General features: G+C 39.4%; 6 protein-coding genes and 2 long non-coding RNA genes across 16 annotated transcripts; 3 read left to right on the top strand and 5 right to left on the bottom strand.

Annotated features, from left to right (window-relative positions):
- Window positions 1-30,452: 30,452 nt before the first annotated feature.
- nsun2 (NOP2/Sun RNA methyltransferase 2) lies at window positions 30,453-42,521 on the bottom strand. Its single transcript, XM_057828307.1, has 19 exons — window positions 42,267-42,521; window positions 40,960-41,117; window positions 40,742-40,846; window positions 40,567-40,672; window positions 40,359-40,430; window positions 39,959-40,043; window positions 39,614-39,809; window positions 39,456-39,530; window positions 37,274-37,404; window positions 36,855-36,928; window positions 36,638-36,768; window positions 36,126-36,222; window positions 35,767-35,960; window positions 35,609-35,701; window positions 35,361-35,496; window positions 31,762-31,842; window positions 31,532-31,670; window positions 31,427-31,466; window positions 30,453-31,343 (listed from the first exon to the last, which is right to left on the bottom strand). The coding sequence occupies exons 1-19, from the start codon at window positions 42,330-42,332 to the stop codon at window positions 31,055-31,057; spliced, it is 2,268 nt and encodes a 755-aa protein (XP_057684290.1). The 5' UTR covers window positions 42,333-42,521; the 3' UTR covers window positions 30,453-31,054.
- txlna (taxilin alpha) lies at window positions 37,149-46,704 on the top strand. Of its 2 annotated transcripts, none has more exons than XM_057828309.1 (11): window positions 37,149-37,410; window positions 43,720-43,906; window positions 44,030-44,266; window positions 44,359-44,450; window positions 44,528-44,698; window positions 44,769-44,963; window positions 45,031-45,150; window positions 45,223-45,297; window positions 45,370-45,462; window positions 45,528-45,623; window positions 45,707-46,704. In XM_057828309.1, the coding sequence occupies exons 2-11, from the start codon at window positions 43,729-43,731 to the stop codon at window positions 46,028-46,030; spliced, it is 1,581 nt and encodes a 526-aa protein (XP_057684292.1). In that variant the 5' UTR covers window positions 37,149-37,410; window positions 43,720-43,728; the 3' UTR covers window positions 46,031-46,704. The 2 variants fall into 2 exon arrangements, with proteins under 2 accessions (XP_057684292.1, XP_057684291.1); XM_057828308.1 differs by lacking the exon at window positions 37,149-37,410 and adding an exon at window positions 42,014-43,220.
- Window positions 46,705-48,867: 2,163 nt separating this feature from the next.
- LOC130910936 (trafficking kinesin-binding protein 1-like) lies at window positions 48,868-74,406 on the top strand. 3 transcript variants are annotated; one of them, XM_057828591.1, is made up of 18 exons: window positions 48,868-49,028; window positions 49,278-49,472; window positions 52,973-53,049; window positions 53,492-53,608; window positions 53,686-53,786; window positions 55,968-56,073; window positions 56,201-56,279; window positions 57,980-58,110; window positions 58,182-58,256; window positions 58,328-58,465; window positions 58,543-58,619; window positions 63,094-63,342; window positions 63,876-64,144; window positions 67,412-67,530; window positions 67,820-68,009; window positions 68,085-68,190; window positions 68,264-68,389; window positions 71,831-74,406. In XM_057828591.1, exons 3-18 carry the CDS (start codon window positions 52,999-53,001, stop codon window positions 72,414-72,416), a joined length of 2,520 nt encoding a protein of 839 aa, XP_057684574.1. In that variant the 5' UTR covers window positions 48,868-49,028; window positions 49,278-49,472; window positions 52,973-52,998; the 3' UTR covers window positions 72,417-74,406. The 3 variants fall into 3 exon arrangements, with proteins under 3 accessions (XP_057684574.1, XP_057684573.1, XP_057684572.1); XM_057828590.1 differs by lacking the exons at window positions 48,868-49,028; window positions 49,278-49,472 and adding an exon at window positions 52,211-52,366; XM_057828589.1 differs by lacking the exons at window positions 48,868-49,028; window positions 49,278-49,472 and adding an exon at window positions 52,211-52,366 and having other exon boundaries at window positions 67,817-68,009.
- Window positions 74,407-90,582: 16,176 nt separating this feature from the next.
- LOC130910659 (cholecystokinin-like) lies at window positions 90,583-94,295 on the bottom strand. 2 transcript variants are annotated; one of them, XM_057828142.1, is made up of 4 exons: window positions 94,150-94,295; window positions 93,797-93,911; window positions 93,577-93,726; window positions 90,583-91,087 (listed from the first exon to the last, which is right to left on the bottom strand). In XM_057828142.1, the coding sequence occupies exons 2-4, from the start codon at window positions 93,909-93,911 to the stop codon at window positions 90,945-90,947; spliced, it is 408 nt and encodes a 135-aa protein (XP_057684125.1). In that variant the 5' UTR covers window positions 94,150-94,295; the 3' UTR covers window positions 90,583-90,944. The 2 variants fall into 2 exon arrangements, with proteins under 2 accessions (XP_057684125.1, XP_057684126.1); XM_057828143.1 differs by having other exon boundaries at window positions 90,583-91,084; window positions 94,150-94,294.
- Window positions 94,296-128,639: 34,344 nt separating this feature from the next.
- On the top strand, window positions 128,640-137,628 carry LOC130910204 (uncharacterized). The gene is made up of 4 exons (XR_009061835.1): window positions 128,640-128,711; window positions 128,969-129,144; window positions 137,328-137,492; window positions 137,566-137,628. It is a non-coding gene; the product is annotated as an uncharacterized LOC130910204 (long non-coding RNA).
- A 22,488-nt stretch (window positions 137,629-160,116) lies between these two features.
- Window positions 160,117-221,013, bottom strand: trim71 (tripartite motif containing 71, E3 ubiquitin protein ligase). The gene is made up of 7 exons (XM_057827963.1): window positions 219,372-221,013; window positions 187,313-187,480; window positions 176,076-176,210; window positions 169,302-169,544; window positions 166,028-166,525; window positions 165,800-165,940; window positions 160,117-165,598 (listed from the first exon to the last, which is right to left on the bottom strand). The coding sequence occupies exons 1-7, from the start codon at window positions 220,098-220,100 to the stop codon at window positions 165,026-165,028; spliced, it is 2,487 nt and encodes an 828-aa protein (XP_057683946.1). The 5' UTR covers window positions 220,101-221,013; the 3' UTR covers window positions 160,117-165,025.
- Window positions 221,014-225,529: 4,516 nt separating this feature from the next.
- Window positions 225,530-246,063, bottom strand: topaz1 (testis and ovary specific TOPAZ 1). 3 transcript variants are annotated; one of them, XM_057828091.1, is made up of 21 exons: window positions 245,903-246,063; window positions 245,664-245,806; window positions 241,509-243,063; window positions 241,379-241,425; window positions 241,095-241,189; window positions 240,975-241,021; window positions 240,841-240,905; window positions 240,730-240,770; window positions 238,825-238,911; window positions 238,173-238,230; window positions 237,919-238,070; window positions 237,670-237,762; window positions 233,679-233,782; window positions 233,539-233,590; window positions 233,292-233,463; window positions 233,102-233,202; window positions 231,570-231,735; window positions 231,342-231,494; window positions 226,204-226,407; window positions 225,901-226,087; window positions 225,530-225,825 (listed from the first exon to the last, which is right to left on the bottom strand). In XM_057828091.1, exons 1-21 carry the CDS (start codon window positions 245,941-245,943, stop codon window positions 225,627-225,629), a joined length of 3,762 nt encoding a protein of 1,253 aa, XP_057684074.1. In that variant the 5' UTR covers window positions 245,944-246,063; the 3' UTR covers window positions 225,530-225,626. The 3 variants fall into 3 exon arrangements, with proteins under 3 accessions (XP_057684074.1, XP_057684076.1, XP_057684075.1); XM_057828093.1 differs by having other exon boundaries at window positions 225,531-225,825; window positions 245,664-246,063; XM_057828092.1 differs by having other exon boundaries at window positions 225,531-225,825; window positions 245,609-246,049.
- Window positions 246,064-250,844: 4,781 nt separating this feature from the next.
- Window positions 250,845-267,975, bottom strand: LOC130910183 (uncharacterized). Of its 3 annotated transcripts, XR_009061828.1 has the most exons (5): window positions 267,830-267,975; window positions 262,687-262,879; window positions 261,811-261,946; window positions 259,488-259,586; window positions 250,845-251,634 (listed from the first exon to the last, which is right to left on the bottom strand). It is a non-coding gene; the product is annotated as an uncharacterized LOC130910183 (long non-coding RNA). The 3 variants fall into 3 exon arrangements; XR_009061827.1 differs by lacking the exon at window positions 250,845-251,634 and having other exon boundaries at window positions 257,323-259,586; XR_009061829.1 differs by lacking the exons at window positions 250,845-251,634; window positions 267,830-267,975 and adding an exon at window positions 267,319-267,449 and having other exon boundaries at window positions 257,323-259,586.
- Between the last annotated feature and the right edge of the window lie 11,741 nt (window positions 267,976-279,716).

Genomic DNA, 279,716 nt, shown 5'->3' with positions numbered 1-279,716 from the left:
ACAAAGAATAGGAAGGATATACAAAAGGATGAAAGTGAGGGATATGCAGCTTTGTATTTGGTTTGGGTTGGGGATTAATTTCAAATTCAAAGTACAATGTACTAAGTACAACAAAACACATTTTACAGTGATCCATCGTTTTTCGCGACTGACAGGGACCAGAACCCGCCACGATATGTGAAAAACCGCAAAGTAGTTTTTTGTGTGTGTGTTCAGTGTATTTATTCAGATTTAGCATTGGAAAGAGATAAAACATGTTTTTTCACTTTTTTCCAATTGTATAATTTAAAAAAATGATCATAATTATAGCATTTGAAGTGCTTAAAAAACATGTATTAAGGAAATAAATATATATACAGTGAAGAAAAGAAGTATTTGAACACCCTGCTATTTTGCAAGTTCTCCCACTCAGAAATCATGGAGGAGTCTGAAATTTTCATCGTAGGTACACGACCACTGTGAGAAAGAATCTAAAAAGAAAAATCCAGAAATCACAATGCATGATTTTTTAAACAATTTATTTGTGTGATAGAGCTGCAAATAAGTATTTTAACACCTGTTTGTCAGCTACAATTCTGAGCCTGAAAGACCTGCTTAGTCTGAATCAGATGCACTTGTTTGAGGTCGATAGCAGCAAAAAGACACCTGTCCACCCCATACAATCACTAATAGTCCAATTTGTAACATGGTCAAGACCAAAGAGCTGTCCAAAGACACCAGAGACAAAATTGTTCACCTCCACAAGGCTGTGAAGGGCTCCTGAGCAATTGCCAAGCAGCTTGGTGAAAAAAGGTCAACTGTTGGAACAGTTATTAGAAAATGGAAGAAGCTAATCATGACGGTCAATCTCAATCAGAATGGAGCCCCATGTAAGATATCACCTCGTTGGGTCTGAATGATCCTAAGAAAGATGAGGAAACAGCCCAGAACTACACGACAGGAGTTGGTCAATGACCTGAAAATAGTGTTGTTGCCAAACACAATTTGCCTGCAACTATTGCTGATCACTTCTCAGTATTAGCTAAAGAAATGTTCCCTGACTCAAAAGATTGCATCGGTAAGTTAATTTTATCAATTGACCTTTTTCATTTATAATTGGACATACTAACGAACTACCTTCAAGTCAAACTGAATTGCAAGCTGAAGTGCCGTGAAGTGCAGCCATCAAGACATGATAAAAATTGCCAAAAGTGCTACATACGATTACAACAAAAGTCACTGTTAAATTTTAGTAATCATGATGTAGCTGAAGATATTGATTGTTCTTTGATTGCACCAGGTTATATATTGGAATATTACCTAGAAGTTCGTATTATTTTAAAAATTGAGTTTTATTTTTGTTTCATATTGCACGCTATATAGAACAATGTAAGATTAGTCACCAGTTTGTAAAGGCATACGTCACTATTTGTAAGATTGCCAACGGCCTCAGGTTGACAGGTATGCGTGCACCAAGTTTTACCAAAAAGTGTCAACATTAATACTGGTTGATTGAACAACAATATTAAAAACAATTTTTCATGAGTTTAAAACTCCAGACAGTAAAATTGGGTGAATTAATTATCTTGGCAAAAGAAGTGTGCTCTCTAAACAGATTTGGGAACAGTGTGTAAGACAAACAGCCTTTTTTTGTTCGCAAATGAAATCTATCGCTTTGAGTGCAGCTCAAGGAAAAATAGGTGCAAAAGAAAAAGTGTTTATTCAGTATTTTTGCTCAGTAAAAATAAACATCACTGCTATGCCTGATGTATTGATTCAGTCTGTTAGAAATGCTGGTTCATATAAAAAAAAAACTTTGTTTTTGTGTGACTTTTCAGCATTTTCAGCCTCTATTGTATTCACATATTTTGTTGTTGGACTTAAGGGAATATAATCACATGTCCACTATAGGTGTTGGATATTAGTTCCATACTCCATCCCGTTTTTATTTGTTATTTTTGCAGCGCTTCACAAAAAAATAATAATAATAATTCGTACTCGTCAGCACATAGTCAGCAGGTTACAGAACAGTTGTGCTGGTCTGCACAAATTTGCGAGAACCAATCGACACAAACGCCTCAACATGTCATCATCGTTACAAATGAATCCTAATTAATGGATCCTCCCCCATGAGCGCCCTTGTTTTCATGTATCTGATGCTCCCCACTGCTCATTAATTTAGAACTTGAGCAGCATATGGAATCCATACTATGGATGTGACTCGGTGAACAAAATATTGATGCGGGCATGCTGAAAACACACCGTGGACACCGAAGCGTGCAAAAGCTGCAAAATATTCTCATTAGTCAATACAGTAAGCTTACGACTCTTTGGGAATAGACAAGCATTCAGTATCCCATTCTAAGTTAATATTCCACTCTTTAAAGGTTACATCAGTTAAGGTCAGAGGCAAGTATGGCATCATTTGAATTGTTTATGCGTGTGTTTTAATGTCAAGTGTGGAAAACAAATGTTCTCGATAATCAGTTAGCATTTTATGTAACAGCTCATGGGATTCGGCAGTTAAGGTTTCGGTCGGTTCACAGCATTTAAAAGAGGAAGTGACACTGACACGAGGTCCCAAAGCTTAAAAATCACAGGATTGGCGTGTCGCCATCTGCATCATATTGATGTCATTAGATAAGATGTGATCTGTGCATGTCCTATTTCCGCTGTCAAACACGCAGCAGGAGATTTCGGAAGCATGCTGAGTGTTGTACACACAGACACATGTTACATTTAGGAGTGCCTGCACAGATCTTAGAGTATTTTATGATCAACAACCCACCTCACCTCGCACATTAAAAGCACCAAACATCAAACATAGAGAAGGCTTGGAGGCGGCTTCACAGTGAGGCAGATGCGATTTTATTCTATACGGTAGTATGTATAATGCAGCCGGGGCTCCGTTTACTTGGGAATGTTAATAATGGATGTGTTTTCCCTGCCTTACATTCACATGTTTGGAGCGAGACGGACATTGCAGAAAATAATGAATGCATCGGGCATAGCCGACACTCAAAAAAAAAAAAAAAAAACATGTTATTTTTGCAAGAACTTTATTTCAAGTGGTTTCACACAACTTCTTTAAGTAACTATTAAGTTACAGTTGTATGAAAAAGTATCTGAACTGTTTGGAATTTCTCACATTTCTGCATAAAATCACCATCAAATGTGATCTGATCTTTGTCAAAATCACACAGATTAAAAAAAAAAAAAAAAAAACGGTGTCCGCTTTAACTAAAACCACCCAAACATTTACAGATTTTCATATTTTAATGAGGATAGTATGCAAACAATGACAGAAGGGGGGAAAAAAGTAAGTATACCATCACATTTAATATTTTATGCCCCCTCTTTGGCAGCAATAACTTCAACCAGATGCTTCCTGTAGCTGCAGATCTGTCTGGCACATTGATCAGGACTAATCTTGGCCTGTTCTTCTCCACAAAACTGCTGTAGTTTAGTCAGATTCCTGGGATGTCTGGCATGAATCACTGTCTTTACGTCATGCCACAGCATCTGAAAGGGGTTCAAGTCTGGACTTTGACTTGGCTACTCCAGAGCGTGTATTTTGTTCTTCTGAAACCATTCTGAAGTTGATTTACTTCTGTGTTTTGGATTATTGTTTTGTTGCAGCATCCGTCCTCTTTTTAGCTTCAACTGTCTGACAGACGGGCTCAGATTTTCCTGCAAAACATCCTGAGAAACGTTTGAATTCATTCTTCCATTAATGATTGCAAGTTGTCCAGGCCCGGAGGCAGCAAAACAGCCCCAAATCATGATGCTTCCTCCACCTATGCTTCACAGTGGGGATGAGGTGTTGATGTTGGTGAGCTGTTCCATTTTTCCTCCACACGTGATGTTGTGTGTTACTCCCAAACAATTCAACTTTGGTTTCATCAGTCCACTAAATATTTTGCCAAACGTCTCTGTCTAAGTGCATTTTTGCGAACATTAAACAAGCAACAATGTTTTTTTTTCAGACAGCAGTGGCTTCCTCCGTAGAGTCCTTCCATAAAGACCATTCTTGGCCATAATTTTACATATAGTAGATGTGTGCACAGAGATATTGGACTGCGCCAGTGATTTCTGTAAATTTTTAGCAGACACTCTAGGGTTCTTTTTTACCTCTTTGAGTATTCTGCGCTGAACTCATGGCGTCAGCTTTGGTGGACGGCTACTCCTTGGAAGACAAGGAACTGTATATGTTTGTCAATTTGTTCATCTGATCATTATTATGTCATCCTTGAACCATTTACATATAGATGGTCAACAGCAATTTTGAGTCGGGCCAATAGCTTCTTCAATACCTTCTATAAATTTTCCTAACTCTTTTCTTGGCAACTGGTTATCCCAGTTAACTTAAAATCCTTAACAAGTTCCTGTTTTGTACTTTGAGGTTGTGCTTTGCCTTTATCAAGATCACCTGCACTCCCTAAATCAAGTTCTTACATGGAACTCCGGGTCGAGTGCAATTTATGTCTTATCCCGTTTGAATAATGGCGCCAATAGATCTTCCTTTTACTGGATTGTAGGCAATCAACCCTAATCCTTGCAGTTTTAAGGGGACCTCTTACAATAATTAATAATAAATAGACTCCAAAAAATAGATGGTTAACTCCTTTATGTGCAAGCAAAATTTGATACTCTGCAGTGAGTCCACTATATCAGTTCTGCAAGTGATTTGCTATAGTCATCCCCTAGTAAATTGCTCACACTTGTTTTGGCAGGTGTTTTCTTCTAAATAAGAACGGACAGCAACGAGCCCATGTGCCATTCGTTCATTTGAGTGTGTGTTAGCAGCAGATAGAGTGCACGAGTGTGTGTAGAGCGGCAGTTAGCGCTTATGTAAGCTTTGGCACTGGGATGGCGGCAACAGTCAGCTTTGGCAGTCGCTCCGCCCTCGCCTGCTTTGAGCTTCGGCATCGGTGCCATTCTTAGCAGACTAATGCTCACTATAAATATTTTATGTGGCACAGTGCATGTGGGAAAATGTATTTTTAGCATCCGACAGTGTTTTCGCGCGTGGCGGCTTGCTCTTGACAAATGCGCACCCGTCAATGTAACTGCTGGCATCAATGTACTGTGTATCGAAGAACAAACGAGCTATTGAGAATATGACGGTCTAAAGAGGGAAAATGGAGATAAGGACAGGTGTATTTCACACAGTTTCACAAATGAGAAATATGCACATGCCATGGCAGACCTAGCAACCCGCTGCTCTTTAGCGCTGCCCTAGTGGTTCCATTGAGTTTTTTCAAAAATGGAAAAGGATGGGGGAGGGAAATGTATTTTTCATTTTAATATGGTTTCTGTAGGAGGACAAACATGACACAAACATTCTTCTAATTAATTAATATTGTAATGCAATTAAACTTGAGGCAGCATCATACAAAAGAGTAGTCACGTGGTGCGTCATTCTCCATAGCAGTGGTCCCCAACCTTTTTTTCATCACGGACCGGTGTGATGTGGGCCTTTTTTTCATGGACCGGCAATGTGTGGCAGAAGAATACAGTAAATATAAAATAACATGACGGGACTAAAAACGAACGTTAAGTGCAGGGAAAATGTAACTCACCAGATGCTGAATCAACCTTTTTTTAACATCGGCCTCTCCTAAAACTTGACGGAAAATATCCTTGGCCGCAGGCATAATACAGTAAGTTCTTCTCCAATCATGAAAGGTTTCTTGGCTTTAGCATTATGGTTCAGCATGAGGTATGATGCATCGGTGCATTCATTTTTGTTGATTTGGTGGCCTTCACTAATTGTTTCTGTCCTTCGTGCACGTGCTTTTTTGCTAAAAAAAATTCCAAAGGCTTATCCATTATTCCAGAGTGCTAAGCTGTCCAAAGACGTCTGTTTTTCAGTCATCTTCATTAGGGTGTGGGCTTACTATTTCTGGAAACAAATCTAATGCGCCTACATCATACGTCATTATCAAGGAGTAGCGCACATAGATATAAAAAAAAAAAATTAGACGCTAGCGCCAATTGATTTCTATGATGACATCCTATCCAGTTTTATATCTATTGACTAATCCAGGAAAAATGATCAGAAGTACCCCATCCGCCATTGCTGAGGTGTGTTGCCCGCAGTACACAGCTAACGTTATAGTTTACATTGCCTGACACTGGGCTGCTACTGAGATGTGTAAACACCCCAGTAATGGCGGCCAGTACTAGAGGGCGACTTCCACATACCATAATTTTCACACTATAAGGCGCACCTGACTATAAGCCACCACCCCCCAAATTTGACACGAAAACTGCATTTGTTCATAGATAAGCCGCACTGGACTATAAGCCGCAGCTGTCCTCACTGTATTGTGGGATATTTAAACCAAAAGATATCAACTGGTAACACTTTATTTGACAGCGGCATCATAAGACTGTCATAAGACCAAATGTACCACCATGAAGCTTTGCAGCCAATTGGTTCAAAGCTTTATATTGAACCAATTGGCTGCAAAGCTTCATTGCTTCAAGAAGCTTCATTTGGCCATCACTCTTCTCTTGGGGGAGACAGTCAACCTCTGTCAATACTGTTGTCATCCAACATGCCTCCTAGCATGCATTGCAGCACTACAGATGTAATAAGTCAAAATTCATGTTCTGTGCTATTTCTTCTGTTCCTGTTCTAGTTGTTTCATTAATTGATAGCTATTGTATTTGGTAACACTTTATTTGACAATGGCGCCATGACACTGTCATAATACCATCATAATTATGACATGACACTGCCATGAACATTAATGAAAGCTTATGACAGAAGTCATTTTGTGTCATTTGGCAAATTATCTCTCTTTTGAATGGATGTAAAAGATCCGAGCTGGACATCAATGGAGTTAGTGACATTATTTGCCGGATGACACTTAATTACATCTTTCATAAGCATTCATTAATGTCTATGATCATGTAATGTCATAATTATGATGGTCTAATGCAGTGGCAGAGCTAGACTTTTATTCTTGGGGTGGCCAGGGGGTGGCCGAGGCTATTTCAGGGGGTCCACAGACTATAACAATACATTTGTTTCTTGACTTATCAATTGCAATCAGAGTGTCAAATGTTGAAATGTACATACTAAGCACACAGGTGATGAGACTTATGTATATAATTTGTTTATTAACTTGATAATAACTATTTTTTACAAAAATGGTGAAAATGCACCAACACATTCACAGTTACTCATACGACCCCCACCCCCCCTTCTCTCTTATCAACATCTTAACGATGTAAAAAATGTAAAACACAACTTGGTAACAACTTTTCAGTCAGTCATTAATAACAACTATTTTTTCCAAAAATGGTGAAAATGCACCAACACATTCAAAGTTACTCACACAACCCCCCCCACACACACACTTCTCTCTTATCAATATCTTAACGATGTAAAAAATGTAAACCACAACTTGGTAAAGGCCCCCTGCCTTTTCATTCTGAACTGTCCCTATGAAACAATGAGCCAGTCCTGTTAACGTTACTCCTAGCATCACTCATAATCACACAATGTTGGTAAATGATTAAATCCCTACTTCAAGCCTTAAAAAATTCAGGGCAAATAAACCACCGTAGACATAAATTTAATATTCTGACTTTTAAGCTAGTTGACAGCAGGCCCGGCCAACTACCGTGTTCACGTGACGTTTCATTTAAGGCAAGCGAGCATGAGACGGCTGGCTAATGCTCTACAATTATTGGAGAAACATGTATGTAAATAGGGACCCAAATGAATTAAATATAGACGTTAATATCGAGCGGCTGTTGGAAGCTGGACGACATGAGATAACGTTAACGTTTGCTTGATGCCGTGGCTCTCTGTTTTAGCGACAACAAAAAAATCTCCTTCCTACAAATTTAAACATTGACTCATTAGGACACCAGCATAAAACTTACATTACGACGAGGATTTCAGTGGCTTGAGGGTAGGGTATCCAAGTTCGTCTCCTTGTTTGTTCTTGTCACTTTGTTTATCTTCCGTGTTCCGTTCCGTCAACGATGACCAAGTACTCAAATCTCAAATCTTCCTCCGTTTCAGTGGCGATTCTTCTTCTCCTCATGAAAGCGAATTTGCAACGCTTTATGGTACATAGCGCCAACTACTGTACAGGAAGGACTTAGCAGTCGGTGCCGCGATATGTCATTGTCAATCATCTGGGGTGGCACCTGGGGGGTCCAATAAGATTTTAGGGGGGTCCAGTGCTACCCCGGCCCCCCCTCTAGCTCCGCCACTGGTCTAATGGCAGTCTTATGAGGCCGCTGTCAAATAAAGTGTTACCTATTAACTCAAATAAAAAAATAAGCCGCGTTTAGTCCAAAAATTACACTATATCTACTACGACTAATCAATAGAGTAGGCAGGCAAATTGGTGTGTCAAAAGACACAGGCCAGCATGCAGTCGTTAATAAATTATTCATGTACTATGGACCAGTACCGGTCCACGGCCCGGTAGTTGGGGACCACCACTCTATAGGATTCACTGCAGGGAAACTAAACATTTAATCATGAACGCTCATTATGTATTTATAGCCAGCTTAGTCATTCTGATAGCAGGCTAATATAGCAAATATAGAAACATAGAGCATGTATTGCCTTCACATTAAGGCTATAAGGCTTATATATATTGAATTTTTTGCGGCTCCAGACAAATTTTTTTTTGGGGGGGTCCAATATGGCTCTTTCAACATTTTGGGGTGCCGACCCATGGCCTAGCCTAAATGACACCCTGAGCAAGCTTACTTTAAAATGCCCCTTACTGCCACCCTATTCAAACAGAAACCAACATTTTCCTTTGATGGGTACTAGGGCTGGGCGATATAGCCTTAAGAACGTATCACGATAAATTGTGCAGATTTACCTCGATAACGATAAATGACGATAAATTCGCCCAAGCGGACTGTTATATAATTTGAAATTTTGAATCAATGCATGGAATACAAATTAACCGTTTCTCGTTAAATTTATTTAACCAGCTTTCAGTTTAACAATTGCACATGCAGTCTAAAGATTAAGTATTAAAAAAAATCTTTTAAACAATAAGGATTCTAGTGTGAACATTTATAACAGCTTGTATGACTTGAAAAATGTACAACATTATAAAAATCAATATGACGACTGTGCAAACATGTCATTCTAACATAAATGACTTGCAGCTTTAACAGTACACTTCAGACAACTTATTGGTAATGGCTGCTGTGAAATAATTATTCAACACAAGTGTTTACGTCAAGGTTTCAGGGTTTTTTTTTCGGAAACATTTTTTAATACATGCACCCCCCACACAGACACAACCAGATTAAAGCTGTATTGCTCTGATGCCAATGAAACATTTAAGGTTTTATGATGGCAGAATGAAGCAAACGCATACAGAAAAATAGCTGTGGCCATTAAACTGTCATATTATATATAGGCTTCACTGTTGGATTATACTTTATGCTGAGTGCTTTACCATCATGAAAGCTTTCAGAGAAATCACACAGAGATGCCAAATAACGCGACATGATGATTGCTACATGAAGTCCGTGCCCAGTCCACTCATTAATTTCAGCCGTTTCGACAAGGTTGGTGCCGCTATCCGACTCTTTCACGTTCATTTGTAGCCGCTGTTAGCCGCTAGCGTTAGCCTGTGGCTTGGCTACCAGAAGAAAGCACTGAAAGCATCCTCTCCTGATATCGTGAGAACCAGGGAGGACAGCGAGTGAAAGCCCGTCTGGAACCCGCCAAGAGTTTACTTAATGTCGGGTGAAAGTTTGGTGAAGCAAACTTAAGCTCCAACTTGTAGCGTTAGCCGCTAGCGTTAGCCTACCGGGCTTCTGTTTGTTTGGCTTCCTGAAAACCACGTGACTCTATACGTAAGCACACTGTCTGCTTTCTTAAAGGGGAATGAAGATAGCCGAACAACACAGAGTCAAAGCGGGATGAAAAGACTATATTTTCTTGTTTGATTAAATTACCGAATTTAGCGACATGGTCAAAACTACGTCGGTCATCGTGAAGAATTTAGGTGACGGTAAATTTTCGGTTTACCGCTCTGCTCTAATAGGTACTGTCTGATGCCACTTCCAATATAGTTGCCGCATAGACACGTTAGTTAATGTGGCATATAGCACGTACCAAAAAACGCCACCGGTTACTGTATATGCTATGACATATAAAACGTCTGTTTTGGGGGGAAATATCCTGAAATTGAATCAAAGAGTAAAACACTAATATGCCAGATGTCTTCTAGCAGAGGTTGAGTTTTTGAAACACACAGCATGGCCTTTATGTTCTCCCCCAGGCCTGCCAAGACTCTTATGCATGACCATGAGTAGCACAAATGTACCACGCTAAGACAGAAAAAGACAAAAGGCTTGTTTCACAGGCTCAGTGAACTTTTTATACATACATTCCATTTGATTACTGTTACCACCGTCACATAAACACACATTCATGACATGTACTGTTTCATACATTAATATTGTCACACCATCGGTCTTGAATTAACACAAACCTTTAAATGTAAAAATTCATTTTGGTAGACATGGGTCAAGTCAAGACAAATTTTGCAGAGCCTGCATATGAATGACATTTATATTCTTCAAATATTTTTTTACCACTGGCAAATGTCAAAAGCAGTCAAATTGAAACTGAACAGCATGGGTTAAATCATGATTCATGCCTTTTCTGGGACATTTTGTACAGGTTGCAAGTGGTTGCCTTGAAGACCAATAACTCCCATCCTGCAGTGTGCCCTCCATCTCACCTTGATCAATCGCGTGAAAGGGCCGTGATTGCGCGTGAGATAAAAGGGCGCATTACGCTGATTTATGGAGGCACTCTCTCCGAAGAGCCATCCCACACACGCGAGTGTACGCGGGTACGTATAGCCTCCTTTAAAGATTGAATAGGGAGAAAGTGTAACGGAGCAACAAATGCTATGGCAACACCATCGCCGGATGTCAGCTCCTCCTCCCTTTGCCCTCCTTTCCTCGTCTCCTTCCTGACTGCATGGAGTAGAGAGTCCGTTCTGACTGCTAATGAGGAGCGACGCTTGTGTCAAGTGTGAGAATGCGAGTGAGGCCTGCAGAGGGCCTTTGTTGGATGGGGTGCATTAGTTAGCAATTTTTTAAAGGGGGGGGGGGGGCGGCTAAGACCGTGAAGCGAAGAGAAGGACAACAACATAAAGAGAGGGATGTTCTTCACTTTCTCTTCTCTGGCTCCGTGTCTGTTACTAGGCAACACCTGCAGGCATGCACTAAATAAAGCCTTGTGTCCGCGACTAGCCCACCACCCACACCCACCCTCCTACCTCCTTGCCAACTCTAACTCATACTGCTCATCAAGCTAATCCATCTCCTCTTCCTCTGTTTGTCCCTCACCTCTCCAGGATACTCCAAATGTTTGCCGGTCATCAAACTGTGAGGGACCCGCTTATCCCATCAGCCTCCTTTAACCGCATGTCTCTTACAAGGGTGTGTTGTTTAGGTTTTGGGGTAAGTTACACAAGCAAGGAGCAGAGAAAATAATATTACTCAAGTAAAAGTAAAAGTAGTCATCCAAAAAAAAATTTTTTTTTAAGTATTTGGTGAGAAGAATACTAAAGTAATGAATAACATTTTGAGTAACTGCTTACAATGTTTGATTTTTTTTTTCAAACAATGTTTTTTTTATTCTCAGCACAGTTATTTATATGAACAGTTATTATGATACTGTACAATAACCCATTACATAACCACATCAAGCCAAAGAAATACATAATAAATGAATAAATAAACTATAAACTGCAATTTCTGGAGAAATTACTCTGGTCTTTGCCCTGTGGTGATACAGATCTTAACCCCGCCTAGGTTGGCTTGGGAACATTTTGTGGTCAATATCAGGTCACTTCCTGTTGATTTGGGGACATTTTTTTTTTTTTGCCATTGAAAATGAATGGGAAAAAAATTTGGACATCCATGGACGTCACTGGCAGCACCCTCCATAAGTGTCAATGGAAACGGGGACATTTGTGGGACACGTCGTATTGATATCTGGTCATTTCCTGTTGATCTGGGGAAATTGTTTTTCTGCCTTTGAAAATGAATCGGAAAAATTTTGGACGTCCATGGACATCAATGGTATCGACTTACATAGGCGTCAATGGAATCCAAGTACATTAGCATCAATAGATTTGACATATATGGCTGGCAATGGCAACAATGCAATGTAAATTCTATTGGAAATCCCATTAAAAGTGAATGGGACATTTTCCTTTAAAAATAAATGGGCAGGTTTTTTGGCAAATTTCCTGGGAACCGTAAATTTTATTCATATTCTGTACATAACTTTTATGCCCCTCACCGTCCCGGAATTTTTTTTATACATATATTATGCAATTTGGTCAAAAATACATATTGAAATTTTTTTTTTTTTTTTTTTCCGGAAAATTGCCGTTTGGGGCGCAAAACATAATCATATGCCATTGGAAATGAATGGGAAGTTTGGATGTCCATGGACGTCAATGGCAGCACCCTCCATAAGTGTCAGTGGATTCGGGGACATTTGGGGGACACGTCCTATTGATATCTGATTATTTCCTGTTGATGTGGGGACATTTTTTTTTTCCATTTAAAATGAATGGGAAAAAATTTGGACGTCAATGCCAGCACCCTCCATAAGCATCAATGGATTCGGGGACAATTGGGGGACACCTCCTATTAGTATCTTGGTCATTTCCTGTTTATTTGAGGACATTTTTTTACCCATTGAAAATGAATGGGAAACAATTTGGACATCCATGGACGTCAATGGCAGCACCCTCCATAAGTGTCAATAGATTCTGCGACATTTGGGGGATACGTCTTGTTGATATCTGGTCATTTCCTGTTGATTTGGGGACATTTGTTTTTTACCCGTTGAAAATGAATGGGAAAAAATTTGGACGTCCATGGCCATCAATGGTATCGGTTCACAGATGCGTCAATGGAATCCAAGTACTTTAGCATCAATAGATTTGACATACATGGCTGTCAATGGCAACAATGCAATGTAAATTCTATTGGAAATCCCATTAAAAGTGAATGGGACATTTTCCATTAAAAATGAATGAATGAATGAGTTTTGGGCAAATTTCCTGGGAACCGTAAATTTTATTCAAATTCTGTATATAACTTTTATGCCCCTCACCGTCCTGGAATTTTTTATACATAAATTATGTAATCTGGTCAAAAATACATATTGAAAATTGTTTTGTTTTTTTGGGGAAATTGCCATTTGCGGCACAACGGAAAATTTTTCGGAGCCATTTGAAAAATTCCCTGCATCGCGCAAAAATTCCGGACGTGTCGATACTTGAACGGTGCTGATCGGTCAAGCGGTTCGGGCAGCGCGGCGTGCCGAAGAAATCCCATTTTTAAAAAAAAAAACAGAACAACACTATCTGGGTCTTTTTTCAAAAATCCAGATAATACAATCATTGAATTCCGGTCAGAGGAAAAAAAAATACAGAAATGAAGCATCATTGGTCCAAACAGCATGAGCGCCCTCTAGTGGACAAAATAGTTCCTAGTTTGAATAGTTGAATAGTTCCTGCATAGTTCCTATTATGAAAATAAAAGGATCATATCCCCAGTTTTTAGAGGTCAATCCGCGCCAAATAAAAACTGGGAGAGAGTTTAAAATCTGCACTTTAAAGTCATGTTGAGGGCAGCGCTCCGTGGCAAATACTTGATTTTGTACGGTGCTTTAAAAGCGATTGAACAGGCCAGTGTGATCATAGAACAGCAAGCTTGCGTCAGATTAGTGTAATGGAGTCATTCGATTATTGTTGCGACATCTCATTGATAAAACTGGTAGAACGACTGTTAACATCGCTGGCAACTACTTTACGCTTCAAACTTCGCGCCCTCAGTCCATCGCAGATCTTTTTTTAATTAAAAAAAATCATAAAAATACAGATGAGCTGTCCCGAGCCGATCGTGTAATCTCCCTCTCCCTTCCTCCCTCTCCCTTCCTCCCTCTCCCTGCTCTTTGTTCGTCAGGCAGTGCACTGAAGTTGCTTATTAAAGTTAACAATGATTGACAGATGTTTGGGTTTGAGCTTGCCAGAGACACAAACTTTAAAGTTCCGCATGCGTCAATCATTGGTTTACTTGTTAAACAGTTGCTGTGGCAACTCATTGTATGTAAGTGATCAGCTTGAGCTGATTTAAATGGACTCACTCAATAAAGCATTTAATAAAGCCAAGCATTTAAATACTACTTTATTCTTGTTTAAAAATAATTCGGTGGCACATTAACATGTTTAAAACCATTTATTAAAATATATGTGTGTATTTTTTTTTTTAATTATACTTTGGGGAAAAAAGTGAAAAAACACGTCTTATACAGTATGTATCTCTTTTCAATGCTAAATCTGAATAAATACATTGAACAATGTATCTCAATGTTATTTACAAAAGGCGGAAAACACTCACGTGACTCATTTCCGCTCTGAGGCCCCCAATTTGGCCAAATTTCAAAATTGTCCAATATGCATGTGTGATACAGCATTGGAAAGCTTAAAATCTCAATTTTCTGGGGGAAGAAAAATTTTTAACAGTAGGGCATTTTGAAAAAAAAATAAATTAAATTAAAGAGCAAAACCCTAACTGGAGATGAGAGCACGCGAGAGCAGAATTAAAGACGCCACGATTTTAACGAGATATTATCGCGTACTTATCTTGTTGTGATCCAAAAACTCCATGTAGCATGTATCATCGAGTGTCAAGACACAGATGTGAATGGCCACAGTCGGATTTGGGGGGGTTTTATGGGTGAAACATAGTAATGTAACAAGGATCGCGATGCAGAAATCGTAGACTTCAAGGAGTGGTCGAGATGTTCTTTTTCATATATTTACCCTTTTAAACTTTTTTTTTTTTTTTTTTTTCCCTTTGTTTGGACCGTTTATTTATCATCTAAAATATTAGGGAAAATGCGACAGTAACGAAAAAAATACAATTAAGCGATAGTTATGAGGTAGATATCCGTGACTTTTTTTACAGACGCCTTTTTTTTTTATTGTGACGTAATTTGTTAAAAAGTGTAAAATATGCGAGTGAATAATTTTTTAAAGTCCTTTTTTAAAAACTAAATATTAGACATCAATTAATGATTCTAAAAATGACATACATTTCGAATAATAAATACAATTACTTCTTTTTATGGCTAGGTTGAAACAAAAGCGGTTGCGCGACGTCTGTAAACAGGGGTTTCCAGGGTAAAACGGACAAATTAAAAATAGTTTGTAGGCTTAAAGTGCCATGAATCTTAAAAGGCAGCATATAGACATATTGTTCTATCAAACGCAACAGTTCTTTTGGCTTAAAATACAGCAGTTTATTTTAAGGAGGGGTGCAAGAGCAGAAACTGCTTTTTCAGCCTTGTCTGTGTTTTCCGCCATTTACAAAAAAAAATGTGGGCGGGGGAGTGGGGGAGGCGCTACTTCGTGGCATTTCTTCTTCACAGATCTACTCAAGTAAAATTAAAAAGTATGGCTGTGTAAAACTCTTAGAAATAAATTTTTCTCAAAAGTTACTCAAGTAAATGTAACACGTTACTATCCACCTCTGCACAGGAGAATACAAATATGTCACTTAACTAGTTCTAGTTTAATTTATCAAATTCTTAGAACATAGAGCATTTTGAAAAGAACTGTAAAACTAGATTAACAAGCTAATAACAAAATATTGGAGTCCATTTGCAGATTCATTTTCGCCATTTTCATTTTTGAGCGTTGTGTCCAACACCAACAGATAAAAGGCACAGCAAAAGAAGGCCTGAATGTACCTTCGGGTGCGCTGGCTCGCCCCAGAAATCACTTCGAAACATTTTCACCTCACTGCCACTTTTTGCAATTTTGACAGGTCTTGAATTGAATGCTCTTCAGCCTGCCCTATCTGTCTTTCCCTTTTTCTGTGCAGGGAAAGACTTCAAAAAGAACACAGTGACACAATGACTTGAATGACAGAGGATAATAAATCACTGATAATGGAACTGGCCAGACAACTCTTTGATGTGTGGGATGGGAATATGAACAAGATGAAGGAATCAAGAAGTAACTCTCTATCCTCTCCTCAAGTCATTCTGTTACAGTCATGCATACTTTCTTTTTTTTACCACGAATAAGCAGTGAACCCTTCATGGGAAAATAGCTCTCGTGTCATTCTGGGATGTAACAATGATAGATAACAGAACAGTCTGTGGCAGATGGCAGCCAAGACAGCTGTGATGTAAGTGACGCAATGCATTATCATGTCACGTCGTCCGTACGATCTGTGTAATTGAGATTCATACTCGATTTTTGATGCGACCAGTTTGTCATTTCCTTTGCTGTGAGATCATTATTGGGCTGTGACCAAGATCCTCTACTGACTGGTGAAAATGGGTCAAGCAACTCGTCGAGGTGGTATGGTTGCATTGTGGTTCACACATCTGGCTTGCATACAATCGAGACAACAGAGGTTTGGTGTTTGAATCCTGATTTCTATTGGGATTTTTAGGGTGTTTCAGCTCCCTTTCAACATTACATTAGATTCTATGAAGACTAAATTATTCATTGATATGTGTGAATGCTTGTTTGTCCCCTCTGGGATTGACAGCTGAACAGTTGAAAGTGCACTACATTTTTTTTTTCATGTCCAAATGGGTGAAAATGATACTCCTGTCATCTGCAAATGGACTTTATTCACTTCTACATTGTACTATATCTAAGAAAAAAACGTTTGCGATGAGTCCCGAATGGTCGTGCAATCCAGATAGAGGTCAAAATAACCGCAGACTGTCATTCTCAAGTACTATCCCGTCATTCCGTCGCTCTCTTTTTCTCTTTCAGTGAGTGGTGCTGAGCTAAATAACATCTCTGAAGCAAGTGAGCTGTCACTCAACTTGACAAGCCGAATGTTGGAACACATTGTAAGCAGTGACCCCGGACTTTGTCGTCACTTTTTACATCTACATTTGCAACACAAACGGTAAGAAAACCCCATTTGGATACTATTTTAGTAGATGAAAATCACTGAGACCATATGGACAACTTAAACACACTATAATCATGTTGTGAATGTAAGTGAACATGAAAAACAGCTTATTTCTAGCGCAAAACATTTACAAATACGGCACGTATTTTAGGGTCTGTGTCTTTAAAGGGAAGATAAACATTATTATGAGTTCAAATATTTGATATTGAAACCTCTCTTGCTGTTTTCGTTTTTTTACAATTTGTAAAATTAGTTTAACTCGTAGGTCGCCATTGTTGTTGACGTTGCAGGGCGGTGACGTCACTGGGTTACGCTGCCAGGCTGTTCAGCCCTTTCAATTTGAACCCGAGAGGAACATTAATGAGCATGACAGCACTGTCGATATTTCACAAAACGAGCAGCAAAAGCCAAATGAACAGGAAAGACGGGATGAGACGAGACGAGAATAGAGCAAAACCAGTGTTACAAAAGGGCAAATAAGAATTTAGTCAACCACCAATTGTGCAAGTTCTCCTACTTGAAAAGATTAGAGAGGCCTGTAATTGTCAACATGGGTAAACCTCAACCATGAGAGACAGAATGTGGAAAAAAACCAAAACAGAAAATCACATTGTTTGATTTTTAAAGAATTTATTTCCAAATTAGAGTGGAAAATAAGTATTTGGTCACCTACAAACAAGCAAGATTTCTGGCTCTCAAAGAGGTCTAACTTCTTCTAACGAGGTCTAACGAGGCTCCACTCGTTACCTGTATTGATGGCACCTGTTTTAACTCATTATCGGTATAAAAGACACCTGTCCACAAAATCAGTCAGTCACACTCCAAACTCCACTATGGCCAAGACCAAAAAGCTGTCGAAGGACACCAGAGACAAAATTGTAGACCTGCACCAGGCTGGGAAGACTGAATCTGCAATAGGTAAAACGCTTGGTGTAAAGAATTAACTGTGGGAGCAATTATTAGAAAATGGAAGACATACAAGACCACTGATAATCTCCCTCGATCTGGGGCTCCGTGCAAGATCTCACACCGTGGCGTCAAAATGATAACAAGAACGGTGAGCAAAAATCCCAGAACCACACGGGAAGACCTCGTGAATGACCTACAGAGAGCTGGGACCACAGTAAATAAGGGTACTATCGGTAACACAATGCGCAGCCAGGGACTCAAATCCTGCACTGCCAGACGTGTCCCCCTGCTGAAGAAAGTACACGTCCAGGCCCGTCTGCGGTTCGCTAGAGAGCATTGGATGATCCAGAAGAGGACTGGCAGAATGTGTTATGGTCAGATGAAACCAAAATAGAACTTTTTGGTAGAAACACAGGTTCTCGTGTTTGGAGGAGAAAGAATACTGAATTGCATCTGAAGAACACCATACCCACTGTGAAGCATGGGAGTGGAAACATCATGCTTTGGGGCTGGTTTTCTGCAGAGGGACCAGGACGACTGATCTGTGTCAAGCAAAGAATGGATGGGGCCATGTATCGGGAGATTTTGAGTGAAAATCTCCTTCCATTAGTAAGCGCATTGAAGATGAGACGTGGCTGGGTCTTTCAGCATGACAATGATCCCAAACACACAGCCAGGGCAACAAAGGAGTGGCTTGGTAAGAAGCATTTCAAGGTCCTGGAGTGGCTTCGCCAGTCTCCAGATCTCACACCCATAGAAAATCTGTGGAGGGAGTTGAAAGTCCGTGTTGCCCAACGACAACCCCAAAACATCACTGCTTTAGAGGAGATCTGCATGGAGGAATGGGCCAAAATACCAGCAACAGTGTGTGAAGAGCTTGTGAAGAGTTACAGAAAATGTTTGGCCTCCGTTATTGCCAACAAAGGGTACATAACAAAGTATTGAGATGAACTTTTGGTATTGACCAAATACTTATTTTCCACCATGATTTGCAAATAAATTATTTAAAAATCAAACAATGTGATTTTCTGTTTTTTTTTCCACATTCTGTCTCTCATGGTTGAGGTTTACCCATGTTGACAATTACAGGCCTCTCTAATAGTTTCAAGTGGGAGAACTTGCACAATTAGTAGTTGACTAAATACTTATTTGTCCCACTGTACGCCAAAATGTGCAACACCGGCGAACTGTCTACCAGAGGTGAATTTGACACCCAAAGTACTACCGTGCGCTTTTTAGCTTGTTTTGTTTAGATGTATACAGGCAGACCATGCTAAAGATACCTGAAGAAAATACTTAAACATAGTAATATCAAATAAGGGTGGTCTAAATACGCTACGTCAGTGTTTTTCAACCGGTGTGCTGCGGCACACTAGCGTGCCGTGAGAGATCATCAGGTGTGCCGCGAGAAATTATCCAATATCGCATTTTTTTTTTTTTTTTTTTTTTTTACGTCGGCGTGCGTATTTGCAGTAGGATGGAAGGAGTAGGTAGAAAGTTCTCGGTCGTGTGCAGATGAGCGAGGTATTGCTCATGTTGAACCGTTCGGATTTTTAGACATCAGCCACCTTGCTGTCCGCGACAATGTGGATCCAGCACGTCTACTGTACATCATTTGATTAGAGCTGTATCCATATGTGACGACCGTCAATCCTCCCCGTGTTTTATTCCTACACATTGTCGAGGACAGCAAGGTGGCTGATGGCAAGACCGAGCAGTTCTTGAACGCTACACTAGCAGCTCTCCAACAGCGCCATGGTGCCAAGCAAGCTTAAACTTCATCTCCAAACAAAACACCTATCTCTTCAAAACAAGTCGATGGACTATTTTGTTCGCCTTTGTGAAAACACAGAGAAACAGACAACTTTTTTGAGGAAAAACTACAAAGGTAAATGAGAAAGCCCTCAAACCCAGTTACCTTGTTGCTGAACTAAAAGTCTCACACAGTGGGAGAGAAATTAATACCTCCTGCCGGCAAAGGCATTGTCAGCGAGATGCTCGGCCCTGACGCGGTTAAAGACATTGCTAAAGTCCCCCTGTCTGATAATTCTGAGCTTTTCAAGCCTAACTGCGATAAAAAAATAAAAACAGAGAGAGACTGAGAGCTGTTGAAGAAGATTCCTGTCAGGATATCGGCTTTGTGTTCATCTAAACAGACTCAAGTTTCCCACTGTGTAAGTATGAATACTGAGAAATTATTTTTTTTTTCATTAACTATACTGTACAGAAAGTAATTTTGGAACATTATTGATTTGTAGTTTGCCGCGGGTTTGTTTCCAATGTAAAAACATGCCGTGACTCAGAAAAGGTTGAAAAATAGTAAGTACACGCCGCTACGAAGCAATTGCAGAAAGCCAGTAGTGTTCCTCTGTGACAGTGACAAACTGCGTCATCACCCCGAGCGTCCATTGCGCGCATAAAACATGGCACCCTCCATCGGTCAAAACACATAATATTATATATAGATTTTTAAATCAATGACAATATTTCATGTTTACATATTTTAGTGAAAGAGAACAATTATGGCTGATTAGAGCCTACAAGTCCAAGGTTCCTTTTAAAAGACGGGGTTATTGCGGGGTGTGGTATGTTGTTAAAATAACTGTGTTAATCCTTAGTAACTAATCAAAAATGAATGAATAAAAAATAATGTTGTATATTGACATTAAATATCTCCTAATAGCTTGCCGATATTGAACCATTTGTGTGTATAGCCAGTAGAGGTTGAAAAATATCTAAAAAGAGCAGTGAAGTGCACCTACGTGGGTGTTTTGTTCATTTTTCCATTGTGTAATAACACACTTGAGATGAACCTGACTCTAAAGCTGGAGATGTCATCTGGGGAGACATTTGCACACACACACACACACACACACATTTAACTTGAGTCACCGGAAGAGGAGAGGATTAAATGTTGTCAAAGCTTCAGTATCACTGAGTAAAACACACAGCTCATGATTGTGGGTAAAAAAAATGTGTTTATAGGGACAAACTGCCTCTTTGCCATTGTGTTATTTTGCAAAGGATGAAAACAGGCTTTGCACAATTACCAGATAAAGCCAGCAGCCGTAGCCAGAGATTTAGCAACAGATTTTAAAGGCCTTGCAATGTGTGTATGTGGTGATGGCTTAATCCAAACACAAGATTCTCCAGCATCTATGTGTGTGTGTTTTTTTGTGAATTCGTCTCACTCAGTCAGTGTAGGATTGCGTAACTGCACGATTATATAATCCCAAACATATATGCATGTGGACTAAGCTTAGCAAGGCAGCAAGTGGGCATCGAGTGTGCGAGCGTCTCACATCACTGGGGACCACTGCAGGAGGAAGGAGAGGAAGAAGGGAATAAATTCTTCACTCTTTGCTACTTCAAGTACACTTCATGACAAGTACTGGTGATGTCACTGCACTGTTCCACAAAAAACTCTTTCACAAGCAATCCAGCAGAAAAGATGAAGAGCTGAAAACATTTTCCTATCAAAGGCCTCATAAATGTGTACAATTACTACAACTCTATAAGGTTAATTTTAGCGCTGCAACTATTAATGGATTAACTCGAGTAACTCGATTAGAAAAAAGCTTCGAATCAAATTTTGCTGCTTCAGGCATCTATTTAATTAGTGACATTGTAATGGTTTGTTTTGAAAGTGTTTGCATTTAGTTTTATTGATTTGGGTGGATGTACTCTCGTGGGAGCAGTGAATATGAGATGACTTATTTAACATGGCTGAATCCAGCTGCACCCTGTTAAGAACAACATAAGGTAAGGTTGTTGTTTTCTTTTAGCTAATATGTTTTTTATGCATTTGTAATTTAGTTTATAGTAGGGCTGTCAAAATTATCGCGTTAACGGGCGTTAATTAATTTTTTTAATTAATCACGTTAAAATATTTGACGCAATTAACGCAGATGTCCCGCTCAGACAGATTTAAATGACAGTACACTGAAACGCTCACTTGTTGTTATGGAGTTTTGCCGCCCTCTGCTGGCGCTTGGGTGAATGACCATCTCGCATATTGCCGCAAACAGATTATTACAATGAGGCCGTTTATGGACATTAAGAGTGAATAGAATGCCACCGGCCGCTTGGGGGCAGCGCCGTTCCATACTCATGTTATTTCTTCTAAACGTGGGAGAATTAGTAGTTGTGAGACGTTTATGCTGTATTCACAATGCAATGCAAATTGCTATTTGTGCTCCATACATATTTCGGTAAGTTTTCTTTCTTTTAGTGGCAATTATGTGTCTCTTGTTGTATTTTGGGTAAGATATGTACAGATACTGTAAGTATCGTTTAGTGAAAGCACAGCAAAAATAATATTCCTATCTCTCCCAAAAAAATAATGTTCACAAAAAGAAAAGCACTTCAGTCTATAGTAATGAGGCCCTATTCTGACACACAGTTAAACAATAATGCAAAATGAACTGGCATTCCATATCAAAATAGCTATGCAAAATACACGTAAAACTTAGACTTTGGTCACTCTATTTTTATTATTTTTATTCTTATTATTATATTAGCTCTACTTTTGATTGAAAATTTTACAAATTTTATTAAAACGAAAACATGAAGAGGGGTTTTAATATAAAATTACTATAACTTGTAACTATAACATTTATCGTTTAAGAACTACAAGTCTTTCTACCCGTGGATCACTTTAACAGAAAGAATGTTAATGCCATTTGTGGATTTATTGTTACAATAAACAAATACAGTACTTATGTACAGTATATTGTATGTATATATCCGTCATGTGTCTTATCTTTCCATTCCAACAATAATTTACAGAAAAATATGGCATATTTTAGAGATGCTTTGAACTGCGATTAATTGCGATTAATTACGATTTATTAATTTTTAAGCTGTAATTAACTCGATTAAAAATTTTAATCGTTTGACAGCCCTAGTTTATAGTAAAGATGCCCGGGTCCGATCACGTCACTTTCAAAGTATCGGAATCGGCAATAAAATATCGGATATGCCTTTTTTTTATATATATATATACAGTACTGTGCAAAGGTTTTAGGCAGGAGACCTGCCTAAAACTTTTGCACAGTACTGTATATATTTTTTTTTAATTATTAAATTTATTAGGATCATGGAAGCTTCTACTTGGGGAAAATATATACAGTGGGGAGAACAAGTATTTGATACACTGCCAATGGGAAAACCCATTGGCAGTGTATCAAATACTTGTTCTCCCCACTGTACAAACAGTATATCCTGTATATACATAATATAATAAAAATATAGAGTACTGTGCAAAAGTTTTAGGTAGGTGTCCTGCCTAAAACTTTTGCACAGTACTGTATATTTTTTTAATTAAATCGTTTTCTATTTGTATTTAACGTCACAGACAAAATGTTTTACACTCATCCAGAGTCTTTAGTTTTGGCTTAAAGTAGGGCTATCAAATTTATCGCGTTAACAGCAGTAATTAATTTTTTTTTTAAATTAATCACGTTAAAATATTTAACGCAATTAACGCATGTGCTGCACGACCTACTCGCGCATTGTCGCGTTCAATCTACAATGGCGCCGTTTCACCTATATATAGAGCCATAAGGCAGCATAAAATGAGTGCAGTGAATTTTGGCAGTCTTTGACGCCTTTTTTTTTTTTAATTGGCTAAAGCCTTACAATCCCTCTCTCAACAATTAGAAATATCGTGCGAAGCAATGTGGGGAAGCAATGTAATAGTTGATCTTTTTCTTAACACCCTATGTTATTTCCCAATGCAGAGAAGATATATCAATTGGTGCCACTACGCACAGTCATGGTTGCTTTTCCCATCACGCATTTGGGCAGACCAGTTAAATGGCTACAGTATCATTTACTGAAAGCTCAACAAATACATTAGATGGCAATATTTAGTCACAATATACAAAGTCACATTTATCCTTTAAGAATTACAAGTCTTTCTATCCGTGGATCCCTCTCCCAGAAAGAATGTTAATAATGTAAATACCATCTTGAGGATTTATTGACAAAATAAAGAAATACAGTACTTATGTACTGTATGTTGAATTTATATATTCGTCCCAGTTTTATTCATTTTTTTCTTAATGCATTGCCAAAATGTATATGATCGGGAAAAATTATCAGGAATGATTGGAATTGGATCGGGAGCAAAAAAAAAAGCAATCGGATCGGGAAATATCGGGATCGGCAGATACTCAAACTAAAACGATCGGGATCGGATCGGGAGCAAAAAAACATGATCGGAACAACCCTAGTTTATAGGTATATTAATGCATTTTTGTAGGGGGGGTTTATGTGTTTGAACAATTTACTATTGTTACTTATTTCAAGTTACCTATTTCCCACCATGATTTGCAAATAAATTCTTTAAAAACCATAATTGATGTGATTTTCTGGGGGGGGGGTTCTCCACATTCTGTCTCTCATGGTTGAGGTTTACCCATATTTGACAATTACAGGCCGCTCTAATCTTTTAAATTAGGAGAACTTGCACAATTGGTGGTTGACTAAATACTTATTTGCCCCACTGTATATGAAAATGTTCTTCAAATTTTCCCCCTCTTATGAGTAAAACACATTTTAACTAAATGTCAACACACTTTTAAAGTATGCAGCTCAAACTATACTCCAAATGAGTTAAGCCTGCTTGAAGATGAATGTAAAACAGATACATACTGGAGCAAAAACTTTGAAAATTCCAAAATGCATACCCAAGCTATATTCTCTCTGCTCGTTGAAATAACAGCCATTATTTGAGCTAAATTGGGGGGCGGCCAACCTCTTTGTGAAGTTACATTTCGAGGTAATTCTAAAGGTGCTTGATCAAACTCTTTATGGTCTTAATTGCCTTGTGCATTGGAGAACATTCACCAAACAATTCCCGCTGTTTGAATCATAAAGTTATCTTAAATGTCTTGGTAAGATCAAGAATGAAGATTTAGGTTCTGATCCAAAGCCAAGTGGATTAAGAACAAGTTCATTAACTAAGTAATCTGTTTATTTTTCCTCATTACGTAAACAGTGACAGTAACAGGGCTGAATTATGATATAGTTCGCCAATGTACAATAAGTATTCCAAACTAGTCATGCACACTTGTGTCAGTACCTACGTGAATTTTTCTTCTTCTTTTTTACCGCTCCAATTCAATTTTCTCATCCCCACACATCCTCCATCAAATCATGTCGCTTCATTCTCCAGGGGTTTTTATCATTGTGCGTGAGTGCTTCAGTGCTCAGGGTGAGAAGAAAATGTGCTTTTAATCTCTTTATTCATCCCTACAGACTTTATCTTCACTTACCTTTGTTGCAGTTTAAAAAGTTGGGATTTGTTTTTCTCATTACGTACAGGATGCTGTGGGGTTCCTGTGTCCAGTTTTCTTGCCTTCTGCAGCAGAGGTAAGAGTCCTTGTTGTCATAACGGCTGTTGTCATGGTAGCTCCACTTCACAAGACAACATGTCCATCCAGCCATTGCCTGTGTTAAATATTCATGACTCTTGAATATTTTACATCTGTATAAATTCAAGCTTTCCATTTCAACACTTTTAATATCTTTTTTCATACCTGTGTGCACATAACACAAACCGTCCATCTCGTTTCGCTTGTGCAGTTCATGTCACATGTGAGCTGGAGCCTTGCTATCTGGCAGCCATATACTGTATGCTGGATTGATCAGCACATACGTACAGTTGTGGTCAAAAGTTAACATACACTTGTGAAGAACATAATGTCATGACTCTCTTGAGTTTCCAGTTATTTCTACAACTCTGATTTTTCTCTGATAGAGTGATTGGAACAGATACTTCTTTGTCACAAAAAACATTCATGAAGTTTGGTTCTTTTATGACTTTATTATGGGTGAACAGAAAAAAGTGATCAAATCTGCTGGGTCAGAAATATACATACAGCAGCGCAAATATTTGGTAACATGTCCCTTGGCCATTTTCACTTCAATTAGGCACTTTTGGTAGCCATCCACAAGCTTCTGGTTGAATCTTTGACCATTCCTCTTGACAGAATTGGTGTAGTTCAGTTAAATTTGATGGCTTTCTGACATGGACTTGTTTCTTCAGCATTGTCCACAAGTTCTCAATGGGATTTAAGTCAGGACTTTGAGAGGGCCATTCGAAAACCTTAATTCTAGCCTGATTTAGCCATTCCATTACCACTTTTGATGTGTGTTTGGGGTCATTGTCCTGTTGGAACACCCAACTGCGCCCAAGACCCAATCTTCGGGCTGATGACGTTAGGTTATCTTGAAGAATTTGAAGGTAATCCTCCTTCTTCATTATCCCATTTACTCTCTGTAAAGCACCAGTTCCATTGACAGCAAAACAGGCCCCACAGCATAATACTACCACCACCGTGCTTGACGGTAGGCATGGTGTACTTGGGGTTAAAGGTCTCACCTTTTCTCCTCCAAACATATTGCTGGGCATTGTGGCCAAACAGCTCGATTTTTGTTTCGTCTGACCACAGAACTTTCCTCCAGAAGGTGTTATCTTTGTCCATGTGATCAGCAGCAAACTTCAGTCGAGCCTTAAGGTGCCGCTTTTGGAGCAAGGGCTTCCTTCTTGCACGGCAGCCTCTCAGTCCATGGAGATGCAAAACACGCTTGACTGTGGACACTGACACCTGTGTTCCAGCAGCTTCTAATTCTTGGCAGATCTGCTTTTTGGTGATTCTCGGTTGAATCTTCACCCTCCTGACCAATTTTCTCTCAGCAGCAGGTGATAGCTTGCTTTTTTTTCCTGATCGTGGCAGTGACAAAACAGTGCCATGCTTATACTTACAAACAATTGTTTGCACTGTTGCTCTTGGGACCTGCAGCTGCTTTGAAATGGCTCCAAGTGACTTTCCTGACTTGTTCAAGTCAATGATTCGCTTTTTCAGATCCATGTATGTATATTTTTGACCCAGCAGATTTGATCACTTTTTCTGTTAACCCATAATAAAGTCATAAAACAACCAAACTTCATGAATGTTTTTTGTGACAAAGAAGTATCTGTTCCAATCACTCTATCGGAGAAAAATCAGAGTTGTAGAAATAACTGGAAACTCAAGAGAGCCATGACATTATGTTCTTCACAAGTGTATGTAAACTTTTGACCACAACTGTATAATATATAATAGTAAATCATGTTAGCTTTTATTCATAAAATGTTTTGAGATTTTTCTTTCACGATTAACAGCCAGAGAAGCCGTACTATGAGATTCTGACAGTATGATAACTTTAAGCCAAAATATCAGTTTCACGGTCTCAAGGTATTGCAATTACAGCTCTAAAATGTTTTAAGAAAATATGTGAGATATCTTGGTTAAAAAAAACAAAACAAACTTTTTTTCCCGATGAACAGGATTTCTATTTCTAAAAACATATTAGAAAATTGAACCTTAAGTATAATGGCAAAATAAAATTTAAAAATAACAAATTATTCTAAATTAAAATAAAAATGCAGTACTTTAGGTGAGCCTAAACTCACAGCCATAGCTCAACATTATTACTACCATCAGAACAAAAATAAGTGAATTATTTTCCATAAAAAGCATGTGTGTATGACTCGCATCATGTTTACAATATACACACACTCTCTTTCTCAACAGACAGTTGCCAGAGAAAAAAAGAAACATTTTACCACCGCTAGACACACTAAACACGCTGGAGTTAACTCTCATAGCTGGTGGCTAATGTTCATGACAGTGTTGACCAGTGTTGTTAATAACGGCGTTAGAATATAATGGCGTTACTAACGGCGTTATTATTTTCAGTAGTGAGTAATCTAATCAATTACTTTTCTCATCTTGGCAACGCCCGTTACCGTTACTGAGGATGGAAAGGCGTGCGTTACTAATACTATGCATTACTTACTTGAATGATGCGAGAAAAGTCTGAGGAAGACGGACTCACCGAGACGACAGAGCAGAGCAGGAGTGGAGAGGGGGCAAAAAAGTTGTGACGCCGAGCAAATGCAATGCTAGGTGGCTCCAATAATATCTGACTGTAGCCGATAGTCTAACTAGACTAACTAGATAGTCTCAACTAGCCCACATGATATGGTAGACATGGTAGATATCACATATATATAGAACTAGATGCGAAATGACACAGCAGCGTTAGCTAAATGTACAGTATAGAAACTAGATGCGTTGGTTAACAGCCGCCATCTTAAAGCAGTAGACTTCTTAGGAAGGCTCTGTTGTAGAGAACCTTCCTAGCGAATCTAAGTAACTTTTTTTAACGAAAATACTGTAATTTTCGCACTATAAGGCGCACCTGACTATAAGCCGCTACCCACCAAATTTTGCACGAAAACGGCATTTCTTCATAGATAAGCCGCACTGGACTATAAGCCTCAGCCGTCCTCACTGTATTATGGCAAATTTACAGCAAAAGATATTAACCTGTAACACTTTATTTGACAGCGGCATCATACGACTGCCATAAGACCAAATGAAACACCATGAAGCTTTGAACCAATTGGCTGCAAAGCTGCATTGCTTCAAGAAGCTTCATTTGGCCATCGCTGCTCCCTTGTGAGAGACAGTCCACCTCTGCTACCACCTGGTGTCAACACTGTTGTTGTCCGACATGCCTCCTAGCATGCATTGCAGCGCTACAGAATCACGATTCATGTTCTGTGCTAATTATTTCTTCAGTTACTGTTCCAGTTGTTTCATTACTTGCTAGTTATGGTATTTAGTAACACTTTATTTGACAGTGGTGCCAGACGACTGTCATAAGACAATCATAATTATGACATGACACTGTCCTGAGCATTAATGAATGCTTATAACATACGTGATTTAGTGTTATCCGGCAACTTATCTCACTTTTGAATGGATGTAAAAGATCCAAGCTGGACATAAATGGAGTTAGTGAAATAATTTGCCGGATGACACATTCTATTCTATTCTATTCTATTCTATGACATAAGCATTCATTAAGACCCATGATCGTGTCATGTCATAATTATGACGGTTTTATGAGTGTTATGACACCGCTGTCAAATAGTGTATCTATTAACCCAAATAAATCAACACATAAGCCGCACCGGACGATAAGCCGCAGGATTCAAAATGAAGGAAAAAAGTAGCAGTCTGAAAATTATGGTACTCCTAAATCGGCAAAAAATGGGAGCAATCTTAACTTTTAACGGTTGATTCAGGGTAAAGGGTAAATTAGGATAAAGAATTTGGCTCGGGCCAATTGTCCTAAAAACCTTTTAAACTTCACAGTGTGACCTATGTTTTTTTTTTGAGGAAAAAAAAAAAAACATGAAAATTATCACCAGTTACTTTGCCAAGTAACTAATTACTCTTACATTCAGGTAACTGAGTTACTAACGCAATTACTTTTTGGGAGAAGTCATTTGTAACTATAATTAATAATAACTACGTTTTTAAAGTAAGATTAACAACACTGGTGTTGACTAACCTTTAATTTTGTATAAATGCGAAATCATGATGAAAGTATTGCCTCCTCAGCAGCCACCCTCTGCGGCTTTACATATCGGTTGGCCCAGCGATTTCGTTTTCTTCGATGGGGGGGAAACGTTCAAGAGTTGCACAGCAGACTCGCTGACACTGAGCAACAACCGGTGGGGGAGGGTTGAGCCTTGCAGCTGCAAGCGAGTCATTTTTTGGACATAAAAATAGCTAACACCTAAGGGATGGTATGACGGAAATTTTTGCAGTTTTGAAACCTTAACGTTGTCGTACACCTTGAAACCCCTAATCGGCACATGCCTATTATAAAGTATCACAATGACTTCTGTCATTAATAGCACTAGTATGAACAGAAATGCATTTAAATATCTCAACACAAGGACTTATTTTAATAACACACCAAAAATATAGACATATAACCGTTACCAAAACCAACCGCCTCCCTCCCACCGTCCTCCCTCACCCTCTGCTTAGATGACATTAACTCCTGGTTCTCCTCCAACTTCCTCCTACTTAACAGCTCCAAAACAGAAGTCCTCTTGGTTGGTACCACCGCAACACTCTCTAATGTCCATAAGTTCTCTATTACAATCAACAATTTACCGATCTCTCCTTCATCTCAGGTTAAGAGTCTGGGTGTCATCCTCGACAGCACACTTTCCTTCCGGTCACATATCAACAGCATCACCAGATCAGCCTATCTCCACTTTCGCAACATTTCTCGCCTCCTCCCTTCTCTCACCCGCCATACCGCTTCCACCCTGGTCTGTAATCTAATAACCACCCGGCTCGATTATTGTAACTCACTGCTCTTCGGTCTCCCTAATAAGTCCCTCCAGAAACTGCAGCTCCTCCAGAACTCAGCAGCACGCCTCATCACACGAACCCCCGCAACACACCACATTACCCCCATCCTCCGTCAACTTCACTGGCTTCCCGTCAAACAAAGAATCAATTACAAAATCCTCATCATCACCTTCAAAATACTCCATGCCTTGGCCCCTCCCTACCTTTGCGATCTTCTCCATCCAAACAATCCAACCCGTTCACTTCGCCCTACCACTTTTCCCCCCCTCTCCGTCCCCCGTGTCCGCCTCTCCACCTTTGGTTCCAGAGCTTTTAGTCATTGCGCCCCCCAGCTCTGGAACTCCCTACCCCCTGATCTCCGCAACATATCTACTCTATCACTTTTCAAATCTCGACTGAAAACACACCTGTTCACTCTATCTTACCCACCATAACCCCTAGCTGTCATATTTTTTACCTCTTTTTATTGTGCTTTTAAGTTTTTAATCCTTTTAATACCTTTTTATCGTACTGTAATTCCATGCCTCTTGTGAAGCGTCTTTGTGTATCTGAAAAGCGCTCTAGAAATAAAATGTATTATTATTATTATTATTATCTTTCACACCTTTATTCAGCTGTTTATACTAATACAGGTGTACAAAATGAGATTAGACATAATATAAAACTCTTTAAAACGGGGGAAAAAAACAAAGGTGATGCCACTAGGCTGGTGAAAACCATTATTAAAGCATAAAGGAGAAAGACAGACCATTTAACTTTAAAAAAAAAAATGCCTTCTGGGAAATCCCCAAAAATACCAGCCAAGTTGTCTACCTCCAAAAGATATTCCATCTGTCATTGTGGTGAAGCGTAAACTCCTCTTTCTTGCGCACACACACAGTGTGGTCTATGGAGTGGCCTGCAGCTCTTGCAGTTTTCATGCACTCTCACTCAGTCCTCTTCTACCCTCAACCACTAGTCCCTTTAATACCGCCATCCATCTTTGCTTCTGATGATCCATTTTCACTCCCATTCTCCAAGTCCAGCTCTGTGTCATCCACCGCCGCCTCCCCCTCGCCCTCTCCTTTGGCCTCCTCATCTTTTGGCTTCCTGCCCGCGCCCTGCTTGTCCCGGAAGACCTCAACGCCCAGCATGCGTAGGTAGTGGTACCTCTCGTTGCGGGGTACGAACGCTCGTATGGACGTTTTTCCCCTCCAGCCGCAAAGTTGGATAGAACACTGAGGCTCTGCTGGCTTACTAGCAAAACAAAGGTGAAACACACAGAAATTGTGACAATACTACACTAAAACAACTGTACAGAGCCTGTGCAAGACACTTACTCTGGGTTTGGCATATACTTCAAAACAATGCTGCCCATGTCTGCAACAAAGGATCAAACGTTAATTTAAGAAAATTATCCAAAATCAAATTGTATTTACGCATACCAATTTTTTTAGCCTGAGCGTGGGCGTCATCCTCTAATTTGCTGAAGAAGGGATTTTCCTGAGTCAGCAGCACCTTGATGTCCTCAACACTCACTGTGATGATCCTGGAGCGAATATACGGCTGCAGAGTGTAGATGCCCTGATAGAGTGCCAAAGGGGACATGCTTAAGAAAAACGCTTATGACTTGAATTCTTAATCCAGTATATATTTTCATAAATGTTTTAATCACCTCTTGAGCCAGTCTAAAAGCACAACCGAACTCCTCTCCGTCGCTGTTGCGTGACCACACTTTCACCCCTGTATTTATGACCTAAAAGGCAACGGAAAAAGTGCAGTATTCAGTCTTTGTAGTCAGCTATTTTTAACCAACGTAGTACCCGCTTGAATCCTAATTGGGGATTCCATGCTAAATGAGGAATATATTAAGCAGCTTTTCACAATAACATTAGATTTGTTTTTTTCCTGAGCTCTAGGCTGTGTAAAACAAGCAGATCAATTCCCGTATCCCAGAAGGTGTGGGAGGCTTAAGTCTGTGGTTTGCTAATATTAAAAAAAAAAAAATCAATATGTTAAATATAATGTGTAAAAAACTAAATAAGAATATCTATAGCTCGAACTATATCGCGTTGAAAATAAAATGTTCATTTGTCGAAATCAGTGACGATGTGCAAAATGTGAAAATAATAACGATGCGTTCTTGATTAGGGCTGAAACGATTACTCGAACAATTCGAGTAACTTGATTTTAAAAATTGATCTGGGATTTTTTTTCCGCCTTGAGGAATCATTTAACGTTGCCGGCTCTAAGCATGACGTTTTGCACTGAAGTCACGTGCGACAGAGGCGGCAGATATATTTGATTTCAACCATGCATGAATATAGAGGTGCCGACGAAAGCGAAGAGAAAGGCACCAAGAAAAAGCAATGTCAAAAGTGTGGGAGCGTTTCAAGCTGGACACCAAGGCGAACACAGTTTCAAGTATTCACTGTAAGGCAGCGCTTGTATAACACTAAAGCTCGTCTTTAATGCTGCAGCTCCACAAAAGGCACCCCGTTTACTCTGAGAGCGGAGGACCAATACTCGGGACAGGGTTTACTAGTTAACGTAGTGCACATAAATAAGATTAAAATAAGGCTGTCAAACGATTAAAATTATTAATCGAGTTAATCACAGCTTAAAAATTCATTAATCATAGTTAATTGCAATTCAAATCGTCTCTGTAAATTATTGTTGGAATGGAAAGATAAGGCACAAGACGGATATATACATTCAAAATACTGTACAAAAGTACTGTATTTGTTTATTATAACAATAAATCCACAAGATGGCATTAACATTATTAACATTCTTTCTGTTAAAGGGATCCACGGATAGAAAGACTTGTAGTTCTTAAAAGATAAATGTTAGTACAATTTATAATTTTATATTAAAACCCCTCTTAATGTTTTCGTTTTGATAAAATTTGTAAAGTTTTCAATCAAAAAAATAAACTAGTAGCTCGCCATTGCCATTCTTCCACAGTGTCTTAAACTACGTAAGGCAGTGATTGAAATACACCACAAGGTGTCAATGGAGAGTTTTAAATGACTAAGAAATCATGCCAATGAGTGTGTTTTGTCCCTCGACTGACGCCGTAGTTCCCTGTTCACTGGTACTTCACGGTCATTTCAGTGGTGGCTTCACAACGTACTAGACCTCAGATAGTTAGTATATTGTGACTAAATATTGCCATCCAGTGTATTTGTTGAGCTAAACGAAATGTTTGAATAGAGTTTGACCAAAGTCTGATTAAGTTTTATGTGTATTTTGCATAGCTATTTCTTTTTGTGAACATTAGTTTTTTGATAGAAATATTATTTTTGTTGTGCTTTCAACTAAATGTTTGTTGTGAAGGAGTTGCCGAAGCTTATGCCAATAAACGGCGCGGTCCAATGAACGCCTGTGTCCACTCGCCTTTCTATGCCACTTAGCTCTCAATGTGCAAAAAACGGCGTCACTGTAATCTGTTTGAGGCAATGCATGAGCGGGTCATTCCGCGCATGCGTTAAATGCGTCAAATATTTTAACAGGATTAATTAAAAATTAATTACCGCCCGTTAACGCGATAAATTTGAGAGCACTAAGATTAACGTTACTGTACCTTGCTAACAGTGTGGTTTTCGTCAACAAACAATTTTTTTCATGACAATGACGTCACGATGACACGCTGAAAACGTGTCTTGGGAGATTAAAACATAACGAGATGGGTGCCAGTTGTCGTCTGACACGAAAACTGATGAAAATTCACCATAGTTTCAGTCATAAATTGACAATGTTTGATATTTTCTTATTGTATGTGTAGTTACAACTCATTTAGCAGCGTTTGGTTGTGTCACTCATGTGACATGCAGCACACTCCCCACCCCTCTCACCCCACACACAGGCTTAAACGTGTGCCCATTCCTCTCCTTTTGTGAAACGTGTCAGGTGCTGCTTGGTAAGTTTTGTTATTTTATGTTGGCTATGCAATGTTGCTTTGGCCTTTAAAGGTCTGTGCTTAGTGATCATCACACACTAAAACTAAGTTGTGGCGTTAGCATAGCGCTCGCGCTAGCATTTAGCGCAGTGACTCAATCTTCTTAAACTCTTGGAAAACATTTTACATACATAGCGTCCAGATGAGTTTATTTAATTGCAAATAATGTGCTGTTTTCCTGCTGAGTGTATTATCATCATGAAAGTGGTTATGTCCTTGTAGACTCTACAGTTATGTGCTCGTCTGTCATCAGAAATTGTTGGAAATCTTTTATTTATTTATTTATTTATAGACGAAAACATTTTGAAAATTGTCGACTAAGACTAGACGAAGACGACCCCGTTTTGAAATGACTAAAATATGACTAAGACTCTTAAGTATTTTCGTCTAAAAGACTTAAATGAAAATTAAAATGCCCGCCAAAAACAACACTGCTTGCTAATGTAATGTTAGCCCTGAGGAGGGCTAGGTTTCTATTAATTATGACTACTGTCGATGTGTGGCTAACTTGTCTTTCATACAGGCTTTATTTAATGTGTAAAAACACAGCGCTGTAGAGTGATGAGGGTGAAAAATAAAAATATAATAAAGCTAACTGTCAATTTTAGCTCAGTAGTCATTGATGGATAAAACACTAAGTAGCACACATTGATTTTGAACATTGCAAAAACTTTAAAATCCTATCAGAACTTACAATTTAGAATAACTTATAAATAGACACGAATGGAAATTCAATTGAAACGTGGGAAAAATATCTAACTTTTAAGTGATGTGTGTTATCAAGCATAATGACATTTTTAGGTAAGAAATAAGATTTTTTTTATAAGCTCTAACTGTTTTTTAGTGAAAGCAGTGAATTTGTTGTTTTTTTTTCTAGTCATAACTGAAATGCAATCGTTGGCTGTTTTCAACAATGTACATCTAAAATAAAGACATCGTCTTAAAATGGGTCAATATTAGGTGAAATGTGTTTTCTCATGTATATTTTATAATTGCTCTTTACCTAAAAAAAAGTTTTATCCAATTACTCGATTAATCGATGGAATTTTCAGTAGAATACTCGATTACTAAAGTATTCGATAGCTGCAGCCCTATTGATCTTACTGTAAGCTTGCTATTCTCGCTAGTCTCTGGCCTACTTGAGAACAAGTAACAGTTTGCTTAGTCGTGACATGCCATCAGCCCCATAGGATAGAGTTGTAATGCGATTTGGGATTGCTCAGAGGGGGTGTGCCAAGAAAAACCTATGTAGATGCACTAGAAACTAGAAAGAAGTGACTGTTGAAATGTGAAAGCAAAGATGTGTTAGGCACCTTCATGCGCTCACTGTTGTTGAGCATGACATTTCGCAACTCTTTGGACACCATGTATAAGTGTCTCTTCTTGCCCTCATGGGTTCTGGTTAACACGTTCATCTTGGGGAAGTTTGGAGACAAGTTGTAGAAGGATCTAGAGTAAAACAGTAAAATAGATGTTTCATATTTACATACTGAAGCTTACCTGAACATTACATCCTCACAATATTTCTGTCAAATTTGACCTAAACAGAAAATGGACTCACTGTATGGTGGTGAAGACAGGGTCATCTTCACTGAGGAACACAAAGGGATCTTCTTTGTAACCAAATGTCTTCAACTTTTTGGAAGGTGGCGGTCTAAGGAACCAAAGTGTTTCCTACTTGTTAACCTGTTTTTTCTTTCGTCAAGCGGTATGACTCACCCACACACGCCATCTTGTTTGTCGCTTGAAGAAGCTCCTTTGGGTGCTCCCTCCTGGGCCTCCTCCCCATCTACTTTGCCCTCGGCGCCTCCCTCTTCCATCTCTTCTACCTCAGGGAGACCGGAAGGCTGTGCCGGAGCCACCGGAGAGCTTAGTGTTTGGGCTTCAGAGCCCGACGAAGCCTCTTTCCTCAGCTGGATGCGAGCGGGACAAGTAAATGTGATTTGTTACCAGCTGCGATAAGGAGAACTGAACAGATGAGGCAAATGCGTGCGAGACTCGCGGGGGGTTCTCCTCAGCTTTCTCTCTTCTGGCAAGTCTGACAGTCAAATTAGCCGTGATTGTTCATGAGAAAGTACCTTTGGATATCTTTTGTTCCAAGGCATTGGGGCTTTCTTCATTAACACAGCCACAAAGAAACCTCCCGTATTCTGGTGATGTGGCAGAATCCTCATACTGACGAAAAAGAATTCACATTTGAAATTTTACTTAATCCTTTTTGTGACATTTTTCTTTGGCGTACTGTGATTTTTTTCATGCTAATTATGCCCCTTGACTCAATAAAGGTTGGTAAATACTGATCTAATGCACGTAAATCTCTTCAGATTTTGTGCCAGCAGCAACAACAGGTTTGTGCAGACTACGCCAGCATTTAACAAACTGAACCATGTAGCAACAGCGCTATCTGTAGGTCACAAAATTACATTGCAGTGCAACCGTGATGTCATCACTTCATTATGTTTTGTGCAGGTGTACGCTATTTCAATTTCCAAGATCGCTTATCCTCATTAAGGTCTCAGGTGCCCTGACCTCTATGGGGACAAGCTCTCTTGAAGATGGATGACATTTTAGCTCATCTGTGCTTCCATACCATCTCTCCAGGTGCATGCCAGCCAGTTTTTCCGCATCAGTTGGCGCGAACATGGTGGGTCTAATTTGAGTGTGGCGACTGCTTGGAACCTCTGACCAGTCAGCGAACCACTTTCCCTCTTTAGTCATCAGCTAGACAGATATGAAAATTCTTTTCAGCACTTTATCCTACTATTTCATATACAGTCAAATATAATGAAGCTCTTTAGTATTAGTACCTTCCAGGAAGTGACACCGGGCATCCACTTCAAGCCAGGCAAGTCAGAAGAGCAGTCCACCAGCTCCAATGCTCCTTGTAATGAAAATGGGGCAAGTATTAAAGTGCGGCCTTATTTTATTTTTTTTTATATATATCCTCTTGATTTATTCGCCTGTGAATAATGATATTTATTCAAATGGAAGACTATGCATCATTGTCTTTTTGTTTGTATACAAATAGCTGGCTCTGTTTAAAGTGTGTGTAAGACAGAGGGTGTAAAAACTGCACAAAACTCTTGATCCTGAGGGATACTGAGATAAAAGCATGCCAAAGACAAGATACTAAGAATCTAAAGAATTATTTTTGTCAAAGAAATGTATTGTTCTTCCCCTACAAAGCAGATGGAGTCCAAAGTCAAAGTTTTAAAGCATTTGATACCTTCGCTTTTTTCCAGTAGTGCCGCTATGACAGCTTCATCCTCAATGGGGTTGAGGGAACAGGTGGAGTAGACCATCCTGCCGCCTACGGCCAGCTGTTCAACACCACGCACGGCAATACGCATCTGGAGACTGGTGGTAAGGAAAGACACGTAGACTGCAATACTGGACCACAATAGCACTCCCCATTAACTTGGCATACAGTAGCTCCCCCAGAAAAGTGCTTACCATAACTTTTGGACTATAAGCCACTACCCACCTAATTTGACATGAAAAAGACATTTGTTCACAGATAAGACACACCAGACTATACGCCGCAGCTGTCCTCAATGTTTTGTGGTATATTTACACCAAAAGAGCAATTTGACTATCATTGGCATTAATGAATGCTTATGACAGATGTAATTAAAGGGTACCTTCGAGAGAAAGACATAGTTCTTAAAACATAAATGTTTAGTACGATTTAAAATAATTTGATAATAAAGCCCCTCTTAACGTTTTCGTTTTAATAAAATTTGTAAAATTTTAAATAAAAAAATTAACTAGTAGCTCGCACGGCGGTGACGTCACATGGCCACGCTGCCATACTTCACAGTGTCACTCTTTAACTATGTCAGGTAGTGATTTAAATACACCACAAGGTGTCATTGGTGAGTTTTAAATTAATAAGACCTCAAGACAATGAGTGCGTTTTGTCCCTCGACTGATGCCGTAGTAGAGTCAGTCACAACAAACAAGACTTCTGATAATGGCTCCCAGCATCACAGTTTGTATATTGTGACTAAATATTCCCATCCATTGTATTTGATTAACTAAATGAGCTGTTAAAATGTTTAAATAGAATTTGAAGAAGAAGAACTCTGAGTTTTATGTGTATTATGCATGTATATTATGCATGTATATTTTGATTGTGAATTTGTGAAAACCAGTTCTCTTTGCATTGTTGTTAAACTGTGTGAGAATAGGGCCTCATTAATACAGATTGAAGCACTTTTCTTTTTGTGAACATTATTTTTTGAGAAATACGAATATTATTTTTTGTATTTTCACTATATGATAATTATGTTTGTTGTGAAGGAGTTCTGAAGCTTCTTCCGATAAACAGGTGGTCCGAGCTATGAATCTGAACGCCTGTGTCCACTCTCCTGTCTCTCTGCCTTACACCACATTGTGCATGAAAGAAAAACAACGGCGTCAGTCAAGGGACAAAACGCACTCATTCTCTTGATCCCCAATTAAATTATCCTTGTGGCGTACTTAAATCACTACCTTACATAATTAAAGAGTGACACGTTTTTTTGGTTTTTTTTTTTTTTTTTAGAGTGACACTGTGAAGTACGGCAGCGTGGCCCTGTGATGTCACCACTCAGAGACATCAACAACAATGGCGACCAACTAGTTAATTTTGCAAATATTATTGAAACGAAAACATTAAAATGGGTTTTGATATCAAATTATTATAACTTGTACTAACATTTATCTTTTAAGAACTACATGTTTTTCTATCCATGGATCCCTTTGAGTGTCATCCAGGAAATTATGTCATTAACTCCATTTATGTCCAGCTTGGATCTTTCAAAAGTGAAATAATTTGCCGGATGACACACAATGACATCTGTCATAAGCATTCGTTGATGCTCATGGCAGTGTCATTTCATAATTATGATGGTCTTATGACAGTCTTATGACGCGACTGTCAAATAAAGTGTTACCAAATATCTTAACTAGCAATTAATGAAACAACTTGAACAGTAACTCAAGAAATAATTAGCACAGAACAAAAATGTTGATCGTTATTTACATCTGTAGCGCTGCAATGCATGCTAAGAGGCATGTTAGATAACAACAGTGTTGACAGCAGGTGGCAGCAGAGGTTGACTATCTCCCCCAAGGAAGCATTGATGGCCAAATGAATTTTCTTGAAGCAATGAAGCTTTGCAGGCAATTGGTTCAAAGCTTCATGGTGGTTCATTTGGTCTTATGACAGTCTTATGATGCCGCTGTCAAATAAATTGTTACCGGTTAATCCCTTTGGTGTATATAACCCATAATAAAGTGAAGAAAGCTGTGGTTTATCAATGAACAAATGCCGTTTTTGTGTCAAATTTGGTGGGTGGCGGCTTGGAAAATTACGGTAACTACTGTAGAGGCCGCCTAAGGACATAATTGCTTCTTTTACTCACCCATGAAGGTGCAGGCTGTTGCTTGTTGTCCACTTCTTCCACACATCTATGTTCTTCCTCATGGTACCGTCCCCACTGCGTGAATACCGAGCAGACAACAGTGGTCCAAACAGATTGCACAACTGATTACAAGGTGCCCAAGTTAATGTTCTTCTGACCTGCAGGGCACATCACATAAGACTCGATCGTAAAAGAGGATGTCCTTCTTTCCATCAGTATTTTGGATCTGCAGCATGGGGATGCAGGAGGCGTCGTGGTTGACCACCATGATGCAAGGGCTGTTAAGACGTTTTGCTTGGTGAACCAGCAGGTAGCAGCGTTTGTTGTCCACATCGTTGGCGATGACAAAGCCCTCTGGAATGGAGAGCAGAGTGGTGCCTTGAGATACCAGCTCATACTATTTTTCGCCCCCAAAAAATGGACTCAAAATTCCAGTCATCACTGTAAATTCACTTATCTAATGACTCAAACAAACTTTGAAATCGAAATGTGTCGATTTTTACCTGGAAATGGCACTTCCATGTCAGAATGAAGCATTTCAATCAGCTGAGCTGTCTTTGAGCCAGGAGCAGCACACATGTCTAAAATCTTCCAAAAAACACAACATAATCAATAGACTGATGGCACGATGTACCATCAAACGGTTCTATCATTTTAGTAATGCAATCAAAAAACAAACAAAAAAAACCTCCCTGAATTCTATTTAAACGGCATAGCAATATAATAATAATTTACTGTAACAACAACTTTTCACGAGGCTAATTCACATGTGATTTTCTTTAGTTAATATTGTAATTTATCTGAATTTTCTTGGTTTCCTCAGTAATTGTTATATTTCATAAGTATTTCCACATCCCTGGACTATACAACATCATTAAATGAATAAATTGGACCCTTTCTTACCTTGTGATGGGGTTCAATCTTCAGGAGAAGAGGAGGTATCATACTGACAGCTTCCTGGCGGCTAATGTTACCCTAACAACCACAATCACGTTAAAAAATGTCATTGAATTAACAAATTATCATGTGATATTTAGTTTTTCTCACTTTAATCCCTTCTCTACAATTTCATCAAGATTTATGGTACATTTTTTTCTTTGCGCTGACTCACCGACTCGGTCTCGCTGACAAGAAACTGGTGGAACTTCTCCAGCAGGGGAGACTTTCTAATTATCTTACGACTCATATTTGTGTGCCAGGCTTGCTCATCGGGATACCTAGGAAAAGAGGGAAGAGCATCTGTTTTGTAGAACAGTTGCAATCACACTTTTCATGTTGACGATTACCAGCTGAGAGGCTGCGGAGCCTCAATCTTCTGCCCGTCGATCTCCAACTCTTGAATATCCTTGAAGTACTTTTCCTTCAGGCAATGAAGGATTTCCTTGGCATGGCTGGAACCGGGAAGAGGGGGAGAGATGCCCTTCATAAATCAAGCCGCCATTATAGCATTTTTGTGTATGCTGAAATGAGGGGAGGAGATCCCTGTATGTTTTTATCGTCTTACCTTTTATATCCAGTGATCCGTATGGTGGCAGGCAGCGGTTCCCTCATTGCATCCATAAATTGTTCAAACTCACCCTCTGGAACCAATCCTTGTTCTGTGTAGTAATGCTCAAAGAGCTTATTTTCCTTAACAATGTCGGCATAACCAGCACCCCAACCCTGCAACAATCAAGTTGACAAAGGTTTTTTTCCCCCACTTCCTTCACAATTGTTATTATTAGGGATGTGACTAAATATTGAAACGATATCGTGATAATTTGTATTCCAAAAGGTTGTCGAGATGCCAAGAATCGAGATATCGTTTTAAAAAGGTGACAATGTTTTTTTGTTTAAAAATAAAAATTAAAAAAAAAAACAGCAACCGACAAGTTGCTACCAAAATCTTCCACCATAATAATGTCTCAGTTAACTCTAAGGCTGCCATTGACGGTGCTCGACGCCAAATCCATTTAGACTGGGAACGTTCGTTCATTCAAAACCAGAGCATTCACAGTCATTCAGTCCGATTTACAGGGGTGGGCAAACCGGTCCTCGAGGGCCGCAGTGGGTCCTTGTCTTTGTTGCAACTGATTCAGCACAGACAGTTTAACCAATGAGGTTTCAGTGGAACCAAGAAGAACCTGACTGCAATCAACTGATTGCACTTGTAAGAAACCAGATTGGTGAAAGGCTGTTCTCATGATGGGTATGAACAAAAACCCGCACCCACTGTGGCCCTTTGTGGAATAGTTTGCCCCCCCCTGATTTTAGGGCATTAACAGGTCTATTCCTGTTGAGTTTGAGTCACTGCCTATTCATCTAGGTTATTCCCATGTCACTTCCTGTTCTGCAACACAAAATAAACAGGAAGTGACCTATAAAATACCCCAAAATTAACAGGAAGTAACTGAAAATAAACAGGAAAATTATCTTAAATGGCCCAAAATTACCTTAATGCCTGGCATTGGCTGCCACTGACGGCCATCGATGTTCAATCCGTTTGAAGTGGGAGGGATGGCAGCGAATGAACGAATGTCCACCCTCCCAGTTCAAATGGATTGGACGTCTACTAGTGATAGTCATTCCAATTCACAGTAGAAGCTTGTTTTTCTGTTTATTAGTTGTTTGTAGAATATCCTAGAATGATTTTCTGACCAATGTATCGATAATCATTGTATCGCCATATCGTCAGCTCATCGTTATCGTGAGCTTTGAATCGCAAATCGTATCGTGATGTACCAAGAGGTTCCCACTCCTAGTTATTATCATCCAACAGTGGAAACAACACAACCGCTATGAAACAGTTTTGTCAGAGGTAAAGACTCTTACAGCGTTGTCTCTGTGGTCTCTGCCCGCTGGTTGGTTTTTCTGCCTCTGTCTGCTTCTTTTACCCATTTTGCAGAAGGGTACAACTCTAGAGGAAAGTATACGAAGCAGCGTGGTGAGAAGAAACAACCCAAAGTGTCATGTAACTTTGGTACAAATGTAAAATAGCGATACTGGATGTCAATCCGCTCGATACGACTACGCTATCCTTCCAGCGTGTGTAGTTTTCAGTGCATGTGATACAGGACCTTTCTGACTAGCGGTCACCGGATATGCCTGATAGAAAATGAAAGTAAAACGTATAGTGTTTAAAAAAAAATAAAAAACTGCGCCAAACAAATCAAGGGAGCGACTCGCTCTGGCAACACCCAAGAAAAACACTGAAAATCACTTAGTCTTCTTCTTTTTCCAGTAGGATACTACACACGAACGCTATGAAAATACTTTTACTAATATGTCTAATGCCTATCAGGCAGTTTTATGGACATTCTTCCACGCTTTTAGGGCTAACTCATATGTCTTGTTGAATGTTCCACAGCTGTTTTTCAACCAAGCCCCTACTTTCTGACTTACATTGTGGCGCCAACGTATTCGTTGTTATTCATATGTATTGCTGTGTTTGTGTTTTTTTATGTCTACAACAACCGCGTAGATTTATATTAAGCTAGAATATAGCTGATAGATGTCTGATGCGTACTGTAAGCCAATGAAGACATGCGTCGTCACTTGTCGGCCATTTTGAGTCGGAGCCATTGGATAAATATAGACTTATCACCTCTAGATGGCGACAAATACCAAATTAATATAGAAAACGTTTTTGAAACCATCGAAGAAGAAGATTGAAGTTCTAACCGGAAGCATACATCTTTTGCTCAATGCTCACAGTGTAGTATAAGTCAAGCTGCTGAGCCGTTCTCTGTTTGTGTTCACTCAAGTTGTCGGTTGGTGTAATCAAAGGTTAGATTTCATATAAAAACTCGGGCATTTGTAATCTAAATGTTTCTGCTTTATGTACGAGCTTACTATTGCCTCTCGAGCTAGGTTTGCTCATACTGTTTCTTGCAGTTTCGTTTGTGCTGCCTAGTGTGTGTGTTGAAGTTGGTGGAAAATGCAAAGATGAATTGAAGTGCCAACGTATAGTTTTTGTTTCGGTGGAGAATAAAATTATCAATTAAACAGCAACGTAAATTATAGTCGATGTTTATGTCACTCACTGGATTGTGCACGAGAGCGACTTTCAATATACAGTGAAAGTTCAAGTAAATAATTGAAAACCAAATTTCTTGTTGCTTATTTGTTGCTTTACCTCTTTGAAATAATTTCACTCATGTCACTCTTTGGTTCTCATTAGCAATAAAGTAGATTGGTAATGAGTTTTTACAGCTAATGCAAATAGTCACTGAGCGTAAGTTGGTTTCTGTGCTGAACATCCTGTCTTTTGGGGGAAATAATGCAGAAATCAGAGATGATGAAGCAAGACACAGAGGCGGTCGCCCAGGGGAAGGAGGATATGCCGACTACAGCAGATGGGGCAGAGTCAACAGTGGTTTCAAAGGATGACGTAGACACGAGCAGCAGCCCTAAAGAGTCTGAAACATCACTGGTGGACACGCCACCTCAAGGAGATGAAGCAACAAGTGAAGGTACAGTACTAGTTGGATTCCAGACCGAACCCCGATTTAGAAAGGGACCATATTTCTAAAAATCTTTGTAGTATCACCGGAACTACTTTTTTCTGTTTTTAACTGGTCGTTCTACTTCCTCAGAAGCAGCAGCTCAGTCACGGTGTGACAAGGCCAACGAGCTTAGCCGCCAGCTGGAGGACATCCTCAACATCTACTGCAGGGAAAGCCTTTCGGACGATGCCGTCGCTAATGACCAGTCGCGCGGCTCCGAGCGCCTTGATGACAACGGGGGCAGAGGGGCCAAAGCCAAGGGGGGTGCCAGCGGTGTAGACAAGGACCAGAAGAAGACTCATGATAAGAAGAAAGCAAAGGGTCTGGGTGAGGAAGATTTTGCTTGTTGTTTATGCTTTTCAGGAGCAGAGGTGACAAAAGTACTCAATGTATCACCGTCATTTTTGTTTTTCATGCAGGCAAAGAAATCACCCTCCTAATGCAAACTCTCAACACGTTAAGCACCCCCGAGGAGAAGCTAACAGGGCTCTGCAAGAAGTACGCCGAGCTGGTGAGTTTTTTCCTTGCCTTTCTTCATCAACACCTAGTTTGGTTTCTTAAATTTAGTTTTGTGTATATTGACGGCAGCTGGAAGAGCATCGAAACAGGCAGAAGCAGATGCGAGCGTTGCAGAAGAAGCAGACGCAGGTGGTGGCGGAAAAGGACAGCCTGAGGAGCGAACACAGCAAGGCCATCCTGGCACGAAGCAAGCTGGAGAGCCTCTGCAGGGAGCTGCAGAGGCACAATCGGACGCTCAAGGTGCGCAGCAGGCACATAGGCAAGAGTTTGAAGAATTTATCTCAATTTGGACATCCCGTTTTCTTCACAGGAGGAAGGGATACAGAGGACCCGTCTCGAGGAGGAAAAAAGAAAAGAGGTGACATCACACGTTCAGGTGACGCTCAACGACATCCAAGTTCAAATGGAGCAACACAACGAAAGGAACGCCAGCCTGCGCCAGGAGAACGCCGAGCTTGCCGAGAAGCTCAATAAGCTGCACGAGCAGTACTTATTACGAGAGGAGGTGCGTCCACCTTCAACATAAATATACTAGCCATTTCACCTGACCGAATAAGATTCAATTTCAACAGCATATAGAAAAAGTGGTGAAGCACAAGGACCTGCAGCAGCAGCTGGTGGACACCAAACTTCAGCAGGCGCAGGAACTGCTCAAAGAGTCGGAGGAACGTCACAATACGGAGAAACATTTTGTAAATAATCTCGCAATCTAAACATCCACTTGTTTCTTTCACTGACCTTACCAACTGTCTTGTCTACATCAGCTGCTACAAGAGGCACTCGAATCTCAGCGGATGTGTGAACTGATGAATCAGCAGGAAGGGCACCTCAAACAGCAGGTTTCCCGATAATCCTCTCCTACGTAATGTTCACATTATTTCGACTCTAAATCTATCATGTTCTTTTCCTAGCTTTCTCTGTACACCGAGAAGTTTGAGGAGTTCCAGACCACATTGTCTAAGAGCAACGAGGTCTTCGCCACGTTCAAACAGGAGATGGAAAAGGTGAGGAGTCAGTTGTTATGCGAGGTTTGCTGCTGACAGACGCTGTTTATTTAATGTTGGAACAGATGACTAAAAAGATCAAGAAGCTAGAAAAGGAGACGGCAATGTATCGGTCCAGGTGGGAGAGCAGTAACAAGGCTCTCGTGGAGATGGCTCAGGAGGTAAAGCCGCAGAGCTATTTTCTAACCAGTCATTTCATGTTGCAAAATATAAACAGAAATTTGTATTGGGATTTTGTTGACAGAAAACTGTTCAAGACCGAGAGTTTGACGCCCTTCAAGGTAAAGTACAGCGGCTGGAAAAGCTGCGGCGGGCCCTCAAATTGGAACGGAACGAACTCAGCAAAAAGGTACAGAAGCTCAGCGGCGCTCCGGCGCCACCCACCTCTGACTCTGAATGCCCCTCTCCGACACCCACGGACCTTCTGCCGGAAGGCAGCTCAGGAGCCTGCGCAAGTGACATCAGCCACAGCCCGCCTGAATCCAGCTCCCAAACCTCCACTCGCAACCTTAAACTCAACACGGACAAACAAGGGAAGGTGGCACAGACGGTGCCAACGCAGGAATGATGTTCAGGATTTAAGGACCATAATCCTTTGTCTCAAATCAAATTCCGAAAGTCTCACATAGAATCACCGTTTTTGAAAGTACTGACCTGTTGAAATGACCAGCACTCATTGCACTAACTGATTTTGCATTCCCCCTTCGACAAAAACTTGATGCTTAAAGAGCCAATAACGTTACATTACATGTAGTATTGTGAACGCTACTTGATGGGTCTTTATAAAGATGTCATAATATTAGCCAGTAATATGAATGTCCTCTACATATTTTGCAGTGTGCGTTTGTGTTCGGGGACCGCTATGCAACACACGCCTCCTTGTTTTGATTTTGTGGCAGTCTGAAGTGGAAAGCACTTAGAATGTACTCTTTATCACATCCTACGATATATTGTAGTCCGTCACACCAGAATGATATTCACAGTCAGCAAGCTTTGATTGTTACCTCATGTCGAAAAGTTCAAAATGTAGGCATTTATTTTTCCTTAAACTCATAATTTCATGTTTAGACATGATTTTAAATGCTAAGTATTCTGTAGCACTGGAAACCAATGTAATTCCTTACCTTGTCTTACACAAGATTCATTGAAAACGCAAAGGAACCAAAGATATTCCTTGTTTCTTTTGCTGTGGTTTTGTCTGTCCTTCGATACTTTCTTTTGTTCAATAAAATTCTTGGAGACTGATATTTGTACAAACAAACATGTTTTAGATGTTCTAATGAGAATAATGGATTTTTCATTTTCTCTATCAATGCCATTTAGAAGAACAGCATATTCGCGTTGTACAGTCTATCACAAAAGTGAGTATACCCCTCGCATTTCTGCAGATATTTATATCTTTTCATGGGACAACACTGACAAAATGACACTTTGACACATTGAAAAGTAGTCTGTCTGCAGCTATTTTCCCTTCCAAATAACTCAAAGTATAGCCACTAATATCTAAACCCCTGGCAACAAAAGTGAGTACACCCCTTAGAAACTACGTACATCCCTAAATGTCCAAATTGAGTACTGCTTGTCATTTTCCCTCCAAAATGCCAGGTTGGGAGTCAGCCTGTTATTGCTCAGACCATATGCCGCACTCTACATCAAATTGGTGTGCATGGCACACCCCAGGAGGAAGCCTCTTCTGAAGACTGTACACAAGAAAGCCCGCAAACAATTTGCTGAAAACATGTCAACAAAGCACATGGATTACTGGAACCATGTCCTATGGTCTGATGAGACGGGCGGGCTTTCTAGTGTACCGTCTTCAGCAGAGGCTTCCTCCTGGGGTGACAGCCATGCACACCAATTTGATGTACAGTACGGCGTATGGTCTGAGCACTTACAGGCTGATCCCCCCCCCACCTCTTCAATCTCTGCAGCAATGCTGACAGCACTCCTGTAACAAGTCACATGACATTTTGTAGGGAAAATGACAAGCAGTACTCAATTTGGACATTTAGGGATGTACGTTTTTTCATAGGGTGTACTCAGTTTTGTTGCCAGGGGTTGGATATTAGTGGATATATTTTGAGTTATTTTGAGGAGAAAATAAGTTAACTCTATAAGCTGCACACAGACTACTTTTCATTGTCAAAGTGTCATTATGTCAGTGTTGTTCAATGAAAAGATATACTTAAATATCTGTAGAAATGCGAGGGGTGTACTCATTTTTGTGATACACTGCATTTGTATCATCCTTCTGTTTTCATGACGTCGTTGATGCATGTGAGTTGTTTTTTGTGAGGAAATAGAGAGCAGATGTTCTCCAAAATACAAGTTTAGAAGTGACAAAATAACAATACTTACTTTTAAATCAATGTGTTTGTTATTGCTTCATTACTCCAATGAAGCCGCTGTTGTGTCCAATCTGTGCATTGTCATTCTTTTGAAACACGGCGCGCTTATGTTTCACCTTTTTGTTATTCCGTGTCGTATTTTGAAATCCATAACCGGAAGCGTTGTTGTTCCTTCACGTGCATTTGACACTGGAGTGCCTGACTGAGACTGACAGAAACAAGAGATGGCTGCGGGAGGAGACAAGTGGAACGAGACGACTTTGGAAAGCTCCCAAACGTGACCTTGTCCGTTTATCCGAGCTTTTCGTTAGCTAGTTACGGGTCCAGGCCACAGTGGAGGCTAGCACCCTTGCTCCACCCCGGCCTGTGAACACAGAGAGGCGGCGAGCATCACTCAGCCAGCCAGAGACGATTTTGACAGCCTTATTGCAGCACCGGTGAGTGGAAGTAGCTTCCTCCATTTCAAATCCTTTTAATGGTGATGTCATGCCATGTGAAACTGCTGTTGATCGTGTCCTCTCCTAAGGACACCTAGATGTGACGGCCGCATCCGTGACGTCACGTGGTGATGGGAATGAAGCCACACCCTCAAATTACACAGCCACATGAATGAACCTGTGGCCTAATATGGAGAGACATTTGAGCATTAATTCAATATCCTTGATATCCAGGTCAATGTATTAGTACGCTAGGGCCTTAGTTTTTCCAAATTTTTTTACCATGTCGTAACTGGTTATATAGAGATATGGATTATTACAAGTGTAACACACTATGATCTACCATTCACAGAGTAACAGGTTCACTACAATGCAGTATAAGTATATTTCTTTAGGGATGAGTGTGGCTCTGCAGAGGTGATGTTTTGCATGATATAAGACCTACTGCTGGCAGGCAGCACACTGCTGAGTCAGCAGCACTCAAGTTAAAGACTAGAAACGCATTGATCGCTGTAGACTTTGGATTTAGAACACAGTCAAATTGTTGTTCTCATTGAATTCAGCTCTATAGATCCATGGCTGCCGCTTCCATCTGCCAGTGACCGGTGAGTCAAGCTGGCCTCCCCGGCCCCTTCCCACTCCCCGGCTCCGGATCCGGACCCCGACCCAGACCCTGACCAGCCCCATGTTGATGAGGAGCAGTATGTAGGTGAGGGCGAGTCCACTCAGCCTGACGTGTCCCAGGCGTACTCTGATTACAGAGACGCGGAGACCATCACAGGTAAACCAGCACGTTTGCAACCTCAGCAGTGAACCGACACATTTTCCATAAATTTACCTTTTTAAAAAAAATCTGTTATTAACTGAAAAATTCACCTCTATAAAGAAATTTCATTGTTACAAAAGTAATGCATATTTGTCGTGTTAATGCATTTGTAAGCAATCGTAGATTTTCTCCAGGAGCTGTAGGTGACTGCCCCATCATCTTCACTGCACAACAAAAATCATTGTTACTTCTCTATGTGTTAAGATGTGTGCAACAGCACCGAACTGCCAGAATTTGAGATCATCAGCCTGCTGGAGGAGCAGCTGCCAGTTTATCGCTTGCGCGCAGACACCGTCTACGGGTACGACCAGGATGACTGGCTGCACACGCCCCTGCTGGCGGCCGACGTCCCGCTCGACCTGACAACTGAGCAGATAGACGAGACGCTCAAATACTTCTGTAAGTCTTCATTGATTCATGTATTACATATTATACCATACACATACCATGCAAACTCTTGACAAGTATCGAAAATCAACCTAATTTTACTTTGATGTTAGGGTGAATGAATGTAAACACATAAGTATGGTTTTATGTTAGACTAAAATTGTAAAAGAATTTGGTAATATTTGTCAATGTTTCAGAGCTGTGACGTGACCTTGGCATAATGCGCTATGTCAGCCGCCTGAGCTAAAAATAAACCTATAAGCGGCAATTAGTTATGGCTGACATCATTCTGACACTGTTTGGCATCTGTTTAAACAACTCAAACAAAATAGCTGATTTAGCAAGTAAAAGCAACATGAAAGCTATGAATGTGATTTAGCGTGTTAGATGAGCGCTAATAGGTGCAAATTTTAAGATCATTTGTAGGCTATTGATTGGCAGCGGCTTTCCTAGCCTACATTGTGGCCTGGGTGACAAGACGAATCCCCCCCCCGCCCCTGCTCACATTCATTATTTTGATATGATGCTAAAAGTCGTAGCCGACAAAAACTAGGTAACAACTACAGAATTACGAGTGTGAACAATTGAAAAAAAAACTGACACATAAACACATTTAATACAACTATTCCTCCACCTAGCATTGTGAGAAATGTCCACGTTCTATGTGCAGCACCTTTAATTAACTTTACAAGGCATACCCACATCATTACTGAAGGAGCCGACAAATGAACCCGGAAACGCAGAACCGGAAATAAACGTACGAGCAGTTTCCAAAGTAAAAATGCCACTCTAGATAGAAAGTAAATGAATTAAATGGCTAAACTATAAAATGACTAGAAGGTTTCTTAACAAAAAGTATACACAAAAATATACAACTAGGTCAGATATTCAAGTAAAAAAGAAAATATTGTTGCTCATTAGGAATCAAAGTCAACCCTCGGTGAGTGGCACTGTTAACTGATCCAATCCTCGACCCCACCTCCTTTTCCTTATGGTGTTGCATGTAGACAGTAACTGCTGTCTGTAGGGGGCGTTATTGCAACGCTAGGGGCGCCAATTCTAGACAGGTTTCCTGAGCGAAACATCGGTGGGGCCATCTTTGACATTTTCTGCCACGAACGTCCGGTTTAGACAGAACAGCATGAAGTGCGGTTGAAGTAAGTGGTGTGCTGACGGTGTAGTTAAACTGTCAAAACAGAGGAACCCACAGAATCTCCAAAAATTGATTCAGCACGACGTAGCTGAGGCTCCGTGACTGTCTGTGCTGTGCGTTGTTGTGTGAACTCCTGGAAGCGCCTATACTGTATATATGGTTGGAAATTGAATGTTTTGACCAGCTACAGGATGTGGCTCGCTAACCAAGAAGATTATATGTTTGTTCTTATCACTTCGTTAATCGTTCGTGGACAAAAATTTAACAATCTGTACAGCCTTTGTTAACATGGGGTGTCGATTGACACACCGTCCACTTGAGTGACCAAAATGAGGCGAAATTACAAATATTACAGCTGCCAAATGCAGAAGGGCTGACACGGATTTTGTTGTTACAAGGAAATGCTATGAAGTAATTTTCATGTAGTTAGCTTATAGTTATGGTATTATGTGCTCATCACACATATGCATACAAACACAAATAGTTTGTCATTCTTTTTTATTGCAGATATTGATCGCAATATAGCTTTTGGACAACATTATTCCATTTCTTGTTTTATTTAAATTAATTTGTGCATGTGCAAAACAGGTCAAAAAATTATTTATAGAATTATTAGAAAAATATGAACAAAGGTGGAGCATAAATCTAGCTTTCCATCATCAAGGTTGAATGCACGTGGTTCGATATATGTCCATCAACGTAAGTGTTGTTGTGAGGCACATCAAGTTGTCTTGCCTTGCCTAACAACGTTTCTCACCTGTAAAGAAACGAACAAAAACGTGTAACACTTGAATGTATGCATTTAGAGTAAAAAGCCCGTGTATGACTTGTAGTAGATGAATGGTTTCCATTTCTTTGTCATTGTAGCTAATGCAAAGCTAATGATGTGTCAGCTGTGACAAAATTGTAGTCAAATTGAAGATATTTGTACCTGTTATTGCTTTGTGGTGGCACTGTCTTGGTTCCACATTTGCCTTCATGAACACAAAATTCCCATATTCATGTATTAGGACACATTCAACTGGATGCTTCGGAGCTTTTCAGGTCCTTGATTGCGTTTCCATCTGTCTTTTTTGATGAATTTTGATGAGTAATGCCACTCCAGCTGCACTGTTGTTTTGGTTAGAGAAAGTGTAAAACGGAAGTCGCGAGCAGAAATGCGGAAATACCTCGGAAACTTGTCTATATTAGTAGACAATAACTTGCATGCATTTGCCTCTAGCAATTTGCCGCCCCGGGCGACCACCCAAACCCGCCCGTGCCAGAAACCACTATTGTTGATTGGAAATGATAGTACAACAGAAACTACTTTATGTCTACAACATTTAATTGGGCATGGCAAATAAAAACTATTATGCTTGAAGGTATGCGTTAAGGAGTTCAATTTAAATGCTAATTTATCCAGTTTAGAATTGTTTGACCTTGGCGAAAGTCTATGCTACATTAAAGTGCTTAAGTGCTCCTTCTTTGTGGGAGTTCCATTTAGTCTAGCTAATCCTTAGCCTAACTTTCCCTCCAGCATCAGTCATTGATCGCCTCTCCAAAAGTGATGTACACGTTCACTCTCGCTTCTCTGTGTCCACCAGTGGAGGCAAATGTGCGTGATGGTGACAGTGTTTGGTGATGAGAGCAGGATAGTATGAGAACGATGTGGTAGTGTAACAACTCAAAGAGGAGATGCGAAGTAAGAACAGGATGGAGATGTTAAGAAGGGATGAGTCGGATCACTGGCGATATCGGGAGGAAAAGAAAGGTAAAAGTCCTTAGCCTTTGTGAAGTGCTTATTTTTAACGCAGTTTTGGATATTTAGCAAAATTAGAATTGTAATAATCTGGGATTTAAAGATTGTAGTTTGAGTTTTTAACCTTGTTTTGCATTTCAAGCTTTACTGTTAATGCTGCAAAGAAATCTCTTTATTTTTTCTTTTCTTTTTTTTTTTTTTTTTTAATGATTCATCAAATTTTAGATTAGAAACCTAAAATTTTATTCCATGTATTGAATGCCAAGGTTTTTTCAATGTCCTGTAATTCATTGTCCTGCATTTGTACAAAACGAAACAGCTTGAGTGTTGTTTCTCACTGACGTCCTTCAAAGCGCCGTGGCATTTGAATTAAGTGCATTGCGAAGAGCTGATCATCGATTGAACAGAGTCAATCGAGGTTAGTGCCTGCGGGTTGTGCGCCATGGAAAACATCAACATCATCTTCGTCATCGTTGCTCATAGAAGCGTCACGCAAATTTGACCTGACTACGACCTAAGAGGCCAATATTGGGGAAAACTGGCATGGTTGCATAATGAGGCTGGATCTGTGTGCTTCCTCAGTAACCTCCTCTTCCTCCTGTGTGTGTGTTTCTACAGTGCTCTGTGCAGACAGAGTGGGCCAGATGACGAAGACCTTTAGTGACATTGACGCCATCACACGTCTTCTGGAGGAGGTGAGTTCAGACGTATAAGGTGACATAGAGACGTGGAAAAACATTTACCTGTCATGCATGAAAAATAACATGACATTTGAGTAGGTTTTTTGTGTGTGTGTGTGTGTGTTTTTGCGACTTGTGAGTTTTTTGAGGGGAGTAAAATGTTTGTGTGGGCTTTTTTTAGCATTTAGGTTGTTTTTTGGCATGTGAAACCCAATTAGTATTAGAGATTTTAAAGGGCTTTTTTTTTTGTTTCCTTTCACACACACAATGTTTGACTCCCATTTAGACATTAAAAAAAGTCTTAGATTTTTGGGTGTTTGTGTGTGACAGAATTTCAAAACAAGTGTATGAGAGGCAGATGTTATTTTTGGTCTACACGGCACCTCAAACAAATGAGCTATAAATATCCAACTGCATGTATTAGAACATCAAATATCTTTTCCTCTTCTTGTTTTAGAAAGAGAGAGATCTGGAGTTGGCTGCAAAGATCGGTCAGTCTCTCCTGAAGAAGAATCGAATCCTCACTGAGCACAATGACTACCTAGAAGAGCAAGTGGGACAAATCACAGAAGAGGTCCACACAAAGCAGCTTTCTTATTTATGCGTGCAGCGTGGGAGGGATTCACTTTAATGGCAGATGCGGTCTTGCAGGTGGCCCAGCTGCACCATGAGTTGAACCTGAAGGATGAGCTGCTGCAGTTTTACACAAACGCGGCCGAGGAGAGCGAGGATGAGTCCGGTGGATCCCCAACGTCAGCATTTTTAGTCCTCTCATCACACATTAATGCTTCATTTACATGTTCTCAATTGGCTTGTGTATAGCAGAGCTGTACAATTTGACCTAATAAGTGCACCAGTAGAGCGATAAAATTTAGAAAAGATGCACATTATTACACACGCATGAGCAAAAATACCATCTCTCGCATTTGTTATGTGAGCAGACCATTTGCATTCCTGGTGCAAAAATTAAATGAACAATAAATGATTGAAAAATAATAAATTATCAATTCATGAATTAGCCATTACAGGTTAAGTCCACAACCGCATATATCAGTATTGGATTTTTGGAGTTACACAATATCATGGTATCGTTCATCCGTTCAAAAGTCATTATCGGGCAACTCTAATGTTAACCCTTTAGGTGACAAAGGACAGGTCAAACACTTTCTACAGGTTTCATTCAGGTCATTAACAAGCATTAAAAGTCATTAAATTGATTTTGTCCAAATTAAGGCCTCAAAAAGCATTCAACTAAATTTTCAAGGCATTAAAAATTACGTAAATTTGATGGTTAAATAACTTTTTTTTTTTACATAACTTTTTAAAGTTGTCTGATATTATCAGGTAGGTGATACTGTCGGCCGATAAAACGCATTTTAAAATGATATCCGACAATATCGACATCGGTTTTGGGCGAATATGCATGTTGCCTTCAAAGTGAATGTAGAAGCCTTTATACAAGGGCTGGTCACAGCTTAGAACAGCAATTATGCTTACTGACCATTAGATGTACCTAAACTAAGGATGCTTGGGATTTATTATGTGAGCAGACCATTTACCATTCATGGTTCAAAAATTAATAATGAAAAATAATGGATTTCCGTAATTTTCGGACTATAAGCCGCCACCCACCAAATTTGACACGAAAACATTATAAGACTCATAAGACCAAATGAACCACCATGAAGCTTGTCACCAATTGGCTGCAAAGCTTCATTGCTTCAAGAAGTTTTATTTGGCAATCGCTGCTCCCATGAAGGAGTCAGTCAACCTCTGCTGCCACCTGCTGTCAACACTGTTGACGTTCAACATGCCTCCTGTAGCAGTGCTACAGATCAAGATTTGTGTTCTGTGCTAATTATTTCTTCAGTTATTGCTTAAGTTGTTTCATTAATTGCGAGCTCCGGTATTTGGTAACGTTTTATTTGACAGTGGCGCCATAAAGCTGTCATAAGAATATCATAATTATGACATAACACTGCCATTAGCATTAATGAATGCTTATGACAGATGTCATTTTGTGTCATCTGGCAAATTATCTCACTTTTTAATAGATCTAAAAGAATCGAGCTGGACATAAATGGAGTTAGTGACATAATTTGCTGGATGATACTTAATGACATCTGTCATAGGCATTCATTAATGCCCAGGATAGTGTCATGTCACAATTATGACGGTCTTATGGCAGTCTTATGACAACGCTGTCAAATAAAGTGTTACATATTAACCCAAATAAATCAACAAATAAACCACACTGGACTATTAGCCGCAGGATTCAAAATGGGGGGAAAAAAGTAGCAGCTTATAGTCTGAAAATTAACTCATTATACAACTCATTCACTGTACTAAAGATGCGTGCCTTTGTTATTTTGAGCCAGAAGCACTTTGTGAGCTCTATGTGATATGGCAGTGCCTCGTTGGCATTTGCACATGATCCAAAAAAACTGATGTTTGCATTATTTTGATTAAAACAGTTAATATAGTGGTGCAATATGAGCACTTTTTCCATAACTTCAGTTCAAGTTGTTCTCTTAATTTTCAAAAAATGTTTTTTGGAAAACCTTTAAGTTGTTACATTTATCATTATTAAAGTGTCCAGTGGGGCATCACAAGACAATTAGCCATGATATGTCAAGTCCACGACCGCATAAATCGGTGTCGGTTTAATATCGGATTTTTGGAGTTGGACAATATCGGTTATCAGTCAAAAAGTCATTATCTGACAACTCTACTAACAATTTTTGTGTGTGAAACTATCTGCAGTTGAGCATGAGCATTAAATTAAAGTGGCATTAAAATGCATTAAATGAGACTTGCTCAACCCTGTTATGATAAAGTTATATATATTTAAGGGATTTTATTAGGTTATAATTAGTAGACTTTTAACATATTTTATAGGTTGTAATGTTCAGCTTGTGTTTATGTGCTAAAAGGGGCAAGAAGAGTCGAGTGGATGCTGCAGCCGGAGGCTTTCTGAGCGACACCCTGCAGAGGAAACTAAAGGAACTGGAAGAAGAAAACCTGTCGTTGCGCTCAGAGGTATTCCCCCCACAAACAAAGACCATTCGAATACAAGGAATACGGATATCGGTTAAAACTTAGGCAGAGTCAATACATCACAATCCTTAGACAACTTGGAAATACACTGAATGTGCTTTTTATGCAGGCGAGCCATCTCAAATCTGAAACCGAGACGTATGAGGAGAAGGAGCAGCAGCTTGTCAATGACTGTGTGAAGGAACTCAGTAAGTCATCCATTTGTCTGCCTGCATAGTTTCTATCGCCGTTGCTCAAAACAAACCTTTAATGCAGTGGTTTTTAACCTTGTTAAAGGTCCTGAACCCCGCAAGTTTCACATGTGGATTCACTGAACCCTTCGGAATGAGATAATAGCTATTTCTTTTCAAAATTAATTCAAAACTGATATATCTAAGCAATGGCATAGGTTTGCATAGGGATGGTAGGGACATAACACTACCAACTTTTCAAGATGCTCAAATTGTCCCCACAACTTTTAAGCAACCTTATTTGCATTATATAATGAGTTCAGATACTGTATATAGGTCGTTTAGAGTGTCTTCCTATATGTTTTAAGGATAGAATTGACCCTACCATTATTAAGTGAATTACTTTCCTTATGTTCAAACTTACATTAACCCCTTTTCACTAGCTGAATCTGCCAGTCATTTTATTTATTTTATTTTTTTATCAAATGGACGTTCGATTGGCTGATGACTTGACCCCCTTCCCTCCCACACACACGCAACCTCAGCCCCGACAAAAATGTAACATGCCGCCTCCTCCGCCCCCTTCAAAGATGAGGAATATTAGTTTTTTTTTTCCCGTCAGCAGCAGCCAATGTAAGTATTGTAAAAAGACGTCAGTGTTGTGGAGGTGGGGAACACACCACTAATTTTGCTCCGGAAAATCATAAGACAAATGTTTATTTTTGGCATACCTGGGTAATTAAGAGATTATTAACAGGTTTGTATTTATTGTGTCTGTTAATATAATTTATGTTCAAATATTGCAATTTAAATTTGCTAATAAAATCCAGACATTTTTTCTGGAAGTTTTCAAAATGTTTCTTCAATAGGTTTTAGAAACAAAGGTTTGACTCAAACGGCGCATCACCTGAACCAATACGTATGCACTGCAAAAACACACCTTCTTAAAACTAGTTAAATTCCCTTGCTTTCAGTGTAAATCTACGAGAAATAAGTGAAAATATCTGCCAGTGCTTCAAGAAAATTTTACTCACTTAGATTTCTTGAAACTAGTCTTTAACAGTCAAAACCAGATGGAGAAAATTATGAGACGTTATAAGACGTTATAAATTTGCAGTGTGAATGTTAGAATAATCCAGATTTATTTTGCATTGATCATTATGCCTATCAATTAAAAATTCATATTTGTGAGAAATGTAGCTTTGACCCCCGTTCACCCAATCTGTTTGGTTTTAGTAATGTCCCGTCCCCAGCAAAAAGTGTACATGCAGGCTATGCTGTTATATCGTCCCTACCAATATTGAGACTAAACCTACACCCTTGTATCTAAGCTAGCAAGCTAACAATTTAGCAAATTCCCGTTCAAAATTCTTCTCATTTTGACAGCATTTTACATAAACAGGTCAAAATTTGAGACGCTGCCCATTGGTCGTGTTATGTTGTATTCCCTCATACCAAGTGCGAATCAACCTTCCACTGAGCAAACCAGTTCCTCCTCCCATTAGCGAGGACTAGCAGAAATGGATTAAGCCTGTAAATTGGAACCAAACCAGTCCAAAACCTGGTCTAAAAAGCCACTTTGCCTAGTTTTAATCAGCGTACAAAAACTCTGCGTTTCTTTACCTTTGCCGAACCCCTTAGACTTACTCACCGAACCCCTCGGGTTCGATCGAACCCAGGTTCAGAACCACTGCTTTAATGCAACTTTTCCTCTGTAGAATTGTCCAGTCTGCAGATCTCTACCATAGCGGAGGAACTCGCTCGCAAAACTGACGATGCCTCCCGACAGCAAGAGGAGATTACGCACCTCCTCTCTCAGATTGTCGACTTGCAAAAGAAAGCCAAGTCTGTGAGTATTCAAAAACACACCTTTGTTTCTATTTGTATGCTCATTCCAAAATCTGTCTACATTGCACGCAGTTTGCCGTGGAGAACGAAGAGCTCTCTCAGCATCTGATGGCGGCCAAAGATGCGCAAAGACAACTGACCGCAGAGGTGAGTTGAGTTGCCGTGACGACACTTTTGGATTTGAACTTTGGAATACGAAGTGCGCTATTTCACAACAGCTGCAAGAATTAGAGGAGAAGTACTCAGAGTGCATCGAAATGCTGCACGAAGCACAGGAGGAGCTGAAGAACTTAAGGAACAGAAACTATACAGTGGGAACGCCCAGACGCTTTCATCCACTTGGATTGTACCCGATGGTAAGGGTTGGCAAACCTTGTGAATATACACAATATGCTTGTGTGTTCTCATTTTAGCACTTGTGTATGTTTCACAGGATTCCCTAGCTGCCGAAATTGAAGGAACAATGAGAAAGGAGCTGAGTCTGGAGGACCCCGATTGCGAGCAGCAAAAGTATGGATGAAATATTAAATCTTTCTGGGACAGTTGTCTCTACAATGGACAGCTATTAAAAAGTTGACACTTAAGACATTTAACCCTTTATAGGGCAAGTGACTATTTTTGGTCATTTACAAAATGTAAAAAGTAACCATTGTTATATGTATAGTTTTTAATTATTAGTAGGGCTGTCAAACGATTAAAATTGTTAATCGAGTTCACAGCTTAAAAATTAATTAATTGTAATTAATCACAATTCAAACCATCTATAAAATATGCCATATTTTTCAGTAAATTATTGTTGGAATGGAAAGATAAAACACAAGACGGATATATACATTCAACATACTGTACATAAGAACTGTATTTGTTTATTATAACAATAAATCAACAAGATGGCATTAACATTATTAACATTCTGTTTAAGCGATCCATGGATAGAAAGACTTGTAGTTCTTAAAAGATAAATGTTAGTACAAGTTATAGAAATTTTATATTAAAACCCCTCTTCATGTTTTCGTTTTAATAAAATTTGTAAAATTTTCAATCAAAAAATAAACTAGTAGCCCGCCATTGTTGATGTCAATAATTACTTACACAATGCTCATGGGTGCTGAAGCCTATAAAATCAGTCGCACCCAAGTGCCAGCAGTGGGTGGCAAAACTCTGAAAAACAGAACAAGTACACCTTTCACTGTGCTGTCATTTTCATCTGTTTGAGCGGGGCATTTGTGCGTTAATTGCGTCAAATATTTTAACGGGATTAATTTTAAAAATTAATTACCGCTCGTTAACGCGATAATTTTGACAGCCCTAAATAATACTAATAATAGTAATAATTAGGGCTGTCAAAATTATCGCGTTAACGTGCGGTAATTAATTTTTTAAATTAATCACGTTAAAATATTTGACGCAATTAACGCAGATGTCCCGCTCAGACAGTATTCCGCCTTTTGGTAAGTTTTACAGCAAGGCTTTTTGTGCTGCAGCACAACAGCGAACTCTTGTGGTCGCTTTGCGACATGGTTTTTTTTTTTTCTTGCCAGTTCATATGGCTGCACGACGTCTCGGGCTGATAATGTTGTGCTTATATGATCCTTGGACAAGATTTGTCCGTAAGTATGGTTGTTGTAAAGAATGTACGTATTATGTTAGTAAGCGAAATGTTCTATTTTTTGTATGAGACGCTTTTCGTTTATGTTTAGTGAACCTGTATAGCGTGCTAAGCTAACGTTGTTGCTAATGCAATGCTTGTGTACTTTTTTGGGTAGTTTTATAACGGTCTAAAGAGGACAATGGTTTGAGGCTATTTCATTAATAAATCAGATGAAAAAGGAAGAAGTCTGATTATTAAGGCGTCGTTCACTAGCTGTCTAGCTTTGGAAAAAGTAGACGCTTCGGAGTGAGGACAGCATAGACAGATTTAAATGACAGTAGAGTGAAATGCCCACTACAGTCCTTATGTACCGTATGTTGAATGTACTGTATATATCCATCTTGTGTCTTATCTTTCCATTCCAACAATTTATTTTACAGAAAATATATAATTTACAGAAAAATATGGCATATTTTATAGATGGTTTGAATTGCGATTAATTGCGATTAATTACGATTAATTAATTTTTAAGCTGTAATTAACTCGATTAAAAATTTTAATCGTTTGACAGCCCTAGTAATAATACCTGCAATAATGTAACGAATCGGGTTATAATGTGAAAAGTTATAGAAATTTTATATTAAAACCCCTCTAAATGATTTCGTTTTAATAAAGTTAGTGAAATTTTCAATCAAAAAATAAACTAGTAGTGCGCCATTGTTGATGTCAATAATAATTATGGTGCTGAAACCCATAAAATCAGTCACACCCAAGCGCCAGCAGAGGGCGACAAAACACCAAAAAACACAAGTAACAAGTGGAAATGACACTTTGCTGTCATTTTAATCTGTTTGAGCGGGGCATGTGCGTTAAATGCGTCAAATATTTTGACGGGATTAATTTAAAAAATTAATTAACACCCGTTAACGTGATAATTTTGATAGCCCTAATTATCAGTCATTATTGCAAGGGCATAGGTTTGGCCTGATGAACACTGGGTCAAGGCTACATTTCTCACGAATATGAACCTAATATATTGAATCATCTAAATCAGGGGTGCTCATTACGTCGATCGCAACTCTAGTGTGAGTAGCATGTGGCATCCAGAATTTTTTAGTTAATTTTGATAATGTTGTGTTGTGTTGTGTTGTGTTGCGTGAGCAACACATGAGGTTATGCAGCACCCTTCTCTCTCTCTTTAAGCAGCTTCTTGCTTACGTTTTTCTGGTTCTATAGTTTCCAGCAGAGTTGACTCATTTCTAACAGTTTAATTAACGTTAACCGTAGAAAACACAAACAGAAGGACACTTCTCTTTAAGCAGCTCCCTACTCGCGTTTTGCAGGTTAGCAAGTTCACACAGTTTAATGTTATGCTAACTCTGATACAGGTTGGACTTTCAGTAGCAAAATTAGTGGTGTGTTTCCCACCTCCACAACTTTGGCGTCTTTTTACATTCCTTACAGTGGCTGCTGCTGGCTGAAAAAAAACTTCTAATGTCCCTGCTCTTCGAAGGGGGCGGCATGTTGTCGTCATGTATTTCTGCCAGGGCTGTGTGAGTGTGAGCGTGAGTGTGTGTGGCGGGGCTGGGTCAAGTCATCAACCAATCAAGCATGCGTTTGAGGGGATAAAATGGACTGTCACATTCAGCAAGTGAAAAGGGGTAAATGTAAGCCTTTACATAATGAAAATAATTCACTTAATAATCGTAGAGTCAATTCTATTCTGAAAACATATAGGAAGACAATCTAATTTACCTACATAACTGAATTTATTATATAATGCAAATAAGGTTGTTTAAAAATTGGCTGGGACAATTTAAGTATCCTGAAAAGTTCGGAGTGTTTTGTCCCTACCGTCCCTATGCAAAACTACGCCTTTGCATTATTGTATTTATTAATAACAATAATAATAAAGTAATTATCAAAAATACATATACACATTAATGCTATAACAAAACGAAAGTAATAACTTTAAAATGGCGTAGGGTCGGTTGCCAACGGGCTCACACTCACAAGGGATTCACACGATTACTGGGTTCTAGATCACAGTGCTGATTTGTGTATACTCTACCCCTCCCAGTCACTTAGTTTATAGTCTCCCCCACCCCCCCTCCCCTTCTTTTCCTGGTCAACAGGCCCTCCCACGTGGTGTCAACCAGAAATACAACTAGCTGACGATAGCACCAACATATTAATAACTTTAAAATAAATGACAACAGAAATACAGTGGTACCTCTACATACGAATTTAATTCGTTCCAGGACCTTGTTTGTAAGTCGAAATGGTCGTATGTCGAGCAGGATTTTCCCATAGGAATACATTATAATTCCATTAATTCGTTCCAAAGCCTAAAAACATGCACTAAATTCTTAATAAATACTGCTGGCACTGTTACAAATGGCGATTAAACATAGAAAAACAAATAAGTTATAAATAAATAATTCAGAATAATATAATAAGAAGAAGAATAATTAATAATTATTCCTGTAAATAATGTAACGAATCGGATTCTAATATGGCGGACACTTTTTACTGTCCCTGAACGCACCGCGAAGGTGACGTCTCAGTGAGATAGGTCGGTGCGGTAGAGATAATACTTTCGTTTTCTTGAGAGCGGTCAACTGCTTAAGACAATGGGCGTTTTGTGTTGGATAAGTTCTTAAATAAATGATAAAAACGTGACGAAGCTGGCGATTTCCTTGGCAATGTTACCACAATAATAATTGTCACCTTAACTTATAAATAGTGGCGAACGGTGGTCGGAAGAGGACCATGGAGCTGTATTGTTGAGCCAGTTCAGGGACGCGCACCCCAAGCTCATATTTTTCTATAACTTGCATCTTCATTTCAAAGGTAAGCATCACTTTTTTCCTTGTTTCTCCAACTGTATCAACTTTTTTTGAAAACTGTGTTGATTTCTCACACAAGAAAATCCACCGTGCGTTCGTTTGCAGTGCTGTCATGTCGTCGTATTTCGAGCAACTCGTCGGATGTAGAAACAAATGGCGGCTCAAATTTTACGTCGGATGTCGAAAAGATCGTGTGTCGAAGTGATCGTATGTAGAGGTACCACTGTACACACATACTGCCCCAAGATTTTCTTTCACAGCATTTAACTCGTTGCATGCTATTGAGGGCGATAGACTTCCAATTCATTTTTGACTGGGAGGGGTGAATGAACGAATGTTAGCGCTATCAATGGCAGTCAATGAGTTAATTGAGCGCACTGTAAGGGCAGATGCTCTGGTGCGAAACAAATTATGCACTATTATACAGTTCTATTGAATTGTGCAGGAGATGCTATTGTGTACTTGCTCATAACTCATTCAAGCTGCCCTCCAATTAACATGCCCCATTACTGATAACTGCATTCATATTTTTTACTCATTCTAGGGTCCATCGTAAGCGCGTTTTTGAGACGGTCAAGAACGTGAACCAGACGGTGCGTCAGCGCTCCCTGACGCCAACAAGTGCCAACATTCCGGGCTCCAATCAGTCCTTGTCCTCCCGAACATCTCCCATGTCCAGTGGGTTGACCAGCCCTCACTCCAGCCTGGGTGGAGGCGACCTGGGCGGAGACGGCGTCAACCTCGACAACCGCACGCAGAGCATCCTCATGGAGACGGCGTCCATTCAGGAGAGGTGAGAAGAACATCCGAGTCAAGTGTTTTGCATATTGGATGAAGTTTTGAAGGAACATTAGTCCGTGTAATTAAACACAATTTGGTGCACAAAAAGAATCACTGAAAAAAGCTTTAAACTCGCCTAATAAAATAATGGCTTAAAGTTTTTTTTTTTTTATCATTTCAGTCCTGTACGTTAACAACAGAATATTTTTATATACATTCTCATTTATTCATTTATAACTTCTTTTTAGGCACAAATTTTTTAATTGTTTTTATATGTGCACTGCATTTTAATTGAATTCTTATTCATTGTGTACTTTTTTTTTACATTTGTAAGTGTTCAAACTGTCCACATTGTCAGGAAAGACAAAAACAACATATTGGACTACTGCACTTTTATTTAACCCTTTCATGCATGACCATTGCCATCAATAATGTCCTCATAATCAATATGCTTTTTGTTTTATTGAATGAATGGATTGATATGAGTGTTTCAAGAGGTTTTGCCAGACTTTCAGATGCTGCATTATCATTCCTTTGACTTTTTAGGAACGCAGACGGGCGAGAAAAGAAGGCGAGCGGAGCTGAGGATTTGCGTATAGCCCTCCGCCGCCTGTCCCTGCGCCGACAAAATAACCTAAGCGAAAGGCGCTTTTTCGAGGAGGAGCGGGAGCGCCGGCAAGGCGGTGGCCTCCCCGTAGGCCACAGTAGCGTCGTGACCCCTTCAGAAAGCATCATGTCTCTGGGGAACCTCCACCTATGGGCCTCCAGAGGGCCCTACCTACCTGATAAACTGCAGATTGTCAAGCCACTCGAAGGTGAGGGTAGAGTGAAAAAGGAGCGAGAAGGCAGCAGGAGGAGGAGAGAGGGGAGGCCCGTGCACACGCTGGCGGGCGGTAGAGGGAGCGGATGGGGCTGGGTGAGGACCACCGGGGCTAAGGTGGAGAGGGAGAGGGGTAGAAGGTGGGCCAGGGACAAGGCCGGGAGCAGGAAGAGGAAGGCGGCTAGGGAAGGGAAGGGCACGCTTCCTTCACTGATGCTCTTCAACTCTTTGTGGTCTCTAATGCACCATCACAAGTCGCGCGCTTTTGCTTCCCCTCACACTTTATGCAGGGACACTCAGCCCAGAGCATGGGTCTAGCAATGCTCCTAATATTGAACACCCCGCTATCTGTGGTGGATAGGGGCTGAATTGCAGAAACCTACAAATACAGTAATTGACGCTTGGTATAACTGTACTGATAGTATTAAGCCTCTCATAATTCAAAATAAATGGAGATAAGGCCCCTTTTCCATTGGTTGGTTCCCAAAACAAAGATAGTTAACAGTTAAAAGAAATTTATATCATAAATATTGTATATGCAAGCTATTTAAATGTACAGTGTTACCTCTACATACGTAGTTAATTCGTTCCACAACCTTGTTTGTAAGTAGAAATGGTCATATGTCGAGCAGGATTTTCCCATAAGAATACATTTTAATTCGTTCCACAGCCCAAAAACCTACACTAAATCCTTAACAAATGCTGCTGGTACTATTGCAAATAGCAATTACACAGAGCAAAACAAATAAACTATGAATAAAAATCTGAATAATAATACTAGGGGTGTCAAACGATTACAATTTTTAATCGAGTTAATTACAGCTTAAAAATTAATTAATCGTAATTAATCGCAATTATTCGCAATTTAAACCATCTATAATATATGCCATATTTTTCTGTAAATTATTGTTGGAATGGAAAGATAAGACACAAGATGGATATATACATTCAACATACGGTACATAAGTACTGTATTTCTTTAATGTAACAATAAATCAACAAGATGGCATTACCATTATTAACATTCTGTTAAAGCAATCCATGGATAGAAAGACTTGTAGTTCTTAAAAGATAAATGTTAGTACAAGTTATAGAAAATGTATATTAAAACCCTCTTCATGTTTTCGTTTTAATAAAATTTGTAAAATTTTCAATCAAAAAATAAACCAGTAGCGCGCCATTGTTGATGTCAATAATTACTTACACAATGCTCATGGGTGCTGAAGCCTATAAAATCAGTCGCACCCAAGTGCCAGCAGAGGGTGGCAAAACTCTGAAAAACAGAACAAGTACACCTTTCACTGTGCTGTCATTTTCATCTGTTTGAGCAGGGCATTTGTGCGTTAATTGTGTCAAATATTTTAACGGGATTAATTTTAAAAATTAATTATCGCTCGTTAACGCGATAATTTTGACAGCCCTAAATAATACTAATAATAGTAATAATACCTGCAATAATGTAACGAATCGGGTTCTAATGTAACGGATGTGTTTTGCGTGTGGCTGACTTGACAGAGTGAGAGAGGGACTTTTTACTTTCACTATGTTCGGCTGTGGCGGACAGTAGGCATGTTGTGTTGCACAAGTTCTGAACTAAATGATTAAAAACCTGACGAAGCTGGCAATTTTTGGGCGATGTTCCCACAATAATTGCCACTTCAACTTATAAAGACTGGCGAACGGAGGTCGTAGGAGGACTGTCAAGTTTGTAGACATTCTACGGCCGTTGTTCTGTCAAATTTTGCACCCTTATAATATTTTGCTTCCAAAGCTGATGAGGCGGTGAATAAGCCCTCTTTTACATTCAGTTAGACTCTCAATGTTATCCAAAGGTGCTAAATAAACAAATTACAGTACATCGTAAACATACATGTGCAACACGAATATGGCGTAAATTAATGCTTAATGACACGGCGAACACGTAAACCGTGAGAGAGCGGCGTGCAGTTGTTGTGTGCAGCTAACACGGCAGGATGTGTCTGAGGAGAACTTTTCTGCATGTCCGTCAATGAGTAAGCGTAAGTAAATGTTCCTTTCTTTAAAGAAAGTTTGTAGTGTTTACTTTGTTACTGCTGTATCCGCGATCATTTTTAACATTATGCGCATGCTCAGAACAGCAAAGTTGCAATTTCTGATGGGGTGCAAAATTTAACAGAACACCGTATTGTCGAGCCAGTTCACGGACGCGCGCACCACGCTATTTTATTATCATTCCCATCTTGATTTCAATTCACCTTTTTCTTTTCACCACCTGCACTAACATTCTTGGAATCATTGTTGATTTCTCTCACAAGAAAATCCACCGTGCATCCTTCCTGTGGGAAAACAAACTGCGGCGCTGTCTTAAATCGTCGTATTTCAAGCACGTTGTCGGCTGTAGAAACAAATGGCGAGTCAAATTTTACGTCGGATGTCGAAAAGATCGTGTGTCAAAGTGGTGAAGCGATCGTATGTTAAGGTATCACTGTATTTAAAAAAAAAAAAAAAAAAAACATTGATAAAATATAGTTAATTCCTAGGGCTCCATACTGTATTGTGGTCTAGTTTACAATATAAATTAGATAATGATCCGTGGATTGAGCATTATTAAGCCCCACCCCTAACCCGCCCACCAGCAATGCGCTCGATGCATGCTCTGAATTTATGTTGTCAAAAATTTATATTAGATTTATAGTCACAGTTAATTTAGGGACGACTTACTACTAAATGTTTCGTACTGTTATAAATTTACCGTCCATTGCAAAGTCTAACATGCATGACCTGATAAATTCCAATGCTTCTGTATATATGTCAAACATGATTTCCTGGCAATGCCATGTATTTGGCATTTTTTTAAAAGTAGTAATATATTTCCAAATTTGCATTATTCTGTTACGATGAAGTGCGGCACTACACCACTAAACTACAATCTCAGCACCAAAAATTTTGTTCAATGCATTATTTGTTTATTTATCATAACATTGTGTCAATGTACTTTTTGTTGTCACCCACATTTTCATCCCTGCTTTTCTTTTCCTTTTTTCCTACTCATTTTTCTGTTCATCCTGTCCTCATTGTGCACTACTTCCGTTTATTTTACTGTCTGACCAATAAAGATTCATTCAAATTTAGTTTGTTCTGCTGTCACCTTTTGTCACTATTAATTTGTCGTATTTTCTTTCCTCTTTGAAGTAGCCTCTCACATACATCTCATCTATAAACATCACAGGCACCACTAAACAGATGTAGTACACAGTATACTGTATGTGTCTTTCCACCGTAGGCTCGGCCACCCTGCATCACTGGCAGCAATTAGCGCAACCGCACCTCGGGGTAATTTTGGATGCCAGGCCGGGGGTTGTGTCAAAAGGATACAGACCCCTCGAGCTAGAGCTCGAACAGGTCTGTATGTTCCACTGTGAAGTTCAATACATGCTTGCTCGTGAACTCATTCACCGCCAGGCCAGCTATATTATTCTTTGAGTATGTGTTGTTGTAGTTAGCAAATGAAAATTAACATTTATGTTAAAAACACCAATTGATAGACGTCTAGTCCGTTTTCACTGGGAGGCGGCGAATGACCAGACGTTCAGTCAAAATGGATTTGACTTCTATCACCAATAATAGCAGCCACTGAACTGGATTTCACAGTAGAGCAGTCTTAGACATCCCAACAATTTTCAATCAGCAGGTGTATTCATGGGGCAGCTTTGAGGAAGACGAAGCAGGAGAACAGTACTTCCAAAACCTACCCACCACCTCGTCTTCGGCCTCCCCGGCTGTAACCTCCTCAAGTCTGGGGCAGCCCTCGCCACACTTGGCTCCTCCTTCGCCACCATCGCCGTCCCCGTCGCCACATCTCAGCAACACTGACGCACTGGGTGAGAAAATTACAGTAAACCATCGAAAGCATTTTGTAGTCCTATTTTTTTCATGGTGGTTCCTTTTGCATGCAGCTGCATACTATCCAGGTAAATGCATGGCCCATACAAGCTCCACCTACACCTTCACCACGTGCCGCATCCTGCATCCGACGGACGAGCAGACGCGGGTGACACCCAGGTAAGCCGGAACAAGATGCCATTCAAAACGGGATTCTTTTCATTTGATCAATTTTGCCTGCTTTGTTCGACAGTTTGAACGCCATCCCCGCGTCTTCCTCATGTGTGATGACCAGCTCGTTATTGGGAACGCCCGCTGCTACACCCTGCACACCCCGCAGGCTTAGTTTAAGACCCTCTGAATCGTCAACAAATCTCAGGCAAGACTATAATGAACACATTAAATTCACAAAGGTACTCAGTAACTAAAAATAAAATCAAAGCCTACAGTTTGTAAATTCAAAATCGCGTTGTACAATCAAATTACAGCGGTACCTCAACATACGATCGCTCCGACACACGATCTTTTCGACATCCGACGTAAAACTTGACTCGCCATTTCTTTATACATCCGACGACATGCTCAAAATACAATGATTCACGACAGCGCCGCAGTTCCATTGTTTTCCCGCAAGACGGAAGCACGGCGGATTTTAATATGAGAGAAATCAACATGGATTCCAAGGAAGTTAGTGCAGGTGGTGAAAAAAGGAAAAAGGTGACGCTTACCATTGAAATGAAGATGGAAATGATAGAAAATATGAGTTTGGTGTGTTCTTCCGTGAACTGGCTTCACAATACGGCTGTAGAATGTCTACGATCTCGATGGTCCGCCAGTCTTTATAAGTTAGGGGACAATTATTATTGTTGTAACATCGGCATGCTTTGTCAGGTTTTTAATCATTTATTTTATAACTTGTGCAGCACAACACGCCTACTGTCCGCCGCAGTACTGTATATGCAAAACAACAGGGCATTAACAGTGAAAGTACTGTATTGGCCCGAATATAAGACGGCCCTGATTGTAAGACGACCCCCTCTTTTTCAAGACTCAAGTTTGAAAAAAGACTTTTTGAACACCAAATTAATTTTTATACAGAAAATAATTACAGTACATCGGAAAATTATAACAATATATTTGAGAGAAAAAGCATGTTATTTTGCCTCATTCAAATCTTAATATCTGAACATTTAAATATGTACACTAAAGTGCAATCACATTTGTAAATGAATGGCTTCTGGTTTTTGAAATGTAAATAAACCAATCAATTGAGATAAAACAACAAAATTGCAATAAGTGCATTAACCATCAAAGTGAAGTCTAACTTGAAACAAATCTGAATAAGGAAAAATATTGCAATAAAATACTGCAAACTGGTTAAACTTGAGAGTAGCTGAGATCTGTTATGGCAGAACATCGCTTCAATGATATCTGGCGCCATCTAGCGTCGTGAATGGGTACAATTTCTAGACCACAAATATAAGACAACCCCCCTCTTTTTCAGTCTTATTTCAATGCAAAAAACATTGTAAAAAAACTTATATTCGGGCCAATACGGTAATATCTCTACCGCACGCCGCTATCTCACTGTGACAACACCCACACGGTGCGTTCAGGTAAAGCAAGCAAAACACACCCGCCACATTAGAACCGTATTTGTTACATTATTACAGGAATTATTAGTAGTATTAGAATACAGTTGTACCTTGACATACGATCGCTTCGACACACGATCTTTTCGACATTCAACGTAAAATTTGACTCGCTATTTGTTTCTATATCCGACGAAATGCTCGAAATACGACGATTTATGACAGTGTCGCAATTTCATTCATTCATTTTCCCGCAAGACGCACACACGGCGGATTTTCTTGTGAGAGAAATCAACATGGGTTCCAAGAATGTTAAAAAAGGTGGTGAAAAAGGGAAAAGGTGAGGCTTACCAGTGGAAAAATATGAGCTTGAGATGCGCGTCCGACTGCTTGACAATACTCCTCCGACCTCCGCTTGCCAATCTTTACAAGTAAAGGTGACAACCATTGCCAAAGAGATCACCAGCTTCGTCAGGTTTTTAATCATTTATTTCAGAACTTGTGCAACACAACATGCCAACTGCCCGCAACAGTAGGAAGTTAAAAGTGAAAGGAATATCTCAACTGCACTCTCTCACTCTGCCGTCAGCCACGCGGTGCATTCAGGTAGACCACACAAAATATGACTGCCACATTAGAACCCGATTTGTTACATTATTACAGGTATTATTATTAGTATTACTATTATTATTATTATTATGATTTTTATTCATTTTTATTCATAATGTATTGGCAACAGCAGTATTTATTAAGAGTTTGGTGTAGGTTTTTGGGCTGTGGAATGAATTGATGCAATTATAATGTATTCTTATGGGAAAATCCTGCTCGACATACGACCATTTTTACTTACAAACAAGGTCCCGGAACGAATTAACTTCGTATGTAGAGGTACCACTGTATTTATTATTCCCAATTTTTATTTATAGTTTATTTGTTTTGCTATGTGTAATTGCCATTTGTAATGGTGCCAGCAGTATTTATTAAGGATTTAGTGTAGGTTTTCTGGCTGTGGAATGAATTAATGGAAGTATAATGTATTCTTATGGGAAAATCCTGCTTGGCATACGACCTTTTCGACTTTAGCTTTACATACTTTAACTCTGTATGTAGAGGTACCACTGTATACAAAATCTATAGTTGTTCAATGGGTTACCATTTTTGTTTTTAAATGAAAGGGGACCGGTATTTTCCCATGGCAATGCCAATGCCTAGTGCAGCAAACAATTATTTGTATCCGGTGTTGTTTTTGTCAACGATGACGCTAACGAAAAGAGTTCGCCAACAAACACTTTTTTCATGATGACGATGATACGATAACGAGCTGAAAATGTGTTTTGGGAGACTAAAACATAAAGGAGATGAATTCCAGTTTTTGTCTGACGAGACGAGAACGCGACGAAGATACGCGACATTTTATGTTTAGTTAGCCTGCATCGTCGCCTTTTTGTGTCACTCATGTGACGTGCTGCGCGCGCTCCTCCCCGACTCAGTGTTTCGTCTCCAGTCTCATACAGGCTTGCACACAGAGGAAGATTTGTTTTCTTATCTTGGCTAGAGAGAATATGCAATTTTGCTGTAGCCTCTAAGGTCCGTGCTGAGTGACCTGCACATACTAAATGTAACTCGTAGCATAGCATAGCATTCCCGTTCAAGTTAGTATTAGGCCAATGCTAAACTCTTAAACTCTCGGACAACTGTTTTTCCACATAGAGTTCGTAGCGTTAAGGTGGGTATATTTAATTGAAAATGATGTACTGTTTTCCTGCTGAGTGTGTATTATCGCCAAGTTGGCCACAATATGTGCTCATCCGTCAATGTTCATTCGAAATAGTTGGAAACCATTTATTTTTGGATTACTTTTTTTTTTAATTTTACAGACGAAAACCTTTTTATTAAATATTGACTTAAACTAGACGAAGACAAACACATTTTGAAATGACTAACATATGACTTGGACTAATAAGTATTATCGTCCAGGATTAAGACGAAAATTAAAAGGGCTGCCAAAAACAGCGTTGTTTATACCTTATTTACATAATATTTTTAGCGATTTTGAGGCATTTATAAAATATGAACACATGCTTCCTCTCCCCACAATGTTTGACGCCCACACCAGTCATAGCCTCTGAATATGGGCGGACAGACAGTCAAACAGATTCCATTTAATTATAGTCTGAAATGCTTGTACCCCACTTATCTGACTAATTGTTTGTTTCATTTGGCTGCAGAGATGCCACACGTACCACCAGCACCTCCCTGGGCCTTGTCCGCCTTCTTCAGGAGAGAGGGATCTCTGCAGCAATGTATCACCAGAGTCGGGGACTTGATGCCAGTCAAGCCAATGAAGGGGTTTTATTCAGCACTTCCATTACTCCCAACAGACCACCCGACCCTGACCCATTGCGCCCCTCCACCCCTCCGAACTCCCCCACGGCTCAAGGGACTTCAGCAGTAGCGACTTCAATGGGATTTGATTTTAAAAGTCCCTCTTATGACAACTTCCTGGCCTCCAAGCCAGCACGTTCCATTCTGAAGGAAGTGACGGGGGGAATGAGAGGCCGACAGAGGGGACGCGACTGTGAGAGTCAGACTGACGTGAGTGTAACCGTGCATAACCTCAACCTACTGGATAAGGTCAAACGGCTCGGGGTGGCCGGTGCGGCAGGAGGCAGAGCGGTCAGTCCGGGCCCTATTCTTGGTGGGCCTCTGGGTGGACTGCGCAGGTCTGGCTCCCCCTTCGGGCCAGATGGGATGAGAAGGAACAGAAGTTATCCAGCCAGCATGGCCATGAAAGCTCCAGGTCCCCCCGAGTAGCCTAGTGATGTACGCAGAAGCAATCCCAAAAATTAGCCAAGCCCAAAAATGGGGAAATTTTGCACTTTCATCAGCAGTCCATTTTTTTGTCAATTTTGTTAGGTGCGAGGCTTATTGATCTCAAAATTTTCCAGTTGCTCGAAAACACTTTTTGCATAAGGCTTCCATGTATAAGTATGTGCTCGAGTTATCTGCACCTGCTGATGATGTCACACTATACGACTGTCTGGAAGTTAGAAGGGTCGACTTTAAGGATTGTGGGTCATGCAGGCAATTTTTAATGATACAAAAGTCAAATACACGCAGACCATAAGATATATCAACTATTGTATTCAATTCAGAGTGTACATGACAAACAAAGGCAATGGGGAAACAAAAGACACACAAATAAAGAAAAAAATTCCTAGGGAAAACGATATTAAACATATATGATTAGACACACGTTAACGTTTAAGTTCCTCTAATACTAAATATGGCTAAACATAATTCTAAAGACAAAATGTTTTTTATTGTTGAACTTATTTTGTGAAAGTGTTTTATGTAAATAAATTTTGATCTGGTATTAAGAAAATATTTTCATCAGTGAAAAATGGTAACACAGGCGGAGTATGACTTTTTTGGCAGGGAGCAATAAAATGAACTTTCAAGATTGAGATTTAAAGGAAATTTCGAATATCAATTTTACTCCTGTGTAGTGTAGTTTTGGCTAAGCTAAGCAAAGGACCATCTCTAAGGTGCTAGTCACATGATCTGTTCGAAAAACAATTTCGACCCATTATGAAATACTTTGTTGGATTATTGTCCAATTCATTCATTTTTGTTGTTTGTTTAATTACTTTACAACGTTTAGAGACAGAATTTTACCGTCTTGATCTTAATTTTAAATTAATGTACTGGTAATCCCCGAGTTACAAACGTGTTCCATTCCTATATTGGCGGAAGTAACCTTTTAAGTACCCCAAAATACTCCTTAAATCTCAGAATAACTATCCAAAAACATGTATTATACGTCATTGTACTGCCATCGCCAAGATATTGGAGCTACGTCCTAGCTAGACAGCAAGCTAAGCTCTGAAATGATGATGTCAGACATCCATGTGGTTTGCTGACTTTCAGCTGCTCGTGACAAAATAAAAATGAAATTAAATTAGTTTAATCTTCAATAACAGCATTTCAAATTTGCATTTATAACTAGCTGCTTATACAGCGATTAGCATATATCATATAAGCCCCTTTCACATGCACCTGAATACTGTTTAAATCCTGGGATTGAAACAGACAGCCCTTATATGTGAAAGGAATTTCCTGGGTCAACTTACACAGAGATGACGAAGACATTTACCGAGTCGCGTCTTAGTATAATATCCGGGACTTTGCAGTGTGTGTGAAAGCAGGCGTTAAATTCACGGGCCACAGCACGATAGCTGATGACATAAATATCATGGCGGGCCGATCATCACTTCCTCTTTCTTTCCAGTAAAATGAAAAACCACAAGCAATCATCGAATTATCAACATAGCAACTGAAAATAGCGGAATTAAACTAAAAACACAACAAAATTAAGTTGCTACTGGATCGTAGAGCCGAGGAAGAGAGTCCATCATCCATTTTTGGAAATGTGTGATTTATTTTGTTGCCAAAGTTAGGGTCTGCAACTGCGGAAATAAGATTGTACCTCAAAGCAAAAAACAACGGAGGGAAGCGTTCAAGGGTTTATCAAATCCAAACAAAAATGCACACGATCACGGAATAGGGAGAATAACACAATGGGTCCTTGATAGTAGGTCGACGGGGATCAATAATACTAACCTAAGCGGTAGGCAGAGAGCTAATAAGACAACAAAACAAATACACTCAAATACCAGCACAACGTAGAGGATTTCAAAACAAGGGCGACAGACGAACAAGCTACCAAATGCCCGAAATTTGAGAGTACAAGGTGTCGAATGGCATCCAGCACATTAATATCCCGGCACCCTTCTCGTGGATCATGTAAGTCGGGTATGTCAATATTCAATATTTTAAAAGGAAAAGATGATATTTGCATCAGTAGTAGTTGCATCTTATAATGGGGGTTGTCCATTTTCCGGTACATGGTTGACCAAACACTTTTCAAACAGGGCTCATCTGTCAGTGAGACAACTAAAAGTAATGTTCTTATGTACAGTGGGACAAATAAGTATTTAGTCAACCACCAATTGTGCAAGTTTTCATACTTGAAGAGATTAGAGAGGCCTGTAATTGTCAACATGGGCAAACCTCAACCATGAGGGACAGAATGTGGGAAAAAAATCAGAAAATCACATTGTTTGATTTTTAAAGAATTTATTTCCAAATTAGAGGGGAAATAAGTATTTGTTCACCTACAAACAAGCAAGATTTCTGGCTGTCAAAGAAGTCTAACTTTTTCTAACGAGGCTCCACTCGTTACCTGTATTAATGGCACCTGTTTTAACTCATTATCGGTATAAAAGACACCTGTCCACAACTTCAGTCAGTCACACTCCAAACTTCACTATGGCCAAGACCAAAGAGCTGTTGAAGGACACCAGTGACACAATTGTAGACCTGCACCAGGCTGGGAAGACTGAATCTGCAATAGGTAAAACGCTTGGTGTAAAGAAATCAACTGTGGGAGCAAGTATTAGAAAATGGAAGACATACAAGACCACTGATAATCTCCCTCGATCTGGGGCTCCATGCAAGATCTCACCCCGTGGCGTCAAAATGATAACAAGAAGGGTGAGCAAAAATCCCAGAACCACACGGGAAGACCTCGTGAATGACCTACAGAGAGCTGGGACCACAGTAAATAAGGGTACTATCGGTAGCACAATGCGCAGCCAGGGACTCAAATCCTGCACTGCCAGACGTGTCCCCCTGCTGAAGAAAGTACACGTCCAGGCCCGTCTGCGGTTTGCGAGAGAGCATTTGCATCCGAAGAACACCATGCCCACTGTGAAGCATGGGGGTGGAAACATCATGCTTTGGGGCTGTTTTTCTGCAAAGGGACCAGGACGACTGATCTTTGTAAAGGAAAGAATGAATGGGAGAATGTATCGAGAGATTTTGAGTGAAAATCTCCTTCCATCACCAAGGGCATTGAAGATGAGACGTGGCTGGGTCTTTCAGCATGACAATGATCCCAAACCCACAGCTAGGGCAACAAAGGAGTGGCTTCGTAAGAAGCATTTCAAGGTTCTGGAGTGGCCTAGCCAGTCTCCAGATCTCAACCCCATAGAAAATCTGTGGAGGGAGTTGAAAGTCCGTGTTGCCAAACGACAGCCCCAAAACATCACTGCTCTAGAGGAAATCTGCATGGAGGAATGGGCCAAAATACCAGCAACAGTGTGTGAAAAGCTTGTGAAGAGTTACAGAAATTGTTTGTTCTCCGTCATTGCCAACAAAGGGTACATAACAAAGTATTGAGATGAACTTTTGGTAATGACAAATACTTATTTTCCACCATGATTTGCAAATAAATTCTTTAAAAATCAAACAATGTGATTTTCTTTTTTCTTTTCCACATTCTGTCTCTCATGGTTGACGTTTACCCATGTTGACACTTACTACTTACTGTCTAATATTTTCAAGTGGGAGAACTTGCAAAATTAGTGGTTGACTAAATACTAATTTGTCCCACTGTATGTACATATCCAGTATCTGTCAGTATCGCTTCAATACTGTATCATTCCTACTAAGTAACTATGTACATTTCAGCAAATTGGTTTCAGACAATGAGGTACATACTGCCAGACATATAGGCCACTCTTTCACAATCTCTCAATTGATTTTGGGGGGTTCGGATGCTTCTGTAATTGGCCATCACAGTGGGAAGTTGATGATGCTTCCGTGCTTGTGGATAGATGCAGAGGTCAGCAAAGTAAAACTCGCGGGAGGGCAGGAAGCTTTTAACTTCCCGATGACGTTGGATGATTGATATCCGTCATGTGATGGATTGATTGGCGGTCGCACTTAGTCGTTTTTTATTCAGTGAGTCTCATTCGTGTCTATTATCACTGAAATGTCACATATCACGTTTTTAAATAGATAATATCACACGAAGATGCATCAGGCGTAGCATGAAAAGATGATGTTTCAGTGCTATTGACGGCGATAGATTGAACCGTTTGAACTGTCACTGCGTGTTCCCCCAGCATGTCATGCTCCTGAGTGACTACATGGCCGATCTCATCAATCACACTCCATTACAGGTATGTCAATCTTATCTTTATTGCATCCCCTGATATAATGAGGCCAGCTTTATAAATTGATGATAACCCACAGGAACCACAAAGTAGTTGAAAGAGCTTTGTTGGAAGCAATGGGATTAAACTTTCAATCAATTTCACAAGATAAAAACAAGATGTCGTGTCTAATGAGGAGGCCTCTCATATTGTACTTGGACATCATGTAATGTCTTCTAACCCAGTGTTTTTCAACCGGTGTGCCGCGCCATACTGGTGTGCCGTTATATGGTGTTATATGGTGTTATACTTATATAGCGCTTTTCCACCTTTCAAGGCGCTCAAAGCGCTTTACACTATCTCGCCATCCACCTACTGGTGACGCAGTGAAAGATCGTCAGGTGTGCCGCGAGAAACTATCCAATGTCACTTCTTTTTCGGTCGTGTGCAGGCGAGTGAGTTCTTGCTCATGTCGCGTTCAAGAACTGCTCGGATTTCTAGACATCGGCCACCTTGCTGTCCACGACAATGTGTTGGAAAAAAACGTAAGGCAAGGATTGAAGGTCGTCACATATGGATAAAATGGAAAGGATATTTTCAGCATACCCTGGTGGCCGAAAATGTCCTTGCATGTAATTGACTTTCCTATATATGAATTTAAAATTAAGACTTTGCTGGTAAAATGCTGTCTATAAAAGTTGTCATGAAATAAAACAGTTTGTCCAGTTTGTGCCGCAAAAATGAAGGGGGAGTGAGATTCGGCAGCGGAGTGGGAATTAGGCACAACAACTGAATAGGAAACGAAAAAGTTGATTTGTTTGGCGTGCTTTTTTGTCCTTAAACGTATTTTAGCTCGATATAACATTTGATCAAAATTGGTGAAGTTATATCAGAGTCAATTAAGTCGTGTGGTGGATTACGTGGACTGACGTCCACAAAGTTTTTTTTCCCACATTGGCTGCTTTTTAGAGTCGATGGCTGCTGTCCGTCAACCAGCAAAGAAAAGTCATGATAAAGGTAAGAAATTGAGCTTTTTTTTTTTTGGTATGCATCTTCTATGGATTGCATCTCTAAATTATATTTCTACTTGATAATATCTTTTTGGTAACGCTTTATGATAACTATTCGTTTTACTAGTTAATAGATAATTAGTAAACTGTTGATAAATGATTTATTGTTGATTTGTGAAGTATTTGTTAACAGTTTGTTAAGCATTTACAGGGTGTTCCAATATGGTTGACCCCATTCTAAATGCCCATGCTAGTTGATGGATTTTAATAAAACTATATACACTTCATGTTGAAGGTCATAAGTTTTATTGGTTAAATATACAAAGAAAAGTACAAATATTTGTTTGTTCTATGGCAGATTTTCATAAATGTGCAACATGAGCGCTGCCTGCAAAATGCCTTATCAAAATGCCTTTTCTTTTGAAGTGAACGGCATTTCTTAACCTGAAAAGATAGAAATGCCAAACGTTACACACAAAAATTTGAAACGTTTCTACACAAACTGTGTTTCAGGTTAAGAACACCCTGTAAATGCTTAACAAACTGTTAACAAATACTTCACAAATCAACAATAAATCATTTATTAACAGTTTACTAATGATCTATTAACTAGTAAAACGGATAGTTATTATAAAGTGTTACCATCTTTTTTTTCTATTTGATCCTGAGGATGCTTTATGGCGACTTTATCTCAAAATATGCTAATGACTTTGTTTAGCTCCACCCACTAGGAATATTGATATTCTTTTCATTTCATACATTTTGAATTATTCAACTTATTGGGAAGGTTGTTAGATTTGGTTCAATGTTGCACACCTCAACCCTCATGTGTACTTTTAGAAATGTTCAAAATATTCGGTGGGGTTCAAATAGATGGTCGAATGGTTAAAGACACTGTTAGCGGTTGCAGTCGATCCGGGTGCGATCCTCCATCGCAGTTGCATTCAGAAACCTTATGCCACGCTGGCATGAGTCGCCTGAACAGCAAAGTCTTATTTTACGCGGAGATTAAGGGGGCCTGGATACCCCCCCTCATGGCATAAAATGTCATTGCATATAATTGACCTTCCACTGTATGAATTTAAGATTAAGACTTTGCCAGTAAAATGTTTTCTATAAAAGTTGTAAATATAAATACAACAAACAACAAAAATAAATGAAATTAACAAAACAATTTTTATAATGGGTCAAAATTATTTTTCAAACAGATCATGTGACTAGCACTTTAGAGACAGACATTTGCTTTGCTTAGCGCCCCCAAAAAACAACTGAGAACAGAAGAGGCAAGATGGATATACAGTGCCTTGCAAAAGTATTCAGCCCCCTTGAATCTTGCAACCTTTCGCCACATTTCAGGCTTCAAACATGAAGATATTAAATTTAATTTTTTTGTCAAGAATCAACAACAAGTGGGACACAATCGTGAATTGGAACAACATTTATTGGATAATTTAAACTTTTTTAACAAATAAAAAAGGGAAAAGTGGGGCGTGCAATATTATTCGGCCCCTTTACTTTCAGTGCAGCAAACTCACTCCAGAAGTTCAGTGAGGATCTCTGAATGATCCAATGTTGTCCTAAATGACCGATGATGATAAATAGAATCCACCTGTGTGTAATCAAGTCTCCGTATAAATGCACCTACTCTGTGATAGTCTCAGGGTTCTGTTTAAAGTGCAGAGAGCATTATGAAAACCAAGGAACACACCAGGCAGGTCCCAGATACTGTTGTGGAGAAGTTTAAAGCCGGATTTCGATACAAAAAGATTTCCCAAGCTTTAAACATCTCAAGGAGCACTGTGCAAGCCATCATATTGAAATGGAAGGAGCATCAGACCACTGCAAATCTACCAAGACCTGGCCGTCCTTCCAAACTTTCTTCTCCAACAAGGAGAAAACTGATCAGAGATGCATCCAAGAGGCCCATGATCACTCTGGATGAACTGCAGAGATCTACAGCTGAGGTGGGAGAGTCTGTCCAAAGGCCAACAATCAGTCGTACACTGCACAAATCTGGCCTTTATGGAAGAGTGGCAAGAAGAAAGCCATTTCTCAAAGATATCCATAAAAAGCCTCGTTTAAAGTTGGCCACAAGCCACCTGGGAGACACACCAAACATGTGGAAGAAGGTGCTCTGGTCAGATGAAACCAAAATTGAACTTTTTGGCCACAATGCAAAACGATATGTTTGGCGTAAAAGCAACACAGCTCATCACCCTGAACACACCATCCCCACTGTCAAACATGGTGGTGGCAGCATCATGGTTTGGGCCTGCTTTTCTTCAGCAGGGACAGGGAAGATGGTTAAAATTGACGGGAAGATGGATGCAGCCAAATACAGGAACATTCTGCAAGAAAACCTGTAGGTATCTGCACAAGACCTGAGACTGGGACGGAGATTTATCTTCCAACAGGACAATGATCCAAAACATAAAGCCAAATCTACAATGGAATGGTTCAAAAATAAACGTATCCAGGTGTTAGAATGGCCAAGTCAAAGTCCAGACCTGAATCCAATCGAGAATCTGTGGAAAGAGCTGAAGACTGCTGTTCACAAACACTCTCCATCCAACCTCACTGAGCTCGAGCTGTTTTGCAAGGAAGAATGGGCAAGAATGTTAGTCTCTCGATGTGCAAAACTGATAGAAACATACCCCAAGCGACTTGCAGCTGTAATTAGAGCAAAAGGTGGCGCTACAAAGTATTAATGCAAGGGGGCCGAATAATATTGCACGCCCCACTTTTCAGTTTTTTATTTGCTAAAAAAGTTTAAATTATCCAATAAATTTTGTTCCACTTCACGATTGTGTCCCACTTGTTGATTCTTGACAAAAAATTAAAATTTTATATCTTTATGTTTGAAGCCTGAAATGTGGCAAAAGGTTGCAAGGTTCAAGGGGGCCGAATACTTTTGCAAGGCACTGTACATAATTTTCCAAACCTAAGCTCTCAAAAGCAACAACAACTCCTGAAACTACCACCATGAAATGGTGGAGAGCACCGCCAAAATGGTGAGCGGAGTTTAAATTTGGTCCACTAAAGACGTTAAGCCTAAAAAAATCACGGGAAACAAACAGACCAAATACCAAAAAAACACTCATTTTCAACGTATTATAAATGTTCCTGGCTGGAATATTCAGTCAAAACGGATGCGGCGTCTACTTCTCCACTAAGTAAGACAGAAAAACGCGCGCACACACACACACACACAGCTGGGATGCCTGTATGTACAAGCATGGGCTAAGCTACTATCTGAACTTATATCTTGTTACTTTTATTGCCTACACTGCGTCTCGGGGTCATCGACATTTTTGCTTCCCCTGCCACAAAAGACAAAGTCCTCTTATGGTTATTCGGCATCTTGATGATAGTCCAGCGAAATTTTTGGTAATACTTTTATCGGTTTGTCTTCATGTGGGGGTTGCCTAGTTACATCATTACTGGATGCAATTGCTCAAATTTGCCACAAGACAGCAGCACTTAATCATATGCCTGTTGAAGCCCCTAGAAAGTTTTGTGAGTCTTGAGTCATAACTCAACATCAAGGAACACGTTATAATGTGGTTTGTTACTTTTCTTTTATTTGCGAAAGAACAAGATAAATAATGCAGATAATTCACATTTGGAACTTCAGAGTGACATTGGGTAACAGGGGATTAAATATAAAGTAAGTGTAATCATAGACATAACACAAGTGTCTTGTCTGCTTTCATCATTACATAAACAATCAAATACTGCTCATAATGACTTTGGTTGGTTGGAAGAAGTCGATGATACAGGAAAGGATAAACAAGCATTAAAGCCTCACCTGACTCTCAATAAATGGATAAAATAATGAAAACATAACATATTCAGTTGATGCATTCAGCATTTATATTTATGATCATGTAAGGCAGATGAATCAAATCATCTGGCCTTGACTTTGACATATTGAAGGGGAACACCTTTCGCATCGGTTGATTCTATCAGGTCGATTCTCAACGGGGCTGACATGAAAACTTTCCATTTCGGCCAACTGAAACGCTTAAAAAAGATTAATCTTCTCTAAAATCAGCCTATGGGGACCAATTGTTTTGATCGGACTCAGAGCCATGTAGAAAGAGTTGTGACACTTGCTGATCTGATGTTTGTGTTAACATTAGCACGGAAATCGACTTTTACATTGAAATGCAAGATGATTTAGGTTTTTCCTTTTTCACAAGTACAACACTGTTTTTTCCAGAAAATGACTAGATTTCCTTGATTCACTTCTGTGGTATTACACAGTGGTATGAAAAACTATCTAAACGTTTTGGAATTTCTCACAGTTCTGCATAAAATCACCATCAAAAGTGATCTGATCTTTGTCAAAATCACACAGATGAAAAAACAGTGTCTGCTTTAACTAAAACCACCCAAATATTTGTAGGTTTTCATATTTTGATTAGGATAGTATGCAAACAATGACAGAAGGGGGACAATAAGTAATTGAACCATCACATGTAATATTTTGTGCCGCCCCCCCTTTGGCGGCAATAACTTCAACCAGACACTTCCTGTAGCTGCAGATAAGTCTGGCATATCTATCAGGACTCATCTTGGCCCATTCTTTTCTACAAAACTGTTGTAGTTTGCTGTCTTTAGGTCATGCCACAGCATCTTAATGGGGTTCAAGTCTGGGCTTTGACTTGGCCTCTCCAGAACATGTATTTTGTTCTTCTGAAAGCATTTTGAAGTTGATTTACTTCTATGTTTTGGATCTTTGTCTTGTTGCAGCATCCACCCTCTTATTTAGCTTCAAGTGTCTGACAGACGGCCTCAGGTTTTCCTGTAAAACATCCTGATAAACCATTGAATTCATTCTTCTATTATTGATTGCAAGTTGTCCAGGCCCCGGGGAAGCAAAACAATCCCCAAATCATGACGCTATTTCCACCATGGCTTACGGTGGGGATGAGGTGTTGATGTTGGTGAGCTGTTCCATTTTTCCTCCACACATGACATTGTGTGTTACTCCCAAACAATTCAACTTTGGTTTCATCAGTCCAAAAAATATTTTGCCAAAATTCCTGTGAAGAGTCCAAGTGCTTTATTGCGAACATTAAACGAGCAACAATGTTTTTTTAGACAGCAGTGGCTTCCTCTTTGGAGTCCTCCCATGAACACCATTCTTGGCCATAGTTTGACATATAGTTGATGTGTGCACGGGGATATTGGACTGTGTCAGTGATTTCTTTAAGTCTTTAGCAGTCACTTTAGGGTTCCTTTTTACCTCTCTGAGTATTCTGCGCTGAACTCTTGGCGTCATCTTTGGTGGACGGCCACTCCTTGGGAGAGAAGCAACAGTGCCAAACAAGTGACAACTTCTCTGACTGTCGATTGATGAACATCCAGACTTTTAGAGATGTTTTTTTATCCTTTCCCAGCATCATTCAAATCAACAATCCTTGATCGCAGTTCTTCAGACAGCTCTTTTGACCAAGCCATGATGCACATCAGACAATGCTTCTCATCAAGACATTTCTTGCCAGGTGTGTGTTTTATAGTGGGCAGGGCAGCTTTAAACCACTCATCTGTAATTGGGCACACACCTGACTTCAAATGTTTGGTAAAAATTGGTTTCAATTGCTCTTTAAGTCTCCTTAGGCAGAGGGTTCACTTACTTATTTCCCCCTTCTGTTATTGTTTGCTTGCTATCCTCATTAAAATATGAAAACCTATAAATGTTTGGGTGGTTTTAGTTAAAGCAGACTCTGTATTTTCATCTGTGTGATTTTGACAAATATCAGATCACATTTGATGGTGATTTTATGCCGAAATGTGAGAAATTCCAAAAGGTTCTGATACTTTTTCATACCACTGTATTAAAGATAATGTGTAACAACCCATCACCCTTTGAGAAAGAAAATCATATTTGTTATTGAACAACTGGTGAAATTGGTGTCATGGTTCATTGTTTACAACTAACATTTTATAGATCAGTGGGCTGTGATGGTTGGTTGTGCAGCATTTGGATGCACCAATCGGTCCGAAAAGGGCTATCATGTGTATCCTTTAAAGAGCAGTAGAAAAAATGGATGGCAATGGTCAGCCATCAAAACATAAAATTGAAAGGCTTTTTTTTTTTTGCTTTTTGCTTTTTGCTTTTTGAGATGGGGCTCAGTAGTTGCAGCCAGAGGTCGCAGCCATCAGTCACCATCAGCAGGCACCAGCAGCTGTCCCCAGCACAAGCAGCAGCAGCATGATGGTTATCATGAAAATGTAACGCCTGCTCTAAAAAATATACACTATACCTTCGTTTTCGATTTCAAAAATTCTATTTGTTGACATCACTTTTCAATCTATACACATCTCTAGAATATAATAATGTCTGACATCTTTAAATTATAATAATGTCAAACATTTTGATGTAAAGAATACAGGTTGTCATGCATTAACTAATACTTACGGGGAGGGTGATATCTTCAAAGCTCACAAAATCTATCAAGCACATGAAAGCCAGTCGTCTATCAATACTCACAAATACAGATAAGTGTATGTGTCACAAAGGGCCTCTGAAAGAGTTGACAATTTAAAAGAGATAGTGACTTAATTTATCCCTGGCGATACCTTCCTTTTTAGCAGAGTCACCTTAAAAAGTAGGAGAAAATCGCTTGTCAACAAAGAAATATATATATGGCAGAAAACACTCAGGTGACTTGAAGTTCCGCTCTATGTTTATAATTGCGATGTTTGTTTACCGCTTTTCGTCTTACTGTGAAGAAAGAGGAAGTGACGATCGGCCCGTCATGATATTTATGTCACCAGCCATCGTGCTGTGGCCCGGGAATTTAACGCTTGCTTTCACGTACTCCTTGTCCCGGGAAAGTTCCGGACATTATTAGGGCTGTCAAAATTATCGCGTTAACGGGCGGTAATTAATTTTTTAAATATAATCACATTAAAATATTTGACACAATTAACACACATGCCCTGCTCAAACAGATTAAAATGACAGCAGAGTGTAATGTCTGCTTGTTACTTGTTTTTTGGTGTTTGGCGCCCTCTGCTGGCGCTTGGGTCCAACTGATTTTATGGCTTTCAGCACCATGAGTGAGCATGGTGTAATTATTAACATCAACAATAGCAAGCTATTAGTTTATTTTTTGATTGAAAATTTTACAAATTTTAATAAAACGAAAACATTAAGAGGGGTTCTAATATAAAATTTCTATAACTTGTACTAACATTTAATTTTTAAGAACTACAAGTCTTTCTATCCATGGATCGCTTTAAGAGAATGTTAATAATGTTAATGCCATCTTGTTGATTTATTGTTATAATAAACTAATACAGTACTTATGTACCATATGTTGAATGTATATATCCGTCTTGTGTCTTATCTTTCAATTCCAACAATAATTTACAGAAAAATATGGCATATTTTAGAGGTGGTTTGAATTGCGATTAATTATGATTAATTAATTTTTAAGCTGTAATTAACCCGATTAAAAATTTTAATCGTTTGACAGCCCTAGACATTATACTAAGCCGCGACCTGTGAAATGTCCGCGTAATCTCCGTGTCAGTCGACCAGGGAAATTGCTTTCACATACAAGGGCTGCCTGTTTAAAGCCTGGGATTTTAATGGTGTTTAGGCGTATGTGAAAGGGGCTTATATCTCCCGTCATCCCTCGAGAGAAAATGGCGTCAGTTCGCGAATGCGCAGTAGCAATCCGTCGCGATCCGGTAGCCCGTCACGATTTGGTAGTGACAATCGCAACTCTCTTTCTACATGGCTCTGATCGGACGTATTTACCTGGCGACTTCCTCATTCGATGCATATTATTCTTTCACTTAATGGCACTTTTCAAAAAAACTTTAGGTAGTGTGTACCACACATGCCCTCACTTCCTTTCGATTCATGAACTTTGCTGCTTTGTTCACACACTTGATCTGATTCGATTCCCCGTTCAAAGCGAAAAACAGAAACAGGCTCGTTTTCTGTTTTTTGTTTTCCAAAATAAGAAAAAAAGAAAACGAATGGTCGAAAGGTATACAGACAGAGTGTCCTCAGTTCTTCATACAAAGTCTTTCAATGACACCTCTTGAAACAGTTTGACTGGATTCCTGTGTGGCCCCTTCAGATCGTCGGCCTTTTGCTCATTTAAATGCTGCCATGTACACACACACGAACGAGAGAAACCTTCTTCTTTCCCAAAGGCACCCTAAGCCACTTCTCTGAATAATTCACCAAGTCTGCTTTGTTCATCGATCCCCCATGCACACGCCACGCTCAACCACATCTATCAGTTAACATGGGAACACAAGCAGGTTCATCACAATTCAGCACCATGCTGACTTTTTCGTTCCACTAGTAGCACTGCAGCTGTTGTCGGAGCGGTTTGTTCCGTCTTCATTAGCACGATGAAAATGTCCAATTAATGCAAGTTTAAAAAAGTGACTTTCAAATTGAAGTGCAGACATTATTGCGGTTAATGATCCTGCTGTCCCTTTGAAGATTTTCACAAGCCCGCTCTAACCCCCCCAAAACGAAGCGTTCGCCGACTTTCATCTCCAAGCGCCTGCGAGTTGACCTTTCTCTCGGCATCATTATTGCCGTCCTCTTGCTTGATTATACCGGGATCCACTGGGATCTTTTATGCATACTTGATTTTAGGGCATGTGTCACACTGCTGCAGGAAAACACCTTCAATGGTCCTCACTTCCTGTTCCTGTGAGGTGACATTTTGTTTTGGAGAGGATGATTCATGAATGACTCTTCCGGTGTGGATTTGACTGAAGACAGGGTTTTATAGAATATATATGTTACACTGAAATAGCCATGGCATTAGATGGTCAAAGCAAACAACAGCACTGATGTGAATTTTGGTCATTTCAGTGGGGAAATTTCTTCCTGTTTGAATGTTTTTAATCTAAAATTTACCTTTACTAAATTTTGAAACATTTTTTCCTCAGCACTTTGACAACACATAGATATTTTGCAGTATTGTAAAGTGATATGATACAGTGGATTACATTCATATGAAGTATAATTTTTTTTTAGGAGTAAAACCTTGTTTAGATGATCTACTACTGTGTTTTTATACAGTGTGGCAAATAAGTATTTAGTCAACCACCTATTGTGCAAGTTCTCGTACTTAAAAAGATTAGAGATGCCTGTAATTATCAACATGGGTAAACCTCAACCATGAGAGATAGAATGTGGGAAAAAAAACAAAGAAAATCACATTGTTTGATTTTTAAAGAATTTATTTTCAAATTAGAGTGTAAAATAAGTATTTGTTCACCTACAAACCAGAAAGATTTCTGGCTGTCAAAGAGGTCTAACTTCTTCTAACGAGGTCTAACGAGGCTCCACTCGTTACCTGTACTAATGGCACCTGTTTTAACTCATTATCTGTATAAAAGACACCTGTCCACAACCTCAGTCAGTCACACTCCAAACTCCACTATGGCCAAGACCAAAGAGCTGTCGAAGGACGCCAGAGACAAAATTGTAGACCTGTACCAGGCTGGGAAGACTGAATATGTAATAGGTAAAATGCTTGGTGTAAAGAAATCAACTGTGGGAGAAATTATTAGAAAATGGAAGACATACAAGACCACTGATAATCTCCCTCGATCTGCGGCTCCATGCAAGATCTCACTCCGTGGCGTCAAAATGATAACAAGAACGGTGAGCAAAAATCCCAGAACCACACGGGGGGACCTAGTGAATGACCTACAGAGAACTGGGACCATAGTAACAAAGGCTACTATCAGTAACACAATGCGCCGCCAGGGGCTCAAATCATGCACTGCCAGACGTGTCCCCCTGCTGAAGAAAGTAAACGTCCAGGCCCGTCTGCGGTTCGCTAGAGAGCATTTGGATGATCCAGAAGAGGACTGGGAGAATGTGTTATGGTCAGATGAAACCAAAATAGAACTTTTTGGTAGAAACACAGGTTCTTGTGTTTGGAGGAGAATGAATACTGAATTGCATCCGAAGAACACCATAAACACTGTGAAGCATGGGGGTGGAAACATCATGCTTTGGGGCGTTTTTTTCTGCAAAGGGACCAGGACGACTGATCTGTGTAAAGGAAAGAATGAATGGGGCCATGTATCAAGAGATGGTGAGTGAAAATCGCCTTCCATCAGCAAGGGCATTGAAAATGAGACGTGGCTGGGTCTTTCAGCACGACAATGATCCCCAACACACAGCCAGGGCAACAAAGGAGTGGCTTCGTAAGAAGCATTTCAAGGTCCTGGAGTGGCCTAGCCAGTCTCCAGATCTCAACCCCATAGAAAATCTGTGGAGGGAGATGAAAGTCCATGTTGCCCAACGACAGCCCCAAAACATCACTGCTCTAGAGGAGATCTGATTGGAGGAATGGGCCAAAATACCAACAGTGTGTGAAAAGCTTGTGAAGACTTACAGAAAACGTTTGGCCTCCGTTATTGCCAAAAAAGGGTATATAACAAAGTATGGAGATGAACTTTTGGTATTGCCCAAATACTTATTTTCTACCATGATTTGCAAAAAAATTCTTTAAAAATCAAACAATGTGATTTTCTGTTTGTTTTTTTTTTCCACATTCTGTCTCTCATGGTTGAGGTTTACCCATGTTGACAATTAAAGGCCTCTGTAATATTTTCAAGTGAGAGAACTTGCACAATTAGTGGTTGACTAAATACTTATTTGCCCTAATGTATTAGTCGTTAGGGTGGGTTTTACTATGCTTTAGGCCAGGAGTGTCACTGGACCTAACACTAACACTAACTATTCGTCATGTATTATTATGTCACCATACCAAACAAACAAATAACAAAACAAAAAAAAAAGCCATTTGAATGCTGCATTTATTTATATTATCTCTCCCCACACACATGCACTACAATGGACTGTTCCACGACAACGGACTGAGTATCAGTCGCTTAGCTTCATTTAGCGACGTTTAGCTTCGCTTAGCTCCGTTTAGCTGTTTGTTTGCTTCACTTAGTTCTCCCGCGTTTTTCACGCCACTATGCTCGCTATTTTTACAGCTCACTTGCTATTTTGCACGTCAGCCATTGTTTATTTCGAACACATGAGCGAACACGCTCTCCATGAGAGCCAAAGTGCAGTGAGGGAGACGTTGAGGACAGGCCGCTAATGCCTCTTTTAACTTTCTTCTTCTTCACACCAAACATAAAATACACGACAGCACACCCTGTGGCGAAACAATGCGGTACAGTTCCAATCAGTCATACAATCACACTCAACAGCTAGTTAACAGGATTTGCTAACGAAAAAAAACCCTTTAAATTAGGGCTGTCAAAATTATCGCGTTAACGCGCGGTAATTAATTTTTTTAATTAATCACGTTAAAATATTTGACGCAATTAACGCACATGTCCCGCTCAGAAAGTATTCTGCCTTTTGGTAAGTTTTACAGCAAGGCTTTTTGCGCTGTCCAACAGCGAACTCTTTTGGTCGCTTGGCGACATGGTTTATTATTTTCTTCTTTTCTTCATTATGGCTGCACGACGTCTCTGGCTGATAATGTTGTGCTTATATGATGACAAGATTTCTCCGTAAGTATGGTTGTTGTAAAGAATGTACATATTATGTTAGTAAGCGAAATGTTATATTTTTTGTATGAGACGCTTTTTGTTTATGTTTAGTGAACCTGTATAGCGTGCTAAGCTAACGTTGTTGCTAATGCAATGCTGTGTACTTTTTTGTTGTTGTTTCACTACGGTCTAAAGAGGACAGTGGTTTGAGGCCATTTTATTAATAAATCAGATGAAAAAGGAAGAAGTCTGATTATTAAGGCGTCGTTCACTAGCTGTCTAGCTTTGGAAAAAGTAGACGCTTCGGAGTGAGGACAGCATAGACAGATTTAAATGACAGTTGAGTGAAATGCCCACTACAGTCCTTATGTACCGTATGTTGAATGTATATATCCATCTTGTGTCTTATCTTTCCATTCCAACAATTTATTTTACAGAATATATATATATAATTTACAGAAAAATATGGCATATTTTATAGATGGTTTGAATTGCGATTAATTGCGATTAATTACGATTAATTAATTTTTAAGCTGTAATTAACTCGATTAAAAATTTTAATCGTTTGACAGCCCTGCTTTAAATCTATTAGTGACACCACAAGAAATGACGAAGAGTGTTTTTTACGGAGTGTAAAGCTTTCGGTTAGCGGTTTAACGAATGTACCTCCGGTGAACATTTCAAAATAAAAGCACATCATGTTCGTCATATAAAAACGATTTCTGGATTTAATCCCACGTACTTCAGAATTAATATTATAATATGTAGAGTAAATACAATAGAATACAGATTCTACACTAAGAATAGCTTTCAAATGACACTCTTTATGACAAATATGATTAGTAATGAATAATTAATATAATTATTATACTGTTATATATAGTAGTATACTATAATGATAATGCTAGGATTTATTTTAAAGAATTGTTCTGAAAAATACTGGAAAGGCAAAGTCAGTGTTCTGAATCTGTTTACTTTCCATTCTTTTGCACTAGTAAATGCTATCAGCATTTAACCTCATTGTTTATTTGTGATTATTGTTATTTACATGATTGTTTGTACTTTAATAAAGAATTTAAGTGTTCCAAAATGGTTTTGTGAATTAATAAGCGTCAACAAAAATTTCATTGCTAAATTAGTAAAAAAAAGAAAATTATCAGATTAGTCGACTAATTGAAAACTAGTCGGCTGACTTATCAGGATATAATTTGTCGTTTAAGACAGCTCTAGTATACCTGAACATATTTCCACCACACCCTTCTCACCTTTTTAACCCCTGACCCATGAAGAGGGCCCCTGGATATGTTCGCTTAGGCCCCAAAATTGCCAAGTCCGCCATTGTCAATACTAATAAATGTATGAAAAGTAAACAAAAGGTGTGCAAAATAAATACAATACACACACAAATGCGCTAATACAGAAACAGGCAACAGGTGAAGTAATATGGTAATATTTTATTTTTTTATTTGGATGATTTGCAGTTATTACTTATAATACACCAAATTACAGTTGTGTGATCAAAGGTCTCAACAGAAGCCCACATAACAATTATAAATTAGGATGACAAAAACAGTTTGCCATCTGCCTCGACCAGAGTGAGAGAACAGCGATCATGTTTTCCTGAACGCTTATTCAGTTTGCGAAGTCTCAATGTACCCTGACACCACATTCCCTCTTTTGACACAATGAAATGGGTGACAGAGAGGCAAAAGTTTGGCATATGTATATTGCATTTAACAGTGCATTACAAACAAATGTACAACCTCATTAGACTTTTATTGTGTTTGAATGGACACTAGTGGAGTGATTCAAATCTACGAGGAGTACTCGTACTCCTCTGCGCTGCGCCGTCCGAAGTCCATCCAGCCCGTGTAGTCCCTGTCTGCTATCCGGTGACCGGCATTGCTCAGGCCGCCGCCTCTGCTGTTGACCGACGAGTTCCGACGAACAGAACCTGCTAAAAAATGCGAGAAAGGGATTAAATCTTGCTTTGCAGCATGTTTTTAGCAACCATTCATAATGTTGAAAACAAGGAGAAGTTGTTCTGAGTACTCTGACCCTTTTACCGGAGTTCATTACAGTTTACTAATGGAACATGCAAGCCACTAGCATCAATGATGTCAATGTCAGGAGTGAAATTTGACTCCCTTTTGCTGATTGATGGTTTTCACATTGCTGTCACTGTTTACTAACTGACCGCACAAATGTGTCTATTTCCTGTTTTGCAGTGTTTTGAGGAGCTCCTTTGGATAAATATGGACTTTCACTGCCATCTTGTAGCATCAAAAGATGATTAAAAAAGAAAACCACCTAAAATCCTGATACTGCACTTGTGCTAGATATCAACACCAAAGTGTTTGTCCCATAAAAGTTCCTATCCTGCTCTCATAATCTTTTTTTTATTTTTATCATGATCCAAGTCAAGCAGTATTTCGGAGATGCTGCTTTCACCCTACCCACATCCTCCTACGCAACGTGCACACACACAAACGCACGAAACACAACCTTTCATGTTCCCTGGTGTGCTGAGAAGATTGGCTGCAGAAGGCTCGACAACGACACCTCCCACACCGAATGCAAAGCGAGCAGCGAGGAACACGACTTGGCGCAAACTCGCGCGCAAACGTTCAACCACATAGCCTAAGGTGGCACATATCAATGTGGCCTTTGCCATGTTATGCTCGTATTAAAAAAGTTGCGATCAAAACTGAAGTAAAATAGAAGAAAATGTGAGTGAACATTTTCTGTTCATTCTCTGGTAAATTCTTTCTGAAATCATTGACGGCACGTAAAAGCAGTCAACCCTCCCAGTTTAAATGGATTGGACATCTAATGCTTTCAATGGCAGCTATGGTTCCCACCAATGATTATTACAGTGATCCCTCGCTACTTCGAACTTCAAACTTAGCGCCCTCAGTCCATCATGATTTCTTTTTTCAATAAACAAAAAATAAAATAAAAGTACGGATGAGCTGCCCCAAGCCGTAGTCTCACTCCCTCTCTCTCCCTGCTCTTTGTTGGTAAGGCAGTGAGTGCACTGGAGTTGCTTATTAAAGTTAACGATGATTGACAGACGTTTAATCAAGTTAGTTAAGTTCAAAGTGCAGCATTCGTCAACCATCGTTTAACTTGTTAAACAGTTGCTGTGGCAACTCATTGTGTGTAAGTGAGCAGCTTGAGCAGATTTGAGTGGACTCACTCAATGAAGCATTTAATAAAGCCAAGCATTTTTCCGCTTTATTCTTGTTTTAAAATTATTTGGTGGGGCAGTAGCATTATTAAAACTTAAACTTGAAGTGCTTGAAAACCATTTATTTAAAAATATTATATACATAAAAGTATATACATTTTTTTAAAAAATTAACTTCAATTTTTTTCGTGGTTTTTCACTTATCGCGGTGGGTACTGGTCCCCATTAACTGCGAAAAATGAGGGATCTCTGTAAATCCGTCATTTTTGCCTGAGAAAATTTAGAAAATGAATGCTGAATACTTCATGGACATCAGAAAACTTTTTTTGTTGTTGCTTTTTTAAACAAAAAAATCTTTTTAAAAAAGAAAAAAAATCCCATCACTTTTTTATTTATTTATTTATTTTTTTAATAAAAAACAAAAAAATATTCACTTTGTTTTGTTAATTAACAAACAAATAGCTTTTAAATAATAAAACGGAAAAAAATCTTGTTTTCTTTATGTAAAAAAAACAATTTATAAATTCAAAAAAATTAAAACGAATACAAATATTCACTCTTCATAGGCTCGTAAATAAGGACTTGGACAATTTTAAGTCAACAATAGTCGACTAATTTGATGATCGATTAGTCAATTGATAGTGGCAGCCAATGAGTTAAAAGCCAACCTTCAATTCATACATTCAGTTTTATCCAGTCTTTGAAAATTCCCAGAATTTCACAACCTTAGTCAAGCATAAGTATCTATATTCCTTATCAACAAGAAATTACGGTGTTATTACTGCTCTAAATCAGTAAATACACCTTTCATGCTGCTGTCTTCTAAGTAAGAAGCAATTACTTGGCCCTAACTTAAAGACAGACGTTCTCTCGCAACATCTGTCAGTCTTCTCGACAGCGTGTCAAAGTCAATCAGTTTCTCCCCCGCCTCACGCGACGACTTCAGAACTGCATCGGAACCAAAATCTAGCGGCTACAATGATATCAAATGCCTATTTGTTTAATAAATGTCATCAATAGAAGTGCGTAAAATAAACGGCTGCGGCTGGAAGACTCCAATAAATGCACTTTGGAACCACAAAAGCTTTCCAGAGCCACTAATTTGTTTTACAAAGCTGCCATGCACTGAGGCTAGTAATTAGTGAGAATGATGTAGGGTGGTGAGAGGGTTGTGGGGGGGGGTATCGAGGGAAGAGCACTTGTCTTCAATAATGAGCGCCATATTGTTGATGGCACACGTTGGGAGGACAACGCACCTTTCCTAGAGGAGATGAGTCTGGCCAGCAGCTCGCTGAGGTTGGCCCGCGACTCTACATCCTCTTGGGATGGGGAGAGCCCTTGGAGCTGGGGTGCAGAGCGGCTGTGTCGGAGATGGGGCTCCCCCAAAGTGTGGGATTCCAGGTGGGCTGCACACACACACATACAGACAGATGCTACGTTACTGTGATAGGACTTGACGAGGAGGGAGTGGTGTACCTTCTGCGGAGGGGGAACGGTGGTCCTCGTCCCCGAGATGGGAGGAGAAGGGGAGCCCCAATGAGCTTGTACAAAGGACCGCCAGAACCAAACACACACTCAGCCCTGTAGACATCTGCAGCACCCACATGCATATGGGGGAAGTTAAAATGTGTGATTTTAGAAAAATCAGTTATTCACTCTATGGAGTAAACGCCATTTGCATACAGAAAAAAAAACCATCTAACCCATATAAAACAGTATAATCCATGTTTACAGTCAAGCATAAAACCAAAAACATATAAGAAATACATCAAAATTTTGAATAATAAATAATAATTTTCAAAAAGAGGAAATTACAAAAAAAGTCTTACCTTGAGAATGATATTTGGTTCGTTCAAGGGAGCGTTAGGAGAGCACTTGTCCGCTCAGTGGGAAGGATGCTCCTTTTATACTCTCTCTCCGTGTGTGTGTGTGTGTGCGGTCATGGTCTCCTGCACTGTGTATTCCCCGATCCGCGTGCGTGTGTTTGCACGAGGATTAATATGGATGTATTTGTTCTTCAACTTCAACATTGCAAGCTTGCAATTGGGTTTTATTGTGTTCGTGCATCATAAATACAACACAGTGCGGGCTGTCTTGTTGACTTGGTTTTTATGTGTGCGTAAAAGAGAGCGGCTACAGAGCGAATGTGGTATTGTGCTGTGAAATTAATCATATGCATCAGAAACATAACTTTTATTAGTTGACCCAAATAGCAGTCATGCATGTGTATTCACTATATACAGTGGTATGAAAAAGTATCTGAACCTTTTGGAATTTCTCACATTTCTGCATAGAATCGCTGTTAAATGTGATCTGATCTTTGTAAAAATCACACGGATGAAAAAACAGTGCTTCAACTAAAACCACCCAAAGATTAATACCGTAGGTTTTCATATTTTAATGACGATAGTATGCAAACAATCACAGAAGGGGGAAAATATGTAAGTGAACCATCACATTTAATATTTTGTGCCACCCCCCCCCCCCCCCCCCCCCCCTTTAGCAGCAATAACTTAAACCAGATGCTTCCTGTAGCTGCAGATCAGTCTGGCACGTCGATCAGGACTAATCTTGGCCCAGTCTTCTCTACAAAACTGCTGTAGTTCAATCATATTCCTGGGATGTCTGGCATGAATCTTTAGGTCATGCCACAGCATCTCAATGGGGTTCAAGTCTGGACTTTGACTTGGCCACTTCAGAACGTCTATCTTGTTCTTCTGAAACCATTCTGAAGTTGATTTACTTCTATGTTTTGGATCATTGTCTTGTTGAAGCATCCATCCTCTTTTTCGCTTGTCTGACAGACAGCCTCAGGTTTTCCTGCAAAACATCCTGATAAACCTTTGAATTCATTTTTCCATTAATGATTACAACTTGTCCAGGCCCTGAGGCAGGAAAACAGCGCCAAATCATGACGCTCTGTCCAATATACTTTACGGTGGGGATGAGGTGTTGATGTTGGTGAGCTATTCCATTTTTCTTCCACACATGATGTTCCTCCCAAACAATTCAACTTTTAGGTTTTATCAGTCCAAAAAATAATTTGCCAAAACTTCTGTGGAGTGTCCAAGTGCCTTTTTGCTAACATTAAACGAGCAACAATGTTTTTTTAGACATCAGTGGCTTCCTCTTTGGAGTCCTCCCATGAACACCATTCTTGGCCATAGTTTTACATATAGTTGATGTTTGCAGAGAGAGATATTGGACTGTGCAAGCGATTTCTGTAAGTCTTTAGCAGACACTCTAGGGTTCCTTTTTATCTCTTTGAGTATTCTGCGCTGAACTCTTGGCGTCATCTTTGGTGGACGGCCACTCCTTGCGAGAGAAGCAACAGTGCCAAACTCTCTTCATTTGTAGACAACTTCTCTGACTGTCGATTGATGAACATCCAGACTTTTAGAGATGGGTTTGTATTCTTTCCTAGCTTTATAAACATCAACAATCGTTGATCGCAGGTCTTCAGATAGTTCTTTTGACCGAGCCATGGTGCACATCAAACAATGCTTATCATCAATACAATTCTTACCAGGTGTGTGTTTTATAGTGGGCAGGGCAACTTTAAACCACTCTTCAGTGATTGGGCACACACTTGACTTAAATTGTTTGGTAAAAATTGGTTTCAATTGTTCAGTAAGTCTCCTTTGGCAGAGGGTTCACTTACTTATTTTTCCCCCTTCTGTCATTGTTTGCATGCGATCCTCAATAAAATATGAAAACCTATAAATGTTTGGGTGGTTTTAGTTAAAGCAGATACTGTTTTTACATCAGTGTGATTTTGACAAAGATCAGATCACATTTGATTGGGATTTTATGCAGAAATGTGAGAAATTCCAAAAGGTTCAGATACTTTTTCATACCACTGTAAGTACAGGCACAAATAAGCTAAAAGTACTGATCCAAGAACTTAAATTGACGGAGCAACAGCTTGCATTTTGAAAAAATAGTGAACGAGTACAATTTTGTTTTAATAATTTGGAGCAACACTAAAAAGTTGGCTAATTATATAGTGCTTATCGTGAAACATATGTCAAATCTATTAACATAACAAAGTGTTTGTACTAACGTCTTGATCTTAGTTGACGTAACAGGCGACGTCGCTCCAACGAGACGTGGCGTCTCTCCCCCTACACAGTCTCTGTGCAGCCACGCGGGATGAACCGAGCCCATCGATCAGCCGCCCCGCAGCAAATCTCAGGGCCTCTGGTCGATGGCTATCGATCAACTGTGACCACTTAATGTTTTTATGAACAAAGCAAACAACCTGTTGGCAGGATTTGCTGTTTTTTTCTCACCTAGATAAGGCGTATCTCATAAGAAGTGGGGCATCACTCACCTTTGCCGGCTGGTCTACGATGTGACGATGAGGGCCCCACTCAACTAAAGGGCAGGCAGGAAGCCAATTGTGGTGATAAAGATGTCTATTGATCACAACGAGTGGGTCAAAAGAGAGTCAGTGGGAACAAACAAATGTACGGGCAATTTTCACAGCGTAGCAGATAATTTATGAGATGACGGTATGACAACACAACAATCTTACTGGACTCAACAAAAGGTTTGACCGTAAGAAAGGACCTCATTTATGCGTCATTGCTTTTCTGTCGGTAAATGATTCCACGTGTGGTTCCTCTGTATGTACATGTTGATATATTGGACATATATGTTTTTTAGAACTTTACAGGGCACTCATTTAGCTCATTGGCCACCATTGACGGTGCTAGACATCCCATCCATTTTGAGTTGGAGGGGACATCTAGCATCGTCAGCCATTCCTCCTAGTTTAATTGAATTGTACATTTGTCGTTGTCAATGACACACAATGAATTAAATACTATGGGAAAAAAATCAACTTCAGAGTATTACTTGTGCTGTAACCAGTGTGTATTTGTATTTTTATCTATTTAATTTCATTAACTTAATTTTTACCGTACTTTTCGCACTATAAGAGGCACCTGACTCATAAGCGGATTTTAAGGGGGGGGGCAAAAAGTGAAACTGACTTTCCGAATTATATACATACATATATATATATATATATATATATATATCTTTCCATTCCAACAATTTATTTTACAGAATATATATATTTAATTTACAGAAAAATATGTCATATTTTATAAAATGGTTAGAATTGCGATTAATTACGATTAATTTTTAAGCTGTAATTAGCTCGATTAAAAATTTTAATCGTTTGACAGCCCGTTTGACAGCCCAAATATATATATATATATATATATATATATATATATATATATATATATATGTATATGTCTTATCTTTCCATTCCAACAATTTATTTTACAGAATATATATATTTAATTTACAGAAAAATATGTCATATTTTATAAAATGGTTAAAATTGCGATATATATATATATATATATATATATATATAAAATATGACATATTTTTCTGTAAATTAAATATATATATTCTGTAAAATAAATTGTTGGAATGGAAAGATAAGACACAAGATGGATATATACATTCAACATACGATACAAAAGGACTGTAGTGGGCATTTTCCTCTACTGTCATTTAAATCTGTCTATTCTGGCCTCACTCCGAAGCGTCTACTTTTTCCAAAGCTAGACAGCTAGTGAACGACGCCATAATAATCAGACTTCTTTCTTTTTCATCTGATTTATTAATAAAATAGCCTCAAACCATTGTCCTTTTTAGACCGTCGTAAAACTACAAAAAAAAGTACACAAGCATTGCATTAGCAACAACATTAGCTTAGCACGCTATACAGGTTCACAAAACATAAACAAAAAGCGTCTCATACAAAAAATATAACATTTCGCTTACTAACATAATATGTGCATTATTTACAACAACCATACTTACGGACAAATCTTGTCCAAGGGTCATATAAGCACAACATTACAACGTAGGCGTCAGCCCGAGACGTCCTGCAGCCATATTGAACTGGCAAGACAACAATATACCATGTCGCAAAGCGACCACAAGAGTTCGCTGTTAGACGGCACAAAAAGTCTTGCTGTAAAACTTACCAAAGGGCAGAATACTGTCTGAGCGGGACATGTGCGTTAATTGCGTCAAATATTTTAACGTGATTAATTTAAAAAATTAATTACCGCGCGTTAACGCGATAATTTTGACAGCCCTAATATATATATATATATATATATATATATATATATATATATATATATATATATATATATATATATATATACATATATATATATATATATATATATCAATAAAAGTTGTAAAGCAATAAAACTGCAACAAAAATGCATGAAATGGACAAAAAATATATGTATATAATGGGTCAAAATTATTTTTCGAACACATCATGTGACTAGCACCTTAGATCGTCTTTTGCTTTGCATATAATTTTCAAAAAAAAAACAAAAAAAAAATTAAGGGAGGGCAATTTATTTTTCAAATGATTTTTTTCTTTGATTGATTTTTTTTTTTTTTAAAGAATTGCTTCAATCAAAGAAAACTTTCAATGAAAAATTAAGTGTTCAAATGCAAATTTTTCAATCTCAAATAATTTTTCGCATTCAAATTTTTTTTTATAATTGAAATTTTTCTTTTTTTTGATTGAAGTGATTTTTTCTTTTTGAAAAAATATATTTTTTTGAAGCAACTTATTTTCTAATGGAATAATAAAGACAGAAACGTCCTAGCCAAAATGTCGCCCAAACACAAATCAACATTACTTCAATCAAAAAAGTTGCTTTAATCAAAAAAAAAAAAAAAAAAAACTTGACTCCAATCAAAAAAAAAAAAAAGCTTTCACATGCATTTCTTTCAGTTTCAAATCTATTTTTGCTTTCTAACATTTTTTTTTTTTTTGATTGAAGCGACTTTTTTTGGGATTGAAAATATATATTTTGATTGAATCAACTTTTATTTTGATTTGATTGAATTTGATTTTTGACACAAATCTACCTCCATATGGCTCCACCCAGGGGATACAATTTTTGACTGGGGTAACTACATTGGCACGACACCGGCGGGCGTACCATATTCAATGGATGACGATCTTGGCGAAAAGTATTGCCTAAGCAGCCCGATTTAGAATTCACCTCAAGAATGATGGGAAACAAAAAACGCTCTTTGTCAACTTTTTATTATAAATATTCTTGCAAGTTAATTTTATTGCTGACACTGCGTTTCAGGGTCATCAACATGTTGTGCCCCCCCGCCCCAAAAGTCAAACTCCGCCTATGACCGAACTATAAGCCACCACCCACCAAATATGACACGAAAACGGCATTTGTTCATAGATAAGCCGCACTGGGCTATAAGCCGCAGCTGTTCTCGCTCTTTTAAGACATATTTACACCAAAAGATATCAACCAGTAACACTTTATCTGACAGCGGCATCATAAAATTGTCATTAGACAAAATGAACCACCATGAAGTTTTGAACCAATTGGCTGCAAAGCTTCATTGCTTCAAGAAGCTTCAATTTGGCCATCACTGTTCTCTTGGGGGAAACAATAAACATGTGCTGCCACCTGCTGTCAATACTGTTGTCGTCCAACATGCCTCCTAGCATGTATTGCAGCGCTACACATGTAAATAACAAATCAAAATTCATGTTCTGTTCTAATTATTTCATCAGTTACTGTTCTAGTTGTTTCATTCATTGTTAGTTATGGAATTTTGTCACACTTTATTTGACAGAGGAGCCATAAGACTGTCATAAGACCATCATAATTATGACATGAAACTGCCATGAGCATTGATGAATGCTTATGACAGATGTCATTTTGTGTCATCCGGCAAATTATCTCCCTTTTAACACAATCACTTCCAATCTACTTAAAGCAATAAAAAATACGAATCAATTTTGATGTATATGAAAATTTGTTGAGGAATAACACGGCATCATTTTTGTATTTTGATCGAATTTTGTTCAATTGTGCTTGAAAAAAAACAACAATATATTGATCCAGATCAATTGTTACAGTCCTAGTGTCAACGATCAATAGGAGATGTAAATACAAATTGAATCAGAGTTTGCTAAGGAAGCATATGATCAGTGCTGGCCAAAAGTATTGGAACCCCTGCAATTCTTTCAGATAATGCTCAATTTCTCCCAGAAAATGATTGTAATTACAAATGGTTTGGTGGTAATATCTTCATTTATTTTGCTTGCAATGAAAAAACACAAAAGAGAATGAAAAAAAAAAAATTACATCTTATTATCGTTTTACATTAAACTCCAAAAATGGGCCGGACAAAAGTATTGGCACCCTCAGCCTAATACTTGGTAGCACAACCTATAGACAAAATAACTGCGAGCAATCGCTTCCAGTATCCATCAATGTGTTTCTTACAATGCGCTGCTGGAATTTTAGACTATTCTTCTTTGGTCAACTGCTCCAACTCTCTGAGATTTGAAGGGTTCCTTCTCCAAACTGCCATTTTCAGATCTCTCCACAGGTGTTCTATGAGATTCAGGTCTGGACTCATTGCTGGCCACTTCAGAAGTCTCCAGTGCTTTCTTTCAAAGCATTTCCCAGTGCTTTTTGAAGGTGTTTTGGGTCATTGTCCTGCTGAAAGACCCATGACCTTTGAGGGAGACCCAGCTTTCTCACACTGGGCCCTACATTATGCTGCAAAATTTGTTGGTAGTCTTCAGACTTCATAATGCCATGCACACGGTCAAGCAGTCCAGTGCCAGAGGCAGCAAAGCAACCCCAAAACATCAGGGAACCTCAGCCGTGTTTGACTATGGGGACCGTGGTTATTTTTTCTTTGAAGGCCTCATTTTTTTCATGTAAACTCTATGTTGATGCATTTTCCCTAAAAGCTCTACCTTTGTCTCATCTGACCAGAGAACTGTCAGGGAAATTCAACTTTGAACTCCAAGACAAGTGTTACTTCGATAGCTCGATTAGATAAATTAATACGACCCCAACCACGGATTGCTTTTCTTCGAAGGCTTTATGAACAAGAGCTCTCGGGTACAAACCGATGTGACCCAGCCAGAAGCTGTGATCACTCAGAAAGTACGAAAAAGTACAATAGAGGCTGGACATTTATACTGTTGAAAGGGCGGTGCCGAAGCCCACTGTGAAACGAAACCTACTAAGAAACGAAACTCATCATCTCACAAACCTGGGTATTTTTCCATACAAAAACATCTTTGAGCTGAGACCTTGAACACCGGTCCCGGCTGGTAGAAAGTGAGTCAGATCTGATAAGGGGGTCCACAGACACCCATTGTATTCATTCAGGGCATATTGGAAAACAGGAACATAACAGTCCAAATTTGGGCATATTATGATACAGTCTACATTAGCCAAGGCACACTCAAACAGATTAACAATGCCACTCTATGCTACAATGTTCTCATGCAAGCATAACAAAAGCATACAAAATATGATGTATAATGGTTGTGTTTTAAGCATGAATAAAATTGTCTCACAAGAACATTCTTCCAAAACGTTTTTGGCCTTCTCAGATATGTTTTGGCAAACTCCAGCCTGGCTCTTTTATGATTCTGGGTCAGAAGTAGGGTCTTCCTGGCTATCCTACAATAGAGTCCTTTTCCATTCAGATGCCGACGGGTAGTACGGGTTGACACTGTTGTACCCTCGGACTGCAGGACAGCTTGAACTTGTTTGGATGTCAGTCGAGGTTCTTTATCTTTCATTGAAATCTCTCGTCAGTTGTTTCTTTTCAGTGCACATCTAGGGAGGTTAGCCACAGTGCCATGAGCTTTACACTCATTGATGACACTGCGCACGGTAGAAACAGGAACATTCAGATCTTTGGAGATGGACATGTAGCCTTGATATTGCCCATGCTTCCTCCCAGTTTTGCTTCTCAAGTCCAAAGACAGTTCTTTGGTTTTTCTTTCTTTTCTCCATGCTCAATGTGGTACACACAAGGACACAGGACAGAGGTTGAGTCAACTTGAATCCATTTTAACTGGCTGCAAGTGTGATTTAGTTATTGCCACCACCTGTTATGTGCACCAGGTAAGTAACAGGTGCTGTTAATTACACAAATTAGCCAGCACTCTATGTGCTACAAAAAGGACCAAGTGATATTTTCAAACTGATATAGAGCAACTTAGCTTCACATAGTCCTTACACTACTTAACTGATGGCAGTAATGTCAAACTGACAGGAGCTTTTTATTTTTTTTTAATCACTGCCAACTGGGGTGTCAAGCCTATCTTGTAGTGTAGGAGTTGCCACCCCATGCCACCGTGGTTGATCCGCCCCAGATTATTTTATACTCAATATGGAATAATAATCTAAAATATGTATATATAATAAAAATAATAATAATGGCTATTTATTTAAGTTTTCTAAATGACCATGGATATTGTTTTTGAACCACAGTTTCCATTGGACAGAAATTCTTTACAAAACAAATATCCAATCTTTGGGTTCCGATAAGTGCTTTTAAAAGGAGGACTCTCATGTTCCCAACTCAGACATTATGTGCTGTGCTAATTGTGATGAAATTAGTATGCTGGAACATCTCAGGAGATCTTAAAGTCGACTTTGAAATCAAACGAAAGGATTCCATTCAAGTTCAGTCAGCTGTGGCGATGAGTCACGTCAGTGAGCGCGTTAACGTATGAGGTCGTGATCAGCCCCGGTTACACAGCGCAACTACAGACGTTCAAGTCGTCCGATGGGGATTTTGAAAAATCTTTTTCATCTGCGGTAGCTGATGAGTGCACAGGAAGTGCCCGAGAACTTCCACTCATATTAACTTCCACCTTCATGGCTTTGCTAACAAACCTGCTGTGATGTTGCCTCCGCTTGTTCCGAATGGAATTCATTAACCATGTGCTGGGGGAGGTCTGCCCTTTCTATTGGATTTCTTTGTTCGGTAAACCTGTCCAATCTAATGCATACAGTGATTAGAGGGACCACACGTTGTAAAAATGTGTTATTTAGTGGCTCTTGTCCAAAATATCGATTATTGTAGATGTATTGACAGTTATATACATCAGGTCTCACAACCCCAAGTCAAAATGAATTGTTGTCCATCAGCATCAATGACTGCCAATGAGTTAATCCTGTACATAAAAATAAATATATAAAAACCTATACAGGTGGTCCCCGGGTTACGACGTACCTGACTTACGTGATTTCGACTTTATGACGCCGGAGTCTCGTCCGCCATTATGCCTCCAGTCGTTTTTTGCTGTTGTTGTTTGTTTGTTTGTTTTTTAGCCGCGTAAACAGTACCGTATTGTACCTCACAGCATCTTCTTATTTTTTTACTTTTAAAGGAATCGGACCTTTCAGCCAGATTGCCGGGATCACGCCAGCCGAACTACCGGAACTAGCGCAATTCCAACGGCCGAGCCCGGCAGAACTCCCACAACCTGGCCAAAAGGCCAAACGAGGATCCAGGGTCACCATAACACAAGTCAACAAAAGATTCCTGTGAAAAATGACAACGATTAGTTAAACATTCAGTCTTTTAAATAATAATAATTAGGGCTGTCAAAATTATCGCGTTAACGGGCGGTAATTAATTTTTTAAATTAATCGCGTTAAAATATTTGACGCAATTAACGCACAAATGCCCCGATCAGACAGATTAAAATGACTGCACAGTAAAATGTGTACTTGTTGTGTTTTTCGGAGTTTGGCGCCCTCTGCTGGCGCATGGGTGCGACTGATTTTATAGGCTTCAGCACCCATGAGCATTGTGTAAGTAATTATTGACATCAACAATGGCGGGCTACTAGTTGATTTTTTGATTGAAATTTTTTACAAATTTTATTAAAACGAAAACATGAAGAGGGTTTTTAATATAAAATGTCTATAACTTGTGCTAACATTTATCTTTTAAGAACTACAAGTCTTTCTATCCATGGATCGCTTTAACAGAATGTTAATAACGGTAACGCCATCTTGTTGATTTATTGTTATAATAAAGAAATACAGTACTTATGTACCGTATGTTGAATGGATATATCCATCTTGTGTCTTATCTTTCCATTCCAACCATAATTTACAGAAAAATATGGCATATTTTATAGATGGTTTGAATTGCAATTAATTGAGATTAATTACGATTAATTAATTTTTAAGCTGTAATTAACTCGATTAAAAATGTTCATCATTTGACACCCCTAATAATAATACATTTTATTCTTAGAGCGCTTTTACCAATGCTCAAAGACGCTTTACAGTAGGAACAATAACAGCAAACAATGATAACAGAACAAAACAAAGAGAATGATAAGTTAAAAGCTAGTTTAAAAAGGTGAGTTTTAAACAGTTTTTTGAATGTGGGAAGGTCTGAACAGGTACGGATGGGTTTCGGGAGTGAGTTTCAAAGGGAGAGGGCAGCAACGGAGAAGGCTCTGTCCCCCCCAAGATCGGTCTGTTCTTTGTTGGGGCGGTGCAAGGATGTTTCATCAATCAGGGCTGTCTTCTATTCGGGCCAATACAGTACATGTTTTTAGATAGTTATTTTTAAATTTAGGGGGTATTTAGGGATATTTAAAGAGTTCATTGCGACTTGCGCAGAAATTCCGGTTACGTCGCCAGCGTAGGAGCGGAACTCGTTCGTAGCCCAGAGACTAACGTCATACTATCCTCATTAAAATATGAAAACCTATAAATGTTTGTGTGGTTTTAGTTAAAGCAGACAGTTTTTTCATCTGTTTGATTTTGATAAATATCAGATCACATTTGATGGTGATTTTATGCAGAAATGTGAGAAATTCCAAAAGGTTCACATACTTTTTCGTACCACTGTAAATCCTATCATATTTCGAGCATCTTGCCATATGTCGAGACAAATGACGAGTCAAATTTTATGTCGGATGTTGAAAGGATCGATCATTTGATTAGCTGCCAACCAGTCTAGCATAGGTTCCAGTTCACTAATGTGATCGAGCACAATGGAAAATGGATGGATGGCTGTAGCTAATCTGACTGGGCATGTGTACCTAATGTTTTGGCTAGCGATTGTACACACTATTGGTTTGTGAGTCCTCATGAAACCTATCAAACAGCTCCTCTCTTTCCATTTATTTATCAAAATCCTAGCAGCAGCACACAGCGGGATTTGGAGGTTGAAGGTTAAATGCTCATTTAAAATGTCTAATTGCCTCGAGAGAGAGAACCCTCACACAAACTGTACTCGTAAAGCCAAACGTCCAGAGACCCCTTAGCTAAAGCGATTTGCTACAGCTTTAATATAGAGTGTGAGTAAACATACTAAATAATGCAAACGTCTATTAAAGTATTTGTCACAGCAATGGCATCTCATAGGACCGTTTGAGCATAAGGTCTATTGGAAGGTGTGTGTGCGTGTAGCTCAGCGTGAACTTGTCACTTAGAACACTGCATACAGCACGTCCATCTGTTTGCGAGCTATAAGAAGAATATCGCTATGTGCGGAATATAAAGGTGGCACACGGTGTTCATGTCTCATTTCATGATTTCACATGTCAGAAAATTCCCAATAACCCCTAAATCAAAAATAATTTTTAAATATTGTGAGACAAGTCGAAATATTTACAGAAAGGATGTTAAAATTTGTGTTTTCGCTACACAAAAATACAAATGTACAGTCCCTGACACAAGTCTTTTTGCTTATCCATTTTGTAGAAAATATTGCTAAAAATTTGAGTTTTAATTATTCAACTGGTTTCAGAAATGGCTTATATTAAAGCTAAGACCCTCCCAAAGGATGTCGAATGTACAAAAATATATTTGTTTCGCTGAAAAAAGATTTATCATTTAATGAAGACATAAAGGTCAAATTTTGGCAAGACTAAAGTTTTGTCGCCTTCAGAAAGTAGTGTGAAAATTGAACAAAAAATGTACTTCAAATACAATAACATGTTACATAACATAAGCGAATTAAGTAGTGGTGCTGTGAGATCCAAATTTAATATTTTGTATGACTTCCATTGGCATGAAGGACTGCATCCATGCGGTTCGGCAAGGATTCATACAATTTATTGATGAAGTCATCAGGAACATCAAAGAAAGCAGTCTTGCATGCCTCCCAGAGTTCATCAACATTCTTGGGTTTTGTCTTCCATACTTCCTCTTTCATCTTATTCATGTCTGGTGACTGGGCTGGCCAGTCCTGGAGGATCTTGATCTCCTTTGCCGTGAGGAACTTTGAGGTAGAGATTGAAGTGTGCGATGGAGCACCATCCTGCTGCAGAATTTGTCCCTGTTTATGGTTAGGAATGTAAGAGGCAGCTAAGATTTGTTGATATTTCAGACTATTTATGTTGCCTTCCACCCTGCAGATCTCTCGCACACTCCCATACAGGATGTAACCCCAGACCATGATTTTGCCACCACCAAACTTCACTGTTTTCTGAGTGAATCTTGGATCCATGCATGCTCCAGTAGGTCTCCTGCAATATTTGCGGCGACTGTGGTGTAATTCAATGGAAGATTCATCTGAAAAATCCATCTTTTGCCACTTTTCCAGCGTCCATCCTATGACAGGTTGTGGGCCTTGGCAAATGCCACACGGTTTTTTATTTTGTGTGCACCCTGAGAGGTCTGCACCCTGAAATATCAACAAATCTTAGCTGCCTCTTACATTCCTAACCATAAAAAGGGACAAATTCTCCAGCAGGATGGTGCTCCATCGCAGACTTCAATTTCTACCTCAAAGTTCCTCAAGGCAAAGAAAATCAAGATCCTCCAGGACTGGCCAGCCCAGTCACCAGACATGAACATCATTGAGCATGTCTGGGGTAGGATGAAAGAGGAAGCATGGAAGACGAAACCCAAGAATGTTGATGAACTTTGGGAAGCATGCAAGACTGCTTTCTTTGATGTTCCTGATGACTTCATCAATAAATTGTATGAATCCTTGCCGAACTGCATTGATGCAGTCCTTCAAGCCCATGGAAGTCATACAAAATATGAAATTTGGATCTTAAAAACACCACTAATTAATTCGCTTATGTTATGTAACATATTTTTGTATTTGAAGTACATTTTTTTTTCAATTTTCACACTATTTTCTGTAGGCGACAAAACTTTTGTCTTGCCAAAATTTGTCCTTTACAGCTTCATTAAATGATAAATCTTTTTTCAGTGAAACAAATATATTTTTGTACATTTAACATCATTTGGGAGGGTCTTAGCTTTCATATGAGCCATTTCTGAAACCATTTGAATAATCAAAAGTCAGGCAATTGTTTCTACAAATTCGATAAGCGACAAGACTTTTGTCAGGGACTGTATTTTTTTCCCTAAAATATTCAAACCTATGCATTTTGGTCCTTAGTCCTCCTCGGCTATTCGAAGCATCCTCATGTAACTCGTGCTTGACGAGAACCCCGACACGCATGCAATTCGTAAATAACACACTCACAATTCAACGCGTGTGCTTGCTGTGATGATGAATACCAACATGATGGCGAGGTGCAGCCATAGTGATGGCGTTGTGAGCGCTCGAGTCCAATGAATACGCTCTCAAGTACTTGAAGGGGACAGCGTGCTGCATGCAGAGGAGGATGGTGGTCTCTCTCACACACACACATACATAAAACTTATCTACTCGTTTCCATGCACCTACTTGTGATAAACTGCGACATGTCTAGGAATAATAAAAACGGATGACATGGTGTCTTTAAACAGATTGAAATCCCGTAGATTAATCCTTCCTTTTCGCTTCGGTACGGTAAGCGTAAGCATCTTCATAGCAAGGTAAAGATGAAATGGAAAATGTTATTAGAATAGCTCCATAGTCAATTACGCACGTGGAAATTAGTACCTTCCTTCTGGAGTGAAGGGTGTATTTTCTTAAGACGTCTCTGAGCAATCGCTCAGTAATTAAGGCCGAAACTTTGACCGTGCTCGAAATCGGAGCTCCTGTCGGGGGTCAATATTATTGACTAGCCTTAATTAAGTCGTCGTCTCAGCAGCTTTCAGCGGCTCTGAGCTCCACGAGGGGCCTCCTGGTGTCTGATTGCACTTTTGAACAGACATGATACTACGTAAACCTCACTTTTCGCTCGCATATGCCAAGAGAGGTTCCTTGATAAGTGAGACGTTCAATGATCCACATTGGGGAAAATAAGTTGACTAATGCGCTTTTTCCTCAGTAATACAGAGGTATGAAAAGTATCTGAACCTTTTGGAATTTCTCACATTCCTGCATTAAATCACCATCAAATGTGATCTTTGTCAAAATCACACAGATGAAAAAACAGTGGCTGCTTTAACTGAAACCACCCAAACATTTATAGGTTTTCATATTTTCATGAGGATAGTATGCAAACAATGACAGAAGATGGGAAAATAAGTAAGTGAACCATCACCTTTAATATTTTGTGGACCCACCTCCTCTTTGGCAGCCATAACTTCAACCAGACGCTTCCTGTAGCTGCAGATCAGTCTGGCACATCAATCAGGACTAATCTTGGCCCATTCTTCTTTACAAAACTACTGTAGTTCAGTCAGATTCCTGGGATATCTGGCGGGAATCGTTGTCTTTAAGTCCTGCCACAGCATCTTAATGAGATTCACGTCTGGACTTTGACTTGGCCACTCCAGAACGTGTGTTTTGTTCTAAAACAATTCTGAGGTTGATTTACTTCTCTGTTTTGCATCATTGTCTTGTTGCAGCATCCATCCTCTTTTTAGCTTCAACTGTCTGACAGACGGCCTCAGGTTTTCCTGCAACACATATTCTTCCATTAATGATTGCAAGTTGCCCAGGCCCTGAGGCAGCAAAACAGCCCCAAACCATGATGCTCCCTCCACCATGCTTCACGGTGGGGATGAGGTGTTGATTATGGTGAGCTGTTCCATTTTTATCCCAAACAATTCAACTTTTGTTTCTTCAGTCCACAAAATATTTTGCCAAAACTTCTGTAGAGTGTCCAAGTGCGTTTTTGCGAACATTAAACGAGCAACAATGTTTTTTTAGACACCCCTGCAGAAGACCGCCATAATTATGACATTACACTGTCATGGGCATGAATGAATGTTTATGACAGATGTCAATTAGTGTCACCTGGAAAATTTTGTCACCAACTCTATTTATGTCCAGATCGGATCTTTTTCATCAATTCAAAAGTGAGATAATTTGCCGGATGACACAAAATGACATCTGTCATGTCATTCATTACTGCTCATGGCAATGTCTTGTCAAAATTACCGTATTTTTTTGACTATACGTCGCACCTGAGTATAAGTTGCACCAGCCAAAAAATGCGCAATGAAAAGGAAAAAAAACATATAAGTTCGCACTGGAGTAGAAGTCGCATTTTTGGGGGGAAATTTATTTGATAGAATCCAGCACCAAGAACATACATGTCATCTTGAAAGGCAATTTAAAATACAATACAGAACAACAGGCTGAATAGATGTACGGTATGCTAACATTACATGATGCTGGAAGTTAGATCGGGCCTAAAAAATCCAGCCTGACCCGACCGACCCATGGGTATTAAAGCCCAAGGCGGGCCGAGCCCGATCAATTAACTTGATTTGGTTGCTTGAGCCCGAAAAAAAACGAAATTTTATGTTTTATTTGTAGGCACGAGCCCGGAAAAAAAAAAAAAAAAATTTATGCTTTATTTGTGAGGACTCAGGAGAATGCGGGGATGCGATGCGTTTTGGCATTTTGTGTGATCACGTTTGTGACGATGCCGGTGCATATATGCATAATGATAACAAATTAAAGCCTGTCTTTTGTAACAATTTTTCCCAGTTAAACAAGACTATAAGATGGATATTCAATAAACATTTATATCTTTCATATTTGCATGTCTGTTCTAACAGGCGGATAGTGGATTTGACATTTATTTTAATCTCCTCGAGTTGGCAGAAAAATAACGCAGGTTTTCTCAATGTTTAAATAGTCTACATATTTTTATGATCATTAGAAATGCATTTACACAACGAAATAACGCTGGATATAAATATATAAATAAATATATAAATATATAATATATAAATAAATTTATGAATATATATTCTTTTTTTTTTTTTTTTTTTTTTTAAAGTTGGCGAGAGAGAAGTCGGCCGACCCAACCGTAAATATTCACAAATATTCAAGTCGCTCCAGAGTATAAGATGGCGCCAATGTGAAAGTGTTACCAAATACCATAATTAGTAATTAATGAAACAACTGGGACAGTAACTGAAGTAAAAATTAGCACAGAACATGAATTTGGATTGTTATTTACCTCTGTAGCGCTGCAATGCATGCTAGGAGGCATGCTGGAGGACAAAGTGTTGACAGCAGGTGGAGCAATCTTCTTGAAACAATGAAGTGTTGCAGCCAATTGGTTAAAAGCTTCATGGTGGTTCATTTGGTCTTGTGACAGTCTTATGATGCCACTGTCAAATAAAGTGTTACCAGTGAATGAATATCTTTTGTGTAAATATTCCATTATACAGTGAGGACAGCTGCGGCTTATAGTCCAGTGCGGCTTATCTATGAACAAATGTCGTTTTCGTGTCAAATTTGGTGGGTCGTGGCTTATAGTCAGGTGCGCCTTATAGTCCGAAAATGAGGGTAATTCAAAACTTGAACATTAACACTGGAAGTTCCAGGTCTTAAATATAAGAGAGACAGGTGGACGTCTTGGTGGGTCTTGTAAAGGAATTGACTCACTCTCTCATGGGCGCAAAGAAGGCGCAGAAGGAAAATTGTGGCTCACTCTCATGTGGGCGCAAAGAAGGCGCAGAAGGAAAAATTGCTTCGGCAACAATCTCCAGCACCTAGCCCCAGGAAAAATGTGAAGCGGCATATGTCACCACATCAAAAATGTTTTGTTTTTTATTAGACCGTCCCTTGTACTGTAGGCAAACTGCAGCTTTTGCAATATGTAAAAGGGTTGTCCGCCCGATTGCCTGCCTGAGCGGTCCACTGTCCAACAAAGCCAAGGCAGCCCTCCCCCATGAACAAGATGCTAATTGGAGCAATCCAACCCTGTGGTTTTGCGAGTTTGAATGGGAATGACTAATGAGGACCATAGTGCTCAGAAAAGATATGCTGATTTGGGTCAGATGATCCTTTTCTGGTTACAAAAGTGATTTGTATCTAGTTCTAATGTTAGTAGTTCTAACGTTAAATCTGTGCAAGTCTTTTTTTTTTTTTTCAGCTTTCTCGTTGTGCCTTTTTCCACTTTTCTATTCCTCCAGTGTAATATTTACTATGTTGTGCGGCCACATAATTGTCTTACAGGATGAAATACATATAAAGGAAATAAGTTCCGCATGGGAGCAAAGAGGTGTTGGTGGAATGAACAAACCTCATTGATCATATTTTATTTTGCTCTAGTGTAAACGCACATAGTTTAGTTACAGTTGCTGCAAGGGTATGTCTCTGGAGATTTTACTGTTTGCATGCAGAACGCGTTTAACTTCCCCTGTAGCTCAGTGGGCCGTGCTCCCTTTCCAGGTGACGAATGGCGGTCTTGATGCCTTGAAATCGATGCTTGTTTGACAGCTAGTTAGCCAAGACATACAATGGAGGCTTGGCTGAACGCCATGTTGCAGCAATTAACAACCTGAACGTAAATCGCTGCTTAAATTGTTAAAATGACAAATGTAACCCCTATTTTTACATATCAACTTAACTGAGCATGATCATCGTTGTAAACGCAGAAAAGCTTGGATACTAATGTTGTGGATAATAGTGTGTGTGTGTGTATTTTGGCGACGTAAAGGAGTGGGACTGGACTCAGCAGCTCTAAGACATACGAGTATGTGCGTGAATATCTTTTGCATCCAATTAGGCTGATGAGGCTTCATTATTTGGCTGTGCCTCCCAATTAAAAGGGTTTTTTTCAATGAGTGGGATGACATGTGCGGACACACAACAGTCAAGACAAAGCTTTAAATTGTTGTCTACTATGCACATACGTATTCCCCCAAAAAAGAAGTGCACTGACTCTTACCACTCTTAGTGTATGCGGTTTTTATATCCACAATGGAACTCACAGGCTCAAATGGTGTTAGTTGCACTCCAGGATACCCGCTATATGCGGTCTCAGTGTTGAATTATAAATGATGCGGTGGTGTGGATGACCGTGCTCTTCCCTCTGAGTGCAAACGACATCCTCACACGCACGGGCGTCACATTTTTTTGGGTCATTTTTGTCTGAAAAAGCTGAAATGACATAGAATCAATGCATGGTGATTCAATACCAAGAAGAGAATGAGCAAACACAGGCAAGAAATGCATTTTTCAGTCCTATTTGTATAGCGGTACAGTGATCCCTCGCTACTTTGTGCTTCAAACTTTGCCCTCTCAGTCCATCACAGATTTTTTTTTTTCCCAATTACAAAGTAAATAAATACAGATGAGCTGTCCCGAGCCGATTGCGTAGTCTCACTCTCCCTCCCTCCCCTTGCTCTTTGTTGGTCAGAACGTACACTGGAGTTAGGCCTGTCGCGATAACAAATTTTAGTACGTCACACCCTTCGAATATGGGTCCAGTTTAGGAGATTCTTTAATTACAAACTATTTTCTCTCTTGAGTCCAATTGCCTCCAACCACCTTGTCAGTCCTTCTTCCTCTGATTATAACTTTCGGATGTGGCACAATAAGGGTATCAAATCCTTTGCCGACATGTTTGAAGATGGACATTTTGTTTCATTTACCCAACTGACTGAGAAATATAATCTGCCCAAAACTCACTTTTTTCGTTATTTGCAAGTCAGGCATTATGTACGCTCGAATGTGCCCAATTTCCCCTCAGTACCCAGTACGAATCCAATCGACCGCTTTCTTTCCTTCGATCCAATCCCTAAAGGTGCACTGTCGAAACTGCACTGTTATATTTCATTGTCATTGGGCTCGGCGACTGATAAAGTGAGGGCAGCCTGGGAACAGGATCTGGGGCACCTCCCTGATAATCTGTGGGATTCTATATTATCTGCAATACATAAATCATCAATCTGTGCTAGACACTGCCTCCTTCAGCTCAAGGTGGTGTACAGAGCTCACATGTCAAAAGCCAAGCTTTCCAGTTTTTACCCTAACATAACTTCCACCTGTGATAAATGCAAATCAGGGGACGCTACATTGATACACATGTATTGGCTATGCCCCAAATTGCAAAAATTTTGGCACAATGTTTTTCAAACTCTGTCTACAGTACTAAATAAGAATATTAGCATCAATCCCACCCTAGCTCTGTTTGGTGTTTTTGGGGAAAACTATGGTCATTTGTCATCTACAGAACACCGTATGATCACTTTTGCACTGCTCTTGGCTAGACGCACAATTTTGCTAAGATGGAAAGGTGCTGCTCTGCCCACGCTTGACCAGTGGCTTAGCGATCTCAACCTAGATCAAGTTAGAAATGCTGCGCTTCTCTATGACCAGGTCAAGGAGAAAGTTTCATTTGACATGGGATCCTTTTTTGACCTATTTTCACAATACTCTAACAAAGCCATGAGTTATGCTTAGATGTGGGGAGACGGCTCTTGAGACATGTGTATAAATATTACTATTATTATATTTAATTTTCCCTTTCTAGAGGTTAGCGAATATATATGTATATGGACATAAATACAACAGCTTTGATTGTCTGTGATGCACTGCTAATAACCTATCATTGGTATGCATGGTGTGCCTGAATTATATAACTAGTCAGGACAGTTGGGGTTGTGGGTGGGAGGGGCTGTTTTGATTTTCTTTATGCTTCTGTTTTTCATTTGTAATAATATTTTGTTCATAATTGTTGTTGTTTATTGTGGTTCTATGTACATTAAAAATGAATAAAAATATTTGAAAGAAAAAAATAACACAGTTATATATTAATAGTAGGGCTGTCAAACGATTAAAATTTTTAATCGAGTTAATTACAGCTTAAAAATTAATTAATCGTAATTAATCGCAATTAATCGCAATTCAAACCATTTATATAATATGCCATATTTTTCTGTAAATTATTGTTGGAATGGAAGGATAAGACACAAGATGGATATATACAGTATATTCAACATGCGGTACATAAGGACTGTATTTGTTTATTATAACATTAAATCAACAAGATGGCATTAACATTATTAACATTATGTTAAAGCGATCCATGGATAGAAAGACTTGTAGTTCTTAAAAGAAAAATGTCAGTACAAGTTAGATAAATTTTATATTAAAACCCCTCTTAATGTTTTCATTTTTATAAAATTCGTAAAATCTTCAATCAAAAAATAAACTAGTAGCCCGCCATTGTTGATGTCAATAATTACTTACACAATGCAATTATTGGGTGCTGAAGCCTATAAAATCAGTCGCACCCAAGCGCCAGCAGAGGGCAGCAAAACTCAACAAAACACAATTAACAAGTGGGCCTTTCACTCCTACTGTCATTTAAATCTGTCTGAGGTGGGCAAGTGCGTTAATTGCGTCAAATATTTTAACGTGATTAATTTTAAAAAATTAATTACCGCCCGTTAACGCGATAATTTTGGCAGCCCTAATTAATAGATATACTACACCAATTTAAACACGATAAATGTTTACTCTTAAATTCAAAAATACTTTTTAAGCAATCACAACTAAAAACAATAGACCATACCTCTTTCAAGTAAAAGACAACAATATTAATACTAGGGCTGTCAAAATGATGACGTTAACGGGCGGCAATTTTTTTTTTTTTTTTATTACGTTGAAATATTTGACGCACATGCCCCGCTCAAACAGATTAAAATGACAGCATAGTGTCATGTCCACTTGTTGTGTTTTGTCGCCCTCTGCTGGCCCTTGGTGCGACTGATTTGATGAGTTTCAGCACCATGAGAAGTGTGTAATTATTGACATCAACAATGGCGAGCTACTAGTTTATTTTTTTGATTGAAAATTTTACAAATTTTATTAAAACCAAAACATTAAGAGGGGTTTTAATACAAAATTTCTATAACTTGTACTAACATTTATCTTTTTTTTTTAAAACTCCAAGTCTTTCTATCCATGGATCGCTTTAACAGAATGTTAATGTTAATGCCATCTTGTTGATTTATTGTTATAATAAACACAGTACTTATCTATAGTATGTTGAATGTATACGTATATCCGTCGTGTCTTATCTTTCCATTCCAACAATAATTTGCAGAAAAATATGGCATATTTTATAGATGGTTTGAATTGCGATTAATTACGATTCATTAATTTTTAAGCTGTAATTAACTCGATTAAAATTTTTAATCATATAAGCCCTAATAATACCGCACAGAAAATTTATTTTTCAAGAAAAAAATTAAATTGTGCTTAATAACTTAGGCATTTAGGCAAATGAAAACGTTTCCCCCTCATAGCTTCTCTTATGGCGTTCCATGTGTAATATTCTGATTGGATGTTTTCCGAGGCACCCTGAAGCGCACGCAACGTTGATGTTTTGTTCATGTGATGCAGCAGTGAGAGAGGCAGTGTCTCTACACAGCCTGCCGAGAGCCGCAGGTTGATGAAGTGTTGTTAGCACCGTGAGTTAATAAAAAAACAAAATTGTCAGCACGTCGTTTGTTTGATATCATGGCCAGAAAAACGCACATAATAGGACACCATACTGCTTCCTTTTTAATGTTGTCATTATAATGATGATCTGCTGCATCATAAATCACTTTGAGACTTTCCACCTCCATGATGGAGTGTTCTTCGTCCGGTTCGCTGGTTAAACCATGAAAATGACACCAGGCACGCCCCCACCCATTTTGACAGATGCATCTCCGGCAAAAATAGAAAATAGCGCCCAAAACCATCCGGTCCGCAGTCAATCCAGAGCACTGAAGCGGCTGGTATACGTTGGACAATAGGATATAATGGGAACGGATTGGCTCCGGCGCTATTTTTTGCCGGACCCGGATCGAAGATGCATTTTGCGTAGTTGGTAACAAGGAAGCCGAACTTTTAACAGCACGACTGTTGCATTTGCGCACGCACGTGCACGCAAGGCGATAAATCGCAGCGGGAAAATTAACGCCTTTTATTTACCGTGCGATAAATGGAATTATTGCATATTGCGACAGTTTAACTGGAGTTGCCTTTTAAAGTTAACAATGACTGACAGACGCTTAGGTTTGATCTTGCCAGAGACGCGAAATTCAAAGCGCCGCATGCGCCAATCATTGTTTAACTTGTATAGGAAAAGAAAGTTGATTTTTCCTTTTTACAGGTTCATTAATTCTTTTAACGAACATGAGATGACAACACACAACTCAGGAACAAAAAGAAAGCCCTAATCACCTAAGATATATACATTTATTAAGGAAAAAGTCATTTAAAGCTGATCGATCAGGACACATCTCCCAAAACACAACAAAGTGACCCCAGAAGAAGTGCCCCCAATTTCGGAGGGCATACCGTTTATATTTGCTGTCTGGTGCCGCCCATAGCTAGAACAAACAATGGAAGCGAAAGTCCTTGAACTGTAGGTAACACAGAGCTATGACAAGATAATGTACAACCACGTGAAATGAACTAATATACAGTACTGTATATATATTTTTTTAATTATTAAATTTATCAGGATCATGGAAGCTTCCACTTGGGGAAAATATATACATACAGTATATCCTGTATATACATAATATAATAAAAATATACAGTACCGTGCAAAAGTTTTAGGCAGGTGTCCTGCCTAAAACTTTTGCACAGTACTGTATATTGGTGTGAATAAATGGAAATACATATCTACACTTGTTAAACAATTGCTGTGGCAACTCATTGTGTGTAAGTGAGCAGCTTGAGCGGATTTGAGTGGACTCACTCAGTGAAGCATTTAATAAAGCTAAGCATTTTTGTACTTTGCTCTTGTTTAAAAATAGTCTGGTGTGACAGTAGCATGTTTAAAACTTATGATTATTACATTTGAATTGCTTAAAAAACATTCATTAAACTATATATACAGTATACACAAAAAAGTTTGGTTTTTTTAATTATACTTTGGGGGGGGGGAGTGAAAAAACATGTCTTATATGTATCCCTTCCGATGCTAAATCTGAATAAATACATTGAACACACATTTTTTCTTTTTTGAGGGGGGGGGCGCTAATTCGCAGTTTTTCACTTATCGTGTCAGGTTCTGGTCAGAGGTGGGTAGAGTAGCCAAGTTTACTCAAGTAAGAGTAGCGTTACTTCAAAATAATACTAATCAAGTCAGAGTAAAAGTAGTCATCTCTAAAAAGTCCTCAAGTAAAAATTATGCAGTGAAAAGAATACTCAAGTAATGAGTAACATTTTGAGTAATTGCTTATTCTTGTTTGTTTTTTGTTTTTTTAAACAATGGTATTTTTTTTTCCTCTCAGCACAAACTTATCTGTATGGACTGTTGTTATTATGATACTGTACAATAACCCATTACATAACCACACTAAGCCAAAGAAATGAAAAAATATATATATCGACTAATTTGCTCCCAAAAACGTATAAATACGTTCTATTTTTAATTCTTTCGGTGTCCCAAATACGTCTTTTACGTTTTTTTACATAAGAGACATCTCTAGGTTCTGATTCAACCTGGCTCCAAAGCACAATGCTGAAAATCCATTTTAAAACAATAAAACTGGCAACTGGAGGGCAGTAGCGCATTTGGTAAGACCCCCAACCCGATTCAACGGAACGAATGGCCGGGCCACACGGCCGGGCCGCCGGCAGAAGACGACCAAATTGACATCCAGGATGCCAGGCGGCGGACGACCAAGCAGAACAACAGGAGGCTGCCCAGGATGCCAGGCGCTGGACAACCGAGTAGAACGACCGGGACCACCAGTGCAGCGGACGATGCTGTTGAGTCCGTGCTGCTCGCCGAGCAGAGCCCACGCCGCCGTGCTCAGCCGCTCGCGTCCCCCGCACCCACCAGTGTCCCGCGACTCAGCCGGAAACGCGAAAAACCAGTTCCCCCCCAGAGACACAAGTTCCCCAGGCGAACTCCGCCATATGGCAGTGGTCACAACAAAAGAAAGACTTTAAAAAATCCATCTTTATGAGACAGGAGGTGATGAGGGAAAAGTTTACCCCGGCTGTCGGAGCCACAACAGCGTCATCTCTCAGTTATGTGTAAATAAATTGTTACTTTGCTATAAAAAGCTCTATTTGTCTTGTTGTTTATGTTATTTTGTATAAGGAAAACATTATTCAGATGTTTGCGATGTAACTAAAGCAAAAAAATAGCTGTGCTAAAGTCAAAGTTATGTTTGAAATGTATGCGTTTACAAAAAGCTCAATTTCTCTGTTTTTTCATCTGAAATTGGAAAATTGCTCAAACTAAGCTATTTTCTAATGCTGATTTCTAAAGAATGGAAAAAGATATGAACTAACTTTTTTTTCGTGCTGGAAGAAAAAAGTCTCATCTTTCTTTTGGTGGGTTCCGTGTTTATATAGCAATAGAACAGATTTTTCTGTGGGCCTTGCAAAATCAGTCAAAATCCAGTAAAACGGCCGAGAGCGAAGGGGGTTGCACCGGTGAAAATGGCTGGGAGTGAATGAGTTAAAGAGAAAAAAAAAAACAGGAATAAAGCATTATTCGTCCAAAGAGCATGAGTACCCTGCCCTCTAGTGGAGAAAATAGTTCCTAGTTTGAATAGTGAATTCTGTAGTTCCATTATAGTTACTATTATAAAATTAAAAGGATCATATCTCCGGTTTTCTGTGGTCAATCGGTGCCAAATAAAAACTGGGAGAGAGTTTTAAATCTGCGCTTTCGATTCATCTTGAGGGCAGCGCTCAATGTCAAATACTTCATTTGTTACAGTGCTTTAAAGACGCCTGATTGAACAGGCTTGGAGTCATGTGATTATTGTTGCGACGTGTCATTGGTGAAATTAGTAGCGCTACTCTTGGCACTAGCATTGCTAGCAAAAATAAATACAATAAATCTAATATGTAAATACGTAGAATAAAGAGATAAAATGCAACGACTCTTGTGTAACCTAAAGTAGCGGAGGAAGAGTAGCATTTTTTCTTCACAATTCTATTCAAGTAAAAGTAAAAAGTATGACTTAGTAACACTACTCTTAAATTTTTCTCAAAAAGTTACTCAAGTAAATGTAACGGAGTACATGTAACGCGTTACTGCCCACCTCTGCTTCTGGTCCCCACTAACCCCGAAAAACCAGGAATCACTGTGTTTAGGTTGACAGGCGACCGGTCCAGGATGTACCCTGCTCGTGTGTGCGTCTAAAGACAAAACAGTATAATTAAATTCAAGTGATGGTCTGATGGCAGGCTGTGATTGTGATGTAACTTGACTGCTGGACTGTTTAGCCTCATTTGAATAAGTGTTTAAAGTGTCTCACACCTACGTGGCTGCATGAATTAATGTCCGTCATCTGCTCGCCTCTCATTTCAGAAACACTTGTTGAATGCGTGGCCACAGCAGGCCGTTTAATGACTTTTGAATGCAACTTTATAACTGTGCTACAGGATCATTCATTAGGCCCGAGTGAGGTTTGGAAGCCATTTGGACTGGTGAGATGAGAGCATTGTGTTTGTGTGGGTGCGGTTGATGGTTTGATCTTAATCTGCGCAGCAACAAGTGGTACAGGAGACATTTCACTAGCGTATGTGAGATCTGTTTTGGAGGGGGGTATGTCCATTGAGAGTGTGATTGACTGAATTACAATGACAAGTTGCCAAATATTACCCGCCTTCTATGATGGGTGATTTTAAGTGCAATCAAGCAGTCACGAATGCATAAATACAGTGCTCAACTTGATGAGGACACCCCATTTGAATCTTTCAATCTTTTATTCCATAGACTTCACTGTCAGTTGACAGAATACGGGGCTCGGGCCCGATCCGTAGGGCGCCTATTTTAAAAAACTTAAAATTCAAATATTTTCAAAACCAAAGCTGCTAGCAAACTCAAACCAGAACAGGCCCCTCGCTAATTGAAAAAAATTCAAATTCGTTCCATAATAAAATCCTGATTATTCTTTATACAAGTATAACAAAACTTAAAATGGCTATAAATTTTTCAGGTTTTATGCTAGATGCAAAAAAATCACTAAATGCAGAGATAATCACCTATAATTTCAGGATCAATAGCAATATTAGCATATCACATTAAGTTTTTGCCAGAAATAGCAATTTTGTTGTTGTTGTTGTTGTGCAGTTTTGACGCAAGTTTTCAACAGCTGATAAATCACTTAATTTTCACATCAGAAACTTAATACTTCAGGAAGGCATGCAGAATGATTTAAATTTTATTCAACAGAAAAATTAACATTTTTCAATATACAATGTATATAATATTTTTAGGGCTGTCAAACGATTAAAATTTTTAATCGAGTTAATTACTGCTTAAAAATTAATCCTAATTAATCACAATTCAAATCATCTATAAAATATGCCATATTTTTCTGTAAATTATTGTTGGAATGGAAAGATAAGACACAAGACGGATATATACATTCAACATACGGTACATAAGTACTGTATTTGTTTATTATAACAATAAATCAACAAGATAGCATTAACATTATTAACATTCTGTTAAAGCGATCCACGGATAGAAAGACTTGTAGTTCTTAAAAGATAAATGTTAGTACAAGTTATAGAAATTTTATATTAAAACCCCTCTTAATGTTTTCCTTTTAATAAAATCTGTAAAATTTTCAATCCAAAAATAAACTAGTAGCTCGCCATTGTTGATGTCAATAATTACACAATGCTCATGGTGCTGAAACACGCCAGCAGAGGGCGACAAAACACAAAAAAACACAAGTAACAAGTGGACCTTACACTGTGCTGTCATTTTCATCTGTTTGAGTGGGGCATGTCCGTTAAATGCGTCAAATATTTTAACGTGATTAATTTAAAAAATTAATTACCGCCCGTTAACACAATAATTTTGACAGCCCTAAATATTTTATGCAATCCAAAATGGCGGCGTCACAAAACAAAGAGCTTTTTAAGTTGAAGATTCTTGTAAATAAATGTGTAAATCGCAGAATCTCTATAGTTATGAACGTAAAAACTGTCTAGATTCTTGGTTGAAAGCAAAAAACGGGCAGTTATCATTCATTTTACGTAAATATTTTAAGCCAATTTTATCCATTGATTTTTCTTTTCACAACGTTTCAAAGTGCATGCATGGTGCTATTTAATATAATAATTACCTTGAATCCTCGACCAAATCACTCTTGAGACACTCCTGCCTGCTTATATGCAGTAAAACCTTTGTCCTGTTTCCACCTATATCCGGCGTTAGAACGCAGCGTGTGTTAGAGTTTATCACAGTGAAAGCCAACTCAATGGTCTGCCTGGGTCGGCACCCTATGGGTTGGCGTGGCGCAATGTCTGTAGGAGATGTCTTGTCAACTGATGGTGACTGATTTATACATTATATGCTGTAGATAGATGAGCGGATTGACTCTGACGTTTTCAATCTGAGGTAAGGAAACATTCTAATGGGCAACAAATGGACAATCAGAAGTCAATTGAAAAAGCCCTAGCTTTTACACAAGCAAATAGCTTGGTTGGAATAGTAAATGAGCCTGATAAGGGATGACACAACAGTTAGCCACGCTACTGTGACAAATATGCACACACACACACGGACAGCCAGTATGTACTCCGCCTCTATATGTGTGTGTGTGTGTGTGTGTGTCTGAATTTTGATGAAAAAATTTTATTTGTGTCTGGCTAAGCAGATGGGGCTTGCAGAGTGTGTGTCCCCCGAGCACCTGTTCCCATATTAAGAGTCTTTAAGGACGTCTGGTCTGTTTCTCCCACAAGTTCGAAACCTTCCAAAATGCAGAAGTCTGATGAATTTGGTCCGTGATGACATCAGCTGCTCTACAGCTTCGAAATAAGACAGAAACTCATGTCGTGAGACTCAAAAGAATGACGCATTCTGTCCGCTATTTGATTAATAAATTATGATTATATATATTTTTTTTCTTAACATGCAATTGGTACTTCAACCTGGTGAGTGGTATGAGAACGAAAATAACAATACAGGCCCTGACGTCAAGAGACAACAAAAAATAGGCATGAATGTGCATAAGCATAATTTGGTAACATCCAACAAATTAAATGTATTATTTCCAGCAACTTTTATTTTTCCTGTATGATTTGTATTCTTACAGTATGTATTCGTGTTCTACTTTTGCTGTACAGCAACAACTTGATTCATTATACAATATCCTTTTTTTGTTGCTGACATAGCAAGCATTGATGTATTTTTAATGTACAATGCAGTGTTAGACTACAGCTTTCTTGGTTTGATTCCATTTTTCCCCACTGCAGCCATTTTGCCATCGTAAAACAGTAGTAGAAAATATACTGTATCTCTTCGAGGATGAAGACCAAAACACAAAATCCTATTCAACAACAGTATTTCGACGGGTGGACTTCATTCAGATTGGCGTTTTCTTCCTTGAATGATGCACCTTTCAAGCTTTGCACAAATTGGGTTTATTAAACACTTGCTGCCATTGACAACTATTGATGTCAAATGAAAACTAAACTGCGGCGCTGTCATAAATCGTCGTATTTCGAGCATGTCGTCGGATGTAGAAACAAATGGCGAGTCAGATTTTACGTCGGATGTCGAAAACATTGTGTGCCGGATCGTATGTTGAGGTACCACTGTTGTTAGTTACTCCGAAGAGTAAGTGACATTACTTTTCACCTTACGTTATTACATTATACATTCTATAACATCTTTCACATCAAATCATTAACTGATTGAATTGAACTGATTTTTTACTTAATAAAAAAAATTTTTTAATAGGTCACACTTATTACATTTTTTTTTAAACATTTCACCTATATAACTGTAACGGTATACAAACTTTAACTTTCAAATGCTGTAAGAAAAAAAGCTTTTTTGTTTTTCCTATTGTCCTGAACCCGCACTGAACCGTGACACCCATACCGAGGTACGTACTGAACGGTGACTTGTGTGTGTTGTCACACCCCTAATATAGAGTATATAGATATATTTTTCAATTTGCAGGTAAAGCTATGAATATTCTGCCTGTCCTGTCTTTGCTTTAGTTGTTTTGATTAAAAAACATCACAAAAGGTTAATGGAAAGTTTAGGGCAAGTGACAATTTTTGCAAAAAAATATATATATATTGTTATTATATTGTAGTGTCTACAAGGACAATGCAAACTTTGTGATGATAAAGCACACCCAGCAGGAGATGAGTACATTATTTTTGAATTAATTGTACCCACCTGGACGTCACGAACTGTATGTGTAAAAAAAAAAAAAAAAAAAATTGTCCGAGAGTTTAAGATGACTCTCGCTACGCTAAATGCTAATGCTAACGAGAACACTGAAGGAGATAGACGGTGCCTACCACAAAAGGTACTAACTGTTTGCATTACTCTTGCACACTTAATGTAATTAATCTGGGAATAGTATCGTTTCTCGTATTTACTGATTGACTGTTGTATTAATCCAACACACCCAATATAAAATACAGTGCCTTGCAAAAGTATTCGGCCCCCTTGAACCTTGCAACCTTTCGCCACATTTCAGGCTTCAAACATAAAGATATAAAATTTTAATTTTTTGTCAAGAATCAACAACAAGTGGGACACAATTGTGAAATGGAACAAAATTTATTGGATAATTTAAACTTTTTTAACAAATAAACTGAAAAGTGGGGCGTGCAATATTATTCGGCCCCCTTGCGTTAACACTTTGTAGCGCCACCTTTTGCTCCAATTACAGCTGCAAGTCGCTTGGGGTATGTTTCTATCAGTTTTGCACATCGAGAGACTGACATTCTTGCCCATTCTTCCTTGCAAAACAGCTCGAGCTCAGTGAGGTTGGATGGAGAGTGTTTGTGAACAGCAGTCTTCAGCTCTTTCCACAGATTCTCGATTGGATTCAGGTCTGGACTTTGACTTGGCCATTCTAACACCTGGATACGTTTATTTTTTAACCATTGCATTGTACATTTGGCTTTATGTTTTGGATCATTGTCCTGTTGGAAGATAAATCTCCGTCCCAGTCTCAGGTCTTGTGCAGATACCAACAGGTTTTCTTCCAGAATGTTCCTGTATTTGGCTGCATCCATCTTCCCGTCAATTTTAACCATCTTCCCTGTCCCTGCTGAAGAAAAGCAGGCCCAAACCATGATGCTGCCACCACCATGTTTGACAGTGGGGATGGTGTGTTCAGGGTGACGAGCTATGTTGCTTTTACGCCAAACATATCGTTTTGCATTGTGGCCAAAAAGTTCAATTTTGGTTTCATCTGACCAGAGCACCTTCTTCCACATGTTTGGTGTGTCTCCCAGGTGGCTTGTGGCAAACTTTAAACGAGACTTTTTATGGATATCTTTGAGAAATGGCTTTCTTCTTGCCACTCTTCCATAAAGGCCAGATTTGTGCAGTGTACGACTGATTGTTGTCCTATGGACAGACTCTCCCACCTCAGCTGTAGATCTCTGCAGTTCATCCAGAGTGATCATGGGCCTCGTGTTATTAACAACACTGGCTGTGAGTAATCATTCCAAAAGTTGCATTGTGGGAACTCACTGCAGAAAAATGGCAACGCTGAGCTTTTTACTCACATCTTAAACCGACATCAAGCGAATCGCCTTTTTCTGAAAAGTCTTCAAGTCAAATATTTATCACGACGAATCAAAAACCGCCAGTCATTCTCCATTTATGTCCGCCTTGGGACGTCTCTGTGGTCTTCATTACCATTTTTATTCCTGACATATTTCCACTGAAGCCCAGAAGAAGATGCTGGGAATAAAAGGAGAGGAAATGAAGGGAGATGAGAGCAGATGTTATTACTTCTGCACACAGCATAGGCCTGATGGTGTTTTCAGAGTGCGGACATATTGGATGCAGAAAACAAACGGCTCGGGTTCACAAAGTGACGTAAAACGTCTTGAACGGGCATGAACGAGCTGCTGTCTGGGATGTCGAAGTCGCCGCGGGAGACATTAAAGCTGTTCAAATGAGTTAAGAACCAACACTGAACAGTCAAAGTGTCAAATGCCTCCCGTCTATGTCCCTCGGAGAGCATCAGTCACCAAAAGGATCAGACGACGTCGGACCGCTGTCGACTTTGTGCATTTCTAACGTGGCCGCCTCAATATTTGATGGCGTCTCACACCACATGCGAGTCACTACTGATGTCAGCTTTCGAACTTGAAGAGGGCACCGTCAGTCGTTGACGTTTTTAAGATATACTCGTGGGGAAACGTTACAATATACAGAGAATATTATAAAATGTATTTTGTCTGACCCCGACCAGATGCTTTAAACACGTTTAAACTTTTTAAAATGCACCTTTTTAAAGAGTGGTGACTCAATTTATGATTTTTTTTAGGAGGCTAGTAGGGGTTTTATGAGGGTATTTGAACACCCTGCGATTTTGCAAGTTCTCCCACTCAGAAACTTTCATGGTAGGTGCTTGTCCACTGTGAGAGACAATCTAAAAAAACATCCAGAAATCACAGTATATATATTTTTTTAATTATTTATTTGTACTACACTGCTGCAAATACGTATTTGAACACCTGTCTATTAGCTAGAATTGTGACCTGTTAGTCACCTTTAAAAAGTCCTACGAATAAGTGGATTGGAGGTAAACTTTTTGAATCTGACTTTTTGACCTGTTTTTGAGGCGGTTAGCTGCATATAAACACCTGTCCACCCCATACAATCAGGAAGACAATTACTAACATGGTCAAGACCCAAGAGCTCTACAAAGACAGAACTGTAGAACTCTACAAGGCTGGAAAAGGTTACGGGGCAATTGCAAAGCAGTTTGGTGATATAAGATCCACCGTTGGAGCAATTATTAGAAAATGGAAGAAGCCAAACGTGACTGTTAATCTCCCTCGGACTAGGGCTCCATTCAAGATCTACCTCGTAGGGTCTCAATGATCTGAAGAATGGTCAGGAATCAGCCAAGAACTACACAGGAGGAGCTGGTCAATAACCTGAAAGTAGCTGGGACCACCATTTCCAAGGTTACTCTACACTAAGACATCGCGGTTTAAAATCATGCATGGAAAGTAAGGTTCCTCTGCTTAAACCACCACATATCATGGCCTATTAAGTTTGCCAATGACCATTTTGATGATCCAGAGAAGTCATGGGAGAAAGTCATGTGGTCATATGAGAGTAAAATGGAACTTAATTCCACTCGTAGTGTTTGGAGGAAGAATAATGTGTACCATTCCATGAACACCATCCCTACTGTGAAGCATGGGGGTGGAAGCATCATGCTTGGGGGGTGTTTGTCTGCATACGGGACTGGACGACTGCACTGTATTAAGGAGAGGATGACCTCAGTTAGAGCAATGAACATGGGTCGTGACTGGGTCTTCCAACATGACAAAGGCCTGAAGCAGACAGCCAGAATTACCAACGAGTGGCTTTGTAAAAAGCTTATTAAGATTGTAGAGGGGCCTAGCCTGTCTACAGAACTAAAACCAATAGAAAATCTTTAGAAGAAGCTCAAACTCCGTCTTTCTCAGTGACAGCCCAGAAACCTGATTGATCTACAGAACATCTGTGTGGAGCAGTGGTGCAAAATCCATGCTGAAGTTTGTGCAAACCTGGTAAAATGTTACAGGAAATGTTTGATCCCTGGAATTGTAATCAAAGGCTACTGTACCAAATATTAACTTCGATTTTCTCAGGTGTTCAAATACTTATTTGTAGCAGTACAATACAAATAAATTGTTTAAAAAAATCATACACTGTGTTCTCTGGATTTTATTTTCTATAGATTGTCTCTCACATTGGACAGGCAGCTACCATGAAAATTTCAAACCTGCCCATCATTTCTAAGTAGGAGAACATGCAAAATCGCAGGGTGTTCAAATACTTATTTTCCTTACTGTACATACATGTGACCACCAGATTGCATTTGTATTACATATGGAAATGTATGAAAATGACGGATGTTTTCTCCAATCGACTCACTAACCCATGGGTTTCATTTCACATGACTAAGCGGCCGTTTGTCACTTAATCGATGAGTGATCTTTAAGGCCGACGGCACTGTTTGCTTTGTTTAATTGATATTGATGGAATCATTATCCCAGCAGGATAATCAGGCATTATCTCATTATTAGACCACGTTTTAAATGTTGAGCACACACACGGCTCGACAATCATTGACACCACTGCTCTGCGCCAACACACTAGGATGCAAGATGAGATGACGGCTGTCAATTTAACAAGATCTGTAAATTGTAAGGCTTCAATAGTGATTATGAATTACAGGTCAAATAATTACTCAATAGGGTTTAAATTCAGACACTGATTTATCGAGTTTAACAGGCGAAATAAGAGAATTTTGCTGTTGTATTTCCCAAGAACAGAAGTACCTTGCAGTACAAGTGTATTTCAAGGTTCTATTATATATCTGAGAGACAGGTGTTAAATATTACAGTGAAGAGAATAATTATTTGAACACCCTGCTATTTAGCAAGTTCTCCCACTTAGAAATCATGGAGGAGTCTGAAATTTTCATCATAGAGAGATAATATTAAAAAAAAAAAAAAATCCAGAAATCACAATGCCTTATCAATTATATAACAATTATATAACAATTTATTTGTGTGATACGGCTGCAAATAAGTATTTGAACACCTGTCTATTAGCTAAAATTCTGACGCTGAAAGACCTGTTAGTCCGCCTATTAAAAGTCCACCTCCACTCCACGTATTATCCTGAATCAGATGCACTTGTTTTAGGCCGATAGCACCATAAAGACACCTGTCCACCCCATTCAACCAGTAAGACTCAAACTTGTAATATGGTAAAGACCAAAGAGCTGTCCAAAGACACAAGAGACAAAATTGTTAACCTCCACAAGGCTGTTAAAGGGCTACTGAACAATTGCCAAGCAGCTTGGTGAAAAAAGTCCACTGTTGGAGCAATCATTAGAAAATTGAAGAAGCTGAACATGATGGTCAATCTCAATCGGAGTGGAGCCCCATGTAAGATATCACCTCGTGGTGACTCAATGAGCCTAGGAAAGGTGAGGAATCAGCCTAGAACTACACGATAAGAGTTGGTCAATGACCTGAAAAGAGCTGGGACCACCGTTTCCAAGGTTACTGTTGGTAATACACTAAGACGTCATGGTTTGAAATTATTCATGGCAAGGAAGGTTCCCCAGCTTAAACCAGCACATATCAAGGCCCGTCTTTAGTTTGCCTATGACCATTTGGATGATGCATAGGAGTCATGGGAGCAAGTTTTGTGGTGATATGAGAGTAAAATAGAACTTTTTGGTCATAATTCCACTAACTGTGTTTGAAGGAAAAAGAATGATAAGTACTATCTCAAGAACACCATCCCTACTGTGAAGCATGGGTGTGATGGTTTGTTCACTAGTATTATATTTGTCAAATGATGACCTCTGGTGGTGGCGTTGGGTGTAGTTGATTTCCTGCCTTTCTTTTACTATGAAGCAGACGTGTCTAACGGTGCTAAAGGACAGCTACGTTCTGGTTCGGCCCACATGAGGCTGTAAGTTGTTTCAATTGATGTATGCTGGTGTGGGTATTTGTAGTTAAGCATGGAGATATTGTTTGTATAGTTATATTTAGCATTTTACGATGAGAGAAGGGAGAAAACGTTAGCATTTTTAGCATCAAAGCTAGCGGACTTTTGTGTACAAATGGGGGCAGATTTACTAAATGTATTTATTGATTGAATGGAAGGGACGTTTAATGACTGTTTATTTTGTGTGAAATGTTTAGTGTTGATATGTGTGTCATTTTCAGCCTACTCTGCAGTTAGCGAGCTTGTGTAACGCAATCGCCACACTCGCATTTGAAGAGGTTCAGTGGGACAACTTCAAGCAAGCATGGGTTTTTGGTAGACATGGAGGAAGGCCTATGCTGAGACCAAGAGTTTTACGTCATGTACTTGGAAAGAAATCGAACTATTGACTTAACAGGTAAACCAGGTTTTTCCTGATTATCACATCACTGAAGTGAACGTAAATGCGTCAGATCTCATTATTGTCATTACCTGGTTATTCCCAGTTATCAGATTATTGTAGTCATGTAAACGTAGCTGATAATAAATAAACAATTGTTTTAAAAAAACAAAAAAAACACAAAAAAAAACATTCTTACCTGCAAGTGATGCGCAGGCATCATCTCACTGCTTTTTCCTCTTCCTTTTTTTTTCCAAGATCCCTCCTGCAGTGCGTGCAAATCTGTTGAAAAACTACAGAAAATGTTTGAACTCTGTAACTGCAAACAAAGGCTACTGTACATTCATTTTCTCAGGTGTTCAAATACTTATTTGCAGCTCTATCAGACAAAGATATTGTTAAAAAATTATACATTGTGATTTCTGGATTTTTATTTTTGGATTATCTCTGTCACAGTGGACATCCAACAACGAGGAAAATTTCAGACCCCTCCATGATTTCTAAGTGGGAGAACTTGCAAAATAGCAGGGTGTTCAAATAATTATTTTCTACACCGTATATGGTGGTATAGGTTAACAGTCCAAAGCAAAAAAAAAAAAAAAATGAAAGTCATTGGACTCAATGTTCCTTTGTTACTTTAAAAGGGAAATGTACAGCACTGTTTCTTAACAACGTGGACCAACGGATGCAACAAAATTAGTCTCTATAGACAGCTGAATATATCTTCGGGGTCCCAATGAGTCACGCCAAAAGAAAAGGGAAAGAACGCAAACTCTGCTGTCGTCATACATTTGTCCAAACGTCACATTTTATCAATGAGTGGGCGTTAAAAGCCACAAAAACACAAGGGGGACACGTGGAGGATGTCAGAGGGCATGCAATATATTACTTTTGTTTGTTTCTCCACTGACCTTTTTTCCACAGGCAAGCAATTTGATAAATACTATATGTTAAGAGTCCGAAACCCTCCAGCGTTTTCCACTGGGGACGAACAGACGTGAGTAAATTATTATATCGACAGCAGCGAGCACACAGCCGTGACTCTTCGAATGCAACATGGAGGGAGATGTGGAATGACAATTTGGCTGTATAAATTTATGGGGGGAAAAGACAATGCAGGAATATAATAACTCGGGGGATTTCAAATATTGTTGTAGAAGAGCAAATACTGTACTGCCAAAGCTAGTAAATCAATTCATCAATTTTCCAACGTGCTTGTGTTCATTAAGATCAAACTGGAGTCGACTTGGGGCATAAGGCGAGGTACATCTTGGGCTGGTGGTAAGACAATCACAGTGCAAATGTATACAAACTAGTAAAGCAACGATTAATCAATTAACTAATTCGAGTAATTCGATTAGAAAAAAGCTTCAAATCAAATTTTGCTGCTTGCCGAATTCGTTTAATTAGAGTGGCGTTGTCATGGTTTGTTTTGAAAGTGTTTGCATTTAGTTTTATTGATTTGGGTGGATTCACTGCCCTCTAATGGCAACAGTGAATATGACATAACTAATTTAACATGGCTCAATCCAGCTGCTCCCTGTCAATTCCAACATAAGGTTGCTTATAGAGCTGTCCCGACTAGTCGACGTTATCGATGACGTAAATGCATTTAGAATGGCGGGCGCTCGTGATACAAGTGGTTGTTACTGGCACCCCTAAGGGTGCCGCTGTTATTTCAATGTGACCGGCGTTGTCAGATAGAGCAAAGAGGAAGAAAGTGGGCGAGCGAGCGAGAGAGAGGGAGTGAGATCGGTGAGTTGGAAAAGTGCGCGGGTAGCACCGAGTTGAGTGGCTTTATCCCCCACGTTTTTGTTTTGGTCAATAAAAGTATCCATAAAAAGCCATCTGACGCCTCTCGGTGTTTTTAATGCACGCCGCCGCCTTCCTGAGGAGGAAATTGGACGAACCCAGACGAACCGACGACAAAGAGCCAAGTGAATCGCCAGTGAGGAGTTGAAAACACTGCCAATTTCCAAAAAGGGCAGAGTTGGTAACACGTGAAAGCGGCTTAAAGCCAAAAAAGCGGACCAGAATAGCCAGAGCCTGGAATTATTTCAAGGAAAATATGGAGGGTGCCACTTTGTGTACTCTTTGCTAAGCTGAGCTTGCATACCACGGTAGCATGTCGGCTATGAACGAACACTTGAAGCGCCGTCACCCAAGTGTAATTTTCGAAGACAACAAGAAACAACAAGCTAGCGGATTTTAAGTCCATACAACTTTCTAACGATTTTTTTAAATGTAAGTTGCCTTTATGTGCATCGTATCAACGTGTATTTTTATTTAATAAAATAATTAATATAATTATAATTTTTAAAAAATTATTATTAAATTTATTAGGATCATGGAAGCTCCCACTTGGGGAAAATATATACATATATCCTATATATACATAATATAATAAAAATATATATGGAAACACCACTGGCCTGCTTACTGTAATCCATGACTGCACTAATGTTAGTTATTTAATATTATAAAGTTTTACATATAGTAGTATACTATAAAATTGATACTATATATTTAATTTTTGTTACTGTGGGTATGTGTGCCTTTTATTCAAAATAATTGTGGTAATATTTCAGTGTGCCCTCTACTTTATTTATTTTCAGGTTAAAACAAACAAAAGTTGAACAGTTTTTCCCATCCCCCCAAAATGCGGCATGCACACCAGAAAAAGCATCTGAACTCACACAAAGTATTCTGAAAATGGTTGTCCGGGACATTTCAATTCATTTTAACATTTAGAAATATAAAGACAATGACATACCACAAAAAGAGTAAGAATTGTTTTGACTCCTGTCAGTGTTTCCGTTTACATTTTTTTGCACTAGTTAATGCCAGCAGCATTTGACCTCATTGTTAGTGATTTATTATTGGTATTTATGTTATTTATTTATACGTTAAAAAAAGAATATAGGTGTTCCAAAATGTTTTTTGTGAATTAATAAGCTTGAACAAAAAAATCATTATTAAAGTAGTAAAAAAAAAAAATTATTACATTATTCGACTAATCGTAAAAATAGACTAATCGGGAGGAAATTAGTCATTTGGGACAGCCCTAGTTGCTTATAGGTCAGTGGTTCTTCACCTTGCTAACAGTACCGAACACAAGTTTCACATGTGAATTCACCGAACTCTTCGGAATTAGATAGCACAGGGTTTTTTTGTTTTTTGTTTCTGTTTTTTTTTTTGTCAAGTTTAAAACCAATATATGTAAGATAGCAAGCTAATAATTTAGCTAATTCCCGTTCAAAAGTATTCTCATTTTGACAGCATGTTTTATAGAGGTCAAAATATGATTATATTTTATTAATATTGGGCTGTTGTATTCCCTCATACCATGCTCATACTAATGCAAGTCAACCTTCCACTGAGCAAACCAGTTCCTCCTCCCATCAGATGGAGGACCAATAGATAAAAGAAATGCATTAAGCCTGTAAATTGGGAGCAAACCAGTCCAAAACCTGGTCTTAAAAGCCACTTTGCCTAGATTTAATCAGCGTACGAAAATAGGGCTTTGCGTTTCTTTAACTTTGCCGAAGACTGTAGACTTACTCACTGAACTGCTGGGGTTTGATCGAACCCAGGTTAAGAACCACTGTTATAAGGTATATTTAGCCGTTTTTGTGGGAATACTTATATGAACAATTTGTTAAGAGAATTGTAGCAAAAAATATTTATATATATTTTTTTTTAAATTAGTATTTCATAGCATTTAAGCTAGCGGACTTTTGCTATGCAAGTTAGCCAATTGTTGTCTTGTTGATCCTCATTTATTAATCTATTTTTAAATGAAAGTGCAATTATGCATAGTTTAAAGAAACACTCTGGAATTTTATTTTGTATTCGCATTTTATGCTCTTTTGAAAGTGCAGTTTTAGGAAGCCTTTTTTTTTTTTTTTTTACATCTCCTAAAATCTATTCTGCAATCCATTGAATGTTCCTAACCAGACTACTCGATTATTTGAACTAACTAGTTGATAGATTAATCAACTACTAAAATCATCGAGACCTGCAGTGATACTAATACAAACATTAACATGCACGTTTACACTAATGGACAAAACGTATCCAACTTTGAGACTTTGCAAAGTTGCGACAATTTACAAGATTGCTGAATTATGCAGCTATTTTAACATAGAGTATTTCAATTGAGTAGTATATTAATGTATATGGCAGAAACTTGCTGTCATGGCCTTACACCTGCCATTGTAAAGAGTGAAGAAAATTGTTATATTGGTGTTTTATCAGATCAATTATCCATAATATTATCGATTAATCATCAAGAGATTTTATGTTCGGGTGTGTTACGTTTGAACCTAAATTGGTTGATGTGAACCAACTCACATTCTTTGTTCAAAAACATGTTTAAGACTTCAGTACTGAAACAAGATTTGGAAAAAAAATGGTGACAAGCGTGTAATTTTTGTGTTAGCTTGTCTCGTGATTAAATTGTGCCAGGATATATGTTGTTTTCATTTAATTTTGTTTCCACTGTGATATTTGAAATTGAGTTTGTGTTCTGGTCGTAAAGGTTGTCTTGGCAACTAAATGTAGTGTTTTTGATGTGCAAATAATCTAAAAAAACGGTTGCAATTATTGTTTAACGCCACAAGATGACGGTAGATGACTACTTTAAATGAAGCTCTTCAATAGCGTACTGCACGTAACACGTCACCTTTGCTCATTAATATTCATTACGTTCGCAACTGTTGCTAGGGGGGTCAAACTCGCGTTTGTCCCTCATGCTAGATGTATGTAAATAGTGTACAAACAAACAAAAAGATGTTTACTGGTCTAAACCTACCAATTTTGTCCGAAAATGATCTTGCTGTTGCCCAATTCACTGGTAAAGATGTGGAAGAACATACAAATGTTCAGTTAAAGAGTTGGCTTGAGTATCGAGGGCGGAAAAAGAGCTGACCTGATCCAGAAGTAGCTTTTTTATTGACACCTTTTTCTTGTGTGCATTGCCTTACGACACTGACGATAACATTCTCCTGTTTCAACAAGCTATCCTTTACCACCATATGCGCTGTATTTCTTATATATTATATCCTTTGGGTGTCTTACGTCTCTGACCGTTGTTGGGGGTAATTTATTATGCTATTTTTGTTTAGCAATCGCAAATGCTACTCAGTGATAGTCAACGAACAGTTTTAATATTTTTTCATTAATAACAAATCTTGATTCTATTAATTTAATTACACATTCCCCTTACTAAAGCTGTTTTTTACAACAGAAAAGATTACAACAATATACCATTTTAAAATTTTCCAGGTCATTCATTGTCAGACAGAAGCAGCACGGCAAAACGACACACTAAAAAATAAGTAAAAATATCAAAATGGCTTATCTCTTCGGGGCAGGCTGTGGCAGGTAATGGATCTGTACGACCATGGACCCCAACAAAATGTTTACTGCATATGAAGGTGAATGGCTTCACCTTGCTGGCGTTAAACTGGTCTTTTAGACGTCCGCACAAGTTGATCTATTGTTCACATTTTTTCCTCTGAGTTTTTGGCATGAGAAATTTATGAAGAAAGCATCCTTCATATGTGGACGGTTGTAATTACTAGAGTCGTTTCTACAAGCTTTCTACAAGTTCTTTTTTGAAAGATGGCAGAAAACACTTCTATGTTGACCCTCTTCCGGTTTACAATGGTGACGTCACGCAACCTTGCGGTCTAAAAATAGCATTCGTGCGGTACGCTATTCACCTTACATCGTTCCCTCAGAACTAACCAACCTTTGGTGGCAAAAAGTGAATTGGCAAATTCGTAAATGCTGAATCATAAATACTTGGCAGCTCACTGTAATTGAAGTTACTCAAAAAACATCGCACTTCAAACTTCGATTTTTTTCCCCCAAATTAAAAAATAATAATTACAGGTGAGCTGTACCGAGGGCCTCGCTTTTCTTGGTCTGGCAGAGCACTGGAGGTGCTTATTAAAGTTAAAGATGATTGACAGACGTTAAGGTTTGATCTTGCCAGAGATGCTTGGAAGCCGAGACTTCAAAGCGCCACATGCGTCAATCATCGTTTAACTTGTTCAACAGTTGCTGTGGCAACTCATCGTGTGTAAGTGAGTAGCTTGAGTGGATTTGAGTGGACTCACGCAATGAAGCATTTAATAAAGACAAGCATTTTTCTACTTTATTCTTGTTTAAAAATAATTTGGTGGGACAGTAGCATGTTTAAAACTTGTCTTGATTATTTGAAGTGCTTAAAAACCATTTATTAAAATATACTGTACATAGACATAAAAGTTTTTTTTAATTACTCTTTGGTGGGGGGATGAAGAAACATGTCATATCTACAGTGGGGCATGTATTTAGTCAACCACTAATTGTGCAAGTTCTCCCACTTGAAAAAATTGGAGAGGCCTATAATTGTCAACATGAGTAAACCTCAACCATGAGAGACAGAATGTGGAAGGAAAAAAAAAAAAACAAAATCACATTGTTTGAATTTTAAAGGATTTATTTGCAAATCATGGCAGAAAATAAGTATTTGGTCAGTACCAAAAGTTCATCTCAATACTTTGTTATTTACGCTTTGTTGGCAATAACAGAGGCCAAACGTTTTCTGTAACTCTTCACAAGCTTTTCACACTGTTGCTGGTATTTTGGCCCATTCCTCCATTCAGATCTCCTCTAGAGCAGTGATGTTTTGGAGCTGTTGTTGGGCAACACGGACTTTCAACTCCCTCCTCACCCCGTGGCGTTAAAATGATAACAAGAACGGTGAGAAAAAAATCCCAGAACCAGACGGGGGGACCTAGTGAATGACCTACAGAAAGCTGGGACCACAGTAACAAAGGCTACTATCAGTAAAACGATGCGCCGCCAGGGACACAAATCCTGCACTGCCTGCTGAAGAAAGTACACATCCAGGCCCGTCTGCGGTTCACTAGAGAGCATTTTGATGATCCAGAAGAGGACTGGGAGAATGTGTTATGGTCAGATGAAACCAAAATAGAACTTTTTGGTAGAAACACAGGTTCTCGTGGTTGGAGGAGAAAGAATACTGAATTGCATCCGAAGAACACCATACCCACTGTGAAGCACTGGGGTGGAAACATCATGCTTTGGGGCTGTTTTTCTGCAAAGGGACCAGGACGACTGATCTGTGTAAAGGAAAGAATGAATGGGGCCAGGTATCGAGAGATTTTGAGTGAAAATCTCCTTCCGTCAGCAAGGGCATTGAAGATGAGATGTGGCTGGGTCTTTCAGCATGTCAATGATCCCAAACACACAGCCAGGGCAACAAAGGAGAGGCTTTGTAAGAAGCATTTCAAGGTCCTGGAGTGGCCTAGCAAGTGTCCAGATCTCAACCCCGTAGAAAATCTGTGGAGGGAGTTGAAAGTCCGTGTTGTCCAACAACAGCCCCAAAACATCACTGCTCTAGAGGAGACCTGCATGGAGGAATGGGCCAAAATACCAGCAACAGTGTGAAAAGCTTGTGAAGAGTTACAGAAAACGTTTGGCCTCCGTTATTGCCAAAAAAGGGTACATAACAAAGTATTGAGATGAACTTTTAGTATTGACCAAATACTTATTTTCCACCATGATTTGCAAATAAATTCTTTAAAAATCAAAGAATGTGATTTTCTGTTTTTTTTTCCACATTCTGTCTCTCATGGTTGAGGTTTACCCATGTTGACAATTACAGGCCTCTCTAACATTTTCAAGTGGGAGAACTTGCACAACTAGTGGTTGACTAAATACTTATTTGCCTCACTGTATCTCTTTCCAAAGCTAAATCTGAATAAATACATTGAATACACAAAAAAAATCTATTTTTGGGGGGGTGCGCTACTTCGCGGTTTTTCACTTATCATGGCAGGTTCTGGTCCCCGTTAACTGCAAAAAAACGATGGATCACTGTATAGCTAGCCTTCAAGTCTCTCGCGACCTCATCATATTTTGAATTTGACTGCTGAACTTTCCATTTTATAATCTCGAACGGTTTGAGTGTGTGCCACGCATGAACAGACAAAAAGCTCAGTTATTAAGTTTTTGTGCATCGGCCGAGCGGACACTCGGGAAGGACGGATGGCTAATTTGCGAGCAGAGGTCAACGAGCACCTTCCTTGCTCCCATCTTTCCCATCATGCATCTGTCCCTTTTGATCAATCCATTCGCTGGCTGCACGGGTTCGCGAGTTGAGCCACAGTACCTTCATCCAACAGACTGATGCGTCGTGACGAGGTGGAGCTGCGGTCAGCCGAGACGACGCTGGAGGTTAAAGGGCCGCCGTGGAGAATCGAGGGATGTTATTGGTGAAGCCGTCTCTGTTCTACACAGCACGGTTACCATGACGCCCTGTGAGAGGAGGATCCAGCTCATTTTTGGAGGTATAATGAAATAGCATCATGACCCTCCCCTCTTGCAATTTCCGTTACATCATCCAAACTCTTCTCAAAACAGGCAACAATGATGTGCACCAGTCTCCAAGAAGAAATACATGACTAAGCAAGTCTACAGACCCACCATTAGGTACACTTAAAAACTGTAGAGTAATCTCCCTCTACATACTGTACATCTTTGGACAATAGTATGGATGTACTATATATTGAAAGGCACTTCGGGGGTTGGGGGTGGAGTTTGCTGTTTAATTGCTAAACTGTAGGGTTACAATATTTTTGTCTTTTATGTTGCTCTTCCTATCAAAATATAGTGGTACCTCTACATACGACCGCTTCGACACACGATCTTTTCGAGGTAAAATTTAATTCGCCATTTGTTTCTACATCCAACGACATGCTCGAAATATGATTTATGACAGCGCCACAGTTTCTTTGTTTTGCCGGACGATGGATTTTCTTGTGAGAGAAAACACGGGTTCCAAGATTAGTACAGGTGGTGAAAAAGGAAAAAGGTGAAGCATACCACTGAAATGAAGATGTATATGATAGAAAAATATAAGTGTGGTGTGTGAACTGGCTGACAATACAGCCATAGGATGTCTACGATCTCAAGGGTCGTCCTCCGACCTCCGTTTGCCAGTCTTTATTAGTTAAGGTGACAATTATTATTGTGGTAACATCGCCAAAGATCTCCAGCTTCATCAGGCATTTATTCCATCAACTTGTGCAACACAACACGCCAACTGTCCGCTGAAGTTGACGCCAGCAACAAAACATTATAAGAGAAAATAAAATTTCTACCGCGCTCTCACTGTCACGTCAGCCACGTGATGTGTTTAGGTACAGCGTGCAAAAAAACTCCACCACATTAGAACCCGATTCGTTTTTCGAATTATTATTATTTTAATATTACTCCGATTTTTATTTATAATTTATTTGTTTTGCTATGTGTACAATGGGGCAAATAAGTATTTAGTCAACCACTAATTGTGCAAGTTCTCCCACTTGAAAATATTAGAGAGGCCTGTAATTGTCAACATGGGTAAACCTCAATCATGAGAGACAGAATGTGGAAAAAAAAAACAGAAAAATCACATTGTTTGATTTTTAAAGAATTTATTTGCAAATCATTTTGAAAAACAAGTATTTGGTCAATACCAAAAGTTCATCTCACTACTTTGTTGTGTACCTTTTGTTGGCAATAATGGAGGCCAAACGTTTTCTGTAATTCTTCACAAGCTTTTCACACACTGTTGCTGGTAATTTTACCCATTCCTCCATGCAGATCTCCTCTAGAGCAGTGATGTTTTGGGGGCTGTCATTGGGCAACAAGGACTTTCAACTCCCTCCACAGGTTTTCTACGGGGTTGAGATCTGGAGACTGGCTAGGCCACTCCAGGACCTTGAAATGCTTCTTACGAAGCCACTCCTTTGTTGCCCAGGCTGTGTGTTTGGGATCATTGTCATGCTGAAAGACCCAGCCACGTCTCATCTTCAATGCCCCTGCTGATGGAAGGAGATTTTCACTCAAAATCTCTCGATACATGGCCCCATTCATTCTTTCCTTTACACAGATCAGTCGTCCTGGTCCTTTGCAGAAAAACAGCCCCAAAGCATGATGTTTCCACCCCATGCTTCACAGTGGGTATGGTGCAATTCAGTGTTCTTTTCCTCCAAACACGAGAACCTGTGTTTCTACCAAAAAGTTCGATTTTGGTTTCATCTGACATTGTTCCAGTCCTCTTCTGGATCATCCAAATGCTCTCTAGCGAACCGCAAACGGGCCTGGACGTGCACTGGCTTCAGCAGGGGGACACGTCTGGCAGTGCAAGATTTGAGTCCCTGGCGGCGCATCGTGTTACTGATAGTAGTCTTTGTTACTGTGGTCCCAGCTCTCTGTAGGTCATTCACTAGGTCCCCCCGTGTGGTTCTGGGATTTTTGCTTGCCACTCTTGTTATCATTTTGACGCCACGGGGTGAGGAGGGAGTTGAAAGTCCGTGTTGCCCAATGACAGCCCCAATGCATGACTGCTCTAGAGGAGATCTGCATGGAAGAATGGGCCAAAATACCAGCAACAGTGTGTGAAAAGCTTGTGAAGAGTTACAGAAAACATTTGGTCTCTGTTATTGCCAACAAAGGGTACACAGAGATTTTGGTATTGACCAAATATTTATTTTCCACCATGATTTTCAAATAAATTCTTTAAAAATCAAACAATGTGTTTTTCTTCCACATTTTGTCTCTCATGGTTGAGGTTTACCCATGTTGACAATTACAGGCCTTTCTAATATTTTCAAATGGGAGAACTTGCACAATTAGTTGTTGACTAAATACTTATTTTCCCCACTGTAATTCCCATTGTAATAGTACCAGCAGTATTTATTAAGGATTTAGTGTAGGTTTTTGGGTTGTGGGACGAATTAATGGAATTATAATGCATTCTTACGGGAAACTCCTGCTAGACTTATGACCATTTCAAACAAGGTCCTGGAACAAATTAACTTTGTATGTAGAGGTACTACTGTATTTGAATTAAAGCAACACTTGGTAGCTTTACAGTTTTGGTCAATTTTAGCGACGCCGGTGGACAAAAGAGGTACTGATTTGCCTTAAGGAAGACTGCGTTTCCCATGAGGACTAACACACCCGCAGTGCCGTAAAATACTCAATCAAAAATCAATCTCCCGGTCGCCTGCAGTTGGATTAAACAACATTTCCGTTTCCAGCGGCTGTGTGAAGTATGAATAGTAATACGGTAATGAATCATACGATAATGAATCCAGTTGTGGCTAAACAATAGCATAGACGGTTAGCAACTGTGTGGCTTATTGTGACTAATCCCCGCACCCCACCAGGGCTGTGCAGAGACCGATGGAGGGGCAAGTGCTCATAGATCAAAAGGGGCACATGAACAAAAATTTAATACAATTTACAAAAACATAACTTCCAGTTTAACCAGCTTTATAGTATAATTGGCTGTGACTGTGACAGACTTTAATTGAGAGGGGGCAACAGTGACTAGAAATCAACACTGTCGTCAACACTTTATGGCTGTGACTCAGTCAGTCTTTGCCTCTTTTCTTCCTTCAACCTCTATACCAAATCTTCCTTACTCAAATTGTTCATCTGAGAACAAAAACTGTTATTTTATTATTAGAGAACTTAAAGATGTGTACCCTTCTAGATAACGCTGTGAAGAGAACGGACAAATATGGTTACCTGGTATAAGAATTTTTATTACATTATTTGCTGGAACACAGTTTAATAGGGTAACACCGTTTGCTTTCAACCACCAGATGTCTTCAGACTCTTCACCAGACACCCAGATCACAGAGGAACAGCGTGCAGGGGGTTGAGGTTGTTATTAAGCTTGAGAACAATAAACCGATACGACCAGATATCTGGTTTTACAGGTGAGCGATACAGCTGTATCAATAGTAAACTTAACATTTGACAGTAATTAGCCATTAAATATTCAATGAACCGATAGTAGAGATAGAATTCGGCTATCGCGAGCACAAGAATCGGCTTCTAATGCCTAGTTCAATGCATTGCTTAATATGATAATAATTTAGCTTTTACTTCACATGCTGCGCTTGTGTCATTCATCACACAGCGCACTTAGCTTGAGAGCGCACGCATAAAACATGGACAAGCACCACTCAGTCGAGGTTGCCTAAACTTCCCATGCATTTCGGCAGAACCGCTACTAGTCGCCGTCATTACCCGATCGTCATGGGCGTGTCATAACAACGCGAGGGCTGACAAAACCACTGTAACGCACACTCCGTAGCGTTTTCTTCACAGCCCAAAACAAAAACTAGTAGTGGCAACGAAGCAACATGCTAAAACAATGAAAAGTTTGAGCACAGACGGCAGCGACGTGCAACGATTGGTTTTCAACGCACCCAGGAAAACAAAAGTTGGACTTCGAAATGATGAAAGGAGCCAGATCTGTTCGCATGGGACAGTGCTTGTGTGAAGTGTGGATCGGTACGGAGATCGTTAGTTTTTAACCCTGAAAAATAACCCACTACAATGGTGGAAAGGGCAGTGCGACCCTCTGGAGATTTTGTTTCCACGAAACACTGTCTACTTAAACATGAACATGTGGATTAGTTGATCTTCCACAAGAAAAATCTGCCCTTCAAAAAAGATATAAACAGTGATGAGGAATAAAAAATGTAGAAGCACAGGCATAAGTGAATGACTTTGCTGTGTATACGGTTAAAGTAATGATTATTGACCTGTCCGTCTAAAATGCCATGTTTTTATTCCCCCAATTATACCAGTGGTAAAGCATAATTTATTATTTATTAATGATAACACTAGCAGGTTTCATTCTTTTTTTCTAGAGCTGCTGCATACATATAATTAATATTTTTTGTTTTAAGATGTTTACGTTGAAAGTTTGCACTTAAATTACTTACCTCTTTTGTTCAAAACACCAGGAAATACAGTAATTGAATTACTGCACTTTATTGTTGTCTGTCACTGGAGTTTTATTTTATTATCAATCCCATCCAACAAAATGACAGTCTTATAGTAAGCCTTTTTTTTCCCATAAAAAACAAAACATAACATTGGTGTGAAATTTTGTTGTTTAATTTTGCTTTTAGAAATGTGGTCTTTTTTATATGTTTAAAATACTCTACGAACACACACAACAAATGTTTACTATCGTATCGTTTTCAATCTGTATCGAACCATATCGATCTTAAACTGTATCGAATCGTATCGAATCACTCGGCCTTAAAAATGTATCGTTTTTTATCGAATCGTAACCTGTGTATCTAGATACATATCGAATCGGCTTCATGCCAGAGATTCCCAACCCTAGTTGTTATGCGCCGGCTTAATGGCACACAGACAGCTTTTTTTATCTATTTATTTATTTATTTAGTAAAGGTGTTTTCGGTGTTCAAGTAAAGTACTCGTTGGCGTGCCTGCACAGTCGGCCAGCACACACATCCACAAAAAAATGAAAAAAATAAATAAATAAAAGCCCAGTCAAAAGGGGCACTTTGGGCATGTAGGTGTAAAGGGGCAGGTGCTCAAGCACCCTACGCCTGCCCCTGTTGCACGTGCCTGTACCCCACCCGAACTCGTTAGCGCTAACGACTTCGGTTGGCGGGGAGGGGCTGGCTTCACGCCAGCGAGTGAAAGCCGGGCCAATGTTTATTCTGTATATCCTGGTAGCCTTCCTTTTTTCCCTCCTCGGACAAAGCTTTTTGTCTCTTTTGTTGCCCTGCAATCCTTACAGATTTTGCGCGAAAGCGTTCACATCGAATTTCGTCTTTATAATGAATGGGGAAAGGGGGAAGTGACGTATGCCATAACAGTGGCGCCACCAGGGGGTGGCCAAGGGTGGCCACGGCCACCCCTAGAAATTGGTTGGCCACCCCACTGGCCAGTATATCGTTAGATTGTTGTAGCATCAGTTATGCATTTCATCCCAAATGAATTCATTTATTTTGTTTTGTTAAATGTAGGGCTGTGAAATTTATCACATTAACGGGCGGTAATTAATTTTTAAAAATTAATTACGTGAAAATATTTATCGCAATTAACGCATTCGCTGTACGACTCATTCACGCATTGCCGCAAACAGCCTACAATGGCGCCGTTTTACTTATATACAGAGATAAGAGGCAGAGTGGAGTAGATACAAGCATTCATTGGGGCCGTGCTTTTAATTGGCTAGAGCTTTGTCATCTCTCCCACAGCACCTATAAATATTGTGGGAAGCGACATGGGGAAGAATGACAGGAGTTGATCTTTGTCTTAACCAGTGTTGTTAATAACGGCGTTACAATATAACGGCGTTACTAACGGCGTTATTTTTTTCAGTAGTGGGTAATCTAATTAATTACGTTTCTCATCTTGGCAACGCCGTTACCGTTACTGAGGACGGAAAGGCATGCGTTACTATGCGTTACTATATTGGTCGAAAAGTCTGAGGGAGACGGACTCACCGAGACGACAGAGCAGAGCAGGAGTAGGGAGGAGGCAAGAAAGTTGTGACGCCGAGCAAACGCGATGCTAGGTAGCTCCAATAATACATGTTGTAGCCGATAGCCTACAAACTATGCCCGCATGTTATGGTAGATATGGTAGACATGGTAGATATCACATGTACTGTACATAGATATAACTAGTTGCAAAATGACAGACATGGCACTAAATGAGTTAGTAGACAGCCGCCATCTTAAAGCAGTAGACTTTTTAGGACGGCTCTGTTGTAGAGAACCTTCCTAGCGAACCTAAGTAACTTTTTATCTAAAATACTTCTAAATCAGCAAAATCTTGACTTGAATCTATCTTTAAATGATGAAACAGTTTTAAAACTTTCATATGTCGAAAGTAGAGAGAAGGGAACTAATGCAATAATGGGAGCAATTTTAACAACTTTAGCAGTTGATTCAGGGTAAAGGGTAAATCAGGGTAAAGAATTGGGCTCGGGCCAATTGTACCAAAAACCTTCACAAAAAACTTCACATCGTGTGGCCAATGTTTTTTTTTTTTTTTTTTTTTTTTTTTGGAAAAAAAAAAAAGTAGTTATCACCAATTACTTTGCCAAGTAACTAATTACTCTTACATTCAGGTAATTGAGTTACTAACGCAATTACTTTTTAGGAGAAGTAATTTGTAACTATAATTAATTACTTTTTTTCAGTAAGATTAACAACACTGGTCTTAACACCCTGTAATGTACCCAACGAAGAGAAGATATAGCATTTGCAGCCACCACACACAGTCATGGTTGCACCACTTCCCATCATGCATTTGGGGAGAACAGGTAAGTCGCTACAGTATTATTTACTGAAAGCTCAACAAATACACTAGATGGCAATATTTAGTCACAATATACAAACTCACATTTATCCTTTAAGAATTACAAGTCTTTCTATCCGTGGAGCCCTTTCACAGAAAGAATGTTAATAAAGTTAATGCCATCTTGTGGATTTACTGTTATAATAAACAAATACAGTACTTTTGTACAGTATGTTGAATGTATATATCCGTCTTGTCTTATTTTTCCATTCCAACAATAATTTACAGAAAAATACGGCATATTTTAGAGATGGTTTGAATTGCAATTAATAATGATTAATTAATTTTTAAGCTGTGATTAACTCAAATAAAAAAAAATTAATCGTTTGACAGCCCTGGTTAAATGTACACCTTATGCCTAATTTATACATAACCAGTGTTGTCAGTAACGCGTTAGTTAGTAACGCGTTACTGTAATCTGATTACTTTTTTCAGTAACGAGTAATCTAACGCGTTCATTTTTCTACACCAGTAATCTGATTAAAGTTAGTTTCCTTAGTGTCTCTGCGTTACTATTTTTTCATTGCCTCATAACGTATGTAGAATAAGGAATATTGTAGTCATGTACGAAGAGCATTTTGAATGGAAAATGCCAAAATAAAAGTTTCCCGGTACTTGTTTCCATGACAACGTCTTAGCTATTTCCTGTTTTGGTCTCGCGTCACGGACTAAGGCGGGTGGACATTAGCGCCAAATGTTGAGACGTTGCGAGGGAATGTTGATCAGTGGATATCCATGAATGAAGGTGAGTATTTTCCTTCATTCTGGAGGGTATCCGCAAAAGGTTGGACCCCCTACATGCGCGGCCGTTTCGTAGCTTTGCCGTAGCAACGACAGGCAGTCATCGCTCCAAGTTGGCAAGCTTTGTTTACATCATATGCATGTTGCACATTTATGCCGTGAGGCGATGTGTTCGTTTAGCATCTGTGGGATGTGTTGTAAGTCCGATTGAGTGTAAAGTGCTTAGTTGCCGCCACGTTTTGTGGCCAAATTGACCGCGTGTGTGTTGAGAGGAGTACTTCCGGGTTGTGGACGCGCATCCGCGCCCGCCACCACCTTTGCAATTTTGTGCAGTCAGTTTGCCTAGTTTTACAATTGCACTGATATGCTGTTAACCATAAACCGGAATTCAGAAGTTTTGACATTAGGCTTAATCTTAGAGTTAGCGGGGTTTAACTGGTCGGTGGAGTTGATTTCAACAAATTCCAAGCAGTTTGTCGGATATTTGTTAGTTTCATGGCTCCGGAGTGGCTAAGCTAGCGCAAAATTTTGATATTCCCCTTTTAATTCAATCATCGGAAAGTCAGTTACATGTGATGACATTTTTCTGTTGTCATTCTTATGCTGAGGCGGCAAAGGGAGAAAAATGGGTAAAAAGTAACTCATAGATTACTTTTAAAGTAACTTAGTTACTTTGATAATGAAGTAATCAGTAAAGTAACTGGATTACTTTTTTGAGGCATAATCAGTAATCAGTAATTAAATTACTTTTTCAAGTAATCTGTGACAACACTGTACATAACACAATAAAACAGAATTGTTGTGGAACTCAAAATGTTGACTGGACAGTAACGGATTATGCACATTAAATCATTAGTAATATCAAATATTACACAATACACCAAAGTATATCAGTAGCCGTGTCCTTAAGTCTTTCTGATAGTTTTCCCCTGACCTTTTTACTGCAATAATATAATGAAAACCTGAAATTATGACTTTTAGTTTTGGCCACCCCAAGATTTTAAGTGGCCCCATCTGGCCACCACTATGATAAATTTCTGGAGGCGCCACTGTGCCATAAAGCAGTCAGCGCATTTAAAGTTGTTTTTTTGTGTGGCAGGGTTCCTACCCTCCTCATAGTTAGTGTCAGTGAAAGCAATACAGACCACCCCCTCAAGATATAAAAGAGATGTCATTCAACTAGTTGTCAGTCAACATATTATCACAAATGTTATGAAAATATTTTATAAAGGTTGAAAAGTTACCTAGTGTTGCTTTAAATAATTTCTATTTTATACTTTTCCCCCTCGACAGCCAACAAATAAGCAATAAGGAAACCATTCACACAGTATACACGTCACGGATGATTGCACCAAAGGTAAACACGGATCTAAATTGGAGTCAATGTGTACTTGGAAAGTCTTTGAAGAGTTTGAAATTCAAGACAGAAGCAATCAATGTTCCTCTCCATTTCCACCATCTGTTCGTGTACTCGCCTCTCCTAAGAGAAATGACTCTCCACTGGAAACAGGCAACAGGTCACGATATCTCAACAAAAAGGCCAATATGCCAGAAACCCACAAACAAAGACAAAAATTAAAAATAACTCATCTGGGGAATCTGGTGTCATTCACCTCAGAGATCAAAACTTCCTGTTGTGGCTTAAGTAAAAACAATTAAGTGAAGGAGACGCACAAACATGCAATCCCGCTCCTCTCAGCGACTTTTGCAGCCAGTCTGCTCCTACTAATGAGTTCCTCTGAGAGCTGTATACACTTACTCACATACATAGTTGGTGCAAACACACACACGCTCAAGCACACCATCTTTCCATCTGCATGCCACCTCTGTTCCCACTTTCTACTGCATGGATTGTTGGACCACACATTGTATCATACTCAAAATTTGCCCTCTACACATCATCATTAAATTGCTGATTTACAATGTTGGCAAAGCATTTAGCTTCACTGGTTAACGTGGCAACGCTGACATCCAGCTGTGAAGGGAGGGAACTACATGACAACATTTTGCCTAGGAATATTTAGAAATCATCATTGACGATAACAGATGCAGTGGCGTTCCTTGCCTACATAGAGACCAAGGTGGCAAGACGCTTTGGCACCCTCCTCCAGTGGCGGACTTGGCAATTTTGGGGCCTAGGGCGAACATATCCAGGGGCCCTCTTCATGGGTCAGGGGCAGGGCCGGCCCAGGCCATTTGGGGGCCCAAAGCAAAATAATGCCAAGGGGCCCATAGTTTTGGACCACCATTTCGTCACAGTGTACTGTGAAACCCATACATGCAATCCAACCTATATGTCCATATTTTGTATATTAATCATATTTTGTTGCACTGCATTCTTCAAACTTCTCACCCCAAATGATTGTCAGTACTTACAGTAGATAACGCCAAACCTTTTTCTAAAAGAGAAAAGAATTTTTTAAGCTTGTAATCAAGTATCAAAACTCACAAAAGTCACATAAAGCAAACTGTAGTAAACAAAATAGAATATAAATTAAACAATTGCCAGATTGCCCCCTATCTGGGCCCCCTAGTGGTCATGGGCCCTAAGCAGCTGCATAGTCTGCGTACAGGCTGGGCCGGCCCTGGTCAGGGGTTAAAAAGGTAAGAAGGGTGTGGAGGAAATATGTTCCAGTACACTAGGGCTGTCCTAAACGACACATTATATCCTGATAAATCAGCCGACTAGTTTTCGATTAGTCGACTAATCTTATCATTTTCTTTTACTAATTTAGCAATGAAATTTTTGTTGACGCTTATTAATTCACAAAACCATTTTGGAACATAAATTCTTTATTAAAGTACAAATAATCATGTAAATAACAATAATTAATCACAAATAAACAATGAGGTTAAATGCTGATAGCATTTACTAGTGCAAAAGAATGGAAAGTAAACATTCAGAACACTGCCTGCCTTTCCAATGTTATTCAAAACAATTCTTAAAAAAAAAAAAAAATAGCATCATCATTATAGTATACTACTATATATAACAGTATGATAATTATATTATTGCTGGAATTCGCCCCCCCCCCCCCCCCCCCCCCGGCCAAGGCGCACGGAAACACCGACAGCCGAACAAAATGCCGCTCTGCCGATGCTGCCCCCGCGCGCGCCAACTGGGAAGGCGGAACTCCGCGCGTTCATCTCTGATGTTAACCCTTTGTACTGACTCCATGTTCCAAAAGTTTGAAAAAGACTCGCCGAAAGCAGGTTGACAATTTATTCGTCGACAATGGTCAAAAACAAAGCAAAAACAGACGACGGAGGGACAATTCTGGATCCAAAACAAGGCTACATGCTTCCGAGCAGCAAAATCTGTCTAATCTCAGTGTCCAGTGTTTTTTTAAGTCTGTGGTGTAGTGGGCTGGCCGAAGGTGTGTCAGGGCGTTGCTTTTGGGTCTTCCCCTCTGTGGGCGGTTTAGGTTCGTGCGCGGATGGGACGTGGTCGCCACCGCGACCGACGCTGGTCTTGACGTCTCAAGCGCCCGCTATCAACTTTGTTATCCGGGCTGGCTCTACTTGTTTTAGGACAAATAGCGCTTTGTCCTTGCAGAACTGATTTGCAAGTTTTGGTGCGTCAGTCTTGCTCGTGACGCATATGTTGGGCTTCTATGATAAGATGTCGTTGTGTATCTATGCGGCTTTTCATTAAACTATGGTGTGCTATTTATTTTATATTAGGTGCAGTCCTACAGTAAATATGAGAAATGATACTATTCCCTGGTTAATTATATTACGTGTGTTCGAGTAATGCAAACAGTTAGACGGTGCCTACGAGAAATGGTACCATTTTTCCTTTTCCCCCCTCAGGAGCCCCGATAAGGTGATTAACTTTACTGTGTCAAGGGCACTGAGTGAAGTCTTCCTAAACTATAGTTAGATGAATGTGTTAGACTAATGCAAACAATAATATGGTGTGTGCGAGAAGGGTACCGTTTCCCTTCATTATTCATTACTAATCATATTTATCATAAAGAGTGTCATTTGAAAGCTATTCTTAGTGTAGAATCTTTATTCTGTTGTATTTACTCTACATATTATAATATTAATTCTGAAGTATGTGGGAATAAATCCAGAAATCGTTTTTTATATGACAAACATGATGCGCTCTTATTTTGAAATGTTCACCGGAGGTACGTTCGCTAAACCGCTAACCGAAAGCTTTACACGCCGTAAAAAACACTCTTCGTCATTGCTTGTGGTGTCACTAATAGATATAAAGTTTTTTTTCGTTAGCAAATGCTGTTAACTAGCTGTTTAGTATTATTGTATGACTGATTGGAACTGTACTGCATTGTTTCGCCACAGGGTGTGCTGTCGTGTATTTTATGTACGGTGTGAAGAAGAAGAAAGTTAAAAGAGGCATTAGCGGCCTGTTCTCAACGTCTCCCTCACTGCACTTTGACTCTCATAGAGAGCGTGTTCGCTCATGTGTTCGAAATAAACGATAGCTGACATGCAAAGTAGCAAGTGAGCTGTAAAAACAGCGAGCTTAGTGGCGTGAAAAACGCGGGAGAGCTAAGGGAAGCTAACGAACAGCTAAACAGAGCTAAGCAATGCTAAACGGAGCTAAATGAAGCTAAGCGACTGATACTCAGTCCGTTGTCGTGGGACAGTCCATTGTAGTGCGTGTGTGTGGGGAGAGATAATATAAATGCAGAATTCAAATGGCTTTCTTTTTTGTTTTGTTATTTGTTTGTTTGGTATGCTGACATAATTATACATGACGAATAGTTGGGGGTGCTGCTGGCTCCGGTGGCCCAAGCCCTTGCTCGTTGGGGCAAGGGCAGCAGGTTGGGGGCCCCCTACTGGTTGGGGGCCTAAGGCGATCGCCTACTTCGCCTGAATAATAGATCCGCCTATGCCCTCCTCCCACCCAAAAATCAAACCCAACAACAATCGCATGAAAATAACAACGGTTGACCCAAAAAATACAGTGCATGAAGTATACTTAGCACAACCCAAAAACATACCTGTCAAGTTGTACGGTTTCGACGTAATTTGTACAAGTGAGCACTGATTTTTAAATGTGTACGCCATACGTTCAAAATCTGTACGTTTTTTGTGCATTACGTTTTTTTTTTATCTTCTCCGTTCGGATTTTGTCACCGTTTCGGCAACGAGACAATGTGCGTTACGATCATAGGCAGAGTTTGACTTTTGGGGCAGGGGGGCACAACATGTTGATGACCCCAAAACGCAGTGTCAGCAATAAAATTAACTTACAAGAATATCTATAACAGTAAGTTGTCAATGAGCGTTTTTTTTCCCCATCATTATTGAGGGGAATTCTAAATCAGGCTGCTTAAGCAATACTTTTTGCCAAGATCGTCATCCATTGAAAATGGAACGCCCGCCGGTATCGTGCCAATGTAGTTACCCAGTCAAAAATTCTATCCCCTTGGTGGAGCCATATGGAGGTAGATTTGTGTCTTTATTATTCAATCAAAAAAAAAGTTGGTTCAATAAAAAAAAAAAAAAATTTTTTTAAATGTCGCTTCAATCAAAATATATATCTTCAACCGAAAAAATGTCGCTTCAATTAAAAAAAAAATAAAATGAATGCAAAAATAAATTTGGAACTAAAAAAAAAAATTCATGTGAAAGCTATTTTTCTTTGATTTATTTTTATTTTTTTTGTTGTTGATTGAAGCAACTTTTTTGATTGAACTAATGTTTGTGTTTGGGCCACATTTTTGGCTCGGACATTTTTGTCTTTATTATTCAATCAAAAAATAAGTTGCTTCAAAAAAATCTAGATTTTCAAAAAGAAAATCACTTCAATCAAAAAAGGAAAAATTTCAATCAAAAAAAAGTTTTTGAATGCGAAAAAAAATATTTGAGATTGAAAATTTTGCATTTGAACACTTAATATTTCATTTAAAAAGTTTTCTTTGATTGAAGCAATCCTTTTTGTGTTTGGGCCATATTATGATTAGGACATTTGTGTCTAAATTATTCAATACCCCAAAATTTGCTTAAAAAAAAAAAAAATATATATATATATATATATATATACATATATATACATATATTTTTTTTATCAATCAAAGAAAAAAATTAATTTTTTTTCTAATACATATATATATATATATTTTTTTTTAATGTACACAAAAACACATTCAACACTACTTCCTCCACCTACCATTGTGAGGAATGTTCACATTCTATGTGCAGTGCCTTTAATTCACTTTACAAGGCATACTCACATCATTACTGGAAAGGCAGAACTGGAAATAAAAGCACAAGCAGTTTCCAAAATAAAAGTGCTAAAAAGTAATTTAAATAAAAGTCTAAACTGTTAAACGACTTTAAGAATTTCTAACAGAAATACATGTCATAGGTCAAATATTCAAGTTAAAAAAAAAAAATCTTTGCATATTATCAATTAAGTCAATTCTAGGTGAGTGGCACTTGAGGGAATCTGGCCTCCCAGCCAAGCCGCCGGAACAGCAACAGCCGAACCAGTAGGCGTCCCGCTGGCGCAGCCCCAGCAAGTCTGCCGGGAAGGCCAAACTCCGTGTGTTCACTCCAGCATGAACCCTTTGTACTGACCCCATTTTGAATGATTTAAAGAAAGCTCACCGAAAACAGGTTGACAATTTATTTGTTGACAGTGATCAAAAAGCAAGGCAAAAACAAACGACAGAGAGGCAATGCCGGATCCAGGGTCAGCAAAACAACGGATACATCAAAATATCCCCGAGAAGCTACAGTTGTTTGCTAAATGTTCAGTCTTTTGAAAGCTGCGGTGGAGTGGGCCAGGCGGAAGGCGTGCCTGGGTGTTGTCTTAGGGTAATCCTTCTGTGGCAGGTTATGCTGGTCAAGTTCGTGTAGCATCTTTCGTGGCTAGGACATGGTTGCCACGGCAACCGAGGCATGTCTTGCCGTCCAAGGCGCCAAGCTATCAACTTGTTGTCTTGGTAGGGCGGGGGTGTTCTGACCCTGTCGATGAGTTGCTGACATCCTTTCCTTCGCTTATCAGGCGAGGGCTGATAAACTGGACAACTTTACAGTGTCAAATGGCATGGAGCAATAGACCCTACCCACGTGACGTCACAACTCCTTCCTCCTGACTGGTGCCGCCCAATTGTCCGTCAACACATCATGTTTACCTGTTACGGCTACGTACATTCCTCCTATTTATGACGTGTTTTTCTGCTCGTTAACATTAATAATCAAAATGGTGAAGGCGTGCGTGGCGGTCGGTTGCAATAACAGAGAAGATAGACGGAGAGACTTGAAGTTCTACCGGATTCCGAGAGACCCGGAGAGAAGAGAGCGAGATGGGCTGCTGCAATTCGACGAGAAAAGTGGGCTCCAAACGATTACCACAGATTATGTAGTAGTCATTTTATATCTGGTAAGATGCATTTAATATATATTTAGAGGGTTTTGGGCTGACAACCACAATTAAGATCATTGCTAGGCTAATCGCCGACAACATACACGTATGTATGTAGTGAGAGTGCTATCGCTAAACCATATAAACATTAAAAGCCCCAACTCCATTGACAAACGACATGAAATACATTAGACTTGACAGTGGATGTTAGCAATAACAAAAGATTTTGAATTGAAAATTTCGTAACTCACCCTTCCAAGCACAAGATAGATTCCTGCCGAATTTTCGTGGACGAGGACCTGTTTCACCCAACCAGCAACGAAGTATTTATAAGCCTCCAAGCTCTTGAAGTTTTTCAAACTTTCGTTAGAATAGGCTGATTTTGTGTGGACAAGATAGTTGTACATATCAGGCTAGCTAGCAGATGTCAGGCAAATACGGCGGAGACAGCGGGTCGAAAAACATCGATTTAGGCATCAAATATGGATCTGGCGAATGGATAAACTGAAGCTTTTCCACATAACGCCTTTTATGCAACGCATCAAGTGAGTTTACGGCATCCGAAAGCACCGGGTCTTCCATGAAATGCATTATAAATTGCTCGATCAATTGAGACCATTGATAATACAGACACAAAATGACGGACAAGGGGGCGGAACCATACAGCGAGCACGTGATTTTGTGACGTCGGTGGGTAGGGTCTATATCCCTCAAACTATGGTTAAATGCTTTACTATAATAAATGTGTTAGACTAAATGCAAACAGTTATACGGTGTCTGCGAGAAAGGTAACTATCCCCTTCACACTGTTAACTGATCCAATCCCCTCTCCCACCGCCTTCTCCTTTTGGAGTTGTGTGCAGACAGTAACTGCGGTCTGCAGGGGGCGTCATTGCAATGCTAGGGGCGCCAATTATATTAGTAGACAATCACTTACCCCGGTAATACACCAGGCACATACATCTGTGGCACGTCAACGCACCACTGACATCTGCCCCCAATTTCCATAGGACGCGTTTTACTAGCAGAGCGTCTGTGGAGCGGCTCGATCGGTTCACGCCAGGATTGAAAGATCGCTGAGAGTAGCGGTTATTTAAAGATAATAATACAACAACCATTTGCTTTTCTGACCCTGCGTATTGGTCAGCTTTCTTTCTGAAAAAAAAAGAAGTCCTGTGCTAAAAAAAAAATCGCCGATTTTAATGTATTTTACAAATGAAATGCCTCAATGAATCATTTTCCACTTATGAACGGTTTTCATAAGCGTTTACGTTTTTTCTCAAGCGCCGTGCAGAAATTAATAAATTTAATTGCATATTATTTTGAAAATCGACCTGATCCACCATATTTTTACACCAGTGATTTCCTGTCTGCCCGATCCTACCTAGTAGTGTTAACGAAGGAAGGCTGCGTCTCGCGTCAAATAATAAACTCCGTTCTTTTCAATGGCGACGCGTCAAACGACTTTTAGGACAGGTCTAAAACGCGGCCGCACTGCAACTGGTGTGCACACGCTGCTTGACCTTAACAGTTGTGTTTCACTGCGTTGACGCGACGTAGAGGTGCCTGGTGGATTACCGGGGTTATGTGCACCTCGCGTGCATGCCCTTTATTGCTGCCTCAGGCAACCGCCCAACCAAACTGTGCCAGGAACCGCCATTGAATGAATGAACAGGTTAAGAGTAATTTTTATGTACCAAAGGCATGTCAATTCATCGCTCATGTTGTTGTTGTATGTACGCCATTTTTTTCCCCCTATCTTATACTCCTTATTCGTAGATACAGTGCCTTGCAAAAGTATTCGGCCCCCTTGAACCTTGCAACCTTTCGCCACATTTCAGGCTTCAAACATAAAGATATAAAATTTTAATTTTTTGTCAAGAAACAACAACAAGTGGGACACAATCGTGAAGTGGAACAAAATTTATTGGATAATTTAAACTTTTTTAACAAATAAAAAACTGAAAAGTGGGGCGTGCAATATTACTCGGCCCCCTTGCGTTAATACTTTGTAGCGCCACCTTTTGCTCCAATTACAGCTGCAAGTCGCTTGGGGTATGTTTCTATCAGTTTTGCACATCGAGAGACTGACATTCTTGCCCATTCTTCCTTGCAAAACAGCTCGAGCTCAGTGAGGTTGGATGGAGAGTGTTTGTGAACAGCAGTCTTCAGCTCTTTTCACAGATTCTCGATTGGATTCAGGTCTGGACTTTGACTTGGCCATTCTAACACCTGGATACGTTTATTTTTGAACCATTCCATTGTAGATTTGGCTTTATGTTTTGGATCATTGTCCTGTTGGAAGATAAATCTCCGTCCCAGTCTCAGGTCTTGTGCAGATACCAGCAGGTTTTCTTCCAGAATGTTCCTGTATTTGGCTGCATCCATCTTCCCGTCAATTTTAACCATCTTCCCTGTCACTGCTAAAGAAAAGCAGGCCCAAACCATGATGCTGCCACCACCATGTTTGACAGTGGGGATGGTGTGTTCAGGGTGATGAGCTGGGTTGCTTTTACGCCAAACATATCGTTTTGCATTGTGGCCAAAAAGTTCAATTTTGGTTTTATCTGACCAGAGCACCTTCTTCCACATGTTTGGTGTGTCTCCCAGGTGGCTTGTAGCAAACTTTAAACGAGACTTCTTATGGATATCTTTGAGAAATGGCTTTCTTCTTGCCACTCTTCCATAAAGGCCAGATTTGTGCAGTGTACGACTGATTGTTGTCCTATGGACAGACTCTCCCACCTCAGCTGTAGATCTCTGCAGTTCATCCAGAGTGATCATGGGCCTCTTGGCTGCATCTCTGATCAGTTTTCTCCTTGTTTGAGAAGAAAGTTTGGAAGGACGGCCGGGTCTTGGTAGATTTGCAGTGGTCTGATGCTCCTTCCATTTCAATATGATGGCTTGCACAGTGCTCCTTGAGATGTTCAAAGCTTGGGAAATCTTTTTGTATCCAAATCCGGCTTTAAACTTCTCCACAACAGTATCTCGGACCTGCCTGGTGTGTTCCTTGGTTTTCATAATGCTCTCTGCACTTTAAACAGAACCCTGAGACTATCACAGAGCAGGTGCATTTATACGGAGACTTGATTACACACAGGTGGATTCTATTTATCATCATCGGTCATTTAGGACAACATTGGATCATTCAGAGATCCTCACTGAACTTCTGGAGTGAGTTTGCTGCACTGAAAGTAAAGGGGCCGAATAATATTGCACGCCCCACTTTTCAGTTTTTATTTGTTAAAAAAGTTTAAATTATCCAATAAATGTTGTTCCACTTCACGACTGTGTCCCACTTTTGTTGATTCTTGACAAAAAAATTAAATTTCATATCTTTATGTTTGAAGCCTGAAATGTGGCGAAAGGTTGCAAGATTCAAGGGGGCCAAATACTTTTGCAAGGCACTATTTTTGGGCTGATTGATTAATTAATTTGGATTTATATTTACCAGTAGGAGGTCACCAGTACAGGACGTGGCACACTCAATGTCACAGCCTTCAGTCTGTAGTAGCATACTAGTGCTTGTTACGACCAGTTTTGACTAATTGGTACAATAAGAGAAATAACATGAGCAGAGTAAAAAAAATAAAAAAAATTTTTAAAAGGCTACATTTATAAAAAGGGTATTTTTAGGTTGGACAAAGAAATGCTTGAATTAACTCTTTTGCACCTTTATAAGGTATTTTTATATCCCGTAGAGTTACAGGCCCATTTAGGCTGTAAAATTAGCAAATGTCCGTTTGAGTCAAAAGACCAGGAAAAAAATTGAGGTACTGTTAACACGCATTTGTAATTATCTGGTCTTTGCCTTTTTGGCAAAGCCAGATAATGTTATTCTGCGACTTTATTATTATTTATTTATTAATCAACTTATTCTCCGCGTTTTTCGACGCGCCGCACAGCCCGTACCGCTGCACCGATCGGCACCATTCAAGTATCGACACGTCCGGAATTTTTGTGACTGTGGCTTTTTGTCAAATGGCACTGAAAAATTTTCCATTTTCACGTAAACGCAGATTTTCCAATTTTTAAAATTTTTTTCAAAACGCTACTTGTCTTACAATTTTTGACCAAATCACATAATTTGGACATCAAAAATTCCGGGACGGTGAGGGGCATAAAGATTGTATACAGAATTTGGAAAAAAAAAATACGGTTCCCCGGGAATTTGCCAAAAACTTTCCCATTCATTTTTAATGGGAAATGTCCCATTCACTTTCAATGGGATTTCCAATAGAATCTGCATTGCATTGTTGCCGTTGACGGCCATGTATGTCAAATCTATTGATGCTAATGGATTTGAAATCTATCAATGCCTATGTAACTCAATGCCATTGACGGCCATGGACGTCCAAAATTTTTCCCATTCATTTTCAATGGGAAAAACAAAAAATTCCCCAAATCAACAGGAAATGACCAGATATCAATAGCACGTGTCCACAAAACTTCCCCGATTCCATTGACGCTTTTGAAGGGTGCTGCCATTGACGGCCATAGACGTCCAAATTTCCCTTTCATTTCTAATGGCATTTACTTTGCTTAATGCCATTGACGGGCATGTTTGTCCATTCTATTGATAGCCCTGGGCGGGGGTAAGATCTGTATCTCCACACAGCAAAGACCAAAAGTAATTTCTCCAGAAATTGCAGTTTCTAGTTAATGTTGCTTCCCACGAATGCATGTAGTTCATTAAACATGATCGACCTTAAGAGATTATATAATCACAATGTGGTCAAGAATCACGTTCATATGCTAAATAACCACCAGAGGGCAGTGATGAATCACTCTCCAACTCCATGCTCACCAGCTACACTTCAGAAGGTAAAGTGAACTTGCTCAATAAAATGAAATTATCGATGCATTTGCTGTATAGGATGTAGCCTATTGACTGATTTGGTTTTAATTTCGTGACTGTTGTATAGCACTGCACTATTTTTTCCAATAAGGTTACCCACAATCAAGGGCGTAGGTTTGGTCTCAACATTGGTATGGACGATATACTGCAACAGCATAACCTGCATGTACACTTTTTGCTGGGGACGGGGCATTAATAAAACCAAACAGATTGGATGAAAGGGAGTCAGAGCAACATTTCTTACGAATATGAACCTAATTAATTGATAGGCTAAATGATCAATGCAAAATAAATCTGTATTGACTTGTAGTAACTTTCATGCGTATTGGTTCAGGTGATAAAGGTTTGAATTGAATGCAAAAGAATAAACATTTGTCAATCAACATTGTCTAAATAAATTAAATATAACCAGAGGTGGGTAGAGTAGCCCAAAAATTTACTCGAGTAGCGTTACTTCCAAATAATATTACTCACGTAAAAGAAAGTAGTCACTCAAAATTTTACTCAAGTAAAAAAATGTTGGTTGAAAAGAATACTCAAATAATGAGTAACATTGCGAGTAACTGCTTACAATGTTTGAACGGTTTAAAATGATATTTTTTCTCAGCACAACTTAATCGATATGAATTGTTATTATACTTACTTAATCGATATGAATTGTTATCATACTTTATTTAATCTATTACATGACAATATTAGGCCAAAATGACACAAAAATCATCAAATTCAGACCAGAACAACAATATGAAACATCACTTGTCCTAAGAGCATGAGTACCCTCTAGTGGAGAAAAACCATTGTTAACCGTGAATGGTATAATGGAGTTATATGGTTATTGTTTCGGCGTCTCATTGGCGAATCTGGGACAGCCACTGTCGGCATCCCTGGCATTAATAAATATGTAGAATAAAGACGAAAAATGTAGCGTCGCTAGTGTACTCCAAAGTAGTGGAGTAAGAGTAGTGTTTCTTCAAAAATCTACTCAAGTAAAAAATATTGCGTGGTAAAACTACTCTAAGAAGTACATTTTTCTCAAAAAGTTACTCCAGTAAAGGTAACTGAGTTAATGTAACGTGTTACTACCCACCTCTGAATATAACTGAAAAAACATCTTAGTCAGGGACCAGGGTCTAACAAAAATAACAATGGAGTCTTCATTCAGGTAAAAAAAAAAAAAAACTGTTTTTGTCCACAAGCACAGCTAATTAAAAAAACATCTCGACGATGATTACCCTATGATTGTCTGGGGCGGTGGGGTGTCTGCATAGGGTGCTAATAAACATATTTTATACAGTATCACAAAAGTAATTACACCCTTCACATTTCTGCATATATTTAAGTATATTTTCATGGGACAACACTGACAAAATGACACTGACACAATGAAAAGGAGTCTGTGTGCAGCTTATATAATAGAGTTAATTTATTTTCCCCTCAAAATACAGCCATTAATAGCTACATTAAAACCCCTGGCAACAAAAGTGAGTACATCCCTTAGAAACTACGTAAATCCCTAAATGTCCAAATTGAGTACTGCTTGTCATTTTCCCTCCAAAATGTCGTGTAACTCGTTACAGGAGTGCTGTCAGCATTGCTGCAGAGATTGAAGGGGGGGGGGGGGGGGGGGGGGGGGTCAGCCTGTTAGTGCTCAGACCATACGCCGCACTCAACATCAAATTGGTGTGCATGGCTGTCACCCCAGGAGGAAGCTTCTTCTGAAGACGGCCCGCCCGTCTCATCAGACCATAGGACATGGTTCCAGTAATCCATGTGCTTTGTTGACGTCTTCAGCAAACTGTTTGCGGGCTTTCACAACATGTCAGCAACAAAATTAACTTACAAGACTATTTATAATAAGTTTAAAATGAGCGTTAATCGTTTCCCATTATTCTTAAGGGGAATTCTAAATCAGGCGGCTTAGGACATCTATACTTTTCCCAAGATCGTCATCCATTGAAGATGGCACGCCCGCCAGTGGTGGCTCTGTTGTACAAATAGCGACTTTCGTGGGGCAAATTGAAACTCCGCTCACCATTTTGGCAGTGCTCTCTAGCGTTTCATGGTCTTCTTGCTCAGTTGTTGTTGTCGCTTCAAAAGCTTAGGTTTGAAAAAATTACGTATACCCATCTTTCCTCTTCAGTCCTCAAGTGGTTTTGCCTAAGCAAAACAAATGACCATGTAAGGTGCTAGTCACATGATCTGTTCGAAAAATAATTTTCACCCATTATAAAAATATATTTTTTTCATTTTATTCATTTTGGTTTTTAATTGCTTTACAACTTTTATAGACAATATTTTACCGGAAAACTCTTAATTTTAAAATCATAAAGGAAAGTCAATAACCGTATTGGCCCGAGTATAAGACGGCCCTGATTATAAGACGACCCCCTCTTCTTCAAGACTCAAGTTTGGGAAAAAAAAAAAGACTTTTTGAACACCAAATTAATTCTTATACAGAAAGTAATTACAGTACATCCGAAACAAATAATTATAACAATATATTTGAGAGAAAAAGCATGTTATTTTGCCTCATTCAAATCTTAACATCTGAACATTTAAATATGTAAGCTAAAGTGCAATCAGATTTGTAAATGAATGGCTTCTGGTTTTTGAAATGTAAATAAACCAATCTATTGTGATAAAACAACAAAATTGCAATAACGTCATTAACCATCAAAGTCTAACTGTAGTCTTGGAAAAACATTGCAATAAAATAATGCAAACTGGTTAAACTAAAAAGAGTAGCTGAGATCTGTCATGACAGAACATCGGTTCAATGATATCAGGCGCCATCTAGCGTCGTGAATGGGTATAATGTCTAGACCGCGAATAAAAGACGACCCCCTCTTTTTAAGAGTTTTTTCAATGCAAAAAACACCGCCTTATATTCGGGCCAATACGGTACATGCAATGACACTTTTCGGCCACCAGAAGGGTGGTCACCCAGAAGTCAACCAAGAACTAACGTGAAATAACAAGTCACAAACGTTGAAGTCAAAGAAGTACAACTTTATTTAAGTGTAAACAAAAAAACCAACAACAAAAAAACTGCATAGGAAATGTTTAAAGTCCGAAGAGTGCAGCGCGAGCAGCAAGTGGCCAAAAATATTATAGTCTCCTTTGCCTTATTTAGACTGAAGACCTGACATCTGCACTTCCACCTAGCGCAAAGTGTGTGTTCAAGACAGGCAAACACTCACAAACTTACACACAAACACACACACCAAGGCCGTGATGAGGAAGCGCCAGCAGCACTCATCTAAACTCAGCAAACCACATCCACTCGCGCTGCCTCCTGGACTGTGAGGGGTTACATTCAGTGGACGCCTGCTTTGACAACAGATGCACAAACAACAGCCACTCCCACCTCACTGCTGGAGCAACCCCTTAGGCTGAATGAAGCGTACCACCCTCCCATCAGGACAGATTTTGAAGCTGGTTTACGCCACCCGTTGCTATTGCTGATGTGGGTGCATGGCGGTGGAGAACGTGGAATTGTGCGAAGGGGCAGGAGGTATCCAGCAGCGGGTTGCAGAGGGCTGGCATCAACCGGATGCCATTGGACCCTTTTCTTCACAAAATACATTCCAAAAGGGCCAATGAATATCAGGCGGTGTGTCGTATATGTACTTTTTATGTAAAAGAAACGCAGAGATTAATCAGAGGAAGTCAATCAAAAGTAAATTTTCAGATTGAGATTTGTTTTAAGAATATTTCAACAGACACACAAACGAATCAGACTAGCACTAAGGTTCAAAACGTGGGAAAAGGGGATCTGTAAAGGGCTGGGGTGGTCTACTTTATTTCTATGGGACACATTTCAATGAGACACCAGCAGGACAGAGCTGCTGAGAACTACCTGAGATAGTTTATTTCCTTTCTAATTTTTCACCAACCATATTTTTTGTCTTTAAATTCAAATATACAATCATTAAAAAGGAGGTCTACAAGCTCGCACACATCACCCGGTGCAGCTTTACTTTTTTTTCCTTGCTCTTAAAAGCCACGAGAGGCCAGAAATCAGACGGGTGGACACACGTACACACGCAAACACACACAAAAGAATGTAGGTCAACCAGTCACATGAATGACAGCCATCATCTTACTTCCTGGATTGTCAAAAAGAGGAAGCTGACTGCTGGATGACGTGTGACAGAGGGCTCTGAAAGGCGCCTCGGTGTGGTCGAATCAATCACTGCAAAGTGGGAAGCTTTAGGAACTTTCGTAAGTAAAGCGCCTGAGCCGGGAGGCACGCAGAAGAAGCCTCAGAGAGGCCTCGAGATGCTTTCTGCCTCCAATGTTAGTTAGGAATTGAGGCATGGCTGATTGAACAGGTTGTGCTCTCGAGAGAACAACAAATACAATCGCAAAGGTCAAATCCTATTGTCGCGCACGCAACGCGCAAATACTCATCTTTGGGTGCATATTTCCTGATACTATCCATTTCCCCTCCCAAATTTTAGCTACCCATCCGGTTTTCCAACACCCGTCCGAAAACAGACTTCAGTATGATAAGGATTTTTTTAAAGCATGCAAACGAAACAAAAAACGAAATAAAAATGTTTTAAAATACATTTTTCCTCTTAAAGAGTGAAGACCTAAGGATCTTAAAGATAGGACTTTGCAATCTTTGTTACCAAACAAAAAAAAAACGATGCTGACTTGGATGAACATAGTAATACTGAAAACGCAAAAACAAGCCGAGCGTTGGTACGGTTTCTCTATGTGCTAATTAAGAAACGTTTCACGATGTTAGCAAGTGTCGGCAACGCAGTCCTGATGTGCGCATACGTATTGGTAAGTTGTGCTGAAAGTTGAGGTAACTGTAATTGTTGTGCGACAGGTGAAGGTTATAACGCCCCTTCCCTCACCCCTCCCTTGCGCACGGTAACTAAAGTACGAGCGGAATCTGCGAGTTCATCGTCATCGTCGTGAGGTAAAAGAGAATCAGGGCCCAGCCCCAGTTAAGTGCATCCCATCGGACAGCCACAGGGGCCACCTCAACATTTTTATCTGTAATATCGTGGTCCAGTGACGTTTTGTCAACAACAACAGCGTGGTCCTTGGCACAGAACTCTACGAGATCATTTTGGCACTATCCTCGCGACGGAATTATTTGGTTGGTGATTTTTTTATTTCGCTGTATCACTTTAAAAAAAAAAAACAACAACAACAAAAAAGGCAATTAATTGTACAGCAAATTCAACCAAATGAAAAGCTGCTCGAGGTTTCGAGATGGAGACAAGACCACAACACAAATTTTCAACAGTGCCACAATCTTTGGTCCTACAGCTATGGGACATGCAGCAAACTAGCCAAAGAATGTGTTCAATTAGTGATGTATCCACATCTGATGAGGTAAGCTAACAAATGAAAACACCAAAAAAAAAAAAAAAGTAAAAATGAGGTATTCAAGTAGAAACGAGACAAGTTTGAGGTATATGAATGTGAACAGTAGCTACAAATTGAGTTGAGGTGTTGAAGGTAAACAAACACTGAGGTTAAGTGAACATATTCCATAGAGGATGTCGGTCCGGATCATGTGCGGACAGGTCCTCTCCTCAGAGAAGAGAGCCTGTCAGTGAATCTTTCCACAGTTTTCACTAGAACAAGGACGCCACTAACAGAACGTGAATTGTCGAGTGCGTTCACTTGGGGCACCGATTGAAAAAAGGGCAAAGATCAAAGGCCCGCTATGCTTTAACCGCAAATAATTCATGGATTTACTTACAAGGGGTTTTTCAGGGGGCGCTACAGATTGATCTACGTCAGATAAGGGAGGCAGAAAAGGGAGGGGTTCTCTTTGGTTTTCTATGTGGCTTGACGGGATTCAAACGGGAGAGTAGTCGTGCAGTGTCAGCGGGCAGTGCTACCAAACAACTCCACGAGTTATGCCAGTAACTTTTCCCAGCAACAATGATTTTTGAAAAACTTGACTTTTTTAAATCTTTATAAATGCCAGTTTTTTAGTTGGCCACTGTGCAGATATTCTAACTTTGGTTGACTCTAGTAGTTGGTCTTTAGACCTCCATCTTTAGAGGATTGGTCTAGTAGCGCGTGGCTCTGGAGGTACCACCTCAGGCCAAGCGTTAATAATTGAGCCGAGGCTTTGTGGTCGCACCCTTTCGTTGGTCTATAAGTGGGTGGCTTTCGACCACAGTTTACATCCAAAGGATTGTACAGTGAAACCCCACATAATCGTGGTCTAGCATTGGTTAATTCGAACGAATTTTTTTTTTGGGTGGGGGGCAATGTTAGTCGCTGAAAAACTCACGCTGTTTATGTGCACAGGCAAAAGCAAAAAAAAAAATTGCTTTGCCGCCATCTTGTGGGACCTTGGCGCCAAGGAAATTGTGAGTTTAGAGCGTCAGTTGGACAAAAGTAGTGCTTTGCCACCTCCTTGTGATATATATAGGCAATTATATAAATCCTTTCAGGGGATGTCTTAATTGCATTCGTCCCCCCGCTAATCACATCATGGCTCGGTCCATGTCCCCCCCTAACAGTGGGGGTTCACTGTATTCTTAACCATATTTGATGTTCTTATTTTTGTCCTCTGGACTTTGTCTACTTCTGAGGCTTTTGTCAAACACTGCCTCAGGGAAAAAGGTGTCATTCAACTATGATTAAATCTCTATGTTAGGATCACTAATAGGTTTTTAATCTTGGAGAAATTTATACCCCCACAACTATTTGTGGGTCCTCCCTTTCAGAGGAGGGCAAGAGGTTCTGGCATCATAATCTTTGCATCCTCGTTGGTAATGCAATGGACTGGATCTTTAGCCGGGACAAATCCAGTTTAACGAGATACTATTTTGGGGACTCCGGGCACACGGGAGAAAAATCAAAACACTTCATAATTTCATTACAGGCCTTATTTGTTATATTGAACATAAGAGAAGCTAAAAAGGAGGCCTGAAAAGTACTGATCGTTTTAAATCAGCCGAACTATTACCTGAGTTCATTTTGATATCACGTCGTCGTGGCATTTTTCCGCATTCGAGAGGGGCCATAACGACTATGTATAACTCAAGCAAAAACAAAAAAAATCTCTAGCGGGAACTACGAAGACACTACAGTACTGTACCCTAAATTTCGTTCCTATCAATGCCTTCAATGAGAATGAAACACGCAGCCTCTACAGCGGTCTGAGTATTGTCTCAGCAACAACATTCAGGAGGTTCACTTATCTCATTTAAAAAAAGAAAAAAAGCACAGCACAAATTCTATTATTCCTGTGCAAATCAATTGAAGAGTCTATTTTTCGTCTCTTAAATAAAAGTATAGAGGTAGGCTCTTTGTAAAACTTCACTGACTAATAAACTTCTGCTCAGTGACTATGAGTACATTCATAAAGAGCTAAATGAGGTAGGTGGGGAGCAGAGGGTACAAGGTTTCAAGAAAAGTGAGAAATTCCCTGAGAAGGATACTTGAGGAGAGCGTCCAGAAAGAATGGAGCAGCTGACTATGAAGAAGGGTAAATGGCTCTTTTTTTTGCTACTGATTATCCGTTTGTCGAGGTCCTGGTTGAAATGCACACTACATGTATCGGCTTGACAATGCGTGAGTGGAAAAAAATATATATTTAGGTTTGATTTCCCTTCTCCTCAACGTGCTCTCAATCTCCTTTGAGCTCTCCTTCCGTTGTGTCAGTTTTCTGATTCATTCTCTCGCCTCCATTTCCTTTGTTGGAAAAAAAAACTGCAAAAGGCCAAATAGAGGGAGAGAATGTTTTGTTTCTAAAACTTGAGGATACGGTTATTCCCGAAGTCGACGACGACAATGACGCCGTCCGGTGTCACGGCCACGCCGGAGGGACGATCCATCTGTCCGAAGCCGCTCCCCTGCGTTCCAAATTTGCATAAGAAATTTCCGTTGGGCTCAAACACTTGCACGCGGTGGTTGCGGGAGTCCGCCACGATGATGCGGTTCTCCTGATCCACGGCCACACCTTGGGGCCTCAGGAACTGACCGTTACCGATGCCCTCGGAGCCCAGGAAACGGGCGGACTGGCAGTCGGGCCGGATGACCAGGAGTCGGTGGTTGTTGAAGTCGGTCACCACTAGGTGGTCCTCGTGGTTGAAGGCCACACCTCTGGGAGAGTCGAAGTGTTTCCACAGAGCCCCCTCGAAGCCGTATTTGTTGAGGAACGAGCCGTCGGGGGAAAACAGTTGCACGCGGTGGTTCCTGGTGTCCGAGACCAAGATCTTACCCTCGGAGTTGACGGCCACATCCCAGGGATAGTTGAACTGCCCATTCTTGGTCCCCTTTTCCCCAAACTTCAGCAGGAACTGGCCCTCAAAAGTAAACACCTGTCAACCAAAGCAAATGTCTAAGGTCACGACCTGTTTACATTGAGAGGAGTGAACAGCATGAGGCGCTTTGTTTTTACATGTGTGAGAGTGAGTTTAGACAGTTTTCAGCATGTGACATGCTTCTGAACTTGTGACTGCAAATATTTGCCCATTTGTCACAGCGTGGTTTTCAACAGTCTCTCAAGCACAATTTGGTACCTGCACACGGTGATTGTCTTTGTCGGCCACAATGATTCGTCTCTGACTGTCGCAGGCGACCCCGGCCGGACGATCGAACTGACCGGGCCGAGACCCTAGAGAGCCAAACTTGTGGTTGAATGTGCCACAGGGCTTGAATATCTACAGACGGTGAGAAAAAAAGTGTCATTAAATGGATTCACTTATTTAAATCTAGCATAAATCCAGATGTAGCATAAGACTTTCTACCTGTATGCGGTTGTTGCTGCGGTCTGCCACCACTACAAATCCCTCCTTGTCCACACTGATCCCCCACGGACGACACAGCTGACCATCCCCCTCGCCTTCGCCCCCGAACGATGACACTTGGGAACCCAGAGAGCCGTAGCTGCGTCCCGATTTCACAAACACCTTGAAGGGGCTGCCTTGAATGTGTTGATTGCACACCAACACTGACACCAAATGCTCCCCCTCACATTTGGCCACGTAGCCGACTGTGTACGAGCCATTTTGGTGGTCGGTCACTTCCGCCGCCGACAGGTTGGCATCGGCGACCGACATGACTATTGCGGTCACCATGTCGCCACCAGACAGACGGGGCTCGCCATCGTGGTCGTATCCGATCACGGTAAAAGCTGCGTGCTTGCCACGAAGCGCGCTGTTGAGACCGTCGCCATGCGCTTTGGTGACCGGGGCGAAGGCTCCACTGCTGATCAGGCCCATGGACTGGATAGCTATGTACAAAGCCTTTAAGAGCAAACAAAATCAGACTCAAAACATAAGCTTTTACGCACCAGTCATAGATGTTCTCGTATTATATTTCTTATTCAAATAGTTCCTAGAACCAGTGTTGTTTTTGGCAGCCCTTTTAGTTGTTTTGTCATCTTTTGGACGAAAATGCTTTAATATTTTAGTCATTTCAAAATGTTTTCGTCTCGTTTTAGTCGACGAAATCTCATACAAATTTCGCCTAGTTTTAGTCGACAGTTACTTAAAATGCTTCCGTCTGTAAAATTCACATGTTCGAGTCCAAAAATAAAGATTTCCAACCATTTCGGATAAACAGACAAATGAGCACATATTGTAGCGTCTACAAAAGGGGTGCCCAAGTCCAGTCCTCGAGCGCCCCTATCCAGCTTGTTTTCCATTTCTCCCTCCTCCAACCAGTGTTGTTAATAACGGCGTTACAATATAACGGCGTTACTAACGGCGTTATTTTTTTCAGTAGTGAGTAATCTAATTAATTACTTTTCTCATCTTGGCAACGCCGTTACCGTTACTGAGGCGGGAAAGGCGTACGTTACTATGCGTTACTAAGTTGGTTGAATAAAAAAAAAGTCAGAGGAGACAAGCGAGCAGAGCAGGAGTGGGGAAGACGCCGTTGCAAACGTGATGCTAGGTGGCTCCAATAATACCTGACTGTAGCCTACAAACTACGCCCACATGATACGGTAGATATCGCATATAATAGAACTAGATGCAAATGATAGACACGGTTGCATTGGCAACATGTTTTAAGGACTACATGCGTTAGTAAACAGCCGCCATCTTAAAGCAGTAGACCTATCAGGAAGGCTCTGTTGTAGAGATCCTTCCTAGCGAACCTCCTTTTTTTTTTTTTTTTTTTTAATCTAAAATGGTCCTAAATCGGCAAAATCTTGACTTAAATCTATCTTTAAATGATGAAACAGTTTTAAAACTTACACATGTTGAAAGTAGACAGAAGGGAACTCATGCAATAGCGGGAGCAATTTTAACAACTTTAACGGTTGATTCACAACTTTCAATGACTTCAACACATAGCAAAGGTTACTATCTAGTTATCGCAATACCCTTGTGTCTAGTTAAGTGGAGGGTAAAGAATTGGGCTAGGGCCAATTGTCCCAAAAACCCTTTAAACTTCACATTGTGTGACCTTTTTTTTTTTTTTTTTTTTTTTTTTGAGGGGAAAAAAAAAAAAAACATGAGCTTGCTGATGAGCTGATCATTTGATTCAGGTGTGTTCAAGGAGGGAAACATGGAAAACAAGCTGGATAGGGGCTCTCGAGGACCGGACTTGGGCACCCCTGGTCTACAAGGACAACGCCAACTTTGTGATAATACACAAGGGAAAAGCAGTACATTATTTTCAACAAGAAACTGCAATTTCTGGATAAATTACGACGGGGCTTTGCTGTGGTAGACACAGTTCTATCAGGTCACTCCTGTTGATTTGGGGACAATTTGGGGGGACACTTACTGTTCACATAAGGTCACTTCCTGTTGATTTGGGGACATACGGGGGACACATCCTGTTGATATCAGGGAACTTCCTGATGATTTGGGGACATTTCAGCAACACGTCTTGATGATATATCATTTTCTGCTTATTTGGGGACATTTCGGGGACACGTCCTGTTGCATGGCTGTTATTGACATGGACTTACTTGGGCGCCAGTTGAATGTCAATGGGCAGTCATGGTAAAGAAAAAAAAAAAAAAAAAATCACAAGTACCTACATTTTCCTTCCATTTAAAATGTATGGGAAATTTGGACGTACATGGCGGTCAGTGGTAACCCATTAGAAATGAATGGGACAGTTTTTGGCTAATTTGGGGGGAACCGTACGTTGTTGGCAAATTCTGTATACTTTTATGCCTCTTACCCTCCTGGAATTTTTTTATGTGTAAATCATGAAACTGGAGGACAAGTAGCGTATTGAATTGTTTTTTTTCTCCCCCCCCCCCCCCCCCTTCCCCCCCAAAAACCTGCGTTTACGGGTAAACGAAAAAGTAAAAAGTTTTGGAGGTCGTTTGAAAAATTCCCAGCAGCGCTCGAAAATTCCGGTCATTTTGATGTTTGAATGCTGACGAAAGAAACGCCATTCAAAAAAATTTTTTTTAAAAAGAATTTTACTTTCTGGGCCTTTGCTTTGCAAAGCCCCATCTAATTAAACCTACCTAAAAGCTACGAACTGAATGTATTAAAAAAAGCTGTCTGAGCGTTCAACATCCTCGAGACTTACTGACCGGAAAAGCTAAGTGGCTCTGCTTTAGAATGGCCAGCTCGCCATTCTGTGGTTAATGCTAGGAATTACATTTAGCATCTGATGATCACTCAGTACAGACCTTTAAAGGCTAAAGCAACATTGCATATTCTCTCTTGCCTGGATAAGAAAACAAATCTTACCATGTTTCCATACAAGCAAGAGCGCAGCGTAGCTTGAGATACATCCTAACCTTCGGCGACGAGGGAGGCGCAGCATATGTCACAGATGCAAGCTGACGTACTCCAGGTACAATATGAAAATGTCATGCATCGTGAACATATGACAGAAACAATGTCGCATTTTCGTCTCGTCAGATTAAAAAAACCTGACATTTGTCTCGTTATGGTCTAGTCTCCCTAACCACGTTTTTTACCTCGTCATCATCACGTTATCGTCATGAAAAAAATTGTTGGTCGGCGTAATATTTTCGTTATCGTCATTGTTGAATAAAACAACACTGCCTATTACTTAGAAAGATTGTATAGGATAGCCTACTTGGTCTGGAGGCGTGAACATGAACCGGTCATCCTCCTGCGGCTGCATCAGACTCCTCAGTGCTTTGAGTTCATGGATTTGTGTGAGCATCCGCTCGCGTGCCAGGAGCACGTCAATGTGGCGGCCCTCGTCCAGCACCTGGCTGACGGCGGCAATGGTGCTGTCCAACTTGGTCAGACTCTGGTGCAGTTTTTCCACTTGCAGGTACAGCGATTTTGCCTTCACCTGTCGGATCTTCTCCAACTGTAGGAAGTCAAGAGGAAATGCACCGTAATTTTCGGACTTTAAACCGCCACCCACTAAATTTGACACGGAAAAGGCATTTGTTCATAGATAAACCGCACTGGACTATAAGCCACAGATGTCTTCACTGTATTAAGGGATACTTACACCAAAAGATATTGACCAGTAACACTTTAATTGACAGCGGCATCATAAGACCAAATGAACCACCATAAAGCTATGAGCGAATTGGCTGCAAAGCTTCATTGCTTCAAGAAGCTTCATTTGGCCATTACTGCTCCAGTGGGGGAGACATTCAACCTCTGCTGCCACCTGCTGTCAACACTGTTGCCGTGCAACATGCCTCCTAACATGCATTGCAGCGCTACAGATGTAAACAACACTCAAAATTAATGTTCTGTGCTAGTTATTTCTGTAGCTACTGTTCCAGTTTCATTAAATGCTAGTTATGGTAGTCGGTAACACTTTATTTGACAGTGGCGCCATAAGACTGTCATAATACCATGATAATTATGACATGAGCAATAATGAATGATTATGACAGATGTCGTTTTGTGTTATCCGGCAAATTATTTCACTTTTGAATGGATGAAAAAGATCAGAGCTGGGCATAAATAAGGATAGTGACAATTTGCTGGATGACACTTAATGACATCTGTCATGACTCGTAAGCATGCATTAATGCCCATGATAGTGTCATGGTATGATTATTACGCTCTTATGGCACTCTTATGACGCCGCTGGCAAATAAAGTGTTACCCATTAGCCCAAATAAATCAACAAATAAGCTGCACTGTACAATAAGCCGCACGATTCAAAATGAGGGAAAAAACGAGCGGCTTACATTCCGAAAATTACGGTATGTATGAGGAAATGTAGGTTTGACAATAACTTGTCCATCCACATGGTGGCAGTAATGTGCATATTATTTGTAACTGCATGAAGCACAAATAAAACTGTCTTATCTTTTTGCTTTTTAAAAGTGATGTACTTATCTCAGGATGAGGTACCACGTTTAGATTTTCTGACAGCGAAAAAAGGAGGCTTGGCTAGCACACAGAACTCCAACTCTGCTGTCAAGTACTGATTAATTGGTACGGGGAGATCATGAGTTTCAGTTCTAGAAGTCAGTCAGAGAGAAAATAGGCAAACTGTTGAAACAAGGTGAGGGAAGAACCTGAGCGGCAAGGATTAGTCTCCTACTTAGCGTCACCCAACACAAAGGGTTTAACACAATAAACTGACAGTGTTCAATGGTGAGGGGAAATTTTTTCAGTCCCTCCCTACTCGGGCTCCATAAGAGGACTCTTTGTTGACTCTTGGCCAGAGTAGAAGTGCAATTTGCACATGTGAGAGTGGATTTACATTTTATAGTCCATGAAGACAAAGCCTCTTGTTGGCCTTTCTGATGGATACCCTGAGGTGGAGCATCCACACCGCCAAGTCAGGAAGACGTATGGATAAGAAAAGGACCTTGATCATTCCGTCTTTGTGGAAAACAACCCCGCATGCCAGCACAACTCCCACTAAAACGATCCTCCCACGCAATATGCATCACCGCTCACATCGGTGATGAGTCTAACAGCTAAGCAGTGAGGAAACACAATGCCGGGTGACTGTAGCATCTTTCCGGATTCGTTTCACAGACAATGCCGCCCATCATCGTACTTGCTGGCAGGAAGCCCCCCGCTGAGCCAAGGGGCTCATCTTGAGTAATTCATTCTTATCTCGTGAGCTATTGTACTGGAAGAGCAAGAGGACTGAAAGCAGGCTGATTAAACCAGAAATTTGTTCTGCTTGGTTAAACACATTTAGTAATTAATCTTTAATAGTTAAACTGACCGTAAAACACGCTGGTAACTGACTAACACAGCCAACTCCCCTTGGCTGATGTGTCATGCTCTTGTACAGATTTTCACTTTGATGTCCAACATAAAATGTCACATTTTGGTCTTCTTTAGAATGGAAATGAAATAATCGAAAGCAGAAGCTCTCATCTTGAAAAGATCAGCAGAGTCTCCGTGCAGACTTCTCGGGTTTCACGCACCCTTAGTTCCATGGCATTCCTCTCAAATCCGCACTCCTTGTAGAAAATCTGAGAATTTACCACAACACGGCACAGCCTGACATCTTTTTCATGGCTAAAGGATTCAATTGAATTAAAGTGACATTTACAGCCACATTGAAAACCATAAATACATCCATGCGCTCGAGTTGAGATCCAAATCTCCAACAGCGCTGCTGCAGACAACTTTAATCAGTCTGGATTGACGGGAGTTACACACCTCCACCACACTTTTATGGATGGACAGATAAGAATAATCTAATAAAGCAGTAAATGTGTGAGCATATTCAAGACTGTGATAGCGTTAAATATGAAATATACAGTGGGGCAAACAAGTATTTAGTCAACCACCAATTGTGCAAGTTCTCCTACTTGAAAAGATTGGAGAGGCCTGTATTTGTCAACATGGGTAAACCTCAACCATGAGAGACAATGTGGAAAAAAACAGAAAATCACATTGTTTGATTTTTAAAGAATTTATTTCCAAATTAGAGTGGAAAATAAGTATTTGGTCACCTACAAACAAAGCAAGATTTCTGGCTGTCAAAGAGGTCTAACTTCTGAGAGCTGAGACCACAGTAACAAAGGCTACTATCAGTAACACAATGCGCCACCTGGGACTCAAATCCTGCACTGCCAGACGTGTCCCCCTGCTGAAGCCAGTACATGTCCAGTCCCGTCTGCGGTTCGCTAGAGAGCATTTGGATGTTCCAGAAGAGGACTGGGAGAATGTGTTATGGTCAGATGAAACCAAAACAGAACTTTTTGATAGAAACACAGGTTCTCGTGTTTGGAGGAGAAAGAATACTGAATTGCATCTGAAGAACACCATAACCACTGTGAAGCATGGAGGTGGAAACATCATGCTTTGGGGCTGTTTTTCTGCAAAGGGACTAGGACGACTGATCTGTGTAAAGGAAAGAATGAATGGGGCCATGTATCGAGAGATTTTGAGTGAAAATCTCCTTCCATCAGCAAGGGCATTGGAGATGAGACGTGGCTGGGTCTTTCAGCATGACAATGATCCCAAACACATAGCCAGGGCAACAAAGGAGTGGCTTCGTACGAGCATTTCAAGGTCCTGGAGTGGCCTAGCCAGTCTCCAGATCTCAAAATCTGTGGAGTCCGTGTTGCCCAACGACAGCCCCAAAACATCACTGCTCTAGAGGAGATCTGCATGGAGGAATGGAGCAACAGTTTGTGAAAAGCTTGTGAAGAGTTATTGCCAACAAAGGGTACATAACAAAGTATTGAGATTAACTTTTGGTATTGACCAAATACTTATTTTCCACCATGATTTGCAAATAAATTCTTTAAAAATCAAACAATGTGACTTTCTGGTTTTTTTCCCCCACATTCTGTTTACCAATGTTGACAATTACAGGCCGCTCTAATATTTTCAGGTGGGAGAACTTGCACAATTAGTGGTTGACCAAATACTTATTTGCCCCACTGACCAACTGTGAAACAAACCACACATGATATTGCTACAGAGTCTTACGACATCCATCTACATGCAGCTTTCGTCCGGCCTGACTGGTATTCCTACCGCTCTCACCGGCATTCCTCATAGTTTAGTAAGCAGACAGAGAGAGAAAAGCACATCATAAATCTTACGGTCAGCTGCCCCCATAAAGACAACGGCTACAAGAGGGGTATAGCAATCTACGATTCATCTCGACATGTGTAGCCAGTCAGTTGGTTGATTCACTATCGGTGTATAGGAGAAAGAAAAAAATGAAACGGGAGTTAGTGTTGTCAAATGGCTTTGTCAGGCAGGCTGTGAGTTGAGCAGTTGTGTGGGGAAGACTGACCTACAAATGCGTCACAGCTGTGTGGGCGGCTATAAGCAGGTGAGACGCAGGTCAGCTTTAAAATATTATCAAGCCTAAAGCCATGAGCATACTGGTATTAAAAAAAGAATTCCCATCTCGTCCATCCATTTTATATATCCTGTTCAGGGTCACTGAAGGAGCGTGAGACTATCCCAGGTGACCAGAACTATTGTGAAGCGAAATAGATTTAAAAGTTAGCTATGTGAACCATTGTATGAGCAATTGCAGTGTTTCACAGTAACCAACTGAATTCAGTCTGAATTATAGAAAGAAAGGCAGCAACAAATTCAGGAAATGTTCTTAAGTTACTTTCTTTGCTCATGAAAGATATGGGATAGACCGGGTGTGAATGTTTGAGTTGGCTTTTGTTAGCTCAGTTAAGTAGCTGCTTGGTAACCAGCTAGCTGTTTAGCCAGACTGCGTGTCAACTGAGCCACAGCTGGTCAGATGTGACCACAGACGCTAGTGCATAACGTTATCTAAAAGTGATTGAAAATGCACTAACAGCTGTGTCTGGTCATTGGGGCAGTTTACATGGCCAATCTGCGACACCGAGACGCAATGACTTTTGCGGAATGGCCTCGCCTTTGGGGCCGTTTACATGGTCGCTCTCCGAGAATACGAAAAATTTCCAATTTGCATTTATATGGTTCCGTCTCCATTCGAACAATGTCGTAATTCCGTGTGGAAACGATGTAGTATGTAGTACTTTGACCCCAACAACCACCTCAGCCTGTAAGACATCATACCCGCCCACTAGGGCTGGGCGATATGGCCTAAAGTACGAATCATGGTAAATTGAGCAGATTTACCTCGATAACGCTAAATGACGATAAATTCGCTCAAGCGGACTGTTATATAATTTTGAAATACAATTTAACTGTTTCTCATTGATTTATATACCAGATTTCAATTTAACATATTTAAACAATTGTACATGCAGTCTTAACATTAAATGTGTAAAATTTCTCGTAAACCATAAGAATTCAAGTATGAACATTTATAACAGCTTGTATGACTTGAACAATGTACGACATTGTAAAAATCAATACGACGACTGAACAAAACACTTCAGACAGACAACTTGTTATTGCTAGTTTGCGCAACTACAGGTGTACCTTTTTTTTTTTTTTTTTTTTTTTAAACTAATTCATTAAGGAAATTTTTGATGACACTTATTACTACTTTTTGGAACACTTAAATTCTTTATTAAAGTACAAATAAACACGTAAATAACAACAATAAATAAATAAACAAGGAGGTCAAATGCTGATAGCATTAACTAGTGCAAAAGACTGGAATGTAAACAGATTCAGAACACTGATTTCGCCTTTCCAACATGATTCAAAACAATTCTGAAAAAAAAAAATCATTAATATTATAGTATACTACTATATATAATAGTAGCATAAAAATTATTCATTGCCAATCAGATTTTTCATAAAGGGTGTCATTTTAAAGCTACTTTTAGTGTAGAATCTGAGTTCTGAAGTATGTGGATTAACTCCAGAAATCGTTATTTATATGACGACCATGACGTGCTTTTATTTTGAAATGTTAACTGGAAGTACGTTCGCTAAAACGCTATACGTAAACTTTACACTCCGCAAAAAAAGCTCTTTTTAGTGTCATTGGATGTGGTGTCAGTAATCTTTTTTTTTTTCATTTGCAAAAGCTGTTAACCAGCAATTTTTCATGTTTAAAGTGTCACCTTTTAACTGCAAGTTTGCATTTTGGAGAAGACTGCCAATTTTATAGCAGGCTAAAGTAGGTTGTCTTTTTTCCCCATTTGCCTCAATGTAGCAATGCTAACGTTTACAGTGTTTAATATCGATGTGTTTCCTTATTTTGTATGTCTGAACTTTAATTCTACTGCGTGTGATGACCAATAAACATCTGTTAAAGGAGCTGGAGTCTCATGTGCCATCAGCACGCACGCACATATGTATGCGCGCGCGCGGCGATAAACCACAGCCATGAAAATTACCGCCCTCATTTTTATTTACCGTGCGATAAATGGACTCATTGCATATCGCGACAGGCTTAGCAACTTCAATAAAACATGTCTTTAGTTAGTTAGATGGACTTACGATGTGCCAGCTTGTAATTGTCTCCTGTCGTCTTCCAAAATTACAACTGGGTGACGGCGCTTTAGGTGTTCATTTACGGCCGATGTGCAGCCAAGCTTGGCATTGAAGAGACAGGGCACAACAGTGTACCCTCCTTTGTTTCGTTGAAATAAGTCAATGTTTTGGCCACTCTGGCGCGCTTTTTTGGCTTTTTGTGCTTTTTGTGCCACTTTCCCCGCTTGCATATCAAGCGTCCGACATTAAGAAAAATTTCCCGACCCTCCCGCCCCTAAAAATTTTCTCCTCGGATCGAAACAATTCATATATGTAACCCTTTATGACTTCAAAACGGCAAATTTCGCAGAAAGGTGAGAGATTTTCATGCCTGTTAAATGCACCTTAAGTGTAGTACTGACAGGAATAAAAATTAGTCGGCAAAATATCCCGAAGAAAGATATCTGTCCTAGTGTAGACCTAGCCTTAGGGTTTGTTTTTGGTGATCAGATCAATTTTTCAGTTACTAGAACATGTAAAAAACGCATAGTAATAGGAAAAAGTTTACCTTCCACAGTAGTTCACACTCTCTCTCCTCCAACGCCTTCTTGTGTCTGAGGACCAGGGCCTTCACTTCAGTCTGCACTACCTTAGCCTTAATCTCCACCTGCTCTGCCATTGCTTGGACCTTCTCCATGCTCAGCTAAAGAGGAAAAAAAAATGATATGACCCAAATCAAAAAAGGAGGACAAAGACATAAATGCTCTGGACATTAGGATATAGCATTTACTTTCTCCTAATACCAAACAAAACGTAACATATGTAACAAACGTAATATTTTTTCTTTAAAAAAAAACAAAAAAAAACTCCATTGCAGGTTGAAGAAATGCAAATATGAGAAATACCCAATCACAAGTAACAAGGATAAACTTGAAAATTCTCATATTGATTTATTTAAATTTACAATATTTATCTGGTTGCTCCTTCTGCATTTTGTGGGAGGTCAGAGGGTGAGTCAGACCGCACAGGGACAAAGGCGAGGTAGGATAAGGCCGTCTTTGTGATATCAGCCGCAGGGCTCAAAGGTCAGCTAAACCTTACAGGTCATGATCTGCAACCCCTGTCTTAGGAGGCATACCATACTCCCCTCCCCACTTGAAGCCCTGCCAGAACAAAGACCGGCAGTGGGGTATTTTTCTCTTCATTGCTGCGCCAACTGAGGTGGGAATCTGAAGGGACAACTAAATTAGTCGTCCTGAAAAGGCAACAGAAAGGGTGAAATCCAGTGATAAGTCAGTACTGTCATGTGTGTCACATAACCATTTTTTACACTGATGATGGGGGCAAATTTGAGCATTCCTCCTTGGATTGAAATTCGGTCAAGACCATTTTGTTATATGCTGTCTGTGATTATCTTTAAACGATTATTATGTGGTGTGCAGCTTCTATTTCTTCTACAAATCATTGCTCTTTTTCTTGATTAATTGGTAATTGGCAAATTTATTAGTGCATTATTGCCATTCTACTATGACGACACTCCATTTTTTGTATTATCTGAGTCTGCTTGCTCTGTGGCACGATACTGCCTCTCAAGGGTTTTGCTGGTACTACTACTGATTTTCAGAGGAGTTATCCTTGTGTGTGTGGTAGGGCTGAATAATATTGGAAAAAACTTTTGGGGGGTTTGCGATATACTGTATATGATTACCGTACACATAATCACAGATTTTAGAACAGAAAGAAAATGTTAAGGTGTTAAAAATCAGACTGCGTATGGAATGAATGTTTTCCACAAACTAAGTATTACGTCTTTTTTTTTTTTTTTTTTTGTCTACCTTTAGGTGCCTCGGCTTCTTGTCTTTATGAGATTCTCTCTCACTCCTTTCCACGTATTCCCAGCAGAGCACAGCTTGCTGCACAAAGAGGGTCCAAGTGACCAATCAGACCACAGAGCTCGGACCAACCGGCACAGTCACAAGACCAGGGTCAGGGGTCAAAGAAGATAATGGGGGTGGAGTGGGCGGAAATTTCCTACCTCAGGGGAGAGGAGTGTGTGCATGTGTGTGTTTACATATTATCTGGCGTCAGCATTTACTCCTGTGGTGACCTCTGATAGAATGGAGAAGCAAACACTAAGTAGCTGCACAGCAACATATTGCCAGATGGTGGGATAGCTTTTCCTGAAGTTCAGCTGCTAGCTTGAGAGGGTCTTTAAAAAAATTAATTTAAAAAAAAAATACACCCGCTGGTCAAGTGTGGGCTCTAAGGGACCTGGTTTCAGTTTCAAAGTATGTGCCACGTGGCGAGCGCTCCGACATTTGACGGAGAGAGAGTCTGCGTTGTGCTGAGGTTTTGGAATTTCGAGAAGACCCCGGGTGAACTCATAGCTATACATGCATGAGCGAGTCAGGCAGATGTAGGTCACACAGAGATAGGGAGAGGTGGGGCACAGGTTTTGTTGAGGAAATAGTGTGTGCTTGCATGTAACGTGACCTTAGATAGCATTTCATGTTTCCACCATGTCCTACCAAGGTCATAAGTGTGTGTTCTAAGAGGACAGACTGATAAGGCAGTTGACTTAAAGAGCACTTTTATCTTTTGGAATGCTAGGCGAGTCTTTACAGAGCTCCGGTTTCATGCTTTAACATGAAATTTTCATTGGAAAAACCTCTTCATGGCTTGATACAAAATGTCTGAAGTGGTCAGTCAGACCATAGTCAAGAATGTCATAGGAGTCTGACTTCAAATTAGCATAAAAGGCTATGCTGTATGGATATACTTATTAAGAATCGCTCTTCAAAAATGTGTTCACTTCTGGTATGGCACCATTTCGGGTCAATTTTGAAATAAATGGGAGGTTGCGTGAAAACACTTGGAATTAATATCTTAATATCTCAAAAACGATAGCAGCACAAACGAAATTTTTTACATCACAAACTGACACCATTTTTAATCAAAATGGGGGGTCTGGTTGACGTCAGATTGACCTACCATAATTTCTCGAATATAAGGCGCACCCGTGTATAATGCGCACCCCAAATTTACTAGTAAAATCTAGGGAAAATTATTGTACCCGTTTATAACGTGTACCCTAATTTTAGCACCAATAAATAGATGAATACAAGAAAACAGAGCTTGTGTACAGATACAGAAATGTCATTTTACTGACTGGTGAAACACAGCACAAGCATAGTATATTGGTAGTTCAAAACATTACCATAAACTGACAATATTTACGGTAATAATATGATTTGACAACTTGTCCAATTTACCAGAATCTAGGAGAAAACAAAACAGATGTGACTTTTCTTTTAAAGACTGCTGTATAACTTGCTTGTTTCATCATGATGAATAAATGTTTCTTCCATGAATTTAATACGGTAAAATGAAAGTGAGAACATAAGTCTGAAATCCGAGAAAGTTCATCGCTGTCAACACTGTGACATATTGGTATTCTATGTTATGTTGTTCTATGTTGTGGCACTGGTGGATCCATGCTGCTGTATTGTCATATCTATGTTGTGATTGTCTATGAGCCAGAGGGCCGCTGAGGCTAGACAAAAGAGCGCCGCATTATAGCCGGACTGTCGGCATTTAAGTTCATTGAAAGCAAGAAATAAAACGTTGAACACGGCACTCGAAGTATTCGAGTTTTTTTAAGACCAGATAAAACAGACACGACAGTAACAATAGGAACTATTGTTATTTGAGTTAGTTGACCGACACACACAGGAAGTCTGTGTTGTTACGTTTGTTATGGTCAGAGTTGCTGAGCTGCAATAAACGTTGACTCAAATGAGTTCAAGAAATTAAATTATGTGCTTTATGAAGAGTGAAAAAAGCAGAATTTAACACAGACAAAATCATTCGGCCGATCAGAGTGAAGTATTGCCGAAACAAAATGGTGACGTCAGGTACCGTAATGGTCGGCAACGGATCGCCGCATACGTTTCTTCAACACAACGTGGCCGTGTCAATTAAAAAAATATCTGTTTATATATATATAAAATATATATATATTTCTGTCTCCATCCATGTACCCGTTTATAATGCGCACCATGATTCTGCAAGTTGATTTTGGGGAAAAAAGTGTACGTTATATTCGGGAAATTACGGTATATAAGAATTGTAAATATCTTAAAGGGATCCACGGATAGATGGCTTGTAGTTCTTAAAAAATAAACGTTAAAATGAGTTAATTTGATATTGAAACCCCTCTTGATGTTTTCGTTTTTATACAATTTGTAAAATTAGTTTAACTAGTAAGTCGCCATTGTTGTTGGCGTCGGAGGGCGGTGACGTCACATGGTTACACTGCCAGGCTTCCAGAGTAGGACTCTAGCAACATAAACATGTCATCTGTTCAACCTTTTCAATTTGAACCTAAGAGGAACATTAATGAGCATGACAGCTCTGTCGCCATTTCACAAAACTAGACGCAAAAGCAAAATGAACAGGACAGACGGGAAGAGACGAGGGGAAAAAAATTCTGCCAAAAACGTGCCACAAGAGATGAATTTGACACCCAAAGTACCATCGTGCACTTTCAGCTTGTTTTGTTTAGATGCATACAGACAGAACATATTAAAGATGCCTTAAGAAAATACTTAAACTTAGTAATATCAAATAAGGGTGGTTTAAACATGCTACGTGACTAATGTGGTCAGCATATCACCAATCTGCTTCAAAGCTACCACAAAAAAAGACAATGCTTAAAAGCATGAGGGGGAAACACATGCAAAAAGTATTTTGAGGCAATGAAAAGGGAATAAAAGACTCAATAAAAACACAAATGGTAAGTACACGCCGCTTTTAACCGATGTGCGCATGTGTTGGACGTCTCACCGCGTAGAAGGAGTTGGAGTAACCCGGTAGTGTTCCTCTAGTGACAGTGACAATCTATGTCATCACCCCGATACTCCATTGCGCACATAAAACACGGTGCCCTCCGTAGGTTAAAACATGTACTGAATATTATAGATTTTTAAATGACTGGCAATATTTTGTGTTTCTAATAACGTATTTTAGTAATAGAGAACAATTGTGGCATATTAGAGCCTATGAGTCTTTAAGTCTGAGGTTCCCTTTAAAAACGACAGCGTAGCACAAATGATTGAGATCATTTTTATATACATTTGCGTCTGATAGAACCTCCGTGAAGTTGGCCCCTAAGTGTCAGTGAAGAATACAATTTTAGGACTTTCCAAGTTACATCAACAAAAAAGCTAATGACATCGAAATCAACAAAATCAGCACATTTGCATTATTTGACAACATCTACTGCAGTATATTCTCTGTATAATGCGGAAACTAAAAAAGGCAGCCCTCCTCTCCGCATTCCATAATTAGCTAAATGACAAGCAGCAGCGAGTGTCTGTGAGGCATGAACCTAGGGGGTGTACGAAGGGGCATGTGAACAAGAGGTGGGCGAAGTGTTCCACTTCTTTCAAAGAGGAGAGGATTTTTCCTTTCTCTCAAATCCTTTAAATACCTCATCTACCCTCCCCCATCCTCCACTCACTCCCCTTCCCCCTGTGACCTTCATCCCTGCCCCCGCCAGACCTCACCCCGTGTGACCCTCCCCTTTTCAGAACCAGCTGGACACCTCTAACCCGAGCGGAAAAATCCAGGGGACTGGTCACTACCCTCTTTCACAAACTTTATTGGACCAAGGCGCAAAAATGCCCTGAAGTACTTTAAATAATGACATAAACACAGTTTAAATGTACTGTCATCTAGTAGAATAGCATTTATGACAGCTAGTCACTGAACCTTTCTGGCATAGCTCAATGAACAAAGATGTATTATTTATGGACCAATTCATTGAAATTGGACTATTTCCCTTGCGATATCCCACATGTCTAAATCCACACAGTGGTTCAGAATCACTCGACTAATCAGTGCTGGCTTTAAGCTGCCTAAAACATAAAAAAGCATGTTTATTTCATATTTACACGGTATTTTAGGCTCCTGAATGAAATGGACCGCTTAGATGTGTGTTGAAGCGATCGAAATATTTATTCAGTTTTTTTTAATCCCGTGCTACGAAAGTGATGACTTCTGGCCACGGTCTCGGATTGAGGAAGAAGGCGAATTTGACATCAGCGGACTAACCACATTCACAATACAGCCATTAATATCGTATGCAGAAGAACTGCAGATTCAGCCAATTTTGCAGATTAATTTGTTTATTTTTTGCATTACGCCAAACCAATGTGCTGCAGGCTTTTGTTGCTACACCAGGAAGAGTAGTGCGAGGCTTTTCGGATTTCTAAAAGATCTTGTTCACTACGAAGAATGGGCAAAACAAGTGTGACAATGGAGCAACCACTGGACAGATGACTAATTCAGTAAGCTACGTGTTATGTTATGTCAAATACTGGGATCAAGGCAAAACGTTTTAAGAAGGAGGTGGCTTGCATTTTGTGGGTGACAATGCTCCCTGTCCACCGAGAAGTCCACTCGGCCGACGACTTATCGCACACCATGGTTGCCGGTTGATGAAGGCGTGCCTCGGCTTGGGCCCCGGGAGCTCCCCGCTCTCGTCTCCGGTTCTCGATTGTGTCCAGACTTCCAGCCCCCTCGGTCCTCTTCGCGTGCCCGCCGAGAGAGCACTATCTTCGGCTTGGGCTCGGGAAGCCCCTCACTCTCGTCTCCGGTTCTCTATTGTGTCTATTTTTTTGTTGCACTTGTATGTTTATGATGTTTGTTTATCTACCATCCTTGGATAACATTGGGAGTCCAACTGAATGTAAAAGAGGGCTTATTCACCGCCACAAAAGCTTTGGGAGCAAAATATTATAAGGGTGCAAAATTTGGCAGAACACAGACAACGAGCACTGCCTGCCTGCCGGGGCCACAGGAGAACAACGAGCCGAAACTTGCTCGCTGCCGGGGACTGGCCGATCGGTGAAGACAATAGCCCCTGCCGCGGTGTGTGACATGGGTTTGGGTAGTTTTGTGTGATATTTCGTTTTCGAAAGGCAAGGAAAAGACTTGGAAAAGCCGCTCTGTTCGGTTAGCATATTGCACAGCTGTCACGCCTCCTGTTTTGTTTACGCTCTTTCCTCCGTCTCCGAAGCCGGGGCAGGGAAATAACAAAAGCCAGACTAACTCCGGTGGCACAAAATACCGTTCAGGAGGTGCAAGAACTCGACAATTTTGCCCATTATGCAGTAACTTTGCTCTGTCGTACTAAATAAATGCATTTTTTTTCATATTCCATTTAGCACAAGACTGTTTTTTGTGATGACCATACCATTTTTTTAGCAATTAGGGAAAAAAACTTTGATGTAAAGAATATCCAGTAAAAATATTGGAGTAGAAATATTAAAACGATGACATTTTGCTGCTCTCTGTCGCATTTTCCTCGTTCTGAAATCTTCCCCCTCAATGGGCTGAATTCTTAAATCAACCGATATACTCTGCCGATGTTATCACCCAGCTGGACGCGCTAGAGCGCTATAAGGACAGGCGGGGCTAAACGGCAGATTAAAAAACTCATTTCTCGTCATCTGCACTTTGCCAAATTGTTGTATATAGTCGAATCACCTCAAAATATGATTTTAATTCACATAATAATGCTATTTAAGACTTTGTTTTCATCCTGTCACAGGCACTTTAAGCTGAGAGAAAGGGGAAGATTCTGCTTGCTCTTTGCGAAAGGATGGATACGTTTTGATTTGGTTTGACAGATTGTTGAATGTCATTAAGGCAGTTTCATTAGTGCCAACAGGAGAGAGCAGCATAACTGACTGCTTCAATGAGTATGACATAGCAATTCTCTTGAAGATTTAACATTTGTGTTTTTTTTAAACGGGATGAAGTGGACCGAGCCGTAACCCCTGACTATGAGACTGTGTGTAAAGGGTTTTCCCCTACGCCCGTGTTTGGTTTGACACCCGACACTCACCTCCTGCTCTGTTGCTTTGAAAGCTGTCAGGCAAGTATTGACTGGATCAGGGATTTTCAACCAATGAACTCAAAAGTGAAACGCAGAGCCATTTTGGGTGGGTTGCGGTCAGGTAGTATATTACAGTGTCCGCTGTTTACAATGGCGCCGGCATATGACATTTTGAGGCTACACACAGTGTAATAGAGTTTAATTATTTATTTAGCACTAAACAATAGTTATTTCACAATTCTGTGAATTATTAGGGCTGTCAAAATTATCGCGTTAACGGGCGGTAATTCATTTTTTAAATTAATCACGTTAAAATATTTGACGCAATAAACGCACATGTCCCGCTCAGACAGATTTAAATGACAGTAGAGTGAAATGCCCACTTGTTAATTGTGTTTTATGGAGTTCTGCCGCCGTCTGCTGGTGCTTGGGTGCGACTGATTTTATAGGCTTCAGCACCCATGAGCATTGTGTAAGAAATTATTGACCTCAACAATGGCAGGCTACTAGTTTATTTTTTTGATTGAAAATTTTACAAATTTTATTAAAACGAAAATATTAAGAGGTGTTTTAATATAAAATTTCTATAACTTGTACTAACATTTATCTTAAGAACTACAAGTCTTTCTATCCATGGATCACTTTAACAGAATGTTAATGTTAATGCCATCTTGTTGATTTATTGTTATAATAAATACAGTCCTTATGTACTGTATGTTGAATGTATATATCCATCTTGTGTCTTATCTTTCCATTCCAACATTTTACAGTATATATAATTTACAGGAAAAATATGACATATTTTATAGATGGTTTGAATTGCGATTACTTGCGATTAATTACGATCAATTAATTTTTAAGCTGTAATTAACTCGGTTAAAAATTTTAATCGTTTGACAGCCCTAATATTTATGCTTCTGAAACACATTATTTCCAAAGGGAAATGCATATCTGTCAAGTTGTACGGTTTCGGCGTAATTTGTACAAGTGAGTACTGATTTTTAAATGTGTACGCCGTACGTTCAAAATCTGTATGTTTTTTCGTGCATTACTTTTTTTTTTCTCTGTTCGGATTTTGTCACCGTTTTGGCAACAAGACAATGTGCTTTACTATGCGTTACTACATTGGTTGAATGACGCGAGAGACACGGAGAGAGAAGAGTGTTTATTGTGACGCTGTAGCAAACGCGATGGTAGGCGGCCCCAATATTTCCTGACTGTAGCCGACAGCCTACAATCTACGCCTAGATATCACATGCATATAGCACTACATGCGAAATGACAGACTCAGCGGCGTTAGTAAACAGCCGCCATTTTAAAGCAGTAGACTTCTCAGAAAGGCTCTATTGTAGTGAACCTTCCTGGAGAACCCAAGTAACTTTTTAACTAAAATACTCCTAAATCGGCAAAATCTTGACTTGCATCCATCTTTAAACGATGAAAGTTTTAAAACTTTCACATGTCGAAAGTAGACAGAAGGGAACTAATGCAAAAACGGGAGCAATTTTAACAACTTTTGATTCACAACTAGTGCTGCAACGATTAATCGATTAACTCGAGTATTCGATTAGGAAAAAAAGATTCGAATTAAATTTGGTGCCTCGAGTATTCGTTGAATTAAAGTGGGGTTTCAATGGTTTATTTTTAAAGTGTTTGGATTGAGTTTTATTGATTTGGGTGGCTACACTGCCCTCTTGTCTGCCTCATTTCACATGGCTGAATCCAGCTGGTCCATGTTAAGACCAACATAAGCTAAGTTTTTGTTTTAGCTAATGCTCTCTAATGCATTCGTAATTTAGTTTACAGGCATATATAGCCATTTTCTGTGTGAATATGTTTCCGAACCATTTGTTAAAAGAAAAAAAAAGGGCGTTTTATAGCATTTAAGCTAGCAGACTTTTGCTGTACATAAATTCTTTTTTTTTTTTTTATAATGTTTGAGGCTCAGCTCGGGTATTTTAATTTTTCATGTTCCTTATCCGATTACTCGATTATTCGAATAACTAGTTCATCGATTAATCGACTACTAAAATAATCGATAGCTGCAGCCCTATTCACAACATTAAATGACTTCCAAACATAGCAAAGGTTACTATGATTTTTTTTTTTTTTTTTTTAAACATGAAAGGTAACACCACTTACTTTCCCAAGTAACTAATTGCTCTTACATTCAGGTAACTGAGTTACTAACTCAATTACTTTTTGGGAGAAGTAATTTGTAACTAATTAATTACTTTTTAAAAGTAAGATTAACAACACTGGTCATAAAGATGAAGTCTGCAGAATGAAAAGTGACGAAAGTGGAGATTTTATTCTGCCAATTTATTGCCGAACACAACTGGCCTGCAACTATTGCTGATCACTTCTCAGAATTAGCAAAAGAAATGTTCCCTGACTCAAAGATTGCATCGGTAAGTTAATTTTATCAATTGACCTTTTTAATTTATAATTGGAAACGCTAACGAACTACCTTCAAGTCAAACTGAATTGTGAGCTGAAGTGCCATGCAGTGCAGCCATCAAGACATGATAGAAATAGCCAAAAGTCACTGTTAAATTTTAGTAAACATGATGTAGCTGAAGATATTGTTCTTTGATTGCACCAGGTTATGTGTTACAACATTACAAATAAATTCATATTTTAAAAATTGAGTTTTATTTTTGTTTCATATTCCACGCAGTATACAACGTTGTACAGTGTTGTCAGTAACGCATTAGTTAGTAACGCGTTACTGTAATCTGATTACTTTTTTCAGTAACGAGTAATCTAACGCGTTCATTTTTCTACACCAGTAATGTGATTAAAGTTAGTTTCCTTAGTGTCTCTGCTTTACTATTTTTTAATTGCCTCATAACGTATGTAAAATGAAGATTATTGTACGAACAGCATTTTGAATAGAAAATGCTAAAATAAAAGTCTCATGTCACATGTGTTGTGGGACTGAAGGCGTGGGCCAGGCGGGTGGACATTGGAGCCGAATGTTGACACGTTGCGAGGGAATGTTGATCTGTGGATATCCATGAATGATGGTGAGTATTTTCCTTCATTCTGGAGGGTATCAGCAAAAGGTTGGACTTCCTACATGCGCGGCCGTTTCGTAGCTTTGTTGTAGGAACGACAGGCAGTCATCGCTCCAAGTTGGCAAGCTTTGTTTACATGATATGCGTGTTGCACATTTATGCCGTAAGGTGATGTGTTCGTTTAGCATCTGTGGGATGTGTTGTAAGTCCGATTGAGTGTAAAGTGCTTAGTTGCCGCCACGTTTTGTGGCCAAATTGACCGTGTGTGTGTATTGAGAGGAGTACTTCCGGGTTGTGGGCACGCATTCGCGCCCGCCACCACCTTTGCAATTTTGTGCAGTCAGTTTGCATTGTTTTACAATTGCACTGATATGCTCTTAACCATAAGCCGAAATTCAGAAGTTTTGACATTAGGCTTAATCTTAAGAGTTAGCGGGGTTTAATTGGTCAGTGGAGTTGATTTCAACAAATTCCAAGCAGTTTGTCAGATATTTGTTAGTTTCAGGGCTCCGGAGTGGCTAAGCTAGCGCGAAATTCTGATATTCCCCTTTAAATTCAATCATCGGAAAGTCAATTACATTTGATGACATTTTTCTGTTGTCATTCTTATGTTGAGGCGGCAAAGGGAGAAAAATGGGTAAAAAGTAACTGACAGATTACTTTTAAAGTAACTTACTTTGATATTGAAGTAATCAGTAAAGTAACTAGAATACTTTTCGGGGGCGTAATCAGTAATTAAATTACTTTTTCAAGTAATCTGTGACAACACTGACGTTGTAAGATTAGTCACCATTTTGTAAGGGCATACGTCACTATTTGTAAGATTGCCAACGTCCTCGGGTTGACAGGTATGGAAATGTTGCTTCGGTTCCTCCACCTTACCTGCACGGCCTGTCTTCCCTTCTGTGCATCAGCTAGCAGCTGGATGGTGACAGATCTGCAGTCCTGCACGGCATCTTGGAGGTAAACAAAAGTGTGGCCCACGTGACGGCTCATGCTGCACTCCCTGCAGATGGGCACGGAGCAGCTTTCGCAAAAGAACAAGAAAACCTGTGAAAACAAGAGATGAGGGATTGTAACATTTGTCGTGTGCATAGAACTACATAATCAAGTCAATGGTGATGTGAGGAAATGAGATACATGCTAAGGCTGATGACTAGTTTGTGCATGCCTGTTGCCCCATAGAGCTGGGATACTGTAGGACCATTGCTCCCCCGCGACCATTCCAAGCAATTTCATTTTGGTGGAAGTACCGGTATATAAAACAACAGCTATTATGTAAATTCAATATAATACAATGTAGCTTAATGTACACATGCAATTCATGCACACTACAAATAGATCGGCCAAAATACACTTAATCAATGAGAAAAGGCTGAATGACCAAAAAAAGTCATCCATATGCATGAGTGACCTGCAAGGCCATAAAAATCTTTTGGTGAAACAGCAGATGGACTAGTAAAGGCAATCAAAACTTGATCAATAAGCATTCTTAACATGTAGGTTGCACATATTGTTTTTATTCCATCATAGAGCCAAAGAAGCAAAAGTCACGTTTGACAGTAAAGTGTCTGTGTCCCTTGACAGAACATTTGACCTTTGTTTCCAAAACCTACGGTGCGCTTAAATGTTGGGTCTGAGAGCTGATTGGTCGTAATGAAAGGCTAATTAAGTATGCGCTGACCGTCATATCCCAAAGAGACGCAAGATCAATGGATTCCAATAGCAAGAGCCCCAAGTGGATGGGGAGGGTCTTGCAATCAATCCATCAATAACAACCATTCTCCAAAGGGGCGGCATAATCTAATGAGACACTCACACACACACTCTTATCAGACCTTCTACCCTCTTATTGTTCCATAGTTTCTTCTAAAACCCACTTTTTTCCTGCTAAGTCACACAAAAAGTTCCTCTTTCCTAATCTCTCCTATAATAATTAGTCATTTCTAATTAGAATGTGTTGCAATTATATATGGACTCTTTAGAGATACTATATTAAGCCGTTTGTTGTTCATGCATCCTTTAACATTATCATTATGTACACTTATTCAGCATGTTGTTCTGTATTGTATTTTCTTTTTAAATTGCCTTTCAAGATGACATATCTGTTCTATCTGTTGGATTTTATCACGTAAATTTCCACCTAAAATGCGACATACTCCGGTGCAACCTATGTTTTTTTTTCGTCTTCATTGCGCATTTTTGGGCTGTTGCGACTTATACTCAGGTGCGACTTTTACATGTTGCTAATGCTGCCGTGTATGTCATTTACATCTAGTTCTATATACAGTATATGTGATATCTACAGAGGCATCATGTGGGCGTAGTTTGTAGGCTATCGGCTACAGTCAGGGATTATTGGAGCCGCCTAGCATCGCGTTTGCAACAGCCTCCCCACTCCTGCTCTGCTCTCTCGTCTCCATGAGTCCATCTCTCTCACTTTTCTCGCGTCATTCAACCAACATAGTAACGCATAGTAACGCGCGCCTTTCCCGCCTCAGTAACGGTAACAGAGTTGTCAAGATGAGAAAAGTAATTAATTACTCAGTACTGAAAAAACTAAACGCCGTTAGTATCGCAGTTATATTCTAACGCCGTTATTAACAACACTGGTTATCAAGCGTAACGACATTTTAGGTAAGAAATACAATTTTTTTAAAATAACATCTAGAAGTTTTTTGACTGAAAGCTGTGAATTTGTTTTTTTTGTTTCTAGTCACATCTGAGATGGAATAATTGGCTGTTTTCAACAATGCAAATCTAAAATAAAGACATTGATAGTCTGAAAATGGTTCAGTATTAGGTGAAATGTTTTGTTTTTTCTTCATGTATATTTATAATTACTCTTTACCTAAAAAAAAAAAAAAAACGTTTTCAGATTACTCTATTAATCCATAGAATTTTCAGTTGAATTCCCGATTACTAAAATATTTCACAGATATTTCACAAAATCGGAAATGCGGGGACTTGATTGTTGAAAGTCTTAATGTTTAAAAAAAAAAAAAAGCCTTGATTACTCGAAATGTTGGCTTCATGAATAATTTGAATTAACCGCACAAATGCTCAAAAATTGGGGGCCTTGCAATATGTCATCAATTTTTTGCTCATCATTAATTTTGCAGGACTTTATATTTGTTTTCTTATGGTCAACAATTCAATGACCCAACAGGAGAAGAGCGCCTTCATAATTGCAAGATTTCAGATTACATAACACACTGAACCTCTTAGAAATCCGTTCAATATTATTGACACACGTTGCCTATTCCCACAAGGCATCATGTGAGGGTCTTGGTCCTTTTCTGCAGCTTTCCGAACATTTATTAAAAGCAACTTTTAATCCGCTAAGATTTAGCAATCTATTTATGGGACAAGTAACTACACACACGGTATGAGCTGGGCCCAATTTAAAAAAAAAAAAATGTCTTGAAAACAGAACTATTGTGTGTATCAGTGACATTAACACAATGTGAAACGAATTCATTCTCTCTTTGCTTGGTGTTTTTCCTGCTGTGTGATACGAGGGTGGGGGGTGGCAGCAACATGCCACCACCTCACGCTCTTTCACACTCGGCACCAGGCCTCAGCACATAAGGGAGGACGGGGGCTGGTAGGTCGTGAGTTATAGGATTTCATTAGTGCACCGGATGTTACGCTCGCTCCCTCTCTTCCCATTAATCTCTCACGTTACCAATTTACACTCAGACACGCCCATCGTGTTTACCGCTTTTCGTTATAAACCTCTGAAAAGGCTAGGTGACAGTTCAATAATGTGTCACCATTTTTCCTCTTCTATTCGGCCTAAGTCTCCGTTGAGAAGGCCATAGCAATTATTTATGAATAGATTATGCTTTTCTGGTATTTTGAGGTTGTATCCCGAGAACGTCAACAGAAGCAGAATTGGAACATTCAAATGAAAATTTAACAGCCGTCAAAATATAAGCAAGATTTTCATCAAATTCATTTTATCCGTTCTATAAAATTCTGCTTCATAGATGGCAGTTTTGTTAATTTCTCTGGTAAGGTTAGGAAAAGCAGGGAAATTGTGCAATGATACATTTTATACTGTATACATCCTATGTGATGTATAATACTATAGTGAATAATGTCGTCGACCTCCCCCTCCTTCCCTCCAGGCACTGGGAACTAGGGAAGAGGGCACGAACCCAAGCAGCCAATAAAATTCCTCCAAATGGAGTGGGGGGAGGGGACAGGGCCTAGTAATGTCACACAACGCTGCCAGAAAAAAACTGGGCCTGCTCTTCAAGAAGCCCACTTGAAAAGAACTAAAGCATTTTTTGAAACAGATAGCAAGGCCCTTTACCTTTTGTAAAAGATATTTTACAACCGTTCTCCAATGAATCTCTTGAATAGAAAGGTTCTTGGCAGACCAGAAAGCTGGAAATATTTTCACAGCATATAAAAAATTAAACAAAAACTGCTAAAAATGAAATATGTTGGAATTTATTCAAAAGCTTACAGCGTAGTTGTGTAAAAATGTTTGAATCGTGTTGTAATGTATTCATGTAAATAACTTTTTTTTTTTTACTAAAAAATAAAATGATAAAAGATTAATTTGAAAACAGTGCACATCCACGAAAAAAGCATTTTAGTAATAACTAAGATCACACCCTTTTTTATTATTTGATCAAAATTTGCTTCCTTAAAATCAACTTTACATCTATTTAACACAGTTCACTTCTAATAAACTTTAATTCTTCAAAGGACACTTGTGAAACTACAATAAAACCATTTGCACATCAGTTTAATTATTATTTTTTTAAACTGAGGAATTTTGCAAATGGCAGTGCTAGGGGCTTTTTCAACGTGTCAAGGGGCAGAACACAAAGTTTAGGAGTGGGCGCACACAGACGTGTCACAAAGTGACATTCCTACAGGCTCATCACGTCAAATGGAGTTGGCAGCTCGAGACAAACACAAGAACTTCCTGTTCTAAACCAAACCTGCAGATCCAAGTCTGTCTTTTATGAGGGGGAAAATGCCTGTAGGCAGACAGCTACTTCTGGCAAATTCATAGATATCAAGAACTTGTACAAAATTAAAAAATGACTGTTGGTTTAAGAATTTCAATTGAAGCATACACAAGGCCTAAAACAATATAAAATTACAATATGCAGAGTTTGAAATTGGTTCATTATACCTGTCTAGACTGCAAAAAGAACAACAAACAAACTGTTGCACGTGCTCATGATTTCAGCAAATCTAATTGGTACTTTTGTTATATTTTTCACTTACCGAAATTTCCCGAATATAAGGCGCACCCGTGTATAACGCGCACCCCAAATTTACTTGTAAAATCTAGGGAAAATTATTGTACCCGTTTATAACGCGCACCCTAATTTTAGCACCAATGAATAGAAGAATACAAGAAAACAGAGCTCCTGTACAGATACAGAAATGTCATTTTACTGACTGGTGAAACACAGCACAAGCATAGCACATTGGTAGTTCAAACCATTACAGTAAACTGACAATATGTACTTAATAATATAATTTGACAACTTCTCCAACTTACCAGAATCCAGGAGAAAACAAAACAGATGTGGCTTTTCTTTTAAAGGCTGCTGTATAACTTGCTCGTTTCATCATGATGAATAAATGTTTCTTCCATGGATTGATACGGTAAAATAAAAGTGAGGCTAGAAGTCGGAAAACCGAAAGCGCGCATCGCTGTAGACTAGAGCTGAAACGAATACTTGAGCAACTCGAATTTAAAAACTGAGCCGAGTAATTTTATTCACCTCGAGTAATCGTTTATTTTGACAGCTGTAAGCATCACGTTTTGCTCGGACTACTTTTAATGCGGGACAACGCGCTGATGTCACGTGCGTAGAGGAAGAAGAAAAAAAAAAAAAAAACTTACTGCAGCCGACAGCCGCTACAAACGACGCCGATGTTGCTAAAAACTAGCTCGCATGGTGCTACGTTGGTAGCAGGTAGCGTCTGATGCGTCTCATAGAGATCACATGTATGTTGAACTAGATGCGAAATGATAGAGTCAGCGGCGTTAGTAAACGGCCGCCATCTTAAAGCAGTAGAGCGCTAAGCGCTAATAAAGAGCGCTAATAAATAAGATTAACGTTACTGTCACTTGCCCAGTAGCTCACGTAACGTTAGCCCTGCGGAGGGCTAGTTTTCTATTAATTATGACCACTGTCGATGCGTGGCTAACGTGTCTTACATACAGGCTTTAACATAACATAGCGTTGTGGAGTGATTAGGGTGTAAAACATAAACGTAATAATGCTAACTATTAATTTTAGCTCAGTAGTCATTGCTGGATAAAACACCAATTAGCACTGGTCCCTAATGTGCTCCAATACAGCCTGTATCATACATTTAGTTTGAACACTGCATAAACTCAAAATCCTATCAGGACTTACAGTTTAGACTAACTTAAAACTTAACTAGAACTTAAAAATGGCTTGAAACAAATAGAAATTCAATTGAAACACGTGGGGAAAAATCCTAACTTTTAAGTGATGTGTGTTATCAAGCGTAATGGCATTTTTAGGTAAGAAATATATATATATATATATATATATATATATATATATATATATATATATTTTTTTTTTTTTTTAAATAAGATCTAAAAAAGTTTTTTTAGTGAAAGCAGTGAATTAGTTTTTTTTTATATTGTAGTTACATCTGAGATGCAATTGTTGGCTGTTTTTTTAACAATGTACATCGAAAATAAAGACTGACTGAAAATGGTTCAATATTAGATGAAATGTCTTGTTTTCCCATGTATATTTATAATTACTCTTCACCTAAAAATATATGTTTTATCCGATTATTCTATTAATCGATAGAATTTTCAGTCGATTACTAAAATACTCGATAGCTGCAGCCCTACTGTAGACTAACAAGACGAACTATTGTTATTTGGATTTGAGTTTCCCGAGGGACAGATACAGTTGACGGACATAGAAAGTCTGTTTTGTGTTACATTTAGTGCTGCAACAATTAATCGATTAACTCAAGTATTCGATTAGAAAAAAAGATTCGAATTAAATTTTGCTGCTTCGAATATTCTTTTAATTAAAGTGGCATTGTAAAGGTTTATTTTGAAAGTGTTTGAATTTGGTGATTTGGATGGATACACTGCCCTCTAGTCTGCCTCATTTCACATAGCTGAATCCAGCTGCTCCATGTTAAACATAAGCCAAGTTTTTGTTTGAGCTAATGTTTTTTTCAATGCATTCGTAATTTAATTTATAGATTTATTTAGCAGTTGTTGTTTTTTTGCTGGAATATGCATCTGAACAAATGTTAAGAGCATTGTAGCTGCCATTAAGGCAGAATAAAGAAATAAATAATTGACTCTTTGATCTGGGAGTGTAATGTTAAGTATCTAGTTTCTTTGATATGGGGTGGGAACTAAAGTTCACTGTCGCGAGTTGACAGGGGCACTATTAAGCGTTACATCGGCTTATTATCTGATGAACACTATTAGAGTACAGACGACTTTTCAGTACCTCTGATAAAGATCAACAAGGAAACATCTTAAGTGCATAGTGCATCGAAGAATTGAAGCTGAATTAATTTCCTCTGGAGTAAGCGGCCAATGAGGTAATTTAGTTTGTGTTATTTGTTAGTTTACGTTAATTGACTTAGTTTCTGTTAGTGTAGTTATGTATTCATGATGTCTTATGTTTTTGTGTGAATATAATTTGACTTAATGTAAATATTTGTCTGAACTGACTTTATGTATATTTTTATCTGTATTGTTCAGTTCTCACGGCATTGTCACCGCATTGTCAAGACAATTCAAGGCATTGTCAAGGCAAATCAAGTTCTGTGATTAAAGCCCGTAAAAGAGAAACAGCTTGGTTCGTCATTTCGACTCGAGAGGGAATTACAAGCATTGTTTAATTTAAAAAAAAAGTTAGAGTTATAGCATTTAGGCTAGTGGACTTTTCCTATGTAAGTTTTGTTGTACATACAGTAGATCCTTTTTTTTTTTTTTTTTTTTTTTTTTAATACCATTCGAGGCTCAGCACAGGTATTTGAATTTTTCATGTTCCCTATCCGATTACTCAATTATTCGAAGTAACTAGTTAATCGATTAATTGACTAAAATAATCGCTAGTTGCAGCCCTACTTACAATTTAGACTAACTTAAAACTTGATTAACTAGAAATTAAAAATAGCTTGACACAAATGGAAATTCAGTTGACACACATGGGGAAAAACTCAACTTTTAAGTGATGTGTGTTATAAGGCATAATGACATTTTTAGGTAGGAAATAAGATTTCTTTTTATAAGATCTAGAAGCTTTTTGAGTGACAGCCATGAATTTGTTTTCTTTTTCCTTTTTCTAGTCACATCTGAGATGCAATTGTTAGCTGTTTTCAAAAATGTACATCGAAAATAAAAACATTGTCTGAAAATGGTTCAATATTAGGTGAAATTTCTTGTTTTTTCTTGTATATTTATAATTGCTCTTTACATTAAAAAATATATGTTCTATCCGATTCCTCAATTAACCGATAGAATTTTCAGTCGAATACTCGATTACTGAAATATTCGATAGCTGCAGCCCGAGTTACATTTGTTACGGTCCGAGTTGCGGAGCTGCAATAAACGTTGACTCAAATGAGTTCAAGAAACTAAATTATGTGCTTTATGAAGAGTGAAAATCATTCGACCAATCAGAGTGAAGTATTACCGTGTAACGAGTTCTAACAGAATTCACCGGCGGAACTTATGTTAGCACATTGTATAGTTCCCGGGGGGGAGGTATTTTGTTGAGGGAACAGCCGGAAAGATAGTTATATTCCGCGGGTTGCATGTGAGACAGACATTGCTCCCGTATTTTGTTGCAGCTTAAATGTCAATAAAGCAACGCGGATTAGCTCCGTTGTTTGATACTCCGCCTCCTTCCCTAGCTCGCCATGACCGAAATTAAATGGTGACGTCACGTACCGTAATGGTCGGCAACAGATCGCCGCATAAGTTTCTCCAACACAACATGGTCGTGTCAATAAAAACAAACAAATCGGTCTTTATATAAATTTATATATATACGTATATATATATATATATATGTATATATGTATATGTATATATATATATGGCGGAAAACACTCAGGTGACTTGAAGTTCCGCTCTGAGACCCCCATTTTAGCCAACTTTCAAAATTGTCCGATATGCATGTGTGATACATCATTGGAAAGCTTAAAATCTCAATTTTCTGGGGGAAGAAACATTTTGAGCAGGAGGGCATTTTTTAGAAAAAAATATTTTTTAAACAGCAAAATCCTATCTGGAGGTGAGAGCACGCGAGAACAGAATTACAGACTTTAACGAGATATTAACGCGTACCTACTTTGTTTCGAACCAAAAACTCCATGTAGCATGTATCACTGAGTGTCAAGACATAGCTGTGAATGGCCACAGCTGGATTTTTGGAGGATTTTATGGGTGAAACATGGTAATATAACAAGGGTCGCGATGCAGAAATCGCAGACATCAAGGAGTGGTCGAGATTTTCTTTTTCCATATACTGTACTTACCCTTTTAAAAGTTTTTTTTTTTTTTCAACTTTTTTTGTTTGGATCAATTATAGGGTTGGGCGATATGGGAAAAAATATATATCACGGTATTCCCAAGACAATATCACGGTTTCGATATCATCACGATGTTTTTAAAACACTTAAAATAAAACATTGAGTAAGATATTTTGAAAGATATTATTAAAAACTCAATACTATGAATATGAGTGAATAACACAATGCAAGAAAACTAGTAAACTTTTAAATGTGCTTTTGCCAACCAACGCAGCCAATCTGAGTTTGATTCAGTGCAAATACAAAAAAATATAGCAGCTGTATAGTAGTAAACATTAAATTACTCAAAAAAGAGAGTATTTTCAACAAACCGGAAATGCACTGTGCAAAATTACAATATATTAAACAAATATCAATAGTAACACTCATGACATAATCAAATACTTAAGGTCAATAACAAAAGAAACTAGTAAACTTTTAAAGTTTTTATAGTAAGTTAATAAAACGCGGTATAACGATGTCCTAAAAAATATGTACCTTCAGCACTTGAGATCGTGAGACGGTTATATATCGTCATATCGCCCATGTATAATCAATTATTTATCATCTAACATATCGGAGAAAATGCGACAGTAACAAAAAAAATACAATTAAGCGATAGTTATGAGGTAGATATCCGTGACTTTTTTACAGACGCCATTTTTTTTCATTGTGACATAATTTGTTTAAAAGTTTAAAATATTTGAGTAAATAATATTTTAAAGTCGTTTTTTTTTTTTTTTTAAACGAAATATGAGACATCAATGAATGATTCTAAGCTAAAAACAAGACATTTTGAATAATAAATATAATTAATTACCTTTGTTTTATGGGTGGGTTGAAACAAATGCAGTTGCGTGACGTCTGTAAACGGGGGTTTTCAGGGTAAAACGGACAAATTAAACATAGTTCGGGGGCTTAATGTGCCATGAATCTGCTATGGCAGCATATAGACATATTGTTCTATCAAACACAACAGTTTTAGCTTAAAATACAGCAGTTTCTTTTAAAGAGTGCAAGAGCAGAAACTGCTTTTTCAGTCTTGTCTGTGTTTTCCGCCATATATATATATATATATATACACAGTATATATTTATTTATATTCTTGTCTTCATCCCTGTACCCATTTATAATGCGCACCATGATTTTACAAGTTGATTTTGGGGGGGGGGGGAGTGCGCGTTATAGTCGGGAAATTACGGTATTTAGAACACTGAGGAGCAATGATGAAAGGAGAGTGAACATTTTATCTGTACTATTAGAAGTTTAAAACCTATATACAGTCCATAAAACATCAGAAAAGGATCAGGTGTTTTGGATTTATTGGGAGAGTATAGTGTATTGTCAATGACCTAACATAGTGAAGTAAACAATGTATTGAGTAATCAAGTTGAAACGAACCAGACCCTACTCAGTCTCTTTCCACCCGCCCTCACAGTCCCCCCCCCCCTTCCTTCTTTCCCTTTCTTCCCCCTCATTCCTATCGCCTTCCCAGCCGGGACCACGAGCCTCTTGTGGCAACCTCCCGTTGGCGGTCTGCCATCGACAACGCAAATACGGATACGCCTTTCGATGTTTTGAAACTGCCAGATACAAGAGGCTGGGGGTTTGGCGGGGTAGAGGGCGGTGGCTCCGAGGCGACCATCTGATTGGAGGGGCCTCCGAGCAGAGAAGGAAAACAAACCGTCATCAGCTGACCTCCTTAGCAAGCAAGCACGTGACCGAGCAGCACGTGTTACAGTACATACAGTAGGGAGAGGAACAAAATAGTGAGAGGAAGTGAAAAGGGGGCGTGGCTGAGGATTGCAGGAGATTTATGAATAGAGAAGGCAGGCAAGTGTGTTGTGGATTTGAACGAACAAGAGGGTGAAGTAGGATGAGAGAAAGGATATTTAGTCAAAGCAGCTACATTATGAACTCTTGCGCATAGCAGGTGCATGGTGGCTTGTCAGACTAAGTAAGGTATGTGACTGCAGTCGGAAATGGCTTGACATAAAGCAGGTAACGACATAATATAGCTGAGTGAGCATTAGCACCGAACCTGTTTGTGTGATTTTGGGGATGGGTGATGTCAGCTTATTCAGACACACCTTCTAAACACTTAAAACAATTTACCGTAATTTTCAAACTATAACCCGCTGCTTATTTGTGGATTTATTGGGTTAATAGGTAACACTTTATTTGACAGTGGCGTCATAAGACTGCCGTAAAACCGCATAATTATGGCATGACAAACCGAAAGGATAAAAAGAAGAGACTATCATGGGCATTAATCAATGAATATGACAGATGTCATGAAGTGTCATCCGGCAAATTATGTCATTAACTCCATTTATGTCCAGCGCCGGATATTTTACATCTTTTCAAAAGTGAGATAATTTGCCGGATGATACAAAATGACATCTGTCATTAGAGCTGGGAATCTTTGGGCACCTAACGATTCGATTACGATTACGATTCAGAGGCTCCGATTCGATTATAAAACGATTATTGATGCACCCTCCTCCTTTTTTTTTTTTTTTATATAAAATAAAGTTTTGTAAATTAGTTCCAAAATTGTTCAAAAATACTCTCAGGCTAAACCAAACTACTATTTCAGTATCAAGTTAACATATAGCAGTAAACAAATATACAAAAATAACATTAAATAAAAAAACTCCAGTCCCCATTCTGTATCAGCAGCTTTAAACTACATTCAATTAATTTAATGTTGTGAATCAACCGTTAAAGTTGTTAAAATTGCTCCCGTTATTCCATAATTTCCCTTTTGTCTACTTTTGACATGTGAAAGTTTTAAAACTATTTTAAAGATAGATTCAAGTCAATATTTTACCGATTTAGGAGTATTTTAGATAAAAAGTTAATTAGGTTTGCTTGGAAGGTTCGCTACAATAGCATTGCAGGGAAGTTTACTGCTTTAAGATGGCGGCCGTTTACTAACGCCCGCATCTAGCTTTTTGCAGATGTGCTGCTACCGCTACCGAGTCTATAATCCATCTAGTCCTATATAAATGATATCTACCGTAACATTATGTAGCTTAGCTGCACTTGTAGCAGCTTTTCGGCAGCAGTCAGGTATGTTGTTGTGTTTTTTTATCTCGTGGCATGAGTTGAGCTAGAGCCGTGAGTTGAGCGTTGGCATTACCCGAGGGGCCGGTTAATGAGAAACAATGTTTAGCTACTCCCGCTCCGTTCCGTCCCGAAGTCCGCGCGGCGCGCTGAGTGTGTTGTACTTCCGCTTTACTTGGCATATTTCAATAATCGGAATTTGGATGTTTGTGAATCGTTCTCGAATCTTCCACAGCCGAATCGCGAATAATCTAAGAATCGGAAATTTTGCACACCTCTATCTGTCATAAGCATTCACTAATGCTCATGGCAGTGTCATGTCATAATTATGATTGTCTTATCACAGTCTTGTGGTGCCACTGTCAAATAAAGTGTTACCAAATACCATAACTAGCAATTAATGAAACAATGGAAACAGTAACTGTAGAAATGATAACCACGGAACATGAATTTTGATTGTTATTTACATCTGTAACGCTGCAATGCATGCTAGGAGGTATGTTGGACAACAACAGTTTACAGCAGGTGGCGGCAGAGGTTGACTGTCGTAGTGATGGCCAAATGAAGCTTCTTGAAGCACTGAAGCTTTGCAGCCAATTGGTTCAAAGCTTCATGATGGTTCATTTGGTCTTATGATGCCAAATACAGTCTTACCGGTTAATATCTTTTGGCGTAAATATCCCATAATACAGCGAGGACAGCTGTGGCTTGTAGTCCAGTGCAGCTTATCTATGAACAAATGCCGTTTTCGTGTCAAATTTGGTGGGTGGCGCCTTATAGTCCAAGAATTACATCAATCTAAAACTTGTCAGGCCTCCAGACTAACATTTTTTTTCCTAGAAGCACAGTGGAACCCCAACTTAAAATTTTAGGGGCACAAAATGATGATTCAGGGGCATACACTGTAAATCAAAATGCAAAGTTTTCCTCTCATTTTAGCTGTTTAGCCGATAAACACTTTCAAAATAAATGCATAAAATTACAAACATATGAATCTATATTTTATTCTATCAGTTTTGACATCAACCAGTAGACTGCTTAGAAATTAGGTAAACATGGGATTTTTTTTCCCCATTTCTGTCGCTGTCACCTGGCACTACAACGAATCAGAAATGGTTTTATTGATCAACAAATCACCTGCAAGGACACTGGCTAACCTGGAAATGCACGTCCACGCGCCTTGGAGGAGCATATTATTTTAGCAGTGTGCGACCAGCACGTAATTTATAGCTCTCGGCATGATTTCCTGGACATACTGTAAATAAAAAAGCAGGATTATGGGAAGTTGTTGGCGCTCAGAAAAGGCTGGGAATTTTAAAACGCCCTTCAAATTCATAGAAAATCATGACGCATGGACAGAGGGCGGTGCGTGTTGTCGCCACTGTAGTGGCATCGCACCCCATGCGTTGGCTTTCAGCTCAAAGGCAACGACTTTTGTATTCGGCCATCTTATCCCTTGTGTCGAGCCCCGAGTAACATACGAAAGTGACCTAGATCGGATTGGAAAAGGTCAACTTTTATGCGGCCTGTCCCGTTGAGACCGTCAAGTTAATGCCTGACTCGAGTCGGAAACACGCGAAAAAATTGGATTTGTGCATTAACACCTGCAGTATGAACCTAGCCATCTTGTCCTTTTAGTCGTTGTTCACAAGTGCTGTCAAGTTTTTGCGCTATGCTAATTATAACCCACTCCACAGAGTCCACATATCACCCACCTCCACCTTTTGTCCCCTTGGCAAACCAACTTGTTAGAATAAGGCCAACTAGAGGATTTAACTGTGAAGGAGTTTGTCAGCAACAACAAAAAAACTGCAATGTTATTGGTCGCCCATGTGCAAGTAGATAGAAAAAATAATAAATACTCGCACTGACTCTATACCCCCTTTACAAACATATCCCGGTAAATTCCCGTTTAAGATGAGGCGGGATTCACTCGCGTCATTGCTTTCATGCATGTAGAGATATCCCGGAAATGATGTGGGTTGGACACGTTCACAGAAATACACAACAATACAATACACAAAAATACACACGGTCCCAGGGACCAGCCTGGGACCGTGTGCTTTGGTCAGATGAGACCAAGATTAAGCTTTTTGGCAACAAACACTCTAAGTGGGTCTGGCGTGCCACAAAAGATGCGCATGCTGAAAAGCACCTCATACCCACTGTGAAGTATGGGGGTGGGTCAGTGATGCTGTGGGGCTGTTTCGCTTCCAAAGGCCCTATGAACCTTGTTAGGGTGCATGGCATCAAGAATGCTTTGAAATACAAGGACATTTTAAATCAAAATCTGTGCCCTCTGCCCGAAAGCTGAAGATGGGTCGTCACTGGGTCTTTCAGCAAGACAATGACCCTAAACATATGGCCAAATCTACACAGAAATGGTTCACCAGACACAAAATCAAGCTCCTCCCATGGCCATCTTGTTTTGTTGGCAAAAGGGGGTTGCCCAAAGTATTAACACCAGGGGTGCTAATAATTGTGACACACATTATTTGATGTCAAATAATGTTTTCTTTATGTGGGATTTTTTTACCCCCACTGAATGAATGCACTTGTATTGAAGGTTGGCTTTTTCTCTTTTTTTCCCATTAAGGTCCCATATTATTTGAAAACAAAATACAGTGGTACCTCTACATACGATCGCTTCGACACACGAACTTTTCGACATCCGACGTAAAATTTGACTCGCCATTTGTTTCTACATCCGACGACATGCTCGAAATACGACGACAATGGCAGCACCGCAGACGAATGCACGGCGGATTTTCTTGTGTGACAAATCAACACAGGTTTCAGAAAAGGTTGGTACAGGTGGTGAAACAAGGAAAAAGTTGATGCTTACCTTCGAAATGAAGATGCAAATGACAGAAAAATATGAGCGTGGGGTGGGCATCCGTGAAATGGCTCAACAATACATCTCCACGGTCCTCCTCCGACCATCGTTCGCCAGTCTTTATAAATTAAGCTGACAATTCTTATTGTCTCCAAAGAAATCGCCAGCTTCGCCACGTTTTCATCATTTCTTTTACAACTTATTCAACACAAAACGCCTGCTGTCTGCCGCAATTGATGGTGTTCTCAAGAGAACATTCAAAGTGAAAGTGAAACTCAAGCTCACCGGTCTGTCTCTGGCACGTGAGCCCCGCGGTGCGTTCAGGTACACAAAAAAACATCCGCCTTATTAGAACCCGATTCGTTACACTATTACAGGAATTATTATTATTCTTTTTATTACATTATTCCAATTTTGATTTATAATTTATTTGTTTTGCTACGTGTAATTGCCATTTGTAATAGCACCAGCAGTATTTTTTTAAGGATTTAGTGCAGGTTTTTGGGCTGTGGAACGAATTAATGGAATTATAATGTATTCCTATGGGAAAATCCTGCTCGACATACGACCATTTCGACTTACAAACAAGGTCCTGGAACGGATTAACTTCGTATGTAGAGGTACCACTGTATATATAAATATATATATATATTAGAAGCTAAACACATCTTTTCCAGGGGTGCCAATAATTATGGAGGGCACTGTATTAACTTGCTGTGCGCCAGTCGACACTTTGTACTCTCGAATTTCGTGCATTTGCTAGGTTCTTTGTCTCTATGTCTGAAATTCCCTACTGTATGTACTGTACTGTAAGCCTGTCACAATATGCAATAATTCCATTTATCGCACGATAAATAAAAATGAAGGCGGTAATTTTTCCGCTGCAATTTATCGCCTTGCGTGCACGTGCATGCTGCAGACGTGCTGTTAAAAGTCCGAATACCTTGTTACCAACTGCGCAAAATGCATCTTCGTTCCAGGTCCGAAGCCACTCGTTCCTATTATATCCTATTGTACAACGTATACCGGCCGCGTCAGTGCTCCGGATTGACTGCGGACCATCTCCAGCGTGCCGGTGTTGTTGACGTGTGGGCGCTCACATCAGGGGTGACATTTCACGCAGGGCGGCTATTTTTCGGCACAACACCGGATATTTACAACGAAGTCCGCCAAAACATTGTTACAGACTTGGCTGCTACGAACAACCTCGCTTTGACAACCGACAAGATGAACATTGAGAGACAACTTGAGAGCGCTGTGCTTCAAACTCGTCCTGTTTATGAGAGTCGATTGTCATATGCTGGTGTTGTGCAATAATGAGCAAACGTGACTTCTGTGGCCTTTCCCCAACTTTTTTAATGCGTGCACACACGACATATCATGAAATAGCAAACTAGATGTGCTACGTCCCATGCCATTGGCTACGTGAGCCCGGAGTGATTATGGGACACGTAGTCCATATAATACTACATCGATGAATTATAAACCGCCATGACTGAATGAAGTTAAGAAGGCCAAATCAATCCATACCATTGACTACAGATAATGCTGCAAATATTGTTAATTCAGTACGTGACACAGATGGATTCGGACCACAAATAGGATGTCTTGCTCATGTAGTAAACCTAGCTGCTAAGAGAGCTGTAACAATCAACAGTGTACCCCGCCTCAATTTACAAACAGTAAAGATTGTTCTCAGCACTTTTATACAATATTTCGTCAGATCAGTAAGAAGCAAGCACATAAATATTATGCCCTAAAATGCATTTTTATATGATGGAAATTTAATTTTTGCTCGGTAGCAAAAAACCGAAACAAAAAATACAATTGTTATTTTCTTTTCAGCGCATTAAATGTATTGAATCAAATCGTAAATCGTGTCCCCCGTATGGAACACCATAGCAGAAAGTTGAGGACCCTAACATCAGCAACAAAATAAACCACATATTTCCAAAGACGGACGATGGACTCTCTTCCTCAGCTCTACAATCCAGTAGCAATTTAATTTCATTATGTTTTCAGTTTAATTTAGCCATTTCCAGCTTGTTATGTTGATAATTGCGATGTTTGTTTACAGCTTTTTGCCTTACTGCAAAGAAAGATGAAGTGGCGATCGGCTCGCCATGATGTTTACGTCATCAGCGATCGTGCCGTGACATGGGAATTTAACGCTTGCTTTCACATACGCCCCGTCCCGGGAAGGACTCTGACATTATACTAAGACGCGACCAGTTAAATGCCCGTAATTTCTGTGTCAGTCGACCCGAAAAATTGCTTTCACATACAAGGCCTGTCCGTTTAAATCCCGGGATTTTAACAGTGTTTAGGGGTATGTGAAAGGTGCTTAATTTTAGTCGCAAAAAGCAACCATTTGGTTGCAGTCTGAAGCCCTACTTGTGCTAACAGAGAAAAAACATTTTAGAATGGTCTCAATCAGAAAGTAGAATTAACTTCAGAAATGCTCCAGGTTATTTCTAAAAAAAAAAATAGGCCAATGTTGTGTCTTCCACCTCAACACAACAAAGGTAAAATGAACTGTCATTTGGTCCAAACAGAACTGACCGTCCGTAACACAGATTGTGATAAGGCTCCTTTTGGTCTATAAAATTTATAAGGGCCATGGCGCTTAGGTGGACATCAAAAGCCAGGACACACACGTTCAGATCACACAGGAAACAAGGCAACGCTGTCTAATTACGGGCCACATGTTCTCCGTTAGAAGCCTGGAAGTCAGAACTTCATAATCCAACTCTGCCAACTATTTGTGCACTCACACCTAAGCCCTATTCACGGGATAACTACGTGCAGATGGCAGAGGTTACAAGCAAAGAAAAGGCCACCGCCACACACCCGCATGGCCACTTTCAGGAGTAGATGAAACCAAATAGCGACAGCTGACTAAAGGGGGAACGCCGGCTACCATAATGTCCATTGTCTCGCAAGACAAAAGGCAGGATAGCGCAGACAAAATAGAAACTCAGAAGCCTTCCGTTTGCCTTGAATCAAAAGCAACTGTAAACTCAAGCTTCCTGTACCAGTTCTAGTGCGGAAGCACCTAAATAATCCATATAAATTGACTCACCATTACTCACTTAAACAGTGGTTCTTAACCTGAGTTTAATCGAACCCCAGGGGTTCGGTGAGTCAGTCTAAGGGGTTCGGTGAAGGTTAAGACACGCAGGGGCCCATTTTTGGACGCTGACTAAAGCTTTGTAAAGTGGCGTTTTAAACCAGACTTGGACTGGTTAGTCCCCAGTTTCCAGGGTTTATTCCAATTCTTTCTATCTAATCTCTATCTAACGGGAGGAGAAACTGGTTTGCTCAGTGGAAGGTTGGCTCTCACTTTGTATGACGGGTAACGTGCACTGCGTTGGCATTAAAAAAAAAAAAAAAAAACTTTTGCGTCAAATTTTACGCTAAGAAAATAGTATGTGAGGCAAGGATGCGATGGAGTATGTCGACATGAAAACAAAAATAAAAACAATGTGAAATGAATTGAGTTTAAATTCATTTTCCAATGTGAAAAGCAAATCAACAGGCAAAATTGTTGTAAATTAACACTGTTTATTGGATTTGTGAGAAGATTCATGGTTTTTTTAACATAACGACTTTATGTACAAATTTGGCGAACATTTTGTTTAAGGCGCTTTATTAAATTTGATATCATTTGAAATTTAAACTAGGGCCGCCCCAAACAACTAATCTTCCTCCGATTAGTCAGCCGAGTATTTTTACAAATAGTAGACTAATTTTTTTTTTTTTTTTTACTAATTTAGCAATAAAATTGTTGTTGACGCTTTTTAATTCACAAAACATTTTGGAACACTTAAATTATTTATTAAAGTATCAACAAACAAATAATAATACATCACAAATAAACAATGAGGTCAAATGCTGATAGCATTTACTAGTGCAAAAGAATGGAATGTAAACAGATTCAGACCACTGCCTTTCCAACATGATTCAAAACAATTCTAAAAATTATTATAGTATACTACTACTATATATAATAGTATTATAATTATTCATTGCCAATCAGATTTTTCATAAAGGGTGTCATTTTAAAGCTATTCTTTGTGTAGAATCTGAATTATGAAGTATGTGGGATTAACTCCAGAAATCAAACATGACGTGCGTTTATTTTAAAATATTCACTGGAAGTACGTTCGTTAAACCGCTAACTGTAAAACTTACACTCCGCAAAAAAAGCACTTTTCGTCATTGCATTTGGTGTCAGTAATAGATTTTTTGTTTCATTTTTTCCATTCGCAAATGCTATCAACCAGCGATTTTTTATAGTTGAAGTGTCACCTTTTAACCGCAAGTTTGCGTTTTGGAGAAGACTGCCAATGTTTTATAGCAGGCTAAAGTAGGTTGTTCTTTTTCCCCATTAGCCTCAATGTAGCAATGCTAACGTTTTCAGTGTTTAATATAGATGTATTTCCTTATTTTATATGTCTGAACTTTAATTTTACAGCGTGTTGATGACCAATAAACATCTGTGAAAGGAACTGGAGTCTCATGTGCCATCAACATGCACGCACAAATTCATGCAAGCATGAACGCACGTGGCGATAAAATGCAGCCGAACAACAAAATGCGAATGTGGCCGGTATGTTAACGTAACATAACTATCAGGAGTTATTCAGAGACAGTAACTATAGCATAAAGAACTTGCTAACAAGTTTACCAAACCATCAGTGTCACTCCAAAACACCAAAATAACATGTGAAATGATATAATAATGTGTTGATAATTTTACACATAAGTCGCTCTGGAGTATAAATCGCACCCCCAGCCAAACTATGAAAAAAAATGTGACTTATAGTCCGAAAAATACGGTATATTCCTCCAAATTTGAATGAAAAATTCTAAGATATGCGCATTGGCCCAGTCTCGGTTTAGTGGTCTGATGATGCTTCAGGTATAAAGTAGGGCTGTCAAACGATTAAAATTTTTAATCGAGTTAATCACAGCTTAAAAGCTAATTAATCCTAATTAATCTCAATTCAAACCATCTATAAAATATGTAATTTTTCTGTAAATTATTGTTGGAATGGAAAGATAAGACAAGACGGATATATACATTCAGTATACTGTACATAAGTACTGTATTTGTTTATTATAGCAATAAATCAACAAGATGGCATTACCATTATTAACATTCTTTTAAAGCGATCCATGGATAGAAAGACTTGTAGTTCTTAAAAGACAAATGTTAGTACAAGTTATAGAAATTTTATATTGAAACCCCTCTTAATGTTTTCGTTTTAATAAAATTTGTAAAATTTTCAAACAAAAAATAAACTAGTAGCTCGCCATTGTTGATGTCAATAATTACACAATGCTCATCGTGCTGAAACCCATAAAATCAATCGCACCCAAGCGCCAGCAGAGGGCGACAAAACACCAAAAAAACAAGTAACAAATGGGCATGACACTGTGCTGTGATTTTAATCTGTTTGAGTGGAGCATGTGCGTTAAATGCGTCAAATATTTTAACGTAATCAATTTTAAAGGTTAATTACCGCCCGTTAACGCGATAATTTTGACAGCTCTAGTATAAAGATAAAAACACATTTTGACCTCTTTAAAAACATGCTATCTAAATGAGAAGAGATTTGACTGGAAATTGGCTTAGGTTTTAGCTTGTTAGCTTAGATATATTGATTTTAAAGTTGGGGGGAAAAAAAGGTTTTCCTAATTCCAAAGGGTTTGGTTTATGCGCGTGTGAAACTCTTGGTGTTCGGTAAGTTTAGCAAGGTTAGAACCACTGCACTAGAATATAGTCACAGCAACTTAATATGTCCATTTCGTGTGTTTGTGGGAGGTAATTCACAAGCAGAGCGAGGTCCTTTGTAGTGCTGACGACCGTTTAATCTATGGCAAAGACTGACAGAGGATTATCATATCATTAGCCGCTTCTCCGACCGAGCGGCGCGTGGATTTGGGTGTCGGAGGGTGACGTCGCAGCAAGCCCAGGGCGCCCTTTTGATGTAATCCCATTTTCCATTTCAGCTTCCACACACAAGTACGGCACTCGCTTGTGCCAATGATACCGCAAGTGTGAAACTGTCCATTCCCTTTGGACAAGACAGCCACAAAAAAATGATTGAATTGTAGACTTTTGTCATTTGAGGGTACCAGAATTTATAGACACAAAACATTTTCATGCCTTCCATTTGATGCAGGGTCAACCATACAAATTATCACATAAATCTTGTCTCAGCCAAGACTGGTTCTTTAATAAATAGATCTACAGCCAATAGCCCAGTAAACATGCATATACAGTACAGAGGAAAAGCCTTTTGAGTCAAAAACTACGGTGGCCGAGAGGTGTCAGGCGAAATGCCAAGTCCCAACACTTTGCAAATAGAAAAAAGCACGAACTCAAATTGAAAACGCTTTGCAAAAGAAAACAGCACGAATGCAAACTGCCACAACACGATCCCCAATTCCTAAAGCGCGATTACAAATTGGCAAAAGCACGAACCCCAATTGCCACAACACGACAGCAAATGGCTCGCAGCACGAATGCAAACTGCCACAACACGATCCCCAATTCCTAAACCGTGATTGCAAATTGGCAAAAGCACGAATCCCAACTGCCACAACACGACAGCAAATAGCTCGTAGCACAACAGCAAAAGGCTCACAGCAAAATCACGCAACACAACGGCAAGAGGATGACCCGGAAGTTAAAAAAACAAACAAACAAACAAACAAAAAAAAGACGACACTTTATACAATTAAATGTGCTTTGTGACCATCTATACGGACCTCCATAAAGTTGCCCCCACCCCACAAATTTATATAAAAATGATGTTAATCGTTTGTGCTGCAACAGTTTTGTAGCTACAGTATTATGCTTTTATTGAGATATTAATTTCGAGTGGTGACGTCACTCGTAGCTTTTCCTCAGTTTAGCTCCCGCGGCTAATGGAGCGTACCAACTCTCTGAATAACAGAGGGGTGTCATAATAACTAGCATGATCATAACACAAATTCGGGTACATTTTGCAGTAAATTGGGGGCTTGAGATACTAATTTCGAGTGCTGACATCCCTCTAAGCCCCTCATTTACAGCAAAATAGTTCAGAAGTGGTGCCATTCGTTTGTGCTACGTTCGTGCTAGCTAGTTTTTAGGACACCCCCCTGTTATTGAGAGAGTTGGTACGCTCCATTAGCCGCGGGAGCTAAACTGAGGAAAAGCTACGAGTGACGTCACCACTCGAAATTAATATCTCTATAAAAGCATAATACTGTATCAACAAAACCGTTGCAGCACAAAAATAAATAATATAAATTTGCATCTGATGGGGGGGGGGGGGGGGGGCAACTTCATTAGGTCCATATAGATGGTCACAAAGTGTCGTCTTTTTTTTTTTTTTTTTTTTTTTAAACTTCCGGGTCATCCACTTGCCGTTGTGTTGCGTGATTTTGCTGCTGTGCTGTGAGCCATTTGCTGTTGTGCTACGAGCTATATGCTGTCGTGTTGTGGCAGTTGGGATTCGTGCTTTTGCCAATTGCAATCGCGGTTTAGGAATTGGGGATCGTGTTGTGGCAGTTTGCATTCGTGCTTTTTTCTTTTGCAAAGCGTTTGCAATTTGGGTTCGTGCTTTTTTCTATTTGCAAAGTGTTTGGACTTTCCATTTCGCCTGACACCTCTCGGCCACCGTAAAAAACTATCCAACTCAGCAATCAACAGAATTATTCTCATATGTTTTAATGAAAAAATTCCACTTAAAGAGGCCCGTATTGATCACCATCTTCAATTTGTGGTGGACAAATTTGCTAAGACATGACAACCATCAGGATGGTGTGTTGAACAATATTGAGAGCTCTAAGACACACCCACAATCCTACTTGGCTCACAGGTAGAGAAAGCATGACCTTCTCTTGTGTCATTCCCTCCCCCAGGGACCACAGTGAGTGCGGGCGGCCTTACTGGGGGGAGGAAAAAAAAAATCTCTTACTGGAAAACGAAGCCCACCTATTTACTGGAAATGCAGGGGGAGGGTCACTGCGAATATTGGTCGCCACAAAACATTGCAAATGGCAGATTACGCTCGACCTCAACATATTTCCAAAAAGTTGGTTACATGTAATGTGATGTGATTTTAGTTAGATTTACACACGTTTTCCCTATGAAGAGCATACCTTAAATAAAATGTCCTTTTTTTGCAACCTTATGACTTGCAAGTAAGAAAACAAGATGGCTGCCTCCTGTCTGCCACAAATTACATTTAGGAAGACATTTCCTCTCCCCACATGAACCGGAGCTTAAAATACCCCCATCCCATCATACCTTATTCATTCAGACCATATGGCACAACCAAGAAGAGCTCTGTTGCAGCCAACTTTATCCAGATCACATGATCAAACAAATAACTTTAGCATGGGTTGTTACTTTGGGGGCCCCAATCTTCTGGACCTGAATGCTTGGTGTGGTACACATTAGGCTGTCTCTGCATGTATTTATGCATGGATGCGTGTGTAAATGCAGCCATGTTGTCTGTGGAGAACTAGGCAAAAAGCCACTCAGTTCCCTTTGAACCTCTTTCCATATGGTCCCGAGTATGGTTCTCTGCCATATTGCATTATACAGTGATTCCCAACCAACGAGCCGTGAGTGATCATCAAGTGCGTCACTGGGAAATTATCCAACTTCTGATAACTGGTCCAACATTCATTTTTTAAAATATAAGTAACAGTTATAGTGCTGCAACGATTAACTCGAGTATTCAATGAGTAAAAAAATAATCGAATTAAATTTTGCTGCTTCGAATATTCGTTTCATTAAAGTGGCGTTGTAATGGTTTGTCTTGAAAGTGTTTGCATTAAGCTTTATTGATTTGGGTGGATACACTGCCCTCTAGTCTGCCTCATTTCACATGGCCGAATCCAGCTGTTCCATGTTAAAATCAAAATAAGCCAAGCCAATGCTTTTTTAATGCCTTTGTAATTTAGTTTCTAGGTATATTTAGCCTTTTTTGTGTGAATATGTGTCTGAACCATGTGTTAAGAGCATTGTGAACGTTTTATAGCATTTAAGCTAGCAGACTTTTGCTATGTAAGTTAGCCAATTGTTCTTTTGTTGTACAGAGATTCTCATTTATTTATTTTTTACCATTTGAGGCTCAGCTCAGCTATTTTAATTTTTTATGTTCCTATCCGATTACTCAATGATTCGAACTAACTTGTTCATCGATTAATCGACTACTAAAATCGATAGCTGCAGCCCTATACAGTTATACTCATTTCTATCAATATGTTAGCTATGCATTATGACAGGCAAAAATCTGCTCTTTAAGTAAAATGTAGAACGCATATAATCCACTAGTGAAGCTATTTTTTTAACATGTGTTTGGTCTTGTGATTTGTACTGTACCTAGACCAGGGGTCGGCAACCCAAAATGTTGAAAGAGCCATGTTGGACCAAAAAAAAAAACAAAAATCAAATATGTCTGGAGCCGTAAAAAAATTAAAAGCCTTAATAAGCCTTATTATGACAGCAACACATGCTGTATGTATCTACAGCCTACTATCAAAATGACTAGGTTGGCTACAAATACATAATGAGCCCTAATGTTTATTCATTACAAAATTAATGGATTAGAAGAATATTTGTCCTCCTACAGAAATCATATTAAAACAAAATATACTTTTCCCTCCCATCTTTTTTCCGTTTTCAAACATTTTTGAAAAAGCTCCAGGGAGCTACTAGGCCATAGCTCTAGAGCCACATGCGGCTCTAGAGCCGCGGGTTGCTGACCACCGACCTAGACTAAACAAAGCTAAGGAAAAAACGCATTATTAGTTGGATTGAAGCTATAAGATATTTTTAGAATAAAGTTTTCTACCAATTATCAAGTGGATTAATCCTGTATCAAATCTTAAAAGCGTATACAGTGGTACCTCTACATACGAATTTAATTCGTTCCAGGACCTTGTTTGTAAGTCGAACTGGTCGTATGTCGAGCAGGATTTTCCCATAGGAATACATTATAATTCCATTAATTCGTTCCAAAGCCTAAAAACATACACTAAATTCTTAATAAATACTGCTGGCACTGTTACAAATGGCAATTAAACATAGAAAAACAAATAAGTTATAAATAAATAATTCAGAATAATATAATAATAAGAAGAATAATTAATAATTATTCCTGTAAATAATGTAACGAATCGGATTCTAATATGGCGGACACTTTTTACTGTCCCTGAACGCACCGCGAAGCTGACGTCTCAGTGAGATAGGTCGGTGCGGTAGAGATAATACTTTCGTTTTCTTGAGAGCAGTCAACTGCTTAAGACAATGGGCGTTTTGTGTTGGATAAGTTCTTAAATAAATGATAAAAACGTGACAAAGCTGGCGATTTCCTTGGCAATGTTACCACAATAATAATTGTCACCTTAACTTATAAATAGTGGCGAACGGTGGTCGGAAGAGGACAATGGAGCTGTATTGTTGAGCCAGTTCAGGGACGCGCACCCCAAGCTCATATTTTTCTATAACTTGCATCTTCATTTCAAAGGTAAGCATCACTTTTTTCCTTGTTTCTCCAACTGTATCAACTTTTTTTGAAAACTGTGTTGATTTCTCACACAAGAAAATCCACCATGCGTTCGTTTGCAGTGCTGTCATGTCGTCGTATTTCGAGCAACTCGTCGGATGTAGAAACAAATGGCGGCTCAAATTTTACGTCGGATGTCGAAAAGATCGTGTGTCGAAGTGATCGTATGTAGAGGTACCACTGTATATTAAATTATATAACACAATAACAGGCATGTTAGGTGTAGATATTTTTGTCCACTTCAGGTCACCACTAAGACATGTGCCAATTACCGGTTTCAAGTTATACCGTGGTATGAAAACGTCAAGGTTTCAAATCCGCAAAAAATTTCCGTCATACCGTCCCTAAGGTATTAGCTATTTTTAATGTCCCAAAAATGCATGGAGAAATCCCTCGCTTGCAGCTGCAAGGCTCAACCCTCCCCCACCAGTTGTCAGTGAGTCAGCTGTGCTACACGCTGGCTGGAGGAGGTGAAACCCCTGAACTTTTCCCCCATCGAAAAAAAAACTAAATCGCTGGTATGGCAATACTTCGGCTACAGAAAAGTTACAGACAGCCGCGGCAAAGAGGAGGAGGGCCAACCGACATTTAAAACATGTTTTCGGAGTGTGACTGCCGAGGAGGCAATACCTCCAATATGATTTTGCATTTATACAAAATTAAAGATTGGTAAACACTAGAGGTGTGCGAAATTTCCGATTTTTAGATTATTCCCGATTCGGCCGTGGAAGATTCGAGAACGATTCACAAACATCCAAATTCCGATTATTGAAATATGTCAAGTAAAGCGGAAGTAAAACACACTCAGCGCGCCGCGCAGTCTTCGGGACGCAATGAGGAACAGAGCGAGAGTAGCTAAACATCATGCTTGTCATTACCTGGCCCCTCGGGTAATGCCAATGCTCAACTCACGCCAACTCATGCCGCGAGATAAAAAAACAACATCATACCTGACTGCTGCCGACAGCTCCACATAATGGTATGGTAGATATCATATTTATATTGGACTAGATGCAAACTAGACTGTGTGTTAGCAGAACATGTACAGAAAGCTAGATTCGGGCGTTCGTAAACGGCCGCCATCTTACAGAAGTAGACTTCCCTGCAAGGCTGTTGTAGCGAACCTTCCAAGCGAACCTAATTAACTTTTTATCTAAAATACCCCTAAGTCGGTAAAATATTGACTTGAATCTATCTTTAAAATAGTTTTAAAACTTTCACGTGTAGAAAGTAGACAAAAGGGAAATTATGGAATAACGGGAGCAATTTTAACAACTTTAACGGTTGATTCCCAACATTAAACTAATTGAATGTAGTTTAAAGCTGCTGATACAGAATGGGGATTTGAGTATATTATGTATTGTTTTTAACTGTTAACTTGATACTGAAATCGTCGTTTATTACTGCGAGGCTTTTTTTTTTTTCAATAATCAATTCAATAATCGATTTATAATCGAATCGTAGCCTCTGAATCGTAATCGAATCGTTAGGTGCCCAAAGATTCCCACCTCTAGTAAACACTGTCATGAGCGTTTCCCACCAGCTACAAGATAATGTAAACATGGTTAGAGTCATTCAATTGTGCTTTTTATGGAAAATAATTATTTTTGTTCTAACGGTCATAATGTTGAGCTGTGGCTGTGGGTTTAGGCTCATCTAAAGGACTGCATTTATTTTTATATAGAATATACATTTTTTAACTTAACATTATACTTATCTACCAATTTGCTAATGTTTTCAAAAATAAAAATCAAGTTTTTTTTTTTTTTTTAAACCCAGATATCTCAAAGTAACACATTTTAGAGCTGTAATTGCTATACTGTGATACCGTGAAACCGTGATATTTTGGCTTAAGGTTATCATTCAATCAGAATATCATACCGGCACATGCCTAGTCACAACCTTCATACTCTACTAGTACATGACTTAATTCTGGCTCTAAAAGCCAGACGTGGGCAAACTTAGTCCTCACAGTCAATTTACCACAGATTTCAAGTCTTCAAATCAAAATATTCTGTGGAATACAGGACGAGGTGGAGAATATTACATTTTATATGTCGTTCTCATCACGGTCGCTTGATGTCACTGAAAAATAGCACCCATCACACAGAAAAGAAACTGCAATTAATTGTTTGACTGTTTACATTTTTTCCTCCAGCAGTCAGCAAATTTTAAGGAATAGGTAGATTATTTATACTTCATTTCATTTAATATAATGTTCTGCACTTAAGTTATTTTTTCCTACAGATCTGCTCAAAATTCACATTCATAAACAGATTAAATTGTCGATTTTACAAGTGTGATGTGATCTAATTAAGAAAAATAATTTCCTAGAATAACACTACTGCAGTGGGGTTTGAATAATTTGAACACAACTTTATTTATACAAGTCAAGTGGATGGCTTCCACTTGGTTTAAATATTTCCTTCAATCCCTTCTGCCACAAAGCCCCAGTTTGAGTTGAGGTTTTGCACTCCATAAATTCAAATAAATGTGCCCAAGAGTGACAAATACAACACTGAATAATTTAAAACCACGCATTTTGGCAGTGTTTTGGCACTGCAAATAACTTCATAACAGAATTTTTGCATCATTAATACACGTTTGCTTTATAACTGGTAATTTTAGGTTGCTGTTTTGTACTGCCCAAGGTAAAACAACTTTCAAGCCGCGGATTTAAGACATGCTCGTCAGAGAATCAACTTTTTTTTTTGCCGCTGATGGGAACAAAAAAGTGCACTAGCAGCTGTGTCAATCTTCAACCACCAATAGCAATGGTAGGCTATAACAACATAACATCTTTAAAAAATAAACACAAAATGACAAAATACCATTTAATTTTCTTACCTTGTTTTGGCATTCTTGTGGTATTTTCAATTTAAGTTTGAAACCATCCCATATTCTGGACGTCCCTAATGTTTCTAATAAATACTACACAAAAGGGCTGAATGATATTGTAAAAAAAAAAAAAAACTTATATTGCAAGTTTTTAGGGGGGTTGCGATATATTGCAATATGAAAACTAGAACAATTTTCACCAGATGACTTGAATATCTCTGTTTGGGAAGACTTTGGTTGACTTGGTTGTTTTTATAGTAATGTATTGTATTCAGCATTTTATTAGATTGTTTTTCCTGAGTTTCCCCTTTGGTTTCTCATTTATCATCGTATTCTTAATTTTTTTCTTTATTTTATAGTCTTTAAACAATTCATAATATGCTTCATTATAAAAATGTTATCTTAGTTCCTGTATTTTCGTTACATCATAGATTAAAGGTGCTTCAATTTGCTTTAACTATATCTATTTATGTACTATTCATTTAAGAACTGAAAGTGCAAAAAATGCAAAATCACAATATATGATTGTATTCATATTAGGGCTGCAGCTAACGATTATTTAGTCGATTAATCGATGAACTAGTTAGTTCGAATAATCGGGTAAGGAACAAAAAATTAAAATACCTGAGCTGATCCTCAAACTGTATTAAAAATAAATAAACAAAAATAAATAAATAAATGAGGATCTAAGTACAACAAAAGAACAATTGGGTATCTTAAATAGCAAAAGTCCGCTAACTAACTTTTTTTAAGCAATGCTCTTAAAGGGTTCAACCGCATATTCCCACAAAAAAACTAAATATACTTCTGGACTAAATTACGAATGCATTAAAAAAAAACATTGGCAGAAACAAAAACTTCGCTTGTGTTGGTCGTAACAGGGAGCAGCTGGATTCAGCCATGTGAAATCAGTTGGGTCATATGAACTGTCGCCACTAGAAGGGCAGTGTATCTACCCAAATCAATAAAACTAAGCGCAAACACGTTCAAAACAAAACATTACAACACAGTGCTGCAACGATTAATCAATTAACTTCAGTAATGTGATTAGAAAACTGCTTCAAATCAAGTTTTGATGCTTCGAGGATTCGTTTAAATGAAATCATGATGTTTATTTTGAAATGTTCACCGGAAGTATGTTCGCAAAACCTCTAACCGTAAGCTTTACACTCTGCAAAAAAGTTCTTTTTGTCATTGCGTGTGGCGTCAGTAATCATTTTTTTTCATTTGCGAATGCTGTTAACCAGCGATTTTTCATGGTTGAAGTGTCACCTTTTAACCGCAAGTTTGCGTTTTGGAGAAGACTGCCAATGTTTTATAGCAGGCTAAAGTAGGTTGTCTTTTTTTACCCCCATTACCCTCAATGTAGCAATGCTAACGTTTACACTGTTTAATATAGATGTGTATCCTTATTTTGTATGTCTGAACTTTAATTCTACGGCGTGTTGATGATCAATAAACATCTGTTAAAGGAACTGGAGTCTCGTGCCATTAGCACGCACGCACAAATGTACCGCTCTCATTTTTATTTACCGTACGATAGATGGACTCATTGCATATCGCGATAGGCTAAGCAACTTCAATAAAACATGTCGTTAATTAGTTAGATGAACTTACGATCAGTCAGCTTGTAATTGTCTCCTGTCGTCTTCCAAAATTACAACTGGGTGACGGTGTTTTAGGTTTTCATTCACGGCCGACGTGCAGCCTATCTTGGCATTGAAGAGACAGGACACAATAGTGTGCCCTCCTTTGTTTCGTTGAAATAAGTCAATGTTTTGGCCACTCTGGTGCGCATTTTTGGCTTTATGCCGCTTTCCTCGCTTGCATACTGTAGAATATTTGGTTAAATGTAGTTTGACACTCATGAGCCGCCGTACCCTTGCTGTCAAATGTATGTCACCAATCACCGAAATAGCGGCAGTATTGATGAGACTAAGGGGCTGTTTCCATGGTGACTCTCCGACAAGACGAAAAACCTGATGTTTGCATTTATATGGTTCCGTCTCCATTGGAACAATGTCGCAATTCCCCATGAAAACGATGTAGTATTCACGCCAGGCCCTAGGGGGCAGTGCAGATTTACAAGGCGACAGCGCATGATGCACTTTGACCTCCTCAGCCTGGAAGACAACATGCCTGCCCACTCCAAGCAATGGCATTTTCTTTTGTTCAAACAGGCACAAAAATGGAAACATTCAACCTATTTAAATTCAAAATATTATAAAAACAGTAAATTAAAGCCGACATTCCGCCATATTTGCTGTTTTTAATGTTTAGTAGCACGGCTGCGCACGCCCAATGTGACGTGTACGAGTGCTGACGTTATTGGCGCGGTCGCGGGAGCCTTTGGTATGCATGCGGAGCAAGCCCCCCCTCAAGCCCCCGCAATCGAATTCTTCCACTTTGGAGGCAGGATTCCAAGGTTTGCGTCTTTGCCTTCAGTCTTCGCCGACACCATATGAACGCAAGGCCACTCAGCAACACAGTCATTGTGTCTTCGTGTCGCAGAGTCGTCATGTAAAGCTTTCACATGTATTTTTTTTTTTGAGTTTCAAATTTTATTTTTGCATTTAAACACATTTTTTTTGATTGAAGCCACTTTTTTTATTGAAAATATATATTTTGATTGAAGCAACTTTTTTTTTTTGATTGAATAATAAACACACAAATCTACCTCCATATGGCTCAGCCCAGCTGATACGATTTTTGACTGGGGTAACTACATTGGCACGACACCTGCGGGCGTACCATATTCAATGGATGATGATCTTGGCGAAAAGAATTGCCTAAGCAGCCTGATTTAGAATTCCCCTCAAGAATGATGGGAAACAAAAAAACGCTCTTTGTCAACTTATTATTATATATATTCTTGTAAGTTATTTTATTGTTGACACTGTGTTTCGGGGTCATCAACATGTTGCCCCGCCCCAAAAGTCAACTCTGCTTATGATCGTATCGTGAGGTACAAAGAGGTTCCCACTCCTAATACGTACATTGCGATGGCGATATTCAAACGAAATACTGTATTGGCCCGAAGACGGTGTTTTTTGCATTAAGACTGAAAACGTGGGAGTCGTCTTATATTCAGGGTCTAGACACTATACCCATTCACGACGCTAGATGGCGCCAGATATCATTGAAGCGAATGCTGAACTTGAGTAACGTTCTGTCATGACAGATCTCAGCTAAAGTTTAACCAGTTTGCATTTTTTGCAATGTTTTTCCTTATTCAGATTTGTTTCAAGACTACAGTTACAGTTAGACCTCACTTTAATGGTTAATGCAGTTATTGCAATTTTGTTTCATCACAGTAGATTGGTTTATTTACATTTCAAAAACCAGAAGCCATTCATTTATGAATATGATTGCACTTAGTTTACATACTATTTAAATGTTCAGATATTAAGATTTGAATGAGGCAAAATAACATGCTTCTTCTCTCAAATATATTGTTATAACCATTTGTTTCAGATGTACTGTAATTATTTTCGGTATAAAAATTTGGGGTTGTAAAAGGCTTATCAAACTTGAAAAAGAGGGGGTCGTCTTATAATCAGGGCTGTCTTATATTCGTGCCAATACGGTATTGTGCAGGCCTACTACCAGGGCCGGCCCAGCCTAAACGCAGACTATGCAGCTCCTTAGGGCCCCTGACCACTAGGGGGCCCCCAATCTGGCAATTGTTTCATTTGTATTTTGTTTACTACAGTTTATTTGACTTTTGTGAGTTTTGATACTTGATTACAAGCTTAAAAAAAATAAAAGTTCTTCCCTAACTTCTTTCTCTTTTAGAAAAAGGTTTGGCGCTATCTACTGTAAGTACTGACAAATCATTTGGGGGGAGATGTTTGAAGTATGCAGTGAAACAAAATCTGATTAATATACAAAATATGGACGTATGGGTTGGATTGAATGTATGGGTTTCACAGTACTCTGTGACGAAATGGTGGGCCAAAAATATGGGCCCCTTTGCGTTATTTTGCTTAGGGCCCCAAAATGGCCTGGGCCGGCCCTGCTACTACACAATGCATGTGTTTTTGCTCACCTCATTGTCGTGCTGTTGGCAGAAGCTCATGCGGTCCTGGAAGAGGGACAGCAGGGCAAAGTTGTTCTGTAGGGATTGGGCGAGTGACACAGGCATGCCCGCTTGGCCTGGGTTACTGTTGACTCGGGCCTGGTGGAGGTTCTCCCCGAGCCTCTCAATGAAGTGGTCCTTGGTCAGCCTCACCCGTTGATGGGCACGCACGCAGTTGTCACACAGATACTCTTGGCAGTCGAGACAGTGGGAGGTGGCCAGGTTCTCTTCATCGCAGGAGCTGCACTGAGGCTCTCCCATGAGATGGGGGTGCAAAAGGCCTCCCTGGGTGTGATGGAAGCCAGATGAACCCAAGCCTCCTCGCTGAGGGTGGTGGTGGCCATTCTTGTTCTGAATCTGCTCCTCGGTGCTCACCACCACATCCAACAGGTTGTTGAAGAGGAAGTTGGAGGAAGGCAGAGAGTCCACACCGGCCTCGGAGATGGACACCTTCTGGTCGCAGGTGGGGCAGCGTAATTTGAGAGGGTCACCTGGACTGCGCTGGCCCTCCAGGCACTGCCTGCAGAACGTATGGAGGCAGGGTAGGACGTGGAGCCTCCTGCTGGTCTGGCTGGAGGAGTTCGAGGTATGGGAAGAGGAAGAGGAAGTGGATGAGCTGGAGGAAATAGGGGCCGAGGAACCACAAAGCTCCTTGCAGAGCGGGCACGTCTGCAGGTCCGAGTCTGGAAACGAAGCCATCTGTGGCGTCACCACAAAAAAAAGGCTCAGTTTACAGGTGAGGTATACATTTGGGCACAAGTCGAGCTGATGTGTCGAGCTGGAAAAACGTTTTTGCTTGAGGTAGATTCATGAGGCATTAAAGTCACTTCACCGAGGAGAACGATGTTCATCGGCGTACAGATATGACTCTTACATAACTCGAATGTGATGCAAAATCGACGAGGTAGTCTCTATATTGAGTTATCGGGTGGCAGTAAGGCGTTATCAATCAATCCCTGAAACGTGACAACATTGAACAACGTTATTGATTCCGTGTGGGAGGCAGGTGGTGTTAAATTGAGGTTCATTAAATAAAAAATTTAAAAAATTGGAGTGAGTTTAGGTCGGCGTTTTATGCTGAGGGGGGGCTCAGTCTCTCCTCCCCCAACGGTTAGGCAACATGACCACAGAGCTTGGCGTTCAAAACGGAAAATGGCAGTTTAGTTCAGATCAGTTCTTGCGTTTTCGTCTCCAGTGGACCATCACCGGTGGGAATTCAGCTTGGGAGTCGAACCTCGAACCCGACGGTGGAAGGCAATTCGGCAAAGCGACAACCACGGAGAGGAAATTGCGTGGCGAGGACGCCAGAATCAAACATGTAGTCGCTTACAGATCACCCTTGTAACAGAAAACGGTCCACCTCCCAGCTGTGCTCGCTCTCGGCGTGGAGGAATTTCACAGACAGCATGGGGCAAAAAAACACAGCAGATGAATACTATTCGGTCCGAGCCTCCACTCGGTCGTCCTCGCTTTTTCTTCCTTTTTTTCTTGCTTCCTCTCCGGGATAGAACCATCAACGTTGGCTGAAGGTAAGCGCTCCCACGGGCGCGTGTTGCCCGGGCTGTGGCTCCGAGTGCAGCTCCAGTTCGATTGAGGAGGGGGGAAAATGGACTCACTTCCGCTGCAGGGACTGGGAGGAAGGGGCGGGGCGAAGAGGAGGTGTGTGCACGCGCTCGTACCCGAGTCTGATTGCGTGTGACAGTTGCTTTCTACAATTTAGGAAAAAAAAAAAAAAAAACGCTAAGTATGATCAATTTGTTTTGACGCTATAACAGCACTCTTAAAATTGAATTAAACGACACCGGACTAAACCCAGAGTCGTTCATTATGTTTGATTTATAGTCCCTCAGGAAGTAGCCGTATCCCGACAGGGCATCGAGCCAACATGATTGATGCTGATATTGTTGTACCGGCCGATTAAGCTGTTAGTTTTAAGTAGAAATGTTTTTACTGTACTCTACATGAATGTATCGATGCGACTCGCAAATCACGGCGTGTGGGCCTATACATGTGAATTTATAAGTCATAAAAGGTATAAATCATCGATGGATTTTCTTGTAAAATCTTCGCCCGTTTCTCCACCGGCTAGCTTCGTTCCCCATTAGGATAATGTCAACTAATCTTTAGCTTTATATTAAATTGGATACCCGATTTAGAGAAAAAAATGCATCTAACGCTGCATTAATTGGGAAATATATCGCTTATTGAGGGGCAAATAATTAGTTGCGAACGTGCTGCGTTTTGAAAATGCGTTTTGTTGTATGCAAAATATTAACATTTTGCGAATGTTCACTTTGGATGATTTAATCTCAGAGAATCGAAGGTTTTGCATAGGGACATAACTACCAAATTTTCGGGATTCTCAAATTGTCCTCACCGATTTTTAAGCCATTTTATTTGCATTATATAATAAATTCAGTTAGTGTATATAGGAAATGTTGTGTTCCCCTATGTTGTAAAAATGGAATTGACCTTACCGTTATTAAGTGAATTATTTTCATTATGTTCACTTACATTTATCCCTTTTCACTTGCTAAATTTTTCCCCTCAAACGCACGTTTAATTGGTTGATGACATGCATTGATTTAAAATGTATTAATTTTCTAAATTTATGTTTAAAAAAATTATTTGCAGCATATGCATTTTTTTCCAGATACATTAATCACAATCTAAGTGAAAAGTTTTCAATTTTTTGTCAAGTTTGGCCGTGCTTGTAGACAAAAGCAGTAGTTTTACCTGAAGGAAGGCTCAATTTTTATTTTTGTTATACTCCAAGAAGTTTTTTTCAGCTATATTTAACTTAAGTGGTCAGAAGTAGTGCTGCAACAATTAATCGATTAACTCGAGTATTCGATTAGAAAAAAAGATTCAAATTAAATTTTGCTGCTTCGAGTATCCGTTTAAGTGGCGTTGTAATGGTTTATTTTGAAAATGTTTGCATTTAGTTTTATTGATTTGGGTGGATATTCTGCCTTCTAGTCTGTCTCATTTCACATGGTTGAATCCAGGTGCTCCCTGTTAAGACCAACATAAGCTACAATTTTGTTTGAGCAATTTTTTATGCATTCGTTATTTAAAGTAGGGCTGTCAAACGATTAAAATGTTTAATCGAGTTAATTACAGCTTAAAAATTAATCATAATTAATCGCAATTCAAACCATCTATAAAATATGCTATGTTTTTCTGTAAATTATTGTTGGAATGAAAAGATAAGACAAGACGGATATACATTCAACATACGGTACATAAGTACTGTATTTGTTTATTATAAAAATAAATCAACAAGATGGCATTAACATTATTAACATTCTCTTAAATTGATCCATGGATAGAAAAACTTGTAGTTCTTAAAAGATAAATGTTAGGACAAGTTATAGAATTGTTATATTAAAACCCCTCTTAATGTTTTCGTTTTCTTAAAATTTGTAAAATTTTCAATCAAAAAAATAAACTAGTAGCTCGCCATTGTTGATGTCATTACACCATGCTCACTCCCCAAACCCATAAAATCATTTGGACCCAAGCACCAGCAGACGGCGCCAAACAACAAAAAAGTAACAAGCGGACATTACACTGCTGTCATTTTAATCTGAGCGGGGCATGTGCGTTAATTGCGGCAAATATTTTAACGTGATTAATTTTAAAATTAATTACCGCCCGTTAACGCGATAATTTTGACAGCCCTAGTTTAAAGCTATTTTTAGCCAATTTTTGTGGTAATATGCGTCTGAACCATTTGTTAAGAGCATTGTAAAAAAAATTAGCATTTTATAGCATTTAAACTAGCGGACTTTTGCTATGTAAGTTTTTGTTGTACGTAGATCCTCATTTATTTTTTTATACCATTTGAGGCTCAGCTCAGGTAATTTAATTTTTCATGTTCCTTATCCGATTACGCAATTATTCGAACTAATGGTTCATCGATTAATTGACTACTAAAATAATCGATCACTGCAGCCCTAGTCAGAAGACAAATGTTTATTTTTTGCATTCCTGGATAGTTGAGATTACTAAATTTGTATTTATTGTGTATGTTAATATATGTTCAAATATTGCCATTTCAATTTGCTAATAAAATCATTTAGTCCTGCAGCTATCGATTATTTTAGTAGTCGATTAATCGATGAACTAGTTAGTTCGAATAATCGAGTAATCGGATAAGGAACATTAAGAAAATTAAAATAACTGAACTGAGCCTCAAAAAAAGAAAAAAAAGAAATAAGGTTATATGTGAACAAAACAACAATTGGCTAACTTAGCAAAAGTCAACTAGTTTAAATGCTATAAAATGCCAATATTTTTTTTACTATGCTCCTAACAAATAGTTAACATATTCCCACAAAAAACGGCTAAATATACCTTTAAACTCAATTGCGAATGCATTAAAAATACATTAGCTCAAACAAAAACTTAGCGTTTGTTGGACTTAACAGGGAGCAGCTGGATTCAGCCATGTGAAATGAGGCAGACTAGAGGGCAGTGTATCCACCCAAATCAATAAAACTAAATGCCCTTTCTAAGCAAACCATTATGGCGCCACTTTAATTAAACAAATACTCGAGGCAGCAAAATTTAATTTGAATTTTTTTTTTCTAATCGAATACTCGAGTTAATCGATTAATCTTTGCAGCACTAAAATCAATTTTCTAATAAAATACATTTATTCTGGATGTTTTCAATATGTTTGTTTTTGAAAACAAAGGTTTAAATGAAATGGTGTCTCACCTGAACTGATACATGTGAAAGTTAGTATAAGTAAACATTTATTTTTGCATTGATCAGCCTTTCAATTAATTAGGTTGATATTTGTGAGAATTGTATATCGTCCCGATCAATGTTGAGACAAAACCTTTGGTGTGCAGTATTTGCCAAACTTCTTTTCAAAATGTACTTTTGTATTTTTACTATATCCAAGATTTTAGGTTTTTATTAATTTTCCCTCATTAGTTAAAATGTGTTCATTTGAAAAATGTCCAGTACTATTCTGTTCCGTTTCAGTAAAGTCTAAATGAAAAAAAAGGGGGAAAAAAGCGGATTATAGGCCCAAAGGCCGGTAGCATGACAGTAGGGTGATTTAAAGTCACACCTCAACAAGTAAAATGGATTTTAAAAGGCTTTGGAACAGGCCAAGGGCTATGCAGATATGCCACAGTGGATAAACATTCCATTTGATGGACAACACCTTTGAGATTTCTCTTCCAAACAACCCTTTCATCCATTGACTACATAATACTAGACATAATGTAATGGGGTAACAGCTGATTTTTCCTTAAGAGACTTACTCATCATGGCTGTAATGCGGTTTAAACTTACACAGATGTTCCTGTGTTCAATCTGCAGCAAAAGCCATTTAAATAGTAGTTATTTTTCAACATTCACAGAGCATCATCTGACCCCTTGACAATGTTGCCGTGAAATAACATTGGACACACTTTCATGCATCCTGACCACGTGAAAGGTCTGTGTTGACTTGCCCTGAGGTAGTTTTTACAAGTAAAACAAAAAAACAAGTGTGGTGTACAAAGAACTAAATTTAAATTCTTAGCCCATTCATGTTTATGGGTTCATATAGTTGCTTAACTGATGCATGAGAACCATAAACAACAACATAAATGTAGCAATCTCAATTTTTTCAAAATTGAAAAGTAATAATCAATCCTAAAAGCCACAATTTTTCCCATGTATTCATTTTGAGCCTCATAATGAATCATGTCTATACTTTAAGAATTGTTAATCAGATGTTAGACACGCATGCAATTGTATTTTGCGTCATTTCATCAGGCCTGCCGCACAATTCTACCAAAAAAAAAAAAAAAAAACTCAGGACTTTTATGAATTCTGATGAAAAATAATAAGTGTTTTCATGAAAACAAATGGCCTCTGATCTGTAGTATTCCCGCTCGTTATAACCTTTCTGAAATCTGTACCCAAGGAAGAAATAATTGAGTGGGACAATAAAATTAAGCGCACGGCAAAAATCTTGAAACTATCAAGAATCCCATGTTTAAGAGTTAAAACAGTCAAACGTTCAGAAACATAGTAAAAGGCCACACAAACATCATGTAACAGAACAATAAAGCCTAATATTTAATAAAAACATTATAAACAAAAATATACATTCACAGTATTTAAACTGGCAACAATATTTTCTTATTACTCATCCAATAATCTAGTCACACTGGTTAACAACCCCCCCACCCCTTCTGTTTAAACTTTTTTTTTTAACTAATGCTTCCACACCTCGTTTGCCCACATATGATTGCTACGCAGCCAACGTCGAGCGGAGGCAATGCTTAGCGTGAAGACTTGTTCCTGTTCGGGGTTCACCGCAGTGTAGTGGATCTCCAACTTAGGCTGAGGGATGAGCGCCGCGGAGAGCAAGCGACTACCAGCTGAGAGGTACTCGCTCTCACTCTCCTGACCTCTGGTAGGAGGAAGAGAATCATCATAATCACAAGACAGCAACAATGCATCCATATAGATGTACATGAGGTGTTACCTTTTCAGGGTAATGCTAAGGGATGAGGGTGTTGTCTCAGAAAGGGAGAGAACAACAGAAGCATTGAGAGTGATTAACATCTCAAAAGTGAGAGCTAGTTCCACCTCCCCCAGCCGACAGGGGACAATCAGTGCCATGAAGCCAGCGGGGGCCGACACGGCTGCGTAATAGCCAACTGTTAGAGAGTCTTTACGGGGACAAAAATAGGTCAGTGTCAGGAAATGTAGATGGATTGACAAATTACTGCATCAATGTGAATTTCTAATCATCAATAAAACTGAAGTACTTTCATCCACTACTTACGCCTGAAGACTTCTCGTGCACGTAGCCAGAGGTTTTGTTTCCCCAGCTTGTGCAAAAGCCTCTGTAACACATCGCCGTCTACTGGCAGCTTTCGAGACAGCATGAAGTCCACCGAGTCCGAGGCTACCGTGAGCATCAGTCTGTCCACGCATACTTGCAGGTGAGCATTAAACAAGGGTGTATACTTGGAGATGTCAACCTGATCTGAGAGTGAGCAAAACATCCACAAAAAAGTGAAACATTTAATTAATATTTTGCTCTCATTTTTTAAATTGCCTTTGTTTTTTGATCAGTGAAGTATATCACAGACCACAGCGTCTAGTTTTTTGTTGCAGAGAAAAAAAATCAATTTAACCGAAGCCTGTCGCTATATGCAATAATTCCATTTATCGCAGGGTAATTGAAAATGAAGGCGGTAATTTTCCCCCTGCGATTTATCGCCTTACGTGCGTGCGGCAGATGTGTGACGAACGTAGCTGTCGTGATGACAAATTTTAGTGTGCGATAATTTATCTAATAAATTATTGCGATATGCAATATTATTGCGCCTCCCCCAATTTTTTTAAAAACCAATTTACAATAACAGTGAGAATACAGTATATATTAATAGATCAAGTACACCCATTGAAACGCGATATGAAATCACAACTAAAAACAATAGACCATGCCTCTTAAGTGAAAGACAACAATATTAATACCGCACAGAAACACAGAATAAATAAAATGTGTTTTTCAAGAAAAAAAAGTACAATTGCAGTTAATAACTTAAGCATTTAGACAAATGAAAACTTTTCCCCTCATAGCTTCTGCAATGGTGTTCCATAGGGATGCAACGACACAGTTAAGTCACGGTTCGGTACGATTTTCGATACGGGGGACACGGTTTTCGATCCGATTCAATACATTTAATACTCTGAAAAAAAAAAAAAAAAAAAAAAAAACTATTCTTTTTTTTTTTTTTTTTTTTTTTGCAAACGAGCAAAAATTAAATTGCCGTCATATAAACATGCATTTTAGTGCATAATATCTATGTGCTTACTTCTTACTGATCTGAAGAAATTTAGTATAAAAGTGCTGAGAACAATCTTTACTGTTTGTAAAGTGAGGCGGCGCACAATGTTGATTGCTACAGCTCTCTTAGCAGCTAGGTTTACTACATGAGCAAGACATCCTATTTGTGGTCCGAATCCATCTGTGTCACGTACTGAATTAACAATATTTGCAGCATTATCTATAGTCACTGGTATGGATTGATTTGGCATTCTTAACTTCCATTCAGTCATTGCGGTTTATAATTCATCGATGTAGTATAAGGACTACGTGTGCTATAATCACTCTGGGCTCACGTAGCCAATGGCATGGGACGTAGCACATCTAGTTTGCCATTTCATGATATCTAGTGTGTGAGCACATTATAAAAGTTAGCAAACGCCTCATAAGTCACGTCTGCTCATTACTGTACAACAACAGCATATGACAATCGACTATCATAAACAGGACGAGTTTGAAGCACAGCGCTCTTAATTTGCCACTCAAATATCCGGTGTTGTGCCGAAAAATAGCCGCTACGTGTGAAATGTCACCCCTGAAGGGAGCGCCCACACGTCAACAACAACGGCATGCCAGAGATGGTCCTCAGTCAATCCGGAGCACTGAAGCGGCCGGTATACGTTGAACAATAGGATATAATGGGAACGATTGGCTCCGGCGCTATTTTTAGCCGGACCTGGAGCGAAGATGCATTTTGCGCGGTTGGTAACAAGGAATCCGAACTTTTAACAGCACGTCTGCCGCACGCGCGCACATGTGTGCGCGCGAGGCGATAAATCGTGGTGGAAAAATTACCCCCTTCATTTTTATTTATTGTGCGATAAATGAAATTATTGCATATTGCGACATGCTTAGGGCCCGCGGACGTGCTGTTAAAAGTTCGGCTTCCTTGTTACCAACAGCGCAATATGCTGTGACGAGGATTCACTCTGTTTTATTGACTTCTGGGTATGTTCGTTTTTATACATTTGAGTTTGCATGACCATCATTCAATGTGGAGAGGCGGGGCCGAGTGCACTGTCGGCGTACAGCAATGAGCGAGCAGAGTGAGGAAGACGTAAATGGACGGAAAACGCGGATTTCCAAGCTAAACACCACAGCCCCGGTGTGGGAATATTTTGATTTTAAACCAAGTGAAAATAGTGGGGTGATGAACCTAGCCTAATTAGTGAAGCCAATTTTTTGTTATTGCTACTTGCTAATGTATTTTTCTCTTGTTGTTGAAGTGCAATTGTTTGTGTTACTACAACTTTATACCCCTGTGCCTAAATGCTTAAGTTATTGAAGTGCAATTTTATTTTTTCTTGAAAAAGACATTCTGTATTTCTGTGCAGTATTGATATTGAGTATACTTTTACTGCGTTTAAATAGGTGTACTTAATATTAAAGTTGCACCGATACCGATACCAGTATCGGCAGGGGGCGCCGATCCGGCCCGAATTGGTGGTATCGGTATCGACGAGTACCAACATTTAGGGCGCCGATACCATCTACTGGCATTACTTGAACGCAAATGTAGTCTTACTTACATGAGCCAACTTCCCAAATCCCGATGCATGACAACTGTATGTCTTTGTCTCGAAATTTCCAAACGAAATTATCACCTTCGCCTTCACCATTACGGATGTTAACTGCAACGCATATCCGCGATGATAAACTGATTTGCTAACATGGCATTCATAATCGATTAGCATGCATGAGCTAACGCCTGCTATTGTAGCGCCGATGGGATCAGAAAGCTTAAAACCGTGGGAGACTAAGCAAACTCATGGTTTCATGATGAACAATGAGTGGCGTACTTCAAACTCGTCCTGTTTATGAAAGTCGATTGGAATATGCTGGTGTTGCGCAGTAATGAGCAGAAGTGACTTCTGTGGCCAGAAAACACTCAAGCGGCGCAGCGCGCACACTAGATATCATCAAACAGCAACCTAGATGTCCTATGTTAGATCCCATGCCATTTATCACGCGCACACACTAGATATCATCAAATAGCAACCTAGATGCCTTACGTTAGCTCCCTTGCCATTAGCTGCGTGAGCCCAGAGCGACGCGTAGTCTATATACTACATTGATAAATTAGAAACCGTCATGACTGAATAGAAGTTAAGCAGGCCAAATCAATCCATACCAATGGCTATAGATAATGCTGCAAATACTGTTTATTCAGCACATGTTACAAATGGACTCGGACCACAAATAGGATGTTTTGCTTAAATGGTAAATGTAGCTGCTAAGAGAGCTGCAGCAATCAACAGTGTGCCCCACTTTACAAACAGTAAAGATTGTTCTCAGCACTTATATACAAAATTTCTTCAGATCAGTAAGAAGTAAGCACATAAATATTATGCACTAAAATGCTTGTTTATATGATGGCACTGTTATTTTTGCTTGTTAGCAAAAAAAATAAAATAAATAATAATAATAATAACAGTTGTATTTTCTGTTTCAGAGCATTAAATGTATTTAATTGTATCGAAAATCGTACCGAACCGTGACTTAACTGTATCGTTGCATCCCTTATACGTACATATGTATATGTTTGTTTTTTATTTTTTATTTTTTGCAAATGGAGTGGTATCGGAATAGTATCGGTATCGGCCGATACTGCACAGCCAGGTATCTATATCGGTATCGGGCCCAAAAAATGGTATCGGTGCAACACTACTTAATATTACTTAGTATTAATATTAGGCATGTGCCGGTGTGAGATTTTGACGGTACGATAACCGTGAGCAAAAATACCGCGGTTTCACGGTATCACGGTATTGCAATTATAGCTCCAACATTTTGAGATAGACGTATGGGTTTAAAAAAAATATATATATATTTTTTTTTTCCATTGAACAGGATTTTTTTTCAAAACATATTTGCAAATTGGAACATGAATATAATGTGAAAATAGATAAATTAACAACAAATAAATATTTTATATAAAATTAAAATAAATAGAACCTAGACTATACCCACAGCCACAGCTTAAGTTGCTCAATATTAGAGTAAGAACAAAATAATTGCTATAAAAAAGTAAAAACACTTCTAAATAAAAATATATACTGTATGACTTTTTTTGAGGGGGGGGGCTCAAGTGAAGTTTCGCCATTTTCAGCCACTGTGTCAACTCTGGTCTACATGATGCCATGCCTTTGTGTTAAAAAGAACAAAGAATTCATAAGTTAATAAGTTAGTTAAAAATGTATAAGTTAGTTTTATAAATTAGTTAAAATGTAAGTATTGTTGAGGTAAGGTTTCATCTAAAAAAAATATAAAAAAAAGTGAGTAGTGAGACCTCCTTTCTCAATTAGCGATCTTTGACGCGATCCTTTTTCTTTCCCCTTCATTCAAGCTTGCTTCTCACTCAGCGGCTGTGAGACATAAAAACTCGACGAAGCTGCTCTCCAGGCTTAGCCTAGCCTAACATTCGTCTTTGTAAGTTTTAGTTAGTTTGTATATTGAATTTGAAAGGAAAATGTGTTTTGTTTTTGGCGAACTTTTTAATGGTGCTACTGCTATCCTGTTGAACCTAATCACACATGGAAAAATCGAATTGTACAACGTTTTAAATGTTTTCATTTGTATATTTCACCACGATTTGAGAGCTCAATAAATTGAAGAAAAGTACGCCTTGGGTGTGTTTTTGGGTTTGCTGGCTGTTTAGCAGAATAGCGTCACTGACACTCACGGCAACAAACAGGGAAAGGGTGAGCGCTGCCGCTGCATTTTGGCACATGAAAAATAGCGAATACCGTACTAAGGTATGACGGAAAATTTTAGTGGTTTTGAAACCGCGACGTTTTCACACCACGGTAAACCGTGAAACCGGTAACCGGCACATGTCTAATTAATATATACTGTGTTCTTACTGTGTTATTGTAAATTGGTTAAAAAACAAATAATTGGGGGGGTGGGGGCGCAATAATATCGCATATCGCAATAATTTATGCGAGTATTTATCGCCCACTAAAATTTGTTATCGCGACAGGCCTAATTTAACCCAGATTACTTGTCAAAATTGAACAAAATACAAGTAAAGATGAAATCAAAGGAAATTGAGAAGTATGGGATTAAAGCTATGCATGTTCTCTCACCATTCGGCTCTTGTATTCCAGGGAGATTGCAGAGAATCTCCAGTGTATCTCTCTGTGAAGTTTTCTCCGCCATACAGATGAGCACACGGCTTCTATGCTCCAGGTCCAGAGGCTTACACGGCCACACGCTTGACTTTATGAACCATTTATTTTCTGAAATTAGAGATAAGTTAGCCTCAAAATTCTGATCTAGTTCCAGAGGCATCCGCAGCTTAAAGTAAAAAATACCACGTAAAATTTTGAGGGCTCCTTCCAGACTGCCAGAGAGGAGGAAGAGCTCTGCTGCCAGAGTGATTAGGTGGCAGCGTGACCCTCCATCCTCATTACTGAATAAACCTTTCGGCTTCGAGTAGCTGACTTTTGATTGGGACATTGCTTCAACCACTTTTCGACCCTACCCAAGATAAAAAGACAAGACAAAGTTATCATTTGTATGTGATTAATTTAAAATACCGTATTGGCCCGAATATAAGACTTGTGTTTTTTGGATTAAAATAAGTGGGGGTCGTCTTATATTCGCGGTCCAGACATTATACCCATTCACGACGCTAGATGGCGCCAGATATCATTGAAGCGAATGCTGAATTGAGGAGTACAGTAATGTTCTCTCATGACAGATCTCAGCTACTCTCAAGTTTAACCAGCTTACATTATTTTAGTGCAATGTTTTTCCTTATTCAGATTTGTTTCAAGACTACAGTTACAGTTAGACCTCACTTTGATGGTTAATCCAGTTATTGCAATTTTGTTGTTTTATCACAATAAATTGGTTTCTTTACATTTCAAAAACCAGAAGCCATTCATTTACAAATGTGATTGCACTTTAGATTACATATTTAAATGTTCAGATATTAAGATTTGAATGAGGCAAAATAACATGCTTTTTCTCTCAAATATATTGTTATAATCATTTGTTTCAGACGTACTGTAATTATTTTCTGTATAAAAATTAATTTGTTATTAGTTAGTCAGTTAATACTTCATTTTATTTCCTGTTCATTACAATAACAAAGTTACCTACTGTAACGCGTAGTAGGTAGGATGCGTGCATAAAAGTAACAAAAATGGGACAAGCTGCAACTTATGCACATTTATTAACAAAAATAAATAAATCACCTTTACAACTCGTCACTCGGGAGCTCTGCGGTACGCACACACGCGTTCCCAGACGAACTCCAACATAAAAGCAGCAACAGAAGAAGAATATATTCAATGTAAATAAAGCAGCGCCACCACGTGGTGGATGTTGGGAGGAACACCACTCAAGGAGGGGACTGTTACAGTAAGGTATCATCGAACTATGTTTTTTTTGGGTTATTTTTTTATTTATTTTTGTTTTAACTTATTTTTATCTGTGCGTGTGTGTCTTGCTGTGTTTTGTTTCGTTAGTGATGTATGCATGGTCTGTGTAAAATAGATGAAGAACCTGCGCGCGATACAGCCAATCACAACTTTGGAATTATTTCAGTCTAAACGTTTACTTTTTGTTCTTACACCAGATGGACCATGAATAAGATTAATCGATCTGTTATTTTTGTTCTGACTGAGATGTATTGGCTCATGGACTGCATTAAAAAGCTCAAATAACATGTAAAAAAAAAAATAATAATTTGGTATTCAAAAAGTCTTTTTTCAAACGAGTCTTGAAAAAGAGGGGGTCGTCTTATAGTCAGGGCCGTCTTATAGTCAGGGCCGTCCTATATCCGGGCCAATACGGTAATACTGTATATTACAATTAAAAATAGTTTGTTCAGATTTACCTTGTCCCACTGCTGAGTTTTATGGTATCTTAGCATGAGAGACACTCCAATCCTGCCACAGAAACCCATCAACGGGGAGTTTGGGTCTTCATTGTCACACACTGAGTGAAAAATTGTTAAAGCATGAAAAAAAATCTGAAGAAATGCTGGTGAAACCCCCCCACCCCCTTCCTTTATCCATGGGGCTTACTTGTCTCAGTAAATGCCACAAACGGCACAGACAGCTTGTCTTTGCTCTCAGACAGAAGAGCAACAGCGATGCGGCCGCTGATGCGCTCCAGTTGGCTGGGATGCTGGCAGGGTGTACAAATGCAACGAAAAGCCTCACCCATGCGACGCCAGTCCCCTTGCTTTGCACAAAGCTGGCCACACAGTAACGCAACACATTCCAAACTGCTCTTCCTTGCGGACAAGCAGACTTAAAAGACGTGACTAACCTCTATCTCCACGACGACATGGGCCAAGTGCAAAGAGTCTGAAAAGGGCACACTGGTGGACACAAAAATGGGGTTAAATTGCCATCGGTAGGTAGAAAAACTGTTCTTAAAATTTTTATTAAAAAAAAAAAAAAAAATACCTTTGAACGGAATATTTATTGCCATGAATGATCTTCTGAAATTCAGGAGTCTTTTTAAAATTGTCAAAGCAATCCATGTTCAGCATCAAATGCTCACTGGCCATCTGTCAGTAAGTGGACACTTTATCAAGCGCAGGCATATATAAAACAAACAGGCAAAATTTGGTTAATTTTAGGCATGTGCTCCATCCGGTCATGTGATCGGAAATTGGCCCGATCGCGCTATTTTTCGGAGGACCGGAATGGGCGAAAAAGATTGGGTTTTCAAGTTTAAAATGTTGTGTTTTTTTTGCTAAAAAGTAACAATTCAAAAATACAATGGCATTGCAAAAATAAACAAAAAATATATACAGTGGTATGAAAAAGTATCTGAAGCTTTTGGAATTTCTCATTTCTGCATAAAATCACCATCAAATGTGATCTGATCTCTGTCAAAATCACACAGATGTAAATACAGTGTCTGCTTTAACTAAGACAACCCAAACATTTATAGTAGTGATGCACGATAATGCATTTTTTTAACCGATAACCGATAATTTCCTCCTCATTCCAACCGATAACCGATAATGTCAAGCCGATAATTCTATTAAAAGATTTATGTAAAATTTTAAAGTATACACAAAAGAAAATATTACTGTGCAAAAATATAATTTATTGCTCTTTTTTTCAACACAATGTATGAACAAGTCGTCAATTCAAACATCTAAATAATGACAGATTGTCTGACATTGTGTAATGGTAAACCTTTGGCAACAATTACTTACAGAGTAAATACCTAAGTTGCACAAAAATGCATTTAAAAGTAAGCCATTCCTAACATATATAACATTAATCCGCTGCAAAACACACCTCCTTAAAACTAGTCAGTTTTAAGTGTAAATCTATTGGCAATAAGTGAAATTATCTGCCATCGCTTCAAGTGTATTTCTCTCAGATTTCTTGGAAGAAAAATATCTGAAAATAATCTTAACAGCCTTGTTTTAAGCAATACATTATTATACTTAATCCTAAAAAAAAAAAAAAAAACTTGAAGAAGGAAAGATTTTGAATAATATTTGTGGCTACAGAATATTGATTTAAGAATTTGATTATCTACATTGACTGTAATTGAGCAAAGAAATAAGTTAAATAATTTGAAAAGTGATTGCTAATGTTATATGCTTTGTTGCACACTGTGAAAATGATTACCTCAAAAGAGCGAGATGTCATGTACCCATTCTGCAGCGCTTTGTTTACATTTGCGGCTTTCACGACATTTGCGTTACAGCAGCTAAACTGATACACGGCAGTACTATTTGGACGGAGTTGGCGCTCGCATCCGTGTGCGTGTTGTTTTGTGCCTGAGTTTTATTAAGCCGAAAATAAAAGCAGCGTTACAAAGTCATCTGACCGCTCGTCATTTCACATTCTGAATGCATTATTGACTGGCTGACTTCGTTTTCTCCATGTTTAAATTATCTTATAACCACTGTGCCGTCATGATAAGCTTGCTTACCGGACATCACTTTTTCATGAAGAATGGTGGTCGTATAAACTGCATTATTTCTTTTATCCAGGGCTTTGGTTCTCGTGTCATTAAGGTAAAAAAAAAAAAAACTGTGTCTCGTCTCGGCAGCAGCTTCATTAGTGCCGGATAATCCGCCCGCCCGCCCCGGCCGGTTCGCCGCGGCGTATTCGGGTCCTGGCTCTGCTCGCACGCCGTGGGGGAACGCTCGAGAAACCGGGGTGTTCGCCGGAGGTCCAGAGGCCGGGGAACCGGGCTCGGCCCGCCCCGCCTATGGCGAGGCGGCGGCGGCGGCCTGCCGGACTGGCCAAAGCGGCGGGCTCCGTCGGAATTTACCACCCGCCTTGGGCTGCATTCCCAAACAGCCCAACTCTGTATCGTCACAAGCCCTGTAGTTTAGCTTAGTGTTTACAATAGCTTTAGCATTCCTGCTAGCAGCAGCCTCGTATATGTTCCAAAATTCTTTGTGATGCAGTTTTAAATGGCTGCTGGGTTAGTGGTTTTGAATGAGGACGCGTTCTTTCTGCCTCGTGGAACTTGTACGGTACATGTTTCACAGATGGCGAGAGCGTCGTTTTTTTAGTAACAGCCGCCATAATATTCAACTACTTCTTGTCTTGTAACTCCGCCTCCTCAACCACTCCTCCCTCAGGGGCTTCAGAGAAGGGAGGGGCTGAGGAGGCGGCGTGCTGAATTCTTCGGTTGAGCACATTTGGAGGCAAAATCAAGTATATAATTATCGGATTGCATTATCGGTTGAATTTTTTTATTATCTGGATTATCTGTGTGACGTCATAATTGCCATTATCGGCCGATAATTATCGGTGACCGATATTATCGTGTATCTTTAATTTATAGGTTTAATATTTTAACGTGGATAGCATGCAAACAATGACAGAAGGGGGAAAATAAGTGAACTCTCTTCCACAGGAGACTTCAAGAGCAATTGAAACCAATTTTTACTAAACAATTTAAGTCAGGCGCGTGCCCAATCACTGATGAGTGGTTTAAAGCTGCCCTGCCCACTATCAAACACACCTGGTAAGAATTGTCTTGATGAGAAGCATTGTCTGATGTACATCATGGCTAAGGCAAAAGAGCTGTCTGAAGACCTGCGATCAAGGATTGTTGATATGTATAAAGCTGGGAAAGGATACAAAATCATCTCTAAAAGTCTGGATGTTCATCAACTGACAGTCAGAGAAGTTGTCAACAAATGGAAGGAATTTGGCACTGTTGCTTCTCTCACAAGAAGTGGTTGTCCACCAAAGATGACGCCAAGAGTTCAGAATACAAGAGTGCAGAATACTCAGAGAGGTAAAAAAGAACCCTAGAGGTTCTGATAAGACTTACAGAAATCCCTGGCACAGTCCAACATCACTGTGCACACATCAGCTATATGTACTAGTATGTATGTTTCTATGGCCAAGAATGGTGTTCATGGGAGGACTCCACGGAGGAAACCACTGCTGTCTAAAAAAACATTGTTGCCCGTTTAATGTTCGCAAAAAGGCACTTGGACACTCCAAAGATTTGGCAAAATATTTTGTGGACTGATGAAACCAAAGTTGAATTGTTTCGGAGTAACACACAACGTCATGTGTGGCGGAAAAGGGAACAGCTTACCAACATCAACACCTCATCCCCACAGGGAAGCATGGTGGAGGGTGCATCATGATTTGGGGCTGTTTTGCTACCTCAGGGCCTGGACAACTTGCAATCATTAATATGAGAATGAATTCAAAAGTTTATCAGAATGGTTTTACAGGAAAACCCAAGGCTGTCAGACAGTTGAAGCTAACAAGAGGATGGATGCTGCAACAAGACAATGATCCAAAACACAGAAGTAAATCAACTTCAGAATGGTTACAGAAGAACAAAATACAAGTTCTGGAGTGGCCAAGTCAAAGTCCAGACTTGAACCCCATTGAAATGCTGTGGCTTGATTTAAAGACAGCGATTCATGCCAGACATGCCAGTAATCTTGACTGAAATACAGCAGTTTTGTAGAGAAGAATGGGCCAAGATTAGTCCTGATCGATATGCCCGGGGGTGGGGGGGTAGACCACAAAATATTTAACGTGATGGTTCACTTACTATTTTTCCCCCTTTTGCCATCGTTTGCATACCATCTTCATTAAAATATGAAAATCTATAAATGTTTGGGTGGCTTTAGTAAAAGACCCTGTTTTTTCATCTGTGTGATTTTGACAAAGATCAGATCACATTTGATGGTGATTTTATGCAGAAATGTGAGAAATTCCAAAAGGTTCAGATACTTTGTCATAATACTGAACGTTTTATACCCAAAAACACACCCGGAAAAAGCTGAAAAGGAAGTACAGTAAATTGTACAGTACAATGTACAATTAAAAAAAACTTTTTTTTTTAGGTATCGGATCAGGACACTATTAATACATTCTCAAAATCAGGTGACTCCGACTCAGGTGCAAAAATATGCGATTGGGACATCCTTAGTTAATTTACCTTGTAAGTGAGCTGGATGAGGGGAGGTACAATACTGGTGAGACCTCGCTCTCTTACCGAGGTGAAAAGTGCAAGCAGAAACTCTTGAGTCGGCTGGCAAGCGTGAAGAACATAAAACAATTATATTGAGAGTACGAGTATTTTCTTCAGTACTGCGGAGCAGTACTATATTCCCAACAATCTACATATTCTGCCATCTGCTGGGCAATAAGACACATTACAAAGAGGCTCACTGGAACCCAAACTTACCACTATCTTGTGACTCAAGCAGACGTTGAGCACTGACAGAACATCAGGTATGAGGCCTGCTTTCAGTAGCGCCCAGAGGAGTGACAGAAACCCTTGCATGGAGAAATACATTCCTGGGGCATTACTCCGGTAGTAGCCTGCGAACAAAGATCCTGAAAACAAAAGACGAGGGTAGTGCAGATTCATCGAGACATTATCTGATGCATTGATAAGTTATATTGTACATCACATTTCTAGGATATTATGAGTTGTACCTGCTCTCTGTAAACACATTGGATTTTTGGTGAAACGCACCACAGTATTGACACAGAACTGTAAAGAACACATTCCAAAATCAATCGTTTTACATCTGAAGTACAGCAGGGGGTGTTGTTGACTATCAAATAAATATAGCTTCAAGCATACCCCTACTATACACCTGGAGTGGCAACCTCTAGGTATTTCACGATACAATGCGATTTGAGATACAAGGCTCACGATAACGATCTTACGATATGGCGATACAATTATCGATACACAGGTCAGGCAATCCTAGGATATTCTATAAAACAACTAATAAACAGAAAAACAAGCCATTTTGGGGCATTTACAGGTGTGAACATGTGAATATGCGAACATTTCTAATTAAAGAACTGAATATTTAATGGGGTGTCCTAACTTTTTAACATGACTGTACACTTTGAATCCCTTTAAAACTTCAAGTCAAATGCTCCTGCAGTTGTACAGATTCGCTGGTCATGACTTGCAGTTCTTACATTGTGTTAAGAAGAATGTGAGAAAAGAAATATCATGGCCAATCACATTATTACCATGGGGAAATTGTTGAAATCCAAAGAAATTATGAGTTTTTCCCACAAATCTGGAGGTTCACTTTACATTTCAATGTGTTTTTACTGCTCAGCATACCTCCTCATCGCCCTCCTTTGGCACATGCAGGAAGCGGCACATCTTGTAACTACAGGTTTGCGATTCACTGAAGAACATTCTGCAGTACTGAATGTTTAACAGAGTAAAAGTTTTCAAGTTACTCAAATGGTTCTTGAAAAATATCACTTTTATATGAAACACTTCTAGTTGGGACTTTGTGTAAACTGTAAAATAAACAGATTACAAAGATTTTTGAATCTTCCATGTTCAATTAAAGACATTTAAACATTAAATACCTTGTCTTTGTTGTGTATTCAATTGAGAAAAAAAAATTCATAATTTACCTTTTTTTTTTTTTTTTTTAAACATTTTACACAACATTCAAACTTCAGTGAACATGAAACTGTGGTTCAGATTTTAAAAACAGTACCATATTTTTCGGACTATAAGTCGCAGTTTTTTTTCAATAGTTTGGCAGACAGTGCGTCTTATACTCTGGAGCAACTTATGTGTGATTATTTACTTCTCTCTCGCTAACTTTTTAAAAAATAAATATATTCATATATTTATACTAAAACGATGTATGGATGTTAAATAAAATTAATAATTTGGATAAAACAGAGAAGGCGCTGTCGCTGTGCATGCCTGCGCACGTGAACGCAGTGGCTCTCTTTTCAATCTTCCCCTCCCGCACCCTGGCGCCTTCCACGAGCATCCTGGCATTTCCTTTTCGATATGGAGCAGCTATAGGAGTGAAAAACAAACTAAAGACAGGGGAAATGAAAAGCAAACAACTGCGGTAGGAGTGGGATATGGAAAGGATTCTAATTGATTGTTGGCTTCGCTAAATGTAAACGAATGTGGCGCTTTGATCTCATACGAGAAATATATTTAACAAACTTTTCCAGTGTTATTTTGTTGTGTAAATGCATTTATAATGATCATCAAAATATGTAGACTATTTAAACATTGAGAAAACTTGCGGTTTTTTTCTGCCAACTCGAGATCAAAATAAATGTCAAATCCACTATCCGCATGTTAGAACAGACACGCAAATATAAAACATAAATGTTTATTGAATATCCATCTTACAGTCTTGTTTAACTGGGAGAATTCATTACAAAAGACAGGCTTTAATTTGTTATCATTATGCATACATGCACCCGCACCAGCATTTCGTCCTCTTGAGTCCCCACTGATAAAACATAAAATTTTGTTTTTTTCGGGCTTGTGCCTACAAATAAAACATAAAATTTCGGGGGGGTTTCAGGCTCAGGCAAGCAAATCAAGTTAATTGATCGGGCTCGGGCCACGTCGGGCTTTAATACCCGCGGCCCGCTTGGGTCGGGCATGATTTTTTTTTAGGCCCAATCTACCTTCTAGCATCAAGTAATGATAGCATACCATACACCTATTCAGCCTGTTGTTCCCTTTTGTATTTTAAATTGCCTTTCAAGATGACATGTCTGTTCTTGGTGCTGGATTCTAGCAAATAAATTTCCCCCAAAAAATGCGACTTATACTCCCGTGCGACTCATGTTTTTTTCCCTTTTCATTGCGCATTTTTTGGCTGGTGTGACTTATACTCAGGTGCGACGTATAGTCCGAAAAATACAGTAATATTTTGCAATTTTAATCTCTCTTTGCATATTTGTGGTACAACTATTACTCTCATATGGCATTGTTTGGAATTTAATTTGAAATAAGTGCAGCAGCTTGTGTATTAAGCCCAGTCATGAATTACAAAGTACAAGGTTTGTCAACCTCACTTCATGTCGTCTTTATTAAACTCTAGCCTCTCGTGGGATATAAGGTACAACAATATAGGAGGCTTTTTATTAAATTTACTCGGTTATGTTTGTCCAAGCCAATTGGCATATAAATACATCCACGCGTTTCTTCGACTGGAATAGGGTAACCTTTCCTTATTGATGCAATACTTACAGAATTAAATTTATGAGACCTAGGTTCCGTCTGCTTTGTACCTGTATGAAGCAAAGCAACCATTAGGAGTAATTCAAAACTTTTACTGCTTGTATTTCCACCATTTCTCACCATTTCTCACGGTCAAAAGCGGAGGAATGTCATGCGAATCAGCCGCCGTCTCAACATGCATGTGACTGTTTTAAAAAAAGACAATGAAAGTAAAACTAGAACACTTGAATGAGTTGAATTTTGTTACAACATACCTTTCCTGGATGTCTCTACCGATGTCTACGCTGGAATTAAATGTAATCTGCAAAATAGCACGCTACATTACAAAAATGTTATTTTGTATGTCATAAACATTTGAAGTTATGAGTGATTACCCTTTGTTTTGTTTGTTTGTTTCCTCTAAACAAGTTGGTTTTGATTTTGGGAGAGGTACTCCCCTTAGGTCTCCACGGCCTACTTGAGCTCTCGTCTGTAAAATGTACCAAAAAAAAAAAAAAAAAAAGAATTACTATCATGAGATATCTTCACTCGAAGTCCTTAGACAAAATGACATTTATGTATTGAGTTTTATGAACAATGCTTAATAGTTTGCCTGTGGTCTGTCATCAATAAAAGCAACATTATAACTGTCAGCAATGTTTTTTTAAATTGGCCATACCGTCCTCTTGACTGCTGCTTGGAAGATTTATATTAACTGGAGTCCGACTGAAACACAAGTAATATAGCACAGTATGTTGTCATAATAAGCTTTTAGCAACTGGGAGATGTAGTCAAATATGAAGCTTTACCTTTGCTGTAAAGTCTGTGACACTCCAAATTTCGTGCAAGGGTTTGGGTCTTCGTGAACTCTGTTGGGGCCTAGTTTCAACAGACTCTCCTGGGGTAGGTTGCCAAAGAGCTCAGAGTCATCATGGTTTACATGAACTAGCAGGATATCATGTTGATATGCTGTGAACTCATCCAAACAGGACAACTGAGTATCACCCACTCCACTTTCATTTGGACACCCTTTTGCGTCTTCTTCGTCTGCTGCTTCAGATGAACTAGATTCTGATTCACTAGCAGAAGATGGCTGATCATCATCATCGCCACGATCACCACCATCACCATCATCCAAACAACAGGCAGAAGAACTGGGTTTGGCAAGATCTGGAAAATGGTCTGAGTTTGTGTCTTCCAGTTCAGGTTTTTCGGGTTCATCTTCTTTCTCACTAGCTTCTTCACTAGTTCCTTCCAAACACTTGCCATCAACACTGTCATTTTCATCAACACTCGTACTGGAAGAGGATGACAAGTCTCTTGGAACAAATGAAAAAGATGAAATTACAGTTGTGTAGTTTCCGGAGTTTGTCGATCTGCATATAAGCCTTCGCTTGCGGTGCCATTCCATATACGTCCGTGCACAGGAATCTCTTCTTTTTCTATTTTGGACCCTCACCCTTTGGCAGGTAAATGACGCTGGGTCATCATCTGACAGTTCTGATGTTTCCTCCAGCATCTCAGACCCTCGTGGACTATCTCCCTCTTCACAAGACTCTTCGGGAAGGCAGTTTTCATTAAAAGTGCTGCATGTCCCAACTGTAGATTCTGGCTGTGCTTGACTGTGACAGTTTGAAGTCCTGCATCTTTTTATCTCATTTACAAGGAAATTCTTAACTGTGTTCCATTCCGGAGTAACTTCCAAAGTGCCGTTTTTTTTAGTAGCCCTCTTATGTTTTATTTTGTCCTCACCTATCTCTGTTCCTATGGTGTCAGTCGCCCTCCAAAGGTCAGACTTAATGATGTGCTCTCCTGTAGTGTTACCAATGAAGGCAGACGTTGACGAGGTTGAAGAGAAATCATTCTCCCAATTTTTAACGAACGGATGAGCAGTAACGTTAACTGAAGTGCCTGTGTCTGAATTGTATTTCAGTAGTCTCCGGTTTTCAGTCAAACCACAAAACTGAGAGACATTATCGGCTTTCAATTTAGGACTCAACGTACCATTTTGGTGCATGTCACTTCCTTGTTTATGGTGGCCTAAACAACTTGGCAAGATCTGAAATCCAGCATCTGTCACGTCCTGCTTGAAACAATGCACAGTCTTGGTCTTGAGAGCATCTGGTAGCACAAAGCCACAATCATGGCAGCCCGTGTCAGAGTGTAGAATTACTTTACAAAGCTCAACTTTGGGGCAGAGGTCTTGCTTAAGTATTTGAGTGACGTTTTGCTTTTCACAGCCAGGGTCACAATTTTTTAGCACTTGATTGGCAAGTGGCCTCCTCTGAGAAGGAAGAATTTTACAGTCACCACATAGACCACAGCCCCAGGCTCGAACAATTCTTCTCAAGGTACCTTCGGAACCTGGATGGGAAGTAAAGCTTGGATTCACATTTCTACCAAAATCTCTAAGTCAAAAACAGAACTTTGTCTTACAGTTCCGACATTTAATTAGCCTTGTTTAGAATCACCTATTCACATTGCAGGACTAACATCCGTATTTTTGTGTTCAAATAAACTGATTGCAATGAACAAAGTGCACAGTACATAAAATAGTGGCTTGCGCGGTGGCAAATTTAAAACTAAAATGTCTCATTTATTCAGGATAAACAGAAGATAAGATGCATGTTACCACTCGGTACTGAACATATGCGTATTTCCATGATTATGAACATAGGCATGCAAGAAATAGTAAAGAAAAATTAATGAGTAGCACTATCCCTAATCCTAAAACGATGAGGTAAAAGCGTCCACGAGTACAACATCCCGTCGACGATTAATGAAGGTTTAAAAAAATATATGCGTGGAAAGTTGAGAATGACGCTCGGAAGTGGGGAAAGCGGCACAAAAACCACACCAGACTGGCCAAAAAAATGGCTTATTTCAACAAAACAAAGGAGGGTACACTGGTTTGTCCTGTCTCTTCAATGCCAAGATTGCATACAAGGCTGTACGTGGGCTGTGAATGAACACCTAAAGTGCCATCACCCAGTTGTAATTTTGGAAGACGACAGGAGACATCAAACTGGCAGATCGTAAGTCCATCTAACTAACTAACGACATGTTTTGTTGAAGTTGCTAAGCCTGTCGCGATATGCAATGAGTCCATTTATGGCATGGTAAATAAAAATGAGGGCGGTAATTTTCTTTATCATGTTGTACGCGCGTGTTGATGGCATATCAGACTCCAGTTCCTTTCACAGATGTTTATTGATCATCAACACGCCGTAGAATTAAAGTTCAGACATACAAAATAAGGAAACACATCTATATTCAACACCGTAAACGTTAGCATTGCTACATTGAGGCTAACGAGAAAAAAAGACAACCAAACGTTAGCATTGCTACATTGAGGCTAATGAGAAAAAAAAAGACAACCTACTTTAGCCTGCTATAAAACATTGGTAATCTTCGCCAAAAACGCAAACCTGCGGGCTGTAAAGCTTACGGTTAGCGGTTTAGCGACCGTACTTCCGGTGAACATTTCAAAATAAAAGCATGTCATGTTCGTCATATAAATAACAATTTCTAGATTTTATCCCACATACTTCAGAATCCAGATTCTATACTAAGAACAGCTTTAAAACGACACACTTTGTCAGCGGCTTTGGTTTTGAAAATATCTTAATTTTAAGCTTTTGAAAATAGGCCCCCTACGGATCGGCCCAGAATCTCGTCAACTGATTGTGAAATCTATGACATATCAATTAGGAGTGGGAACCTCTTGGTACCTCACGATACGATACAATTTGCGATACAAAGCTCACGATAACGATGATCTGACGATATAGCGATACAACGATTTTCGATACATTGGTCAGGAAATCATTCTAGGATATTCTACAAAAAACTAATAAACAGAAAAACAAGCTTCTGCTGTGAATTTGAATGAGTTTATCACTAGTAGACGTCTAATCCACCTTTGCCATCTTTGCTCGAATGTTCATTCGCTGCCATCCCTCCCACTTCAAACGGATTGAACGTCTATGGCCGTAAGTGGCAGCCAATGCCAGGCAATGAGTAATTTTGGGCCATTTAAGGTCATTTACCTGCTGATTTTCAGTTACTTCCTGTTGATTTTGGGGTATTGTATGGGTCACTTGCGGTTTATTTGGCGTTACAGAACAGGAAGTGACCTGGGAATGCCCTAAAATGAAAAGCAAGTGACCTGTAAATGCCCTGAAAATCGAACGTTCCCAGTCTAAATGGATTGGGCGTCGAGCACCGTCAATGGCAGCCTTTTTTATTTATTTATTTAATTTACACCTTTTTAAACCGATATCTCGATTCTTGACAAGAGCATATCGATAACCTTTTGGGATACAAAGTATCACGATATATCACCATTTCTATATTTTGTCACACCCCTAATATCAATACAAAAAAATATACTACTGCCACTTTTTTCTCCTCACTTAAGCATGGCTGCTCATCTAAAACAATGAAATTTGAAGATTTCCCGGTCCAAATCTGAAAATTTTATATTTGTGTATAGAGGTTTCGAATTTCCACCACCCCGTTCATAGCGGTCACAAGAAAACACTTTATAAAACATTTAGCATAATAGCTTAGCATACCCTCATATCATGCAGATTGAAAACACTTGCGACAGTAAAACTAAACTTTGCCATTCGTGCCCGAGAAAGAAAACTAAAAAAAAAAAAACTCATAAAGTGATTTTAACACAACTTTATCGAACAACACGGCTAAAAATAGCAATTATTGACTTTATCGGTCGAGGTTGTGCTGGATTACGGTCACGACTCAACGTGGCCTTCACTTTGCTCGAAGCCTTTTTCTGTTTTATTACAATGTGAGGCACACTCGCGTTCAGCTTTATTCGTTTTTCATTCGAAAACTTTGAGCGGTGGTCAATATTTCGGTTTTCATAGTCGCTAATGCTACTCACCCACCCACCAATTCGATAGAAAGCCTTGAGTGTGTTGAACTTTCTCGATACTAGCCTGTAGTCCTTTCATGCCGCCTGGGAATGAGCCCCGTCGACATCACTCCGCTTGCCCTCCCACGGTTGAGCCAAACACCTTGTGAATAGTTTGCCTTGGTGTCCGCTTTTCCCGAATCGGTGTTCGACCCCGTTATGAACGTCCTGTCATGGACACACTCTGACATGATTTTGGGGAAATCTGGTTTGGTGTCCAATCTGCACCGTGGCACCAGAGTGAGGGAGGTAACATCTTCCCACCTTGTTGGGTTGATTTTGCCCCTGTTCGAGGACGGAATCATGCTCAAACGGCCTTTAATACAACTGTCGCCGTAAAAAGTATTCCAAACTAAGGTTTCGTGATTTGCAGTGTTGAAAATATGAAGGAAATACTGTCATGATTGGAGTTCAACCAAGGGGTGGTGAAGGCAGCGCGCATGCGCAATTGGTCGGCATCAATCTACAAATCGGCTCTAGGATTAGGCTACAAAACAACCACTATGCGTGGTTATTAAAAAATAAAATAAAATAGAACGGTTTTTTTTTTTTTTTGCCATAGATATCGCAAATGTAGTGCTAGATTAAGGGGAAAACAGCTAACACGAATTGCCTCTAGCACTAATTTGACTTGAGTGACGGTAACTGGCGGCCACCTTGCGTCGGGGGAAATTATGTTGGTTTATAAGAAACTATATTAACGTGGCTATGATCCAGGCTTGATATACATGCAAAGTAAAATGACAATGATGATAATCTGATATTAAAAAAAAAAAAAATTGAGCAATCTGTAGCAATCTTTCAGAGTAAACGCTCCTCTACAAAATAATTACAGAACGGCCTCATCGCAAAATGGCCGACAAATGACGACAATCATCCATATTGGTTCAGAGCGCCTAACAGATATCTAGTTTTATATATGATCTCTAAGCTTTGTACAATGACCATTTACATTTTCTGTACCTGTCAAATGTAGTCTCTATTTTTTCATATTATGTTTTGATCATTTGTCACGTCATATTTTCTTAAAAAAATATTACCCACTATTTCTTCTTTCAGATTATGCAGATTTAATTTGTGGAATAGATTGGCACAAGACCATTCTTGTAACATTAAATAATGTCCTCTGTCATCACTATCCAATTTTTTTCCATGTCAAAAAATGAGCTAAAATCAATTTCTTTATTCATGTCTTATTTATATCATGTTGTCTTTTGCAAAGGTTGAATAATAATCAAACAGTGCAAAGTAGATTACTTCAAATTAAGGTAGTAAAAGAGTTACACTGTGTCCAATTTTCATCAAACCAAATGGATCAATTAACAGCCATTGATGGCAGTAGACACCCAACCTATTTTGATTGTAAGAGGCTAGACCCCCCCCCCCAGTCAAAATGGATTGGACTTCTACTACCATCAATGGCAGCAAATGACTTTACCTTATCTCAAGGGCGTAGGTTTGGTCTCAATATTGGTTGGGACGATATAACAGCAAAACCTGCATGTACACTTTATGCTGGGGACAGGACATTAATAAGACCCAACAGACTGGGTGAACAGGGGTCAGAGCTGAATTTCCTACCAATATGACCCTAATTAATTAATAGGCTAAATGATTAATGCAAAATAAATCTGTATTGATGAATACTAACCTGCCCACTGCAAATTTATCTTAATCTGATCATTTTTGTTACAACTAGTCAAATAATTTTCTCCATCTTGCTTTGAGTGTTAAAGGCTAGTTAACAGATTAATGCAGGGGTCCCCAAACCTTTTCCTGTGAGGGCCACATAACTTTTCCCTTCTCTGATAAGGGGCCGGGGTCAGTTTGTAACAGAAAAGGTGTAACGATTGCAGGAGTGCCTAAATGTAAAAATGTAGTGTTTTTCAGAAAGCCACAATCAAATAACCCTTTCTGGATTCTTCACGGAACAAAAGTAAATAAAATAAAAATAAAAATAAAAATATAATATAATATAATATAATATAATATAATATAATATAATATAATATAATATAATATAATATAATATAATATAATATAACCAAATAACCCTCACTGGGTTCTTCACAAAAAAAAAAGCCAGAAAATAAATAACACTATTGAGGATTTTTTTTTTTTTTTTCAAGGGGCCCGGAACAAATGTGGAGGCGGGACGTATCCGGCCCGCGGGCCGTAGTTTGGGAACCCCTGGATTAATGTGTCAGATTCTTCCACTTATTTTAAGTAAATTTGACTATTTGTTCGTAATGAGCCCATACATCTAAAAGTCATTTTTCACCTATATCAAGAAAAAATTGCTTTCAAATAATGTTTTGAACAGTATCTATTCGTGAATTAAGAATATTTCTGACAGGTTTTTTAAGATTAAATATACAAACTTTTTGCTTAAAATAAGTCTTTTTTTTCAGCTAGCTGTTTTCTTACAGTGCCCTTCATATTTATTGGCACCCTTGAAAAAGATGTGTTTTTTAGCTTCTAATATTTTTTTTTTATTCAAATAATATGGGACCTTAATGGAAAAAAGAGAAAAATCTGACCTTCAATACAAGTGCATTCATTCAATCTTGGTCCCACACAAAAATACACGCGGTCCTAGGCTTCAACTGGGACCGTGTGCTTTGGTCAGATGAGACCAAGATTGAGCTATTTGGCAACAAACACTCTAAGTGGGTCTGGAGTGCCACGAAAGATGCGCATGCTGAAAAGCACCTCATACCCACTGTGAAGTAGGGGGGTGGGTCAGTGATGCTGTGGAGCTGTTTCGCTTCCAAAGGCCCTGGGAACCTTGTTAGGGTGCATGGCATCATGAATCCTTTGAAATTCCAGGACATTTTAAATCAAAATCTGTTGCCCTCTGCCCGAAAGCAGAAGATGGGTGGTCACTGGGTCTTTCAGCAAGACAATGACCCTAAACATATGTCCAAATCTACACAGAAATGGTTCACCAGACACAAAATCAAGCTCCTCCCATGGCCATCTCAGTCCACAGACCTTGTTTTGTTGGCAAAAGGGGGTTGCCCAAAGTATTAACACCAGGGGTGCTAATAATTGTGACACACATTATTTGATGTCAAATAATGTTTTCTTTATGTGGGATTTTTTTTCCCCACTGAATGAATGCACTTGTATTGAAGGTTGGCTTTTTCTCTTTTTTTCCATTAAGGTCCCATATTATTTGAAAACAAAATATATATAAATATATATATATATTAGACAGACACAAAATCAAGCTCCTCCCATGGCCATCTCAGTCCCCCGACCTTGTTTTGTTGGCAAAAGGGGGTAGTAGAAAGTATTAAGACCAGGGGTGCTAATAATTGTGTCACACATTATTTGATGTCAAATATTTTTTTCTTTATGTGCGATTTTTTTCCCCACTGAATGAATGCACTTGTATTGAAGGTTGGATTTTTCTCTTTTTTTCCATTTAAGTCCCATATTATTTGAATTTAAAAAAAATATTAGAAGCTAAAAAACATCTTTTTCAGGGGTGCCAATAATTATGGAGGGCACTGTATTTCAAGAAATCTAAGGGATTAAAATTGACTTGAAGCACTGTAGAAGCAACAAAATTAGTGGTGTGTTCCCCACTTCTCCAACACTGATGTCTTTTTACATTACTTATAGTGGCTGCTGCTGGCGGGAAAAAAACTTGTAATATCCCTTGGCTTCGAAGGGGGCGGAGGAGGCGGCATGTTGTACAGGTGTCCATTAAGTTTCTTTACCATTTCAAAAGTTTATTAAAAATGCAATTAATTAGATATTTTATCCAGATTTGTTCTGTTGTATTCAGCGTTTATTGAAGTTTTTTTTTTTTTTACCTCTTTTAATACACTTGTACATGGGCACCATTAGTTGCAGGAAGCCCATCAAGACGGTACTCGATTTCTTGCCATGTTCGCTGTAGCATAGCCTCATCAATTGTGGAAATGGCATCAGGAATCCTTCGCTTAAGGTCAGTAATGTCCCCATCTTTGTTTGATACACGATATCTTTAACATAGCCCCATAGAAAGAAGTCCAGGGGAGTGATATCTGGTGAACGTGGCGGCCAAGGAATTAGCCCATCCCTTCCAATCCATCGGTCTGGAAACGTTTGATTGAGGAACCCACGAACATGCAGCCCCCAATGTGGTGGTGCACCATCTTGCTGAAAAATGATGGTTGGTTGAAGGTCATTCAATTGTGGTGCCACATTTTCAGACAAAAGGTCAAGGTAAACATTTGCAGAAGAGTCATTTGTGCTTAGTGCAACTAATGGTGCCCATGTAGAACTGTATTAACCCCTTAATGCCAGCGACATGAAGCAATTGTCAGAGAATCCCAAAACTTAAAAAATAAGGTCCTAATGGTTCTTTTTTCAAATTTGTAGAAAAAGAAAAATCAAAATGAATATGTGTAATAAGCGCTCTAATATCTATAACCCTAGCGAAATCCAGATTTTTTTTTTCTCATGGAACCTGCAGATGCATGTGTTGGCTTGCATCCATCTTTTTTTTTTTTTTTTAATTTCAAAATTCTAAATTAGTCTCAAAATAATTAAATTCTGAGTGTATCAAATGTGACACACTAGGCTAGAAGGGGTTTTAAAAGTTGGGCGGGACAATTTGAGCATCCTGAATACTTAAGTGTTATGTCCCAAACGTCCCTATGCAAACCTACACCCTTGACTTATCTAAAAACCTAAAGGATTAAAATTGACTTGAAGCACTGTAAAAGCAACAAAATTAGTGATGTGTTCCTCAAATCCACAATATTGATGTCTTTTTACATTAATTACAGTGGCTGCTGCTGGCAGGAAATAAAAAAACTTGAAATATCCCTCGGCTTCGAAGGGGGCGGCGGAGGCGGCATGTTGTATTTCTGTCGGACTGTGAATGTGTGTGTGTGTGGGGGGGGGGGGTCGAGTCATCAGCCAATCAAACGTGCGTTTGAGGGAAAAAATGGACTGGCACATTCAGCGAGTGAATAGGGGTCAATATAAGTCTGAACATAATGAAAGAACTGTAAATTCACTTATTAATGGTAGGGTCAATACATCCTTACATCATATAGGAAGACAATCTAAATGACCTATATAACTGAAGTCATTATATAAATGAAATAAGCTTGCTTAAAAGTTGGGAGGGACAATTTGAGCATCCTGAAAACTTTAGTAGTGTTATGTCCCAAACGTCCCTATGCAAACCTACGCCTTTGCCTCATCTAAAAACCTAAGCGATTAAAATTGACTTGAAGCACTGTAAAAGCAACAAAATTAGTGGTGTGTTCCCCAACTCCACAACATTGATGTCTTTTTACATTACTGGTAGGGTCAATTCTATCCTAACATCAAATAGGAAGACAATCTAAATGACCTATATAACTGAAGTCATTATATAATGGAAATAAGGTTGCTTAAAAGTTGGTAGAGACAATTTGAGCATCCTGAAAACTTAGTAGTGTTATGTCCCAAACGACCCTATGCAAACCTACGCTCTTGCCTTATCTAAAAACCTTCGACTTTACAGTTGTGCATCCTTAGACTCTCCTATAAAACTACCAGTGGAAATACATAAATACAAAAATACATAAAATCGTCAGTGAAATAAAACTTTTCTTCTCAAAATGAATTACACATTAGTGATTTTTTTTCACCAAAAGTTCTCAACTTTAATTTTGCAGGACTGTAGATTTACACGGGGAAAAAAAGTTTCTTTTCATAACAACTCATAGATTTTTGCCATCAATTTTCAAAAGCATGAGCTTATCCCAGTTGAGGCGAGAGCTGCAAATGGTAACGGAGAGACCCTGGTGTTGGGAAGTAGCCGTTCCCTGGAATGTGGCGGCCTGATTCACAACACCAGCTGTCCCGCCCCACCGAGCCAGCAGATGGTGCTCAAATGGTGGAGAAATACACTTTCCATTAGGGAGAAGAGCGGTTACATCTCATTGCCTCTCCTTTGGGGGGCCGCAGTCTACTCTTTCCCTTGGTCTCCACTCCTCAAATGACAGCTGTGAGAAGAGAACATGCAAATTAGAAGATGAGGCTGGAAAAACACTCGAGGGAACTTTCTTTGGAGTTGGATTTTTGTCATAAATTGGCGTATTTGCTCAACTTCTCTGCACCTGACAGGCCACTTGCAAACCTCTCTGCACTTGCAAACATCCTCTATGCAAATTTTATAATCACACCAATGAGAGGTGTGTGTGCGAGTGTGAGAGAGATATAAGCTTTTACTTAGCATATGAAATGAGCTGGGATTAGAATGGGATAAAGAGCAGGGGAGTGTTATGAGAGGTCACTGTTCATTTTGATTCTGTGAAGCACTTTCATCTTCGCCGCCTGCTCTCACAGGCATTGGACCTGCTTACACTTTTCTACACTTACAATCTCATTTAAATGTTGAATGGCGGCAACGGTAAAAAGGGGAATAAAAGGCGGGAATTAGCCGCTAGTTCAGAGCAGTGATCGAAAGTGATGTTGGGCATTTAGCTCGTGTGCATGTGCATAACACACAAGGGTGCAGTTTGGATATTTGCACCTATCAATAGGTTAAATACATAGGCGGAGTTTGACTTTTGGGGCGGGGGGCACAACATGCTGATGACCCCAAAACGCAGTGTCAGCAATAAAATTAACTTGCAAGAATATTTAAAATAATAAGTTGACAATGAGCGTTTTTTTGTGTCCCATCATTATTGAGGGTAATTCTAAATCAGGCTGCTTAGGCAATAGTTTTCACCAAGATCATCATCCATTGAATTTGGTACGCCCTCCGGTGTCATGCCAATGTAGTTACCCCAGTCAAAAATTGGATCCCCTGGGCGGAGCTATATGGAGGTAGATTTGTGTCTTTATTACGGTATTCAATCAAAAAAAAGTTGTTTCAATCAAAATATATTTTTTCGACTAGGGTTGTTCCGATCATGTTTTTTTGCTCCCGATCTGATCCCGATTGTTTTAGTTTGAGTATCTGCCGATCCCGATATTTCCCGATCCGATTGCTTTTTTATGCTCCCGATTCAATTCCAATCATTCCCGATAATTTTTCCCGATCATATACATTTTGGAATGCATTAAGAAAAAAAATGAATAAAACTCGGAGGAATATATACATTCAACATACAGTACATAAGTACTGTATTTGTTTATTATGACAATAAATCCTAAAGATGGCATTTACATTATTAACATTCTTTCTGTGAGAGGGATCCACAGATAGAAAGACTTGTGACTTTGTATATTGTGACTAAATATTGCCATCTAGTGTATTTGTTGAGCTTTCAGTAAATGATACTGTAACCATGGTCAAATGCATGATGGGAAGTGGAACCATGACTGTGCGTAGTGCTATCAATTCATATATCTTCTCTGCGTTGGAAAATAACATAAGGTGTTAAGATAAAGATCAAGTGCTACCTTGTTTCCCCACATTGCTTCCCAAGATATTTCTAATCGTAGGGAGAGGGATTGTAAGGCTTTAGCCAATTAAAAAAAGGCTCCAAAGGCTGCCAAATTTCACTCTACTCATTTTGCGCTGCCTCTTATCTCTCTGTGTAGGTAAAACGGCGCCATGACAGATTGAGCGCGACAATGCGTGAGTGGGTCGTGCAGCGCATGCATTAATTAAGTTAAACATTAAACATTGCGTGGTACATTATTTAAAAATTATTTTAAAAATTAATTACTGCCGTTATTGGGATAAATTTGATAACCTTCCCCTAAGCCTAAACCAGTGGTCTCAAACCGGTCCTCAAAGGGCCGCAGGGGGTACTGGATTTCATTCCAACCAAACGAGACAAATACCTTTTCACCAATCTGGTTTCTTACAAGTGTAATCAGTTGATTGCAATCAGGTGCTGCTTATGTTAGTAGAAACCTCATTGGTTGAACTGTTTGTGCTGGATCTGTTGGAACAAAAACCAGGACCCACTGCGGCCCTTTGTGGAGTCGGTTTGAGACCGCTGGCCTAAACTAAGGACTCTGGGTGAGTGTAACATATTATGTCTGTAACGTTAGATACAATTAGAAAACTATTTAATTAAAAAATATATATATTTAAAAAAGGCATGGCCGATATTTTTTTTTGCCGATTCCGATACTTTGAAAATGACGTGATCGGATCCGATCGATTGGCGACCAAAAAAAAGTTGCTTAAAAAAAAAAAAGTGTTTAAATGCAAAAATAAATTTGAAACTCAAAAAACTAAAAAAAAAAATGCATTTTTCTTTGATTTTGTTTTTCTTCTGCATGTGACAGCTATTTTTCTTTGATTTTTTTTTTTTTTTTTTTCCCTGATTGAAGTGAAGTTTTTTTTGGGATTGAAGTAATGTTGATTTGTGTTTGGGCCACATTTTGGCTAGGACATTTTTCTCTTTATTATTCAATCAAAAAATAAGTTGCTTCAAAAAACTATTTTTAGCTTTCTTTGATTGAAGCAATCCTTTTTGTGTTTGGGCTATATTATAATTAGGACATTTGTATCTAAATCATTCAATCCCCCAAAAACTTGCTTCAATCAAAAAAAAAAAAACAAAAAAAAAGAAAATCAATCAAAGAAAAAATATTTTTTTCTCTATTATATTTATATATTTTTAATTTATATGCAAAGCAAATGACTGTCTAAGGTGCTCGAAAAATATTTTTGACCCATTATAACAATGTTTTTTTGTTCATTTCATTCATTTCTGTTGCATTTTTATTGCTTTACAACTTTTATATGTATATAAGAAAGTCAATTACATGCATGACACTTTTCGGCCACCTGGGGGGGCCTGCCCCCCTTAAAATCCGCTTATGGTTCAATCGGGTTAATTCTGTTTGAAGCTTAAGTTGCAGAATCTTTACAATCAACACTAACTCGATGTCAATTAGCTGTAAATTTCCATAATGGGAACAAGTGTTTTTTCTTCCTTTGAAAGCTTTTTAACCTTTTATAGTTCAAAAGGCTCCATGTCAACTAGTATATCAAGATATTACTATAAAAGTCAAAAATAAAGACCAGTGAAATTATGTTTAATGGGTCAGAATGTGTTACAAATGGGTGAATTTTTTTTTCTGCTTCCTTCATATTTTCTTTAATAATTTAACATGTTAAAATACAGCCTCCAGCTAAAAAATAAAATACTATGCGAGTTTAATCTTTTTTATTATGCACGCAGTACGCACCTTATAGCAGCGGATTTCATGCGTGCGTGCGTGTGTGCTGAAAGTGACGGCGCGTTCAAATGTTGATTAAGGGCCCCTGTAAAATAAATCTGATTAATTTAATTGGCACTACGGGGGAATGAAATTTTGCTTGGAGGATAAATAGGGAGGAATTGTGGATCAAAAAAAATAATCATGATCTCTCTTGATAGGAGAGCTGAACAAAGCTGGGCAATTACACGATTCTATAACTTACTGTATGTGCTATACGATAGGGAAGTAGATATCGATTTTTAACTTGCATTCCACTGGATTTCTTTGTCTTACACTGGGCCAAGCGTGTGTGTGTGTGTGTGAATCTGACAGCAAGGCGAGCAGCAGCTGAATTCCTTTAAATATCCCTGCCTGCCTCATCATATGGTTGCTATGGCAGCCGGCCCCTGCTTTCCAGATAACGTCCACATGCGGCGAGACAACTCCTCTACCTTGAATGCTATGGACCTCATTTAGGAGGGGGGTGCATAGTACGCAAACAAATGCACTTTTGAGTTAAATACGTATGTGGGCTGCATGAAGTAAAAAAGGGAACAATGCCACGGTTAATTTGTTGTTTCGGAGGAAAATATCAAAAATTGTGCAGATGGGGAAACAGTTGGTAGAAAAAATGGCTGATACGCGGACAAAATGAGGGGTGAAAAAGAGGATGTTCTGTGATCTGTGGCAATTTCCACAGAACAAAGACAAATGAAAGATAGATCCAGACAGACACCCGGAGGTGAGAATAACAGGTGCCGCATTTTCAAAAGGTACCTATTTCTTTTCTTAAGAACTCCTTTCTTCCCCATACTGTTCTGTCATTTCTGCAATTCCCAGCCCCCATCCTTTCCTTTGTCTGCCATCCTGCCGCTGGTCTCGTCCTCCCGCTCTTCATTTTTTTTTTTTTTTTACTCCAGCGCATTTCGATGTACGTATAGCAGAGGGTCAACCAGCCGTTAACGGTATTCATTGTTGGTGTATAATATTTATATGCTAAAGTTCATAGTAAATTTTTTGATACGATTTATCAAAAATATTTCAGGTGGCCTGCTAAAATGAAATACATTGGTCTAGTGTGCGTCATGAATAAAAATGTTGTATTTGAGGCTTTGAATATTTAAAAGAAGTGCTTTAAGATAAGCTTCACTTTAGACATGGAAACTGAAAACATCGTAAGCCACAGAGACCTAAAATTTGCAGTCCTAGAGACACTATAAGTTTTACAGACTAAAAGTTCAACGACCAATGATAATAAATATTTCAAAAGCGTAATTTTACCCACAAACATTGGCGTTTCATAAATTAACAATACAGACGTTCCAAACCTCAATTTTCATAGAACCATAGGCGAAGTTTGACTTTTGGGGCAAGGGGGGGCACAACATGTCAATGACCCCAAAACGCAGTGTCAGCAATAAAATTAACTTTCAAAAATATATACAATAATAAGTTGATAATTAGCGTTTCTTGTTTCCATCATTCTTGAGGGGAATTCTAAATCAGGCTGCTTAGGCAATACTTTTCGCCAAGATCGTCATCCATTGAATTTGGTACGCCCGCCGGTGTCGTGCCAATGTAGTTACCCCAGTCAAAAATTGTATCCCCTTGGCGGAGCTATATGGAGGTAGATTTGTGTCTTTATTATTCAATCAAAAAAAAGTTGCTTCAATTAAAAAAAAAAAAAAGTTCAATTAAAAAAAAAAAAAAAGTTGCTTCAATTAAAATATATATTTTCAACCAAAATAAGTCACTTCAATCAAAAAAAAAAAGTGTTTGAATGCAAAAATAATTTTGAAACTCAAAAAACTAAAATAAAATGCATATAAAAAAAGTTTTGTTTTTTTTATTGAAGCAACTTTTTGATTAAACTAATGATGATTTGTGTTTGGGTCACATTTTGGCTAGGGCATTTTTCTCTATTATTCAATCAAAAAATAAATTGCTTAAAAAAAAATTAGGTTTTCAAAAAGAAAAATCACTTCAATCAAAAAAAGAAAATTTTCAATAATAGAAAAAAGTTTTTGAATGCGAAAAAATATTTGAGATTGAAAAATTTGCATTTGAACACTTAATTTTTAATTGAAAAAGTTTTGATTAAAGCAATCCTTTTTGTGTTTGGGCCATATTATGATTAGGACATTTGTGTCTAAATCATTCAATCACCCAAAAAGTTGCTTCAATCAAAAAAATATTTTCAATCAAAAATAATAAAAACAATTTCGACCAATCATAAAAATGTATTTTTTTGTTCATTTATTTTTGTTGCAGTTTTATTGCTTTACAACATAGATATTATATATATATGTATATATATATATATATATATATATATATATATATATATATATATATAGATAGATAGATAGATAGATATATAGATAGATAGATAAATAGATATATAAGGGGTGTCAAACGATTAAAATTTTTAAACAAGTTAATTACAGCTTAGAAATTAATTAATCGTAATTAATCGCAATTAATCGCAATTCAAACCATCTATAAAATATGCCATATTTTTCTGTAAATTATTTTTGGAATGGAAAGATAAGACACAAGATGGATATATACATTCAACATACGGTACATAAGTACTGTATTTCTTTATTATAACAATAAATCAACAAGATGGCATTACCAGTATTGACATTCTGTAAAAGCAATCCATGGATAGAAAGACGTAGTTCTTAAAAGACAAGTTATAGAAATTTTATATCAAAACCCCTCTTCATGTTTTCGTTTCAATAATATTTGTAAAATTTTCAATCAAAAAATAAACTAGTAGCCCGCCATTGTTGATGTCAATAATTACTTACACAATGCTCATGGGTGCTGAAGCCTATAATATCAGTCGTACCCAAGGGCCCACAACAAGTACACCTTTCACTGTGCTCTCATTTTAATCTGTTTGAGCGGGGCATTTGTGCGTTAATTGCGTCAAATATTTTAACGGGATTAATTTAAAAAATTAATTACCGCTCGTTATCGCGATCATTTTGACAGCCCTAATATATATATATATATATATATATATATATATATATATATATATTTTTTTTTTTTTTTTTAATATCCTTAAAATCCGCTTATGCATAGAACCTACCTTGTTCAATCTATATGACAGACCTTTAAAAATTGTCTTTCAAGATCCATCTTTACCCTTTTAAACCCGCCCAAAAAGGCGACAAGCGAGTAAAGACGAATCATTAAAGAGTCCGTAAGCATCCGTGTACGTTACGTTGGCAGAAAAGGCGAGCCTACATGAAGGAGAAGTGGGAAAGAAAGTCGATAACGACGGCACCCTCAATTTCCTCTTAAAGCACAAAGGAGGCCTGATTGCATTTGAGAGAGATGGGTGCGCCTCGGCATCTCCTAATGCATCTGTAAATCGAGTTGGAAAATGACGACGTCTGTTGTCTACGCTCGGGATGGAAGCCAGAAGGGTAGGCGAGCATCCTCCCCACCCTGGAAGCTGCAGACCTCCGCACACCCACTCAAGACGCATCGTCTTTTCTCCCCCATTTGCTGCCACTGAATTTTCAAGAGGCGAGAAATTACAGTAATGCACAAAATCCGGATTATGACCCGGTTTATTTTTTTTTGCGCTTGCTTCAATGGCGGCAAAACGCTGCGAGGTTATACAGTGTCAGCATGCACATAAATAGCAATGACCGCGTTTTGTGTCCATTTATTAAGAATCTGTCGCAATTGGCTGCGATAAGCGTGCATTCATTTTCTCATTTACTCGAGGCTAAATGGCAGGTACACAAAGACGCATTAACATACATGCTCACACACAGGTTGTCGTCCTTAAATTCCCTGTACTAAAAGTGTGAACATCAATAAAATCAAGATGATGCTTTTCTCCTTTCAAGTGTTATTTTTAACTCGGTGAGAAGAATAAGGCCTCTTTTGAAGGGAAGCAAATACTCGGGAAGAATAGCAGTAATTTAACAAAAGCATTTTGCACCTATATTGCAATTCGAGTAACATTTTTAAATGGAACCCACTAAACTAAAGTGTGCATGAAAGACTGCAAAAAGAAAAGTGCTGATGTAATGCACATTCAATTCAAATATGCTCCCTGTCATTCACAGGCATCAGATGTACACTCCCTCTGACTGAACACTTTTAGGCTGACAGATGCATTAGAGGCAAGGGCAGAGATTTCAACGCACGAGCCCGTTGGTGGTCCACGCACGCGTTTCCTCGCCCACACGTCCCGATAAGACCGACAGTCATTTAGTTGAAGCTTTGTCTTTTTTTTTTCCCCCTGCAGTGTCTTCCCGATGAACTGCGCAAAATGCTCAAACTTGCAGTATTGGAATTATAAACCAAATAGCTAATAGGGCCATGTGTATAATCTCCGTGTGTGCAGCCTGATAATGACGGGTAGAAATGTAGATATAGAAACGAGAGACGGCCGTTTATCTTGTATAATGTGTGGTTAAAAAGAGCATATCGTCCTTATGTAGAGTCATTTCTGTCTCGGTGCTTTAAATTTAGGAAAAAAATGGCTTACGATCTACTTTTGTGACTGATGTGTTTTAAAGCTTACGCACTCCACCCTTCTTTCGCTTATGCAAGATGGATTGTTTGGCCTGGTGTTTGAGTGCACATCTATAAATTTACAAGTTCCTGCCTTGCTGATTCGCACACTGAGGTGTGCCAGCCGAGCACTAACCCTGATGACTCCTGCAGGATGCCAGCTGCTGGGCAGGGCAGGGCAGACTAGGCCCGGCTGGGCAGACGCATGGGCCGGTTGGCTCGGCGAGGCAGAGAACTGCAAAGAAACAACAAGATCAGCTTTTTGAGGATAACTCGCTGACAAATATGTAAATCTGGACGTTATCGCCGCTGCTAAATGTGTCTTATCACGGTTTCTGGGAGAAACAATCGACAATTGTTCCGCCATAATGACTCCGACAGTCAAGGTTGTGTACGTTAAGGTTGGTAATTATGGATTAGCGGAGACTGCCCACGACACAAAAAAAAAAAGCAGGATTACGCTTGCCACAAATCTACTCACAGCAGCAACATATGCACACGCACCACCCTCAGACCTACGCGCTCGTCGGCCATCACAGGCAGCGTGTCGCCTCGGCAGCCATTTTGCACAGCAGCTCTGGTATGTTCACTTAATAAAATTGACATTTCGGCAAAACGATGCCCGCCATCCCCGGACGTCAAAATCAACCGTTGTCTTTCTTTTTTTCCCTTGGTGATATAAAAGAAGCACACATGTACGGCCGGTGTGCAGCCACGCGTGAACTCACTTGGCGAGATATGTATATATGCAACATGAGAAAGGGGTGGGGGTTGAGTGGGAAAGAGGGTAGGGGGGCACGCCCTACAGCTTGACAGCACTCACATATGGAAGGAGGGAGGCTGAGGAGAGAGGAAATGGAGTAAAACGCAAGGCGAGAAACGTACAGCTTGCTCTTATATGGTCACCATCTTTTAACACAAAGAATTGCCAAATTGCGGCTATGTGTGAGTGTCTTTTAGATGGTCTTAGACTGTAAATGACCCTTGTACAAAGTGTAAATCTCACGCGCACTCTATAGAAGGTAATAAACGTCCGCTCGGATCAATACATAGCAACAGAGGCGCCATTTCAGATGATTGACAGCCCCTGTCTTTGTTCAAATTTATGTCGGCTACATCGATTATGGAAAATATGTTCAATATTATCCTATATACAAGGTCCTACTGACCCTGACTACACAATGCACCCACTTGAAGAGATGCACTAATATCCTCCATCACATGGGCAGGACTCGAAAAAGGCCACTTAAGGATAAGATCACATCTCTTCCAGCGTTTGACACACAGACGGAGGTGGGGGGGTTGACGATGTAATATAATATGAGTGGGGAGGTTAGGGCGAAGGATCAATGAGGTGTCGCAAGACGAAGAGGCGTGGGTGTACGATGAGGACGGCGAGCCGCCGAACAGCGCAGGTTGAATAAGGGCGTCGGGTAAAGACCGAAATGGGGGTTGGGGGCGGCAGCGGTGCAATGCGCACATGGCATCTTTCCGAGCTCAGACGTGAAGATCACATGTCGTGTGTATGTGTACGCACATGAGACGCCCTCCATACATGTGGCCATTCATCATACATCCCCCTCCCTCTCCCTCACCTACATACTGGCTGCGTCTACGCCATGAGACTGCACATATGATCGTCGCCCTTTGTCTGGGTCAGCGACGGCCGTCGGTTCGGCGCATCACGCTGCCATTCTTTTCACGGGTGCGCTCACGTGTACTCGCACACTCGCACAAAGTCATGTGCGCGGCAGATGACCACCCCACCCACCCAACCCCCCTCTCGTGGACCCGTGTATTTAACGTCATTCTCTCTGGTATGTCTATCAAACATGACAGTAGTCCTCGTGACATGACCGACAAACCAACCCGCGTGTCCTCAAGCTGCACTCAGCCCCCCCACCCACCAAACACCAACCCCCACCCTATCTATACCTAGACCACCACCCCTCGAGTTCATCATCTTCATCATCCCCTGTGACCGTGTCTTCCTATCAACATGAGTCAGGAGAGTTGGGCGGCAATTAAGGTGGGGGGGATGGTTATGTCGTGAAGAAGGGACCCCGTTTGACTTCTTTCTTCACACCCACCCTCCCCTCCGTTCTCATAACCGGTGGTTAGTGACAGGGGAACTTTCCCACCCAGCGGCGACTGCGTGCACAGCGTCAAACTGAGGGGACCCTTTGTCTCCCACCACCATGCTGGGAGGGATGATATGCGTGCACATGCATATACAGTAGATTTATTCTGTACACTCATGTATGGTCACATGAACGGCTGACATCAAATGTACACCTATGCACACACTGTGGAGGTGACAATCATGTCCTCCTGGGGCCACTGGCACCTGCACACCTGTATAATGTACATGTGTTTATTTCATTGTGATGCCATGTGGTTATTAACGCAGCGTATCGTGAAGCCACATGTCACAAGTGTAAGAGCGTGTTGGGACTCACCTGGCCTTGATACTTTGGAACCAGCGGTGGATGTCTTGGTTCTGCAGGCTCAAGTCGGGTGGCGGAGCGGTGACACCTGACGTGGCTCCTCAGCCTCTCTGCTGTGGTGTATAGAATCAGCAGCTACACCCTTGCACTGACAGGAGAGGGGGAAGACAGAGAGGAGGGGTTCTTATCCAGCATGTCGGATCATACCACCCGCCTAGAGGGGATGCGGGGGAGCAGATCGGACCGTCGAAGTCCTTGTGACGATTGCGAATCGTCCCTGATGTCTGCGTGGAGATGGTCTCTCCCGCCTCCCGCCGCTCCGATTGGATGACACGCTTCCTCCTTCATCAAAATGTAAAATTCCAAGACAGAGAGTAGTGCAGCCTTGTGCGTATACGTGTATATGTGCTTGTGTGTGAGAAACCCAGACAATGCGAGTACAAAAAAAAGTGAGAGCCTATTGTGTGCGTTTACAGAAATACGTGTCAGTCACGCTCGTATGACTGATTGCGTTTACAGCAGTGCGTGCATGCAAATGCGCTTTGGCCCCTTTGTGTGTCAGGCAGACGATATACAAGATGCCATTGTCTGTGTGGGCGTGATAGAAAAAGAGGTAGTCGAGGGAGAGACACAAGACAAAGAGCAAAAAAAGATCGGAAGACAGTGTGTTGAGAAGAAGGCGAGTTACGTGTGCGGCCTACTAGCTGTTACCGGTAGTTTTTGTGTAACACCTTTTGTTGGATTGCAAAGTGTTTTCAGTCAGTCACTTTCTGTCACAACATGTCAAATCGGACACACGCGGAAACACTCCCAGAGGAGACTATGTCAAGATGGTGGCCGGCCGCCCTCCCCGCCATTACCCTGCCCCTCCTTCGAACTATCTCTCACCCGCAGTTCTTCTGCCTTCTGGCAGGTCCTTCTGTTTGGTGGGCATCATGTGGGTACCTGAAGACCGAGTGGGGAAAAGGGCAGGTCGGCGAATGCAAATGAGGAGCACGTCACAGGAAGGATGACAGCCACAGCGTTCACATGCTCGATTCTCCTCAGGATGAACCGGTGAAATACTGCTGACTCATGATGCCTGCAGTGGAGCACACACAAAAAATAGACATTAGTTGAAAACTATCAAATGTTCTCTGAAACCTTCAGCAAGTCTTAGACAAAATTTTTTAATCCTGATACAATTTAATCCAATCCAAGTGTAACCAGGGAGACCTCCGCCATGGAATAGGTTACTGCCCCACTTAGTGCCGATGCTCATGGAATATACAGTAGGGCAAATAAGTATTTAGTCAACCTCCAATTGTGCAAGTTCTTCTACTTGAAAAGATTAGAGAGGCCTGTAACTGTCAACATGGGTAAACCTCAACCATGAGAGACAGAATTTGGAAAAAAAAACAGAAAATCACATTGTTTGATTTTTAAAGAATTTATTTCCAAATTAGAGTGGAAAATAAGTATTTAGTCACCTACAAACAGGCAAGATTTCTGGCTGTCAAAGAGGTCTAACTTCTTCTAACGAGGTCTAACGAGGCTCCACTCGTTACCTGTATTAATGGCACCTGTTTTGACTCATTATCGGTGTAAAAGACACCTGTCCACAACCTCAGTCAGTCACACTCCAAACTCCACTGAGGCCAAGAGCAAAGAGCTGTCGCCAAAGAACTGTCGAAGGACACCATAGACATAATAGTAGACCTGCACCAGGCTGGAAAGACTGAATCTGCAATAGGTAAAACGCTTGGTGTAAAGAAATCAACTGTGGGAGCAATTATTAGAAAATGGAAGACATACAAGACCATTGATACTCTCCCTCGATCTGGGGCTCCATGCAAGATCTCACCCCGTGGCGTCAAAATGACTACAACAACGGTGAGCAAAAATCCCAGAATCACACGGGGGGACCTAGTGAATGACCTACAGAGAGCTGGGACCACAGTAACAAAGGCTACTATCAGTAACAAAATGCGCCACCAGGACTCAAATCCTGCACTGCCAGACGTGTCCCCCTGCTGAAGCCAGTACACGTCCAGGCCCGTCCGCGGTTCACTAGAGAGCATTTGGATGATCCAGGAGAGGACTGGGAGAATGTGTTATGGTCAGATGAAACCAAAATAGAACTTTTTGGTAGAAACACAGGTTCTCATGTTTGGAGGAGAAAGAATACTGAATTGCATCCGAAGAACACCATACTCAGTGTAAAGCATGGGGGTGGAAACATCAAGAGTTGGGGCTGTTTTTCTGCAAAGGGACCAGGACGACTGATCTGTGTAAAGGAAAGAATGAATGGGGCCATGTATCGAGAGATTTTGAGTGAAAATCTCCTTCCGTCAGCAAGGGCTTTGAAGATGAGACGTGCCTGGGTCTTTCAGCATGACAACGATCCCAAACACACAGCCAGGGCAACAAAGGAGAGGCTTTGTAGGATCTCAACCCCATAGAAAAACTGTGGAGGGAGTTGAAAGTCCGTGTTGCCCAACGACAGCCCCAAAACATCACTGCTCTAGAGGAGATCTGCATGGAGGAATGGGCCAAAATGCCACAGTGTGTGAAAAGCTTGTGAAGAGTTACAGAAAACGTTTGGCCGCCGTTATTGCCAACAAAGGGTACATAACAAAGTATTGAGATGAACTTTTGGTATTGACCAAATACTTATTTTCCACCATGATTTGCAAATAAATTATTTAAAAATCAAACAATGTGATTTTCTGGGTTTTTTTTCTCCACATTCTGTCTCTCATGGTTGAGGTTTACTCATGTTGACAATTACAGGCCTCTCTAATATTTTCTAGTGGGAGAACTAGCACAAATAGTGTTTGACTAAATACTTATTTGCCCCACTGTAAGAGCAAAAAGTCAATATGAGTTAACAGCCTACCATAATAGCGAATGTCTTCGGTTAGGTCATGTGTGAGCTTGAGTGCAACTGACCATTTTGACTGAAACTGTGAAAATAAACCCTAGAATGGTGTGCAAGCAAGCATTACCCTCACATTTACAGCCAACCTGCAAAATCAACACAGGAAGATCGGAATTTAAGATTAAAATGCATAACTTTAGAAAAACTGTCAAGTACCAAAGTAAACCACTAGGTTAAACTGGATTGAATGTCTATTGCTGTCAATAGTAGGCCTGTCGCTCTAACAAATTTTAGTAGGCCATATATTGTCTCATAAAGTATTGCCAATATGATTGATATGATTGTCATTTTTTTTCCAAACCAATTCAACCATGACTGTAGTGCCAATACATCATAATCACCTATTCAAATGCAAATTTTTTTTATTCTTAAATAAAACACAAACTATATTAAAAATTAAGAAAGAAAAAAACAAACCACACACACAATGCATAACGAGACATTTTAAAGCTAGTTAAGTGCACCATATGAAATAGGTGAGAAACCCAACAGCATTTTTGTTGTCTGCCAATTAAAGCCCATTAAAAGTTTTTCTTTGAACCAAAATGACCGTCATCTTTTCCTGCAAAGTGCGCATGTTAATAAATTTGAGCCCAAATTATTATCATTTATTACATCATATCATTGCCAATCAGATTTTTCATAATGGCTGTCATTCTTAATCTATTATTAGTGTAGAAGCTGAGATCACCTCCAGAAATCTGAACATGACGTGCTTTTATATTGAAATGCTCACCGGAAGCACGTTCGCTAAGCCGCTAACCTTTGTAAGCTTTACACTCAGTAAAAAACCAAAAACTGCACTTCGTTTTCTGTCATGCATGTGGTGTCAGTAATTTGCCTGGTACACCAGACTCGCCGCTGTTCCAGCTATTGAGTCTGGCCACCATTCAGCGGATACAATTTCCAGGGCGGAGCTAGCCACAGCAAACAGACAGCGGAGTGGACCAATCAGCGACGGGCAGACATGACGTTTGTAAAACGACGAGGGCAGGACGAGAGACTTGCGCGCGAAAGGAAACATACGAGGAGAGTTTATTCAACATGGCTAGCGCGAGACAGACTGTTGTCAATGACTCGTGTCGATGTGTTTTTGGCAATTTAAAACTGATTTTACCGTGGATTGGAACATATTCTCGGCTCTCCTGTTCACCATCTGTGTTGTTGTGGAGACGACTTCCGACGCGCAAGAGTGACGTTGCTCGTTAAGAACACGTCACGGATATAAACGAATCTGATTTGTCGATTGATTTTGTACCTGCTCGAGAGGCCGTTAATGGGCTGGGTCCCAGAATTTTCTCTCAGTGTTTGGAAAAATACAGGGAGAACAGTCTGGCCGTGCCCAGCAAGTCAGTAATAGTCTCTTTTCTTTTGTTCGCATCGTTTGCAAATGCTGGAAACCAGCGAGTTTTCATGTTTGAAGTGTCTCCTTTTAACCGCAATTTTGCGTTGTGGAGAAGACTGCCAATATTTTATAGCAGGCTAAAGTGGTTAGTACATTGTCATTTTTCCATTTGCCTCAATGTAGCAATGGCAACGTTTTACAATGTTTAATAGGTTATTTTGTATGTTTGAACTTTAATTCTATGGCGTGTTGATGGCCAATAAACATCTGTGAAAGAAACTGGAGTTACATAAAAAATCAACACACGTGGCGATAAATCACAGCCGGGAAAATCACCGCCCTCATGTTTATTTACCCTGCAATAATTTGACTTATTGCATATTGCGACAGGCTTAGTCAATGGCTGCTAATGAGTTAACATAATCAAAAAAAATCTTTTTAAATTGGATCTCTATGAAAATATAACTATGGCACTGCTTTTATGCCAACATATAATTTTAGTCTCCCTTGCCAACGTTCTCATGAGATCAACAATGTGAAATTGTGAAATATTCAAGGAAAATCCTCAAAAAATATTCACTAAAATCTTTCATTATGACATTATACAGCCAACATTTTTGGCAGTGGGTTGAAAAAAAATCGATAAACACAGACATGCTAATAAAACATAACAGGTAAACAGATGCACCCTTCATTTAACCAACGTTACCACTTTTGTGCCTGTGATTCACTTAGATTTTAAAACTTTTATACACTGACCACTGTCTGCATTCAAAAAAGTATGAGGGTAGCTTGTGGGTATTGAAAAAAATACCCACTATTTGCAATGTAAATCAATAATGAAAACTTAAAAGTAAAATGATACACATCAGTATTGAGGACACATGTCTGTATCATTCACCCATCATAAATTTTTATAAGGCCAATTTGAATTTGTTCCATCCCAAATGTTCCACATTGAACTCAACGCAATCTTAGATGCAAAAATAAACTTACTACTTAGTAATAATAGGCATGCGCCACCACTTTTATAACACTTACCAACAGAAACAGTACAGTAATTCAGTACCATTTAGGACCTTTGAAAATCAGGCCATATGTCGACATAAAGTAGCGAGATCACAAATATAAAAGCAGATGATCCATATTAACATCGGTGACTTTAGCTTGTCCGTGTTTCACTCCATCCTTCATGGAAACAGGCCTTCCCTCTTCCCTGGCTTTTCTGTCTCTCCCCCGCTGCCGATTTAATTACCTTCTATATTTATCGGCGCTCAAGACGCTATTTTGGTTTCCTCAGTCTTCTGGCTGATATTGGTGGGCTACATTATTCAGTGAGAGAGCACAGAAGGCCGTCGCACAGTCGAGGAACTCGCTCGGTTGTAAGCCCTTACAGGAACTGAGGATAGGTTACAACTCTTTTGATGTATGTCACATAACAAAATGCATGATTGTGCGAAATTGGCATTTCAAAGAGGCTGTCCATATTTGCATAGCTCTAAAGCATAAAGACAAAGACAGCAGGCTCAAAGGTTCCAGCAGAACAGACCCACAAGCTGCCGTATGGATCGGCGTCCTCCATATTTGCCTGTGATTTATGACTGTTCCTCAGCAGAGGCCACAGTCATCTGAGAGATGATGGCCATATTGATCTGATAAACAGTTTCATTTACTGCCAAGCCTGCCATTCATACCCACGTGTGTGCGCGCGCACACACACACACACAGCAGGAATAACCTAGCTTTCTGCTCCATCAATTCCCCACCTCCTCTTCCTCGTCTGCCGTGCTTCTCCTCCCCCCGGGCCACCTCAGCCTCTCGACACTCTTTAACCCGTTTCGCTTCCGCTTCTTCTCCTTTCGTCTCGCCGACCCTACCTACCTTATCCTCTTTGTTCACAGCACGATTATCCCACAGGAACCATGTGACAACAAGGAAATGTAAGCGCTTAACCTTACACCCAAGAGCAACAGTACAGTTACTATCTCCCTGCAAGGACACTCTATGAAAGATTCTTTCATTTAGCTATGTTGAATAAAGGCCCGGAACAAGAACACAGAGCTGAACAAAGGCTAAAAACACGAAAGAATATTAGCAGGCGTATAGCTCAACATGCATCACAAAGCGCTCTGATAACATCACAAAGTATATACTGTCCTTCTCAGAAAATTAGCATATTGTGATGTAATGTACTGATAAACATTAGACTTTCATATATTTTAGATTCGTTATATGGAGGTAGATTTGGATCTTTATTATTCAATGCAAAAAAAAAAAAAAGTTGCTTCAATCAAATAAAAAGTTGCTTCAATCAAAATATGTATTTTCAATCGAAGAAAACGTCACTTCAATCAAAAAAATGTGTTTGAATGCAAAAATAAATTTGAAACTCAAAAAAATATATTTGAAAACTATTTTTCTTTGATTTATTTTTTTTATTTTTTTGGATTAAAGTCAAGTTTTTTTTTTATTGAAACACCATTTTTGATTGAAGTCATGTAATTTTGCGTTTGGACCACATTTTGGCTAGGACATTTGTGTCTTTAATATTCAATCAAAAAATAAGTTGCTTCAAACAAAAATATATGTATTTTCAAAAGAAAAATCAATCTAAAATTTTTAAAAATTCAATCGTAGAAAAAAAGGTTTGAATGTGAAAAAATATTTGAGACTCAGAAATTCGCATTTGAACACTTTATTTTTCATTCAAACTGTTTTCATGCAACTTTTTTGGGGATTGAATAATAAAGACACAAATCTGCCTCCATACATTACACACAACTGAAGTAGTTAGAGCCTATTATTGTTTTAATATTGATGATTTTGGCAAAAAAGTCCAGAAAAAACAAAAATCCTTATCTCAAAAAATTTGCATATCATGAAAAGGTACTCTAAAGAAGCCACTAACCTAATCATCTGAATCAACGAATTAACTCAAAACCCCTGCGAAAGATTCCTGAGGCTTTTAAAAACTCCCAGCCTGGTTCATTACTCAAAACCGCAATCATGGGCAAGACTGCCGACCTGACTGCTGTCCAGAAGGCCATCACTGACACCCTCAAGCAAGAGGCTAAGACACAGAAAAACAATTCTGAGCGAATAGGCTGTTCCCAGAGTGCTGTATCAAGGCACCTCAGTGGGAAGTCTGTGGGAAGGAAAAACTGGCAGTAAACACTGCACAACCAGACGAGGTGAGAAAGATTGCGGAGAAGGGCCGATTCCAGACCTTGGGGGACCTGCAGAAACAGTGGACTGAGTCTGGAGTAGAAACATCCAGAGCCACCGTGCACAGGGATGTGCTTGAAATGGGCTACAAGTGCCGCATTCCCCAAGTCAAGCCACTTTTGAACCTGAAACAGCAGCAGAAGCGCCTGACCTAGGCTACAGAAAAGCAGCATTAGACAGTTGCTCAGTGGTCCAAAGTACTTTTTTCAGATGAAAGCAAATTTTGCATGTCATTCGGAAATCAAGACTGGGGAGAAGGAAAAGCCAAAATGCCTGAAGTCCAGTGTCAAGTACCCACAGCCAGTGATGGTGTCTGGGGTGCCATGTCAGCTGCTGGTGTTGGTCTACTGTGTTTTATCAAGGGCATGGTCAATGCAGCTAGCTATCAGGAGATTTTGGAGCACTTCATGCTTCCGTCTGCTGAAAAGCTTTATAGAGATGAAGATTTCATTTTTCAGCATGACCTGGCACCTGCTCACAGTGCCAAAACCACTGGTAAATGGTTTACCGACCATGGCATTACTGTGCTCAAATGGCCTGCCAAAACTCCTGACCTGAAACCCATAGAGAATCTGTGGGATATTGTGAAGAGGAATTTGAGAGACACCAGACCCAACACTGTGGATGAGCTTAGGGCCGCTATCGAAGCATCCTGGGCCTCCCCATAACACCTCAGCAGTGCCACAGGCTGACTGCTTCCATGTCGCGCCACATTTCTGCAAAAGGATTCCCGACCAAGTATTGGGTGCATAGCTGATATAATTAATTGAAGGTTGACTTTTTCTTTTATTAAAAAAACACTTTTTTGTATTGGTCAAATGAAATATGCAAATTTTTTTAGATAGGGATTTTTGTTTTTTCTTGACTTTTTTGCCAAAATCCACAATATTAAAACAATAAAAGGCTTGAACTACTTCAGTTGTGTGTAATCTAAAATATATGAAAGTCTAATGTTTATCAGTACATTACAGAAAATAATGAACTTTATCACAATATGCTGATTTTTTTAAAAGGACAAGTACATAGAACCATTCATCAGCAGACCAACACAAGGCCACATCAGAATTCTATTGTCACTCGTACCTCAAAAAATCTCAAGGATCATAGAGTACAAGAGCTGTATCAACAAGGTTTATTCCGATGGTTATCATCTGCAGTGGCGTAGAACTGTTCTGCATCATAGTCAGGCCTGTTTCCAATATTTTGTTCCTCTCATGTAACCAAATAAGGAAGCGGAAATATGAGAAACCGTTTTAAGTATGACACTGCACAGTTTAAATTAATACTATACTCACGGGTGAAAGTAAGCCGAAACGGAAGTTCAGCGCCGGAACACACCAGAACAGTGCTTTGATCCCGAAAATATGACGGCAACTGTCAAAACCCCATGCTAAAAACAACCTTCCTGGCTACCACAGGCAACGCCAACAATCTACTAACGTCAGATTTCCATACACAAGTGTTAACAACATGTATAATAAAGTGCTTGTGTTGTTTCATCCCTTTCCACCCATATTTATTATTTATTTATTCCCCGGAGAGCAAGGAGTTCTCCCAGTGTGTCTGATTTGTTGTGTCGATGTGTGGTCAGCTAACCACCCTCCCCGGCCGGGACTACAGTTGCCAGTTCAATTGGCTGACATACTGAGATGTGATCAGCATGGATAGTTAGCTCTGACTGGTTCAAATGTACGTTTTCTGGGACAAAAAAGAACAACCTTGTTGAACGGAAAATTGATCAGATCTTTGAGAGAAAGGAAAAAGTTGAAGAGACTTATTATATTTTCTCTGATGGGGACGTTCAGAATATCATGTTAATATAAAGCCTGAGCCCAGAAATAATGAACAGAAAATTCAGATGTTTTTTCAATCTGAAAGCTTTATGTGGTCATTAAACATTTTTTTTTTTATGAACATTTTAAAAAATTAATTTCTATATACCGGAACATTCGCACTATAAGGCGCACCTGACTATGAGCTGCCACCCACTAAATTTGACACGAAAACGACATTTGTTCGTAGATAAGCCGCACTGGACTATAAGCCGCAGCTGTCCTCATTGTATTATGAGATATTTACACCAAAATATATCAACCGGTAACACTTTATTTGAAAGCGGCATCATAAGATTGTCATAGGACCAAGAGAACCACCATGTAGCTTTGAACCAATTGGCTGCAAAGCTTCATTGCTTTAAGAAGCTTCAATTTGCCCATCACTGTTCTCTTGGAGGAGACAGTCAACCTGCTGCCACCTGCTGTCAACAGTGTTGTTGTCTAACATGCTTCCTAGCATGCACTGCAGCGCTACAAATGTAAACTACAATCAAAATTTATGTTCTGTGCTAATTATTTTTTCAGTTACTGTTCTAGTTGTTTCATTCATTGCTAGTTATGGAATCTGGTCACACTTTATTTGACAGTGGTGCCATAAGACTATCATAAGACCATCATAATTATGACATGACACTGCCATGAGCATTAATGAATGCTTATGACAGATGTCATTTTGTGTCATCCGGCAAATTATCTCCCTTTTGAACGGCTGTAAATGATCCGAGCTGAACATAAATGGAGTTAGTGACATAATTTGCCAGATGACACTTAACTCATTTGCTCCCCAAAACGTATAAATATGTTCTATTTTTAATTGTTTCAGTGTCCCAAAGACATATTTATACGTCTTTTACATTTTATTTATTTAAAAAAAGACATCTCTGAGTCGTGATTCAATTTAGCTCCAACGCACAAAACTGAAAATCTGTTTTAAAGAAATAAAACTGGCCAATGGAGGGCAGCAGCGCATTTTGTAAGACCCGCTACCCGATTCAACGGCAACTAACGGCCAAGCCGCAGTCGGGCGCCGGCCGAAGACGCCCGAATGGATGCCAGGCGGCGGACGACCGAGCACAACAACCAGTAGGACGCCCGTGATGCCAGGCGCTGGACAACCGAGCAGAACGACTGGGACCACTAGTGCAGCGGACGATGCCTTTGAGTCCGTGCTGCTCGCGAGCAGAGCCCGCAGAGGCTCAAAAAAATTCATCTTTATGAGACAGACGCCGATGAGAGAACAGCGTCATCTTCCAGTTAGTTATATGTAAATAAATGGTTACTTTGCTATCAAAAGCTCTATTTGTCTTGTTGTTTATCTTATTTTGTAAAAGGAAATTATTCAGATGTTTGGGATGTACCTAAAGCAAAAAATCGCTGTGTATACGTCAAAGTTATGTTTGAAATGTATGCCTTCACAAAAAGCTCAATTTCTGTTTTTTTCATCAGAAATTGGAAAATTGCTCAAACTAAGCTATTTTCTAATGCTGATTTATAAAGAATGGAAAAAGATATGAAACTTTTTTTCTGCTGAAAGAAGAGAGTCTAATATTTCTTTTGGTGGGTTCTATGTTTATATAGCAATAGAACAGAATTTTCTGTGGGCCTTGCAAAATCAGTCAAAATCCAGTAAAACGGCAGGGAGCGAAGGGCCTTGCGCCTGTGAAAATGGCTGAGAGTGAATGAGTTAATGACATCTGTCATAAGCATTTATTAATGCCCACGATAATGTAATGTGATAATTATGACGGTCTAATGGCAGTCTTGTGATGTCGCTGTCAAATAAGGTGTTACCTACTAACCCAAATAAATCAACAAATAAGCCGCACTGGATTATTAGCCGCAGAATTCAAAATGAGGGGAAAAAAGTAGCGGCTCATAGTCTGAAAATTACGGTATATATTATGTAATTTGAATCATATATGATACATTAAGCATTACATGTAGTTCTCATGGTAAAACAAATATAACTCAAGTGAGATTGAACACAATAAAGTTTTAAACATTTTTTTCACTGCAATGAGGTCCAGAAATGCTTGTCTCAAATGTCATACATTTGGCAGTAAAGTTTATGTGCACTCTGGACTTATTTTTATTCATTTACCTATTTTAGCCTACTTATTTCCTTATAATATAAAAAAATATCAATGTTTGTGTCATCTTCAAAATATATTCCATTTCACTGTGCATATTGTAAGTCATTTATACTTATTTTGTTCACGTATGTTACTTTAAAATACAATTTTGAATAAAAATCAGTTTCTTATGTATACCTTGTTACAGTAACTGTAATGCAGTAGCCTAAAACCTGTTGTTTTTTTTTTTGTGACACATTAAATGTACAGGAAACAAATAAAATATATTTCAGTATCATGAATACAATGTACATATGTATCAAGAAAATATAAATAATATTAAGATTGGCATTTTTGTGGTAATTATTAAATAATTAGGCTAAATTTAGCCTACTTATCCTAATCTTACTATTCATACATTGGACTGTTTTTTTAGAAGGGCTTGATGGTTAATAAAATTTAGGGCTCCTTTCTGCTAATTACCGCCGACTTTAAATGAATTTGCAGACCAGTAAAATGAAGTACTCGCCTGACGTCGTGACTTAATCTGCCATTAGGAGGACTTTGTACTCACTGCTGTGTAATTTATGTGATGGGTCACACTTCTTTAATTAGCCAGACTGCGAACTGACATCAGCAAGAGGGTTATTGAGAGACTCGTGCTTTACAACACGTTTGAAATAATACAACTTGTTCATGTTTTGTCATTTATATTGATGTACTGAATTAATGTAGATATGAGGGATAAACACGGATGTCTGACAGGCTGGATTGATGTGTGGCGAGCTTGTCTTTCTGTGAGTGTGCACATTATTTGTGAGTAAATGCTAAATGGCATCCACCAGGAAATGCATAACATATTCATACACACACGTACACACACACCCACGCACACTAGAAGGCTTTCAGTTTCTAAATCAATCCCACATCCGTAGCTAATGCAGTGCTGGGCCCTCTTCAGGAAACATTAGGCCTATTAGTCAAAGTGTATGCATTCCTGTATATGCATGTCTGTGTGTGTGTGTGTTTGAGTGGGTGTGGAAGCCGCACACTCAGCACTTGCCGATCTCAGTGGATCCTGTGAGGTCAGCAGGTGCAATAGGGAATAAGGGACCATCTCACCGTGCGTGAGCGCGTGTGTCAATGCGTGTTCCCTCCCTCGATATCCTCTGGGCTCTTTATCGCTCTAAAATTATCCTCCATTTACTGGAAGTCAGGGCGAGATCGGGGGGAGGAGAAGAGAAATATGGGCACTCTTGTTTGAACGTCCAGCTCAATCACTTGTGGTTGCACAACTTAAGAGACAAATTATCGTCTCACTCAGTCAAATAGTGCAAGCTAATGTAATTTAATACTGTATACAATAATACAGTGAAGCGTTCAACGTCAAACGCTTCAAAAGTTGAACAATTTGGAGTTTCTGGGAAGATGCTACTCAAAAATCTAACAAAATAATGGCGGCAAATCTCGTCAACTCAGTGAAAATTCCATATAATGATCACAATGGGCAAAATGGTTACCGAAATCAATGGTGTGTATTACATGTCAAAAGTCGACTTAGTAGCTTAATGCTAACAGTCATTGAAAAAAATAAAGCCCAGCTCGGGGGGAGAGTCGGAACGGGGCCGTACGGTCCCGGGCCAGATCCCCCTTGATTTTAATGCATAACACACCGAGGTTGTGGAATGGATGGGAGCCTTTGGGTGGTGACATAACATTTGCATCCTCACGGCAGGCTCTGCCATTCCCGCCCTGCTCAGCATTTCCACTCGTATGCAGGACTATCACATGTCTGGTGCAGTTCACGCATGACTAGGTGCAATTAAACACACTCAAGTAGAAAAAATCGGTGTCAATTTAGCGATCAGGCAGCATAGAATAGGATGCCAACATACTCACACGCACAAGGGATTCACACAAATACTGGGTTTTACACCTCACATGGCTGATTTGTGTACACTTCACCCCTCCCATTTGCTTATCTTTCTGACCCTCCCCTCTTTCTACCTGGTCATCAGGCCCCCACATAGTGTCAACCGGAAATACAACTAGCTAACGATAGCGCCAACATATTCATAGTTAGTGTATGCGTTCAATGTATTTCTTGTTGTTGTTTGTGCTTCTTCTGTCTCTCTTTCCTTCTGTCCCCGCATAACCCCTTCCTGTTTGCTGCTTCCTCCTAATAAACGAGGCACATTGAATGATCACAATGGGAGCATGTCATACTGTGATACATTAAAACTGTTCAGACCTATTGCACACTCAGATTTTCATTCTCCAAGTCAATTAGCTGATCAGTTTTTAAAAAAGCCCAAAACTATCATGTGTCAGAGTAGTTTAAAGCAGTGGTCCCCAACCACCAGGCCGTGGACTGGTACCGGTCCGTGGCGCATTTCCTAGCGGGCCGCAGACAAATAAATCATTTATTAATGACTGTAATCTGGCCTGTGGCTCTTGGCACATCAATATCCCTGTCTTTGAATAATCCGGGTAAAACTTTGTATAGGTCGCCATCTAGTGGCTGACTGCAATTACTAAGGTGTTTGCACACCTATAACAGCCCATCACCAGTAAATGTAAACAGTAATTTTAGCTGCTGTTGGCTGTGTGCTGCGGGCGGCAATGTCTTCGGACAGCTTTTTTATGGGAAAAAGTCCACCTGCTCAGCCAAAAGAGGAGCCTACAACCAAGTCCACAAGCATAATACGTGGCTAAAAGTTAGCAAACAAGGTAACAAAAGCGAATGCACTGAGAGCATCATACCTCATGGCGAACCGTGTTGCTAAAGCTAATAAACCTTTTGCGACTGGAGAAGAACTAATTATGCTTGCGACCACGGATAGTTACTGACAAGTTTTAGGAGAGGCTGCTGTTTAAAAAATGGCTGATTCAGTATATGATGAGTGACATTTTCCCTGCACTTAATATTAGTTTTTAGCATCGACGTGTTATTTTATATTTAGTGTCATTTTCTGCCACACATTGCCGGTCTGTGGAAAAAAAGCCCACATTACACCGGTCCGTGGTGCAAAAAAGGTTGGGGACCACTGGTTTAAAGCATATAATCAAAGGATATTTGAACACAAATGATGCAGCAAAATTAAGGCAAATATTCTTTATACTCAAATATAGGGGTCCCCAACCTTTTCTGCAACAAGGACAGGTGTGATTTTTATTTATTTATTTTTTTCACGGACCGGTGTTTTGTCAAATTTTGCAGCCTTATAAAATTTTGCTCCTAAAGCTTTTGTGGCGGTGAAAAAGCCCTCTTTTATATTCAGTTGGACTCTCAATGTTATCCAACGGTGCTAAAAACTATTTACATCATAAACATACATGTGCAACACAAAAATGGCGTAAATTAATGCTTAACGACACAACGACACAGCGAAGTCGTTAAGTGAGAGAGCTGCGTGCAGTTGTTGTGTGCAGCTAACATGGCAAACATAAGTTAATATTCCTTTCTTTAAAGAAAGTTTGTAGTGTTTACTTTGGAATCGCTGCATTTGCGGCCATTTTTAACGTTACGCGCATGGAAAATTTTTTAGAACACCAACAATGTGCGACAGAAAAATACAGGAAATATAAAATAACATTTGTTTCTAGCCCCGTTGTGTTAAGTAAAAATAACTCACCGCCTGAATTAGTGGGAGGCCTGAGCTTGTTTCGTTGAGATGAGATGGTCCCATCAAAGTGTGCTGGGAGAGTGAGAGAAGCCAAAAGATACGATGTTGGAAATTGTAGTACGGTTTTCAATGCTCTCCTAGCGATGTCATGATAATCCGGATTAATCCAGAACCCTGGTAGAGCTGTTGTCTCAAATGTACGTTTAAGGTCGCCATCATTTGTGATCACTACAAATTGATCCTCCTGTTGCACAGACATGCTCGAATCACTCGGTTTATTCAAAAACGGCTCACAAATCCACTCCTTCGCAGTTCATGGGTCTTTAGCGATTGGGAAGTAGCGTAGATTTTGTTGTCTTCGAGGTTGTAGGCTCATCCTCTGGCTCGTCAATTGCCCTTTTCCCTGTAAAAAATCTGCCCAAAGACGTCTGTTTTTCAGTCATTCTAGTGTGGGGGCTAGGCCTGTCGCGATAACAAATTTTAGTGTGCGATAATTGATCTCATAAATTATTGCGATATGCGATATTATTGCACCCCCCAATTTTTTTTAAACCAATTTACAATAACAGTGAGAATACAGTATATATTAATAGATCAAGTACACCCATTTAAACGCGATAAATATTTTCTCTTAAATTAGAAAATACTTTTTAAGAAATCACAACTAAAAACAATAGAACATGCCTCTTAAGTAAAAGACAACAATATTAATACCGCACAGAAACACAGCATAAATAAAATGTGTTTTTCAAGAAAAAAAAAAAAAAAGATTGCACTTAATAACTTTAGCATTTAGGCAAATGAAAACTTTTCCCCTCATAGCTTCTGCAATGGTGTTCCATAGGGATGCAACGATACAGTTAAGTCACGGTTCGGTACGATTTTCGATACGGGGGACACAATTTTCGATCTGATTCAATACATTTAATGCTCTGAAAAAACAATAACAATTACATTTTTTGTTTCGTTTTTTTTTTTTTTTTTTTTTTTTTTGCTAACGAGCAAAAATTAAATTGCCATCGTATAAACATGCATTTTAGTGCATAATATTTATGTGCTTCCTTTCAGTCAAGACAGTTTAGAATTAATCGATGTAGTATATGGAATACGTGTCCCATTATCACTTTGGGCTCATGTAGCCAATGGCATGGGACCTAGAATATCTAGTTTGCTATTTCATGATATCTAGTGTGTGCGCGCATTAAAAAAGTTAGCAAACGCCACTGAAGTCACGTCTGCTCATTACTGCACAACACCAGCATATGACAATCGACTTTCATAAACAGGACGAGTTTGAAGCACAGCGCTCTTAATTTGCCACTCAATGTTCATCATTTCCATTCAGCTGTCCGTTGTCAAAGCGAGGTTGTTAGTAACAGCCAAGTCGGTAACAATGTTTTGGCGGACTTCGTTGTAAATATCCTGCGGTGTGCCGAAAAATAGCCGCTCCGCGTGAAATGTCACCCCTGACGGGAGCGCCCACACGTCAACAACACCGGCGTGCCGTAGATGGTCCGCAGTCAATCCGAAGCACTGACGCGGCCGGTATACGTTGAACAATAGGATAGAATGGGAACGATTGGCTCCGGCGCTATTTTTTGCCGGACCTGGAACGAAGATGCATTTTGCGCAGTTGATAACAAGGAATCCGAACTTTTAACAGCACGTCTGCCGCACGCACGCACGCACGTGCACGCGAGGCGATAAATCGCACCGGAAGAATTACCGCCTTCATTTTTATTTATCATGCGATAAATGGAATTATTGCATATTGCGACAGGCTTAGTGGGGGCTACTAGTAATTATTTCCGGGAACAAATGTGATGCGCCCGCCCTACATCAGACATTATCGAGGACAAGCGCACATAGATATACAAAACAAGATGTACTGTTACCAGTCCAATCAATGGATTTCTACGACGACATACCATCCTGTAGTATTACGTATATCTAGAGTAGACAGGGATACTGGCGTGTTAAGGGGCACAGGCCAAAGTTAATTTGGCCATTATAAAGTCGTTAATAAATTATTATTTCTTTTGCGGTACCAAATGCGCCACGAACCAGTACTGGTTCGCGGCCCGGCGGTTGGGGACATCTGCTCTAATAACTAAGATCACTGCTGTTTAATGAGTGACTAAGTCATGGAACCCTCATTTGGATATTACATACTTGCGCATTATACTGACATCTAGTGGCCAAGGCATGCACACCAGAAGCACATTATGTTAATTAGCATTGAAAGATAATTCACATAATGCGAGCTGTTTTTTCACACTGTATTTAATCATGTTATCACTTTGTGTGTTGCTAATACATTACATGTTAAATAAAATACAGTGCTATGTTTCTTAATTAAAAAAAACCTCTTACAAAATGTTGGTTGGTGTTTTGTGTGGTGCTGGAAGACTATAATTTCCTTTAATTTAAAAGAGAAAAGGTGGGATGAGACACAAGTGTTTTGAGATACGAGCGTAGTAATTGAACAAACTTGTAGTCAACAGGCCACAGTACCTTCTTTGCTAAAATAAAATCAATTATGTATAATGTGGGTGCTGATATTGGAACCTAAACACATCATTTACATTAAACAACCAACGTGTAATAATATCCGTATGCTCCATAGTTTCTATTGTTCCCTGCCATCACATGACCCTTTTTCTTGTCTTCGCCTTCCCTCACACTGTATTATATCCCTGGGGACAACGCGAGATGGATCAAGTCTCTGCAAATCAATATCATCCATTCATGTGGCTGCAGCTCATGCATGGTCATGTGAACCGGCACTCTCGCACATGCACGCACAAAAGTTGCTGAATCGATATAATTGCATCTGGATGAACAGCGGCTAGAGGTGGGTGAGGGGCGGAAATGGACTCAAAATGTGTTTTATGC

The sequence above is a fragment of the Corythoichthys intestinalis genome, chromosome 22 (assembly GCF_030265065.1).
Source record: "Corythoichthys intestinalis isolate RoL2023-P3 chromosome 22, ASM3026506v1, whole genome shotgun sequence".
NCBI classification, from domain to species: Eukaryota; Metazoa; Chordata; class Actinopteri; order Syngnathiformes; family Syngnathidae; genus Corythoichthys; species Corythoichthys intestinalis.
This window is presented reverse-complemented; position numbering and strand designations above follow the sequence as displayed.

Bases quoted from the DNA above. Each gene is read 5' to 3' on its own strand.
- txlna (XM_057828309.1), top strand. From the start codon at position 43,729: ATGATGAAGCAAGACACAGAGGCGGTCGCCCAGGGGAAGGAGGATATG. The intron at 43,907-44,029 runs GTACAGTACTAG...CTACTTCCTCAG, and splicing joins AGATGAAGCAACAAGTGAAG to AAGCAGCAGCTCAGTCACGG. The intron at 44,964-45,030 runs GTGCGTCCACCT...CAATTTCAACAG, and splicing joins AGTACTTATTACGAGAGGAG to CATATAGAAAAAGTGGTGAA.
- LOC130910936 (XM_057828589.1), top strand. From the start codon at position 52,291: ATGCGAAGTAAGAACAGGATGGAGATGTTAAGAAGGGATGAGTCGGAT. The intron at 68,010-68,084 runs GTGAGAAAATTA...TTTTGCATGCAG, and splicing joins CAGCAACACTGACGCACTGG to CTGCATACTATCCAGGTAAA. The intron at 68,390-71,830 runs GCAAGACTATAA...ATTTGGCTGCAG, and splicing joins GAATCGTCAACAAATCTCAG to AGATGCCACACGTACCACCA.
- trim71 (XM_057827963.1), bottom strand. From the start codon at position 220,100: ATGGCTTCGTTTCCAGACTCGGACCTGCAGACGTGCCCGCTCTGCAAG. The intron at 176,211-187,312 runs GTAAGGTGGAGG...TTTCCTCTTTAG, and splicing joins AGGGAAGACAGGCCGTGCAG to CTGAGCATGGAGAAGGTCCA. The intron at 169,545-176,075 runs GTAAACTTTTTC...GACTTCCTACAG, and splicing joins AGTGTGAACTACTGTGGAAG to TTGGAGAAGATCCGACAGGT.
- nsun2 (XM_057828307.1), bottom strand. From the start codon at position 42,332: ATGGGTAAAAGAAGCAGACAGAGGCAGAAAAACCAACCAGCGGGCAGA. The intron at 40,044-40,358 runs GTAAGAAAGGGT...GTTTTTTGGAAG, and splicing joins AGATTGAACCCCATCACAAG to ATTTTAGACATGTGTGCTGC. The intron at 31,467-31,531 runs GTATGCGTAAAT...CCTTTGTTGCAG, and splicing joins CGCTCAGGCTAAAAAAATTG to ACATGGGCAGCATTGTTTTG.
- LOC130910659 (XM_057828142.1), bottom strand. From the start codon at position 93,911: ATGTCTACAGGGCTGAGTGTGTGTTTGGTTCTGGCGGTCCTTTGTACA. The intron at 93,727-93,796 runs GTACACCACTCC...GTGTGTGTGCAG, and splicing joins CCGTTCCCCCTCCGCAGAAG to CCCACCTGGAATCCCACACT. The intron at 91,088-93,576 runs GTGCGTTGTCCT...CGCATTTTTTAG, and splicing joins ACTCATCTCCTCTAGGAAAG to CAGGTTCTGTTCGTCGGAAC.
- topaz1 (XM_057828093.1), bottom strand. From the start codon at position 245,943: ATGATTCCGTCCTCGAACAGGGGCAAAATCAACCCAACAAGGTGGGAA. The intron at 243,064-245,663 runs GCTAGTATCGAG...CTTCCCATCCAG, and splicing joins GCGGCATGAAAGGACTACAG to GTTCCGAAGGTACCTTGAGA. The intron at 233,591-233,678 runs GTATTTTTTTTT...TGTGTCCACCAG, and splicing joins AATAAATATTCCGTTCAAAG to TGTGCCCTTTTCAGACTCTT.